This window comes from Trifolium pratense, linkage group LG2 (genome assembly GCF_020283565.1).
Source record: "Trifolium pratense cultivar HEN17-A07 linkage group LG2, ARS_RC_1.1, whole genome shotgun sequence".
Taxonomy (NCBI): domain Eukaryota; kingdom Viridiplantae; phylum Streptophyta; class Magnoliopsida; order Fabales; family Fabaceae; genus Trifolium; species Trifolium pratense.
Genome location: NC_060060.1, coordinates 17,928,187 through 18,202,733, shown reverse-complemented (window position 1 = coordinate 18,202,733; position 274,547 = coordinate 17,928,187). Strand labels below are relative to the sequence as shown.

The 274,547-nt window shown below is 34.1% G+C and overlaps 24 protein-coding genes, 2 long non-coding RNA genes and 1 pseudogene across 33 annotated transcripts; 13 read left to right on the top strand and 14 right to left on the bottom strand.

The window, feature by feature from the left end:
• The first annotated feature begins 15,370 nt into the window (after positions 1-15,370).
• LOC123903772 (probable mannitol dehydrogenase) lies at positions 15,371-16,867 on the top strand. Its single transcript, XM_045953374.1, has 4 exons — positions 15,371-15,561; positions 15,684-16,197; positions 16,281-16,434; positions 16,539-16,867. Exons 1-4 carry the CDS (start codon positions 15,386-15,388, stop codon positions 16,742-16,744), a joined length of 1,050 nt encoding a protein of 349 aa, XP_045809330.1. The 5' UTR covers positions 15,371-15,385; the 3' UTR covers positions 16,745-16,867.
• A 6,466-nt stretch (positions 16,868-23,333) lies between these two features.
• LOC123904301 lies at positions 23,334-25,601 on the bottom strand. The gene has a single exon (XM_045953984.1). The coding sequence runs from the start codon at positions 25,599-25,601 to the stop codon at positions 23,334-23,336; it is 2,268 nt and encodes a 755-aa protein (XP_045809940.1).
• Positions 25,602-65,040: 39,439 nt separating this feature from the next.
• LOC123903767 (probable mannitol dehydrogenase) lies at positions 65,041-67,533 on the top strand. The gene is made up of 5 exons (XM_045953367.1): positions 65,041-65,252; positions 66,049-66,162; positions 66,306-66,819; positions 66,916-67,069; positions 67,159-67,533. Exons 1-5 carry the CDS (start codon positions 65,152-65,154, stop codon positions 67,362-67,364), a joined length of 1,089 nt encoding a protein of 362 aa, XP_045809323.1. The 5' UTR covers positions 65,041-65,151; the 3' UTR covers positions 67,365-67,533.
• Positions 67,534-68,245: 712 nt separating this feature from the next.
• On the bottom strand, positions 68,246-70,649 carry LOC123903768 (probable mannitol dehydrogenase). The gene is made up of 5 exons (XM_045953368.1): positions 70,437-70,649; positions 69,664-69,777; positions 69,050-69,563; positions 68,772-68,925; positions 68,246-68,680 (listed from the first exon to the last, which is right to left on the bottom strand). Exons 1-5 carry the CDS (start codon positions 70,532-70,534, stop codon positions 68,475-68,477), a joined length of 1,086 nt encoding a protein of 361 aa, XP_045809324.1. The 5' UTR covers positions 70,535-70,649; the 3' UTR covers positions 68,246-68,474.
• Positions 70,650-74,185: 3,536 nt separating this feature from the next.
• On the top strand, positions 74,186-75,277 carry LOC123904300. The gene has a single exon (XM_045953983.1). The coding sequence runs from the start codon at positions 74,186-74,188 to the stop codon at positions 75,275-75,277; it is 1,092 nt and encodes a 363-aa protein (XP_045809939.1).
• Positions 75,278-75,402: 125 nt separating this feature from the next.
• Positions 75,403-76,296, top strand: LOC123904299. Its single transcript, XM_045953982.1, has one exon. It carries the CDS (start codon positions 75,403-75,405, stop codon positions 76,294-76,296), a length of 894 nt encoding a protein of 297 aa, XP_045809938.1.
• Positions 76,297-79,933: 3,637 nt separating this feature from the next.
• LOC123903769 (probable mannitol dehydrogenase) lies at positions 79,934-82,337 on the top strand. The gene is made up of 5 exons (XM_045953369.1): positions 79,934-80,187; positions 80,388-80,501; positions 80,605-81,118; positions 81,563-81,716; positions 81,820-82,337. Exons 1-5 carry the CDS (start codon positions 80,090-80,092, stop codon positions 82,023-82,025), a joined length of 1,086 nt encoding a protein of 361 aa, XP_045809325.1. The 5' UTR covers positions 79,934-80,089; the 3' UTR covers positions 82,026-82,337.
• On the bottom strand, positions 82,324-89,756 carry LOC123903765 (probable rhamnogalacturonate lyase B). 2 transcript variants are annotated; one of them, XM_045953365.1, is made up of 17 exons: positions 89,494-89,630; positions 89,187-89,313; positions 87,559-87,625; positions 86,920-87,041; positions 86,746-86,781; positions 86,442-86,558; positions 86,088-86,207; positions 85,820-85,955; positions 85,501-85,677; positions 84,851-85,006; positions 84,654-84,760; positions 84,305-84,389; positions 84,060-84,201; positions 83,600-83,759; positions 83,289-83,405; positions 83,081-83,204; positions 82,324-82,922 (listed from the first exon to the last, which is right to left on the bottom strand). In XM_045953365.1, the coding sequence occupies exons 2-17, from the start codon at positions 89,294-89,296 to the stop codon at positions 82,677-82,679; spliced, it is 2,022 nt and encodes a 673-aa protein (XP_045809321.1). In that variant the 5' UTR covers positions 89,297-89,313; positions 89,494-89,630; the 3' UTR covers positions 82,324-82,676. The 2 variants fall into 2 exon arrangements, with proteins under 2 accessions (XP_045809321.1, XP_045809322.1); XM_045953366.1 differs by having other exon boundaries at positions 82,378-82,922; positions 89,616-89,756.
• A 6,365-nt stretch (positions 89,757-96,121) lies between these two features.
• On the bottom strand, positions 96,122-97,045 carry LOC123903764 (lectin 9-like). Its single transcript, XM_045953364.1, has one exon. It carries the CDS (start codon positions 97,043-97,045, stop codon positions 96,122-96,124), a length of 924 nt encoding a protein of 307 aa, XP_045809320.1.
• A 1,806-nt stretch (positions 97,046-98,851) lies between these two features.
• LOC123904298 lies at positions 98,852-103,565 on the top strand (annotated as a pseudogene).
• A 3,289-nt stretch (positions 103,566-106,854) lies between these two features.
• On the bottom strand, positions 106,855-107,730 carry LOC123903763 (lectin 9-like). The gene has a single exon (XM_045953363.1). It carries the CDS (start codon positions 107,728-107,730, stop codon positions 106,855-106,857), a length of 876 nt encoding a protein of 291 aa, XP_045809319.1.
• Positions 107,731-111,719: 3,989 nt separating this feature from the next.
• On the bottom strand, positions 111,720-112,571 carry LOC123903762 (lectin 10-like). The gene has a single exon (XM_045953362.1). The coding sequence runs from the start codon at positions 112,569-112,571 to the stop codon at positions 111,720-111,722; it is 852 nt and encodes a 283-aa protein (XP_045809318.1).
• A 3,402-nt stretch (positions 112,572-115,973) lies between these two features.
• On the bottom strand, positions 115,974-116,801 carry LOC123903761 (lectin 8-like). Its single transcript, XM_045953361.1, has one exon. It carries the CDS (start codon positions 116,799-116,801, stop codon positions 115,974-115,976), a length of 828 nt encoding a protein of 275 aa, XP_045809317.1.
• Positions 116,802-120,033: 3,232 nt separating this feature from the next.
• LOC123903760 (lectin 8-like) lies at positions 120,034-120,858 on the bottom strand. The gene has a single exon (XM_045953360.1). The coding sequence runs from the start codon at positions 120,856-120,858 to the stop codon at positions 120,034-120,036; it is 825 nt and encodes a 274-aa protein (XP_045809316.1).
• A 7,506-nt stretch (positions 120,859-128,364) lies between these two features.
• LOC123903759 (MADS-box transcription factor 23-like) lies at positions 128,365-135,723 on the top strand. 4 transcript variants are annotated; one of them, XM_045953356.1, is made up of 8 exons: positions 128,365-128,522; positions 128,641-128,839; positions 133,678-133,753; positions 134,223-134,284; positions 134,517-134,616; positions 134,764-134,805; positions 134,901-134,984; positions 135,299-135,723. In XM_045953356.1, the coding sequence occupies exons 2-8, from the start codon at positions 128,658-128,660 to the stop codon at positions 135,473-135,475; spliced, it is 723 nt and encodes a 240-aa protein (XP_045809312.1). In that variant the 5' UTR covers positions 128,365-128,522; positions 128,641-128,657; the 3' UTR covers positions 135,476-135,723. The 4 variants fall into 4 exon arrangements, with proteins under 4 accessions (XP_045809312.1, XP_045809314.1, XP_045809311.1 ...); XM_045953358.1 differs by having other exon boundaries at positions 128,368-128,522; positions 128,637-128,839; positions 134,901-134,942; XM_045953355.1 differs by having other exon boundaries at positions 128,368-128,522; positions 128,637-128,839.
• Positions 135,724-138,763: 3,040 nt separating this feature from the next.
• Positions 138,764-143,081, bottom strand: LOC123903757 (60S ribosomal protein L3-like). Of its 2 annotated transcripts, XM_045953354.1 has the most exons (7): positions 142,986-143,048; positions 142,760-142,857; positions 141,156-141,266; positions 140,728-141,032; positions 140,012-140,421; positions 139,576-139,858; positions 138,764-139,538 (listed from the first exon to the last, which is right to left on the bottom strand). In XM_045953354.1, the coding sequence occupies exons 2-6, from the start codon at positions 142,842-142,844 to the stop codon at positions 139,600-139,602; spliced, it is 1,170 nt and encodes a 389-aa protein (XP_045809310.1). In that variant the 5' UTR covers positions 142,845-142,857; positions 142,986-143,048; the 3' UTR covers positions 138,764-139,538; positions 139,576-139,599. The 2 variants fall into 2 exon arrangements, with proteins under 2 accessions (XP_045809310.1, XP_045809309.1); XM_045953353.1 differs by having other exon boundaries at positions 138,766-139,858; positions 142,986-143,081.
• Positions 143,082-166,263: 23,182 nt separating this feature from the next.
• On the top strand, positions 166,264-171,603 carry LOC123903748 (serine hydroxymethyltransferase, mitochondrial). The gene is made up of 16 exons (XM_045953345.1): positions 166,264-166,459; positions 166,562-166,612; positions 166,746-166,832; positions 167,376-167,497; positions 167,652-167,728; positions 168,073-168,197; positions 168,407-168,499; positions 168,835-168,927; positions 169,061-169,258; positions 169,423-169,527; positions 169,833-169,898; positions 170,171-170,248; positions 170,499-170,610; positions 170,703-170,813; positions 170,903-171,067; positions 171,387-171,603. The coding sequence occupies exons 1-15, from the start codon at positions 166,370-166,372 to the stop codon at positions 171,049-171,051; spliced, it is 1,557 nt and encodes a 518-aa protein (XP_045809301.1). The 5' UTR covers positions 166,264-166,369; the 3' UTR covers positions 171,052-171,067; positions 171,387-171,603.
• Positions 171,604-173,257: 1,654 nt separating this feature from the next.
• Positions 173,258-175,639, top strand: LOC123903753 (serine hydroxymethyltransferase, mitochondrial-like; the record flags this gene model as incomplete). Its single annotated transcript, XM_045953351.1, has 8 exons — positions 173,258-173,494; positions 173,659-173,763; positions 174,067-174,132; positions 174,266-174,343; positions 174,574-174,685; positions 174,778-174,888; positions 174,981-175,151; positions 175,443-175,639. Coding segments are annotated over 7 exons (858 nt in total), but the record flags the coding sequence as incomplete, so codon positions are not given.
• An 876-nt stretch (positions 175,640-176,515) lies between these two features.
• Positions 176,516-189,883, top strand: LOC123903745 (probable cytosolic oligopeptidase A). The gene is made up of 17 exons (XM_045953342.1): positions 176,516-176,956; positions 177,073-177,240; positions 177,738-177,861; positions 178,262-178,338; positions 178,891-179,034; positions 179,125-179,355; positions 179,420-179,510; positions 179,813-179,934; positions 180,955-181,062; positions 181,148-181,393; positions 183,784-183,929; positions 184,083-184,200; positions 188,493-188,652; positions 189,031-189,062; positions 189,197-189,262; positions 189,470-189,541; positions 189,619-189,883. The coding sequence occupies exons 1-17, from the start codon at positions 176,567-176,569 to the stop codon at positions 189,694-189,696; spliced, it is 2,373 nt and encodes a 790-aa protein (XP_045809298.1). The 5' UTR covers positions 176,516-176,566; the 3' UTR covers positions 189,697-189,883.
• A 1,628-nt stretch (positions 189,884-191,511) lies between these two features.
• On the top strand, positions 191,512-192,202 carry LOC123903754 (protein BRICK 1). Its single transcript, XM_045953352.1, has 2 exons — positions 191,512-191,799; positions 191,905-192,202. Exons 1-2 carry the CDS (start codon positions 191,667-191,669, stop codon positions 192,027-192,029), a joined length of 258 nt encoding a protein of 85 aa, XP_045809308.1. The 5' UTR covers positions 191,512-191,666; the 3' UTR covers positions 192,030-192,202.
• Positions 192,203-194,722: 2,520 nt separating this feature from the next.
• LOC123903743 (nodulation receptor kinase) lies at positions 194,723-201,947 on the bottom strand. Its single transcript, XM_045953338.1, has 15 exons — positions 201,229-201,947; positions 200,516-201,026; positions 199,474-199,943; positions 199,200-199,350; positions 198,953-199,024; positions 198,784-198,852; positions 198,362-198,433; positions 198,179-198,250; positions 197,925-198,097; positions 197,023-197,249; positions 196,761-196,887; positions 196,617-196,685; positions 196,011-196,200; positions 195,661-195,793; positions 194,723-195,568 (listed from the first exon to the last, which is right to left on the bottom strand). The coding sequence occupies exons 1-15, from the start codon at positions 201,323-201,325 to the stop codon at positions 195,230-195,232; spliced, it is 2,772 nt and encodes a 923-aa protein (XP_045809294.1). The 5' UTR covers positions 201,326-201,947; the 3' UTR covers positions 194,723-195,229.
• Positions 201,948-206,017: 4,070 nt separating this feature from the next.
• Positions 206,018-210,302, bottom strand: LOC123903747 (ABC transporter G family member STR2). Its single transcript, XM_045953344.1, has 3 exons — positions 209,479-210,302; positions 207,658-208,379; positions 206,018-207,080 (listed from the first exon to the last, which is right to left on the bottom strand). Exons 1-3 carry the CDS (start codon positions 209,959-209,961, stop codon positions 206,108-206,110), a joined length of 2,178 nt encoding a protein of 725 aa, XP_045809300.1. The 5' UTR covers positions 209,962-210,302; the 3' UTR covers positions 206,018-206,107.
• Positions 210,303-223,501: 13,199 nt separating this feature from the next.
• On the top strand, positions 223,502-228,283 carry LOC123903750 (uncharacterized protein At4g37920). Its single transcript, XM_045953346.1, has 6 exons — positions 223,502-223,792; positions 224,931-225,208; positions 225,523-225,688; positions 225,791-226,035; positions 227,388-227,575; positions 227,676-228,283. The coding sequence occupies exons 1-6, from the start codon at positions 223,609-223,611 to the stop codon at positions 227,893-227,895; spliced, it is 1,281 nt and encodes a 426-aa protein (XP_045809302.1). The 5' UTR covers positions 223,502-223,608; the 3' UTR covers positions 227,896-228,283.
• Positions 228,284-229,709: 1,426 nt separating this feature from the next.
• On the top strand, positions 229,710-236,602 carry LOC123903744 (glycine-rich domain-containing protein 1). Of its 3 annotated transcripts, XM_045953341.1 has the most exons (10): positions 229,710-229,860; positions 230,105-230,279; positions 231,266-231,383; positions 231,491-231,745; positions 232,271-232,726; positions 233,244-233,782; positions 234,125-234,317; positions 235,338-235,493; positions 235,636-236,179; positions 236,231-236,602. In XM_045953341.1, the coding sequence occupies exons 2-10, from the start codon at positions 230,122-230,124 to the stop codon at positions 236,437-236,439; spliced, it is 2,628 nt and encodes an 875-aa protein (XP_045809297.1). In that variant the 5' UTR covers positions 229,710-229,860; positions 230,105-230,121; the 3' UTR covers positions 236,440-236,602. The 3 variants fall into 3 exon arrangements, with proteins under 3 accessions (XP_045809297.1, XP_045809295.1, XP_045809296.1); XM_045953339.1 differs by having other exon boundaries at positions 235,636-236,602; XM_045953340.1 differs by having other exon boundaries at positions 229,813-229,860; positions 230,092-230,279; positions 235,636-236,602.
• Positions 236,603-239,752: 3,150 nt separating this feature from the next.
• Positions 239,753-242,436, bottom strand: LOC123903756. The gene is made up of 3 exons (XR_006808174.1): positions 242,213-242,436; positions 240,257-240,332; positions 239,753-239,908 (listed from the first exon to the last, which is right to left on the bottom strand). It is a non-coding gene; the product is annotated as an uncharacterized LOC123903756 (long non-coding RNA).
• A 6,774-nt stretch (positions 242,437-249,210) lies between these two features.
• LOC123903755 lies at positions 249,211-250,419 on the bottom strand. The gene is made up of 3 exons (XR_006808173.1): positions 250,167-250,419; positions 249,675-249,762; positions 249,211-249,533 (listed from the first exon to the last, which is right to left on the bottom strand). It is a non-coding gene; the product is annotated as an uncharacterized LOC123903755 (long non-coding RNA).
• Positions 250,420-253,195: 2,776 nt separating this feature from the next.
• Positions 253,196-257,130, bottom strand: LOC123903746 (probable beta-D-xylosidase 6). Its single transcript, XM_045953343.1, has 6 exons — positions 256,262-257,130; positions 255,289-255,455; positions 255,080-255,177; positions 254,615-254,962; positions 254,013-254,429; positions 253,196-253,923 (listed from the first exon to the last, which is right to left on the bottom strand). Exons 1-6 carry the CDS (start codon positions 256,979-256,981, stop codon positions 253,316-253,318), a joined length of 2,358 nt encoding a protein of 785 aa, XP_045809299.1. The 5' UTR covers positions 256,982-257,130; the 3' UTR covers positions 253,196-253,315.
• Positions 257,131-274,547: the final 17,417 nt, after the last annotated feature.

The following is a 274,547-nucleotide window of genomic DNA, read 5'->3' as shown; positions in this document are numbered from 1 at the left end:
TTCATGACTTTCAGATGAATGTGCTTGATTTTGCAAATTCGTTTGATGCACTAGGAAAACCTATCTCAGATGAGGAGCTAGTTGGAAAAATACTCAGATCTTTGCCTAAAAGATTTGATATGAAGGTGACAGCTATTGAAGAGGCTCATGATCTTTCAAGTCTAAATTTAGATGAACTCATAGGATCACTTCAGACCTATGAAATTGGCCTAAACAGAAGAAATGAAAAGAAAGATAAGAATCTAGCCTTTGCTTCAAAAAGTGCTGCTGATGACTTACAAATTGAATCTGAAGGTGAAGAAAGCTTAGCTGAATCTATGGCTATGCTTGGAAGACAGTTCAACAAGTTGATGAAGAAAGTGGATCAAAGGCACAAGCCAAATGGTCGACTCAACAACAACAAACAGTCCAGCTTTCAGAAAAAGACAAATGAAGATGAAAGAGGAATGAAATGCCATGAATGTGAAGGTTTTGGACATATCAGACCTGAATGTCCAACCTTTCTAAAAAGGCAAAAGAAAAGTCTTGTGGTTTCATGGTCTGATACAGATTCAGAGGAGGAAGAATCTGCCAAGTTTGTTAATGCTTTAACAGGAGTTTGTGTATCTGACTCAGAATCATGTGATGAGGAGGTAACTTATGAGGAACTAGCTGCTACTTATAAAGATCTTCATACTAGAAGTATAGAAGTTTGCAAAGCATTAGAGAAACAAAAGAAGATCAATGGTAAACTACAAGCTGAGAAAAATGACTTACTCATAAACATTGATAATCTCAATGCTAAGGTTGAAGATCAGAGTAGTCAAATTCAACAGCTGGAAATGGAGAAGTCTAACCTCTTGTGTAAAGTTGCTGAACAGAATGAAGAAGTAACCAAATTAAATGCTGATTTAGATCAAGTCACTAAAGTGGCTAAAATGATGACCAAAGGTACTGATGCCTTTGAGGAAATGTTACAGAGACAAAACTATGGGAAACCTAAGCCCATTGGTTTTGAACATGAAAGAGTAAAGCAGCAGATGAAGTTCAACAATGCTACTATACATACTCCAATCAACAGCACGTTTGTGTCGGGAGGATTGTCGCAACATCTGATGGGACATTCTATGCCCAGGTTCTATAACTGGACATGTCATCATTGTGGCAGGAAAGGACACATTAGACCTTTCTGCTATAGGCTGCACGGATATCCAAGGAGAGTTCATCAAGAATTCTATACTCCTGTCTTTCCTAATGTTACGACAAGACAGGAATGGAGAGAAAAGAAGAAGATCACAGGTCTAATAGCTCATACATCCTTGAGAGCTTCTTCAAGAGAAACCTGGTACTTTGATAGTGGCTGTTCTAGACACATGACAGGTGTTGAACATTATCTTGAAGACTTGAAGTCATATGCTACCAGTTTTGTGACCTTTGGAGATGGAGTCAAAGGAGAGATCAAGGGAGTTGGTAAACTTGCAAACCATGGCTTACCAAAGCTTGATAATGTGCTGCTTGTAAAAGGGCTTAAAGCTAATCTAATCAGCATAAGCCAACTTTGTGATCAAGGCATGAAAGTTAACTTCACAAAAGCTGAATGCCTAGTTACAAACGAGCAAGGAGAGCTGTTGATGAAAGGAGTAAGGTCTAGAGACAACTGCTATCTCTGGATTCCTAAAGAAGAAGATGTATCCACATGTCTTATTAGCAAAGAAGATGAGGTAAAATTGTGGCATCAAAAACTTGGCCACCTACACCTCAAAGGCATGAAAAAGGCAATAGCTAAAGAGGCAATCAGAGGACTTCCAAAGCTCAAAATAGAGGAAGGGAGTATATGTGGAGAATGTCAAATAGGAAAGCAGACAAAGATGTCGCATCCAAAGTTGCAACATCTTACCACAACAAGGGTACTAGAATTATTGCACATAGACCTGATGGGGCCAATGCAAGTGGAGAGCCTTGGAGGAAAAAGGTACGCGTTTGTCATGGTAGATGACTTTTCAAGGTTCACATGGATTGAATTTCTGAAAGACAAATCTGAAAGTTTTGATGCATTCAAAGAACTTTGTCTTCAACTCCAAAGAGAAAAGAACTCTGCTATTGTTAGGATACGAAGTGATCATGGTAAAGAGTTTGAGAATGCAAGCTTTCTTGAATTCTGCATCTCTGAAGGAATCAAGCATGAATTTTCAGCTCCAATCACACCTCAACAAAATGGTGTTGTTGAGAGGAAGAACAGGACAATACAAGAGTCAGCCAGAGTGATGTTGCATGCAAAACATCTTCCATATCAATTCTGGGCTGAGGCTATGCATACTGCTTGTTATATTCACAATCGTGTCACACTCAGAACTGGAACTTCTACTACACTATATGAACTGTGGAAAGGCAGAAAACCAACTGTCAAACACTTTCATGTGTTTGGAAGTAAGTGTTATATCCTATCTGATAGAGAGCACAGAAGAAAAATGGATCCTAAAAGTGAAGAAGGATTGTTTCTTGGATACTCAACAAACAGCAGGGCCTACAGAGTTTACAACCAGAGAACTAAGGTAATAGTAGAATCTATCAATGTTGTGATAGATGATTTGACATCTGCTAAAACATCTGATACTGAAGATGATGTTGCAACAACTTTGCCAACATCTGAAGAAGCTGTAGCAGAAAAGGAATCAGATTCAGATGATGAATCAACCATTCCTACACCTCGCCCTGTGAGTAAAGTTCCTTCAATAAGAATACAGAAGAACCATCCCAAGGATCTCATCATAGGAAATCCTAACCAGGGAATTGCTACAAGAAGGACAAATGAAGTGGTTACTAATTCATGTTTTGTCTCAAAGGTTGAGCCTAAAAATGTAAAAGAGGCTCTCACTGATGAGTTCTGGATAGAAGCCATGCAAGATGAATTAACTCAGTTTAGAAGAAGTGATGTGTGGGATCTTGTTTCTAGACCCAATGGTGTTAATGTTATAGGCACAAAATGGGTGTTCAAGAACAAGTCAGATGAAAATGGTGTTGTAACAAGAAACAAGGCAAGATTAGTGGCTCAAGGGTACACTCAGGTTGAAGGACTTGACTTTGATGAAACATTTGCGCCAGTTGCAAGACTGGAATCTATTAGGCTACTTCTTGGTATAGCATGCATCTTCAAATTTAAGCTGTACCAAATGGATGTCAAGAGTGCCTTCCTTAATGGGTACTTACATGAAGAAGTTTATGTGGAGCAGCCAAAAGGTTTTGTAGATCCTGCTAATCCTGATCATGTGTACAAGCTGAAGAAGGCTCTTTATGGACTGAAACAGGCTCCAAGGGCCTGGTATGAAAGGCTGACAAATTTTCTTGTTAGTCAAGGATACAGAAAAGGAGGCCATGACAAAACCTTGTTTGTTAAAGAACAAGAAGAGAAGCTGATGATTGCCCAGATTTATGTTGATGACATAGTATTTGGTGGAATGTCTGAAAAGATGGTGCAACATTTTGTACAACAAATGCAATCAGAGTTTGAAATGAGTTTGGTAGGTGAGCTGACATATTTCCTTGGTCTGCAAGTAAAACAAATGGAAGACACCATATTTGTCTCTCAAAGCAAGTATGCGAAGAACATGATCAAAAAGTTTGGAATGGACACTGCAGCACACAAGAGAACACCAGCTGCTACTCATCTGAAGCTAACCAAAGATGAGAATGGCATTGATGTTGACCAAAGCCTATACAGGAGCATGATTGGCAGTCTCTTGTATCTTACAGCTAGTAGACCAGACATCACCTTTGCTGTTGGTGTTTGTGCAAGATATCAAGCCAAGCCAAAGATGAGCCATCTCGTGCAAGTCAAGAGGATTCTGAAGTATATAAAGGGCACCAGTGATTATGGGATTCTGTATTCCCAGACCAAGAACTCAACTTTGATAGGGTATTGTGATGCAGATTGGGCTGGAAGTGCTGATGATAGAAAGAGCACTTCAGGAGGATGTTTCTTTTTGGGTGATAATTTAATCTCATGGTTCAGCAAGAAGCAGAATTGTGTGTCTCTGTCTACTGCAGAGGCTGAATACATAGCTGCAGGAAGCAGTTGTTCCCAGCTGATGTGGATGAAACAGATGCTGAAAGAATATAATGTCGACCAAGATGTCATGACATTATATTGTGACAACTTGAGTGCAATCAATATATCAAAGAATCCAGTTCAACACTCAAGAACCAAACACATAGACATCAGGCATCATTTCATCAGAGACCTTGTTGAAGAAAATTGTGTGGAACTCAAGCACATTGGTACAAGTGAACAGCTAGCTGACATTTTTACAAAGGCGCTTGATGCTAATCAATTTGAATTTTTAAGGGGCAAATTAGGAATTTGCCTGCATGAAAAAGCATAGCAGTTACTGCAGTTGTGGCGTGCAAAAGGAAACCGTTTTCTCTCCCATCAATCAATGCACGCTAATTTAGGGAAATCATTACAAACTTCCCTTAAATACATCATCACACGCATTCAATTGTTTTTCTTCCAAATTCTAACCTTTGTCTGCAAACCCTATTCTCTCACTTTGCTCATCAAACTCCATCTATCCATCTCCTCAACCCTCAAAAATCATCATCCAAACATGTCTGAATCTTCCCAAACTACAAAGTCCGGTCGTTCTACTCGATCAAAGGCACTAATCATCAAGGATGCTGTACCTGTTACAACTGTTCGTGCTTCCAAATCCAAAGCTCAAACAAATGTCGCTGAGAGGAAAGGAAAGGGAAAATCTGTTGAAAAGAAGAAAACTTCAAAAGTAAGTGATGCTATCTCTCCATCTGATAATAAATCTGAGAAAGGAACTTCTAAAAGGAATAGAAGGGATTATAAATCTAAGTTTGCTCTGTCTATGTCTGATTTGGTTTTTGAATCGAATGTTAACACATCCGAGAAAACAACTGAAGTAGCGTCTCAGAACCCTAAACCTGTGTCTGAAGTTGTTGAGACACTTATTTCAATTGCTGGTAACCCTAATCAAGATAATTTGGGAACTGATGCTGAGAAGAGAGATCTGAATGGTTTACCTATTGATACTGAGATGGAAGACACTCCTACAGAGGTTGAGCCTAATATTGCTGAGAAATCACCAACAATTGCTGATATGATGACTGAAAAATCAACCCCTGCTGTTACTGAAGAGGTTGTCATGAACGATGTTGAGACATCCTTGAATGAGAATGAAGATGCTGGAACTGCTGAGGAAGAACCTGTGAAGGAAACTATTGCTGAAAAGGATGTTGAGCCAACTGCCACAACATCTGAGTCCACAGATGATGAAACTGGAACTGCTGATGAGGATACTTCTGATAATGAAGGGGACACTCAATCTGAAGAAAGTAACCAGTCCATCCCTACAGATGAGCAAGAGGTTGAAGCTGACAAGCCTGCAGAACCTGAGAAAGAAAAAGAGAAAGATGTTGTTGATGTTGATGATTATGTCACCACCAAGACTGCTGAAAAATCAACTGGTGGTATAACAAAGAGATTGAGAAGCTGTACAGGGAAGGCTGTGGCCACTGCAAGCAAGACTCCTGCACCAAGAGTGAAAACAAAAGGTGTTGGACCAGTCAAAGGTTGGAGTAAGGTTCTCTCCCCTCCTGCCAAGAAGAAGGAAACACTGAAGAGAAAGAAGGAGTCATCTAGTGACTCAGACTATGATGTTGCTGAAGATGTTGTTAACATCTCCTCTGCCAACCCTAAGAAGACTACTGTGAAGAAGGCTCCACAAGGTGTTGAAGAAGCCCCCTGTGATAACATTTCCTTCCATCGTGCTGCCTTTGCACTAAGATGGGACTATATTTACCAAAGGAGATTGGCTGTTGAAAGGGAACTAACCAAAGATGCTCTCAAATGTCAAGACATCTTTGACTACATCAAGGAAGCTGGTCTGATGAAGACAGTCTGTGACTTCAGTCCCTGTTATGAGCTGCTTGTGAAAGAATTTCTGGTGAACATCCCTGAAGAATGTGATAACCCACTGAGCAAGGACTACCACAAAGTTTTTGTCAGAGGTAAATGTATCAATTTTTCTCCTATTGTGATTAATAACTACTTAGGAAGACCTATAGAACCTAAGGCTGAATTAGAGGTTGCTAATGATGTTGTGAGTGCTGAGATAACTGGTGGTAAGGTTAAGGTCTGGCCCACGAAGAAGCTGATACCCACTAGTAAACTGAATGTCAAATATGCCATCCTCAATAGGATAGGGTCAACAAATTGGGTACCAACTAAGCATGCAACCAATGTTGCTACAAACCTGGGTAGATTTATATATGCTGTAGGAACCAAGTTTGACTATGACTATGGAACCTTTATTTTTGATCAAACCATTAAGCATATTAGATCAACAGCTGTGAAAATGCCAATAGCATTTCCCTCGTTGTTATGTGGAATTATCTTGGCCCAGTATCCAGACATTAAGGTTGTGACTGACACTCCAAAGAAGAGAGAGTCTGGTTTTACTTTTCATCATAAGCTTTTTGGTAATCACAATGTTACTGATCATGTTGGGACATCTGCTGCTGGAGCTGGTGTTATGACCAAAAGGGAGATTATTGCTGGTTTAAAGATTCAATGTCAGGAAATAGATAAACAGCAGGCTGAGCTTGAGGAAAGGAAGACTATGTTCTTGAAAATGATTGAAGGATTGGAAGCTGATGAGGTACCTGTCAAAGCTAGTGCAAATGTGACTGCTACAGGTGAACAAAACAATGCAGATGAGGATGAAGGTTATGCTACTGCTACAGATGAGGATGAAGCCTCTGACAGTAGTGATGATGAATGATTTTGTAATCTGTTTAATGTTTTACTGCACTTTGTTATTTGGTTTGTGGGTTGTTTTGTGCCCTGGATTTTAGCACCTTCTGAGTGCATGGTCTGTATTTTTAATTCTGCACTTTGGATACTTAACTTTCCTGTTTTGGCACATTTTGTGGCTAAAAAGGGGGAGTAGTACTTTGCTTTGTTTGTTTCTGCTACATGTTGTTGTGTCTTTTGTTATGACATGTTTTTAAGTAGCAGTAAGCAAGTATTCAGGGGGAGTAAAAATTTTACCCTGAGATGATGCACAAGCTGATGAAGTCAGGGGGAGTTTGCTACTGAATGGATGCTGCCCTGATTGGACGAACATGTGCTAGAAGATGTGCTCCCATATGTCACAACACCTTTGATGACATATGACATATGATATATGTTTTGCTCTGATACCACGATTTATTTTGCTCGAGGCAATTTGATGATAACTCCGCTGCTGCTGCCTCTGATGCATATATTTTTCACCTATGTGAAATTTTGATTAAATGATGCTCTAACATTCCTTCTTTTGTGTGACCATGGTGATTTGAAGATTTGCGCTTTTTAATCTCTCAAGGGTAATGGCCTGAAATTGTTTTAGCCAAAAATTGCCAAAGGGGGAGATTGTTGGATATTTGAATTGGCTTAATTTTGCTAAAACAAATATACTAACAAGATGTTGGAAAACATGTTACAACATCATATTTATTCAAGGAAATCTCGCGCATTTATGAGAGCATCTGCTATTTATGGAAATCCACTTAAAGAGCACGCTCAATGGAGATTTGATCTGATCAGGAGTTATAAGGATAAGACAGACTTAATGGTACAACGGTATGATCACAATTATCCTATAAAGTCCTTTAACACTTTTGGAAAGTCTTGATATACTCTTAATGAAGATTGAAAAAGTATCAGATCATCCTTTATGATTCTCAAGGAGCGTCTGAACATTTGTGAAGTAAGAGGAGCGTGCTAGATCATTATATATACGAAGACCAAGCTCAAGAATAGATATCTCATTGAAAAATATTAGTTACACATATTGAGTCTTTGTTGAGTCTTTGTTGAGTGTTTTATTATTTGATTGTAATTCTTGCTTGTGGATTCTATAACACAAGTTAAGAAGTAAGTTTATTATTTTAAGGTGACTCCTAAGCTTTGAAGTACGGAGTTTACCGTGTGTGATTCACTTGAAGCTTTTAAGCAAAAGTGAAGTGTTGTCTTGGCAAGTTGTCGCCACATCTTTCCCAACATTGTATAATCAACACAGGTTGTGTTGTGTGAGTGGAAGTGAGATGGGATCTCATGTCTAGGAGTTCCTAGGCAGAAGTTGCATGAGTAGTGTCGAGGTTATAAGACGTAAACCAGGGGTTTGCTGGAGGTCTTAGTGTAAGGCGTAAATCCTAGGGTTTGCTGGAGGTCTTAGTAACTAGAGCTATTAGTGGATTTCCTTCCTGGATTGGTATCCCCCAGAGTAGGCAGTTGGCTGAACTGGGTTAACAATTACTTGTGTCATTTATTTATTTTCTGTCAGTTTTTATATGTTATATAAGATGTGCCAACAAAAGAAACAACATTAATCATAAAGTAGTTGTTGGGACATCTTAGGCAACATCATTCTAGTGATACCAGAATTTCAAGTTGGTCTTATCTCAATGATGGAACCCTCAAAAATTGATGAAGCTCTAAAAGATGATGCTTGGATTGTCGCAATGTAAGAAGAGCTGAATCAATTTCAAAGGAATGATGTATGGACTCTAGTGCCTAAACCTTTACACAAGAACATTATTGGAACAAAATGGGTATTCAGAAACAAGCTGAATGAACAAGGTGAAGTAGTAAGAAACAAGGCTAGATTGGTTGCACAAGGTTATAGTCAACAAGAGGGGATTGACTATACTGAAACCTTTGCACCAGTTGCTAGACTTGAGGCTATCAGGTTACTTCTATCTTATGCTGTTAATCATGGAATAACTTTGTATCAGATGGATGTTAAAAGTGCCTTCTTAAATGGTTTCATTTCTGAAGAAGTGTATGTTAAGCAACCTCCTGGTTTTGAAGATGTCTCAAACCCAGAACATGTTTATAGATTGAAGAAATCACTATATGGTCTGAAACAAGCTCCAAGAGCTTGGTATGATAGACTCAGCAATTTTCTTCTTGAAAAGGGTTTTGAGAAAGGAAAGGTTGATTGCACACTCTTCAGAAAAACAACCAAAGAAGACATTTTAATCATTCAAATCTATGTTGATGATATTATTTTTGGTTCAACTAATGCTTCCTTGTGCAAGAATTTCTCTAAGATAATGCAGGATGAATTTGAAATGAGCATGATGGGAGAATTGAAGTTCTTTCTTGGAATTCAAATCAATCAAAGGAAGGAAGGAACTTATGTTCATCAATCAAAGTATACTAAAGAACTTCTGAAGAAATTCAACCTAGATGACTGCAAAATAATGAACACTCCTATGCATTCGACTACCAACATGAGCAAGTCAGAAGATGAAGGAAAAGTAGACCAAAAGGTCTACAGAGGTATGATTGGCTCCTTACTCTATTTGACAGCCTCTAGGCCAGATATTTTATTCAGTGTTTGCTTATGTGCAAGATTCCAGTCAGATCCTAGAGAATCTCATCTTACTGCTGTAAAGAGAATCTTTAGGTATCTGAAAGGAACAACTAATCTTGGACTTCTCTATAAGAAATCCAATGATTATGTGCTAAATGGATTCTGTGATGCTGACTATGCTGGAGATAAAATTGAAAGAAAATCCACAAGTGGCAATTGTCAATTTGTTGGTGAAAACCTTATCTCCTGGGCTAGTAAAAGACAAACTACTATAGCTTTGTCGACATCAGAAGCAGAATACATTTCAGCAGCTAAATGTTGCACACAACTACTCTGGTTAAAATATCAGTTAGAAGATTATCAGGTAAGCAGTCACAATGTTCCATTATATTGTGATAACACTACAGCCATTCATTTATCTAAAAATCCTATCCTACACTCTAGAGCCAAACATATTGAAATCAAACACCATTTTATCAGAGATTATGTTCAGAGAGGCATTATAGATATTAAGTTTGTTGATACTGAAAATCAATGGGCTGACATATTCACTAAAGCTTTACCTGTTGAAAGATTTGATTTTATAAAGAAACATCTGAACATGTTTTCAATCTCTGAATAAAAATTTTCTTTGGCAATAAGTGTAAAAGGTTATGTATATCAGAACTTATGGTTCAGAACATCTGAAACACAAGCTCTGAAATACTTAATTCTGATAGAATCTTTTTTAACTCAGAGGCTCTGAACTATTTAAGTGGAAAACGTTTAGCATTCGCTGCTGAACAGATGTCCATTAAAATAGCAGTTACCGAGTAAACTTCTGCACGTGGCCTACGTGTGTCAGGTAGTGGGTGGTTAATGATGACTTTTACTATTCAATTTTTTTTAAGCGTAACCTCCCAAATTTGCCATTTTTGTGTTAATTGTATGCTTTTAAATAAACTTATACAATACACTTGCACACTTTTCACTCTCACAACCTACACCTTCTTTTCTCTCTAAACCTCCAACAAAAATCTTCTTTCTCTCTCCTTAGTTCCTACCATTACCCTAAACTCCATCATGGCTAGTTCTTCTTCTTCTTCGTCTGCAACAAAGATTCCTCCGTTCATGTTCAAACATCTTCAAATTGTTGGGAACGAGATGGAATTCCCAGAATCTGAACTAACTTTACTTCCTGAGAAGATGGTCGATTTTGCTTGTTTAAAGGATAATGGTTTTGATGTGAAACCGTACTTCACTGCTCAAGGTTGGGATAAGTATTTTGACATGTTGAATGGTCCAATCTACCCAGATCTCTTGAAGCAATTCTGGATGAAAGCTAGAGTCTTTTCCCAGCTTGAAGCTAAGCAAGAAGAACTTGCGGCAATTGAAAGAAATCCTAGTCTGAAAGGAAAAACTAGGAAGGAAATGGGTCTGTTGGAATTCACTGGTACACAGATTAGATCTAACATCTGTGGTATCAATCTCACCTTCTCTCCAATTCATTTCAATGCCTTGCTGGGTTTGGATAATTTTGGTTTGGTACTGGATGATTTCGAAAAGGATACAAGATTCAGAGATGAACTACTGAACAAGCTATACCTGGATAAGAAGTTGAAGGGAAAGGCTAAAGGTATGACTGAGGAGTGCAGAGTTCTTTTCAAAATTATTTTATCAACTATCTGTCCAAGAGTTGGTGGTACTGATACTATTTCTTGGTCTCATCGTCATTTAATATACTTCCTTCTGACTGAAAGGAAAGTAAACCTGGGTAAGTACTTCTTTGAAAGGATCTGTGAAGCCATCTTCCTAAGCAAGTCTCAAAGGAAAACAACCATTATTTATCCTAGATTGCTTTCAGATCTTCTTTTCCAAGGTCACATAGTTCAGAATCTAAAGAAGTTTTATCCAGATCTTATGGCTCAGAAGCTCTCTCCTGCAGTTCTGACTGTAAGCTTCTTAACGAAGATGCAGTTAATCAAAACCAAGCTGATTCCACCTAAACAAGAGTTTAAAGTTAGTCTTGAGGATCGTCTGTATGTGGATGGATATCCAATAATCTCTGAATTGGATGCTGAAGAAGTTATTCAAGATTATCTGAAAGTTCTTCAAAATGAAGGTTATGATGTTGATAGGAGTATGGTTCCAAAGGCTCCAGTAAACATGTATAATCCTAAGAGGAAACCCAAGAGGAAAGCGGAGTCTCAGGTTGAACAAGAAAAGCCAGATCTTCTTGCTCAGAAGAAAGTCAAAGTTGAGCAATCTGTGGCTGAACAGAGAACTAAGAGAAAACATGAGGATGTTACCATCAAAGCTGCTGAAACATCATCTACACAGCCAATTCTCATTGAGGAGGATAGCTCATCTGATGAGACTGAGTCAGATGATGAGACCATTGGTGTACTGCTGCGAAAGAAACAAGTTCCTGTTCTTAAAGGTAAGTCTCCTAAGCACATCTTTAATAAAGCTGATATTGGATTAGGATTTACCAAACCTCTTAGAACTATCATCCCTAAATCCATTAATATTTCAACTTCTGATAACCCCCTATCCGAACTTGAAAAACATCTTAGCCCAGATCCCCTGAATAATCAATCTTTTACTCATGAAGCTAACCAATATTCTTCATCTTCAATATCCAAATCATCTCAACCACAACCACAAAAAGAATCATCTGACATTTCATCAATTAAACCTCAACCAAATCTTCCATCAACTACTGAACAAAGCTCTCTCACCAACCAACCCTCTCCTAACAAATCTTCTGAACCAACCTCTGAACACACATTTCCTGACTCAATTTTTGAACCTAATTCCAATCCAAGTGCTGAACATATGTCTTCTGAATGTATTCACACTTGTGCCCCCAAACCTTCAGAAGCAGAAGTTGTTATCATTAACAACCCTACTAATGTATCACCAAAACACTCTCCCATTCCCACTATTTCACCCTCATCCTCTGACACTTTTGGTAACCTATCCAATCAGTTTTATAATGATTTACTTAGGCTGTCGCACCTTAAGGACAGGTTCTTGGTTCATCCATCTGATGTGGATAAGGAGGTATCACATCTCAAGGCAAAACTCTGTCTTACTCTAGATGCAGTAGGTGATGATATCAAGTCTGTCATTGGAAAATGGGATTTGGAGGCAGTTCAGCTGTTGAAAGAAAAATTAGCAAGGGCTACTGTGAAAAGGTTGACTATGTACAGTCATGAAGAAATTGAGCGAGCAAAGGTTGTTGCAATGAGCCACATGTCTACTTTTAAGGATTTTTGGATTGATTCCACACTGTTCAAGAATCTTGAAGCTCAGAGGATTGAAAATGAACGCATAGCTGAAGCTGCTGCAAGGTTTGCTCAAATAGCTGATGAGCTACATCAAGAGGTTACTCCTGAAGCTGCTGTTCTTCTGATTGACCATCAAGAGGATGGTGAACCCTCTGCTGATAAAGGGAAAGCTTATGTGGATTCAGATCAGTTAAGGATTCTTCAGGAAGATCTGAGACTACAACAAGAAGCTCTTGAGAGGCAAAGATCAAATCATCTGACCCTAGAATCCAAGGTGGATTCGCTTGACTCCAAGGTGGACTCCTTGAACAGCAAATTTGACACTCTCCTAGCTCTTCTTCAAAAACCCTAGGCTTCTATGCACCTTTTGTTATTTATCTTTCAATTTTTCGCATCTTCTGAACAATATTTTTTTTTTTTTTTTTTTTTTTTGGATTTTATATGTGATATTCTGGTTCGTTACTTTTTGCGTGGTTTATTTTATTTATTCATTAGCAAGAAAATAAGAACACAAGTTGCACTTTAAAAGAAAATGTTTTTATTACTGATCTGACAATACTGAGTACATTGGTAAAAAGAAAAAGACGATCTAATCCTAGTCAGAGGGATAATACTCAGAAGAAATCTCAGATTTCTCCTCTGATGAAATTTCTATAGGCTCTGGATTCTGCTCTTCTTCTTCTTCTTCTTCTGGAACATAACCAGCCAAGAACTCAATATAGTCAGCGTCATCTTCATTTTCCTCAGCTTCCGAGTCTGATGAGATGATTATCACTTCAGCATCTTGTGGTTTCTTGTTCTCTTCTTTCTCCTTTTCATCTCTTTCTCGTTCCTCTTCCTTCTTTCTTCGTACCTCTGCGATACGTGTGCTAAATCTTTTCATACTTTGATGTTACTGTTTCTTCTTGATATAACTGTTTATATCTTGATGGAACGTTTGCTAACAAAATTCACCTTTTTATAGCTGTTTTGGCGCATTGGTTTTCGCTTTTGAAATAAATTCACCTTTGTAACAACCAATTTCATTCTTTGAAATAAATTTACTTTTTGATAATGACAAAAGGGGGAGTAGTTACGCATTAATTGCTAATGCTTCAAAAAGCTGAAACCACTTCTGAATTATCTTTTTAAATTATTTTTCTTACAATTGAATTATGTATTTCAATGTGGAGATTAAAGAATTTAAAACTGAAATCAAAATTCATAAGTAAGGATAAGTTGAAAGTGCAATTTCAACTTAGCCTTATGAGACTCAGGGGGAGAGCTTGCAAACCTCTCGCTCTGAAGAAAGATGTGAAATTTGTTTCAATTTAAATACTTAAGTCTTATACTAAATTAAATTTTCATGGATAAACTTAAAGCTTAGGCTTTATGGAGTATCAATCTTAGGGGGAGCTTGCAAAACTCATAAACCTAAGAGAAACATGATAAGTTAATTTAACAGCAATTGTCAATTAATACTTATGTTTGTCATCATCAAAAAGGGGGAGATTGTTGGAACAAAACTGATTTAAAAATGTTTGCCCCTAAAACTATTAAGGTTTTGATGATAACAAAGTATTAATAAACAATTGGATGGACTAAAACTTTAATTTGAGTGTGCAGATATTAGCTTCAGATAAGCTCTGAGTGAACTTCAGAAGTTATATTTTCAGAACTTTACAAGCACTCAGAAGATGTTGAACCTCAGAAGTTACAATCTTCAGATGATGAAGTCGTCAGAACTCCTTAAGGTCTTAGCCTTATCAAACTCTGATGATCGTCTTGAAATCTGTGAAGATTCTCTCTTGCAAGTCAACTCTTCTACCAATGAAGAAAAGGACCTTTCAAGCTTGATCAGAACAGCTACTCACATTTTGTCTGTCCACTATTGAGAACGTGGGATAGCAGACTTGTTAGCTAAATAAGGAAAGTCTTCTCTGTACATGGTCAAAGTATCTGAAACTCTTACTCAGTTTTGAAAACAACCAAACTATGTCAAGACAAGTTGCTTGAAGACAAAAGGTTATCTACTTCAACGGTCATTTCTGCAACGACTCTTTTCTAGCTGTTTATATATATACTAGAAGGTTCAGTTATAAAAAACAACAAGAGAAATTATCAAGGATCGTATACACGCTGAACAAACTCTGAACTTCTATATACAAGCTCTGAACATCTGATCTAGTGTTTTTGCACTTGTAATTCAAATACTCTGTACTCATTGTATTTGCTCTCTTAGGTTCTCCTAAGGATCAGTTGTATACTTTCATTCACGTTACTATTTTCATACCTGAAGAAGTCTCTTGCTTGTGTGCTTGAGCATAGTTAAGAAGTCTCTTGCTTGTGTGCTTGAGCATAGTTAAGAAGTCTCTTGCTTGTGTGCTTGAGCATAGTTGTGAAGTCTCTTGCTTGTGTGCTTGAGCATCTGTAATCTTGTGTGATTATAGTGAAATCCCTTGGAAGTGCAAGGGGACTGGACTACTCTCGTTTTGTGAGAGGAACCAGTATAAACTGCTTGTGTGCTCTTTCTCTCTCTCTTGTTATTACTTGTGTTATTTATCCGCTGCTAACTTAGTTAAGTTAAGAACTTCGAAAAAGTTTTAACTTAGCTAAAACACAATTCAACCCTCCCCTTCTTGTGTTTTCACACCTTCATATGATCCTTACAAAGATATGTAATTTGTTTTTCTGGATCTAAGCTTAACAAACCTAAACTGGTTGTGTAGCTTACAAATGAAATACACTCAAAATACTCAAAAAAAAATAATGCCTAAAACATATTGTCTACTAATTAAATCAACTACTTTGGTACATCACAAAACTTTTAGGGAAACCGGTGAGAAAGATGTATCATTCAAGGTGTTGTATTGTGGGATATGTCACACTGATCTTCATATGATACACAATGATTGGGGCAATTCAATCTATCCATTAGTTCCAGGGTACGCTCTCAACTCGCTCTACTACGATTATAGTTTACTCTTTCGTTACTTTATAATGGTCGCGTTTTAAGGAAATATTATTTGCTCAATATGGTTATAATTGATGTATAAATTAAATACAGGCATGAACTTGTGGGTGTAGTAACTGAAGTGGGAAGCAAAGTAGAAAAGTTTAATGTTGGAGACAAAGTAGGTGTGGGATACATGGTTGATTCATGTCGCTCGTGCGAAAATTGTGACGACAATATTGAGAATTATTGTCCCCAACTTACAGTCACTTGTGGTGCCAAGTATCGCGATGGCACCGTTACATATGGAGGTTACTCCGACTCAATGGTTGCAGACGAGCACTTTGTTATCCTTATTCCTGATAACTTACCTCTTGATGTTGCCGGTCCTCTCCTTTGTGCTGGTGTTACAGTGTATAGTCCTCTTAGGAATTTTGGTATCGACAAGCCTGGTATGAATATAGGCGTTGTCGGTCTTGGTGGACTCGGTCATATGGCTGTGAAATTCGCCAAAGCTTTCGGTGCTAATGTAACAGTCATTAGTACATCGCCTAGCAAAGAAAAGGAAGCAATTGAACACTTAGGAGCTGACTCGTTTCTAATAAGTCGCGACCCAGATCAAATGCAGGTACAATGTAATATATAACTGTGAATTACATTATTTCAGAAATTGACAATGGTTAAACACTAATCTTTTGTAACATTTTGTAGGCTGCAATGGGTACTTTGCATGGTATTATTGACACAGTTTCGGCGAGTCATCCTGTCTTACCGCTGATTGGTTTATTGAAAACTAATGGAAAGCTTGTAATGGTTGGTGGAGTATCAAAACCTCTAGAGCTTCCTGCATCTTCTTTACTTGGAGGTAAGCATATGAGAAGTAATGCTTCATGATAAAATGCGAAATACTCAGTTCTAAATCTGCAGTACTTTGATGCTCATTTGTATTAATTATCACATTATTTGTAGGGAGAAAGTTGATAGCCGGAAGTTTAATCGGAGGGATAAAAGAAACTCAAGAAATGATTGATTTTGCGGCAGAACACAATGTAAAGCCTGAGATTGAGATTGTTCCTATTGATTACGTCAACACGGCAATGGAGCGTCTTGCTAAAGCAGATGTGAAGTATCGTTTCGTGATTGATATTGGAAACTCACTGAAAGAAAGCGCTTAAACTTTGTAGGATTTATTCGTCAAATATGATTCGCCGGTGAACAAATAATAACAGAAACATGTAACTTTCAGAAAGTTTCGATGTACCACTTGTTGAGGATATTTTAGATTTCCATATTTATTATATTGTTGTGTTGTAACTTTCTATGTCTTGTAATCATGTGCTATTTTTAATAAAATCTCTTTGGCTTTTAACTTTTTTCTAAAAGATATCCTTGTAATTTTTCAATCAAATACAGATTTGTTAAGGATCAGCTGCAGCTGCACTGATCTTGCAACTGAAGCAAAATTTCAACTGTGGCAACGCTGCAACGATTTGTGATAACATGGATCCTCCATTCCATCTAGCCCGACATAGCTAGCTAGTAGGGTGATCTTCTCAGATACGGAAGCAGCAGTTTGGAGCGACCTTCATGACATGTTCTCTCAGATACGGAAGCTTTTTAATGGTCTTTACTACCTCGCACCAACTCAGAACCCTCATCTCATCCATGAGTCCATAACATAGCCGCACTTTCAACCTTTGGCATCACTGTTCTCTCAGATATGCATGTTTGTGAGATTTATTACCTTCAAAACAAACTCGTTTATCTTTTCCTTCAAGTTCAAACAATTGCACCGTTTGATTTAATCCATTGTGATATTTGGGGAGCATATCCAAAATCACAAAAAATTCGAGGGCTCGTTATTTTCTTACCATCGTTGAGCATTTTACTCGTTTTACTTGAGTATATCATATGAGTTTTAAATCTCAAACTCAAACTCTAATGAAATATGTTTTCTCTTGGGTTCAAACTCAATTCCATCAAGACATTAAGTTTTTGCACGCCGATAATAAGGAGAATTCACATCAATGTGTTCCTCTCTTGACAAACATGACGCCATCTTTCAACACACATGTGCCCATACCCCTCAACAAAATGTGGTAGTTGAGCACAAACATCGCCATCTTTTAAATGTGGCCTATGATTTAAGATTTCAAGCTAATTTGTCCTTACAATTTTTTGGGGAAAAATGTCCAAAGAACATGTTATCTTATATTATCAACCGTTTGCCCACACCTATACTTTCCTACAACAATAGTCACTTTGGCACATGACGCACAAATTAACAAACATATAATTAATTATGTTTAGAAAAGAAAAATTATAAATTATTTTACAAAAATATCATTTAATAACAGTATGAGGAAAACAAATTACAAGATTGTTGATATATTAAGTAGAGTTGTTAAATGCAGTGGCAGAACCAAGAATTTTGTTTGGGGTGGCTGCTAAAAATTTATAAAATATAAATTAAAGAAAAAATAGAATATGCAATTATTTATTCCAGTAAATCATCCCATTCAACTCTAAATTAAATATAAATTTACATTTCATACAAATATCAAGTCATAATAACTAATAAGCATAAATTTGGTCATAAAAAATTTAAAATATATACCTTTAAATAATATATTTTTAAAAAAAAAAATAGAAATTGTTCTTTTTTATTGTTATATACCTATGTAAACCAATATTTCTTTTTTATTGTCCCCGTCTCGTCTGAAATTAAAATTCGAGTTGAGTGGGCAAGATGTACCTGTATTTCTATCATGAAGAACATTCGTAGCAGCATTGTAGAAATCATTGTAATTGGTGAAATCCTTTTCGTCAAGATCTAAAGAAGATACAGACGCTGGAATATCACTCCACTGTTTCGAGATCAAAGCTTTCTTATAAGATTCTTTCTTGGACAAGAAGGATAGAATGTGATCGAGAATCCGATCAGGAACCGAAGCTAGCTAGTAAGGTCTTCATCTTCTTCTCCTCTTCGAGCTTCAACTTCTTCTCCTCTTCAAGCTTCATCTTCTTCTTCTCCTATTCAAGCTTCATCATCTTCCTCGTCCTTGTCATTTCTTCTCTATTCAACCCTAATTCGACGAACGAACCCTAGAACCCTAATTCTCCGATTCAATTTTGCTTTGTTTTTTTAGGCTTTGTTTCCATAGTCTCTCTACACTAGCAAAGAAATAGATCAATGAAAATTTATAATTATAAACCGGTAACGTTCAAACATGTAAGTTAGACATTTTTCGTTTAAACGTATAAGTTAGACATTCTTCGCTTTTTAAAGAACTTTTCCTCGTTTGATTCCCTATCTTTTGCTAATTTTCTGAGTTCTTTAGTAAACTCCATTTTCTCTCCTAAATCAAACTATCCCATGCACATACCAATTATATATATTGATAAAAATTTAGAATGAAAATCACTTTATTTACTTGTAATTATTTAGTTGTCACTCTTGGTTTGAAAATGACTTGGTTTAAAATTTAATACAAATAAATGGAAACATATTTTGCATCGTTTGGTAACATTTCATAGACTTATTTGGATGTATGAAGTTCAAAAAATTGTTATAAGCATATAGAACTTAAGGTTTTATACCTCTGCTCAACATAACTCATTTGGAAAAGTATCTTCGGAAACTGTCACTGTTCATACAATTTTGTTGACCTTTAACAAGATTGTATCATGTTACTAGAAGGAATGGATAACGTAAAAGAAGATATGACACGACGACTCCATCGAACTTCCAACATATGTCTGACAAAAACAAATTGATTAATGATAGTAAAATAATATGTTATTAAACAATAACATTGAAGCATCATAATGGTGAAGCGAAAAAATATACTGTGTAATCGTGGTAATGTATTAGGGTATTACACACGAATTGCAGTAATTCTTTCGTATCAAAACCATCATACTTGGAATCATAAGGATCGACAGCCGTCATAAAGTCAGTGTATTTACACATCCAACCAAGTTTTGCATCGAAAAACTCATTTTTCCACCAATCCAAATATCGAATTTTATAAAAGCTGTTATTTAGATGCTCTACCATACGAAATACCTCACACAAGAAAGATGCACTTGTGGTTTTATCCCACAACAATGGGTGTGAAGAAACAATATGTATATTTGACCTACAAATACAAATAACAGAAAAAATATTGTAAATAATTCGACGAACGTACCCTAGATTACGCGAGTTCGATGAACCCTAGAACCCTAATTCTCTGATTCAATTTTGTTTCGTTTTTTAGGCTTTGTTTCCATAGTCTCTCTATGCTTGCAAAGAAATTGATCAATGAAATTTTATAATTATAAACTGGTAACATTTAAACGTGTAAATGTGTAAGTTAGACAATTTCCGCTTTTTAAAGAATTTTTCCTCGTTTGATTCCCTATCTTTTGCTAACTTTCTGAGTTCTTTAGTAAACTCCATTTTCTCTCCCAAATCAAACTATTGCATCCACATACCAATTATATTGATAAAAATTTAGAATGAAAATCACTTTATTTACTTGTACTTATTTAGTTGTCACTGTTGGTTGAAAATAACTTGGTATAAAATTTAATACAAATAAAGGGAAACAGATTTTGCACCGTTTGGTAACACTTCATAGACTTATTAGGATGTATGCGCAGTTGAAAAAAATTGTTATAAGTATACATAACCTAAGGTTTCATACCTCTGCTCAATAGAACTCATTTGGAAAAGTATCTTCTGAAACTATCACTGTTCATACAATTTTGTTGACCTTTAACAAGATTGTAACATGCTACTAGAAGGAAAGGATAACGAAAAAGAAGATGTTGACACACAGACTCCATCAAACTTCCAACATATGTCTGATTAAAAACAAATTGATTAATGATAGTAAAACAATATGTTATTAAAAAATAACGTTGATGCATCGTAATGGTGAAGCAAAAAAATATACCGTATAATCGTGGTAATGTATTAAGGTATTACACAAGAATCACAATAATTCTTTCGTATCAAAACCATCATACTTGGAATCATAAGGACCGACAACCGTCATAAAGTCAGTGCATTTACACTTCCATCCAAGTTTTGCATCGAACAACTCATTTTTCCACCAATCCAAATATCGAATTTGATAAGAGCTGTTATTTAGATGCTCTACCATACGAAATATCTCACACAAGAAATATGCACTTGTGGTATTATCCCACAACAATGGATGTGAAGAAACAATATGTATATTTGAACTACAAAAAACAAAAAAAAAATAGTGTAAATAATTCGACGAACGTAACCCCAAAAAGCTATGTCGGAAGTGGAGTTTTCCTTTGATTACGAGAAGAGTGAAGCCAACGAAACCCCAAAAAGCTATGTTGGACCAGGTAATCGACGACGAGTGGTGATATACATGATCTTCTTGTTCGAGAAGAGTCATGTAATTACTCATACCATCATCTTTGGGGGTAGGAATCCTACGGGGGGAAAAGGAAATTTAGTAGGGAATATAGTGGGGGACCGAGGACGGCATCGAGAATGCGTTGTGACTCGGCATATGAGAGGTTAGAAAACTTTTGTTCCACAAGATTAAATATCTCATCATCGCTGAGTCGAGAAATGCGAAAATCAGATAGATTTGTGAGCTTGCTTGCCAATTTATTGTACACAGCGCGAATGGAAGGGTTCAATATGTACATCAGGTCGGCCGGTAACTCACCCATATCGAACACTCAATTCAACACTTCGACGACGACGACGGACTCTACCAGTTGCGATTGCTAAGCTTTTCAAATTCAGACACTCTTATATATGAGTTCCTAAATTCACTTTACTTCGGATTCTCTTATTTTCTTACCATCGTTGAGCATTTTACTCGTTTTACTTGAGTATAACATATGAGTTTGAAATCTCAAACTCAAACTCTACTGAAATATGTTTTTTCTTGGGTACAAACTCAATTCTATCAAGACATTATGTTTTTGCACGCCGATAATAAGGAGAATTCACATCAATGTGTTCCTTTCTTGACGAACATGACACCATCTTTTAACACACATGTGCCCATACCCCCTCAACAAAATGTGGTAGTTGAGCACAAACTGAAATTCTGGTATCAATGGAATGATGTAGCCTAAGATGTCCCAACAATAATGTAGAGGATATTGTTATACTTAATGTTGGCACATCTTATAACACATAATACAAGGACAGTAAATAAACAAATTGCACAGATAATTGTTAACCCAGTTCAGCCAGTATGCCTACTCTGGGGGATACCAATCCAGGAGGAAATCCACTATCAGCAGTATTAATTCAGAGCTAAACTCCCCCGTTTACAACTCCTCACTTAATCCCTACCCAATGCATTTCTACCTAGGAACTCCTAGATATGAGACCCCGTCTCACTCCCTATCAACCAACACAACCTGTGTTGTTCATACAATGTTAGGAATAATGTGGTGACAACTTTCTAGACAAACATTACTTTTGCCTAAAGCTTTGAGTAAGACACACAGTTGACTCCGTACTTCAAAGCTTAGGAGTAAACTTTAAAACTCACACAACAAACTCAGTTCTTGACTTGTGTTATAGAATTCACAAGTAAGAATCACAATGAACAAAGTACAAATACTCAGACTCAATAAAACACAAAATGAATACACAATCAAAAGATACTTTGTCTTGGTCTTGGTCTTCGTATTTATAATGAGCCAGCACACTCTTGAGTCTTCAGTAATGATAGGACGCTCCTCCTTAGTAATAAAGACTATCTGATCAAATTATAATGATCATCAAAGATTGATCAAAACATTCCTAAAGTGTGTGAGTGACTTTAGGAGATCGCACAATCATCCAGTTGTTCCTTTAAGTCTTGCTGATCAGATCAGATCAAATCTTAATCAAAAACGCGCTCCTATGTGGATTTCCATATATAGCAGATGCTCTATTAAATGCGCGAGATTTCCTTCAGTAAACATTATGTTGTGATTAATGTTGGGACATGTTATCCAACATCTTGTTTGTACCTTCATGTTAACACATTTGGTCCAACATCTTGCTTGTATATTTGTTTTAGCAAAATGAGGCCAATTCAAATATCCAACAATCTCCCCCTTTGGCAATTTTTGGCTAAAACAATTTCAGGCCAATTAATTAACCTTGAGAGATAAAATGAACACATATTCCTTCAAACACCATGATCACACAAATATGAAGGAAGTTGGACAATGAAGTAAAATATAAGTATCAGAGGCTAGCAGCAGCGGAGTCATCATCAAAAGCCTCAAACAGATCAAAAACAAATAGTTCACATGTTAGCAAAGATGTTTCAACATGAGAGACCACAACATATGGCACATGTGGTATCCAAGCATGTGATCTTCCAAAGTGGTACCAGAGCCAAAACTAGTACCAGATCAAATATGGTATCAGAGTATTCTTGAGCATCCATCTAGCAATTTCTCCCCCTGAATTCATCAGCTAGTGCATTATCTCAGGGCATAAAATTTTACTCCCCCTGAATTCATGCATGCACACTAAACTGCTACGTGTCTTAAAACATGTCACAACAAAAGACACAACATCATATAGTAGCAGAAGCAAACCAAAGTACTACTCCCCCTTTTTAGCCACAAAATGTGCCAAAATAAAGAAGCATATTATCCAAAGTGCAGAATTAAAGTACAGTTACAAACCATGCACTCAGAAGGTGCTAAAATCCAAGGCAAATAAGCCACAAACCAAACAAAAATTAAAGTACATCAAAATAAAGAACAGTATCATTCTTCAGCACTGTCACTGGAGTCATCATCTTCAACATCTGTAGCAATCACAGTATCAGAGTTCTCATCCTCATCATCATCTTTAGGCTCACCCTCAGCAACAGCATTGTCTTTTACAGCAGCATCCTCAGCCTCCAAAGTCTGGATCATTCTGACAAACATCAGCTTCTTCTCCTCAATCTTGTCCTTCTGCTTATCCAGCTCCTGACACTGACTTTTTAGAGCAGCAATGATCTCTGATCTGGACATAAGGGCAGTTGCACCAGTAGACTGGTGTGATGTCCCAACAATGTCTGCCACATTATGGTTTCCAAACAGCTTATGATGAAAAGTAAAAGCCTTTGGCCTTTTCATGGGAGCATCAGTTGCAATGATTATATCAGGGTGTTGATGCAAAATAATACCACACAGTAAAGAGGGAAATGCAATGGGCATCTTAATGGCAGTGGATCTAATGTGTTTAACAGTTTGGTCAAATATAAAGGATCCATAATCAAAATTAAATTTGGTTCCTATGGTATAGATAAAACGACCCAAACCTGTGGCAACATTTGTTGCATGTGTGGTTGGCACCCAATTTGTAGACCCTATCCTATTCAGGATGGCATACTTGACAATCAATTTGCTTGTGGGTATAAGATTGCTTTTGGGCCATACCTTGATCTTGCCACCAGTAAGCTCAGAACCAACAGCATTGTTGCTTACTTCCAGCTCAGGCTTAGATTCAACAGTTCTTCCTAGATATTCATTGATCAAAGTAGGAGAAAAGTTGATACATTTACCTCTGACATACACCTTGTGATAATCTTTGCTGAGTGGATTGTCACATTCTTCAGGAATATTGACCAAAAACTCTTTTACCAGCAGTTCATAGCAAGCACTAAACTCACTTATAGTTTTCAGCAACCCTGCATCTTTGATGAGGTCAAAGATGTCCTGACTTTTGAGGGCATCTCTAGTCAGTTCTCTTTCTACAGCCAATCTTCTAAAATAGACAAAGTCCCATCTTTGGGCAAAGGCAGCACGATGGAATGAAATGTTGTCACAGGGTGCTTCTTCAACAGCTTGGCTAGACTTCTTTACAGCAGACTTCTTTTTGGATATGGGGGAGGAGATGTGGGGAACATCTTCTGCAACATCATAATCTGTGTCACTTGAGGAAGCTTTCTTCCTTTTTAAACTTTCCTTCTTCTTGCTTGAAGGAACAGAAACCTTACTCCATCCTTTCTTAGGTCCAACACCAGTGGTTTTGGATCTAGGTGCAGTAGCAGTGCTAGAAGTAGGGATAGCATGTCCAGAGCTACTTCTCAACCTTTTTGTTATTCCACCAAGAGGCTTAATGGGAGTCCTCTTTACAAGTTCATATGTGTCAACATCAACAACATCTGTCTTTTCCTTACCAGTATCCAGAGACTTATCAGCAGCATTGTCCTTTTCACCAGTAGGAGTATCTTGATTGCTCTCATCAGACTGAGTATCTTCTTCTGTTTCTGTAGTACCTTCCTCATCAGGATCTGAGTCTTCATCAAAAGAGACTGATGGTGTGACAGTTGTCCCAACATCTTTCTCAACATCATTTTTCAGAGCAGTTTCCTCCAACACAGTATCAACAACCTTCTGTGGGTTCAAAGATGTCCCAACAACTGGTACAGCATCTTTTTCTGGGACAGTTTGATTTGCCATTTTAATCATAATCTCAGCAAGGGTTGGTTCATCAGTGGGTTCAGGATTATTTTGAGTATCAGCTTGCACATTATCAGAAGAGACAACAACATCATTCACAGCAACATTCCCTAAATTCTCAGATGATTTAGGGTCAACAGTGGTTGGGTTCTCAGTGGTTTTGGTTTCAACTGAACTAGGGTTGACAGTTTCACCAATTTTCGCCTCATCAGATTTAGGGTTCAAAGGGTCAATAACAGGTTTTGCAGATGTTTCCACAGATGTGGTAACATTTGATTCAAACACCAAATCAGACATAGTAAGAGGGATTCTAGACTCATAATTTCTTCTTTTCTTTTTAGAACCCTTAATTTCAGATTCAACAACAGTAGAAGAAAGAGTTTCACTTACTTTTGCCGTTTTCCTCTTCTTTTCAACAGATTTTGTTTTTCCCTTTTTCTCTGCAACATCTGATTGAGGTTGAATGTCACTTGCATGCATGGTGGTAAGGGGTACAACATCACTAATGATCTTTGATGCTTCAGTTTTGGCTTTGGAACGGGTAGAACGGGTGGTTTTGGTGGTTTGAAATGATTCAGACATGATGAATTGATGTTTTGTGATTTTTCGAGAGATTAAGGTTACAACAAAGTGTTTTGTGAAGATGAAAGGATGAAAATTGTGGAGAGGAGTAGGCGAGTGGATATCAAAGACAAAAGCTTGATTGTAGGAAAAGAATAATTGATTGCGTGTGGTTACACATTTAAGGGAAGTTTGTAATGATTTTCCTAAATTAGCGTGCATTAATGAATGGGAGAGAGAGCGGTTTCCTTTTGCACGCTGAGGCTGCAGTAACTGCTATGCACCATCATGTAGGCAAATTCCTAATTTGCCCCTCAAGCTTTCAAATTGATTAGCATCAAGTGCTTTTGTGAAAATGTCTGCTAATTGTTCATCTGTAGTAACATGTTTTAGCTCCACACATTTTTCTTCAACCAAATCTCTGATGAAGTGATGCCTTATGTCAATGTGTTTTGTTCTTGAGTGTTGAACTGGATTTTTTGAAATATTTATAGCACTCATGTTGTCACAAAATAATGTCATGACATCTTGCATGACATTATATTCCTTCAGCATTTGCTTCATCCACAACAGTTGTGAGCAACTACTTCCAGCTGCTATGTATTCAGCCTCAGCTGTAGAGAGTGACACACAATTTTGCTTCTTACTAAACCATGAAATAATATTTCCTCCCAGAAAGAAACAGCCTCCAGATGTGCTTTTCCTATCATCTGCACTTCTAGCCCAGTCAGCATCACAATACCCTACCAAGGTAGAGTTTTCAGTTTTGGAGTACAGGATGCCATAGTCACTGGTGGCATTGACATACTTCAAAATTCTTTTAACTTGCACAAGATGGCTCATTTTTGGTGTTGCCTGATATCTTGCACACACACCAACAGCAAAAGTGATGTCAGGTCTACTTGCTGTGAGATACAAGAGACTACCAATCATGCTCCTATACAGGGTGATGACACATCGTCACACATGGTCATTCATGCTTAATTAAGGGACATTGTACACCTTTTAGTCACTTTCTACTCAAATAAATAAGAGAAATCAGCCCTAATTTGAGATTACTTGAAGATGAAGAAAAGCAGAAAATTATGCAGGAAGCAGAGAAATTGCACTACGCGGGAGGCGTGGACCTGATCACGCGCCGCGTAGTGTATTTGTATGAAAAGGGAAGTTTGGCAAGTTTGAACTACGTGTGGCGCGTGAGATGTCACGCCGCGCGAAATACTTGGCCAAAAGAAGTGTTCCTCTCTGACTTAGTCACGCGCGGCGTGAAGAGGGTCACGCGCGGCGTGACCACGAAAAAGTTGAACTACGCCGGGTGCGTGGTAGGTACACGCGCCGCGCAGCCTTGATTTCAGCAGTCACGCGCGGCGTAGGAAGGGTCACGCGCGGCGTGACTGCGATCTGCATAAATAGGAAGTTCATTTTCTGCACAAGGGTTCAAACTTTTGGAGTTTTGGCTTGATTTGGAAGCATCTTGGGTCCATTTTCGTCCCTGATCTTGGTTTCTACTGGCTTGGATTGAAGATCTAGCATCATGAGCAGCAATTCTTATGGAGTTGGAGCTTTGGTTATGCTTTGTAGCATGAGGAACTAAACTCCTCAAAGGGGTTGGATCCTAAATATGATCTAAGCTTGTAACCCTCTTGTAATCTCCATTTATGTACTGAATTTATCTTTAATAGTGTTATTCAATGTTTATCCATGCTTAATGCTTTTCAATTTCTGATCAACTTTGGATTGATTTTAGATTTTAACTATGTATGAGAATATGAGTTAGAATTGGATATGATAGCATTGAGCACTTGAGTGTTTCCGGTCGAGAGATTGAAACATAGAGTGTAACACACGATCAACGCGTTTTCAAATACTTCGTCACCGGTAGCTTCCATCCGAGAGATTGGAGAAGTATCGGTGAAGAATAGGGTGAATCTATCAAGAGATTGAGGTTCACCACCTTGTTGATCTAGTTGTAACACTTGATTGGGTCAGTTCATGAATGGTAGATTGCATGAGATTACTTAGTTTAGGGAGTATTTGATGATTCAACCCCTGTTTCTTTATCATTGTTAATTCAATCGTTTCGATACCGAACCAACTTGCAACTAAAACCCCCTTTTATGTGTTTTATAATTCGAAATGTTTCTAAACACGATTACTTGTTTTGACGACGCAATCCCTGTGGATCGATAATCTTTTATTACTAATTGACGACATTTGTACACTTGCAAAAAGTCAATCAAGTTTTTGGCGCCGTTGCCGGGGATTGTTGATTCGTCAACAAGGCAATTGTGTTTAGATTTTTCTGTTTTTGCTTTCATTTTTCTGTTTTTGAATTTTTCTGTCAAGAGATTTCTACTTGTTTGCTCTATTGTGCATGCGGAGTACAGGTACAAGCGAGTTAAGATTTGATCCGGAAATAGAGAAAACACTTCGTGCACTTAGGAAAGCAACAAGGGAAGCTCGGTTAGCTTCTAGAGGTGAAGCAAGTTCAAGTAGTGCTCTAGTTGGTGAGGAGCAGAATTTTTCTGTCATGGATGAAGATCACGAGATTCCGGTAGAGGTTCCATTGCCTCCTCCTCCTCCTCTTAGGAGAACCTTAGGAGACTATGGTAGAAGAGATGATGATGAGCTGGCCAACCAGGGGTTTCAACCGGTAAACCCCGTTTCTTTCGACATCAAAAATACGGTTCTCTCGGCTCTTAAAGAGAACCCGTATTCGGGATCCGAATCTCAATGTCCAAATCTGCACCTCTCCCATTTCTATGAAGCATGTGATTACACCGATCCACCCGGTGTAAGCGAATCCGATAAGAGACTCCGTCTATTCAAGCATTCATTGACCGGTAGAGCCAAAGATTGGCTAGACACCATCCCCTCCGGAACAATTGCAACTTGGCGACAATTGGAGAGGAAATTTCTCGATAGGTACTTTCCAATTCATAAATTCTTGGAGAGGAGGGCTGAAATTAGCAACTTTGAGCAAAGCGACAATGAAACTTTGTATGATGCTTGGGAAAGATTCAAGGTGTGTTTGAAGCGGTGCCCTAACCATGGATTTGACGGACATAGTCAAATGCAAATGTTCACCCAAGGTTTGAGGCCGCAAACAAGAATGATTCTAGATGCATCCGCGGGAGGATCATTGAAGAACCATGATGAAGGCGAGGTTAGAGAATTGGTCGAAAGCATGGCACAAAATGAGTATCGTGCTCAAAATGACCGTGGAGCCAAGAAGAAGGGAGGTTTGTTAGAGCTTGATACACAAGCTGCCCTTTTGGCTCAACAAAAGCTCATGACTAGTCAAATGGAAGCTATGATGAAGCTTATTTCCAACTCTCAATCTCAAACTTCTTTGGTTGGAAAAATTGAAAATGATAGGTGTGATTTTTGCCTCCAAGACCATCCAAATGGTGGTTGCTTTCCGGAAGGCTCGGAGGAAGCAAGGTATTTGGCAAATTTTAGAAAGGGTTATTCAAATAGCAACTCCGGTTGGGGTAATCAAGGCCAAGGTTCAAATCAAACCCAACAAAGGCCTCCTTCAAGAATGGAAGAATCTCTTGCTAACTTTGCACAAATGACTCAAAAGAACTTTGAAGCCATGAAGACAAGTCAAGAAGTGTCAAACAAAAATCATGAAGCTTCAATCAAGAACTTGAAAATGCAAATGGGACAACTCTCTAGACAATTCTCCAATTTACAAAACAAGGGAGGATTTGGAGGAAACACAAGAGAGAATCCCAAGAATGAGTCTTGCAATGGTATAACTTTGAGAAGTAGAGTGATTCCGGAAGTGGAGAAGGTTGTAAAGAAAAGAGTGCATGAGGGAGAAGTTGAAAAAAATAAAGAGAAAGAAGTTTTAGTTGAAAATGAGTGTGATGAGGAAGAGTTAGTTGAAAAGAAAGGTGATGAACTTGAAAAATTGAGTGATGATGAGGGAGATGTAGTTGAAAAAGAGAGGGAGTCAAAAGAGAGTGAGAAAAAGAAGAGTGAGAAAGGCAAGGGGGTCGATGATTCACCATATGCAAGGGTGCCATACCCTAGGAAGATACGAGTGAAGAATCTAGACCGCGAAAAGGACTTCAAGAAGTTTATGAAGGTTCTAAACAAGTTGGAAATGGCTATCCCTTTGGTTGAGGCATTGGAGCAAATGCCACTTTATGCCAAGTTTCTCAAAGAACTTCTCACCAAGAAGAGGAAGCCATTGGATGATGAAATGGTGAGTATGACCGAGGAATGTAGTGCCCTTATTCAAAGGAAGCTTCCCCAAAAGCGAAAAGATCCGGGGAGTTTTACTATTCCGTGTTGTTGGATATTTGTGTGTTGGCCTCATTTTGCTAAAACAAATATACAAGCAAGATGTTGGACCAAATGTTGCAACATGTTGGGTACAACAAGATGTTGGACCAAATGTTACAACATGTTTGGGTACGACAGTCAGATTGCCCAAATCTCGCGCATTTATTACACGTATCTGCTATATATGGAAATCCACTCTACAAACGTGTATATCAAGATTTGATCTGATCAAGACTTTATTTGTGAAGATATGTTCTTATCAACACTTAATGGAATGATTCAACACATTGTATATTTCCTAAAGATGATCAACCATTTTAGGAAAGTTTTTATGAAGATCTGATTTGCCTTTGATGTTGATTGAAAATGGATCAGATCACCTTTATGATTGGAGGAGCGTCCAACCTATCTTGAAGAGAGTGGAGCATGCTATCTCACTATATAAAGAAGACTCAAGATCAAGATTTTAACACCGAACCCACTGTTCTTCAAAGATGTAGTCTTTTAGGGTGTCGTGTCTTTGTAAGCCTCTCATGTATTGGTTTAATACTTGAGTAGGACTTTGTTATTTGTGATTCTTACTTGTGGATTCTATAACACAAGTTAAGAACTGAGTTTGTTATGTTTTAAGGTTACTCCTAAGCTTTGAAGCATGGAGTTAACTGTATTTGATTTACTCAAAGCTTTTAAGCAAGAGTAAAGTTTGTCACGGTGATTGTCACCACATTATGCTAAACATTGTATAAACAACACAGGTTGTGTTGGTTGTGTTGGGAGTGAGACGGGGTCTCATATCTAGGAGTTCCTAGGTAGAAGTGCATTGGGTAGGGATTAAGTGAGGAGTTGTAAACGGGGGAGTTTAGCTCTGAATTAATACTGCTGATAGTGGATTTCCTCCTGGATTGGTATCCCCCAGAGTAGGCAGGTTGGCCGAACTGGGTTAACAATTATCTGTGCAATTGTTTATTTACTGTCCTTTAATTATGTTTTCTAAGATGTGCCAACATTAAGCATAACAATATCCTTTACATTATTGTTGGGACATCTTAGGCTACATCATTTCATTGATACCAGAATTTCAATTGGTATCAGAGCAGGCATCCTGTTCTGTTTTCTGGATGAGATCTTATGGAAGATACTTTCTGGTTTTGGGCAAGTAAGGATACTGAAGACCTTTTTGAACTCAGAGAAGTTCATATTGATTGAATGGTCCCTAGAAGTGGAGGATGGACTATTCATGAGAAGGTGTGTATTAGACCTGTTTATTGTTGTTCAGGCATGTAGATCTTGTGGTGAGTTGATGTACGGTTTGATTTATTTTCAAACCTGTGTTATTGTGTTGTGCCTGAAGTTTGTTGAGGAGTTTTGTGGTTTGTATTCTGCTGCATATCTGATGGAAAACTCCAAGTGGTTTTGTTTGTTGAGAATGCACCACTTTGTTCTATGATGTAAGCCCTGGTGTGGTGATGCTCGAGGAGAGTTTCTTTTTAATTAACTTGTTAGAGATGCCAAAGATACTTGGGGTGATCTCAAGTCCACTCATAAAGGCACTCATGTATGATTTTGTTGAAAAGGAATCTGAATGAAGTTATGAGCAATTTATTTTTGTTTCCAACTCTAAAAAGTCAACCTCCAGTGGCTTTGATAAAGGATTCCTTGGTGTGTTCCGTTAAAAGGGAATTGATGTCGTACCAGATGTTGGAACATCTGACGAAACATCTGACAAGCAGATTCTGCAGAATCTTGTTGGATAATAGTAGGGCATGACAGATGCTTGGGTGCTAAACAAGTGTGTGTCGGTTACATTTGTTTGGAACCTTCTCCTGATCTGGAAGAGGAGGCATCTGTGTCAGAGATGGTTTCTACGCTAGAAACATGTCTTGGATAAGTTTGTTGGCTATGACACATCAACATATGGTTGATCTCTTGGGTTAGTTTATATCTGATCCAAGTAAGTGGCAGTTGAAGTTGTGTGCAGTGTTGATGTGCTATCTAACCATGCATTTTATATTCTGGTGATGATATCTATATGAATGCATGATTAAGCAAGGAAGGGTTATTATTTTTTGGACCAAAGGATTATGGTTCTCTGGTATTTTTGGTGAAGTTAATTCTTTACCTTGTGTGTTAAAGATATCTTTTGAAGTAAGATTGAAAAAGTTTTTACTTCCCTTCAAGATGTGTATTTGTGTTGAATTGAAAGGAAGTATATATTGTATCCCTCTCTCCATTGTCTGGTGCACGCTAATCAAGGAAAATCCATCTGTTTTAGTTAATTCTGATGTAGACGCTTCCACTAAGGTCACAAGTGAGTTTGTTGATGAGTCTCTCAAGGGAACTGTCCCTGGACTGATGTCATGCCAAAGGTTGGCACATCTTTGGCACCTAAAACTGATGTTGTGCTAAGTATTGTCACATCTGTGATACCTGATACTATGATAGATCAAAATGTTCCAGATACCTGTTAGAGGGAATCTCCTCTATAGGTGCAGAAGAATGACATCAAACATCTCAAAGTAAGACAGGAGGTCTGAACATTAGAAGAAGTTTCTTGAGATGTATAATATGCAGGTCCCTGCATGTGTGGATGATTTGATACTGAAGGTTGATCAACTACTGATGGTTGATCCTCTTATCCCCTTGCAAGAGTTATGGACTACTATGGTATCTCCAGACCATAGTTCAGGATCAAACTGATGGGGTTGAGATTGATGTCAGAATTAATGTTGCAACATCATCTCGAGCATCTGCTTCTTCAGCCAAGGAAGCTGGTTATACTCAGGGTGGAGCACAAGGTCAAGCAGCTGACCTAATCTGGAATGATTTGTTGTAAGAATAACTGTCATGAGTGGATGTCATCTGTTGGTGCCAAATATGTGCAGAAGAAGAATGTCAGATCTAATGTCCTACCTTGTGTGAGAAGGTAATCCTATCTGACAAATGATAAATACTTTAATGGGAGCTGAGTATCTGTATATCCTTTGTTGAAGTTATGCATAAAACTGATGTATTTGTCTGAAGAGTTGTGCAATTCTGCGGTCTGAACTTTATGGTTCAGATGGTATATGAGAGTCTATTTCTCTTCATGGTGTTCAGGTGTTTTGAAAAACCTGGATGATCTGCATTGATGGTACTTTATTGGGAGCATCTTGAAGGATGTTTATGCACAATCAGTCCTTTTTGAATGATGATTTATGAACTAATGTAATTGGGTTCCAAAATCAGAAGATGATGTCTCAAATGATGTTGTAACATCATATTTACTGATGGCTGTTCTATGAAAGGTGCTTAAGATTATGCATGGAAGTGCTCAAGTTGTATGGTCAGAAGAGGCATTTCTGACTATGTGAATCAGAATGTGGAGGTTCTGATCTTGTTTTAATAGTATGCTCTGGCAATGCATGACTATTGATTCCACTAGTATCAACAACTACTAGTGAATGTAAAGGCAGAAGAATATTGTCAAATACTGAGGTTTGATAATTGTCTTTGTTTTTCTTCTGTTGCAAGTCACTTTAGAAAATGGTTGATAATCAGGATCTTAGTCAAGCTTTTAAGCAAACTAAGATGTTTTGGAGTTTGTGAGTGACTTTACACCTTATATGCATGACATCCTGTCTATTCAAAAGGTCATGATACATAGTGTGGTTCTGCTAGGACATTGACCAGATGTGTCCTTGTTAAGTGAAGAGGTCAAAATGCTTGGATGTATTCTCAAGAAGTGAGAGTATCTGACTCAGAATCGACTCTACTGAGGGAGTTGATGTTGCCATTCAACATGAAAGCATGAAGTCTTTCACATGTTTTTCATTTAGTGCTCGAGTTTTTATCTTCAGCTGGAGCCTTGATTATCCATGACAAGTAGAGTCATGTGTTTATCCGTGGATTGCATTGATACATATATACTGTCTAGAGTGTTGTTCAAGCTTGTGGAGATCTTATGCCTCATATGAGGATATGATGTCAGACAACATGTTGTGACATTATGAAATTATTAACAAGGCATGGTTGATTCTAGTCATGTAAAGCTGGATAATTATATCAGTTATTCACATATCTCTCAAGTGGTCAAATGGTTGAGTCTGGGAGAATTTATTTTTCTCTACAGATTTTTGGAGTGACTTTCCAAAGTCTTCATTATTGAGAGATGTCTCAAATGTGATATTCAGATGTCTTGATAATTGTCACTAAGTCTAAGTGAAAGGAGAACACTTAGAATCAAGTAGAAGACAGTATGTTTGAAGATGTGTTGGTCAATGCAATTAAAAGAAGACAATGTCTGACTGAATGTTAGAACATTATTCGAGACATGTTTCCTGTAAGATCAACAAGGAAGTGAAATGGATAGTGTGATCAACCACGTGTCAGAAGCGAATGCGTAAAAGGTCTGTGAATGGTTTGAATCCATCTGAAACTACTTCTATTTTGCATGTTGAACTGAATGTTGCATCATCTAGGAAACCTGTTTCTAAATCCATTATCCAGGTTAAGCCTATCTTTCAAAAGACCCTAGAAAAGTCTATCTATGTTTTTGTTATTGTTGATGATGCTAATAAACCTACCAAGCTTATTTTTGATAACCTCATTGATTCAGTTGTCACCCCTAATGTTGAGTCAAATGTTGTTACCTCTGTTAAAGGTTATGTCAGTTCAAATGTTGTGGGTAGTGTTGACACATCTGTAAGATCTGCCTCTGAAATTGTAATTCTAGATAAACCTAGATCTCTTAAAACCATAGGTCAATCTAGTATGAATATTGTGGTTGTTGATGGCATTGTTTTTGAAATTTTTCATGTGTCCAAAGTAGTTGATTCTGTCACTTTGTCATCCCTCACTAAAGTTGTGGTTGTGTCCCCCAAAGAAACCTCACCTGAGTCTGATGTCGTATCGGATGTTGAAACATCTTGGACCAACATGTTGGTGTTGTTGAAACAATTTCCCAAACTGAGTATGATATGGTTCTGAGAGTCCTCAACCTGATGAGGTTGAAGATCATACTAATGGCAGTTTGGAGTATTGAGAGTTTGAATGTGGTGGAAGAAAATGACTCTGATGATTTTCCACTTGACCAAGCTATTGCTCAAAGTGTGACCGAAATAGAACTGGTCATGCTATGACTGTTTGTGTGGATGTGCATTCTGCTGAGAAGTACTATATGTGTTCAGATGTGATTAGATGTGCTTCTGAAATCTCTAGCTTTATGTTTCTTTTGAGATATGTCATGCTATGATGTCACCCATGATGTCTACACATCCTGATCTGATTTTTGAGAATTTATTTTTCTCTGATGTTTGAGGGTTTATTTTCCTCAGTATATGGGAGTTTATCTCTCCCTTTGTGCTTTAAAGGAGATAGAAGCTATGAGAAGTACTATTGGTTCCTAAAATTGTTATCTTTGATGGTGTGAATGTTGCTGATTCCACAAACACAATTGTAGATGCTAATGTTCTTGTTGCTGCTGCATCTCAGTCAAAAGGTGATATTGGTTCTGTTGTTGATAAACCAAAACAAATTGTTCCTGAAAAGGATGTTGTGCCAGACGTTGACACATCTGTGAACCAACCTAAGGCTGATGTTACTATTGTCCAGAAACCTGTTCAAGAAACTGTTGTGGTGAAAGATGTTGGGACATCTATTGACCCATCTGACTCATCTGATGAAGAAACAGGGTCTGATGAAGAGAATTTTACTGAGGTTAAAGAAGGGTCTCTCAGTCTAAAGAAAGTCATCAAACTGTGCCACGTAATGAAGAAGTGGTTGATTCTGAAAATAATATGTATGAGGTTACTGTGCCTGCTAGTAAGAAGAAACGGAGTCTGAAAAGAAAGGAAGCACCTTCAAGTGACTCTAAGTATTATGAGGATGTGCCAGACATCACACCCCTTGCCTCAAGAAAAAGTCTGGTGGGAAAGAGCTCCCTCAGAATGTGCCTGTTGCTCCTTGTGACAATGTTTCCTTTCATAGTGCTTCCTTTGCACAAAGATGGGATCATGTGTATAGGCTGAGTTTTTGCTAGATAGATGCTCAAATGCTTTGGTACCATATTTGCTCTAATACCTTTCATGGCTCTGGTACCATATTGGAAGACCACATGCTTGGATACCACATGTGCTGTATGTTGTGCTCACATATGTTGAAACATCTTTACTATCATGTGAACTATTTGTTTCTCATCTGTTTGAGGCTATTTGATGATGACTCCACTGCTGATTTATATTTGATGAGGTATGTATCCCATGGTGTTGTCTTCGATTGTAGTAGCTCTGCACTATGTTCCTGGATATTTCTACTATTCTACTCTTTGATTAATGCATGAAGACCCTATTTTGTCTAAACTTTTGACTAAAAAGGGAAGTGGAAGTAGTTTGGTAGGCATGATATGTTGTGCTGCTAATGTCTTTTGTGCTACCTGATGTTGAAACATATGCATGCTATTTTATTAGGGTGCTGCAAATGATATGTGATGATGATGGGGTGCCAACCTAGTTGGGATGTCATAGCTATCATGTGATGCCTTTGCACGCTAATGCTTTAAATAAATAAATAAATATATGCATGCTCTTTTAGTGGTTGGAAGTGTTCTGTTATATGGATGTGTTCTACTATATGATGTGGTGTCTAATGCTTAGACATCTGCTAATCTGTGTAGTGTAGTATTGACTCTATGCTGCTGTTTGCTTATGTGCAAATATGGATGATAAAATTGAGGGAAGTAGCATAATGCAGTAAGCAGTTACTATTTTGTTTGTTTGCTCTGGTTGATTCTGTACTTAAGTGTGGCGCAATGTCCTGCCATATGTTAAAACATCCTGGTTTCATAAGAACTTATTTTTCTCAACTATGTGAGAATTTACTCTTCCCAACCGCTGCTTTGTGGTTTTCTTAAGGAGTGGTGATGTGTGATGTTCCTATGGTAAGAAAGTATGCCCTTACACTCCATCACAAGCTGTTTAGTGAAATACATGTGTCAGACATTGTTGGAACATCTAGCAAGTCTGCTTTTGCTGCTGCTCATATGACCAGGAAAGATGTTGCTAATAAGGGTGAGCAAAAGAAGGATGATGAGGATGATGCCAGTAGTATCAGTGATGAAGAATGATTGAGTAATAACTTTTTTGTTTTCATGCACTTTTATTTGGTTTTGTGGGTTCTTTGTCCTACAAAGTTTGATGCATGTGAAAAATGCTCTATGCTAAATGCTCTGATACAACACTGAAGCAACCGTGTGCATGGTATGTAATTTGTTATTTTGTACTTTGGATTACTATTTCACTGATTTGGCACATTTTGTGGCTAAAAAGGGGGAGTAGTATGTTTGTGTTTGTCTGCTACTTTACAATGTTGTGACATGCTAGTCTAGTCTGTCTATGAGGAAGTAGTAGTAGTGTGTGCTGTGACATGCATGAATTCAGGGGGAGTAACAACCAATTTTCTGATGGCCTGATGAGATGCATAAGCTGATGTATTCAGGGGGAGCAAAAGTACTTTTTCTCTGATCTGATATTAAGGGGGAGTAATGCAATATCAAGTTCTCTGCCTATGTGTGCTTATTGTATGGATGTTATGATGCGCTACAAAATGTTGAAACATCTTGATGCTGATGTGGGAATTTATTTTTTCCCAAGTGTGCTTGTGAGAGTTTATTTCTCTCTTTATTTTTCCCAAGTGTGCTTGTGAGAGTTTATTTCTCTCTACTGAAGGATGAAGCTAAGTTGGTTATGATTCCGCTGCTGTGTATGCCTCTGATGGTTTATGGTAAAGTTTATTTCTTTACCCTGTGCGTTATTTTCATTTGAGGAATTCTTTTGGAAGTAACATATTCCTTCATATTTGTATGCTCACATTTACTTGAAGGATTGTATGGATTTTAAATCTCTCTATGATAATTAATGGGCTGAAGTTGTTTTAGCCAAAAATTGCCAAAGGGGGAGATTGTTGGATATTTGTGTGTTGGCCTCATTTTGCTAAAACAAATATACAAGCAAGATGTTGGACCAAATGTTGCAACATGTTGGGTACAACAAGATGTTGGACCAAATGTTACAACATGTTTGGGTACGACAGTCAGATTGCCCAAATCTCGCGCATTTATTACACGTATCTGCTATATATGGAAATCCACTCTACAAACGTGTATATCAAGATTTGATCTGATCAAGACTTTATTTGTGAAGATATGTTCTTATCAACACTTAATGGAATGATTCAACACATTGTATATTTCCTAAAGATGATCAACCATTTTAGGAAAGTTTTTATGAAGATCTGATTTGCCTTTGATGTTGATTGAAAATGGATCAGATCACCTTTATGATTGGAGGAGCGTCCAACCTATCTTGAAGAGAGTGGAGCATGCTATCTCACTATATAAAGAAGACTCAAGATCAAGATTTTAACACCGAACCCACTGTTCTTCAAAGATGTAGTCTTTTAGGGTGTCGTGTCTTTGTAAGCCTCTCATGTATTGGTTTAATACTTGAGTAGGACTTTGTTATTTGTGATTCTTACTTGTGGATTCTATAACACAAGTTAAGAACTGAGTTTGTTATGTTTTAAGGTTACTCCTAAGCTTTGAAGCATGGAGTTAACTGTATTTGATTTACTCAAAGCTTTTAAGCAAGAGTAAAGTTTGTCACGGTGATTGTCACCACATTATGCTAAACATTGTATAAACAACACAGGTTGTGTTGGTTGTGTTGGGAGTGAGACGGGGTCTCATATCTAAGAGTTCCTAGGTAGAAGTGCATTGGGTAGGGATTAAGTGAGGAGTTGTAAACGGGGGAGTTTAGCTCTGAATTAATACTGCTGATAGTGGATTTCCTCCTGGATTGGTATCCCCCAGAGTAGGCAGGTTGGCCGAACTGGGTTAACAATTATCTGTGCAATTGTTTATTTACTGTCCTTTAATTATGTTTTCTAAGATGTGCCAACATTAAGCATAACAATATCCTTTACATTATTGTTGGGACATCTTAGGCTACATCATTTCATTGATACCAGAATTTCACGTGTTCTATTGGTAACCTAGCTATTGGTAAGGCACTCTGTGATCTTTGAGCAAGCATTAACTTGATGCCACTTTCTATGATGAAGAAGATACCGGGAGCTATTGCAAAACCCACCAAAATGAGTCTTTCTTTGGCGGATAGGTCAATTGTGCACCCCAGAAGGTATTTTACATGATGTGCTTGTTAAAGTGGCCGGCTTTGTGTTCCCGGCTGATTTTGTGGTTCTTGATATGGAAGAAGATGCTAATAGGGAGTCCTTACTCCTTGGAAGACCTTTCTTGGCTACCGAGAGATGTCTTATTGATGTGGAATTAGGAGAGCTTAAGTTCCGCACGGAAGATCAACAAATAATTTTCAATGTTTTTGAGGCTATGAAGCGTCATGATGATGACTCCCAATGTTTTAGAGTTGAAGTGGTTGATGAGGTAATTGAGGATACTTTCAAATTGATGCTTCCTTCTTCCCCGCTTGAAAAAGTATTGGTGAACTCTATTGATAATTTGGAAGAGGAATGAGAACAAGAAATTGACATGTGCCTCAAGAATTTAGAGGCTAGCCGTGTTGATGAAAATCCCAAGTTTGAAGATATTCATGAGGTTCAAGATAGTGAAGAAGGGAAGGAGGTTAGTAATGCCCCGGAATTAAAACAACTCCCTTCTCACTTGAAATATGTGTTCTTGAGTAGTGATTCTTCTTCCCCCGCCATCATTAGCAATTCTCTCACCAAAGTGGAAGAGGAGAAACTTCTCCGTGTGCTAAGAGGGAACAAGGAAGCCATGGGCTGGAGCATATCGGACCTAAAAGGGATAAGTCCTTCTTTTTGCATGCATAAAATCAATTTGGAAGAAGAATATAAGCCGGTGGTGCAACCCCAAAGAAGGTTGAATCCTACAATGAAGAAAGTGGTGAAAAAGGAGGTTCTCAAACTCTTAGAAGCGGGAATGATCTATCCAATTTCAGATAGTGCATGGGTGTCTCCCGTGCACGTTGTTCCCAAGAAAGGTGGGATGACAGTAATTTGCAATGAGAAGAATGAGCTTATTCCGTCACGGACCGTCACCGGGTGGCGGATGTGTATCGATTACCGTCGTCTCAACACCGCAACAAGGAAAGATCACTTCCCTCTCCCATTCATGGATCAAATGTTGGAAAGACTAGCTGGTCAAGATTTTTATTGCTTCTTGGATGGATACTCCGGCTACAACCAAATAACGGTTGATCCGGCGGATCAAGAAAAAACTGCCTTCACTTGTCCGTTTGGCGTTTTCGCTTATCGCCGGATGCCTTTTGGTCTATGCAATGCACCGGCAACTTTCCAAAGGTGCATGCTAGCTATTTTTGCGGATATGATGGAGGAAACGATGGAAGTTTTCATGGATGATTTCTCGGTTTTTGGTAAGTCTTTCGATTCATGTCTCTCAAATTTAAATGATGTGTTGAAAAGATGTATAAGTACCAATTTGGTTTTGAATTGGGAAAAATGCCACTTTATGGTTAGAGAAGGCATAGTTCTTGGTCACAAAATATCCTCAAGAGGAATTGAGGTTGACCAAGCAAAAGTTGAAGTGATAAAAGAGTTACCACCACCCTTGAATGTTAAAGGAGTTAGGAGTTTCTTGGGACATGCGGGTTTTTACCGTAGGTTCATCAAAGATTTTTCAAAAATAGCAAAACCCCTATCTTCTTTATTAGTCAAGGATGTGAGCTTTAATTTTGACAATAGTTGTTTAAATGCTTTCAATTTTCTTAAAGAGAAGTTGGTAACCGCACCCGTTATCGTTGCACCACAATGGGATCTTCCCTTTGAGTTAATGTGTGATGCAAGTGATTACGCGGTTGGGGCGGTTTTGGGCCAACATCATGGCAAGCTTTTCCATGTTATATATTACTCGAGCAAGGTTTTGAATGAAAATCAAGTGAATTATACCACAACCGAAAAAGAAATTCTCGCAGTTGTATATGCATTGGAAAAGTTTCGCCCGTATCTAATTGGTGTTGGAACAAAATTGATTTAAAAATGTTTGCCCCTAAATCTATAAAGGTTTTGATGATAACAAAGTATTAATTAACAATTGGAAGGACTAAAAATTTATTTTAAGTGCGCAGATATAAGCATCATATAAGTCCTGAATGAAGTTCAGAGGATGTGAATTCAGAAGTTCACAAGTGCTCAGAAGATGTTGGACTTCAGAAGTTACAACATTCAGAGGATGAAGACTTCAGAACTTCATGTCTGTCTACAAGCTTCATCAAACTCTGAAGATCTCGTTGATAGCTGTGAAGATTCCCTTTTCTAGTCAACTCTTCTACCAATGGAGAAAAGGACCTTTCAAGCCTGATCAGTTCAGCTACCTCTGTTTTGTCTGTCCTAACTTGAGAACGTGGGTCTTCAGTTTTGTTAGCTGAATAAGGAAAGTCCACTCTGCAGTAGTCAAAGTAACTGAAACTCTTTCTTAGTTTTGGATACAACCAACTGCATCAAGACAGGCTGCTTGAAGACAAAAGGTTATCAACTCCAACGGTTCTTTTTGCAACGACTCTTTTCTAGTGGTATATATACTAGAAGATTCAGCTACATCAAAAAAGAGACAATTATTAAGAATTGAACGTGCGCTGAACAAACTCTGAACTCTGTGATATACAAGCTCTGAACCTTTATCTAGTGTTTTTGCACTTTAGCCAAATACTCTGTACTATTTGTATTTGCTCACTTTAGGTTCATCTAAGAGCATTTGTATATTTTTATATACTTTACTATTTACTTGAGGAAACTTAAGCTTGTGTGCTTAAGTGTGAAACTTAAGCTTGTGTGCTTAAGTGTGAAGTCTTAAGCTTGTGTGCTTGAGCATTGTTGAGAAGTCTCTTGCTTGTGTGCTTGAGCAGGTGTAATCTTGTGTGATTATAGTGAACTCCCTTGGAAGTGCAAGGGGACTGGACTACTCTCGTTTTGTGAGAGGAACCAGTATAAATTGCTTGTGTGATCTCTCTCTCTCTCTCTCTTTAACTTGTTATTTTTTGTGTTACTTTTCCGCTGCTAACGTAGTTGAGTTAAGAACTTGAAAAAGTTTTAACTTAGCTAAAACACAATTCAACCCCCCCCTTCTTGTGTTTTCACACCTTCAATTGGCATCAGAGCACCTGGTCTGTTACTTTCACTTAACAGTGAGACAGTAAAGATCTTGTGAGAACACTATGTCTGGAGGAGATGATAGTAGTACTAGAACTACTGGTGAACGTGAGGCCAGTGGTGCTGGTGGTGGTCCTAGAAATGCTTTTGGTTATGACTACTTAAGTAATGAATCACATGAACATAGTGGCAACAGAAAAGCCCCTATATTCAATGGTGATGCTTCATTATTTGAATGGTGGAAAGAGAGACTGTATAGCAATATTACTGCTATTGATCATGAGTTGTGGGATTTGGTTGAGTTGGGAGTAACTTTTGAAAACTTGAATGAACATGGTAGGTTGTCCATGGAGAATAGAAAGTTACTCACACCAGCTAACCTAAAAATCTACACAAAACATCATAGAGTAAAGGACATTGTTGTTGGTGCTATTAGACATGAGGATTATGTCAGAATAGAGAACAAGTCTACTGCTAAATCTATCTTTGATTCTATGTGTGCTACCTATGATGGTAATGAAAAGGTTCAAGAGGCTAAAGCTAGTCTTTTGATAAGGCAATATGAACTTTTCACTATGCAACAAGATGAAAACATTGAGACTATGTTTACAAGGTTTCAAATCCTTGTATCTGGGCTTAAAGCTCTTAAGAGAAGTTATTCAACCTATGACCATGTTCAGAAGATTCTGAGAAGTCTTCCTATTGCTTGGAGACCTAAGGTCACTGCAATAGAGGAAGCTCAAAATCTCAAGACTCTGAGTCTTGAAGCTCTGATAAGCAATCTCAGAAGCCATGAGATGGTTCTGGATGCTGACTCAGAAACTAAGAAGAAGTCTAAGTCAGTGGCTTTACAGTCAACTAAGACTACTTCTAAGGCTCTTAAGACTCAGCTTCTTGATATTGAAGAAGAATCTTCTGCTGATGGTCAAGAGGATGAGATGAATGAGGATGAGTTTGCCTTATTCACCAAGTTTCAGCAATGGAACAGATTTAACAAAAGAAATTTCAGAGGAGGTAACAGCTCCAGAAATTTTGTCAGCAAAAAGGATGATCAGAAGAACTGCTTCAACTGTAAGAAGCCAGGACACTTTATTGCTGATTGTCCAGAAATGTCTGCTAAAGACAAAAGTAAAAGATACAGCTCAAAGAAGCAACAATTCAAGAGTAGATTGAGGAAGAGTCTGATGGCTACCTTTGAAGAGCTATCATCTGAGGAAGAAGTTGAGGAAGAAGAAGAGGCAAATCTAGCCCTGATGGCTTCAGCTGACTCAGATGTAGACTCAGACGATGAATCAGAATCAGATTCAGAAGTAACTGATGAGGTATTTTCTGACTGCTCTAAATCTCAACTTATAATTGCACTTAACAAGGTCATTGAGAAACATCTCAGAGTGTTAAGTAAACAAAAAGTTTTACAAGAAAACCTTAACACTCTGACTGAGCAAGCAGAACATTTTCAAGATCTATATCAAGAAACTCTGAATAGAGTAGATGACTTTGAAAAGGGTTGTGCTGTTTGTCACAAACCTATTGATGAGCAGGAAATAGCTCTTCAACAGTTTGTGCATCTCAACCTTGGGAAGAGCAAAGCTGCTAATCTTGTTTATAATGTCATGAGACATAGAGGAGAGGGACTTGGCTATGAATATGGTAGAACATATTCAAAGCTAAAGACCTATCCCAAAAAGGTTGGAAAATCTTGGGTTTACTATGTTGTACCTCAGAGTGAAGAAGGAAAGAAATTTGGTACTCTGGAAGATGAGGACAATAATCTGAGAGATTTGGGAATTGACAACTCAGAAGAACCAAGTTCCTCAGGATCTGGGAAGAAAAGCTCAGAAGATAAAAGCTATTCAGAACTTGACAGTATTAGTTCAAATGTTCTGAAAGTTTCAAAATCTGAGGCTTCAACCTCTGGAACCAGAGGAATTCTAGTTCATGAGAAAAGTCAACCTAAAGGCTCAGAAGTTTTTAAAAGAAAGTCAAACCTCAAACCTCAGAGGCAACATAGGACTAAGGTTATTTATGATTCTAGAGTCAATAAATATAACCAGTCAAATCAATGGACTGGTGATAAATACAAACTCTGGAAGCATAAACAATCCAAGTCCTGGAATAATAACAGAACTCAAACTAAGAAATATTTTCAAAAGAGTTATTATTCCAAACCAAAATCTTTCTCTCACACTCAACAACACAGTAAACATTTGTGGACTAACAAGCGTGGACCCAGAAGATGGGTACCAAAAGCTGAAATTATGTATCATTCAGATTTACCAACTAGGAAAGGATATGTCCTACCTAGAGTATGGAAACAAGTCCTATGCAAAGGAAGAAGGGCTTATGTCCTTGACCAATGGCTGACAAGTTCTCAAGTTAACAATCAGAACTTGATAAATGAAGAGGAAGAATATTGGGATGACTTTATCATTAACTGTGATAAAGAGTTCCACCGTAGTGATTAAAGTTGTTTCTCATACAGCCTATCACTCAAAGAAGTATCATGAATCATTCATGGTATCTGGATAGTGGGTGTTCAAGGCATATGACTGGTGACAAGCAACTGTTTTCCAAGCTAACCATGAAAGAAGGAGGTTCTGTTGGCTTTGGAGGAAATCAGAAAGGAAAGATAATAGGTACAGGTACAGTAGGTAATTCCTCCCTATCTATTAATGATGTTTGGTTAGTTGATGGACTTAAACATAATCTATTGAGCATAAGTCAATTTTGCGACAATGGTTATGTAGTTGTCTTTAATAAGGAATCATGTACTGTATCTAAACAATCTGATAACTCCATTATATTCAAAGGTCTGAGAAAGAACAATGTTTATAAAATTAATCTTTCTGATTTGAATGAACAAAAAGTGATGTGTCTTTTGACCTTGAGTGAAGAAAAATGGATCTGGCATAAGAGGTTAGGCCATGCTAACTGGAGGTTAATCTCTAAGCTTAGTAAGCTTGACCTTGTCAGAGGTTTACCTAAAATTAAATATCACTCAAACACACTTTGTGGTTCATGTCAAAAAGGAAAGATTACAAAATCATCTTTTAAACCTAAGAACATTGTCTCTACCTCAAGACCATTGGAACTACTTCACATTGATCTTTTTGGACCAGTTAACACTGCTTCAATCAATGGGAAGAAGTATGGATTAGTGATTGTTGATGATTACAGTAGATGGACTTGGGTAAAATTCCTAAGAACAAAAGATGAAGCTTATGATGAGTTTAGCATCTTCTGCAAACAAATTCAAAATGAAAAAGGCTACACTATTTTAAAAGTTAGAAGTGATCATGGTGGAGAATTTGAAAATGAACCTTTTGAAAACTTTTGTGAAAAATATGGCATTTTGCATGAATTCTCTTCTCCTAGAACACCTCAACAAAATGGGGTTGTAGAAAGGAAGAATAGAACTCTGCAAGAAATGGCCAGAACCATGATGCATGAAACAAATGTAGCAAAGTTTTTATGGGCAGAAGCTGTAAACACAGCATGTTATGTTCAAAATAGAATCTATATCAGATCTAAGTTGAACAAAACTGCTTATGAATTGTTCAAAGGAAGAAAACCTGATATTTCTTATTTTCATCAGTTTGGATGTACATGTTATATCTTAAACAATAAAGTCCATCTAAAGAAATTTGATGCTAGAGGCTATAAGGGTATCTTTATAGGATACTCTGAGCGTTCAAAAGCATACAGACTGTATATTTCTGAAACACATACTGTGGAGGAAAGTATGCATGTCAAATTTGATGACAAAGAGCCTGACCAAGTGTCAGAGCTTGTGGAAGGTTTGTCTAGATTTCAGGTATCAGAGGATCAATATTCGGATATTCCAAACTACTCAGAACATCCATTCTCTGAAGTACCTCTGAACACAATAGTTCCTACAGACTCTGAACAACCAAGTACTGAAGCATCTGCTGAACCTGATGCTGATGAGTCTGAAGATGATGAGCCCCCAAGAAATACCTTCAAATACAAATCATCACATCCAGAGGAACTGATCTTAGGCAACAAGGATAGTCCAAGGAAGACAAGATCTCAACTGAGAAATGAGGAATCTTTAGTTGGTCTTATCTCAATGATGGAACCATCAAAGATTGATGAAGCTCTGAAAGATGATGCTTGGATTGTAGCAATGCAAGAAGAGCTGAATCAATTTCAAAGGAATGATGTGTGGACTCTAGTGCCTAAGCCTTCACACAAGAACATTATTGGAACAAAATGGGTATTCAGAAACAAGCTGAATGAACAAGGTGAAGTGGTAAGGAACAAGGCTAGATTGGTTGCACAAGGTTATAGTCAACAAGAGGGGATTGACTATACTGAAACCTTTGCACCAGTTGCTAGACTTGAAGCAATCAGGTTACTTCTATCTTATGCTGTTAATCATGGAATAACCTTATATCAGATGGATGTTAAGAGTGCCTTCTTAAATGGTTTCATTTCTGAAGAAGTGTATGTTAAGCAACCTCCTGGTTTTGAAGATGTCTCAAACCCAGAACATGTTTTTAAATTGAAGAAATCACTGTATGGTCTGAAACAAGCTCCAAGAGCTTGGTATGATAGACTCAGTAATTTCCTTCTTGAAAAAGGTTTTGAAAAAGGAAAGGTTGACTGCACACTCTTTAGAAAAACAACCAAAGAAGACATTTTAATCATTCAAATTTATGTTGATGATATTATTTTTGGTTCTACTAATGCTGCTTTGTGCAAGAATTTTTCTAAGATAATGCAGGATGAATTTGAAATGAGCATGATGGGAGAGTTGAAATTCTTTCTTGGAATTCAAATCAATCAGAAGAAGGAAGGAACTTATGTTCATCAATCAAAATACACTAAAGAACTTCTGAAGAAATTCAATCTAGATGACTGCAAGATAATGAATACTCCTATGCATCCAACTACCAACATGGGCAAGTCAGATGATGAAGGAAAAGTAGATCAAAAGGTCTACAGAGGTATGATTGGTTCCTTACTCTATCTGACAGCCTCTAGACCAGATATTTTATTCAGTGTTTGCTTATGTGCAAGATTCCAGTCAGATCCTAGAGAATCTCATCTTACAGCTGTAAAGAGAATCTTTAGGTATCTGAAAGGAACAACTAATCTTGGACTTCTCTATAAGAAATCCAATGATTATGTGCTAAATGGATTCTGTGATGCTGACTATGCTGGAGATAAAATTGAAAGAAAATCCACAAGTGGCAATTGTCAATTTGTTGGTGAAAACCTTATCTCCTGGGCTAGTAAGAGACAAACTACTATAGCTTTGTCTACAGCAGAAGCAGAATACATTTCAGCAGCTAAGTGTTGCACACAACTACTCTGGTTAAAATATCAGTTAGAAGATTACCAGGTAAGCAGTAACAATATTCCTTTATATTGTGATAATACTGCAGCCATTCATTTATCTAAAAATCCTATTCTACACTCTAGAGCCAAACATATTGAAATTAAACATCATTTTATCAGAGATTATGTTCAGAGAGGCATTATAGATATTAAGTTTGTTGATACTGAAAATCAATGGGCTGACATATTTACTAAAGCCTTATCTGTTGAAAGATTTGATTTTATAAAGAAACATCTGAACATGTTTTCAATCTCTGAATGAAAATTGTTTTTGGCAATTAAAGTGTAAGAGGTTATGTATATCAGAACTTATGATTCAGAACATCTGAAACACAAGCTCTGAAGTACTTAACTCTGATAGAGAATTTTAAATAACTCAGAGGCTCTGAACTATTTAAGTGGGAAACGTTTAGTATTCACTGCTGAACAGTTGTCCATTAAAATAGCAGTTATCGAGTAACTTTCTGCACGTGGTCTACGTGTGTCAGGTAGTGGGTGGTTAATGATGATTTTTGGTATTCAACTTTCTGTCAATTAGCGTAACTTCCCAAATTTGCTATTTTCATGTTAACTGTGTGCATTTAAATAAAACTTACACAATACACTTGCACACTATTCACTTTCACAACCTACACTTTCATATTCTCTCTAAACCTCCAACACAATTTCTTTCTCTCTCGCTAGTTTTCCAAACCTTACCCTAATCTCCAACAATGGCTGGTACTTCATCTTCTTCGTCAAAAAGGATTCCACCGTTTATTTTCAAGAACCTTCAGATTGTTGGGAACGAGATGGAATTCCCAGAATCTGAACTCACATTTCTGTCAGAAAAGATAGTTGATTTCGACGGTTTGAAAGCTAATGGTTTCAACGTTAAGCCGTACTTTATCACTCAAGGTTGGGATAAGTACTTCGACATGCTTAACGGTCCTATCTACCCAGATTTGTTGAAGAAATTCTGGATGAAAGCAAAGGTGTTTGATAAGCATGAAGCTAAGAAGGAAGAGCTTGCTGCAATAGAAAGAGATCCTAGTCTGAAAGGTAAAACTAGGAAGGAAATGGGTTTGCTGGATTATACAGGTGTACAGATTAGGTCAAATATCTGTGGGATGAACCTGGCACTCTCGCCCATTCATTTCAATGCTCTTCTTGGTCTTCCTAACTCTGGGATAGAGTTAGATATGTTTGAAAAGGATACAAGATTCAGAGATGATCTTCTGCATCTCATATGCACAGACTTCTCCTTAAAAGGGAAAGTGAAGGGTTTGACTGATGAATGTCGAGTTCTTTTCAAGATCATCATAGCAGCTATCAGTCCAAGGGTTGGTGGGACTGATACAATCTCCTGGACGCATCGTCATCTGCTGTATTTCCTTCTGACAGGAAAGAAGGTAAATCTTGGAGATTACTTCTTTGAAAGGATTTGTGAAGCCATCTTTGCAAGTAAATCTCAGAGGAAAACTACTATAGTTTATCCTAGGTTGTTGTCAGACCTTCTGCATCAAGGTCATGTTGTTCAGAACCTAAAGAAATTCCACCCAGAGCTTGTGGAGAAGAAGTTCACTCCTGAAATTCTTCATGCTAGTTTCCTTACTAAGATGCGCCTTATTGCTTCTAAGCCTGTTGCACCTCCACAAGAGATATCTACTACACTTGAGGATCGTCTGTATGTCGCAGGCTACCCAGTTATATCTGAAGCTGATGCTGAGCATGTAATTCAGGATTACTTGGAAGTGCTCAGACAAGAAGGTTTTGTTGTTGATAGGAGTATGGTTCCTCCTGCTCCTGTCAATCTGTATAACCCTAAGAGGAAACCAAAGAGAAAGGCTGAAGCTCAAGCTGATCTTCCTAAGCCAGATCTTCTGGTTCAGAAGAAGATTAAGGTAGAAAAAGCTTTGGTTGAGCAAAGGACTAAGAGGAAGCATGAAGAATCTGCTACCAAGGCTGCTGAAGGAGCTTCAAAAGAGCCTATTGTTATTGAGGAAGATAGTTCAGACAGTTCATCTGAAGGATCTACGTCAGAAGATGAGACTGAATCTGATGAGGAGACTCTTGCTGCTCGTTTGAGGAAAAGACCTGCTCCTATTTCCAAAGATAAAGGTAAGTCTTCTAAGTATGTTTTTATGAAAATGAGATTGGAATAGGTTATACCAAACCTCTCAGAACCATTTTACCAACCCCTGATAATCCAACCTCTGATAACCCCCTATCTGAACTCGAAAAACATCTGAGCCCTGACCCTCTCAATAATCATCCTCCCTCTCATGCAACTCAACACAAATCTAGCTCACCTCCTAAACCTACATCACCTCAACCTCAACCTCAAACTGACATTCCACCATCTGAACCTCAACCAGATATTCCTGTCACTAAACCAATCTCTCCCACAAAACAATCCTCTCCACATCCTGAACCAACCCCTGAACATAAATCTCCTGAACCATCCCCTGAACATAAATCACCTGAACCATCTCCTGAACATATTTACCCTGAATCAACTTCTGACATTTCATCATCTGAACCAACCCCTGAACCCCATCCTAACCCAAGTGCTGAACATGCTTCTCCTGAGCGTATTCACACTTGTGCTCCCAAGCCTTCAGATGCAGAAGTTGTGATTATTGACAACCCTGCTACTGAAACACCTACTCTCTCTACCATTCCCAATCCTTCACCCTCATTATCCACTCCTTTTAGTAATCTATCCACTCAATTTCATGAAGATTTGCTTAGATTATCTACAATAAAGGACAGGTTCTTAGTTTGTCCTTCTGATGTGGACCTCGAAGTATCAAGCATTAAGGCAAGGATTTGCAATGCTTTGGATGATGCTGCTGCAAAGGTTAAGGCTGTTATTGGTAAACGGGATCTGGAAGGTATAAGCTTCATGAGGAACAGTTTGGCTAGGGCTGAGTTGAAAAGGTTAACGCCATTCAATCATGAAGAGCGTGAGCGTGCTAAGCTTGTCGCTATAGCTGCTGCTGTGAGGCGTATGTCTGAATTCAAAGATTGCTGGGTTGATTCTACTCTTTTGCAAAGTCTTGAGGATCAACGGATTGAGAATGAACGACTAGCTGAAGCTGCTGCCAGACTTGCTGAAGAACTTCCTGAGTTAAACCAAGAGGATGCTACAGCTAATGTGCTTGCTTCTCAGGATCAAGAGGATGTCCTGATGATAGACTATCCAGAGGAAGGTGAACCCTCTGATAAAGGAAAGGCACCTATGGTTGAAGAGCAAGCCCCTGTGATTGAAGATCAAGCTCCTGTTATGGCGGATCAGTTGCAAATATTTCAAGAAGCCCTGAGGGAACAGCAAGAAGGTTTAGAGCGTCAAAGAGCTGCTCAAGAGACATTGGAAACCAAGGTGGATGGTTTAGTTTCCAATGTGGGATCTTTGAATGATAAATTCGACCAACTCTTAGCCTTTCTTAAGAAACCCTAGGATTCTATGCACATGTTTTATGCTTTCTTTTTATTCTCTGTTTATCCTCTGAACAATTTTCTTTTTAAGCTATTTGTTATGTGGTTTGGTTTATGTTTTGTTTGTTTTGCTTGTGCTAATTTTTTTGATAAATAAGAACATAAGAACACAAGATGCTTTTAAACGAAATTTTTTATTAATGCTCTAACCATGTTGAGTACATTGGTAAAAAGAAAAAGAAAAAGACAACCTAATCCTAATCAGATGGATAAAACTCCGAAGAAATCTCTGATTTCTCCTCAGCATCCTCTGATGAAATTTCAATGGGATCTGGGTTTTGCTCTTGTTCTTCTTCTTCTTGTTCCTCTTCTGGAACATAGCTAGCCAAGAACTCAACATAGTCAGCATCATCTTCATTCTCTTCAGCTTCCGAATCTGATGAGATGATTATTATCTCAGCATCTTGTGGTTTCTTGTTGTCTTCTTTCTTCTTCTCTTCATCTTCGCGTTTTTCGCCTTCTTTCTTTCTCTTAAATTCTGCAATGCGCAAACTAAATCGTTTCATTATTCCTGATCTCTCTTGCTTCAGTTGTTTACTCTTGTTTTTATGTGAAGAAGGCATGTTAACTCGTTCACCTTTTTATAAACCTTTGAGCGCGTTGGTTTTCGTTTTTGACATTAATTCACCTTTGTAACAACCTCTCTTCTTTCTTTGACTGTCTTGGTTTTATCAAATTTTTTTCCTTTTTGATAATGACAAAAGGGGGAGTAGTTACGCATTAATTGATAAGTTCCAAAACTGAAACCACGCCTTTTATCTCGCTTTTATCTGTTATGTTAAAAGTTGTTACGTTTAAGTTGTTTTACGTATTTCAAGGTGGAGACTAAGTTAGTTGAAACTAAAATAAATTTCATAAGTAAGGATAAGTTAAGAGTGCAATTTTAACTTAGCCTTATGAGACTTAGGGGGAGAGCTTGCAAACCTCTCACTCTGAAGAAAGATATGAAACTTATTTTATTTCAAAATTATCTTAATCTTATACTAAATTAAAATATCATGGATAAAACATAAAGTTCAGACTTTATGGAGTATCAATCTTAGGGGGAGCTTGCAAACCTCATAAACCTAAGAGAAACATGATAAGTTAATTTAACAACAATTGTCAATTAATACTGATGTTTGTCATCATCAAAAAGGGGGAGATTGTTGGAACAAAATTGATTTAAAAATGTTTGCCCCTAAATCTATAAAGGTTTTGATGATAACAAAGTATTAATTAACAATTGGAAGGACTAAAAATTTATTTTAAGTGCGCAGATATAAGCATCATATAAGTCCTGAATGAAGTTCAGAGGATGTGAATTCAGAAGTTCACAAGTGCTCAGAAGATGTTGGACTTCAGAAGTTACAACATTCAGAGGATGAAGACTTCAGAACTTCATGTCTGTCTACAAGCTTCATCAAACTCTGAAGATCTCGTTGATAGCTGTGAAGATTCCCTTTTCTAGTCAACTCTTCTACCAATGGAGAAAAGGACCTTTCAAGCCTGATCAGTTCAGCTACCTCTGTTTTGTCTGTCCTAACTTGAGAACGTGGGTCTTCAGTTTTGTTAGCTGAATAAGGAAAGTCCACTCTGCAGTAGTCAAAGTAACTGAAACTCTTTCTTAGTTTTGGATACAACCAACTGCATCAAGACAGGCTGCTTGAAGACAAAAGGTTATCAACTCCAACGGTTCTTTTTGCAACGACTCTTTTCTAGTGGTATATATACTAGAAGATTCAGCTACATCAAAAAAGAGACAATTATTAAGAATTGAACGTGCGCTGAACAAACTCTGAACTCTGTGATATACAAGCTCTGAACCTTTATCTAGTGTTTTTGCACTTTAGCCAAATACTCTGTACTATTTGTATTTGCTCACTTTAGGTTCATCTAAGAGCATTTGTATATTTTTATATACTTTACTATTTACTTGAGGAAACTTAAGCTTGTGTGCTTAAGTGTGAAACTTAAGCTTGTGTGCTTAAGTGTGAAGTCTTAAGCTTGTGTGCTTGAGCATTGTTGAGAAGTCTCTTGCTTGTGTGCTTGAGCAGGTGTAATCTTGTGTGATTATAGTGAACTCCCTTGGAAGTGCAAGGGGACTGGACTACTCTCGTTTTGTGAGAGGAACCAGTATAAATTGCTTGTGTGATCTCTCTCTCTCTCTCTCTTTAACTTGTTATTTTTTGTGTTACTTTTCCGCTGCTAACGTAGTTGAGTTAAGAACTTGAAAAAGTTTTAACTTAGCTAAAACACAATTCAACCCCCCCCTTCTTGTGTTTTCACACCTTCAATTGGCTCCAAAGTTATTGTGTTTACAGATCACTCGGCCCTCAAATATTTGTTGAAAAAGGGCGATTCAAAGCCTAGGTTGCTAAGGTGGATGTTACTCTTGCAAGAGTTTGATTTGGAGATCAAAGATAAAAAGGGTGTGGAGAATGTGGTGGCTGACCATCTTTCTAGATTATGCAACACAAAGTTCACCGACAAAGAGGGAGAAGTAAGAGGAGAGTTCCCGGATGAGAAGCTTTTGGCCGTGTCCGAGTTTCCTTGGTTTGGAGACATGGCCAATTTCAAAGCAAGCGGCATCATTCCAGAGGACTTCAATGCTCAACAACATAAGAAACTTTTTGCGGATTCCCGTCATTACTTGTGGGACGATCCATTTCTCTTCAAAATGGGAAGCGATGGCTTGATTAGAAGGTGTATTGCCGATGACGAGATTCGAAGTGTCATGTGGCATTGCCATAATTCTCCATGTGGTGGCCACCATAATGGCGCTCGGACCGCTTCTAAGATTCTCCAAAGCGGATTCTATTGGCCCACAATTTTTGAAGATTGTAACACCTATGTGAAAGCATGCAACGAATGCCAAAGAAGTGGCGGAATCTCAAAAAGGGATGAAATGCCGCAACAAGTAATGGCGGAGGTTGAACCCTTTGATGTATGGGGTATCGACTTCATGGGGCCGTTTCCGTCTTCCCACTCCAACCTTCACATCTTGGTTTGTGTAGATTATGTCACTAAATGGGTGGAGGCTATGGCTTGTCAAGCCAATGATGCAGCCACGGTTGTGAAATTCTTGAAGAAAAATGTGTTCACAAGGTTTGGAGTGCCAAGAGTTTTGATTAGTGATGGAGGGAAACACTTCATCAATCATCATCTAGCAAATTTGTTGAAAAAGTATAATGTCAAGCACAAGGTAGCTACGCCTTACCACCCCCAAACATCAGGACAAGTGGAGGTTTCTAATCGCCAACTCAAGCAAATCCTAGAAAAAACTGTTTCTTCTTCAAGAAAGGATTGGTCATTGAAGTTAGATGATGCGTTGTGGGCATATAGGACAGCTTTTAAGACCCACCTTGGGCTCTCTCCGTATCAGTTGGTCTATGGCAAAGCATGTCACTTGCCCGTAGAGCTTGAACACAAAGCTTATTGGGCTGTGAAACAATTGAATCTAGATGCCACACTTGCCGGTAGAGCAAGATTGTTAAAGTTAAATGAGCTTGACGAATGGCGTGAAAGGGCATATGAAAATGCCGTGTTGTTCAAGGCTAGGACCAAGAGATATCATGATGCTAAGTTGGTTCCTAAAGTTTTTCATAAGGGGCAAAAAGTTTTGTTATTCAATTCTCGTTTCAAGCTTTTCCCCGGAAAACTTAACTCTAAATGGTCCGGTCCTTTTGTTATCAAGGAAGTTTTTCCTCATGGGGCTGTGGAAATATACAAACCAGGGGAGGAAGACTCAAGTTTCAAGGTAAATGGACAAAGGCTTAAGGCATATCGTGAAGGAGAAAGTGTTCGTCACAAGGTTGCCTTATTCTTTCGTGAGCCACCTCAAGTGGATACTTCTTCCAATAACCCTTAGGGGTATTGGACGTCAAGCATCGGGACGTTAAACAAGCGCTGGTTGGGAGGCAACCCAACGTGTTTAGAAGTAGTGTTGGATAGGAGTTGGTTCGAAGGATTTAAGGAGAAAGTGCAGCAAAACAGAGCAGGATGTTTGTTGTACTACGCGGGAGGCGTAGCTTTCTTCACGCGCCGGGTAGTACAAACTGGGGAAGAAAAAAAAATTCACAAGATACACTACGCGCGGCGTGGACTTCATCACGCAGCGCGGTTTAATGGCCAAGATGAACGTCTGCTCTCTGACTTGATCACGCGCCGCGTAATCTTACTCACGCGCGGCGTGAGGTACCCTAAATTTGAATTTTTCGACCGTTGGAGCTGAAGTCAGCAGTCACGCGCCGCGTGACCTTACTCACGCGCGGCGCAGTTATTATCTTGAAGGGATTCATCTCCTTATTTACAGCACTCTTTTGGTCTCATTGGCTCACAATTCATCAAGGTGTAGAGTCATATGTTTGGTTTTAGGTCTCAGATCTATCATCTCTATAGCTATTCAAGTTGATGTGAGTCCTAAAATCAAAGCACGTGAATTCAATCAACCTTTATTTCACTCTTGGAGATGTGGAGACTTTGGAAAGAAGCTTAAGGAAACTCTGGTTGTTCTCTATGCTCTCTACTACTTTGCTCCTACTACTATCTTGCTACTTTTTGGAATAATTTGTTTGATGTTCCTTTGGATATTTGATTTGCTTGGATGACTGTACTTTAATCTTGGATTTGAATATTTTTCTTGTTTAATTGTGGAATGCTTTTACCTTATGAATTTGTTTCAATATCTTGGCATGTTCTTTTTATGTACTTGAGTATCAATTGTTTGATTCTATCCGTGTGTGAGTTGTGATGCTTGCAGTGCAATTGCTTGTTGCACTCATGTGATCAAGAGGCAAAGGAAAGGAATTCACACTTTTTACCGGCTCAATGATTCGACCCAACCGTGAGGTATTGAGCCAAACACTCTCATTCTTTCTATGTGTGATATCCACCCTTGTATTGTCTCTCGCTTTTGCTTGTGTTCTCTTTAGTTGATTGATGATTTTGTTGCACACACGAGGCATGTTGATTGGTACCACTTAGCCTAAATATCCACCCTTACATATTATATCATTTGCTTAACCAATTTGAGCCGAAAGAAAATGTTGTTTTTGAAAACCCTTAAGAAAAGTTTTTAATGAAAAAAAGGAATGACTTTCTTGGAGGTTAGACGCCTACTTCGTGGTTGATGCGCAATGCTCACCACTAAGTTTGGGGTTGCTCTTTGGAATTAGCAAATCTTAAAGTTTGGGGTGAGGGTACTAGAGAACTTATGTTATTTTGGTGTGAAAATTCTGAAAAATTTTGAAAAAAATTCAAGGCTATGCATCAATAAAAAAAAGAGAAAGAGAAAAACAAGAAAAGAAAAGAAAAAAGTATGTTGAAAAGAAAAAGAAAAGAAAACACAAAAGAGATGCAATAAGAATGTAATAGCCTTGAATGCAAAAAGATTGAAAAAGTTATTGTGTGATGTGAAAAAGTTCTCTAGTCCATTGTTGTTTGAAAAAAAAAAGGGTTTGGTTTCGAATTGTTTTGACCATAGGTGTTCTACTCCAAGTTTTTCTACTACCTATCCTAAATGACACCATCCACCTTAACCAAGCCACGTTATAACCCTAAAAGTCCTCTAATGTGTGTGCACAAAGTTAATTGATTGAATTTTTAGAATACTTGCAAAATCATTGTTGACTTGCTAGGTGTGTTGATTTGAGTGACTTGAACCATGATTGAAGAGTGTATGTGAGTTTGTGACGTGATCATTGAGTATCGGTGGAAAGTGTGAAGTTCTTGAAAATGCCTTGAGGGAATTGAAGTGCAATTGAGTGTTGCTTGTGAGTGGATCAATTAGCATCAGGTAAGTCTCACGCATGTATGATTCGAGTACTCCAAGGAAAATGCCAAAGTATTGACACAAAAGCTTGAGGTAAAGGTTGTTTCCTTGAGGACAAGGAAAGGTTTAAGTTTGGGGTTGTGATGACACATCGTCACACATGGTCATTCATGCTTAATTAAGGGACATTGGACACCTTTTAGTCACTTTCTACTCAAATAAATAAGAGAAATCAGCCCTAATTTGAGATTACTTGAAGATGAAGAAAAGCAGAAAATTATGCAGGAAGCAGAGAAATTGCACTACGCGGGAGGCGTGGACCTGATCACGCGCCGCGTAGTGTATTTGTATGAAAAGGGAAGTTTGGCAAGTTTGAACTACGCGTGGCGCGTGAGATGTCACGCCGCGCGAAATACTTGGCCAAAAGAAGTGTTCCTCTCTGACTTAGTCACGCGCGGCGTGAAGAGGGTCACGCGCGGCGTGACCACGAAAAAGTTGAACTACGCCGGGTGCGTGGTAGGTACACGCGCCGCGCAGTCTTGATTTCAGCAGTCACGCGCGGCGTAGGAAGGGTCACGCGCGGCGTGACTGCGATCTGCATAAATAGGAAGTTCATTTTCTGCACAAGGGTTCGAACTTTTGGAGTTTTGGCTTGATTTGGAAGCATCTTGGGTCCATTTTCGTCCCTGATCTTGGTTTCTACTGGCTTGGATTGAAGATCTAGCATCATGAGGAGCAATTCTTATGGAGTTGGAGCTTTGGTTATGCTTTGTAGCATGAGGAACTAAACTCCTCAAAGGGGTTGGATCCCAAATATGATCTAAGCTTGTAACCCTCTTGTAATCTCCATTTATGTACTGAATTTATCTTTAATAGTGTTATTCAATGTTTATCCATGCTTAATGCTTTTCAATTTCTGATCAACTTTGGATTGATTTTAGATTTTAACTATGTATGAGAATATGAGTTAGAATTGGATATGATAGCATTGAGCACTTGAGTGTTTCCGGTCGAGAGATTGAAACATAGAGTGTAACACACGATCAACGCGTTTTCAAATACTTCGTCACCGGTAGCTTCCATCCGAGAGATTGGAGAAGTATCGGTGAAGAATAGGGTGAATCTATCAAGAGATTGAGGTTCACCACCTTGTTGATCTAGTTGTAACACTTGATTGGGTCAGTTCATGAATGGTAGATTGCATGAGATTACTTAGTTTAGGGAGTATTTGATGATTCAACCCCTGTTTCTTTATCATTGTTAATTCAATCGTTTCGATACCGAACCAACTTGCAACTAAAACCCCCTTTTATGTGTTTTATAATTCGAAATGTTTCTAAACACGATTACTTGTTTTGACGACGCAATCCCTGTGGATCGATAATCTTTTATTACTAATTGACGACATTTGTACACTTGCAAAAAGTCAATCACAGGGTTTGATCAACATCAATCCCTTTTTCATCTTTTGTCAGCTTCAAGTGAGTAGCAGCTGGTGTTCTTTTATGACCTGCATTCTCCATCCCAAATTTCTTTACCATATTCTTTGCATATTTGCTTTGAGAGATGAATATGGTATCTTCCATCTGTTTAACTTGCAAACCAAGAAAGTAGGTTAGTTCACCTACTAGGCTCATTTCAAATTCTGACTTCATTTGTTGGACAAAATGTTGCACCATCTCCTGGGACATCCCTCCAAACACTATGTCATCAACATAGATTTGAGCTATCATCAACTCTCCCTTTTCTTCTTTCACAAACAAGGTTTTGTCATTTCCACCTTTTCTGTAGCCTTGACTAACAAGAAAATTTGTTAATCTTTCATACCATGCCATTGGAGGTTGTTTGAGCCCATATAAGGCTTTCTTCAATTTGTAGACATGATCTGGAAAGGTAGGATCTATGAATCCTTTTGGCTGCTCCACATAAACTTCCTCTTGCAAGTACCCATTTAAGAAGGCACTCTTGACATCCATCTGGTACAGCTTAAACTTGAGAATGCATGATATTCCTAGAAGTAGCCTTATAGATTCCAATCTTGCAACTGGAGCAAATGTTTCATCAAAGTCAAGTCCCTCCACTTGAGTGTATCCTTGAGCTACTAGTCTAGCTTTGTTTCTAGTAACAATACCATTTTCATCAGACTTGTTCCTATACACCCATTTTGTTCCAATGACATTAACACCATCTGGTCTGGGAACAAGATCCCATACTTCACTTCTCCTAAATTGATTTAGTTCATCTTGCATGGCTTCTATCCAGAACTCATCAATGAGGGCTTCCTTCACATTTTTTGGTTCAACTTTGGATACAAAACAAGAGTTTGTGACAGCTTCATTTGTTCTTCTGGTTGCAATCCCCTGGTTAGGATTACCAATAATGAGATCCTTTGGATGATTCTTCTGTATCTTTATTGATGGAACTTTGTTGACTGGACTAGGTGTAGGATTAGTGGCCTCATCATCTGAATCTGATTCTACTTCTGCAGCAGCATCTGATGTTGGCAAAGATGTTGCAACATCTTCTTCATCATCTGAGGTTCTGTCAGTTGTTGAATCATCAATCACAACATTTATAGACTCCATAATAACCTTGCTTCTGATGTTGTAGACTCTGTAAGCTCTGCTATTTGTTGAGTAACCTAGAAATATTCCTTCTTCACTCTTTGGGTCCATCTTCCTTCTGTGTTCTCTATCATTTAGGATGTAACACGTACTTCCAAACACATGAAAGTGTTTGACAGTTGGTTTTCTGCCCTTCCACAGTTCATATAGAGTAGTGGTAGTTCCAGTTCTGAGAGTAACACGGTTGTGAATGTAACAGGCTGTATTCATAGCCTCAGCCCAGAAATGATATGGAAGATGCTTAGCATGTAACATGACTCTGGCTGATTCTTGAATGGTTCTATTCTTCCTTTCCACCACACCATTTTGTTGAGGTGTAATTGGAGTAGAGAATTCATGTTTGATTCCTTCAGAGGCACAAAAATCAAGGAAGCTTGCATTTTCAAACTCTTTCCCATGATCATTTCTTATCCTTATAATGACAGTGTTCTTTTCTCTTTGAAGTTGTAGACATAATTCTTTGAATGCTTCAAAGCTCTCTGACTTTTCTTTAAAAAATTCAATCCAAGTAAATCTTGAGAAGTCATCTACCATAACAAAAGCATATCTTTTTCCTCCAAGACTCTCTACTTGCATTGGCCCCATAAGATGCATATGTAAAAGCTCCAAGACTCTTGTAGTAGTAAGATGTTGTAACTTAGGATGTGACATCTTTGTCTGCTTCCCAATTTGACATTCACCACAAATACTTCCTTCCTCAATCTTGAGTTTGGGAAGTCCTCTGATTGCTTCATTGGCTATAGCTTTCTTAATTCCTTTCAGATGTAAATGGCCAAGTTTTTGGTGCCATAGTTTTACATCTTCTTCTTTGCTTATCAAACAAGTGGATATGTTGTCTTCTTCAAGTGGAATCCAATGATAGCAATTATCTCTAGATCTTACACCTTTCATTATCAGATCACCTTCATCATTTGTAACTAGGCATTCAGATTTTGTGAAGTTTACCTTCATGCCTTGATCACAAAGTTGACTGATACTGATTAAATTAGTTGTGATTCCTTTTACTAGCAATACATTGTCTAGCTTTGGCACACCATTGGTTGACAGCCTGCCAATGCCTTTGATCTCTCCTTTGGCTCCATCTCCAAAAGTTACAAAGCTGGTAGCATATGACTTTAAGTTTTCAATATAATTTTCAACACCTGTCATATGTTTTGAACAGCCACTATCAAAGTACCAAATTTCCCTAGAAGAAGCCTTCAAAGATGTATGAGCAATCAGGCTTTCAATCTTCCTTTTTTCTTTCCATTCTGCTTTTCTCCTAACCTCCACTGGAGAGGAAGTGTAGATTGATTGATGGGATTTTTTAGGATACCCATACAGTCTGTAGCAGAAGGGCCTGATGTGTCCTTTCCTACCACAATGGTGACAAGTCCAATTGTACAATCTGGACTTTGGATGTGGTGCATGATGTTGCGACAAACCTCCTGACACAAAGGTTTTACTGACTGGAGTATGTATAGTAGCATTGTTGAATGACATATTCTGACCTATTCTTTCATGTTCAAAACCAATGGGTTTAGGTTTCCCATAGTTCTGCTTTTGTAACATCTCATCAAATGCCTCAGTTCCCGTAGTCATCATTTTTGCTACCTTCTTTACTTGATCCAAGTCTGTGTTTAGCTTGATCACTTCTTTGTCAAGTTCTGAAATTTTTCCAAGAAGATTAGATTTCTCAATCTGTGCTTGCTCAATTTGATTCTCCTGATCCTTGATTTTCATATTGAGCTCAATGATGTCTTTAAGAAGATCACCCTTTTCAGTTTCCATCTTGCTATTGACCTTCTTTTGTTTCTCCAATTCCTGACAGATTTCTAGGCTTCTATTGTACAGTTCTTTGTAAGTAACTGCCAATTCTTCATAAGTAACTTCACCATCACATGATTCTGTGTCAGACATGCAGGTTCCTGTCAGGGCATTGACTAATTTTGCAGATTCTGATTCTCCTTCAGAGTCATCAGTATCTGACCAAGAAACAACCAGACCTTTCTTTTGTTTTCTTAGAAAGGTAGGACATTCAGTTCTAATGTGGCCAAACCCTTCACACTCATGGCAACAAACTCCTTTGTTGTCTTCCTTAGCCTTTTTGTGAAAATTTGATTGTTTGTTGAAGCTGAATTGACCATTTGACTTAGCCCTTTGATCCACCTTTTTCACCAATTTGTTGAACTGTCTTCCCAGCATAGCCATTGATTCTGAGAGACTTTCTTCGCTTTCTAGTTCAATTTGAGGTTCATCAGCAACACTTTTAGAGGCAAAAGCCAGGCTTTTATCTTTCTTTCCATTTCTTCTTTCCAACCCAAGTTCATAGGTTTGAAGAGATCCTATGAGTTCATCCATAGAAAGACTTGCAAGGTCTTGGGCTTCTTCAATGGCAGTGACCTTCATATCAAATCTTGTTAGCAAAGATCTGAGTATTTTGCCTACAAGCTCTTCATCAGAAATAGGTTTGCCAAGAGCATCAAATGAGTTAGCATAATCAAGCAAATTCATTTGAAAATCATGAATAGTTTCTTCCTCCTTCATCTTGAGATTTTCAAATTGGGTTTTAAGCATCTGAAGTTTAGATAGCTTCACTTTAGAGGTTCCTTCATGTGCTTTCCTCAGAATTTCCCAAGCACTCTTTGCAGCAGTACATCGTTTGATAAGTCTGAACATATTTGAATCTACACCATTGAAAATAGCATATAATGCTTTGGAGTTACCTAGCGCAAGATCATCCTCATCTTTTGTCCATTCTTCAACTAGTTTCTTGACATCAGTTTTGTTGCCATCTTTGTCAAGAACAACAGGTGGTTCCCATCCTCGTATAATAGCTTTCCAAGTCCTGCTATCAATTGATTTTATGAAAGCCTCCATGCGAGATTTCCAATAATCATAATTTTGTGGACCTGTCAGCAGAGGTGGTTTAGACACTGAACCTCCTGATTTATCCATTTTTCCAGAATATATTTCCCTGGAGCTCACCCAAAATAACAGAACAGGGTGCCTGCTCTGATGCCAATTGAAATTCTGGTATCAATGGAATGATGTAGCCTAAGATGTCCCAACAATAATGTAGAGGATATTGTTATACTTAATGTTGGCACATCTTATAACACATAATACAAGGACAGTAAATAAACAAATTGCACAGATAATTGTTAACCCAGTTCGGCCAGTATGCCTACTCTGGGGGATACCAATCCAGGAGGAAATCCACTATCAGCAGTATTAATTCAGAGCTAAACTCCCCCGTTTACAACTCCTCACTTAATCCCTACCCAATGCACTTCTACCTAGGAACTCCTAGATATGAGACCCCGTCTCACTCCCTATCAACCAACACTACCTGTGTTGTTCATACAATGTTAGGAATAATGTGGTGACAACTTTCTAGACAAACATTACTCTTGCTTAAAAGCTTTGAGTAAGACACACAGTTGACTCCGTACTTCAAAGCTTAGGAGTAAACTTTAAAACTCACACAACAAACTCAGTTCTTGACTTGTGTTATAGAATTCACAAGTAAGAATCACAATGAACAAAGTACAAATACTCAGACTCAATAAAACACAAAATGAATACACAATCAAAAGATACTTTGTCTTGGTCTTCGTATTTATAATGAGCCAGTACACTCTTGAGTCTTCAGTAATGATAGGACGCTCCTCCTTAGTAATAAAGACTATCTGATCCAATTATAATGATCATCAAAGATTGATCAAAACATTCCTAAAGTGTGTGAGTGACTTTAGGAGATCGCACAATCATCCAGTTGTTCCTTTAAGTCTTGCTGATCAGACCAGATCAAATCTTAATAAAAAACGCGCTCCTATGTGGATTTCCATATATAGCAGATGCTCTATTAAATGCGCGAGATTTCCTTCAGTAAACATTATGTTGTGATTAATGTTGGGACATGTTATCCAACATCTTGCTTGTACCTTCATGTTAACACATTTGGTCCAACATCTTGCTTGTATATTTGTTTTAGCAAAATGAGGCCAATTCAAATATCCAACACAAACATCGCCATCTTTTAAATGTGGCCTATGATTTAAGATTTCAAGATAATTTGTCCTTACAATTTTTTGGGGAAAAATGTCCAAAGAACATGTTTATATTATCAACCGTTTGCCCACACCTATACTTTCCCACAACAATAGTCACTTTGGCACATGACACACAAATTAACAAACATATGATTAATTATGTTTAGAAAAGAAAAATTATAAATTATTTTACAAAAATATCATTTAATAACAGTATGAGGAAAACAAATTACAAGATTGTTGATATATTAAGTAGAGTTGTTAAATGCAGTGGCAGAACCAAGAATTTTGTTTGGGGTGGCTGCTAACAATTTTGTTGACCTTTAACAAGATTGTAACATGCTACTAGAAGGAAAGGATAACGAAAAAGAAGATATTGACACACAGACTCCATCGAACGTCCAACATATGTTTGATTAAAAACAAATTGATTAATGACAGTAAAACAATATGTTATTAAAAAATAACGTTGATGCATCGTAATGGTGAAGCAAAAAAATATACCTTATAATCGTGGTAATGTATTAAGGTATTTCACACGAATCGCAATAATTCTTTCGTATCAAAACCATCATACTTGGAATCATAAGGATCGACAACCGTCATAAAGTCAGTGCATTTACACTCCCATCCAAGTTTTGCATCGAACAACTCATTTTTCCACCAATCCAAATATCGAATTTGATAAGAGCTGTTATTTAGATGCTCTACCATACGAAATATCTCACACAAGAAATATGCACTTGTGGTATTATCCCACAACAATGGGTGTGAAGAAACAATATGTATATTTGAACTACAAAAAACAAAAAAAAAATAGTGTAAACAATTCGATTATGCGAGTTCGACGAACCCTAGAACCCTAATTCTCCGATTCAATTTTATTTCATTTTTTTAGGCTTTGTTTCGATAATCTCTCTATGCTTGCAAAGAAATTGATCAATGAAAATTTATAATTATAAACTGATAACGTTTAAACGTGTAAGTTACACATTTTTCGTTTAAACATCTAAGTTGGACATTTTTTGCTTTTTAAAGAACTTTTCCTCATTTGATTCCCTACTTTTGCTTACTTTCTGAGTTCTTTAGTAAACTCCATTTTCTCTCCCAAATCAAACTATGGCTTCCAACCCTTCCTCCTCATTTAAGGGTAAGTCCATCATCATTGAAAATACGGATGAAGAACGAGTCATTCAAACTCTTTGACAATTCAAGGTATAATGATCCTTTTTTCCTCAAGACCTAATTCTCATGTTTTCCTAGAACCTTTTACTTTCAAGAAATACATGAAGACTGTTGAGCCATTCTTTCCGCGTCATCTTGCACATCCTTTATTGGCTTTCATCACGGCTATCGATACCTCTTTTCTAAGCACATTGGCCTATCCAAAATTGTAGGCTAATAAACAGTGGCGGAACCAGAATTTTTGTGGAGTCTGGGCAAAATTGAGAGCTTGAAAGAAGAGAGACGAAACATACCAAATACTGGAAAAATATTTCAAACACGAACGAATTCACAATAAAATAAAATCCATTCTAACCAAATCAATTTCACGAACGAAACTTCATACTTATCAATATCATATTAAAAAAAAAAATGTAATCAATTTATCCTGTAATAATTCTCAACCCCTCCCCTCCTTACCCACATGGGCAACGTGATTAAATGCGCCGGTACAATACAATCTATACAACCACCTTCTGACAGCCCTTATAAGTATCTCATTCATAATGTAACTACCATACATCTTCGTAATAATATCCATAACCATATAACTTAGTAATCCTTTGGACATTTTTCTTAATAAATACCGTATAGCACAACCTCATTTTGAGCACATAATTGAATTATAACATATAGTATTGAATTATAACATATAGTTTGCAATGGCATCAGAAGGTAAAATAGTAGAGCATCCTAAGAAGGCCTTTGGATGGGCAGCTAGAGATTCTACTGGTGTTCTCTCCCCTTTCAATTTCTTTAGAAGGTTTACTTCACTAATCACCTCTTCATAATTTAATCCATATTTCTAACTCATTATATATACTTAATTTTTTGTATCATATTTCCCAACTCTCGTTCTATTAGTTTTAAGGAAATTAAAATGATATACCTTAAGAGCAAAAATCACCTTTAAAATTTATTGAATAATAGATATATCTAATCTATATTATAAATAAATCAAATATATTAGTTATTTAATGAATATGAAAAGTGGTTTTTTTTTTACTTATAAGTTATATTAGTGATGAAATGGTGTAAACAATAATTTTGATATCTGGATGTGTGATGCACTGTCAATATATTCTCTGAATCTATTAAAATTGCAAATACATTCCGATCAAATGTATTTTTGGTTTATAATTTCATAGACTAAAATGAGGACTAAAATGACGAAGGATAGACACATTTAATGATCAAAATGACTAACATTAGAGTGACAACACCTCACACAATCAGAACAAAAATGATGTATTACCAAAATTTAATATTTCCACTAATAAATTATTAAAACAACGAATTTGGATCAGGGTCGGTCCAAGGGTAACACTATTAAGTCCTTAGATCTACAACAAAAAGATATTATTTTATTAAACAAAAGATCCCACATACACACAAAAAAACTTCATATAGTTAAATTTGCTTTTCAGTCTCACTTACCTTTAAAAATTATTGTGCCTACCTTGATTTTGATAGGGTGTGTTAATTGAATTAATATTTGATGTTTAGATCTATGTTATTGGCTACTAAATTAACTCAACTTTGGTGCATCAAAATTTCAGAGAAACAGGTGAAAAAGATGTAGCATTCAAGGTGTTGTATTGTGGGATATGCCACTCTGACCTTCATATGTCAAAGAATGAATGGTACAATACCATGTATCCATTTGTTCCTGGGTATGCTTTCAACTCTTTTTATGTTATATAATTTTATTATAACAAACAATAGGGTAGGGACAAATTTAATATTTTATTAAAAATAGTAAGGGAGATGGTAGCATATATCTTAGTTGTAATTGTACTTGATGTAATGAATGCAGGCATGAACTTGTGGGTGTAGTAACAGAAGTGGGAAGCAAAGTAGAAAAATTCAAAGTTGGAGACAAAGTAGGTGTGGGCTACGTGATTGATTCATGTCGATCGTGCCAAAATTGCGACGACAATCTTGAGAATTACTGCCCAAAATATACAGTCACATGTGGTGCCAAGTATCGCGATGGCACCATCACATATGGAGGTTACTCCGACTCAATGGTTGCAGATGAGCATTTTGTCATCCGCATTCCTGATAACTTACCTCTTGAGGTTGCCGGTCCTCTCCTCTGCGCCGGTGTCACAGTATATAGTCCTCTTAAATATTTTGGACTCGACAAACCCGGGCTTCATATAGGCGTCGTTGGTCTCGGTGGACTTGGTCACATGGCTGTGAAATTTGCCAAAGCTTTTGGTGCTCATGTCACAGTAATTAGTACATCGCCTAACAAAGAAAACGAAGCATTAGATCACTTAGGAGCTGACTCGTTTATAATAAGTCGCGATCCAAATCAAATGCAGGTACAATACAATATGATTCATTTGATTTTGAAATTCATTATTTCGGAATTTGACAATAATATAATCAATAAAATTAACATTATATCATTTTTTTAGGCTGCAATAGGTACTTTGGATGGTATTATTGACACAGTTTCAGCTGGTCATGCTCTTTTACCAATGATTGGTTTATTAAAAACTAATGGAAAACTTGTAATGCTTGGTGTTATAGTAAAGCCTCTTGAGCTTCCTGAATATGCTTTACTTGCAGGTAAATATATGAAAAAATGCTAAATAATTAAATATTTGAATCATGTAGAATTTTAGGCTAACTTTGTGTTAATTTCACATTTTTGGTAGGGAGGAAATTAATTGCCGGGAGTACGGTTGGAGGGATTAAGGAGACTCAAGAAATGATTGATTTTGCTGCCAAACACGACGTTAAACCTGATATCGAGATTGTTCCTATTGATTATGTCAACACAGCAATGGAGCGTCTTGCTAAAGCAGACGTGAGATATCGTTTTGTGATTGATATTGGAAACACATTGAAAGAAAGTTCTTAAACTTTGCAGGATATGTATTTCATGGAATGTTTTTTAAATGAATGTATTTCATGGAATGATTCACTAGCCAAGGATATTTTAGATTTCTATTCTCTATGTTATTGTTGTGATGTTGTACTCTTGTTAATCATGCTAATTTGAATAAAATTTCTTTGGGTTTTGAATAAAATGCTCCAACATGAGACCCTTTGCAGACTCATTGTAAGACTTTAACTCCATTTTAGCATAATCTTAGCTTATAGATAATTTCCAATTTTGCATTTGCAAAAGTATAAGATCAACATTCAACAGCTTTCATCATAACTGTAGGAAACCAATAGGTTTGGATATTAAAGGACTAGTACTGATGATTATGAAAATCTTTGCTTTGCATTGTTCCATATGCCTATAAGGTTAATGTGAAACATTGGAACATTATAAGAAAGAACTTCAATTTAATGAAACAAAATTTATGTATTCGTCTGATATTGGATGCGCGCATTGCATGTGACGAGCCACTGGCCAAGTTGTACATCGACGCATAGGTGGAGATGTCTGTGCCTACCATCAACATTTTACTAGATTAGAGCATCATCGGAGTCTTCAGGATCAAGAGTATCCTCGTACACTCCTGGTGATCTTGAGTGATCTCATACTTAGATAGAATAAGCGAACAAGGGACTAGGCCACTTGCTGTGTTTTGTCGCCAGTGTTAGTTACCACAGGCTTATGGTGTGCTTAATGTTTTTAATGTACCTTCTTATTTATAAAGATTATTAAGAATAGTTACTTAAGTTTCACCGATGAAACGTTGGTGTCTCATAAATATTATTGAAATATTTAGAAGTTAATGTAGCTTGTGCAAGATAGATCAGTTTCGTACACTAGTTGTAACAATTTCGAATCCCTATCAAATAACGATGTTATTGCATCATAAAATGCATACATTACTAATTCTCATAATTGTGAACAATGCCAAATTTGAATCCCTATCATTTTAACAGCAGAAGCTCTATGTCTGCAGTCAAAAACTTTTATTGCATACAAGAACAATCGACAATATTGGATAAACAAACAAAAATAGTAATTGTGACGATGATCCAAACTTTAGACGGTTGAGTTGTGTAGAATTTAAGAGCTTGTTTTCAGAGTGTTTCCAATGTCGATCACAAATCGATATTTAACATCTGCTTTGACGAGTCGCTCCATTGCAGTGTTAACATAATCCACAGGAATGACTTCAATGTCGGGTTTTACATTGTGTTTAGCAGCAAAGTCAATCATCTCTTGAGTTTCTTTCATCCCTCCAATTCCGCTTCCAGCAATCAACTTTCTCCCTGCCAACACATATCATATTAGCATTATATATGTATTTCAAATGAAACACCGAGATCAATGAAATATTTTGTTAAATATATCGCGGCTTACCCATAATTAAAGGAAAGAGAGGCAGCTCCAGAGGTTTCTCCGGTGCACCGACCATTACAAGCTTTCCATGAGACTTCAGTAATCCAATTAGAGGCAAGAGTGCATGAGTCGCTGAAACTGTATCGATGATACCATCCAAAGTACCTATTGCAGCCTATAAAATCATTACCATTAGTTAACCATTTTACTACCATTGTCAATTTCTGAAAATTATATTCATTTCAAAGTTTGAACTTTGAATATGAAAATATAAATTATATTTGTAACATTGTAAGTACCTGCATCTTATCTTGGTCGTGACTTATCAGAAATGTATCAGCTCCTAAGTGTTCTATTGCTTCCTTTTCTTTGTTAGGCGATGTACTAATTACTGTGACATTAGCACCAAAAGCTTTGGCGAATTTCACAGCCATATGACCAAGTCCGCCAAGTCCAACAACACCTATATGAAGCCCGGGCTTGTTGAGTCCAAAATATTTAAGAGGACTATACACTGTGATACCGGCACAAAGAAGAGGAGCAGCAGCTTCAAGTGGTAAGCCATCAGGAATGTGAACCACAAAATGCTCGTCCGCAACCATTGAATCAGAGTAGCCGCCATATGTGATTGTGCCATCACTATACTTTGCACTATAGGTGAGTGTATATTTAGAGCAATAATTCTCAAGATTGTCTTCGCAATTTTGGCACGTGCGACACGAATCAACCATGCAGCCTACACCCACTCTGTCTCCAACTTTGAAATTTTCTACTTTGCTTCCCACCTCTGTCACTATACCAGCAATCTCATGCCTACATACATTCATACATGGATTAGAATAAAATTGAAGCAATAGAAAAGACTAAATTTTTTTATAAAATATATAGTTTGTAATTTAAATTTTAAGCATACCCAGGAACTAGCGGATAGGTGGACACGCCCCATTCATTTTTCACCATGTGGAGATCAGAGTGACATATTCCACAATACAATACTTTAAATGCCACGTCTTTTTCACCGGTTTTCCTGAAAATTCATGATAAAACCAAAATTGAGTTATTTAGTTAATAACAATTCTTAGAATTGGGTATTGGGCCTAACTCATCCTTACAAAATCGGCTTGTAAGGTGAGGAATGTCTCTTACTTATAAACACACATTCAAGCCATCTCGCAACCGATTTGCACTATTGGGTTGGGCTTAGTGCGTGAATATAAACGGTGGGTGACCAGATAGAGGAAACCTGATAAAACGTGGCCAAACGGATCGTGGAGAGCCTCAAATACTATTTTAGAATTGGGTATTGAGTTTAACTTGTCCTTGAAAAACCAGCTTGTAAGGTAAATATTACTTATAAACACACATTTAAATCATCTCATCACCGATGTGAGACTTCTTAACAACAATATTCTCAACAGATATATTTTTTTATCAAGTAATGAATAAAATTTCACTTTTTAAAGTGAACGAATGAACATTTCAAATTCAAACTTGAGTCTCTATGCATATTTCAATTTTCTTTATCAATTGACTTATATGTGATCATGTGAGTACCCTAGACATATTCTAAATATTCAATTACTAGATCAACTTAATTTCTTCTACAATAAAGCAATAATAGATAATGAAATAAAAGTGTAGAAAATACAATAATGAGTTAATTAAGAATTGAATGAATATAAGAACCTTCTAGAGAAATTGAAAGGGGAAAGAAGACCAGAAGGGTCTCTAGCTGCGAAACCAATGGCCTTGTTAGGATGTTCAAATTCAGGTTGTGTTGCCATTTCAATTGTGTCTGTTTGAGTATAACGAATTTGAAGTGAATAAAGTGTGTGAGTCTCTAGTAGTGAGTAGCAACGAAAGTAAGTATGTGAATATTTCAATCATTAATTTGGGACGGAGGTATTTATAATGACCATTTGTTTTCTAGTTTTATGTTGTGTATTGTGAGTGTTGTTCTCGTACTGACGTACTCGCTGACGCTATGTGTGTATGTGACGTTTTCTAGTACTATGTTTTTGACATATTTGGTGACGTTTTTGTTTATTCTAAAAAAGAAAAAAGGGGATAACTCAGTTCACATTGACAAAAATACTGGGACAGATACTAACATTGTTTATTCTATATATATAACATTGTTTTAATTTTCTTGAATTTTTTTTTAACAAGTTAAAATGATATATATATATATATATATATATATATATATATATATATATATAGAGTCAGGATCCGTTGACACCAACTAGTTTGACACCAAATGTTACACCTCTCAATAACGTTTTAACCGATATAAATTTTATAAAATCCACCGTTGGATTGAAAGTTTACATCATATAGATCATTTGTGTAAAATTTCAAATAAATCCAAAATCATTTGATATGTTATTGAGATACATCAAAATTAACGGTTTTTGTATTTTTTTAAATGCCGTTAATCTTTATGTGTCTCAATAGCATATCAAATGATTTTGGATTTGTCTGAAATTTTACACAAATGATCTATATGATGTAAACTTTCAATCCAACGGTGGATTTTATAAAATTTATATCGGTTAAAACGTTATTGAGAGGTGTAACATTTGGTGTCAAACTAGTTGGTGTAAACGGATCCTGACTCATATATATATATATATATATATATATAGGGGGCTGCTAATTTAGACCCAGTTGGGTCTAAATTAGCAAGGTGCACCTTTTGAGTTGGACAAAAATACCCTTTCTTTTTTTAAAAAAAAAAAAAAAAAAAACATATTGGCGCTGATCCAGTGTCGCGCGCCTACCGCAGGACCACCGTTACAGACCGTTGATTTCCATCAGACGGCCAAGAGATGATCCCATCATGGCTGTCGGATCAATCAGACAGTCCAGATCATCCATCTCCATGATAATCCAGCGCGTGCACCACACTAGATCTGCGCCTGGAGAGAGAAAATTTCATTTTAAAAAAGCAGGACACGTGTCAACTGCTGGGTGGTTGGCGTGTTTTTTTTTTCATTTAATACTTTAAACTCAATTATTTCGTTGTAAATTAATTTTTTATTTTTTTATTTTTATACCAAAATTCATAATTTTTTTTTGTCTACAAATAGAGACTTGGTTCGTTTGATTTGGACACAAAAAAAAAACTCAATTTTTCACTACCTTTAATTATCTTTATATATTACTGTGAAACCATTTAGCTGGTAGAATGGTTTCACAGTATAACTCTCTGAAACCATTTTACTGGTAGAATGGTTTCAGTGAGTAATTTCTTAATTGTTTGCTTCTGAAACCATTCTGAAACCATTTAGCTGGTACAATGGTTTCAGAGCGTTGTACTTTGAAACCATTTCACTGATAGAATGGTTTCAGGGGAGTTGATTTTTAATTGTTTGCTTCTGAAACCATTTTACTGCTAGAATGGTTTCACAGTATAACTCTCTGAAACCATTCTTTCAGCTAAATGGTTTCAGAAGCAAACAATAGTTTTTAATTACCGTTTTATCTCATTTAATTAACGAAAAATAGTTTCATGTCTCAAAAAATTTCATAAAATATACCAAAAGTTCCAGAATATTATCTAATATTTTATTAGAAACAAATAAAAAAACAATTGGTTTCAGAGTACAAATCTATGAAATTATTATTATTATTTGTTAAATGGTTTTAAATAATCAGCGGAATTTGTGAAAATAATTTCATGACTTGAACTAGGGAGAGTGAGGTACACAAGAGGGTTCTAAATAATTCATAGTACTTTACATAAAATTTTGGAAATTTTTTATGGAATTATAATATTTTTAATTACCTTTTTACTCATTTAATTAACTAAAAATAGTTTCGGGTCTCCAAAAATTTCATACAATATACCAAAATTTCCAGAATATTATCTACTATTTTATTATGAAAAAATAAAAAAAAAATAGAGCCTCCCTGAGGCCGCACGCGCCCCCACGCGCCGCCGGTGAGAGTGGGCGTGGGCGACGCGCACTGTTCATCGTCCCTCCCACCCGTTTTATGCAGAAACGGGTCGTGCGACCCGGTTTTTGACCCGGTTCGATCTCCCTCAATACTCAACGAAACTCGACGTTCCTTATATGGATTTTGATCTTTTTTCAATTTTACAAAGGTTTCCGGTATTAGTTTTTGAAATCGGCGTTCGATTCGCACGTAAAATGAGGTCGAAATTTGGAAGAAATTTAAAAAATGTAATAGTTGTTCTACTGTTTCAAAAAAAAAAAAAAAGGTATTTTTATGATGCAAATTACATACATGCCCCAGTTGCTCTATTGTTTCAAAAAAAAAAAAATGGGTATTTTTGTCCAACTCAAAAGGTGCACCTTGCTAACTTAGACCTAACTAGGGTCTAAGTTAGAAAACCCCATATATATATATGAAATCTCTTCAGCACAAGACGTGCCAAGTGAAACTAATAAGAGTTAAAATAGAGTCAAAGTACAAACCAAAAAGAAACTATAAGCATTGTCTTCAAAAAAAAAATAAACTATAAGTATTTTAAAAAAAAAAATGTTACCAAACATATCTTTTAACTTATAAACTAGACATAAGTTATAAATTAGCTTTACGATCACTTGATTTTTAAGACATATTTTCCAATACACTTATTTGATCGACCAAGTTTATATAGAATCCACAAAATTTGGTGGAACTTGTGTTAATTTTACATAATCAAAAGAGACCATTTAAGTTGTCTAAACTCAGCGCCGCAAAAGGGTTTTTGCTCTGCTAGGGTTCGCTTGAAAAAGTGTAGAGAATTCAATCGTGTTGATGATCACTAGTGCTTACTAGTTCGATTGTTACGAAGATTGATAGAACATCTCTGCGCGTTCAAGTATCCTTTCTCCGCTTGTGAGAGTTTTTCTCGTATGAGATCTCTGCGGCTAGATTCTTCATCGCGAATTCTAAATACGATTCTTGTTGCTTCTTCTTCGACGATGAGAAACTCTCCCCTAAACTATGCGGCGGCGATTAACAACAATTGGGTCTGCTAGGGTGTGCGACTAGATTCTTCATCGCGATTTCTCGTTCTCTTTCTCTACTCGGTTTGGGGTTAGGAGCTTATCGAAAAACGTAAGAGAATCTGCAATTGAAAGGTGAAAAGAAATTGAGACGATTTCTGTGGTGATGACGTTGAAGGGATAACGATACAGAATCTCCAGGTTGTTTTATCCTTCAAATTCTTCCTCTGGTTCGATTTCCATGTTGGGGTCTTGCTAGGGATTTGGGATTGTCTCCTTTGTGAGAGTTGTTAGTTTATCTCTCCGTTATCGTGAGAGTTGTGCGTTTTTTGTTTCCGTTACTTTGCTCTGTTTTCCTGTATGTCACGGTGTGCTTATTCTCCTGGTTGCGTTGCGTTTTCGCATTCAAAAAATTGTCTGGGTTGTTGTTGCTCTGTTCTGGTTTTTGTCAGGTTCCTGCGTTTTGTTTTAACCATGGAAGCAACTCTAGAGAACCTTAATCTAGGTGAGGAGGAGGTTTTGAATTTCGAGTTGGAGGAGAGTGAAACTGAACAGGATGATGTTAGCTTATGCTTAGTCGGTCGTTTTGTCCATGACCGCCCTATTAAGTTCAACGTCATGAAGGTGCGATTGGCTGAGGTATGGAGGCCGGTGAAGGGTATGTCAGTAAAGCAGTCTTCACATGGTCTGTATTTGTTCAAATTCTTTCATCCATTGGATATTGAAGCGGTAATCAAGGGTGGGCCTTGGACTTTTGACAACTTCACACTGATTGTTGAAAGGTTGAAGGTGGGAGTTTCACTATATGATATTCCGTTATTTCATGTCAACTTTTGGGTGCAAATTCATAACGTTCCAGTAGGAATGATGATTGAGAATGTAGGGAAAGGGTTGGCAAACTACATTGGAGAATTTTTGGAGTATGATAAAAATAATAATACGAGCTTCTGGAGACAGTATATGAGGGTGAAAGTTCGGGTAGATGTTAGAAAACCATTAAAAATCGAGAAGAAGATTGATGTGAATGGTGGTGAGGGAGGTGTTGTGAAATTCAAATATGAAAAACTTGGACTCTTTTGCTTTGTGTGTGGCACCCTTGGCCACTCAGAAGATAAGTGTGATGTTAGATATGCCATGGACAGAGATGATGGGAGGCGAAGTTGGTCTAGCGAAATTAGAGCAGATGTCCGCCGTCCTGGTGGTCGTATGGACTCGCGATGGTTGCATGAGGAAGGGAGAGGTAGGGCTGATACGTTTACTGGAAGCCAGTCAAGGGGAAGTGCACCGAATTCTTCGCATCCTTCCCAATCTCATTCAGAACGCCCAAGTGCGCAGGCTACAGAGAGGGAAAGTGAACCAGGGGTTAACTCTGTGGTGCTTCATGACAACAATAACATAATATCTACCCCGTCAATGGTAGCTAATAGACGAAATTCAGTTGTCCCCACTGAACCGGGTGTTACTAGGTCTGTGGATACACCGCGTGTAGCCCTCTCAGCTAGATCCAATATAAGAGAAAGTAGACAGATTATCCCATTGTTATCTGAAGTGGTTCACCCTGAGTAGATGGAAACTCATATGGAGAAGAAGCGCAGACGTGCTGAAGGCATAACTCCAGCAGTGACAGATGAGCAACTTAACCAGCATTTTTTATCGGCAGGTCCTGGCAGTTCCTAGGACTGCCGGGACTCATGAACATTCTTAGTTGGAATTGCCGGGGCTTGGGCGGCCCGAGTGCAATTCCTAATTTGCGGAAGCTTGCCCGAGAACATAAGCCGGATATTTTATTCTTGTCTGAAACATTATCTCATGCTAGACACCTTGAACCTATTCGGGTCACGTTAGGTTACGATTCTTGTCTGGCTATTGATGTGGAGGGGCAGAGTGGAGTTCTGGCGGTGTTCTGGAAGGATAATAGTAAATGTAGCGTCTTAAACTATTCGAGAAATTTTATTAATATGTTAGTGGAGGATGAGCAGAAGGGGGAGTGGAGGTTAACATGTTATTATGGATACCCGGAGCGTAGTAGACGGAGACATGCATGGAATCTGTTGCGAGAGTTAGTTAATGTGTCCCCTGCACCCTGGTGTATAATTGGTGATTTTAATGATCTACTTTCACAGGAGGATAAAAAGGGCATTCACCCACATCCCAATTGGTTGTGTATGGGATTCAGACAAGCTATCGCTGACTGTAATTTAATCGATATTCCTCTTGCAGGACACCCATTTACTTGGATCAAAAGTCGAGGTACACCTCATGTTATTGAAGAGCGGTTGGATAGAGCTATGGCTAGTACGAGTTGGCTGCATCTCTTTCCTGACGTAAGACTATCTAACCTCTTGGCCTCACATTCAGATCATAGTCCAATTCTACTTCAATGCTCTCCTACTATAACAGTCCGATTCAATGGCTCCTTTCGGTTTGAGAATAAATGGTTGAAGGAACCAGATTTGGAAGAGACGGTGATTGATGGTTGGGGTGCGAATGACAATGTTGCGATAGTTGATCGTGTTGCGCGGTGTGCTAACAAGTTACAAAGGTGGGGCAAAAGGAAAAGAGTGAAGTTTAAACAGGAGATTTAAGAATGTGTCTGTGAGATGGAGGCGTTGAGGGATAATCAAGGGGAGGTAGAGAGTAGGAGGTTTCAGGAATGCTCTAATAAGCATGCTACTTTACTGGTTCAGGAGGAAGGGTACTGGAAGCAGCGAGCCAAGATGCACTGGCTTCAAGAGGGTGACTTGAATACTCGATTTTTTCATATGTCCGCTTCTGCGCGTAGTAAGAAAAAAAAGATTACCAAACTTATGGATGACGCAGGTACTATAGTTCATACTCAAGAGGATTTGTGCGGGGTAGCTAAGAATTATTTTAATGCTCTCTTCAGAAATATAAGTGGTATTCATGAACCTGTGCTTAATCATATCCAGCAAAGGGTGACAGAGGAGGATAATCATCTACTTACGGCACCCCTGACCAAAATTGAATTACAACAAGCTTTATTTCAGATGCACCCGGATAAATCACCTGGTCCTGATGGTTTCAACCCAGCTTTCTACCAAAGGTTCTGGGAACATTGCGGAGATGATATTTTTGTAGCCGCATCTTCCTGGTTAGATCGGGGGTATTTCCCTTCCAGCTTTAATGAAACTAATATTTGTCTCATCCCTAAATGTGATAATCCTACTTCGATGAAAGATTTGAGACCTATTTCTCTCTGTAATGTCCTCTACAAGATAGTCTCTAAAGTGCTTGCTAATAGGTTGAAGCTTTGTCTGGATAAATGTGTCTCCCAGGAGCAGTCAGCTTTTGTCGAAGGTAGGTCGATCCTTGATCATACCCTTATTGCTATTGAAATTATACATGTTATGAAGCGAAAGACTAGAGGATATAGAGGTGAGTTGGCATTAAAAATTGATATTAGTAAGGCTTATGACAAGGTGGATTGGGGTTTCCTTCGTGGTATGTTAGTCAAAATGGGGTTTGGAGAGAAGTGGATACAATGGATGATGATGCGTGTGAGTTCTGTTAACTACTCAGTGCTTATGAATTTTGACAAAGTTGGTCCTATTACTCCGGGAAGAGGTTTAAGGCAGGGAGATCCATTGTCCCCTTATTTATTCATTCTTGTGGCGGAAGGACTGACCTCTCTAATACACCAAGCTGTTAGTAAAGGAGACATTCATGGTGTGCGAATTTGTCGAGGCGCCCCTGAAGTGTCTCATCTCTTGTTTGCAGATGACTGTTTCTTATTTTGCAGAGCTAATTTTGCTGAGGTGACCCAACTTTTAAGTATTCTACAAACTTATGAACAGGCCTCGGGTCAGGAAATTAACCTGTCTAAGTCTGAAGTGTTAATTAGTCGCAATATGTCACAGGCGGCTCAAGCAGATTTAGCCGGTATACTTGGAGTGCGACATGTGTTGGGCACAGGTATTTATCTCGGCCTACCGTCTATGGTAGGTAGAAGTAAGAAGGCAATTTTTTCCTATATTAAAGACCGTATCTGGAAGAGGATAAATTCATGGAGAGGACGAGCCTTATCGAAAGCTGGAAAGGAGATTATGATAAAGTCAGTGCTTCAAGCCATCCCGGCATATGTTATGAGTATCTTTATCCTCCCTTCTTCTTTTATCGATGATATTGAAAAAATGATAAATGCCTTTTGGTGGGGAGGTGGTAATGGTAATAGTAAAGGTATTCATTGGTTGGCATGGGAGAGACTTGCTTGCCCCAAAGATAAAGGGGGTTTGGGTTTTCGGAATTTTGAAGCCTTTAATATGGCTATGGTAGCGAAACAAGCATGGAAAATTTTACAAAATCCAGACACTTTGGTGGCTAGACTTATTAAAGCAAGGTATTTTCCACGATCTACGTTGTTGGAGGCGTCCCTGGGCTATAATCCTAGTTTTGCATGGCGTAGTATCTGGAAAGCTAGACAGGTTCTGTTACTTGGGTGTAGGTGGAGGATTGGTGGTGGTGACAAGATACACGTCATGTCGGATCCTTGGTTACGTGGGAATGGAGAACGCTGGATTCCTTCACCTCAACCTGAAGGAATGTATAACTTATTTGTTAGGGACCTGATGGTAGATAATTATAAAGCTTGGAATGTGACTAAAATTCGCATGTTATTCCCAGTCCAGGTGGCGGAAAGGATTATTGCGACACCTCTCATTGGGTCGGTTTATGTGGACAAAATGGTTTGGGAGGAGGAACGAAATGGGTGTTACTCTGTCAAATCCGGGTACAAGCTTGCTATGCAGTGTATTTTTCGTAATGATAAATACCATGTGAAAGGTAATTGGAAAGAAATATGGAAAGCGCATGCTCCACATAAAGCGCGTCATCTTCTTTGGCGATTATGTAGGGGATGTATTCCAACGCGGTGTCGGTTACTAGAACGTCATGTTGATTGTGATGTTCATTGTCCATTATGTGAAGATGAGGTAGAAGATGATGTACACGTTTTTTTCACCTGCGCTTCTGCTCAATTCAGTTGGCAAGCAGCTGGACTGTCATCTGTCTTGGGTTCCGCAGCTTGTCAGCAAGGGAGTGCGGCAGATAGAGTGTTTGCCTTGTGTCGGAATGAGGATTACGCTACTATAGGTAGAGTGGCTATGCTGTTATGGAGTATATGGCATAATCGGAATGATAAAATTTGGAATGATAATGCTAGAAGCCCAAACCAAATTGGTCGGGCTGCGTTTGGTCAGTGGAACGAGTGGATTGCCGTCCATAAGTTGCGAAGTAACGATGATCATGATGTTCCGCTTGTCAGTACCATTCGGTGGGAAAAGCCTCGTATAGGATGGTTAAAGTGCAATGTAGATGCAGATTTTTTGTCGGTGCAGGTAGGACCGCGATGGGTGCTTGTTTTCGTAATAATTCTGGTGAGTTTATGGCTGGAATTACGCAGTGGCAGCAACTGACTTTATCAACAGAGGAGGGTGAAGCATGGGCACTATTGCAAGCCATGAATGAAGCTAAGAGTAGAGGTTTTGAAAGCGTCCAGTTTGAAAGTGACTCTCAAGTGTTGGTTGATGCCATTCGTACCAAACGGCGAGGCAATTCAGAGTTTCTTTCAATCGTTAATGAAATTATTCTTGTTATGTTTTCATGTGTGAACTTTGAAGTTAAGTTTATTAGGAGACAAGTGAATTCGGTTGCTCACACCTTAGCTAGGGCGGCCAATTCCTGGACTAGTTTCCATAGATTTGAGATTCTTCCTTCATGTATTGAACTTTTGATATTTAATGAAATGCAGTAAGTTTGTTTGGTTCAAAAAAAAAAATTATAAATTAGCTTTTTAACCATGCCAAACAGATCGTGCGAGAGAAATTAACATGTGCCTTAAATTCTTCAAACATGAGTTAGTGAAACAAATATTTTGGTTATGAAACAAAGTGGATGACTTTCTTCTTTATATATGATTTTGTTTTAATATACTATAATTGGTAATAATAAGAATGAACAGATGATTATTATTTAGGACTCTGTATATATCGATTATATTAAAATTTTTTTTTCTGTTTTTGACAAAGATTATATTAATGTTTTAATTGTCCAATTGTACACACTTTAAAAATTTCTTTTTTTATTGGTCAATGTCATGAACAATTAACCACCCATCGATCCTATAATAGTTATGGTTATCAAACTTCCACATACACACTCTTTTTTTTTTTTTAGATATCCAAACCATAAACTAGGATTCCTATTGACAAAGTCACCCACTCACCCATGTAAGTAGTAACACATATGGTTATCAAACTTCCACATACACACTCTAGTGTGTGATAATAACTAGTGGATTTCATTTTGCCCCTTCCCATAAAATCAACACTTTCCTTTTCTCTTTCTCTACAATTCACATCAATGGCTTCACAACCAGAAGAAGAGCATCCCAAAAAAGCTTTCGGATGGGCTGCTAGGGACACATCTGGAGTCCTTTCTCCTTTCAAATTCTCTAGAAGGTCATTCATAGTTTGTTTCATTACTTTTTCCTTTAGAAACCAAAATATTCTCAACGCGCAATTTTAACATAACAAATGTTTCTTCATACGATTTTAATTTCTATTTTTCATTTAATTCAGGAGTCGTAACTTACAATGTCAAATATTAAATTAATATTTTTTCAATATTGAAATTCATAATTTTTTTTATTCCTTTTCAGAGAAACAGGTGAAAAAGATGTGGCATTCAAAGTACTATATTGTGGTATATGTCACTCAGATCTCCACATGGTGAAAAATGAGTGGGGCAATAGTATTTACCCACTAGTTCCCGGGTACTATAACATCATAAATAAAAATTAATTTTTGTTACACTATTTTTTTTCCGAATGAGTTCAACAAACTAATTTTTTGTTTCTTTCTTCATATTGTGTAAAGACATGAAGTTGCGGGTGAAGTAACTGAGGTAGGAAGCAAGGTAACAAAGTTCAAAGTTGGAGACAGGGTAGGTGTAGGGTGCATGGTTAATTCATGCAAGTCATGTCAAAGTTGTAGCGATGATCTCGAGAATTATTGTCCAAAGATAATTCTCACATATAGTGTAAAAAATGTTGATGGAACAATCACATACGGAGGCTACTCTGACAGCATGGTTTGCGATGAAAACTTCGTGATCCGTATTCCTGATGCCTTATCACTTGAGGCCGCTGCTCCTCTTCTTTGTGCCGGGATCACAGTGTATAGCCCTTTAAAATATTTTGGACTCGATAAACCTGGTTTGCATCTTGGTGTGGTTGGTCTTGGTGGATTAGGTCATATGGCTGTGAAATTCGCCAAAGCTTTTGGTGCGAATGTAACTGTGATAAGTACTTCTCCTAACAAAAAGAAAGAAGCTCTTGAACACTTAGGAGCTGACTCATTCGTGGTTAGTCACGAACAAGATCAGATGCAGGTGTGTACCAATAATTCAATTTTAATGAATCATTCTTGATTTATCTATAACATAATCGATTTGTTGACCAATCTAAAAACTCGGCCACTAAATCAAACAATAAATAATATAAATATAAAGACTAATACCAATCGTTAGTGGGTTCCATGTTGATTGACACTGAATTTGGTAGGGAAGAGGAGACCACTGTTCGCTTCCCCACAATCGGGAGGGAGCTGAAACCTCTTGATGTCAGAACTAATCCATGAATCAGATTAACTCTCTAGTGGACAGGATACTGGTGCTGAAAACCAAAAAATATATATAAAGACTAATTTTTAAAATGTCGCAAAATCCAATTTGGCGATCAATTTGACTAAATAGAGATTTTTTTTTATAGCATATATATTTTGTGACAATTGTGAAATCAATTACAAACTTCTAATGTTGTTCATTATGTTATAGGCTTTAATGGGGACTTTTGATGGTATCATAGACAGTGTTTCAGCACAACATTCACTAGTGCCTTTGCTTGCTCTAGTGAAGAATCATGGTAAACTTGTTATGGTTGGAGCACCAGAGAAGCCTTTAGAGGTTCCAGCATTTTCTATTATTGGAGGTAATTAATCATATGAAAAATAATTTCATATATAAATTATGCCATATTAATTAAATATAATTATAAAGGTTGTTTATTAATTAATATTTCATATCATTGGCAGGGAGAAAAACAGTTAGTGGGAGTATGATTGGAGGAATAAAAGAGACACAAGAAATGATTGATTTTGCTGCCAAACATGGTGTTAAACCTGAAATTGAGATTATTGCAGTAGATTATGTGAATACTGCAATGGAGCGTTTACTCAAAGCTGATGTCAAATATCGATTTGTTATTGACATTGGAAACACATTGAAGGCAAGTTCTTAAGTACCTAACCTAACTAATTAACATATTGAAGGCAAAGTACTTATAGAAAATTAAATATTTCTTTTACATTATTTTTCATTGCTGTTTTTTTTACATCACATTTATAACCTATTACATTTGTATCCACTTTTTGTGTTTTTTTAATCTCTCGAAGAGTATGAATGTATCTGCTTGAGATTTTTATCATCTAATTTTGATCAAACAGTTACCAATATAATGATTGTGCGAATGTCAGATTTTTTTTACTAGAGTGGATATGTCTTTGTGCGGGAAATGTTGAACACTAGTAATATAGAAGTTTTTTTTGACTCATTTCATTTTTTATAGATTATTAAAAATTGAACTAGCATTATAACAAACATAAGGAAATATATAAGCACAAAATTAAAAACATCTTCTTTTTTTTTTTTTTTGGTTACAAACATCTTCTTTATTATTGCTTTGATAAATAGATGTATACAATACAATAAAACTAATAATTGGACTTTGAGAAGAGAATCCCATATCCTAAAATTCTCTTATATCCATACTATAAATGACTAATTTGTCTATTTTCCTAAAATTTATTCTCTCTTTCAAATTATCTTCTCTTATATCCATACTATAAACTCGTGCTTATATGTATATCTTCATCCTCCAATATTGCAAGAATCAAACATTTAAGGTAGTTGGTGGACTCTCTAAACGGATATAATCGTATAGAACTGCTTGAAATAATGATTGAAATCTTGGTTGTCTCAAATATACCGTATTAATTCCTTTCACCAAATTAATACTAGGTACTTCTATGGTAAACAACCAATATAATCCATGAATTCCATGCCTTGGTACCGCGTTGTCATCACCTATTCGCTTTGTCGTGAAGAAAGGATTAGCGCTCACCTTATTGAACCAAACCTAATCATTCATCATCGAAAAAATGCCGATGTATATTAATATTAGTATTATTATTTAAAGACCAAAAGTAATAATTATTTTAAGGATTAAAAATATATTTAAGGCTATGATTTTGTATTAGCAAAAATATCAATTATGAAATAAATAATTTAGTGTACCTGAACTTCAGCATTAGAGGCACTAGCAAGGGCCAATTGTAATGTATAGTTTCCGCGCACTACACTATCAAGTTTAAATACAACACTCCATGTAGTTGCTTGGAATGTTTTATTTCCTACAATCCTGCATATATATTTAAGTGAAGTTTTGATTAAAAATGCCATTAAACAAGAAATTAATCATAACAAATTAACAAAACTAATTTACCTTGGAACATGAGCAAAAAACCAATCCTTTTTCCAGTCATTAACACCAACCTTGTAAACAAGATCGTTTTTGGGATATAAATCGGTGTAACGATTCCATATCCCGTATTGCCTATACCTATCATAGGATAAATATTTCGTCCGAGTTAGTGGAAAGCGAATTTTAAAATTAATACTACCTCCGCTTTTTTATGTAAGCATTCGTTTGCACTCCGACAAAAGAAGTTTACAATTAAAAACCGAGATGGTAGAAACTAGCATCAACTTCTTTTTTTGCAAGAGAATCAACTATTGAACGGTTTATAGACTAACCTGTCTTTGTTGTCGTTCACGTATAATTTGTTTATGAGGTTAGGGTAAGGGTTTGGTACATAAAATTCGCCGGCTGAACGATCTGGAATGCCAATTTCCCAAAGAGTTGGGCCATTTCTTGGAGGATTATATACAAGTGAATTCAAGTTGATTTTGCTTCCTACATTTATACACATTATTACAAAGTCATTGTCTAATGCAATAAAGTTATAAATACTTTGGGTAAAAAAAAAAAAACAGAGTCACAATATAATGTAGTCACAAAAACTTGGAACTTTTGTTTATATTTTACTCTCAATAATTCGAATTTAATAAATAATTCGAAGTGGGAATAGTCATATTTTATTAGAGATGTAATTAGTTAGTTGATAAAGTGTTAGTTAATTGCTAATAACTTATCAACTAATTACGTCTCTAATAAATTTTACGGTGATCATGTGATATTATTTTCGTATCTTACCTGGTTTAATTGTAATTTGATCTTTATAAATATAATCTCCAATGTAGCCAGGAACCCATGCAAATAAGTTGTATGTCCCAGGTACAATATTATTTATAAGAAAGTTTCCATTTTGATCTGATCGGATCCAAAATTGATAACCCTGTGGATTTCATAGAATTCAAATAATTTTTAGCTACATACATATAAATATTTCTTCAAATATTTAAGAAATTGTAATTTATTGGATCAAATTTTAAATGTACCTTGCTTTCACTCTGCCATGATCCTGCAGGTCCAGGCAATGCTAGACCGATGTAAGCATTGTTAGCATTTTGAGGTTTGTTTGCCCTAATAAGTATAGTAAAGCAAGAAATTAATTAGTTAATCCATGAAATCAAATAACATAATGCCGATAAACATGATCATTAGAATGACTGATTCATTTTAGAGAATAAAGTAAATAATCTGAATAATTTATGTTCGAATATATACATAGTTTGTTACAAATGTATATGTAACATGAATAATAGATATCAATTGGTCAAGAAAACGATCACTATATTTGTTTCGTAAATTGTTCTTTTATAGAAGTCAAAATTCGTTAATGTATACCCGTCTTTGACTTGTAAATGTCCCGATAGAGTTCCCCGTTGATTAGATGGAATGAAATCTTTTGATTGAACGAAATTATAAGGCCAACTTTTGACTTCATTTGCTAGCTGATTAAGAAAAGAAGAAGAATTAATTATGTGTCATTAGGTTCTAATAAAGGGAAGAAAAAAAGTGATTGTAAGGGAAATAAAATTGACCTTTTGTTTAGCATCTGTCCATAGAGATTTGAATTTATCCTTACTTGGTGCAGTATTCAAGTAAACAAAAATAGGGCCAAAGACCTTTTTATAAGCTTCTCCTTGTTTCAATTCTATAGCTACCGTTTTGCCAGCATAGTGAGTGCTCACAAACATCTACACACACAAAAATCAAAATTCAATGGGCCATGAGTAACTATATGAATATGAATTTTGTTAGGTTTGTATGAGGAAATATTTTCTAATTGAAATTGAAATATACAATAACATAATTTATAATTAATAAATTATTAAAATGATATTGAAGTTTTGCTTATCTAATATTAATTATTGAGTTCTTATGACAAAATTGTGCTACCCTAATATTGATGAAGAATTTTTATTTTTTCACCCCCCGTGTTTTTTTTTCTACGCCCGCATTTTATTTTTGTCCTTGGATAGATATTTCAAAACGCGTTTTCCGAATGTTTTTTTGCCTTGGAAAAAACTTCGGAATGTGTTTTCCGAATTTTTTCCGAATTTGAACTCGGAAAATGCATTCCGAAGTTTTTTTACAAGTGCAAAAATGAAAAAATGGGGAGTAGAAAAGAAACACGATGGTGGGAAGATAAAAATTCATCGACGAATTAGTGGAATTTTGTTGCACTTACAGAGAGGCAAATTGGGCCGACATGAGATGTGAGGTCTTGCTTAACAGGCCCACCATTTCGGAACTCATTACTTGGTGTTATGATCCAGAAGCCCACGGGCTTTTCAGAATCTGCAGTAATCCATCCATTTACTTGGTTGTATTGGTTCTCAGTTGAGTATTGGTATTTATCATCCACCTAAGTAGAGTTTATTTATAACTATGTTAGAACTATATAAAATATACAAAATAAATAATATAATATTAGAAATTACACACATAACATATAAACATTGAAAAATTTGATGGAAACAAGAGAGTGCATAAAGAAAGAGAGTTACTTCTCCTTTAAATTGTGAATCAGATGGATTTGTTAAGAGCACTGCTTCAGGAAATGCTAAAGGTTGACCAGTTTCTCTATCTTTCATTTCTGGCATTTTTCTTTGTATAATATCTGATACGGCCATATAGTTGAACCTACATATATATATTTCAATATGAATTCCATAAATTTGCATCAATGATGAGTAGTTGAAAAGAACTAATATTTGTTTTAGAAAAAAAAATAAATTATTTTCATTGAAACATTTTTTTGTTGTTGTAACTTACAAGCTTTCTTTGGGCTTAAAAACGGTCCTTATTTGACTAACTGAGATAGCAGGAAATCCTGTTGGTCGATCAAATATCACGTAAGTATAAAATCCTGAATCGCCTTTTCGTACTATGTACCTGTCGTATAATTAAATTTATGCAAAATAATCATTAATGTTAATCATAAAAATCGTAAAGTGATAAGATGATTTAAGAGATAGTTTAATTATCGACTAATAAATAACAATCAACGAACGACTAGCCTTTGTCCTTTTAAAAAAAAAAGTTAGTCTTCAAAATCAAAACTAAGAAACATGTTGTCCATACTAAATTTTCACAAATTGTACCAAATAATTGGGACTAGGAATTCACCTTTGGTCTATGTTTATAGGGACACTTGAACTGTCTGAGGGTTGCCATTTCCTTAAAAATGAAACCTCTGCTATATTCTCATTCCTTGTTATGACGGTGAAACTTGTCCCGTGAACTCTGTAATTGTAATCTCAAATATAAATTACATCTATGTAGCATCGATATTTATAATTAAAAGTGTATGTATATCAATGATAATATTAATATGTGTCAGTGTAATGTTTGATTTGGTGTTCGTATATGTGTCAGTGATTCATAGAATATACTAACCGAAGAACATATGAATTAAATTAAATCATAATACCTTTGAAAAGTTTTGCCAAAAACAACGTCAAAGTACCTATCAATAATATGAAAGCATAAATAATTAAATGCATGTTATTTTTGTACTATATATACGTCACTGGATATTATATAAGCTTGTAGAAAATCCAAAATTGAATAGAATTAATTTATTTAAAATGAAATAGTTAGGTACCCTCTATCAATATCTTCATTTCCACCTTCAAGTACATTTTCAATTCCAGAATATGATATTCCTGTGATATACCCCCCAGGATTTGCCAATGTGAGGGTAAAGATGCCATTGCTAATCACCACCTAAAAATCAACTAGAAAATTAGGACAATAATTTTTCCTTTACATTCTTCTTTTTTTTCTAATGAACTATCTTGTCTTCAAGAAGATTAGTAATAACTATAGTATTAAATTGCACTTCAAAAATCGCAATTGTGGCTACAATATAACAACTTTAAAAGTTTTTACAATGAGTAACGACATTGTAAGTACAATTGCAGCAGCATCGATTGGATTTTACTCACAATACAAATATTTGCAATGTAACCACAATCGCAATTGCAATTTAAAAGCATTTTCATGAAATATACTTTTGTTAATGTTTTTAGTGAAACAAAATGTTTATTATTTAAAAAAAGTCATTTTTTTCATAATTTGGAAGAAATCACACAATATGACATTTAAAACGGTCAAGTAAAATATTTTGTCGTTATTTATTTTTATTTTTTTGACAAAATTTTGTCGCTATTATTAAGTCAAATGTTTCTAACATTAAGCATTATTAAAAAAGAACCAAAATTCGGTTTCAAAAATCAAGTACCTGTGGAGAACTTTGAATTTGATTAATCACAATGGTGACTGGAGATTGAACATTACTTAAGCTTCTTCTGCAAGTGGAAGCAATACAAGAAAAATGAGTAAAAATAAAATAAAAATATAGTATATATTAATTTCTTTGTCATCATTTTAATTGAAAAATTAATAATGAAAAGAGGAAAGAATAAGAAAAATGGACAAAAAGGACAATTTGAATACTACCATAAACTTTTTTTCTTTAAAAAAACCAAAAACATATTAGATATTCCAATTATGGTATATGGTTAAATTTTCTTTTCCTATTAGGTTAGGGAATGCATCTTTATCCTTTTATTACCCTTTAAATAAAAAATTCCTTTTGGTAGCCTATATTGGAATCAAATACAAACAGAAAGACCCTCACCTAGAAGTGACAGAATATCAATATTTTCTCCTGAAAATATTCCTACTACCTCCTCTTTATTTTTTAAAGCAATAAAAAAGAAGAAGCTATAGCATTTTCCATATTTATACAAACAGTTAAAATTATATAACCAATAATAATTAATAAATAATAATAATTTTATTATTATTATAGAATAAAAATAGAGGACACATATAGTTTAGTGCACATCAACATATATAGTGTAGCAATTGTAGAGACTGTTAGATATTTATAGAAGAAAAAAAATAATTCTAACGGTTTTCATAAATGCACTATAAAGAAGCTATTAGATATACTCAAATATTTGTTAAGAGATAAAATGCAAATTATTTGAATAGAATTATAATACAAATGAATTTAGAATTTTTGAATGTGAAGAATCCAAATCCGTACACATGAGAGTCTCATCGTGGAAGAGAATTCAAGGCACTTACGAGCATTCAATGTGTATGTGGATGTAAATCAGTAAAAGTAAAGGCAAAAGAAAGGACATTGATTGTGGAACAAAAACATGTGTAACTTTTTTATGTATAATTGTGATTAGAGGTCAGTTACAATAAAGCAATCTAGCTGGGATTTAATAATCACCAGAGTTTTCACAAAAAAATAAAATAAAATAATCACAAGAGTTAATTACATTTTCATCAAAGTTGTTGATTATATATACATCCATATATATGGGTTGAGTTTAAGAACAAAAAAAAAAATCGATATATTAGTCAATTGAAAAATTAAAATATTATTTTAAAATTTAAACCGTCTAATTTAAATATATACACTCAATGTCAGATGGTGTTATTTTGATGCAAACTAGTTAGCTAATAAGATCTTCATTTCACCACCACAAAAAATAACATACAAGTGAAATGTTGCATGCAAATGGAACCATAATAACAAAAAGATAAATTAAGGATATGTATTTGTAAAACTTTCGTTCTCGGTAGACACGGGACACCAATCACACCATAGACTTAAAACTCGACTCTTCTAATTTATGCTATCTTCTTTCTCTATTGATGCAAATTTTCTCTTTCCTTCTCCTTAGTAAATTTTTTTATTTTATAATTAATTAATTTTATTGCAAGTATTTTGTACGAAGAATATAAATAACGTAAGTAATATATATAGTTTGCATAGAATTAAAATCAAAGTTTTTCTTATGTAAAAAAGAAATTTGAAATGAAGCAAGATTAAGGAAAAGAAAGAACCTGAAAGATATATGCTCAGAAGAGGCACCAAACATGAAACATAGTTGCAAAGCCATTCTAAACCACAAAAACAATTGAAACTTTTTACTCATGGCACGTCCCATCTTCATCTTTGAAAAATATGAACCTGCAAATAATTTGAGAATTTCATTTCAGAAACATATATTATCATAACACAAAAGATGTCATAGAATGCCAAATCATTTTTGATACATAATGCTTCTATGATGGTAAAAATAATCAAGCAATAATTATATTTAAATATAAGAAATTTATTAACAAAAAACAAAAACACAAGATAAAGAACCTCGATAATGATCAACAATGTTTTGATAAAACCATGGATGAAATCAACAAATCAAGTTTACTATGCAAATTGCAATGCATGCATTACTATGAATTTATGAAAAATAGAAATGTCTATATAACCTTTTCTTTTGGTACAAAAATCCCTATAGAACCATATATAAGCACATTTTCAAATCGAACATGTGCATGCATGACCTCATATTATTATATACAAAGACTGAAGTTTAATAACCAACTTTAGCAAAAAAAATTAAAAGGTTTTTTATACATATATAGAAAAAAGGTTGATAAGGACTATAATTAAGATTAGCTCAAATGTCGACTTAAATGTTTTATCATTGATATAAATAGGAAAAATGTGTTTATGTTAATGAATGATTTTCTATCGTTATAGAGAAAGGACCACAGAATCTGTGGCATCATATTAATTTATTTTGATCAAATGAAATAAACAACGAAAGACTTTATAGCCTTTAATGTATTTCAACTAGTACGTTTGGTACATATACACCTAATCCTTAGTTCTAGATAATCATCAACATATGATAATCTTAAAAGATATTAGAACATGTAAATATTATATTTAGGATGTCAATTTGATCTGTAAATAAGAATCTCTGTAGAGATTGTCCTGTTTGAAAATTCAAAGATGAAGTATTTTTCTCGTGGAAATAGGGATTGAGAAGAAAGTCCTTCGAGAGAGATTTGGAGATGGAGACAAGATTTTATCTCCCAACCCATGAAAACTTTGTCTCTCGAATGTTTTATTAAAATAATATTTATAAATGTATATTTAAATATTTTATATATTATTTTTAATTATATTTTCACACAATATATGTATAAATTTATTTATATATGATGTTTATTATTGTCATATGACTCATAATAATATCTTAACTTTTAACTTTTGTATTTGTTTTATGATTAAACTTTATTAATATTTTCAATATGTATATTAATAATTTTATACCTATTTATCATATTTGACTATCAAACACACTCTAAAATATTTTTTACCTATGAAAATTCATAGTGAAAAAAAAATTAAGATTGCAAAATTGAACCTGGTCTAAAAAACTAGAACCTATATAGGAAACTAATTTTTTTTGTTTTTTATTGTACCTGGCCTAAAAAATGAGAACCTATATAGGAAACTATATTTTTTTATTGAACTTGTCCTAAAAAACGACAATCAATATAGGAAACTATTTTTTTCTTCAAACTATAACCTTTTTTTTTTACTCAAAGTTAATATCACAATTAGCTTATATCTTAATTAATTATCCATTAATATTTTTTAAAACAGAAAATAAGGTAAGCAGTCACAGCTCCCGAAATGAGACTTCTCACCATATCAAAAAAATATTGTGAGAAGATGCACTCCCATGACTTCTCACCTTGGAAAATTTTGAGCTAGGAATAATTTTGAATATAATTAAAAATTAGGAGTATTTTGGAATATAATTTCGAAAAAAAAAATAATGTTTATCTAAAACATATAAATAAATCGTGGGTATACCAGAAAAGTTCATCATATGAACCTATCAAGATGTAGTATAAGGTAATACTTTATAGGACAATATATAAATATATGCTCATTGTATTTATATGCTATATACTATATATACTTTAAATTTGATGTGATTGCCAAGGAGGTTGAATTATATGAATTAAAACTGATGCCATCAAGAGTTGTTTCTTATATAATAATTAACTCCGTTATATAATTAAAACCAATGCCATCAAGAGTTGTTTCTTATATAATTAAAACCGTTGATTTTTATTATTTAAAACCGTTGATTGGGTGTGGAGCTGGTGTCTTTATAAAAAATTTTAGACTTTTTTGGGCATGAAAATAAGTAGAAAAAATTGATTGGGGTGATTGTTAATTTGACAAACTATTGTGTGGACTATCTGGAAAGCTCGAAATGACGTCTTTTATTTTGGAAGGACCTTTTATGTCGAGTGTCTCGTCGATAGGTGAAACTTTTATCTTGAAAGTGATTTCTAGGTAAAAACCTTAACTCTCTCAATTCCTTTTATGAGCGGAGTATTCACCTTACTTTATGCTAAAACTGGTGGAGTTTTTGGAGTGTCATGGGGATTGTAGACCCTCTTATTACTTTGTCCCACCAATGCTTAATCCTTGCTCATCTCTTCCTAAAGAGTGTTCTTCATCTCGTTGTGGTGTTTTTGAGGGGGCTCTAGTATGTCGGTCGTGTGCATCCTTGAAGTTTATTTGTTTGTTTTTTTTGTCTTACCTTAGAGTTTGTTGGGTTCGGATGTAGTATACTTCTAGTACCTTTTTGTTTTTCTAATCCTTATGCTTTTTTCGTTTTTATATTAATATATATAATATATTTATCATTAAAAATAATAATATATTTCTACATATGTTGAAAAAGAATATTGTTTTCTATTAGGAAGTTAAGAAATACAAAATGGACAAAATGCATCCAATAGTATAAAGTAACATGTTTGTTATTTGATTGAGAAGAGTCAAAGAATCATAATAGAAGGGAAAAATGACAAAGTAGTAAAAATAACCAACATCATTATCTTTGTCTTTTTTTTTTCTAGAAAGAAAACGGTGATTGACTTAGCAAGCAGTGGAATTTTATATTTTTACATATTTCAAAAACTACATAGAAAAACACTTTACATCGTATTTGACAACAATTTTTTTTTTAGGACCTCATGCACAATACTTATAACATACTACTTGATAGAAATATATTCTTTCTTTTTTCTTTTTTTTTGACTAAGATAGAAGTATATTCTTTTTTGAACGAAGATAGAAATATATTCTTAAACATTAATAAAAGTTGAAACATTTAATTCAATTTTTGATCAAATATATTTTGAACTATAATTATATTTAAGATCAAAGAGTATTTATTTATAATAGAATATTATAATATAAGAAGATATTCTAAGTATATCATTTCTATTATACAACTAACCATTGGTTTTTTTATCTTTATTGTTAACGTACGATTTAGTTCAACAGAAAATAATGATTACCTCAAATCATAAGTGTGCTATAGCATAGATATAAAGAAAATAAAAAGTGCTATAAAAGAATGTAATGCATGAGTATGAGTTTGGTAAATATACCTGATTAGAGTTTCTTTGTATAAATAACTATTTAGAGTCTTCAAGTATTTTCACAATCTCAAAAGACCTATTTGTGACAATGAAGCAATGGATTCATGTCAATAAAATCAATAAAAATATGTCCTTATTAACTACACATAATATAACAATTAATTACCAAATAATAATATGAAAGAAAGTGTTAAGAAAGAAGAAGAAGAAAAAAAAGAAGAATGGAGAGAATTAGCTAACCAGAGAAGAATGAATGTGTTTGGTTGGTTTGCATAAAAAACACTCTTATATTAGTGGTATTTATAAGAGTGAGATAATAAATTATGGATGGCAAATATGCCTCTGCATTAATTCATTGATGGAAGAAAATAGTATAAAATAACTAAATCGTAAAAAATTAAAACGGTAAATAAAAAATTGATTGAACATATAAAAAATATTTACTTTTTTCTTTTTTTGACAAATTTTTTTTTTACTTTTTTCTTTTTGACCGAATAAAAAATTTACTTGATATATTAGAAATAAAAAGAATTTTCTTGATGAAAAAAGTATTATAAGAATTAATGATTTTAGTCAAAATATAAATTTGTCAAATACGAATTCAAAGAAATATTATAAGAAATAGATAGAATTATACAAATTAACCCAAATACGAATTAATTTAGTAAAAAAAACACCAAATAAGAATTAATAGTAGGGATTTTTTTTATTCTATAAAAAAAAAACTATTGATATTTTTTTCCTCATTCTTTTTCAAATTGCTTTCCTATTCCCCTCAAATTATCCGTTTTAAAAAAGAAAAAGATTACATTGATAAAAAAAAGTAATGTGAATTGAATAAATATATATAGGTCAGGATCAAATGACACCAACTGGTTTGACACCAAATATTACGTCTCTCAATAATGTTTTAATTGATATAAATTTTATAAAATCTATTATTGGATTGAAAGTTTATATCATATAGATCATTTATGTAAAACTTCAGACAAATCCAAAATAAATTGATATGTTATTGCGATACATAAAGATGAACGACATATAAAAAAGACGTAAACCGTTAATTTTGATGTATCTCATCAATAACATATCAAATGATTTTGGATTTGTCTGAAGTTTTACATAAATGATCTATATGATATAAACTTTCAATCCAACGGTGGAATTTATAAAATTTATGTAGGTTAATACCAATATGGTCCAACGAAGGAGATTAATATCCTACGAGAGTTTAAGTGAGGCTATCTGAAGTGCGGAGCAGCGAAATATGTTTACAAGGTTCAAAGTTGGTAACACATGTCTATCTTTCCCTCATCTTCAATATGCAAATGATACCATGTTTATTGGAGAAGCTTCGATGGAAAATTTGTGGTCTCTGAAACCTATTTTGGACATTTTTAGCTTACATTGGGCTTTAAGGTTAATTTTTTTAAAGAGAAGTATCATGGGTGTTAATGCTCGTTCTGAGTTTTTGGTGGTGGCTAAGATTTCTTCATTGTAGAATTGAGTGTATTCCTTTTATTTATCTTCGATTACCTGTTGGGACAAATCATCGAAAAGAAGTAATCTAGCAACCTCTTTTGGATAGTTTAGCTTAGCGATTGGGAGTTTGTAGGAATAAGTCTGTGAGTCATGTAGGTAGGGTGGTCTTCTTGAACTCTATTCTCAATTAATTCCGTACCTATTTTCTATCTATCTTTCATGAGAATGTCTGTCAAAATTTGGAGAAAGATAGGGTTAGTTGGGGCAAGGTGCATGTGTAAGTCAAAGAGTGATAGAGAATTGGGGTCAGAGATCTTCGAGCCGTGAATCTAGCGTTGCGTGGTAAATGGAGATTGAGACTAATTTCTAGAGGGGTGGGTCTCTGGAGAGATATAATTTTGGCGAGATATGACTCATTATTTCTCTCCCCTCATCTTTGAGGGAAGCTTGAGGATCTACGGAGGGTCTCACGAGGGTCTCTTGTTGGTGGAGGAATGTGTCTTTTCTAGGTGATCTTGAGGATGCTATCTCGGATTGATTTTCAGAGGGGGTGACTAAAAAGGTTGGTAATGGTTGCATGACTTCCTTCTGTTTTGATCCTTGGCTGGGAGAGGAGCCCCACTAAGGACTCATTTCCAAAGTCTCTTTCTAGTTTCAGCCTAGAATACTAGTAGGGTAGTTGGGTTGAAGATCAATGAGTTTGCGACTCGAGATGGAGAAACAATCTCTTAGAAAGTCTCCCTAAAATTCAGGGCCACTCAACAATCTCTACAACAGATGATTCTTTGTGTTGGAAGCATGAATCAAGTGGTTACTATTCAGTTAAGTCGGCTTTTTGGCGCTTACTCCTTCCAGAGCTCATGAGGTGATCTTCTCTATAGAGGAAGAAATTATGCTTCCAAAAGTGAGGAAAACTTGGGTCATTTATTATCTGTCAGTATTTGTATTTATCGTTTTATTCACTAGCATATGTGAACGTACGCATATTCTGTTAGTAACTAGGGTCTAAGTGGATATCGTGACACATCTAAGAGATTAAGAGGATACTATAACCCACTTACATGAGACCATTAAATTCAGTATTTGCGGTGAGGTTAGAGATTAAGAGTCACACATAGCTAAATTTTGTACTGATATTAGGAAACCAGTTACGCTAGAGAACTTATTAAATTAGGAACGTAGGGATGCCTATTGCAGGCTGAACCCGTTAAGGGTAAGGACACGAAATAACGAAGGCTAAACCTAGTTTAATTGATTTACCCTAAGCAGATTACAATAGAAGTAAGTATAGCTAAACTAAGCTTACTTTAATAGAAATTAATCTCCGGATATTACGTCAATAGTAAGAAGATATAACGCTAGTTACCAAGCAAGTATATGGGAGGAATTCGAAAAGTACTTAACAACTAGCTTGTTCTCATCTGAAACTCAACTCTTTATTACAATTGCTCGTTACTTTAATTGTTATTTATTGTTACTTGTCAAAACTCCCCTTCCAAACAAACAAAGCGAATGCAAAACCTTTTACTTTAACTTATTTTTAAGAGCATTAATTCTCAATCAAACTAATAACTTTGACACAATCCCTGTGGAGACGATAACTTACTACTTTATTACTTGGTAGCGATTCTGTACACATGCAGAACCACCGTCATTCACACATATTCTTCAATGACTTTAATCATCATATATTGGTCACAGAATAGTAATAGATCGAAGAAAAAACGGTACGATTTATAAGCTATTAATTTTTTGTTTAAAAAAATAATAAAATGTGTGGGTTTATATTAATAAGTGGATGTAAATTTACAAAGCGAGTGTAGATAATTTAATGAAAGTTACCAAATTAACATATTAAGGGTATTTTTGTTCAAAAGGAAAATGTGCGCATTGTAATATATATAGACACATACATCTTTCAACATAATAAAATATGCAATAGTAAAAACATCGATCTTTCAACAATCGACAACAAAGAAGCATCTTTTTATTGAAAGTAATTCTTAAACTCCCCAAACTCAAAGAGTTTCTAATTACAAAGCTGAATCAAAAGACCAATTAGTGATATCATGTGTTTCAACTAATTCTCCCGTAGCAGCAGAAAAACCAACCCTAACCCATTCTGGTAGAACACTCCTCAAATCAACAACATACGAGACACTAAATCCCTCCCTCTCACTATTAGGGTAATCCACAAACACACTCAATTTTTTTGACTCAGAAATATAACTTATACTGGCTTCTCCTAAAGCATTTGTTTCAACAAAATCATCAATAGGCCAATTCACAGTTGCAACTGAATCAAGAGAGCCAATATCAATTCCAATGTGAGGAAACTGAGATGGTGAAGATGGGTCCCAACCATTTGTATAAGTATCAAACTCAATAGCTATTACTGGATTTTGAGATGGAACAAGTGCGGTTTCCGGGTTGAAAAGACCAAGATATCCTCCACTTGAATTTTTTGGTAAGTCGAAATCAAGTGGTCCTAAAAAGAAAGTAAATCCATCTCCATGGAATTTTGAACCATTTGTGTTCACGATAAAGGAGAAACCAGTAGAAAAATCGGCTAATTTTCCGCTTGTTTTATCCCAAATGTGAATAGGTGTGATATGTGTTACGCGTCCTACACTTTTTTGGAGTGGTTTACCATATTGGTCGGTTTTTGTTAGGCTTACAATGCCGTCAGAAATTGAGGCATCACCCAAGACAAATATGTTGGGATCATCTTCCTTAAATTGTTCAATGGTGAAAGAAACGGTACTTTCTGGTCGCGGTGGTTGTGGTGATGATGGTGATGGTGACGGTTCCGGTGATGGTTCCGGCGGTGATGATATTGGTATTGGTGAATATTGTGAATTGACATTGTGGTATTGGAGGAATAGGAAAGTAATAAAGATTTTAATAAGTGGTGTAGAATGAGTTGTTGGATTATATTTTAAGTTTGAGGGAGCCATTTTATTTTTGTGATGATAGAAACCAAGGGAGATTGTGGTTATTTATAGGGTTGTGTTGTGTTGTGTTGGCTGTCTATGAAAATAAAGTATATAGAACAAATTGCTGAAATAATGAATAGGACTTGCAACTCACATAGTGAGGTGTGTATTGTCATTTGCCAGCTAATTAAGGTGGAAAAACCAAGGGAAAAGAAGCTTAAAATTACTTATAAGTCCAATGTATGATGGTTACAAGAAATTTGAATATGTCTCACTTTTGAAAACGGTCATGGTATACAAGGTAACAAAGAGAAGGGTGTATAATTGTTGAGGAATATGCTCAAGGGGATGGTTAAAAAATGTTTACAAATTCATTGAGAGTATCACTTAACAATGCAACAAATATCTTGTTTTTTACCCTCCATTCCGATTTTTTTTTGTTCAGTGGTCTTAGTGGCTATAAATTCTACTATAAAAATGAATAAATGGAATGTCCGACGTTCGAAAGCTCCTGCATAATATATGCAATGTTCCTATCAATTGAGCTAAACTTATAAAAACAATTTCTACCGGTTCATAAACTAATCTATTAAGCTACACATATTTATTTTAAGGATTGAACCCTCCAATGTCCGAATCCGATTAAATGGTTAGTTTGACTAATTCACGGTAGGGAGAATTTGTTAATTAGTCTCAAGGATAGAAGCTTAAACCTTCGTAAAACATTTTCAATTAGAATTTGTTAATTAGTCTCGAGGATAGAAACTTAAACCTTCGTAAAACATTTTCAATGTTTCAATCCATATACTATAGGAAAATCCTTAATTAGTCGGTGATTACAAAGTATTCGGACACATACATTTCTTTTAGTATAAACTGAATATCTACATTTAATTTTAGAGACTACTCCGTAATTCCTTTAGTTGGATAGAAAAAAGGTAAACAGAGACAAAAATTAAATAATGTGTATTTCAAAATAATTAATATATCTTTTTTATGCGTATGTACTCAAATAATCTTAATACTATACATTTGAGGCTTATTTTCTAAGCCTCATTTAATGCAAATTTTCAAATGCTTTGCTCACATTTATCCTCACATATTTGTATTTATTGCTCAATTTCAAATGTTTTGCTCACAATCATCCTACAATATTTGTATTGAATATAGATATTTTAAAAAGGAAATATGTTAACTAATTTTTTTTCCGAGATTTGTCACAGCATCTGTATTATGACCGAGATTTGTCACTAATTGTAGGATATACTATAAAACAGGAATATATGAGATTGCTCACTAATAATATGTAGTTTTTTTTTTTTCGGAAATTGTTATTAATTATTTATATAATTTTTTTTTACACAAAAATTCAAATAATCAAATATATAATAATATAATAATATATAAAAGGGAATTGATTATTTACATTCAATACAAATTGATATTGATAGGCATAATTTTTTTTTTCCGGCAATTGATTATTCTATATATTGACATTCATATATTTGTCCATTTAATTTAATTTAATTTTTTTTTTCCGGAAATTTGTCACAACATCTGTATTATATTGATAGACATAATATGTAGTTTTTTTTTTTCGGAAATTGTTATTAATTATTTATATAATTTTTTTTTACACAAAAAATTCAAATAATCAAATATATAATAATAATAATATATAAAAAGGGAATTGATTATTTACATTCAATACAAATTGATATTGATAGGCATAATTTTTTTTTTTCCGGCAATTGATTATTGATTATTCTATATATATATATATATATATATATATTTTGGTTTACTATTATTCTATATATTTACATTCATGCAACAGTTCGAAGAACATTAATTTACAAATATGAAAAGGAACTCACTGAGGGTCATGTGTATTCCATAAGCAACTTTAGTGTTGCCACTAATGTGGGATCATATAGAACCACCAATCATGCCTATAAAATTAATTTTCAATTTGGAACTAAAATCAAAAAATTTGATGACAAGTTGATACCTGCTAATATATACATGATCAGTGAACCTCATAAGATTTTTAATGATAACTATGATACCGATTATTTGATAGGTTTGTCTATAATATATACTTAGCATAAAATTAAATAAACTTTCGTTTGTCTATAAAACTAAGACCTTTCTATGTGATATAATAGATGTGATGGGAGTCTTGAAAGTTGTGGGTGTTGAAAAGGTTTATTCTCGAAATGGAAGCGAATCAAAGATGATTCCTATAGAGCTGAACTACGATGGGTATATATATATATATATTTTAATAACCGTTATCATTAAAATAATATTTTATACTTTAATGTTGATTTCAATATTGTTACTGACTTATGTCTTTATATATCAGATTCTGTTTCAAAGTTACACTCTTTGGACCTTATGCGGACGAGTTGAACGCTTTTATCGCATCTGGTGAAGCAGATAATGCTGTCGTTGCTGTTTTGTTGGCCAAAGTCAAAATGTTCCAAGGTAATATCATTCATGTAATATACTATCACTAACTTATATATATATATAAATGTTAAATAATTGACTGATATGATTTTATTTTGAATTTTTAGGTCAACCAACTATTCAAAACACCATATATGCCACTAAACTGGTTTTCAATTCTGTTTACACATCTGCCGTTGATCTCAAGAAAAGGTAGCAATAATTAAATTATTAATTTCAAATTAATTTTCATATATATTTTTTGTTTTATTATTAAAAAATTTATTTTTAATAAAAACAAGTAACTTTTTTGTGCTAGATTCATTTCCATCTCTTATCCTTTGATATACGTATTTGATTTTTTATTTTCGTATAAATTTTGCCCATATATTAATATGAGATTTTTTTTAAATATGAAGTTTTGTTACCATATATATTAATATGAGATGGATCTGTTCACTCCAACATGAAAAAACTAAAAATTTCACGAATATAGTAACCTCAATATATTCATACCAATTTAAAAAAGGCTTATATACTATCCGACTAAAAAGTCAGAGATTTAATATATCTATTTTGTAGGATGCTTGGGAAAAGTGCTACTCCATCACCTGGTATTTCTCTATTAAAAGATACTTCTAAAGTTAGCAATGAGGATGATTTTCTCAATTTGACGCCAATGACAACTATTGAGGGAGTTAAGGATTGTAGTGTGGTAAGGGTAACAACATATTGTAGTACACAATTGATAATTAAAAACTCTGTATTTTCCGGTGTTTATATATAATTTAAATTGGTCTTATTATTCTATATTATTTTTATATGTGCCGTAAAAAATTTTGAGATTATCAAAAACATTTCAGGAAAAGACATTTGCTGTATTTGGTACGGTGAAGTTTATCGATGGTTCTGAATGGTGGTACACTGCGTGCACCTGTAATAAAAAAGTTTATCCAGATGAGCTATGTACTTTTGTCCTAAGTGCAACAAGCATGTCATCAACGTCTCTCCAAGGTTATTTTCATATTATTATTTTTATTATTATTATTATTATTATTATTATTATTATTATTTTTATTATTAATCTATGTTTCACTATAAACTTAGGTACATGATTAAGGTCAAAGTTATTGACCATACTGATTCTGCTACCTTTCTCATTTTTGATCGTGATGCTACCGATCTATTCAATAAATCTTGTGCTGATATGATCGAAGCTTTTGGGATGGTATATATATTAAATTAAATTTATTTAATTCTTTTAGAATTTTTTATTATAGGTTTGGTATGCAAATATGTTATTTAATTTTTTTTATAAACTTTGTACTTTATGACTCATTTTTATCTTTATTGTTTAACTTAGGGTAATTTGACCGATATTCCAGAAGAGATTGGTGATCTGGTTGATAAGTCATATCTTTTTAAGGTTGAAACCAATGTTGATCCTTTTGGCATGTACGAAAAATCTTTTAAGGTCAAGAAGATTGTGGCCGACCCTGTTTTGATTGAAAAGTTCAAAGCTAAATATGTAGAATCTTTGGTTAGTGAACCGTATAAAGTATCGTTTTTTAATAAAGTTAAACATTAAATATCTATAATCATATGTAACTATTAAATTTGGATTATTTTAGAAAAATAACATCGCTGGTGATGAGGGTGTTGTTGATGCTGAAGACACAAATGTGGTTGGTGATGGTGGAATTTTGAATCATACTAAACGCGACAATGTAGTTGATGGTGTAAGTCTGAAGGACGATAATACAACTGCTGAGGTGACTCAGGTATTAACTAAAGTTGTAGAGTATACTTTATTTATTTGTTTAATATTTATTTTAAATCACCATAGGTTGTATTATACTAAATTTATTGTTTTACCCTACAGAGAATCTGATGGCAAAATTTTCTGAAAGTTCTGCTGTTGAATCTACTAAGCACGCTGATGCTGAAAATGAGGAAAACACCATAGATCCAACAAAGTACATTGGGCTAATTACTCCAGCGAAGCAAATATTTATGATATAGGATATTAAATCTCATAAATTGATTGAATATTTATTTATGATATAGGTACGTTTCACCTTGCGAGGCTGTTTGGAGAATATTGGCTTTTGATATACACCAAAAATGGCCTCCTGTGCTTAAATTGACATATCATTTGCATAATGAACAAACTATCTTATATGAAGGCTCTCATGACATGAATTCAATTGTGAACTACAATGAGGGAAAATCTACTATGTTTCTTGCTTGGTTTGAGGCAAATCGTGTATATGAAGAAGGGAGAGATTTAACGTATGCTGAATTTCCAGAAAGATTTACATATGTGAAGGATGAAAAAAGGTGGCAGCCACGCCAGCAAGGTTATTGTATTGGAAGACTTCATTACACACCCCCTGGTGTTGGTGAAATGTATTATATGCGAATATTGCTTACTCAGCAGAGAGGTTGTAAGGGATATAAATGTCTAAAAACAGTTAAGGGTCACACATATGACACCTTCCAAGAAGCATGTGATGCTTTGGATTTACTTGATGATGACAAAGAGTTTATAGATGGAATAACTGAATCAAGTTTGTTGGGTTCCGGTCATCAATTGCGTAGGTTTTTCGTTTTTCTATTAACAAACAGTACGATGACAAGCGCTAAAGATGTTTGGGAGGCAACATGGCATTTGTTGTCCGTTGGCATTTTACATTCAAGGAGGAGGGAATTGAAAATTCCAGGTTATTTCTAATTTTATTTAACTCATTATTTTATTATTATTGAATTTTATATTTTGTAAACATATAATTTTACAAGTTTAATTCACAAATTGCAGATCTACAAATTAGTGAAAATGATTTGAAGAATTTGTGTTTAATAGAGATTGAAAAACTGCTTATTTTAAATGGAAAAACTCTTGAGAATTACAAGTCTATGCCACAGCCAGATCGTACCGGCATGCCGACCTACAACAATATGTTTATCGTAGATGCCCTTAATTATGACAAGACTGAATTGGCAAAGACACATGATTCTCTATTATCCATGTTGACCAGTGAGCAGAGGGATGCATATGATAAGATTATGGAATCCGTTCTTTCAGGTTATGGTCGTTTCTTTTTCTTATATGGTTATGGGGGTACTGGAAAAACATTTATATGGAAAACATTGTCTGCTGCTGTTAGATCAAAAGGTTTAATTGTATTAAATGCAGCTTCTAGCGGAATTGCATCACTGTTATTACCAGGTGGAAAAACTGCACACTCATCTTTTGGAATCCCTATTGAGATTAATGAGTTGTCTACATCCAACTTTAAAAAGGATAGTCTACAGGCAGAGCTAATTTCTGAAGCCAAGTTAATAATTTGGGATGAGGCACCAATGATGAATAAACTATGTTTTGAATGTGTTGATAGATTTTTGCGAGATATTATGGAAAAGAAACATCCGCTCAACAAATACAAACCGTTTGGTGGTATAACAGTGGTTCTTGGCGGTGATTTCAGACAGATATTACCTGTAATCAGGAGAGGGTCAAGACAAGATATTGTTTCTTCGGCAATTAATTCTTCAAAAGTATGGGCTCATTGTACTGTAATGCGACTTAATGTGAATATGAGATTGGGTGCATCATCTATACCGGCTGAACAAAAAGAAATTGCAGATTTTGGTAAATGGATACTATCAATTGGTGACGGTGATGACAATGCAGATGGAGATGGTCAGAGCAATATTAAAATCCCTGAAGACTTGCTTATAACTGATACTACAAATCCGTTGATGTCTTTGGTCGATTTTGTATATCCAAACTTTCTGGATAATATTAACAATCCACAATTTTTTCAAGAAAGAGGAATTCTTGCCCCGACTCTTGAATCAGTTGAGTATGTTAATGATTATCTTATGTCACTGATTCCCGGTGATGAGAGAGAGTTTTTAAGCTCTGACTCCTGTGTTCGATCAGATGAAAATTCCGAGATTCAAGGAGATTGGTTCACAACAGAATTTTTAAATGATATCAAGGTTTCGGGGATTCCTAATCACAAGTTGAAACTAAAAGTGGGATGTCCTGTTATGCTCCTGAGAAATGTTGATTAGGCAAAAGGTTTATGTAATGGTACGAGGTTAACAGTGACCCACCTAGGGAAGAAAAGTATAAGTGCTACGGTCATTACAGGAAAAAATGCGGGGGATAAAATATTTATTCCTAGATTTGATTTGCTACCAAGTGATCCTGGCCTACCATTTAAATTTAAGCGTAGGCAATTTCCAATAACTCTTTGTTTTGCAATGACCATCAATAAAAGTCAAGGCCAGTCTTTATCTCATGTAGGCATTTATCTTCCGAAGCCCGTTTTCACTCACGGACAACTTTATGTTGCTGTCTCTCGCGTTACATCTAGAAAGGGATTGAAGTTGTTGATTTTGGATGAAGATGATAATATTTGTAGTGAGACCACAAATGTTGTCTATCGCGAAGTTTTTCAGAACGTATAAAGATTTCTAAACTTTTCAGGTTATTTCTTAACACTATAATATACTATTAATGTTCCTTAAATTTCATTTATTATTATTTGTGTATTTTTTTTCTAACTTCGTATTTTTTTTTCACATCATTTTTTTTGCAGTTCAGACTATTATGAATAACAGATGACTATTATGAAACACACTTCAAAATAATATGTTGAAGTTTCAAATAGTGTTGACAATTGTTTTATTTATTTCTCCTGTTGAATCGTTTTTTTTATAAGAAAACATTTATATTTTGTTAAGGTGGATTATGTATAAGTGGTATACACAACCAACTACAGTGATATAAAAATAACTTTCATCGATATTATGCGAAGATGCATCGAGATGTGTGAGCTCATGTAGCACAAATCCGTTATTACTTTAAATGAGATTCACCGTTTGATGATATATTTTTGTTAATGGTGTCAATAAATCGTAAGTTTGATTTCCTAAAATTTGACCATTAGTTTAGATATCACGAAAAGAAATTATGAGTTATTTGATTTTCTAAAAATCGACCATTATTTTTTATCATGCGTTTTTTGTTACTCTATTCGTCATAATTTTTATTTATGTTGTAAACAAAAATAAGTAAATTTTTAAAGTTTTGCCCCCGTGCTTGGCACGGGTATCATACTAGTATGTTTAAATATTTGTGATGATGCAAAAATTTTCACCACTAAATAACATCCAAAGTCAACCCTCCAATATCTTAGACCATCAATGTGTAGTGTACTAGGAAGCACGACACTCCTCAGATTAGGCGTGTCCGTGTCAGACACGTGTTGGTGTTCGTGTCCGACACCGACACTTATAATTACACTAAATTATGTTATTTTTCCAAATTTTTATCGGTGCCGACGTCTCAGTGTCCGTGTCTGTGTCCGTGCTTCATAGGTAGTGTAATACTAATTCATATTTTAGTATATGAAAAAGAAAATGATAATGTGTTTTCTTTTATTTTTTTTCTATTTCTTTTTAGGGTGTTCCGTTTGGATTGACTTATTTTTTTAGTTTATATGTTAAATAAACTTTTATATATTATTATAATTTTTTCAAAGTATTTTATGAAAAAATAGTTTATAAAAATACAAATTTTGTTAGTAAAAACTTATGAATATAACATAAATATTTATTTATATAAGTAATAATTTTTATAAGCTAAAAAATAATTTAAATCCAAATCGATAGTTGAATTGGATGGATCTCATTGCAGTGTTGAATTTGTGATATTTAAAACTACTTAATAAAGAATGTCTAAAAAAATTGCACCAAAAAGAAGAAAAACAATGCATGTCTCTTTAGTCTTTACCGTTTAATGTGTGATGTGTAATATGTAAATTAAGTGTTGTCGCGTAATCATTCCGCAGAAAAAGAAAAACTAGTTGTTTTATGACTTAAGCAAAATGCTAATGATGAGTACTTCTGAAATATTTTTTAAGCATTCTATTTAAAGAAATTATTTATTCAGAAAGTTAAGCATTTCAATTCTCAATGAATTGATTTCATGTATTTTCATAAATTTTTTTTTTTTTTGATAGAATAGAGGGCCTAAGCCCAATGAAAAAAGAAATTACACATAAATTACTCTAGGGGTCTTAATCCCCATCATATCAGCTAAGAATAGTTCTCTAATTTGCGAAGGGAAAGTCTCGTAAAAAATGGTCTCTTTATCTATAGAACACCCAATGTTCGCCAGCGCATCAGCACATTGATTTGATTCCCTATAAGCATGAGTGATGTGAACCTCCCACTCCATATCAACCAATCGCCGAATATTCTTCACCAAAGTCAAGCCAAATGGACTTTTCAACCTACCTGTCTTTATAACTTGGACCACCATCGCTGAATCTATATTTAATTCAATAAGCATGAACCTCATTCTTCTTGCATACGACAATCCTTCATAGACTCCCCATAACTCCGCCACAAACGCACTACAAGATCCCACCCCTTTAGCAAAACCACCAAGCCATTCTCCTTGACTACCTCGAATAACTCCTCCACAACCAGCTCTACCATTATCCTTCCTAGCTCCATCCGTATTAAGCTTCACAAAAGAACCATTTGGAGGCTGCCAACCAATTTGCACCAGCATGCCCTCCCTGCAACCCAAAATTCCATTCACTCTACTAGCTTGATAATACTCCTCTACTCTTATTAAGATGTTTAAAAAGTGTTTCGAAAACACTCGATAGTAAGACCTTTAAGATAGAACCCTTATTACGGAGCACCAACCGAAATTAGGGTAAAAGGCGAATCAAGAGCAATTAAGTGGATCAAAATGTGAATCAGTGATTTCTTAAGTTAGTATATAGTCGAATCTTTCTCATAGAAAGAAAATCAATGATTTCAATGTATATTTTTCTTTCTTAATTAAATTAATTAAAGAAGGAAGATGACACAAAAGATGAGCACTATATATCAACATAGCGAAGGAGTGCACAAGTACAAGAGAAGCTGACGCAAAACGTGGAAATGCTAATTAACCAGCTACTTACAAGTCATGAATAACACACCATCACAAACAATACGAGTTTGGATGAGTAACATAAATTAGACCAAATTTTTAGTTGGTCTTTGTACATATATATTAACATAAGAAATCATGAAATCACTTATCTTCCGACAATCCAGAACAAATAAACATCGTTTTATTGAAAATATTATTAAACTACTACAAGAAATTTGATTTTTGGTAATGCATTTTTTCGTTAAAAGTCGATGACAAAATTAGGTATGTAATTATGCCAACGACTTTTAACTAAAAAATGCGCAGCCAAAAATCAAATTTCTTGTAGTCACCCAACTCCTAGAGCTTCTCAAACTCCATTTTATTGAAATCATTGACTCCTATATGTGTTTCATTGACTTCTAGTTAATTACAAAGCTGATTCAAATGACCAATTGATAATATTATGTGTTTCAACTAACTCTCCTGTGGAAGCAGTGAAACCAACTCTAACCCATTCAGGCAGAACACTCCTCAAATCAACAATAGAAGAGACACTAATTCCCTCCCTCTCACTCCCAGGGTAAACCACAAACACACTCAATTTCTTAGACTCAGAATTATAGTTTATACTAGCTACTCCTAAAGCATTTGTTTGCACAAAATCAATTGGCCAATTCACGGTCGCAACCGAATCAATAGAACCAACATCAATTCCAATGTGAGGAAATTGAGATGGTGCAGCAGGGTCCCAACCATTTGTAAAACTATCAAATTCAATAGCTATTATTGGATTTTTAGCTGGAATATGTGCCGTTTCTGGGTTGAAAAGACCGAGATACCCTCCACTTGAATTTTTTGGTAACTCGAAATGAACTGGTCCTATAAAGAAAGTAAATCCATCTCCATGGAGTCTTGAACCGTTTGTGTTCACGTTAAAGGAGAAACCAACGGAGAAATCTGCTAATTCTCCACTAGCTTTATCCCAAATGTGAATCGGTGTGAAATGTGTTACACGTCCAACACTGTTTTGGAGTGGTTTACCATATTCGTCGGTTTTTGTTAGTCTTAGAATGCCACCCGAGGTTGAGGCGTCTCCACCGAGAAATATATTTTGATTTTGTTCATCGAATTCGGTTATGCTAAAAGAAAAGATTTCTGACGGTGACAGTTGTTGTGATGGTATTGGTGATTGTGAATATTGTGAATTGACATTGTGGTATTGAAGGAAGAGGAATGCAATGAAGATTTTATTGAGTTGAGAAGAAAGAGTTGTTCTATTAGATTTTAAGTTGGAGAGTGCCATTTTGTGATGCTACAAACCAATGGAGACTTTGGTTATTTATAGGGTTGTTGTGTTGTGTTGTTTTGTGTTGGTCGTCTAGGAAAATAAAAATTGAATACGACGTGTAACTAACATAGTGTAGGTGTATTGCCATTTAATTTGCTAACAACACTGCTATATGTTACGAACGGCAGTTCAACGAAAAGCAAGAATCCGTGCATCTCACGTGCTAATTACCCCTTGAGACTTTTTTTTTTTGCAACTAGTGACATGGGTTTTTCGAAAATAAAATAAATTTCAAACAACTTCATTGCTTCCATCTATGCCGTGAGATCTGAAACTAATTAATCTTTTCTTCACCACAAACCTATTATAATTCTTTTGTGAATTCTGACATGTTTATCCCAAAACATTCATCTTTCTCAACAATTGTTAAGAAACACAACAAATTCAGAGGTAAATTATAAGCTTCAATTTAATGGAGAATGAGTTGTGCTGGTTTCGACATGTTAATAAGGAACAAGATGTTGTAAGGAGAATGGGTTATAGTATTTCTTGTTATAGTTGTTATTGGAGAAGGGATTGAACAGAGTTGTTGTGACGTGTGTGTATATGTATATCCCATCCTCAATTTGTTCAATTTTCCTTTTTTAATTAATACAATGAAAGAAAAAGAAGATGAAAGGTAAAGAGGCCAGGACCCGCCAAAATGGTTTGCCAGGTCATTCTTGTGTTTCGTCCGTGGAAGTTTCGTAAGATTAAGCATTATTGATTTGCTAAATATGCCAATTATTAAGGTGGACAATCCAATGAAAGAAAGCTAAGAAACTTATTAATAAGTCCAAGTATGCTAGTTTAAAGTTTGGAGAAGGGCCATATTAAATTAATAGATGCTCACCGGGACGGGATATATATTTGGTGAAAAAAAATATGGGTCATGTTAACTTGTGCCCTAAGGGCACATGTTAAGCTACCTAAAAATAGAAATATTGCATTTAATGATACAAAGAATTTAATGTTTAGATAATTGAATACACCACAAGTTCAATAAATTTTTTCCACATTTATCTTCTTAACATGTGCCCTTAAGGGCACAAGTTAACATTCTCCAAAAAATATTATGGGAGTTTTGAATGGTATACAAGAGGAGCCACTAACGACCGTACAAGTTCTCAAATTTTATGGTATACATCCTCCGTCTCAAAATATAAGTAAAAATGAGTTAATAAAAATGAATGTATTTGGTTAAAGATTTGGACCAAATACATTCATTTTTGTTGACTCACTTTTGCTTATATTTTGGGACGGAGGGAGTATAGGTTTAGAAACTAACAAAGAAAATCAATTTGATAGATTGAACCACATATAAATATATAATAATAATAATAATAATAAAAGTTATAATTAATATATATTAAAATAATTCTCTACTGTAAAAAAAATCCCCTCAAATCCCGACATAAATTTTGTTGATTATAAAATGGAAAATGCTAAACAGTGCCTCCGGGGCACTAGTTAAGGATGCAAAAATAGTAATTTGGCATTGGAGTTTGTGCAGTCAACTCCTCGAAAGTTTAAAAAATGTATTTTTCTTTTCAAAACTTTCTGTTTTTGGTTTCCTTAACCAGTGCCCCGGAGGCACCGGTTAGCATGACCCTTATAAAATTGAAAACATAAAGAGAACTAATTGAGTAACATTATTATCTTAAGATTCTTAAAAGAGTGTTTTGGGATACCTATAGCATTTCCCACATGCATGTATAACTAATTGAATGCCACCGTTCCATTTTTTTTACGCAATAGACCGTTCCAATGTTCCATCTAGAAAATTAAAGAGAAACCCATTTACAAAATATTTATATTTATCTTCCTTCAAATCTAATTGAATACCTAGAGAAGGCTCAAAGAGCTAGCACTTACAAAAGTATTAATATTTACCTCCCTCCCAAACTCAATTGAATATCAAGGGAAGGCTCTTATTGAAAAAGGAATGTTATGTTGTTGTTTATTCTCCAATAGCTCTCAAAGAGCAGTTACGCTCAAAGAACACTTACAACAATATTTATTTGGAGCGCAATGAATGATTTCATATTCTCATCAAAGGTCTCGGTACTTGAAAAATGTTTTGACACAACTAAAAAGGACTTCTTGAAAGTGGTTAGTGAGAAAAAAAAAAGGGTGCGACATGAATTTATTATATATGAATGGAGCACTAATCCAATAGATTGTATATTTAGATAGAGCACATTATCTTTCTAAACCCCCGCTTTGAATTTTTCTCTTTTGCTTATCTTTTCGTGGCTTGGGTCTATAGTACCCCTTGTACTTAATCCAAAATGTGGGTGTAGTATTAAATTTGTACTTATTTATCCATCCAATATATATTATACTTTTGATGTTAATAAAAAAAACCTTACGACAATATTTATATTTACCTCTCTCTCCAAAAATACTAGCGGGACTCGAATTAATTACCTCTCGAATTCAAGACCTGATTTTTTAGCACACTACTATACCAAACCTTTGAAGTTTGTAGTTTTCTAATTTATTTCTTTAGAAATTTATAGGTCTTATTTTAAAATAAAATGGTGGTATTAAGTTTGGGATTTGTTGGCTACAATGGAATTGGATCATTTGACTAATGTAAACTTTTTTATAGATTTCAAAGTAGTGGTGGATGCTTTCAATTCGTCTTTCCTTCATGACATCGAGCTAGGCTTCATCTTTGCGTCTTGTTGTTTTCTATCTTTTGCTTGTAATATAACTCTCGGAGTTTTCTAGGTGAAATCGATATGTTAAAATAGTTGCTCCTTATTTTGCAAAGGTGGCCATTTTTAATGTCAATTCTCAACTATACATTGATATTCCAACTTCAACTTGTATTCATCTTCAATGAAATAAATTTAAATTTCAATACTTAGAAAAAGATCAACAATGAATGAATAACCTCGCTAATAGAAATTTGCTAGTTTTCTGCAAATTTGAAATTTGCTGTTTTCCTGTGGATTTGGACCAAACATCTGCAGGTAATACGTTTCCTACGGAGTTTCTCAAAGATTTTAGTTCCCAGCTAATACATTTATGGGTAATTGTTTCCTGCAGAATTTGATGCCGAAAATGCAAACCAATTAGCAGAAAATTCTACAGGTAAATCCTCAGTAAATTCCGTAGGAAAATCCCCAGCAGATAAATCCGTAATAATTCCCCAGGAAATGAGTTTCCACAAATAAATCCGCAGACCTTCCCTTTGATTTTTATTTTTTTTTATTAAACACTAAAATGAATTTTTTTTTTAATAATCATAACAATAAATCATAATGTCCTTCATCCAAATGTCCCAAAATGTTCATACACCATCAATTTTGACTACAATATAACTTTCATCTGGACCTAAATGTCACTGGATCATGCTCCATCTGGACCTTTTCCACTTTCCTACTTGTTTGAGTTAATCATAAAATTAGATCCATTAACGAAAAAGTTATTTTTTGTTATATGATTATTTAGTTACTTATACATAGATGTTTTTATTGATATTGAAAATGAGAAAGTAATTGAAATCATATTATGAGTACGTAAATTGAGTTCAAGTAGTTAATTATGAGATCCTCCTATGACGAATTGTTTGGAAGAATCCAAATTTGATTTCTAGTAAAACAATTATTAATCAGATTTTCTTTTTCAAAAAAAAATTATTAATCAGATTTTATTTACTTCGTACTCGTGCCCCCACTATTCAAAATTTCTGACTCTGTCATGTCACCGGTGGAGTATAACTCAAAATTCAATTCAAGAATAATGAATTAAAACTTAAAAGAGAGTACTAAGGACTGATATAAAAAGTTAAATCAAAACAAACATAAAATATATAAAATATAGTTATACATGTGTAGAGCCATTGAATCATATCTTGTTTCTAAGGATGAATCTTTAAATCAGATGTCATCTTCACCTATGATTTTTTCCCTTTTTTCACAATCTCCATTGTCCAAATATAATAGGGTTTCATGTTACAAAGATGATTCAAAAGACCAATTAATTATCTCATGTGTTTCAACCAATTGTCCCGTAGCAGCAGAGAATCCAACTCTAACCCATTCAGGCAGAACACTTCTCAAATCGACAACAAATGAGACATGAGTTGAATTCCACTCAGTCCCAGGATAATCCACAAACACACTCAAGCTTTTAGACTCAGAGTTATAGTTTATACTAGCTTCTCCTATAGGATTTTTTTGCACAAAATTAATAGGCCATTGTGTATATGCAACTGAATCAATAGACCCAATATCAATCCCAATGTGAGGAGATTGATACGATGAAGGAGGATCCCACACATTTGTAAAACCATCAAACTCAATAGCTAGTATAGGATTTTTCGATGGAATATGTGCGGTTTCAGGGTTGAAAAGACCAAGATACCCTCCGCTTGAATTTTTTGGTAAGTCAGAATGAACCGGTCCTATAAAGAAAGCAAATCCATCTCCATGAAGTGGTTCATCATTTGTGTTCACGATGAAGGAGAAACCAGTGGAGAAATCAGCTAGTTCTCCACTGGTTTTATCCCAAATGTGAATCGGTGTGGCATATGTTGCACGTCCAACGCTATTAGGGAGTGGTTTACCATATTGGTCAGTTTTTGTTAGTCTTAGAATGCCTCCGGAGATTGTAGCATCACCCCTTGTAAGTATGTCAATATTTTCTTCCTCGAATTGTGTTATGCTGAAAGCAACGTTTTCTGATCGTGTTGGTGACGCTTGTGACTCGACATTGTGGTATTGTAGCAAGAGAGAAGTAATCAAGATTGCTGAAGAAAGGACTCGAGATTGTATGGGATTAGATTTGAAGTTGGAAAAAGCCATTTTGTTATGCAAGAGCAATGGGAAGAGTAAGCTAATTTATATTGTTGCATTTGCCGTCTAGAAGAAAATAAAGTAAAATAAATTGCCGAAATAAAGAATAAGACATGCAACTCACATAGTATAGGTGTGTTGCCATTTGCCAACTAATTAAAATTAAGGAGGAAAAACCAAGGAAAAAATTGTTGGAAACTTACAAGTACAAACTCTCCAAAATTTGAATGTCCTTTTTTGTAAACCACAGCCATACAAGAAGGGGTGAAATACTTAGGAATATGCTCACCAATTTGATTTTATTTTTATTATAGTGGCAATAATATAATTGGATATTAATAAAATATGAAGAGAAAAAAAAAATCAAAGACAAGATATTTAATTAAGACTCGGTACGTATCTGAATAAAAGACCGACTAATCTAAAAAATATCAATCTCATCGTTCATTAGCAAAGATCGAATTGAAGCATCTGTCTAACCGTCTCGATAGATGTTGCCATTATCCTTGCTTTGAAAATAACACTTATAGTGAAACTTAGTTTCAGGACAGTCCAATGCAAAACATTGTCTATTTCAGATTTGGCCTTGTTGCAATATCCGGCAAATATTAATATTGTATACATATGCTTTCTTGTATACTACTCCCTCTGTTTGATTAGGATGTTCTTTTTCAAGTTAATTGTCATTTTATGTAGTATCTCTTAAGCATTCGTTATTTTTGTCATTAATAAGGTTTTTGTGATTGAAGATTTTTTTTCCGCTATACTTAATCCCGACTTGTGGGTATCATTTGTACATATTGTTAACCAACTGCAACACTCATATTTCCTTTATGTCAAATGATGATGTATCGTCACACTCTCATAATCCATGCTTATTTGAGGAACATTAGGCTTATTTTAGAGTTTTTAAGCAATAAATGAAGAGAAAATCAACTCGGAAGCAAGATTGCTTGATACACAAGAAAACAGGAAAAGATGCAGGAAAAATATCAGTTGAACTACGCTGGGGGCGTAGCCCATCACGCGCTGCGTGATGAAGGTCTCAGAGAGCCCAAGTTTTCACTCTGATCACGCGCAGCGTGATGCCTATCACGCGCGGCGTGAAGTATTGATCAAGAAAGGATTGCTCTTTGACTAGTGCCACGCGCGGCGTAGCATTGATCACGCGCGGCGTGATGAAAGGAAAATTAACTACGCCGGGGGCGTGGGACGTTACACGCGCGGCGCAGGATGGTGATCAGCAACCACGCGCGGCGTGATGGATCTGACGCGCGGCGTGTTTCAATTCCTATATAAGGAAATTCGATTTTCTGCATCTGGGTTCGAAATTTTTGAATCTGATCTTGATATTGGGAGTTCCAGGCACGATTTGAAGACTGATCCTGTGTTCCAGAGGTGAGGAGTGGCTAGATTGGAAGCGTTCAACATCATGGGAGCTGATTCCTTGAAGTTGGAGCAAGAATTGAGCTACTTCACCATGAGAGGCTAGACCTCCATTGAGGTTGGATCATGATGAACTAAACTAATGTATTCATTGTAATCAATTGTATCTGTGATTGAATCTCTCTCTTATGAATGTTATTCAATGAAATTCTGTCCTTAATGCTTTACAATTTCTAATCAATCTTGCAATGAACCTAGATTTTAATTATGTATGAGAGTATGAGTTAAAATCAGAACTGAATTCATTGTGCATTTGAGTGTTTCCGGTCGAGAGATTGAAACATAGAATGTAGCATACGATCAACGCGTTTTCAAATACTTCGCTACCGGTAGCTTCCATCCAAGAGATTGGAGAAGTATCGGTAGAGGATAGGGTGGATTTTGACAAGAGATTGCGATTCACCATATTGTTGATCTAGTTGTAACATTCGAGTGGTTCATTACGATACAATTGAATTGCATGTGAATACTATTGTTTAGGGAATTGTTGACGATCCAACCTCATTCTTAATCATTTGATTTCTCAACGTTTTCGTACAAACAACATCATTCAAACCAAACCCCCAATATGTGTGTTATCTTTAATACGTTTATAGACACGAATTTACTTGTTTAGATCGCGCAATCCCTGTGGATCGATATTCTTTTATTACTACGTGGCGATATTCGTACACTTGCGAATAAGTCATCATCAAATATGGTTGATTTTGTAGATGTCACTTTTGACTTAACAACTTCTAAAGACAATGAACGATAGTCGGAATAGTCCCATTAATATTTTTTTTCTCCACGTCCCATTAATGTGCTTGAAAATTATTAAAAATGATGGCTATCAAAATCTTTGAATCGCTTTACACCATAAGATGGGAAATAGGCTCCCATCCAACCATGTCTAAGCCCAAATATAATCCCAGCATCTCAACATGTAATGTAAGGTATGCATGATCACAAGCTCCAATTTTCTTGGTGTAGTCTTTGATCCATTCACCATCTGAATCATGAAAAAGTTTGCTACATCTAGCAATCCCACCTTTATCCTTACACGCACCACCAATATTGAGTTTTTTTTCCTCCATATTATAATAATCTTTAATATCTTTGATGAATCTTTGTGTCACTTTGGATATATTATTCGACCTTATATAAATTTGCTTCAAAAAATTATTCTATTCCTCCACTTAAGCAAATACCAACATTTCATCGCATTTAATCATCGAAATTAACATAAATAATTATTTTCATAAGAATCACGTACAAAATTAACACAAATAGTCATTTTATCATTGAGATCGCGTCACATGTATAGTTTCATTATGCTTTTGATCGATAAATCATGGTTTTTATTTTCGATCCTAGAGGAGCACCTTTGTGTGTTTCCGCTGCCTAGCCACATTTCATTTGTTGCTTTTTCTCTTTCTTTAGGCTTTGCTACAATGGAGTTTGCAATAGTTTTGTTTTCATCTCTGTCATTAGGACCATTATTTCTACTTATAAACTCGTGCTTATGTCATCTCGTTCTCGTACTAATTCAATGTGTCTCTCGTATTCACTAGAGTTAAAACATGCCTTAAAGTTTAAAGAATCTCTCTTTAAAAAACTTACAAATTATCTACAACGAGGTTTCTACGCCGGCAGACTTTGGTAAATGGGTAATTGAGCTCACTCTCTTATATGATATGAGTGAACTCCTTACAACATGCATTGGTAGCATCTTATTAGCAAGTGCATAAACAAGCCAAAATTACAGGTTGTTAGTAGATTGTTTCTATTCCATCATTGATCAAGTGAAGTACTATTAATTTAACAAAACACAACATATTCATAAATTCAATTGAGTTCATTCTTATTAAGGAAACTTAAACATTACAAAATCAACAATAGCAATTAGCAACATAAAAACAGCTTAACAATAGTAATATTCTTTGATTACACAATTTTTTTTCTTCTCCCATACTGTGATACTCTCTACAAGTTCGAAGCAAAAGACCAAGAAAGAATGTCATGTGTTTCCGCAAGTTGGCCTGTGGAACCTGAGAAACCAACAAGAACCCATTCAGACAGAACAGCCCCGAAATCAACCGGATAAGATACACCAACTTCTACTTTGACGGGACTATTTGGATAAGTTACAAGCACACTCAATTCTTTTGAGGCCGAATTGTAACTTATGAGTGCCTTCCCTATCGATCCTTCTGGTTGGCGATCAATTGGCCACGGAACAGTGATCGAAGATTCAATCGTGTTGATGTCAATTCCTATATGAGGTGAGTTCTCTGGGAAGAGAGGGTCCCATTCATTTGTAAAACTATCAAACTCGACTGCAACAATAGAGTTTTTTGAGGTATTGAAGGCAGTTTCTTTATCGAAAAGTCCAAGGAATCCACCCTCTGAAGATGAATTGTCCGGAAACTCAAAACCCAATGATGAAATAAAGAAGGTGAATCCATCTCCGTGAAGTTGAGAACCCTTTGGATTCACAACAAACAAAAAGTCGGTGGTAAAATCCGCAACTTCACCATTTTTGGCGTAGAGATGAATAATATTATTGAATGCGGAGAGGCCAAAACTATGTGGAATTGGTTTTCCAAGTTGGTCCTTTTTAGTTAGTTGTAGCACTCCACCATTTATTATGGCATCACCGCCGAGGGCAATGCTCTTGGTATCGTTGTCAAACTCGGGAAAAGTGAAAGAAAATGTCTCTGATTTAACATTGGTAATCAACAAAAGAAAGGTTAAAATGAAAACAGAGAAGAGGTTTTGGGTTGCAAGGAGCATTGTTTTGGAGTTGGCCATGGTAGTAATGTTATGAATGATTATGCTTAGAGCAAAGGGTTAATGCATCTATATATAGGGGCTTTTGTGTTTTGAATTATTTTTAATGTTGTTTTTGGAAAATAATTAGCAATTTTGGTCAAAGTAAAGCAACGAAAATGTCTAGCATGCACATGATAAGTTACTTTGTGTTAAGCCTAATATCTTAATCTTCTAGGTAAAAGTGTAATGTCATAGTCACTTATATGGTTTCTCTTAAGTCCAATATAGATAATTCTTCGGTTGCCCCCTCATCATAACCCAACAGTGATATCAAAGTTGGTTGGTTGACGAAGGGTTTCTACTGACTCCTTGTATTTGTATCGAAAGTGTTTCAAACAAAGGTGGTCAGGTGACATGTTATGTTGAGTGCACCGGTAACAATAGTATAAGTGTATGGATGAAAAAAACTTCTGCTAAAATGGGGAGTATAAAAAATTGAGATAGATTGTTGTGACAAGTGTGAGGTGAGTTAAATCACATGTTATTTGAAAAAGTGAAGGTTGAGTATTTTATAAGTTAGATAACCAATAAACCCTAATATCTTAAAGTTTTGAATAAAAGTAGGGTGTCATTGAGTAGTTGTACTGGCCGGATCATTTGTCTCTAGCACAAAACTGGCGGAGTAAATTAAATCAGTTACCAACTGTTTTTTTTTTTTTTTTCAGTTAAACTGGCGATTAACAGTTAGATTAATGTTCGGCCCTTATTAATTAAAATGTAAATTGTTCGACCCCTTAACATTGGTTGCAAAAATGGTAAGCAATTTAAAATTTTTAATAGATAAAATAACAGATGACATTTACGATGAAGTATTTTTTTTTTTTTTTTTTTACAGATACATCTGATTGATTGGAGTTATAAATGCCTGACCAAGTAAACAAAATCATTATAGGTTTTATCAACTAGTAGTAATAAAATTAAGTTAATGGGAAAGGCAGAACACTTTTAAAAATTGTAAATTTTATAAATATGTGTGAAATTAATGTATTAAAATTTGAAATATTTAAGGTCAACTCCTTAAATGGATTTTAGTTATCTCAAGGGGATTAGTCTGTAGTTGCGCGCGGAGGATACCTTTGGTTTACCAAAAAAATTGAAATATTTAATTTGGTCAGATTTTATTTATCTGATAGTCGGATTTTGAATTATCGGATACCTCTTTCTCTAGGAACATGAGAATTAATATCAATAAAACTAAAATATTTAATTTTTTTTAATGTCAAGTAGACTAAAAACAAAAAACTTGTTTTTGTTGTCAAGGCCTGAAACATAATTTAATTGATATGAAAATGACAAAAGCTATTTTGGGTATTTAGGGCTTATGAGTTATGAGCAAAATGAGGTTGTATTCAGACAGATTAATGTGCTTCTCTCGCGTCCCCCGACTTTCCATTTTTCCTCGAGTTCTTCTTTAGTGGAGAATCAAAAAACCATCAACAGATCATCAGCATCAACATCATTCACTGCCTAGGTAGCGAATATGTTTAACTTAGTTTGCTCTGTAGACAACGAACAACATCGGTCAAGAAAAAAATAACGCAAATGCAAGTGAAGATTGGAGCAAATGTGCATTAATCTGTTGTTTGTTGGCTTTGGTGTTCACTTGTTAAGGATTTCAAACACAAATGCGAAGAAAACAATGATTTTTGGGTTTTGGAAGGTTTGAAGAGAAATTTGAGTTTTTGAGCAACTGTGGAAATGAAGGGGAAGGTGATGAGGCTCGTGTTATATATAGCAAGTGTGTTCTCATTTTACACAGTGAACTAGGTGAATAGTATTCGTTGCCTAGGTAGCGAACGATATTTTTTTCAAATCACAATGTTGTTTCTTCTGGGGACGTGAAAAGTACACAAGTTGAGTAAAAAAAATGTCACTTGCTACATAGGTTGCAAACTCACCAGTTTGCCACCCAGATAACGAGGGAATATTTTTGTCATTTTTGGGGGCACATGATAAATGGTGGGGGTGTGAAAAAAGAACTCACACTTTAGTGATCGGACAACAACAATGCCCTAATCCCTTGAACTAGTATACAATCTAATTCATTCATACTACCAAAATCATGGCACATTTAGTTTTTTTTTTCTTTCTTATAGACGAAGTGACAATCACCACAAAAAAAAAATTACATTTCCAAATTTAAACTCTGATAAAGTTGTCCAACTTAACGATATCGGCATTTATCAACTGAACTAGGATTTACAAATTTTCATTTGCATTGTGTTAAACTGTTATTTATTTAGTGTTTGGTTTTAATTCGTTGTAACTTGTATGTTTCATATTTTATTGTGTATTTTTCTTTATGTTGAGGATTTTGTGTTTAACTCTCTCAGGTGCATAACCATCTTTAATGATCTTAATTTTTATTTTATTTTTAGTATGAGAATGGGGCCTCAACAATATAAGGTTTGGCCGCGAGCTAAATAACCACTCGAAATCAATGTGTTGGATTTAATTGTCTTAATTTATTTGTATTTTGGAAGATACGTTTCCATTGGATGCTGATGAAAAACCCTATAAGGCAAGGCATATGCTTGAGGCAACACGCACAAATGGGATTATAACTTTCGAAATGGCATCAATGGAATCCTACAATCCGGTTTTATTTTTTTTTAATTTAGTGTATAATTTTAATCGGTGCAACTTGTATGTTTTAGATTTTATTTTTGTATATTTCTTTGGGTTGAGGTTGTTGAGTTTAACTCCGTCGGGTGTATAAGCAATCTTTGATGATCTTTGATATTTGATGTAATGTTATCCGAGCTTGAGTCTTCCTCTATGTATGAATGTATATCCTGATAGTTGATAGAATTCGTAATCATTCAAGCCTAGTAAGTAAGGAACACCTAGTAATTTTTGTGAATGAGAATTTCAGTAAGACATACCATTTGTATTTCGGGATTTGTATTTATTTTTTTTTTCACCACCAGTTGTACCTGGTTCGGGGGTCAGTTCTGACATCAAGTGATTTCAGCCACCACTGAACCAACTAACAATTGGTGTATTTGGGGATTTGTTAGCTAAACATAATCAGATTTGTTCAATATAATTACCACCAATGATCAAGTGAAGTACTAATATTAGTTTTGATAAATGCAACATTTTCATATATTAAGTTCATCCTTTATTAGAAACATAAACATTACAACAATTGCAACATAATAATACACTTTCAACACATTTTATTTTCTTCTCCCAGCTGTGATGCTCACTACAAGTTCGAAGCAAAAGACCAAGAAAGAATATCGTGTGTTTCGGCAAGTTGGCCCGTGGCACCTGAGAAACCAACAAGGACCCATTCAGATAGAATATCTGCGAAATCAACCGGATATGATACACCAACTTCCTCTTTGATGGGATCATTTGGATAAGTTACAAGCACACTCAATTCTTTTGAGGCAGCAGTGTAAGTTATACGTGCCTTCCCTATTGATCCTTCTTGTTGACGATCAATTGGCCAATCAACAGTGATCGAAGATTCAATCGTGTTGATGTCAATTCCTATATGAGGTGTGTTCCCTTGAGGGTCCCATTCATTTGCAAAACTATCAAACTCAACAGCAACAATAGAGTTTTTAGAGGTATTGAAGGCCGTTCCTTCATCGAAAAGACCTAGGAATCCACCCTCTGATGATGAATTGTCGGGGAACTCAAAACCCAATGACGCAATAAAGAAAGTGAATCCATCTCCGTGAAGTTCTGAACCCTTTGGATTTACAACAAAGGAGAACTCGGTGGTAAAGCCAGCAACTTTACCACTTTTTTTGTCGGAGAGATTAATAAATCCTGAAAATGCGGAGAGACCAAAACTATGTGGAAGCGGTTTTCCAACTTGGTCTTTTTTAGTCAGTTGTAGCACTCCATCAATGGTTTTGGCATCACCGCCGAGAAATATGTTTTTGGTACTGGTGTCAAACTTGGGGATGCCGAAAGAAAATGAGTTTGATTTGACATTGGTGATTAACAAGAGAAAGGTTAAAAGGAAAACAGAGAAGAGGTTTTGTTGTGCAAGGAGTATTGTTTTGGAGTTAGCCATGGTAGTAATGTTGTGAATGATGATGCTTAGAGCAAAGGGATTAATTCATCTATATATAGGCTTTTGTGTTCAGATTAAAGCAACGAAATTTGTTGTCTAGCATGACATGCTGCAGTACTTTGTTAGTGTTGAATTTGGTTTTTTTAGTTTAGGCAAATAAAATAAATTTTTATGTTAATTTTTAAGTTTTTTTTGTTTACAATGAGCTCGGGATCGAACCCAGACCTATAGCGTATTACCTGAATTACTCACTACTAGACCAAACCTAATGGTTTGATTCTTAAGTTTAACTAAGAAAAAGTGTCTTTATAAACTTTCTTTTATAAATCTTGAAAATTTTATAATAATATATAAAAGTTTATTTATTTTTGAACGAAATTGAAACTACAATTATGAATGAAATGCATTAAATTTGTTCCGTCAAAAATGTTTATTTATTTATAAGATTTTCCATAAAAAAGTTTATTTATAAGATATTTTACATAAACTCAAAAATAAATCAATTAAGTAAGGAAATTATATCCCGATGCAATTAAAGGTTGGCTTGATGTTCCACCCTTCTTTCAACATTAGTTGCAAACAAGGTAAGCAATTTTTAATAGTTAAACGATGATATTTACAACGAAATACAGCTAATAAAATTACACACTAAATATAAATTGCTTGACCAAAGTAAACAAAATCTTCATAGATTTTATCAACAAATACTTTAGTTAATTACTACTACATTACATACAGGCCATACATATGTTGACCAAACCTTTTTTTTTTTTTTTCTTCGAGTAGTCTAGTTGTTAGACTCTCACACATTTAAATGTGAAGAAATGTGGAATTTGAAATTCAAACCCCGACCACTCAATAATGTCTCTAGTAACTATCATTTGAGTTATACTCACGGGATAATATGTATGTTGACCAAACTAGGAAGGCAAATACTAATTACAAATTACAAATTGGACTTTGTGAAACCAAGGTGAAAACAGAGAGGAAGTTTGTCCTAAGTGAACAAATCAAACCTATATACTTCCTCCGTGACACTTTACTTCTATAAGCAAAAATGTACTTTTTAGATTCATTATATATTTAATGTATTTGGTCTATATTATGAACCAGATACATTAAATATACAATAAATCTAAAAAATACATTTTTGCTTATAAAATATTATGGAGGGAATATCAAGTATCAACTGAAATATCCATTTTACATTTTTGTCTATATGTTTTTGGACATTTGTCCTTAATTTGGAGGGATTAATTTCGTTTGTTTCAAGTATAAATATAAATGTGAATAAGAGATTAATAAATGATGATTTTTTCAATGAATAATATAAGGAAAATATTAACATGTGTGTTAAGGGTATGGAAGAGTCTCAAAACTGGTATTTTTCGAATCCTAGGATACAAAGTTGAATTTTATTTCGCATGATACAAACGAATTTAAGTCTAAATTCAGGATGTCTTGAGATTTTTGAAAATTTCTCATCCCACTACCCACTTTTTTCTCACCACACCCCTGGAAATTCCATTTTTGCCCTTGGTCAAAAAATTCGGAACGCGTTTTCCGAATTTTTTTAGTTCAAATTTGGAAAAAATTCGGAAAACACATTCCGAAGTTGTTTTTGAAGGCAAAAAAAATTCGGAAAACGTGTTCCGAATTTTTTGACCAAGGGCAAAAATAGAATTTCCAGGGGTGTGGTGAGAAAGTGGGTAGGCGGGATGAGAAATTTTCGAGATTTTTGAGGAGCTTGGAAGCAGTTCATCAGGAAGCCTAGAGAGCAGCCAATCACTTGGATTACTATAAAGTCCAAATCACTTGAGACTACCAAATTGAAGGCCTATTTGAGTTGTGTTATTGTTTAGTGTTTATAGTGATGTTTTCTCTTTAAGCCCCCAATGTATCTTTTATATTCTAAAAATTCAATTTTGTTCTTGATAAAAATTTCGGTTAGCAGAAATTGAAGTTTTTCCTAGTTCAAATTTAGGAAAAATTCGGTTAACAGAAACCGAATTTTTTTTTTTCAATCGTAGAAACCGAAGTTTTTATAAAAGGGCAAAAAAGTAAAACACGGGGAGGAAAAAGAATTATGGGGGACCGAAAGAGAAAACATCATTTATAGTTTTAAAAATTGTCATCTTTTTTTATTTCTTTGGGTTGAGGTTTTTGAGTTTAGATCTGAGTGTGCATCAGTATCTTTGCATTGGGATGGTCTATGAGAATTTTTTTTCGTGACTCATGGATTTTTCACATGCCTTTTTCATTTCTATTTTTACTCTTTCGTTATTTAAGTATCAGACGTTATAAAAAAGAAAAATGTGAGAAAAAAACACCCATAACATGAAATTTTCAAGATTTTACATGTCCGCTACTCAAGTAGCGAAACGTAAGTAGTGAAGTTATAAAAATGAGAATTTGAGGAAAAAAAAACACCCCTAAGATGAAATTTTCAAAACTTTACATGTCCGCCACTTAAGTAGTGGAATAGGTATTTTAATCATTTCAGAAGGCGCGCGAAAATATACGGGGGACGCCAAAAAAAGTTCTCATGGCATATATGTATTAGAGACATTGTGTTAAGATATATGTTGAGTATTTGATGTAATGTTTTTTCTATAATTTCTCAATTCGTGCCCTTTAATTATGGTATCAGAAACACATTTTTGGTAGTATATTTTGATAGATATGAATGGGAGAGTGTTGTCAACCTTTACATTAATGATTTTATAATTGGGTCCCTGTAGCAAAACATCATCTAGCGATCATGGTTACACTGCAGAATAAAATTACAGAAGAGAATCCTCCTCCGATATGAACAATAGGTGAAAATTTATCATTTCTTTTGGGCTTTGGGTCTTGCCCTTTCTATGAATGTTTCCTTACTCCTTAGTTTACAAAACAAAAAAAGAGGTTTTTTGGTGCTACCGTACTTCTCGCCTTTCTAGTTTTTTTATTTAATTCTTTTGCTATTTAAATAGTGTATCTTATAAAAATGAGAAATTTGAGAAAATACACACTTTCTAATATGAAATTTTCAAGTTTTTACATGTTCACTACTTAGTAGCGAACTCAATTCGTCACTTAAGTAACAGACATTATAAAAATATGAAATCTGAGAAAAAAAAGCATGAAATGGAAATTTTAAGATTTTACACGCCAGCTATTTACATAGCGGACATTATAAAAATGAGAATTTTGAAGAGAAAAAAAAAAACACCATGAAATTTTCAAGATTTTATACGTCCACTACTTAGTAGTGAACTGAGTTTTATTACTTAAATAGCAGAAATAATATTTTGATAATTTCAAATACGCGCAAGAAAACTCAAAGTGCACCAAATGAAATTCTCAAACAAAAAGCACTAAATTTCTTGAAATGCCAATCATTCAAACCCAGGAACATTTTAAGTAACAAATATAATCAGCTAAACACATATGAGGTTTGATGTCAATTCTAAAATGAAGCATTTTATGTATAAAAAAAATGAAGCATTTTTAAAGTTAATTAATATTAATATTTAGATATATTCTTTTTTTATATAGAGATATTTAGATATATTCTATGAACACATCAATTACATTTTTTTAATAATAGTAAAATATCCACATGCTTATGTAAGAACGAAGTAAGTATTAATAAAGTATCTACTGTATTTAAAATAATAATAATAATAATAATAATAATAATAATAAAATGTATTTAAACATGGTAGACATTCTTATATTAAAGACAAGTGTTTTAAAAGAGTTTTATAATTATTAACATGAGAATAAGTCTAAAAATAGTTATCATAGATTTTCCTATATTAAGGGTTTTTTTTTATGTTTCTTAACAAGTGTTATTAATTAGGGTATTTGCTAGCCTAACCCTTTTCTTAAATTTTTTTTTTAACAAATGCTTTAAACAAGTGCCCTAATTAAGGGCAGTTGTTAATAAATCTAATCTAAATTTAATTTATTTAAAATTGTGTAATTAGCTTTTAAAAAGGTTTAAAAGTTCTCTTTTAAGTTACTTAACAAGTGTTTTTAGAACTAAAAACATTTGTTTAGCATGAGATCTTCTTCAATATATTATTTCATGTTGTCCACATTATATTAATCTCAACTATTCAACCTTATTTTTTTATTACTCATTTCTAAACTATTTTATTTCGCTATATGATTTATCAACTATTAAATTAAAAAAAAAAAAGAAATAATCCAACGAAAAAGACAAATAAAAAGCTATTTTTGTTAGCATGACTCTTTTTCTTATAATCAAGTCTAAAGGGAGTATACAAACTTTAAGAGTGCTTAGAGAAGAGTATATTAATGATTAAGTTTCACGTGCTTCACTGATTACTGTACATGCTGCCATATGTATTTCCATAACAAACTAAAAAGAAGTGATTATCAATTAGCACAATGGTAGTAAAAGTAGCAATTTTCCAAAGTTAGAATAATTGATCAAATAAAGTATTTTTTGAATGTTGATCTTACTTGGACTCCGTACACATATGATTTCCTGATCATTGACACCTGGCTAAACTCCTATTTAGGGGCACTAAAGTAACAATAATTAATCAAGCATTAGCTGCATTATACCTTAATTTAATAAAAGTGCAATCTTAAGAATTCAGCTAAGATCGAATCTTATTGGTGAATGAAAACTTGTAGACTATTCACATGGGTTTAACCAATAGAAAACTAGAATTAGAGACAATATGTCCAAACTTTATGACAACTTGCACATTACCTAGCAATTATAATAATGTAGCTAAATCGAGTATTTTTGAATGGATTCTAATGTTTTGAGGAACACTAAAATCAAAAGATATATTTCTAAGTATAGTAGCGCGTGGGGGTGTCCCTCTCTTGTGACTCAACTCTTTACGGGTACCGCAAATAACGTAAAATTGCTCAACATTGGTCTCAACTTGACATGGGCGTGCAAAGGCTTTCTTTCTAGTGTTGGTCTTTTGTGAGTGAGCGACAATAGGTTGAATCGAGTTAGGTTTTATATTCGATATGGCGCAAAAAATAGGTTGTAAACTATGAAGTACAAACACCTCAATGATTAACTGTGCCGCGGTGTCCAACACATATCGGTGTCCGACACTCATATGACACCCGTACGACACGTGTCGAATAGCTCAGACCTGTGTTAAAAAAAATCAATTTTAACTTTACTTTGACATTCCTTTGATCGGTGTCTGACACCTATAAGACATTCGTACAACACGTGTCAAACAAGTGTCAAATTATTTTTTCTTTACTTATACTCTCTTTAGGCACATATCAGACATATCTATAAAACATAAAGATGTGTCGAAACAACATTATTGATCAATGAGAGATTTAAGACGTTACATTTTGATTACAATATTTTTATCTTTTTCGATAGTAAATAAATAAAGGTAAAATACGTACTGCTTATATTTTGTTTTAAAATATATATTTTTTATGAAATAACTTTTACTCAACTTAGATTTACATATATATATTTTTTATTCTCAATTTATACATTTTATAAATATATAGCGGTGTCGGTGTCCTAAATTTTTTACATTAGAAGTGTCGCGGTATCCGTGTTAGAGTCTGTGCTTCATAGGCTGTAAATAAGTTAAGTCAATTACATAAGAAGTTTTATTAATTGCATTCATAGAATTTTGAGTTTGATTTAACTCATACACTATATAATTATGAGTTTAATTGTTGTGCACTGCTGGTGTAAAGTTATTTAATTTATAGATGCATCAAATAATGTGTTGCTACATCATTTAATGAATGTGACACGTCATGTGTTTTAAAATACATTATATGATGTCAATATATTATTATATGCATGTGTAAAATAATTTTACACCGACACAATGTATTGGTTTGTAAGGTAAGCAAAAATTTCTACTTATAAACATATATGTAGGTCATTTTTCATCTTATGTGACTTGTAACACACTTTCTCACTTCTGCATTATTGAGTTTAGTACGTGGATATAAATGATGGAGGCTTGATGGTGGAAACTTGATAGTAGGTGCAAGTTAGTCCAACACATTTCGAGGCCTCAGGTGAATCAGAAGAAAAAAAATAGTAAAATTTAAAAAACACAATTTTTTAAAAAGAGTAGTTTTTTATTTAAAATGTTAATAACATCACTAATATAAAAAAAATAATTATATTCTAATTAATAATAATTGACGGTGTTTTCAATAAAATTGCAACTTAGACTTAGTACACTTGCTAAAAAAAACTAACAAAATTTTTGGCGTCGTTGTTGGGGATTGTTGATTTTTCAACAAAGCAATTAGATTTCATTTATGAATTTTAGTTTTTTTTGTCAATTATTATAAAAAAAATTGTATCTTATTAATTTTAGAAATTAATTATTTATTTTCAAAGAAATCATAAATTTAAATTAAATATAAAAGATAAAAAAATGTAGTTTTTTAAAAATAAAGCAGTGTAGTTATTTTAATTATAGAGTGATTCTATTTATAAAAAAACTCATTATCATTTTATAAAATAAAACAACTTTTAAAATAGTTCGTGTAATTCCCTCCCACACCATTTTTCTTAGTAGTGTGTTCCTTTCTCTCCCACACCATACACCAAATTTTAATTTTTCTATTTTCTTAAATAAAAATCAATCACAGGGAGTAGTAGAACTCAGAACCCTAACTCTTAACAAATATATACCATTACACTAATTGATACTTGGTATTTTTAAATTTCAGTACAAATACTTAACCAACCGTCCTTGATTAGGTGACTTAATGAATCTTAAAGAATATAGTGTTCAAGTAGTCACAACTCATTATCAACTTCACCCTCCACTATTTGGTTTAGTGTGTTAATTTTTATTTTGGTTGATAGACGAAAATTGAAAACTTACACATATAAAGTTGAGTGACCGGTGTTTGAACCCAGGTCAAAAACATGATAGCAAGTGGTCAAATAGATTATGAAGAATTTTTTTTTTTGTCTTAGATGAAGTGATAAATCTACTGAAAATAAACTCACATAATTGCGAGATCCTGAGTTTGAACCGGATAACGACGTCTGGCCTAACAATTTCGACATTTTTTTGGTTGAGTTAGGACTTATGAGACGAAGAATGCTTTTTAAATTGAGTCTGATAATAGAATTAACAAATGACGGCAACCATAATTTCTTAAGTACTGTAGCATTTTCCTTTCCTTTTTTTTTGACAGTAGCATTTTCCTTTACTTCAAAAAATAAAAATAGCATTTTCCATTCACTATATTATTGTGCATATTTGTAACGTGTCAGTGACTTATACGGCTGACGGCGCCATAAAAATGCTCAAAAATAAACGCAATATTGTTTATTTATAATTTCATACATGTAGTTCCTTGAATAACGTAATCAAATACTAATTCACTGTAGAAAGTACATACAATTCACAACTCACAACTCACAACTCACGAGTTGCTGCAGTGATCTACAATTAATAATATTTATTTATTTTATTTTTTAAATCAACATAGATATTCTAATCTAGTGTACTTACACCATACCATAAGCACCTTCCCTAATTTTCACCCAACTTTCTATACCTTAATTTCTACTTATAAAACTTCTCTTCCAACTTTTACAACCCACAAAATGGAAACTCTTCTTCCTTCACCATCAAAAACTTTGAGTACTCATCTTTAACATCAATCAAGTAAGACACTTAATTAGCTTCTTTTTAATTATTTTTCCTTTTTTCTTTTTATCATTATATATATATATATATAAACTCAAAGTATAAATACTAATCATATCTAAGAAACCCTAGCTAGGGGCTTAAATTAAGAATATGGGAAGGGGGAAGATTGTGATAAGAAGGATCGACAATTGTACAAGTAGGCAAGTGACTTTCTCAAAGAGGAGAAAAGGATTGATCAAGAAAGCTAAAGAGTTAGCAATCTTATGTGATGCACAAGTTGGACTTTTTATATTCTCCAGCACTGGAAAGCTTTATGAATATGCAAATACCAGGTTTAATTCATTTCTTAATTTTAATTTGCAATATAAATTATATGGATCGATCATGATTGATATTTTTTTGTGTTATTAATATATATATGGATCATAGTGCTTTGAAAGTACTAGTTAGTACTACTTAACATATATTAGATTCAGATTTTGAACCAGCTGAATATGATAAGTAAGGTGTACAACACGAGTCTTGTAAACTCTGGTATCGAATTTGATTTCTAAATATTTGTTAATTTGATGGTAAATCGAATCATATATATAAGCAGAAAGTGAGTACAAGAGGTACCAAACAAAAATAATTTTAAAAAGAAACAAAAAAGAATGATACGACTGTAAACAAGAGCCAAGATACAATATAACGAACACAAAATCCAACTCAAGGTCGGACAAATCATCCAAAATTATTTCAGGGGCGAATTCTATTACCCACTCATAATGAGTACAACAAGGTAGGTCTTGAGGACCTTAGCTAAAAACTAATTAATTGAGTAAAAGAAAAATGTATCCACCAATTAATTTCAACTATCAACATAAACCACTTTATTAGAGAAAACAACATCATTCTGCGATTTCCTGATCAATCGCATCACAATATGCCAAGTCAAAGTCAAGTGACGATTAAGTTGAAAAAACTACTTTTTAGAAGAAATGTAGTTTTGCCAACGATTTGTAACAAAAAAAGACGTTGCAAAAAATTAAATTTCTTGTAGCTAGATATACTTCTTTTTAGTCCTATAAATATAAGAGAAAGTTAATTTTTAGATGTATATCATTCTTGGACACAAATTTAAAAATGCTATACTATTATATTCACACCTACACTATATATGTGATGAAGTACTCCAAAAATGATTAAAAAAAATTAAAAAAAAATATGGATGATAATACTTTTGATCAAGACCAACCCTCCTTAAACTTACACCCTTAAGTGAAAGCTTATGAATGAATGCATTAATATTATATATTTGAACTTATATTAACCTTCTTGTATATTATAAAAATAAAATAAAAAAATTAACCTTCTTGTATATTGTGTGTGTGCTCTCAAAGGCATCTATTAGCAAGTACTAGTATTTAAGTCACATAAGTACTGTCAAAAAAAAAAAAAAAAAGTCACATAAGTGGAACCTTATTGAACAAAATATTAATGAAAACTTCTTAACATGCAAATGGTTTATTCATCAAACGATAGGCATGTTTAAGGAAATACTAAGGTGGGACTTGTGTACCCATAATAGGAAAAAGACATGTCAACTTATTATATATTATATCCCCCAAACCATTAGCGCCAATGGAGCTGCATTCCGCTTAGATTATATTGTTTGGATTTAAATATTATGTATACACTAAAAGAAAAATTAACGACCAATTTTTTTTTTTTATTGCATATTATATATAATATTATTTGTCATTCAAAAAAATATTATGTTGTTTGGATTTCATCTCCTTAATCACTAACATTTTTCTATATAAAAAAACGTTTTACCAATTTAAGGTTGCCAAAAAATATACATGATTCCATTATTTGAATATAGCTTTAGCTATTTCTAATCTAATTTTTTTAGGTTGATACCATACCAAGTCTTTTTAGTCAATGTGAATTGTGAAGTATATCCAAGATGTGGAAGTGATAAGCAACACACTAGTCGCATGAACATGTCCATCCCAAAAGTAATATTTAAGTCATATGTTTAATTAGGATCATAATCAATAATCATTGGCAAATGCACGCATTGTCTCTAGTCTCCACTAGTTTTAATATCCAAACCATATAGTGTAATAATAAAAGTATAAAACCTAGTTTGTACCCCAAAAAAAAAAGTATAAAACCTAGCAACTAGCTAGCTAATTAAATGGAAATTACCTTTGTAGATAGGTTTCATTGTTGCTAATTAGGATATAGTATGTGTGATTGGGATGAGATCCTAATTCAATCTTGTGTTCTTACTTTCTATATAGGGTGTCGCATATGCTAGCTTTTCACTAACTCAAACTACAAACTTAATCTAGACTAAAGCTTTTAAACCAACAATTGAATTTGTCAATTGATAAGAGATATTTGACCTTGTAAGAGAAAAAACACATTTTATGTGTCCAATTCTCCGATGACTTTTTGACTAATTTTTTTAAATAAAAATAACATTCTTTTTTCTACAATAAAAATAGCAATTAAATTGGAGTTTAACGAATACACTGACATTTAATGAGAGGCTTCAATTTATTTTATTTTTTTCGTTATATCATCAATTTCAAAATACACTTAATAAAGTGGTGTGGAAATGGACAACATAGTACATTTTTATTGAAAGTGGGTGGAAATTTTCTTTCTTTTTTGAATAAATTGTAATGAATATTTTTTTCACTAGTATTAATTTGGCTATATAATGATCTATGTTTACATTGTGTTTTGCCACATTAATATATTTTGACAAAATATAAGCAAAAGTTATTTTTTTGGGTTCATTATATGATTAAAGTATTTGGATTATATTATATACTAGATACATTAATAATACAATGAACCTAAAAAGTAATTTTTGCTTATATTTTGTTACAGAGAGTGTAGTTTCTCTGTAGCTTATCAAAATAGGGTCTTGCTAACAAGTGCTCCTGAAGTACTCTTTAAGCATTTTATTTAAAGAAATAATTTATTTAAAAAGTTAAAATATTCTAATTTTCAATACGTAGTTTTTTTTTTTTACTAATAGTTTAGTGGCTAGATATTTCACCTTAAAGGTGAATGTGTCCGGCGTTTGAACCCCGATTCCTGCACATACATTGTGATGTCCATACCAACTGAGTATGTTTTAGTCTCTTATTTTGACAAAACTGCAATTTTGATCCTTTATTTTTAATCAAGCAATTTTGGTCTTCCGTTTCATAAATTTTTTACCAGCCTATGATTTTGACATTCAATTTAATGGCGTGAAAATAAATTAGATAATCTGACATGCAAAGGATATGTCTGAGAGTTTTAAAAAATGGGATGTTAAAATGAGTCATGACCAATTCATATAAAGGTAAAAAAAAGATCAATTGAAATTATACATGGAGTTGGGACTTGGGAGTGAAAATTTATCTTCACGGCAATGGTCAAAATTATGGGTTGATCAAAATTTTAAAAATGATGACCAAAATTGTGCAATTGAATAAATTGGGTGATTTGAGTAATGGTATCCGGATAAAATTTTGTCACCCCCTATTCTCTCTATGAGTGAGGGTCAAGTAGATCGTGAAGAGCTTCTGATATCATCTTAGAAATGGTGCGTGGATAGAAACGGTGGGTGATCCGATGGGAAACCTAATAACAGATGGCCCAACAGATCGGTGTTTTCTACTTGAATATTGGTGGTCAACTTGTTTTTTTCCTCTTCCTAGTGGTTGTTTTTCTCTTCTTTTCTCTAGGGGTTGGTTTTCTGATGGTCGAGCTGTGAGGTGTTTTTGTCCTATTAAGGTGATTTTTGGGAGTTTTTCTTGGTGCTTTTGGTGTTGGAGATTTTGTAGTTTTATATTTGTTGACAATTATATCGGACACTACTAGAAATGCCTCTCTCATTCCTCTTCTTAAAGAAGTTATATCCCTAGCTACTGCAGCTACGTACGTTCATGGAAAACATCTATCATGCATCCACAGAGAAAGAAAAATGTCTATCGATGTGCTTCTTTTCAAGGAGAGTCTTCAAATGTTTTTATGTCCTTCACTTCATTTAATTTTGTTAGGTGGTGTTAAGGGATGTTGATTTGCCTAGTTCGATTCAGTACTTTATTTTCATCAAAAAACAAATAAAAAGAGAAAGTAAAATTATTTAGTATGTTTTAGTTATGAAAATGTTGGACCGTGAAGGAGGAGTCTCACTTGATTGGATCAATATATTGGACATCGAGCATTTGTATAAGTGACTTTGACATCACACTTTCACCCAAAATATTAAGATATTAGGTTTATGGATCATCTTTCTTATAAAGTGTGTTCAACCTCAACTCTTACAAACAATGTGAGACTTAACTCACACTTGATAGATCTCAACATCTCCCCTCAAGTGTGAGTGTCTTTGTGTCCACGATCCATCACCACTCATCTTACTCGATTAGATCAACATATTGGACATTGAGCCTTTTCAAAATATATATATATATATATTGGACATAGCACTCATGCAAGTGACTATGACACTACACTATAACCTAAAATTTTAAGGTATTAGGTTTATGTTATTAAGTGTTTAAGTTCAACTTTTCCAACTAATGTGGAACTTAATTCACACTTGATAGATCTCAACGTAAAAAGTTATGATTATCTTATAACTTGTAAACTGTTTAAAAAAATTATAGAATTGTGATTTGTTTTTCTTATACTCATTTGATGAATTAGAAAAACACAAACATTCTTTTTACGATAAAGAAAAAACTATGATTAAGTATAAAATACATAGAAATAAATTGGGTAAATGACCACTTTTTTTCGTGGAAGTGTCGTTCATTGTTATGGTAGTTTCTAAATTAGCAAAAACTAATATTTTTTTTGGTTAATAGACAATATGACAAAGTCATTGAAAACTTACACACACAAAGTGGTGTGATCGGGGTTCGAGCCCCAGTCCTAACGTCCGACGCTAGCAATTTCAACATTTTTGCTAGTTTGTGGACAGCAAAAAACTATTTTAAAGTCCCTAATTCTAACCTCTGTTAATCAAAGTGGTCTAAAATGTTAAATTGTTGTTAATTTTGATGATGTGTCCACTTTTGTTTGCCACGTCATCATCTGCTTGTTTAGTCATGTTAAATTGTTATTTATTTAGTCTAAAATGTGATTGTGATTATTCTTTATATTGTGGCAGCATGAAATCAGTGATTGAGAGATATAACAGTTGCAAGGAAGATCAACAAGTGACAAATCCAGATTCTGAACTCAAGGTATGTCCCATATCATGTTCTGCCATAAATAACAGCTAAGAGAAAAGTGTCTTTCAAGTCTATCATCACTTTATGATTTTATATGTAAGAAAATCATTCAAATTGCTTCATCCAACAAAACGTTTTGAAAATGCAGGATGCATCTTATGATGTAATGAAATTCAACTTTTATTTAAGATGATTGGAGTGATAAGAATTGAATTCTTGATCATTTAGTAGAATATAGCGCCTCTATGTGACAATATTTTGTACTATATGCCTATCGCGGAACAATAGTGATGTGTTCGAATTCCACTACGCTATATCGGAGTATTTGACATTCTGTTTCGCAATGATTTCATATATCATAGTGGTCCAGTTGATTGTTGAAGCATTCTGTTAGGATCTAACTCAAAATTATTAATATCAACCAATCACATTTGTTTCCTTTGCATTACTCATTGACATTATTTTACTTGATTACTGATAGTTTTGGCAAAGGGAAGCAGACATTTTAAGGCAACAACTACAGGCTCTACAAGAAAATCATCAGTACAACCTTTCATCGAATTTATTCAGCGTTTTTTTTTTCCAATTCTATTCTACTTATTAAACCATTTGTATCCTGATCATTAAATATCTCAGTTACTTATTTGTTCTGATTATAGACCTTATCATACTTTTTCGCTGGAATTAAACCTGAAATAGTATATGTATATGTCCGCGTTTCACTATTTTGGCAAAGTGGTGACTGGCGCGTTTCACTAACATTTTGACGACGCAGGCAAATGATGGGAGAACAGCTTTACGGTTTGAGTATCCGAAGCCTACAAGATTTAGAGAGTCAACTGGAACTGAGTCTCCAAGGAGTTCGCATGAAAAAGGCCGGTTAACTACCTATAGTACCTAATACCTTTTATATTTACATTGAGATAGATGAATATAAATTATAAATCCGTTTAATTGATTAAGCTAATTAAGAACCATGCTAAAAACCAGAAAGCAATTAACATGCTTAACAAATTCTGCAGGAGAAAATTCTGACAGACGAAATCCAAGAGCTGAACCGAAAGGTAATTCTAATTTCTCAGCAGTGGCCTTCGCTATTTTTCGTCTAAAAATTTTACAAAATTTATTAAACTTTTTGTTCCGATTTCCTCATATACAGGGAAGCCTAATCCATCAAGAAAATGTGGAACTCTATAAGAAGGTAAGCCTCATTCAACAAGAAAACACACAACTACACAAAAAGGTAACCCGCGTTTTTGTCAGTTAATCTAAGCAGCATTCCGAAAACCACCAGAGACTCGCATGACATCAGTGTTGTGAGTCGCAGATCACATAAAACAGCAGTTGGTTCAAATTTTGCAATCTTATAGTCCTATAGCCGCTATTTGAAATCGCGTATTGTAGAACAATTGTGGTTTGCTGAAATTATGTTACACTATAAAGTGCTATAGCCGTTATTTGACAACACTGTGTCACATTCACTTAGGCCATAAAGTGTGACAAATTCAATTTGAATATACATGTTACTTGACAATGAAGTTAATGTGAATGTTCTAGGTCTATGGGACATCAGATACGGCAGCAACCGCAACAAGCAAAAACGCATTTGGTCAATTTCCGTATGGTGTTTTCGAAGGAGGAGATTGTCCACAAACATTATTTAACCTTCAGTTATGTCTACCTGAGCAAGAACAGTACTGTGAAACCTCAGGCAGTGGAAGTGCAACAAAATGAAAGTGTCAAGACTAAAGTCTAATGAGATTTTAGTAATAAATTTGGAAAATAATGATGATATAATTAATATTGCTATGTTATGTTATGCTATGCAACACAATAATCATATCTAGTGAAGTGAAAATAGTGTTTTGTTGATTAATACAGAGAATCCACCATAGCAGAGAAGAATCCACAGGATTCCAAATTTTGTGAAATTGGATTACTTTGATTATGAATCTATGATAAACGCTACATTGACATGTAAAGTTACATGAGTTTAATTTTGATTCAAGGTTAATATAAAAGTTTTAAATTTTCACTGTCAAATAATTACAATCAATCTTATATTAACTAAAGTCGACTATTTTTAATGATTCAATTATAATAACCGATTACAAAACATTTTTATTTGGCTTGTAGACGAAGTGTAGTGAAACTCACACACACACTACTGCGAGGTCTTTGGCGAAATTAGTTAGTCCAATTAGTCCTTTCATTGAAACTAGTTTCTGGTGAGACAATTAGTCCAATCGATTGAGATTGAATCGTCCAATTTTCGAAATTTGAATTCTTATTTGTTCTCGGTTTTGGAATCATAAACTCATTACCCGAACCAAACCACTCTGTACTTGAACAGGTTGGTTCAAGTTGAACCCAATCTTAAATGTGTTTGGATAAAATGCGAGTTGGATTGGGTTAGTTTGGATTACCAGATTGAATGCGTCATTGTACTCGTGAACACCTGCTATGACTAAGGCAAAATATATTCAAGAAACTTGAATTTGTTTGTACTGATAATCTATAGGTAAAATTCATTTAAAACTTAATATTTTAAATATAAATTAATATAAAAATATGACATGACTGCTCATAATCGGATTCGCCGCGGTAGTTTATTTTGGCCAACCAATCTTAATCTAATGGTGGAGATTATTTAGTAATACTTTAGTGAAAATGTAATATAAGCCGACCAATCTCAAATCAACATATGTGATCGATTAATACGTCTAACTGTGGCCTTTGTTTACTGCACTTGATCCAGGACCCTCCAAATCTAAATCACTTATATAAAAAAGAATTACTAGTAAAATCTATCTATGCATTCCAAAAGAAAAAGGATAAAAGGAACCATTAGAATATTCTTTGTGTACATGAAAATTAAGAATATGTCCCACAACCAGCTACCCCTGCTCAAAATGATAAACAAAAACTAGCAAAGCTAATAATGATATACTGCTAGCTCATTACAAATTTGCAAAATTATTAACATAAATATCATATCCATTTTAAATCTTTAACTTATTAAACAACTATTGCAACATTGAAAAATATGCTCTTATAATCTTCTAAATTTTAAATCAGTCCAATGTGCAGTGACTTTCATAAGTCATAAATCAATCAACATACATCATATATACATGATTGGTTCCTGAGACTTTCACTGTGCAAAAAGGAATTAATTGAACATCTCAATAATCTGCTTTTTGTTCTGTTATTTGGCCATTATATAATCCGTAACAGTGTCCTACAGACTGCAGAGTATCACTTTTCTCCTCCTTTACCCCAGAAAATTAAGAAGTGAGATATCACTCACTAGAAAAAGTTAAAACATCATGTCATGATGAAACATACTTTCATAGTTAACTAACAAATTTGGATTAGATGTCGTAATTGCGTCACACAGTTAATGATTTTTTTGGTTTTTTTATCTGAAATTGATGGTGAAGATGATTTAGTGACCGTGTGATGTGACTCGGCCGATATCAACTAATAATATGTATAACTACGTGCTTTTTCAACTCGAAAAGCATTGAGAATCCAACCGATGAAATGCAGAGTCACTATACACATAACAAAAAGCCACCATCACAACATTGTAAATTAAATAATAAGTAGCTATCTAACTAGCAAAATAATACATGATTAATGTTCTTGTTACGTTTCAAAATCTAAAGAAATACATATAAAATCACTAATGTAAAATGAGAATTGAGTAACTCAACTGGTTTGAGTTAATGATTAAAGAAATTAAAAGACTGAGGTTCTAACATTGGTTTGAGTTACAAACTATTAATATTCTAACATTTGTCTATAAAAAAAATCATCTATGTAAATCGCACCTCACATCTTGAAACACATGAGAAAGGCGTCCCGGTTCTTCATCAAGATGAATCCCTTCATCGAAATTCTGAGAGTAGCTAACAGGATCATATTGAAAAGAAATTTGTTTGTGCCTACACAAGATCTTCCTGTCCGTCAAGAACTTCCTAAGTAGGTTCCTCCACCACCATTTTCTCTTTATGGGACTATAATGGATTTTAGAGTATTGGAACTCATTTGGGACAGGGAAACAAGGTGGAGACATCACACAATTGGAGATGTAAGAGGGTCTATGCACTTTTTTTATTGTGAGATCTTGTTCCATTTGAATAATGGAGTCTGAGAAGTTCAACTTCAACACAAGGTGGTTTGAGTCTTTGAGATCTTGTCAATTATTTTGTTTGGCAATGAGTGGGTGAGGATATCTAAGTGCTTGTAACCATTTGTACATAGTACTATGCTGTAAAAGTGTAACTCTTATTCAAAGTTTATGTATTAACTCTGCTTCTTTTGTGAGTCTCCTTATAGTATTTACCAATAATATAAAACAAAATTTTCTTATTTTAGAGAAAATATAATACTCCGGTCTTATTTATAAGAAAAAGTCAACGAAATATTTTGGCCTCAAATATAAGAAAAAGTTATCAAATCAACTTCATTTAATGATATTCTTCCAAAAGTACCCTTATTAATTGTTCTACTTTTTAACATGATTGTAAAGTCTCGATGCATATTTAGGTAAATTCTAATATGGACCACGGTGGATCAGTCATGAATAACATTATAATGAATACGAATTTTACAAAATTCACCGTTGGATTGAAAGTTTATATCATTCATCTATAGAAAAATTGAAAATCATTTGATATGTTATTGAGACACATCAAGATTAACAGTTTATTAAATAACGTAAATCTTGATGGGTCTCAATAACATATCAAATGATTTTCAAAAAATTTTAAAAATTTATAGATAATCTATACGATATAAACTTTCAATCCAACAGGGAATTACATAAAATGTATATTCGGTAGATTACTTGTCCACGGTGGACCACTTGTAAATGTGGTCCACCGTAGCATTAGCTGCATATTTAATATATTGTAAGGTCATTTTAGAAATTTCAACAAAAATATCACTTAAAATTAAGATAAAAAAGGTTCTCCTCAATAAATATGCAAAAAAAAAATTTGCTTACAAAAAGGCTGGAGGGAGTAATTATTTTAGTTATAGACAATATACTACTAGTAATTATGAAGCTAGCTACACAAGCCGCACCTACCTATCTCTCTCTTTGTGAATGTGAGTGTGGGGACTTGGGATTTTGTCGTGTTTCTCTATTATTTCACAGATTGAAGGAACAGAGGACAGTTTCTTAGCCAATAAATTTCAGCCCCTTCCTACTTTTAGTTGCCGTCTCTTTCTTTAATTGTTCAAGTCCTTGGATTTCTGCCGTAAAAAAAGAAAAGTCCTTGGATTTCACATCCATGGGGTCAATCTCGCAAACAACCAAAGGCAAGAGAGAAACCATGACAAATACCAAGAAGTTCTGCTAGAAAAATGTCACCAACACCATTTGAGGCGCTATGAGTTTCTACAAGCTCTCTTCTTAATGAAGTTGTAAAGAGATTGGAGCCGTGTTAGGAAAATTCTGGTGGGGATTCTAAAGATGATAAACATTCAAAATGTTACTGGAAAAATTATCCAAAGCTAAGCAGATAGGAAGTGGGTTTTATAGAGTTTCAATTTCAAAGGAAATAATAAAACTGTGTTCTCAGTGAGAAATGTAAAAACAATGACTGACTGACCGACTCTAAGAAATAAAAAGACCACTGACTGTGTCTTATTTTGATGCAAAATTGGATTGCAGAGGTTCAATTTGAAAGGAAATAACAAAACTGTGTTCTCACTTCTCAGTGAGAAATGAAGAACAACTGACTCTAAGAAATAAAAACACCACTCACTAAATGTCTTATTTTGATGCAAAATTGGATTGCAAAGGCTCCGAACAGAACTGAGAAACGTCACAATTTTAATATAAATTACGCCTTCAACCGACCATAAAACTTTTGTTTCTCCTGGGTAGTCTGGAAGCGGCCATGTCCAAACTTGGAGGAGGTGTCGATGAACTTCAGGTTGATCTCTTCAAGAGCCAATCGAGATGTCTGCTTGAGAAGTGACTGACGAAGAGTGACAACCCGCTTCTTCGGTCCAACACAGCATCCCTTGATCATAAGATAATCGTGCTTCACAATACCATAATGAGGAAATCCACCCATAGGCGTAATATCCTTCTCAGTCCTGTAGAGAGCAAATAAATTTTTAAGTATTGCACAATCTGACATAGAGAATTGTGAATTGTGATTAATGCAAATCAATATGAACATCTTTGAACTTTCATAAGATTAACCAAGATACATATGTTTTATTGGCAATACAGGTCTACTACTATACCTGTCAAATTCAGTGATGGCTGTATGTGACTCTTGGTCAGTCTTGCCAACCTTGTAGATCTTCTTATTCAACTCAGTACGATGATGATATCCATTCTGCCCAGCCCTGGCAACTGTGAAAGAAACACGAGCAGGGTGCCAGGCACCAATACAAGCAACCTTCCTGAGACCTCTGTGTGTCTTTCGTGGAAGGCGAGTGACGCCCCAACGAGTTACCACACCTTCATAACCTTTACCTTTAGTCACTCCAATGATATCTATCATCTCATCCTTTTGAAAAACAGCATCAACAGGGATTTGCTTTTCAAAGAAACCATATGCATAGTCCACCTTCTGGCTTACTGTTCCACCATTAACTTGGATCTCCATCAAATGAGCTTTCTTTTGTTTTAGACCCTTCAACTTCCTTATCTACAGAAAACAAAGAAATATACCATTATGTTTTACCATTAACAGAAGTAGCTTTTAAGTCCAGAAAAAAATATATATACCTACAACAAGTAAATAAATGGACACGACTAACACATTTAAAAAGATTAAATATAACACAATAGGACAGATATACAGTATTTGAACACCATAAGATTACACAGTCAGATATGCGAATCAGAATCAAGTCTGCTATGCCTCACTTATAAAACAATTAATAAGGGTAGTTTAAAAAGTTAACAGAAAGAAACAAACTCAACTAAAATCCAACAAGCACGATCTTGGTACCTGAGTATGAGCAAGAACACGGATGACAGTGGCATACTTTTTCAATTTCTCAAGCTGAGTTTGAATATCTTTCTTTCCTTCGTCAGTTTCATATTTCTTGGTATATTTGGTAAAAGCTTTCTTCTTTGATTTGCACCAGTTCTTGTAAAATTGGCGCTTGATATCTTCACTAAGATGCTGAGCCCAAACAGTATTCAGTGTGCGAAGGCCTCGTGGTGTCTTCACGTATCCCACCACTCCAACAACAACAACTGGAGGAGTTTCAATGATGGTGACAGCTTCGCATGTCTCCTTCTTATGAAGCTCTACAATATCAAGGAATGTTATCAGGCACAAATTCACCATGGTCATGCATATAAGCCACCATGAAAGAAAAACAGAAAAAAAGAACATGTGATCTTAAAAAAATGCAAAAACATCACACTTACTTGATCCAGGTTTCTCCACCTCCCTAACTATATGGGTCATCCCAGACTTGTAGCCAACAAAAGCAGTCAACCTGCATGGTTTGGTGGGGTCGTCTTTTGGAAAGGCTTTCACTGCGGTGGCAAATTAGATGAGGTATTTAGGGAATAAGAACAGTCGCATAACATTAATAAGCAAACCATGCAACTAGATGGTAGTATGTGAACAACAAGCATAGGGTTATATATATATATATATATATATATATATATATATATATATATATATATATATATATATATATATTGTGTGTGTGTGTGTATTCTACAATTGGACTCGGAAACAGGAGAACAACTACATATGAAAGTTAATCACATTATATAAACAAAAAGACATTAGTGTCGATTAGCCTCAAGAATTATATGATTTGCATTTCAAAATTGGCCACCAACGTAAGATACATAGATCTCATATAAAGGCAGATGTCATTAAAACTATATAAAACACATAAAGCACATTACGTATTAAAAAGAAACAGCTGATGTCAAATAGAGATACGAATAGTGAAGCAAACACAGGTACTATTAAATAGATATATGAATGGACAGTTGCTAATTTTCAAAACAGTATAGGGAGGCAAATTGGGACATATATGAAAAGGTAAAACCCACACAAATACTTACCTTGGTGAAAATGAAAAAATTGGTACTAGTATGTTTTAGGAACTGAACATATCATTACTGATTGTGTCATAAAGTACAATTGTAGTAAAACTTAGCAAATTTCATGAATTACTTGCAAGATATAAATAAACCAAGTAACCAACAAGAATATCATTACTGTTTTGCAAACAGATTACATAGTAATATATTCAATATATTGCAAACAAAAATACTAACATTTCGAACTAATTACTAACTTTGGCTGTTCAAAAAAAATAATTATTGCAAACAAAGATATATTGTAGAGATATGAATAGTGAAGCACCTGTACCAAAATGTATAAATAACTCAATTTGTTACAATGTTGAAGAGAACATAAAATTAAAACAATTATAATGTAGCAAATGTATTCATACATTTCGTGAAACAAAAAATGAGAAATAAAATAATAAAGTGTATCATATCATATAGTTAAAAAAATTGAAAAACAATTTGAGGTTGAAAACAAGGCATCAAATCAAACTGATCTAATAAAAAAACAATTCTTGAAAAATCATATCCCAGTTCAATAATCATGAAAGCACCAATTACCATCAGTGATGAAGAAATACTTCCAAACCAAAGGCCTATGGCAAATTGAATGCCAATTCTCTAGCTTATTTGTATTCCATACCAAAACCCTATCAAAGGATTAAGGATAGATAAGCAGTTTTTGAGACTCCAGCCTTGATTAATCACTTATCAATGGAAGCAATTTCAATCATCAAAGATGAAAATGGTAATAACATAATAATGCACTGAAATCAATCAGTTTGAAAACAATTTACAAATTTACAACACAAAAACAATTTCAATTTTTCATTCATTCATTCATTGATTTTGGATCATTGAATTTTGAAAACGTAATTAAAAATCTCTTAACAAATTTAATTGAACAAATTAGAAAACAGAAGGTACGTGATAACCTTTTCCACGATGACGTGAAGCTCGTTTCCTTGGGAGAAAGCCGAGAGAACCGTGTCTAGGGTGCTCAAATTTCCGGTGAGACATTTTCCGAATTCAACTGAAAAAGAAAACGGTGTTAAACTCAAAAGTATAAGCATTGGTGCTAAAGAATAACGGAGAATAACCAAACACAGTGTAAAAACTAATAGATCTATAGATCAAATAGAAGAACAATGAAGAATCTACCTGCCGCAATAGAGAAAGAGGGAGGGAGAAGAAGAAATGCTGTGAGGATTTGATTTACAAGCTTAGCCCTTTATATAAAGGTTAGCAGCAGCGTACTGTTTGCATTTTTAAACCCTAAAAAACTATAATTAGGGTGGCAAAATGGGTTGGCATTGGTGGGTCAACCCGTTTGACCCGTTATTTTTTGCGGACTGGGTTGAGGTTTTCAACTCGGTATCTTAAGTTGGTCCTCTCCGTCTAGCCCGCTTAAAAAACCGACATTGGTAATCAGGGAATTAAACACACCACATGTAACACCCTAACCCATACTACCCTTAAAAACGTAATTTTAAAAACTTTTTAACAAGTGTAAAGGCAGAGTGTCACGCGGTAATTAAAACACAAGCATACACACAGAGCGTCATGAAGTTTAACATGAAAAGCAACAGCGGATTCAATCAAACCAAGCATGCATATATATACATATATATATATATATATATATATATACTTAAGTCATATTCATCCCTAAGGATGTCACTTATACAAGAACTAGCATATCAAAAAGGTAACACCGATATACGATGAAAGCCAAGCGAAATCCCCGACTCGATGTTACATTACCAGAGCATTTACTATTTACAACCTCTAGTCAAAAGCTAGTACTAAAAGGAGAAATCTATGCTAAGTCTCCTCACCAAAAGATACTTCAACACCCAGCTAAAACAGTAGTCTAAACGTCGGCACAGTCCTCAGCCTGAATATCTGAACCCCCAAAGGTCCAGCAAATAACACAAAGCAGAGAGTTAGAAAACATAATCGCATAACATACGAGCATAAGAAAGGTCTTACACTTTCGAACTACATCATACATATTCTAACTCACGCCAAAACATCTCACTAAACAATTATCAATTAATAAAGTTCAACACAATTCAACCAGATAATGTCACATACCATTTATCAAATATATGCGCATTTACCCTAAGGTATCTAATGCCAATCAATTCACTGTCATGCCATCCCTAGACATAACTAAATGCATGTGGTACCAAGGTGTCTCACCAACGGTGGACCAAGAACAGTTTTATATCTTGCTGGATATGTCGGAACTTACCGAACCATCTTATCTCCCTTGGATAAGCCAACACAGTTTTATATCCTGTTGGATAGCAACTCTGGACTCATGGATTCATCTAATCCGATCCTCGGCTTCATTATGGACACATAATTCATTTTCGTTATTGGAACCCAAGTTTCCAATGTTCACATACAATCATGAATGCATGTATGTATGCACATATCAACCATATGATATTCTTTAGCTCGAAGCTACTCTTTTATGAATGCGGGAACACAATCCTAACACATTCACTTAACATTACAAATTAATGCCAAAACATCACATTGCTCACTTTAAGCTACAACTTATTGCATACACGTTTATCAATCATATAACGATTAACAATAAGCATTAACAGTATCAACATGTATCAACAATCATGTAAGGATACCCTTAAACCATGTTACAAGTGTCTAATTACACTTACAAACATTAACAAAAATTGCTGTCACAGAGGCCTTCGCTGAGCGAAGGCTCAGCGAGACATGACGAACCTCACCAAGAAGTCACCTGCTCATGGCGAGCATTGGCGAGCTTCAGCGAACTACTCGCTGAGCGAAGGCTTAGCGAGCCTACGCGAACCTCACCAGGGGATCACCTGCTCATGGCGAGCATTGGCGAGCTTCAGCGAACATGTTCGCTACAGCGAACTCCTGGTCGCTTAGCGAACTACACCAGAAAAGAATATCTGTTCTTGAGTTTTCTAAGGCGGTTTAACATTGAATCAGCTCAAAAATTCATTCAAACATGTTATAAATTCTTATAAACAGCTATTTCAAGCATATATGATATCAAGGAACATTAACCATCCCTTCCAAACATCCAAATACCTCAAACAATCAAAATCATGTCAATTTCTTGGATTTTAAGCAACTTTCATAAACTTTTCAAACATGATTCAAACACATACATATTTTTCATGAAATCAAGCTAGTGATTAACACATACAAAGTGATGATGAAGAACATCACACTCACATACAAAAGCTTAATCAAAAGTCTAAAAGAAATTGAGTGGGAGAGTTCGGGAATGGAGACATAGACAATCTCCCCTCTCCTTGCCACTCAAGAATCATGAATTCTAATCTCTTACCTTAAGTTTGGTGATGATTCCTAACCTTCTCTTGCTCAAGCTTTCTCTCTTGATCAAACCCTAGCCCTTGTTCTATTCTTGCTTCTAAGACAAAAAGTCATGAAATGAGCTAAGTCTCATGACAAGGTTTCCTTAAATACCTCTCCCTAAAAGTCATGAACCAAGCCCAAGTGGCTTAGGCCCATGATGAAATTACAAAAGCAAGTATTTTCGTTATATCGTATCCACAGGGACTAGTGTGATATCAATTGCACATACACAAATTCCATGATTCTAAGTGCGGGTTTGTTTTGATTTGATTTCGTAACATAAAATTGCGATAAAAGTGCGTGATAAACTTTCGGATAATAAAAGGTTGTCGGAACTAGATTCATTATCTCGTTAGCATGTATCAATCAACCTTACTATATATATTTCATTTACCAATCATTATTATCACATATCACACATCGAACGTATCCGTATCCGGAGTACGCCGTGAAATCTATTATATCTACCAACGTTCGATGCCTCGAATCATTAATCGACATAATAGCATTAAGATCTGATATTTGACGTGATTACTAAACTCAACATCTATGTCTAAATATTGAAGTTTAATAAGTGATTATCTTTTACTCTTGATTCAAACAATATATGTCTATGTTGTTCAAATCTTTTTAGAAATAGACAATTAAAACAAGATAACACTTATAATGATTGATAAAGAAAACACATATATTAAGATTAAATTGACTACATGTTCACAAAATAACTACATCTAATCCCAACAACAAAGGAATTTAGCTAGACATGATAAAAGTAAACTTACAAGAAAAAGTGATGAAGAACATCTCTTGATTTCTCAAGTATAATGATGAATCCACCTTCAAGAACTCTTAAAACTAATATTACTTGTATCTTTTTAACTATTACAAAAACTGTATATCAGAAAATGGCTTCTGAGCTCTATTTATAGACTTTCAGGACAGAGGAGTTCGCTAAGCGAAATGACGTTCGCTGAGCGAACTGGTTACTTAAGCAAGGGGTTTCTTGACACGTAGCAAAAGGCTTGACTCATCAAGTTGTTCGCCGATGCTCGCTATCTCTCGCTAACAGACCCTTCCTCCCGGGTTGTGCTCGCCATCTCTCGCTATCTTTCGCTGAGCGAACGTTGAGTTTGTTGTCCTGTTCGCTGAAGCTCGCTGAAGCTCGCCATGGACCTTTTGTCCACTGGTTTAGTTCGCTGTAGCTCGCTATGGATTCGCTGAGCGAAGGCTTCAAAACCTGCTTTTCTAGCCATTCCTAACAAAAATGCCTTGGGATCAATTCCATTTAGATTTAATGTTTATATTTACATCAAAAGGGGTTTTAATCAAGATTTCATCATAAAAGTATTGGTAAGTGCTCAAATTTATCAAACATTATAACTAAAATTGGGCACTTATCAAATCTCCCCAACTTAGGACTTTGTTTGTCCTCAAACAAAAGGTAATATTTCAACAAGCTCAAAAAATTTTAAATCTCAGGAAAGGTTTGTAATCAATCAAAGTTTTTGAAATTTCTTTTCCTAAGCATGAGTAAAACAATGCCTACTCAAGACTATTCTTTAAAACATTCAAAAGAACAAAGCATGATCATGAATTGATTGCTATGTCTAAGCAAAATTCTCCACATTTTTATCAAACAATCAAGACTCAAGTGTTATCAAAAAATGTCTCACCAAAATATCACTCAAAGGTAAGTGTTTCACTCAATCCAAACAAAGTGCATGCAACAATTCAATTCAAACATTTATCATAGCAATGTCACAAAACATGTCGTCAATTGTGGATCACTAAGGACTTTATTAAGCTTGTAACGGGGCTGGGCTACAAAAAATTATTGTTTTTCTTTGGATTTCAAAAGGCCTCAAGAATAAGAGAGCAATACAAAACTTACAGAAAATTCATCTTAAAATTTCACATTCATTTACTCCCTTTCTTTTCTTTCTCCCCTATTTCATTGATGATTCTTTTCTTTCTTTACAATGACACTTTCTTTTTCACAACTTTTTCTTTTTCTTTCTTTTTGTGTCAATCTTTTATTTTCAACATTTTTCTCTTTTCAATCACCCAATCCACTACTTTTCCAAATTATTTTTATGACATTTGTAACCTACTTCTCCCCAACTTGAATCTTTAACATGACCCTAATTGAAATACAATTGCTCTCCTATCCTAAGACAAGGGTAGAGTAGTTGTTTTTCCATTCTTTTGGTTTCAGGGTTTATAAAACAAACAAATTTCAAAATTTAAGGCTCAAATGGGGACACAAAAGATCACTATCTCACAAGGTAGGTTAAGTTTGGCCAAGTAGTTATCACTCAAAAAGAAACAGGGCCTTGATCATATCCACAACATCAAACACATTAGTGACAGCAAGATTAAGTTAAAATCAAATGAGCACACATCATTGCTGGCTCTCAAAAATTTATGTAAACAATGGAAAGTTCACACATTCTCACCCGGCTAGGTTGATAACACAAGCTTCAATCATGTTCAACAAAAATATTGAAAATCATCTTAGAACAATCAACACAATTCAAAACCATGCTAGGTTCCTAAGCTTATTTCAAGGACTAATCAAGAAGTTTTGACATGAAGTTTCACAAAACATTTTTAACATGCTTGATCATTGATTTACCACAAACCTAACTTCAGATTTTTCCTAATCATGTGAGCTTGTTTGCAAAAAGCTATTTACAATATTCACACTACTTAAAAACTTATCACCAAATATTTAAACATTAAACTTAAAAACTTCCAAAAGACATTGTCTCAAACATTGTCAGGTACCACACCACATGTTCATGATACAAAAGCTTAACAAAACCACATAAAACACAATTTAAATTTGTTCACAACAAAAACAACTGAAATAAACCAACTAGTAAAAGAAATAAATGACTGAAAGCTTGTAAATTTTCACTCATTTTGGTGAGCTTTCAGTCATCATCTGAATCTGCTTCTTCTTCATCCTCCTCCTCCATGCTTGCATCACCCTCACCACCATCATCTTCTTCATCATCATCATCCATACCAGCTTCTTCACCAGCATCAGCATTTGGTGCCATCCCTCCCCTAATGAAAGTAGGCCTGTCCTCAGGCCATGCAACATAGGTGTGAAAATCTTGCGGTGTCATTACCGACTGCCCTGTGTGCTGATTGTAGAAGGACTGCTGCATTGCACTCATTGCTCTATACCCTGCATCATTTTGATCATAAAGATGAGTAAAGAAATTGTAAAAATTTTGATCAGAGAATCCGGAGGTGGCTGGTTGAGTAGGTGGCTGAGGTGGGTGAGGTGGTGGTGGCGGTGGTTGTCGTGCCCTTCTCCTCTTCGGCTTGCAGTAGCGGTCAACATAATCATCATTGATGGTGGGAATTTCCTCATTCCCAATCTGAGGAAGATGCAGTCTGTTGGCCGAGCATAATCCCATAATGAGACATGGGAAACCTAAAGGACTCGTGCTCTTTACCTTAGATGACCTAAGTGCCCTATCCGTGTGGCCACTCAAAACAATTTCTTTCATCCATCTAGAAATTATTCCCGCCACATCAATTTCCAAGTCCTCATTTATGTAATGGATGAGGCCTAAAATGTTCATTGGGGCATCTGAAGGGTGGGAGTTAGGCTGGATGTTGTACAACACAAGGTTAAACAGCAGCACAGTAAAGGTTTTCATATCCTCTCGCATTGCCCGTAAAGGTGTTTGGGTTGCATTGTAGATGAGGTCAGTGTTTGGTCTAAGCAGCTTCCTTCTCATAGACTGAGCATCCCAAGTTCCCCGATTCCTTTGTTTTTGGTATGCACATAATGTTTCATTATGCGGTAATGTGAAAGGGTTGCCAAGGTATGCATTGATAGCATCGCGGTCGAATTGGATGGTGCGACCACGAACCATGGTGGTGTAGGAGAAAGGTTCATCAGTTTCTGGGAGAGCATTAGCATAAAACTCTCTTACTATGACCGGGTTGTAGGTAGATGGTGGGTGTACAATTTTGTCCCAACCCCGGAGTTGAACAATTCTCTCAAACTTCTCATAATCCCCATGCTCAAAGATCTCAAAGTTCCTTTCACTCCAGATTTTTCGCCCTTCAAGTACCTTATACCTTTCAAAATGTTCTTGACCCTTGAATCGGTTCATGTCCCAATCTTGTGGTTGGTGGGAAGAACATGCGATAGTTTTCTGTTTCTTACCAGCTGAAGGCTTCTTTGGTGCCATTTCCTGAAATAAAATCTAATTAGATAACACAATAACAGGGCACAATCAAAGAAAAATAGTTGCAGGTTCTGCAGGTGTTCGCTCAGCGAAGGCTCAGCGAAGGCTGGCCAAACAAATTTTTATCAGGTTCGCAAACCTTGGCTTAGCGAGGGCGCAGCGAAATCAAACATGAAATTTTTTCTCAGAATCGCAGGCTCTCGCTAAGCGAAGGCAAAGCGAAGGGTTGCGAACACAATTTTTACAGAAAACATGGTAAATCACTAGATCTGGATTTTTAAGCATTCTAATCATTTCAATCATCATAAACCTTATAAAAGGAACCAAACTCATTCAAATCTTAACATGTAGAGTGCATTCAAACCTATTCCTAAGAAACTTGTACAAAACTACCATAAATATTCACTTTTCAATATGAATTTGAAACTTTTAAGAAAGTAAGAGTTGAAAAGGATTTCATACCTGAGTAGTGATGTAGAGATAGGATGCACTAAGTGATGAATGAATGAGTGGGTGTTTGCTTGAGAGTAGAAAGAAATTTTTGTGAAAGAAAAAGTTGGAGAGGAGAGGTTTGAGTGAAATGAGAGGATAAGATGGAGGAGAATGTTGTTTTAGGGTTTGGAATGTTTTGAAAACCGTGTTTGTGGTAGTGGGTGGTGAGGTGGAAACATTTTGGGCCAGCTGTCCATTTAAAACTGAAGTGCAGGATTCGCAGCCTTCGCTTTGCGAATAAAACGTTCGCTGAGCGAACCATACCAGAAAAAAAATTTCTGCTGAATCCTTTGGCACAGCTTACACCAAACATGTTCCCACCATCAAAATTATATGATGCATGCTAAAACATTAAATTACTTACAAAATTGGGTTGCCTCCCAACAAGCGCTTGTTTAACGTCATTAGCTTGACGTTCTTTTTGGAGCTTCAAGGATCGGAAAGTGGGATTTTGGTAGTGACACGATCAAAATCACCACCAAAATAGAGTTTCAATCTTTGACCATTCACAGTCCATGTGGCATTGGTAGCTGGATCTTCCAACACAACTGCACCATATGGTTTCACTTCACGGATTTTGAAAGGACCGGACCATTTGGATTTAAGCTTTCCCGGAAATAACTTCAATCTTGAGTTGAAAAGCAAAACCATTTGGCCTGGCCTGAATTCTTTGTTGACAAGCCTTTTATCATGATAGCTTTTGACCTTTTCTTTGTACAGCTTAGAAGATTCATAAGCTTGGCATCTCAATTCATCCAACTGTTGAAGCTGAACTTTTCTTTGCTCTCCGGCTTGGCTTTCATCAAAATTCAAAAATTTCAAAGCCCAATAGGCTTTATGTTCAAGCTCGACCGGAAGATGACATGCCTTACCATATACCATCTGAAAAGGTGTAAGGCCTATTGGTGCTTTGAAAGCAGTTCGATATGCCCATAATGCCTCGTCTAACTTTAATGACCAATCTTTTCTTGATGCGGACACAGTTTTTTCCAGAATTTTCTTTATTTCACGATTCGAAACTTCTGCTTGTCCGTTGGTCTGAGGATGGTATGGCGATGCTACTTTGTGCTTGACTCCATAATGCTCAAGTGCTTTGGCTAGTTGAGAGTTGCAAAAATGTGACCCTCCATCACTAATAAGCACACGAGGAGTTCCAAAACGAGTGAAAATGTTTCTTTTTAGAAATTTTATCACCGTTTTGCCATCGGCTTTTGGTGACGCAATTGCTTCCACCCATTTAGACACATAATCTACTGCCACAAGAATGTATTCATTTGAAAATGATGATGGAAAAGGGCCAACGAAATCAATACCCCAGCAATCAAATACTTCAACAACATGCATGTTTTGAAGTGGCATTTCATTGCGCCTTGAAATTCCACCAATTCTTTGACAGTTATCACATCTCCGAGCATGTTCATAAGTGTCTTTGAACAAACTCGGCCAAAAGAATCCTGACTGCAAAATTTTTGCTGCTGTTCTTTCTCCATTATAGTGACCTCCATATGGTGAGTTATGACAATGCCACATGATGCTTGTGGCTTCCTCTTTGGTAACACATCTCCTCAACAGGTTGTCAGCTCCAATTTTAAACAGATAAGGATCATCCCAAACATATTGATTTGCTTCACGGAGGAACTTTTTCTTTTGGTGCCAATTGAAATCATCCGGTATTAATCCGGATGCTTTGAAATTAGCCATATCAGCAAACCATGGCCTTTCTTGCACCATAAGCAGTTTTTCATCGGGGAATTCTTCAAGAACCTCACGTTCATGTTTGGTCACCTCATTGTTTACAAGTCTTGATAGGTGATCAGCTACCAAGTTTTCTGTTCCCTTTTTATCTTTTATCTCAAGATCAAACTCTTGTAATAAAAGCATCCACCGAATGAGTCTCGGCTTAGAATCAGCTTTTGTAATCAGATACTTGATAGCTGCATGGTCAGTATACACAACAATTTTTGAACCAATCAAATAAGAACGAAATTTCTCAAATGCATACACTATAGCAAGCAATTCTTTCTCGGTTGTTGCATAGTTAACTTGTGCATCATTTAATACTTTGCTTGCATAGTGTATAGCATGAAAAATTTTGTTCTTTCTTTGTCCAAGGACTGCACCAACTGCATAATCACTAGCATCACACATCAATTCAAATTCGAGTTTCCAATCGGGTGCTATGATTATGGGTGCAGTCACCAATCTTTCTTTCAATTCAGTAAAAGCAATTAAACATTTATCATCAAATGTAAAAGACGTACCTTTATTAAGCAAATTGCTTAATGGTTTGGCAATTTTTGAGAAATCCTTGATGAATCTTCGGTAGAAACCGGCATGACCTAGAAAACTTCTGATTCCTTTGACATTTATCGGAGGAGGGAGCTTTTCAATGACCTCCACCTTTGCTTTATCCACTTCAATACCCTTGGAAGAGATTTTATGACCAAGAACAATACCTTCGGTCACCATGAAATGACATTTCTCCCAATTAAGAACCAGATTCGTTTCAACACACCGCTTCAGTACGGTGTCCAAATTCTTCAAGCAATGTTGGAATGACGGACCGAACACGGAGAAATCATCCATGAACACTTCGATGCATTTCTCTATCAAGTCAGAAAAAATTGCTTGCATACACCGTTGAAATGTTGCCGGTGCATTGCACAATCCGAAAGGCATTCTTCTATAAGCAAAAACACCGAAAGGACACGTGAAAGCTGTTTTTTCATGATCCTCGGGGTTGACTGAAATCTGATTGTACCCCGAATAACCATCTAAAAAGCAATAGAATTCTTGACCTGACAATCTTTCTAACATTTGATCCATGAATGGTAATGGAAAATGATCTTTTCTGGTTGCTTTGTTGAGTCTCCGGTAGTCTATACACATCCTCCAACCTGTGACTGTTCTTGACGGTATCAACTCATTCTTGTCATTTGTGATTACCGTCATCCCACCTTTCTTCGGGACCACCTGGACCGGACTCACCCAAGTACTGTCAGAAATAGGGTAAATCATGCCAGCTTCAAGCAACTTCACTACCTCCTTTCGCACCACCTCTTTCATTGTTGGATTCAATCGACGTTGAGGTTGAGCAACAGGTTTGTAATCATCTTCCATCATAATATTATGCATACAATAAGATGGACTAATACCTTTGAGATCGGATAAAGACCACCCGATTGCTTCTTTGTTTTCTTTCAGAATTTGAATCAAGCTTTTTTCTTCATCAGCTGACAATGAGTTGCTAATGATCACCGGCTTCTTTTCTCCTTCTTCAAGGAATGCATACTTGAGATGAGATGGTAATGTTTTCAAATCAAGCTTTACTTCACCCGGTCTTTCATCTTTCTTCAGCTCCTCAATCTTTGCTTCTAAAGGAGTTACTTCCTTCAAAGCATCCAGCTGCTTCAGAAAACTCTCAACTTCTTCTTCTTTCTCAGGATCAAGTGCTTCAAAACTTTCAGTTAGGGCTTGTTCGAGTGATGAAGGTTGATGTGCTTGTTTCCTCACATCTAATATGGCTTCTTCAGTTGCATCAAGTTTGAAGCACATATCTTTCTCATGTGGATGCTTCATAGCTTCCCACAAATTAAAACTAACCTCCTCATCTTGAACTCGAACTTTCATCACCCCGTCATCAATATCAATCATCATACGAGCTGTTTTCATGAATGGCCTTCCAAGAATTAACGGAACATCATCATCCTCTTCAATGTCCATCACCACAAAGTCTATAGGGAACATAAACTTATCAACTTTTACAAGAACATCTTCAGCCATTCCCGACGGACGAGTGATGGATTTATCAGCAAGTTGCAATGTCATTCTTGTACGTGTGATGTCAAGACCACCAACCCGTTTAATCACCGATAAAGGGATAAGATTGATGCTTGACCCTAAATCAATAAGGGCTTTTCCAACATTCACATTACCAATGGTAACCGGCAACGTGACTCTCCCCGGATCTTTTTCTTTAGTCGGAAGAGTTCGTTGAATAATGGCACTACAGCTTGCATCAAGTTGAATAACTTCATCATCATTGTACCTTCTCTTCTTGGTAAGGATTTCTTTCATGAATTTTGCATATGTTGGCATCTGCTCCAAGGCTTCGGAAAATGGAATGTTGATTTGCAATCTTTTAAAGATATCCATAAACCTTGCATATTGCCTTTCTTTATCCTTCTTTGATGGAGCATGTGGATATGGCAGATGTTGAGGTAAACTATTCTTTTCTTTTCTTACTTCAACCTCCTTCTCTCCCTTCTCTGCATTTTTTTCATTTTTTTCTGTTTTTTCATTTTTTTCTTTTTCAACTAAATCTTCCTTTTTATTCTTTTCTGCTTCATTCTCACTTTCTCCTTCCTCCTCTTCATCTGCTCGTCTCATAACCTCCTCTTCCTTCCTCAAATTATCACCTATTCCCTTGCCAACTTCCTTACCGCTTCTTGTTGTAATTGACTTGCATTGTTCTTTTGGATTCGGTTCGGTGTTGGCTGCAAATGATCCTCCTTGATTTTTGTTATTGGCCATTTCTTTTGCTATTTGACCAATCTGAGTCTCGAGATTTCTTAACACCGCATCATTGCCTCTTTGGTAGACTTGAGTTTCTTGCACAAACTGATGTTGTTGTTGATTCATCACATTTTGTTGTTGATTCTGTTTGGTCTGCATCTCTATGAATGATCTCAAAGCTTCTTCCAAATTTGAATTTTGAGTTTGTTGTACCGGTGGTTGACTGTAGCTTTCATATTGTCTTTGCCTATTTGCTGAGCCACCATCTTGTTTCCAACCTTGACCATAGTTTGAGTTGTTTCCCCTTTGATAGCCAGCATTATTCGGATACTGACTTTGTCTTTGTTGATTTGCCATGAAGTTCACCTCTTCATGAGATGGAGGACAATGACCAGTTGGATGATTTCCGGTGCATAATTCACATGATGCTACTTGCTTTGCTTTCCCCGATCCTTCTTGAAGAGTCATCAATTTTGACATTTGTTTGGATAACTCCTCCACTGTGTTGGTAAGAAGTTTATTTTGAGCCAATACAGCATCTGACGGATCAAGTTCAAGAATCCCAGGCTTCCTTTGAGTTTTGCTGCGTTCACTTTGTCGATCACTAAGTGACATTTTCTCAATGATAGTCGTAGCATCTGCAGCACTCAATGATAAGAGAGAACCACCTGCTGTTGCATCTAAAAGGAGCTTTGAATCCTGCAAAAGACCATTTCTAAAAATATGAATTTGGGTTAGTTCATCAAATCCATGATTAGGGCATTTACGCAGCATTGCTTTGTATCGATCCCATGCTTCACATAGAGTCTCATTGGAGCCTTGAGAGAACACCGCAATTGATGTCTTTGACTCCATGAATTTATGATGTGGAAAGAACCGATCAAGAAACTTTTCTTCCAATGTATTCCAATTGGTCATAACTTGAGCCGGCAAATCAAGGTACCAATCTTTGGCTTTCCCTATCAATGAATGAGGGAACATTCTCATAAACACCGCTTCCTCCTCCGCTTCAGGGGCTCCAAGTGAACCGGCTATTTCATAGAACTTCACCAAATGATTGTATGGATCTTCATGTGATAAACCTGTAAAAGGGTTAGCATATAACAGTTGCAAGAGACCGGTTTTCATTTCCGTCTGTCTTGCACCTCTGGGAGGTCTTGCAAGATGAGCAAGCCTTCGTGGACTGTTGTGACATGGCCTCATACCGGCACCTTCGTTACGTGGCGGATCTTCAGCCATCTCTTCGGCTATTGAGGATGTTGAAGAAATAGAAGCAGAATTTTCTTCTTGCAGCCTCTTTTGTTTGGCTAATTGTTTCCTTTTCTTTCTTTGACTGTTATTCCTTCGAGCTGTTCTTTCGATTTCTGGATCAAACAGTAAATTCTCTGCAGAAATCTTTCCTCGCATAAACAGGACAACAACCTAACCAGACAAGTTAGCGTGCACAAAAGATAACGAATAGTAACTGAAATTAAAAAAGTACAAAATTGCTTACAACGATAGAAATTGCGATTAAACAACTAATATCAAACGCCAGTCCCCGGCAACGGCGCCATTTGATGAAATTACAAAAGCAAGTATTTTCGTTATATCGTATCCACAGGGACTAGTGTGATATCAATTGCACATACACAAATTCCATGATTCTAAGTGCGGGTTTGTTTTGATTTGATTTCGTAACATAAAATTGCGATAAAAGTGCGTGATAAACTTTCGGATAATAAAAGGTTGTCGGAACTAGATTCATTATCTCGTTAGCATGTATCAATCAACCTTACTATATATATTTCATTTACCAATCATTATTATCACATATCACACATCGAACGTATCCGTATCCGGAGTACGCCGTGAAATCTATTATATCTACCAACGTTCGATGCCTCGAATCATTAATCGACATAATAGCATTAAGATCTGATATTTGACGTGATTACTAAACTCAACATCTATGTCTAAATATTGAAGTTTAATAAGTGATTATCTTTTACTCTTGATTCAAACAATATATGTCTATGTTGTTCAAATCTTTTTAGAAATAGACAATTAAAACAAGATAACACTTATAATGATTGATAAAGAAAACACATATATTAAGATTAAATTGACTACATGTTCACAAAATAACTACATCTAATCCCAACAACAAAGGAATTTAGCTAGACATGATAAAAGTAAACTTACAAGAAAAAGTGATGAAGAACATCTCTTGATTTCTCAAGTATAATGATGAATCCACCTTCAAGAACTCTTAAAACTAATATTACTTGTATCTTTTTAACTATTACAAAAACTGTATATCAGAAAATGGCTTCTGAGCTCTATTTATAGACTTTCAGGACAGAGGAGTTCGCTAAGCGAAATGACGTTCGCTGAGCGAACTGGTTACTTAAGCAAGGGGTTTCTTGACACGTAGCAAAAGGCTTGACTCATCAAGTTGTTCGCCGATGCTCGCTATCTCTCGCTAACAGACCCTTCCTCCCGGGTTGTGCTCGCCATCTCTCGCTATCTTTCGCTGAGCGAACGTTGAGTTTGCTGTCCTGTTCGCTGAAGCTCGCTGAAGCTCGCCATGGACCTTTTGTCCACTGGTTTAGTTCGCTGTAGCTCGCTATGGATTCGCTGAGCGAAGGCTTCAAAACCTGCTTTTCTAGCCATTCCTAACAAAAATGCCTTGGGATCAATTCCATTTAGATTTAATGTTTATATTTACATCAAAAGGGGTTTTAATCAAGATTTCATCATAAAAGTATTGGTAAGTGCTCAAATTTATCAAACATTATAACTAAAATTGGGCACTTATCAGCCCATTGCCTCTCACGCCCATTAAGCCCAAAACAAAGGTTCTCGCGTCTAATAACTTACGTTCGGCTAAATAATTATTCGTCGCTCACTAAAATAATAAAAGCCAATTAATAAATAAAATACATTTAATAAAATATACGAATACGAAAAATGGGTCGTTACACCACATGCATCACCAATTTCCCCACATCTCGAGTACCATGGACCACTTGATGAAGTGGTCCATATTAGAATTTACCTAATTACCCATCGATGCTTTCTATACATAGTTTTTTTTTTTTTTTGACAATATCTATACATAGTTGATTTTAGCCCGTTTTTAAGGGGAAAAAAAAAAGATATGGAAGTTATGCATGATCGTAATGCTCATAATTTCCCTCTAGACCTAGTTGCGGTTGAAGCTCCATCTATAAATGGATAATATTTTGGTTTGAAAGAAGGATACGAGTTTTTGAAAGGAAAATCATTATTTGAGCAATCCTTCAGAGATGCTTGAATGTTGAATTCTTCTATAATTCATAAGACTATATATAATTGTACATGTAAAAATAAAATAAAGAATTAAAGATATATTATCAAACAAAAAATGGATTTAATGTAAAAAAAATGGAATTAATTCTCTTAAAAGTGATGAAAATGTTTCCATACATGATGCAAGAGGTTACAAAATAGTAAATGTATTTTAATTCAAATAAAGAGTATTAAGAATAAAAATAAGAACGTAAAAGGGTTTAGTTCTTTAGGGACTAACAAATTATACCACATGTTCTTTTTATCTCCTTTTCATAAAATTCTATATATAATTCTATGTATAATCAAGGAGATAAAATACACTTGTAGAAATTTAAAACTATCACAATACATATGAGTTAATATTCCATGATTTTTTAAGTTCTTCAGGAACTATATAATATCGTTATAATGTAAAAATAATTCTTTATGCAATCCTTCAATGATGCATATATAACATTGAGTTCTTCAAGAACTGTATAATATATATTGTAAAGTATGAGAAATATATTGGTGCAATCCTTCAGGGATGCATATAGATATTGAATTCTTTTGGAATTCTAAATCAATAATAGATCAAATCAGTTATTTATCCAATTCATTTTACTTATATCTATAAATCTTTGGGATTCATTCTTATATCTATGAATCTTCGGGATTCATATTTTAAAAATATTTTGCGGTACTTCTAGAAATTGAGGCTTATGAATCTTCAGGATTCATATTTTAAAAGTTCATCACACTATGAATCTTTATGATTCGTAATTCAAAAATTTCACTACGATACTTTTGGACCGTGTGATTCATATTTTAAAATTTTATCAAACTATGAATCTTCAGGATTCATATTTAAAAAAATTTACCACAATACTTCTGGATCGTAGGTTGTGAATCAATATAAAAAAACGAGAAGAATTAAAATGATCCGATAAAAAATAGAATAAAAAAATCATACAACTATCACTTCTTGTGGTTGCTATACCTTTCTTGAAAGATGAGAGACTATCGTGTTGATAACGTGTTATGAACTATTTATAAAAATGAACGATAATATGGAAGAATATAGAAGAAGAAGAGAAAAGAAGAAGAGAAAGGAATAGACTTATTCACAAGTGTGCTTTACATTGTAACAAAAGGATCCTATTTATAGGACACGTTTAGTGGACAAGAAAATCTACACAATAATGGACATTTATTACATATTATTATTCATAATAATTTTTTTTTTATTTGTATATGTGTGTCTAAAGCTTGTGCCCAAAATGAGAGTTACTAACCAAGTGTTTCTTCTCTTGTGTGGTGTGGGGACTTGGGATTTTGTCGTGTTTCTCACAAAGTGGTGAAACGGTTCTTAGCAAGAAATTTCAGTTCCTTGTTTTTGGTGCCGTATCTTTCTTTAATTGTTTCAAGTCCTTTGATTTCTGCTGTCAAAAAAAAATACCGTAATAAGTCTTTGCATTTCTTTATCTCTCCATTTTTATCCAAAAATAATTAATATTGCACCGGTTGGATATATGTAGCAAACTGAGTAATTCTTCCTCGGAGACAACCTCAAATAAAATGCAGTTAGGCATGCACACTCACATAAAATCACATAAAAGAGAAAAAAAGTAAATGTTAAATAATTAGTCACGTCATCTAATATTAATTAATTATTTGATCTTTAAATTTTTTAAAGTCATGTATGTGTGTCTAATACATCTTATTTGATGTTGTGTTTAACCAAGTTTTTCTCTTTAAATAATATGAAGATAGATCTAAGCGCACACTAGTATTTCGACACAAAATTTAAGGACAGAAATTACAAAAAATTAAAAGAAAATTGTTACATAACACATCTTATTTGGTGTTATTGATCACACTCTAAATGATGAAACGTGTTTCAGTTCACACTTTAAGTAGTGAATTGTGTTTTAATTCGCACTCTAAATAGCAATTGACAATATTTACTCAAACTCAAAGTCTACGTCCTCTAGATAAAAATATCATGAAAATAGTTTTATTGTTCTAGTCTCTATTAATTTTTTTTTATAGAATAGAGGGGCTAAGCCCCGAAAAAAAAATTACAGAGAAACTAGTCTGGACACAGTAGTTCCAACTGCATCTAATGCAAATAAATGTCGAATTTGAGTCGGGCACGACTCATAAAAAATCACAGTATCACCTAGACCACACCCAATATTGGCAAGAGCATCTGCGCACAAATTTGTCTTCCGATATGTTTGTCGAATCTTTTACTTCCCAATCGAATTGTAGAATTCTCCAAATTTTCTTGCATAAACTCCAACCTTCTGGATGCCCTCCTTTCTTCTTAACCAACATATTCACTACCACCATAGAATCTAAATGAAGCTCAACACGCCGGACACCCAAACTCCAAGTATATTGTAATTCTTCCCAAGCACCCCATAACTCCGCCATCTCAACGCTACAAGCACCCAACCCCTTAGCAAAACCTCCACACCACTCGACACTGTTACCTCTCACAATACCTCCGCAGCCACTATAATGATTCTCTTTCTTAGCACCATCGGTCTTAATAATAATCCATCCCTCACTAGGAGGACACCATCCAATTTGTCGCATAACTCTAGGAAGCACAACAACATTATGATCCAATTGACTAGATTTTTCATATTCTGTCATGTATTGCTTGATCACCAAATGAGGACGGTAAGGTCGGTTGAAGCTATCATCATGTTTTTCTTTATTACGCCAGGTCCATAAAGCATGACAAGCAATAGCCCAATAATTTTGCCAATTATTCACATCAACCCCTTGAATATCACCATGCAAATTCATTTTAATCCATTGTTGAAAATCAGCATTAAAAAACACCTCACACAAACTGTCAACAATATTCAGCCACACATGCATACTCTTTGAGCAGTCACGCAACACATGAAGTTCCGTCTCTATCTCATCTTCACAAAATGTGGAGAAAGGCAAACCAAGATTCATTTTACTCATCCTATAATGAGTTAAAATTCTGCCATGCTTTAATAACCAGACTAATGCTCTCACTCTCTCACAAGCTTGAATTTGCCAAACAATATTCCAAGTGATGTTGTTGTGTTGACAATTAATATCAGCTAAAATATTATAAGTCGAGGCAACAGTAAAATTACCATGTTTTCCCGCCGGCCAGTAATTGATATCATCATCCTGTGCATCGTCGGGAGGAGGAATAGCAACCAGTTTCTGCAACACACTTGTTGGAAGCCACCGTAAGCTATCACAGTTCCAGCATCCCCTCGCGTCAATCAAATCCGCGACCTTAGCATGTAATACGTGATCCGGAATATTGACATCAAGGTCCATAACTCGCAGCCCAGGGTCAATCCAAGGCACTGTCCATGCGTGAGTGGTCCTACCATTGCCAATCGATCGACAATAATGAGCTTCAATCCATGGCATAAGCTGCACTAAATTTTTCCACAAACTCGAATCTGTTATTTTAGCCGAAACCTTCATCATATCAGTAACTCCTCGGCCATACTTCCCTCGCAAGACTGCGCATCACATCCCGTTGGCATCTCTACTCAAACCTCATCCCAATCTCATAAGACATGCTCTGTTCATAACATCTAAATGCCTTAAACCAATCCCACCAAGACTTTTGGGTTTAATAGCAATTTCCCAACTCACAGCATGATACTTCCTGCCTTCACTAGTTTCTCCCCAAATAAAACTTCTCTGCAATCGTTGAGCTTCTTTAACAACTAACAAAGGTAACACTTTTGGCCAAACTAACACGTCCAGCAAACGACAAATTTTTTTGTCTTCCAACCGGATAATTTATTTTGTAATTGAGTAATAACATATTGAAAATACACTCGCTTCGGAGCTTTACCAGTCAAAGGGACTCCCAAATATTTACCCAAATTGGTAGCAACACGAAAACCAGAAATTGACCGCAGTTCCGCCTGTAAATCATTCTTCACATTTTTTGAGAACATAATGCTAGTTTTCTCAATGCTTACCTGTTGTCCAGAAAGAGCACAAAATCCTTCAAAATCTGCATTACTCACTATAACTGGACTATATTTGCTTGGCCAAATAAGAGTAAATCATCCGCAAACATTAAATGAGATATAGCAGGACCAGTGAGTCCCGTTTGAATTCCTTTCCATTTACCTTCAGCTACCGATTGAGAAATCAAATGAGATAGCTTATCCATACAAATCACAAAAATATAAGGGGACATCAGATCACCTTGCCGAATCCCACGCCGAGGTTTGAAATATTTTGCTCTGTTGCCATGCCACTTCACATTAGTTTTCATCGATGTAATGCCATACATCATAATATCCACCATGCTCTTTGGCAAGCCAACCTCTTGAAGAGTGTTGTGAATAAAATCCCACCGAAGCATATCATACGCCTTAGCTAAATCGACCTTAATTGCAAAACAACTTTATTTCCTATCATCTTGTTAATGCTATGCACAATTTCCGCCGCAACCACAACATTTTCATGTATACTCCTCCCGGGTACAAATCCCGTTTGGAAAGGAGGCACTATAGTAGGAATAAATTCCTTTAGCCTGTTAACCACTACCTTACTGACTAACTTATAAAAAGTATTACACAAAGATATAGGTCGAAATTGATTCACATATTCGGGTTGAGCGACCTTCAGAATTAAACAGATATCAGTATGGTTTATATCACACAAAGCATGCGGACGAACCCACACATCCTTCACAAATTCAATCACGCTTGGTCCTACAGTCTCCCATGCTTGTTGATAGAAGTCTGCAGGGTAGCCATCCAGTCTCGGTGCCTTCCATGGACTCATGTCGAATAAAGCCTTTCGCACTTCCAAATCCTCAATTGAATCACTCAACTGAGCGACTACTGCATCGTCCGACCTGGGATATGTCAGTGCAGTTTGATACCAGTGCCACTAATCTTCCGGATTAGAAAAAAGTTTTTGGTAAAATTCATTAACCATGTTTTGCAGAGTTCCAACATCATCCACCCATTTACCATTACTATCTCTTAACATTTTTCTTTTTATTACAATAGAGTCAGAGAAGATCGAACCTAAGATCTCCTCTTTATTCCTAAACTCCTTATCACTAGATCAAATCTATTGGCTTTCTATTTTATTTTATTTTATTTTATTAATTCGTTTAGTTAATGTAGAATGTTGGCATTCCTCCCTTACCTTCTAATGTGAGTGAACTTGATTTTATCAAAGAATGGAATGTGATGGAGTGGTAAGTAATTAGATTCCATTGTTTGGATTTGTAAAAAATGAATGGAGTGGAATGGAACACAATGGAACTCATTTTATCTCATTCCATCCAATCCTTCAAGTTTTCATCCCAATTTGGGGTGTATCGAATGAAATGGAGCTTCACAATTAAAATATTACTATTTTATCCCTATTTATATTTTATGTTTTTTATTCCTTGTAAATTTGTTCTTTCACTTTTTTTTTCCTCTGCTAAGTAAAATATAATAATTATTTATTAAGTGAACGACTTATTTCGTTATCTCATCTATTTCCCACTTCATCCATCTCAAGTCGTTCATTAAGTTTTCATTATCTCGCCAATTAGCATTCACTCATAAAAAAAATGGCGACTTGTTCTATTTTTCAACAATTCTAGCTAGCAATTATGGAATCAAGTTCTGATGGAAATTGAACCGAGTTGACTATCCATTTGAATTACACATCACCAAGGACAATAACGTAAGCAAAGTAATTTTTATTTTTAATAAACAAATTTACATCTATATCCAGTTTAATACTAAATACAATTATATTTTTTTTTTTTTGTTTATAAGCATATATGTTTTTTTGTATGATATGTTGGAATGTAGTATCTCTTGAAGAAACTTGATTACCCGATGAATATATCATGGGTAAACCATCAAGTGACTCAAGTTCCGGTGAAAGTGAAAATTAAGCCGACACTTCATTTCGCAAATAGAAACATCTCTGTTTCGGCGGTTGTGAATGGTGGGAAGCTGTTTGGATGTTCTGGTACATTGGGTTTAACTTTACCTTCCTCGCCAACATTTGATGTTTCGGCAGACATAATTACTCTCAAAGTTTGAAATTCACTACTTCTGCAGACATAATTACTCTCAAAATTTGTTTAAATGATGAAGCGAATTATAAAAGTATGAACCGTACGTCTCAGATATTTGATGAATAATTTCTTCAAGTTCTATATTCAATTTAATACTAAAAACAACTATACATATTTTTCTATATGTTCACCATTGTTAATGCACACAATCAGGGTCGCCCCAGGCCAAACGACCAAAGCAAGAACTTTAGGCCCTAAAATTTAGGCTAAAAGAGACTTAAAAAAAATTTCAATGAAGATTCAACCATGTGTTTAAAATTGACTTTGCTACTTAATTTCTTCAATATCATCAAACCAAATTTTTCTCCTATTGGATAGAATGTTGGATAAAAATTGTGGGAGAAGATACGCATTTTTCTAAAATAGGTGTTGTAACAGCCCGAGCCCCATCAACGACGATCCCGGCTATCACCTCACGACCTTCTCCACCCCCTCTATAGTGGAGTTTTTGCCTTCTGTGAGAATCGAACCACGTAACATGGGGTTCAAATACGTGTTCAATCCATTCCCATGACTCAAATTGGATCCAATTCACATATTATGCATATTTTACCCTTTTTTATCATTTGACTTCACCCCTACAAAATTTTCATGATAAGCCAATTTTTTTCAAACCAGAACACTTAGAAAAGTATTCCGATACACTCACACAAACTGTTACATATCACATATATTTATCGGAATACACTCATCAATTGTTTTCCGGTTTGTAAACATTACATTGTTTTACCATAATAATAATAAAATGTTTCCGGTTTGATGAACTCAAACCTACCCCAAAACTTAAGCAAATCAATAATTATGTGAAATAATTGAAGATTTGGGTTCAGCTTAACCTAACTTCTAATGTATATGATCCAAATTCATAACCAACCCAAGCTTTCAAATTTTCACCACCATTGATAACCAAATTGATGGAGACAACTCTTATGACGTAAATTCGATGTCGGAAAAGCGGCAAGAATGTGAGAGAATTTCTGTTTCTATATGTTCACCATTGTTGTTTCTATATGTTCACTATTGTTAATGCATACAATCAGGGATGTCCCCTTAACAATATTTAATTTTTTATTTCTTTTTTATAAAGACATATGTAATTTTTTGTTTTATAATATCTAAGAATAAAAGTTGTTTTAAAAAACCATTTGGGTGACACAACATAGTGTGGCATAAATGATAGATACTTGAGTCCCTTAACTATTTGGTCCTGTGTTCGATCCCCAGCTGGTGCGTATGGAAAAACGTTTGTTGGGAGAGATGATTAGTCTCCACAATTGCGCGCAGAAGTTAAAAAAAAATATGTTAAGCCGACTTGACGCACAATTTAAACATTTACACTCCACAATTTCGACCTTTTGAATTTATTATTAATCGCCCGTTCATGTGCATAAACAAACACACAAGAAATAATTCATTGGATTTTGGAAAATTTAGCAATCAAATTATGTTATTTGGCGTGGTGTTAAAGTGCACATCCACTTCTAAACTAGTAAGTATACTTTGAGCACTAAAACGTGGGATGGGATCCCTTTGTTGTCCTCACTCACATGATACAAAGTTTTGGTGGCAACATCTTTTCTGTGTCACAATCATTTTTTTGATTTACCTTATCAACTCACATTTGCCTAACGTTCATTTTGTGGCCATCAAATGGCTGTCGTGGATAGGGCATTTCTGGCCTGCTTTATTTCTCAAAATATTTATCATAGTTCATGCACATATAAATAAGCAAGACTAATTTATTTCTTTTTTTAAAAAAATGCACAATTATTATATCCATTTTAAAAACAAAAAAAAATCCATATAGGATTGTAAAAAAAAGTAAGGCATAAACTACCCTTAAAAATGGTGAGTAATCTTTCCAACGACCAATGAAAATTAGATACATAGGTAAATTTTTAAGTTTTATCCTGAAATTTTATACTGTCAATTCTTCAAGAGGTAATCTAGAAAAATATCTAAGTAATTACTTTTAAAGCTAATATTTCAGACGGGAGGAGATTCCCTCCCGTGACATTTCTTTTATGTCACATCTCATCCATTGATTTTTTCTTTATTTCATTTAATTTCTATTATTAAAATATTATGGAAGGTGTAGATTAACACTTGAGGCTCTCCGGTCAAAATTGCACCGGAGAGGATCTCACTCATTTCAGCCGTTCCATACAAATTTTTTTGTCTTCAAAATAATTTAAATTTATTGTTATGTTTATGTCTCTCAAATTAGTCTGTCATTGTCCTATAAGTCATAGCTCAACTGACAAAAATGTTGAAATTGTTAGGCCGAACGTCGTGACCTGGGTTCGAATCCAAGATCTCACAATTACATGTGAGTTTAATTTAAGTGAATTACCGCTTAATCTAATACAAAAAAAAAAAAATTATTTTCAAGTGGATGATCATCATCCACCAATTCTTGATTTTATTTTTATTGGACAAAATAAAAACGACCAAAACTATAATTTAAGAATCACACACATATTCATACATTACACACTTTGGCCTATCTATCTATCTCTAAGATGGCAATGGCAATGGCGCTTCGTAGGCTTTCAACTTCCATCAACAAATCTTCACGTCCTCTTTTCAGTGCATCTTCTGTTTACTATAAGGTTCTTCACTTCTCACCCTTCTTTTCAATTCAAATACCATTCATTTTTTTGGTTACATATCTTATTCACAATTTTCATTTTAAATTTTTGTTTTAAATGTAGTCTTCTTTGCCTGATGAAGCTGTTTACGACAAAGAGAATCCGCGCGTTACGGTAAGATAATTGTTATAGATGATATCATTGATTATATTATAAATGCTTGTGATTGTGAAGCTTATTATTATGTGTATTATTATTGTTCATGATGTTTTGGTTTGAGAATTGAAAACTTGTTACTTTTTTGCAGTGGCCAAAACAATTGAATTCTTCACTTGAGGAAGTTGATCCTGAAATTGCTGATATCATTGAGCTTGAGAAAGCTAGGCAATGGAAGGTATATATATGATTTTCAGTTTGATCTTACTCTATGTTATTTGCTTCTATCGTTGTTTCTCGTAAATGTAAAATATGCAATTATGTATAATTTTGTTGAGTATGTATGACTCATATTCATTGATAAGTGGACAGACGCTCGAGCACAGACACTCACTCGAGCGTAGAGTGCCCTCCATAGTACGGTTCAGGGATAATCTTGTAATCTAGATCATATATTTAATAACAACTTTGTACTACTATGTAATTCTATGTGCTGCATAATAGAAAAATTACATAAGACACTATGAGGTCAGAGACGTAGGCACAATTGACTGAACTCCGTGATATTTAGCTGTTTTCTTTAGAGTCGGGTTTTGCTGTTCTAACAATATTGAACTTCAAACCAATTCTCCTCCAACTGTTTGTTTGATTGTCTGTTAAAACATTTGGTATAATTGTGTTGTGGTGAAGCTTGATATGGTATACTAAATTTCGCAACTTAAGGATTTTGTTTCAATTTTGCATTTCATCTTAAATAAAACTTGTTTCTTTGGTGATGAAGGGGCTGGAACTGATACCATCAGAAAATTTCACTTCTTTATCTGTTATGCAAGCTGTTGGTTCTATCATGACAAACAAATACAGTGAAGGTTATCCTGGAGCAAGATATTATGGAGGAAATGAGTATGTCAGTTTATCACTTGATTTGTGTGCTAGCTAGCCTTTAATAATTCATTGAAGCCAGTGAATATAGAGTAACCATTTTGGTTTTTTTTCTTCTTTTCTTTAAGTGCCAAATTGGATCCAATTCACAGATTATGCATCTTTTTTATTGCAGGTATATTGACATGGCAGAAACACTATGCCAGAAGCGTGCCTTGGAAGCATTTCGGTTGGATCCTGCTAAATGGGGAGGTAAGAATGCAAGACAAACATATCAGTAAGAAAAAGAATTGCAACATTGTACTATATTTTCTCTTTTATCATTAAATTTCCATGTAGTACTTTGTAGTTGTTTTGTTGGTTTATTCTTGGCATAAGATATAATATCACTTGTTTTGGCTTAACTTGAGCTCTTGTGTGATATTACTTTGTCAAGAAATCTAAATCAGCAACAAATATGCTAAGGTTTGAAGTCTACCATGGACTTTTATTGTTAAAATTTGAAACAATCTCTCATGAGCTTTTATTAGGGCGAATCAATTTTTTAAATATTTTAGAATGGAAGTTTACTCATCTTTGTTACCCCTGATTTGCAGTGAACGTGCAGCCTCTATCTGGTTCACCTTCAAATTTTCAAGTTTACACTGCATTGTTGAAACCTCATGATAGAATCATGGCACTTGATCTCCCTCATGGAGGTCATCTTTCTCATGGATACCAGGTATTATCACCATCCATCTTTCCTTTCCTGTTATAGTGAAATCTACAATAGATATATCGATTGGCTTATGGTTGAATCCTTGACATGTTTCTGAGAATATCTTTAGTGCACAGTATTTTAATGAAATATTGAATTCTATGCATTTATATCTCTACGCATTTCTATTTCTTTCAAGTTGAAATTTTTTAATTACTATCTTCACTGTGCAGACCGACACCAAAAAGATATCCGCAGTCTCTATATTTTTTGAGACAATGCCATATAGATTGGATGAAAGCACAGGATACATTGACTATGACCAGGTATGTTTGCATTTTCTTTTATCATGTTCATGATTGTGTTGGAAATAATCCTCATTTCTAGATTATTTGTTATCATAATCAAATAAGTACAGTTAGGATAAAGATATTCACATGATATGCTTGTGGTGAGTTTAGTTACATATGATGCACCATGCATAAATTGATGAATTTATATTTCCCATGTAATCACAGACTCACTTTGACCCATTTTATCCATTTATCAATTAGGAAGCATAGTATTCAAGTTTTGCTCCGTAAGATCAGAATTTATTCATGTACCATATCTTTTTGTTAGCTCAATGTTTTAACTAATTGAAAACAACTTTAAAATGCAGCTAGAGAAATCGGCTACACTCTTCAGGCCAAAATTAATAGTTGCTGGTGCTAGTGCCTATGCACGTCTGTATGATTATGCTCGCGTTCGCAAGGTAATGTATAGATAGCACAATATGATTTTCTAAATATAGTTAGTTGTCCTTCTTAGAATCTGTTTCTTTTAAGTTGAATGGTTATCTGAAACACCTTAAGTTGAACTCATGAAGCATATTAAAACTTCAACAGGTGTGCGACAAACAGAAAGCTGTGTTGTTAGCAGATATGGCACACATCAGTGGATTGGTTGCAGCTGGTGTTATCCCTTCACCTTTTGATTATGCAGATATAGTGACTACGACAACTCACAAGTCACTTCGTGGACCACGTGGAGCTATGATCTTTTTCAGGAAGGGATTAAAAGAAGTCAACAAACAAGGAAAAGAGGTATATCCTTGAAGGCCTGAACAAAATTCCTTCATATTTTTTATGCACTTCTATATTCTGTTTACATTATTATTTTATCAAGTTGTTCATACTCCCTACAAATATTTATGCAAGTTCATGGCAGTATCCGAAAAGAGATACTAATTCTACTTACTTATTTGAAGGTGTTCTATGATTATGAGGACAAAATCAATCAAGCTGTCTTCCCCGGACTACAAGGCGGTCCTCACAACCATACCATTACTGGTTTAGCTGTTGCATTGAAGCAGGTAAATAAATAGGAAACATAATGATGACCATTATTTTACTTTCGTTTTAATTCCGCCATTGTCTGCATTTTTCTTGATATTGAGATTTTAAAATCACATACTGCAGCAGACATTAAAATGGATATGAAGTAAGCTTTCTCCATTCTATATTTTTAGCTTAACAAAAGGGTTCATCTGAAGGATTTATTTGAAGAGTGACCAAGTTTTTGAGTGATACTAGTGATACTGAATGAGATCGTATGTGCGGTGTGTGATGTATGTTCATCAAGTTATAATATCGTTTGCCTTTCCTTTTGTGTATTCAGGCTACAACTCCCGAGTATAAAGCATATCAAGAGCAGGTTCTCAGCAATTCCGCAAAATTTGCACAGGTACATTCAAAAGGATAATTCATTTGTCTCTTTTCGTAGATATTGGGTCAGTCAGCAGCTATGAAGCACAAACACTCCTCAAATTAGCGTGTCCCGGTGTCGGACACTGACACGACACCGACATTTATGATTACAGTGACATGTGTTTGTGTCCAGTGTCCAGTGTCCATGTTTGTGTCCGTGCTTCATAGGTCAGCAGTTGATACGGGTTGGTCTCCTTGTTTTACCAAAGAGAATAACTCATGTATTAATTGACACTAAATATATTGCAGGCTTTGACTGAGAAAGGCTATGAGCTTGTTTCTGGTGGGACTGAGAATCATTTAGTTTTGGTGAATTTGAAGAACAAGGTAACCATACGACTACTTTGACTTTGCATATTGTGAGCCTACTAAGTTATACAATAATAACATTCAGTACTAGTAATTTGTGTATTAGTTAGTCATAAAGCTGACATGAAAATACTAATTATCGATATGATTTAGTTTGAGAAAATTTTGTTAGCGAATATATCATGTCAGATCCATAAAAACGGCTGTTTCATCTAAATAATAATATCAAAGTGAGACTAATTTTATTTTTCATAAAATATTTGTTCAGGGTATAGATGGATCCAGAGTTGAGAAGGTGTTGGAATCTGTACATATTGCAGCTAATAAAAACACAGTTCCAGGAGATGTGTCTGCTATGGTTCCCGGTGGAATCAGGATGGGTACAGGCTCTTCATATGAATCATATCTTAGATTTTGATTTTTAATTTTCCTTGTTCAACTACTTGATCTTGATAACTCTTGTGGATTTAAGGAACTCCTGCTCTTACTTCAAGGGGATTTGTTGAGGAGGATTTCGTTAAGGTCGCCGAGTATTTTGATGCATCTGTGAACTTGGCTTTGAAGATTAAGTCAGAGAGCAAAGGTTCATAAATTTTCTATACCCTTTCTGTGTGTTTGTGTTTGTTTTATCTAGACACTGACATGTTGTTACTTATGAACTTTCATAATTAGGAACAAAATTAAAGGACTTCGTGGAAACATTGCAGTCATCCTCTTACGTGCAATCAGAGATTGCCAAGCTTCGCCATGATGTTGAGGAGTTCGCAAAACAATTTCCAACCATTGGTTTTGAAAAATCAACCATGAAGTACAAGAAATAAGAAAAATTTCCATCAGGTATGCATTTTTATCAATCACATATTGTCCTTTTTCAATACAGTTGTTATGTATTATGTTGATGATGCATGCATACTAATTCCTCCATTGTGTTATACAATCTGTGTTTTGTGTACATCAATATAATGACGAGAATAATACAAAGACATTGTGTTATACTAGTAATCTGAAGTTTTTTAATCTTGTGATGTGATTTTAAATCCGTTTTCTTTTCGAAGACCGTAAAACATGAATCTTCAAGTCTGTCAAATTTCCTCCACTAGATTAAACAAAATCGCCGATTGATATTCGCTGACATATTTTGTTTGCTATGTGGCAGCGGTGGTTAATATCATGGTCAAGCAGTTCAAGGTGATCAGTTTTCCTGATCAATGGAAGAGGAGGATATATATAGCAGATGGAAAACATTAGGCTGGAACTTTCTTATGTATGGAACTAGAAAAACTTGATCAGATATCTTCTTGCAATGTATAGATACATCATCTATTTATAATCTATTAAATGTGAATTGCGACTCACAAGCATTTAAGTTGTCAGGTCAATGTTTTCGACTTTCATTTCGACCCTGTTTGGATAAACAACATAGCTAAACGCTTATGCATGATTTATTTCTATAATAAGATAACATAATGTGAAACTGTTTTGATATAAACTATTTTCACATCAGTCAAAAAAAAAAACTATTTTCACAAGCTGTCCTGGAAGGTTTATAAAATAAGTTGAAAACAGCTTATGGCATGTTGTAAGCCTTTTCTATAAGCTCTCTCAAACAGTCTCACAAGTGCTTATGTCAGTAGATAAACTTAAATAAATGAATCCAACAAGTTCCTTGATGTCAAAAGACATTGATAACTTATTACAACATTACATATGTATAATCCTGTCAAATACACAAACATAAAATCTATCTAAAGGTGCTGGTTTATTTGTAGTTGTAATTATTCTTTCATAACACTGTGAAATCCAAAACCAACACATTAAATGATGATTTTTTCTTCAGTATACTTTGTAAGTTGTAACTAAGCAACATTAAAATATTCTACCTAGCACTGTGCATTTGTAACTAAGGTGTAAAATAACCAAATTTCTTATAACTGCTTTACTGTGTCAAGAATTGCTGATATTCTGACATAAACAACTTACCTACATAAAATCCATCTGGTTGGTGATATGATTTCATTTTTGAAGTATGAGATTCCCATCTTTATTCTTTCAAGATCAAGGAGCAATTACAACAATTCCAATGACTATTTAGCAGGAAACTTCATTGTCAACCAGATACAACAGTAATATTATTGCTGTACCAGTGAAACAGGTTCATCCCACTGAACCAAAGCTCTAAAAGATCATTAGTCACCCTAGCAAGTTTACAATTTATGGATCCAAATTGCTGGCAGTTGGAAAGACCACACACACCTCAATCATGCTATTTGAACTGTCTGATCACGACACATTAAATCGACCAAACAACTCGCATTCTAAAGCCAGTAAACCGGTTCAAAATGCAACCTTAAAACGGAATTTTCTTGTTAAAATTTGAAACAATCTCTCATGAGCTTTTATGAGGGTGAATCGGTTTTTTAAATATTTTAGAATGGAAGTTTACTTATCTTTGTTACCCCTGATTTGCAGTGAACGTGCAGCCTCTATCTGGTTCACCTTCAAATTTTCAAGTTTACACTTGATCTCCCTCATGAAGGTCATCTTTCTCATGGATACCAGGTATTATCAACATCCATCTTTCATTTCCTGTTATAGTGAAATCTACAATAGATTTATGGATTGGCTTATGGTCATGAATCCTTGACATGTTTCCGAGAATATCTTTAGTGCGAGGTATTTTAATGATAAAATGTATTACTATTCCGAGAACATCCATCTTTAAAAAGGTATTGTATTATATGCGATATTGTTTACATTTTCCCGACGACTTATGCACTTTCATTCAAGATGAAAATTATTAATTATTATCTTCACAGTGCAGACTGACGCAAAAAAGATATCTGCAGTCTCTATACTTTTTGAGACAATGCCATAGAGATTGGATGAAAGCACAGGATACATTGACTATGACCAGGTATTCACACAATTAGCACCATGCATAATAAATTGAAGAATTTATATTTCCCATGTCATCATCACATCTCAATTTAACCCATTTTATCAATTTCTTAATTAGGAAGCATAATATTCAATTTTTTCTCCTTAAGACCAGAATTTATTCAACAGGTGTGTGACAAACAGAAAGCTGTGTTGTTAGCAGATATGGCACACATCAGTGGATTGGTTGCAGCTGGTGTTATCCCTTCACCTTTTGATTATGCTGATATAGTGACTACCACAACTCACACGTCACTTCGTGGACCACGTGGAGCTCTGATCTTTTTCAGGAAGGGATTAAAAGAAGTCAACAAACAAGGAAAAGAGGTATATCCTTGAAGGCCTGAACAAAATTCCTTCATATTTGTTATGCACTTCTATATTCTGTTTACATTATTATTTTATCAAGTTGTTCATACTCCCTACAAATATTTATGCAAGTTCATGGCAGTATCCGAAAAGAGATACTAATTCTACTTACTTATTTGAAGGTGTTCTATGACTATGAGGACAAAATCAATCAAGCTGTCTTCCCCGGACTACAAGGCGGTCCTCACAACCATACCATTACTGGTTTAACTGTTGCATTGAAGCAGGTAAATAAATAGGAAACATAATGATGACCATTATTTTACTTTCGTTTTAATTCCGCCATTGTCTGCATTTTTCTTGATATTGAGATTTTAAAATCACTTACTGCAGCAGACATTAAAATGGATATGAAGTAAGCTTTCTCCATTCTATATTTTTAGCTTAACAAAAGGGTTCATCTGAAGGATTTATTTGAAGAGTAACCAAGTTTTTGAGTGATACTAGTGATACTGAATGAGAGTATGTGCGGTGTGTGATGTATGTTCATCAAGTTATAATATCTTTTGCCTTTCCTTTTGTGTATTCAGGCTACAACTCCCGAGTATAAAGCATATCAAGAGCAGGTTCTCAGCAATTCCGCAAAATTTGCACAGGTACATTGAAAAGGATAATTCAATCGTCTCTTCTCATAGATATTGGATGTCAGTCACCACAACATAGGGCTTGGTCTCCTAGTTATACCACAGAGAATAACTCGTGTATTAATTGACACTAAATATATTGCAGGCTTTGACTGAGAAAGGCTATGAGCTTGTTTCTGGTGGGACTGAGAATCATTTAGTTTTGGTGAATTTGAAGAACAAGGTAACCATACGACTACTTTGACTTTTCATAGAAGCATTGTGAGTCTACTAAGTTATACAATAATAACATCCAGTACTAATTATTTGTGTATTAGTTTTTCATAAAGCTGACATGAAAATACTAATTATCGATATGAAAATACTAATCATGTCAGATCCATATAAACTGCTGTTTCATCTTAACAATGATAGTAGTAAAACTAATGGTCATTTTCATAAATATTTGTTCAGGGTATTGATGGCTCCAGAGTTGAGAAGGTGTTGAAATCAGTACATATTGCAGCTAATAAAATCACGGTTCCAGGAGATGTGTCTGCTATGGTTCCCGGTGGAATCAGGATGGGTACAGGCTCTTCATATGAATCATATCTTAGATTTTGATTTTTAATTTTGCTTGTTCAACTACTTGATCTTGATAACTCTTGTGGATTTCAGGAACTCCTGCTCTTACTTCAAGGGGATTTGTTGAGGAGGATTTCGTTAAGGTAGCCGAGTATTTTGATGCATCTGTGAACTTGGCTTTGAAGATTAAGGCAGAGAGCAAAGGTTCGTAAATTTACTATACCCTTTCTGTGTGTTTGTGTTTGTTTTATCTAGTCCTAGACACTGACTTGTTACTGATGAATTTTCATAATTAGGAACAAAATTAAAGGACTTCGTGGAAACATTGCAGTCATCCTCTTACGTGCAATCAGAGATTGCCAAGCTTCGCCATGATGTTGAGGAGTTTGCTAAACAATTTCCAACCATTGGTTTTGAAAAAGCAACCATGAAGTACAAGAAATAAGAAAACGAAAAATTTTCACCAGGTATGCACTTATGTTGAAGAGGCATGCATACTAATTCCTCAATTGTGCTGTACTATCTGTTTTTTGTGTCTTAGCAAGCTGCTAGTAATGAACAAAAATGATTGATGATGTTAGGATTGTGGCCTTCGAAACTACGTGATACCTGTAATCTGTTATTAAGCTTGAAAAGAACTTCTGAAATTTTTGAACATGTGATTTTGAATCCGTTTTTCTTTTCAAAGACTGAAAAGCTTTTGACACTTCTGATTCTTAGATCAAATTCTTTGACGTATTATGTTTGCTATGTGGTAGTGGCGGGCAACACTATGGTCAAGTGGTTCGAGGTGATCAGTTTTCCTGATTGGAAGAGGAGGATTATATATAGCAGATGAAAAGCATTAGGCTGGAACTTTCTTATGTATGAAACTAGAAAAACTTGATCAGATATCTTCTTGCAATGTATAGATACATCATCTATTTATAATCTATTAAATGTGAATTGTGACTCACGAGCATTTAAGTTGTCATCTCAATGTTGTCAACTTTCATTTCGATCCTGTTTGGATAAACATTTAATCAAACGCTTTTGCATGATCTATTTCTATAATAAAGGATAACATAATGTGAAACTGTTTTGATATAAACTATTTTCACAAGTTGTCCTGGAGAGTTTATAAACTAAGTTGAAAACAGCTTATGGCATGCCATAAGTTGTTTCCATAAGCTCTCTCAAACAATCTCACAAGTGCTTATGTCAGTAAATAAACTCAAATAAACGAATCCAAACAGTTCCTTGATGTCGAAAGACATTGATAACTCATTACAACATTACATATGTATAATAATCCTGTCAAAGACACCAACATAAAATCTAAGGTTTTGGTTTATTTGTAGTTGTAAATATTGTCTCACAACACTATGAAATCCAAAGCCAACACATTAAATGATGATTTTTCCTTTTCAGTATACTTTGTAACTAGCAACATTTAAAATATTCTACCTAGAACTGTGCAAATGCAACTAAGGTGTAAACTAATCAAATTTCTGATTACTGATTTACTGTGCCAAGAATTGCTGATATTCTGACATAAACAAGTTACCTACATAAAATCCAACTGGTTGGTGATACGATTTTTTTACCTAATCATAAAACCGGATTAAGAATTGTTCGAACTCGAGTTCTTTTGAACGACCCATCTTAGAGAATCTCCTTAATTAACCGCTTGGTCCCACTGTCTTAACTAAAAAACAACATTTTTAATAAATCACAATTACTTATATTACTTATATGGGTGACTTTAAAAATATAATTTTTTTAGTAAATTTGTATATTAATTATTAAATTCAACTATACATAAAAAACAATCTTGGGTAATCTATTTCAAGAACCTGACCAAAAAACAGCTTATTATACAGAAAATAGCTTCTTTCAAAAAATGAGACACGAAACACTTGTAGGAGTCCTTCTTATAGCAAACATGCTTATGGCTACACGACTTACTCTCACAAAATCTCTTTCACGTTCTCCTCGTTCCATTAAACGCACTTCTCGTTCCATTTTCTACCCTAAACATTTCAATAAATCCCTTCCTTGTCCTCTCTGGTCCTCTTCCTTTTCCATCTGCATCGATTCACTTCACAAGTCCACTTCTCCTTCTTTCACTTCTTCTCGTCGTTTCTCTTCTTCTTCTTCTTCCATGGCTACTTCTGCATTAAACGACGTCGTTGAGGCAAATCCTCTTCTTGACCAATTTGTTTTTCCTCCTTTTGATGCTGTTGAACCTAAACATGTCCGACCTGGTATTCGTGCCCTTCTTGAGAAACTGGTAAAGTTTTCGCCTTTTGGATTTTTTATAGGTTTTTGATTAATGGGTTTTGATTGATTTTGTGTTTTGATTAATGGGTTTTTGTGTTTGTTGATTTTGTGTTTTGGGTTTTGTAGGAACGTGATTTGGAGGAACTTGAACAAAATGTTGAACCTTCTTGGCCTAAGTTGGTTGAACCGTTGGAGAATATTGTTGATAGGTTGGCTGTTGTTTGGGGGATGGTTAATCATCTTAAATCTGTTAAGGATAGTTCTGAGCTTCGTTCAGCCATCGAAGATGTGCAGGTATGTTTAATATAATAATTCTGGATTTTTCAATCTTTTCTTCCGTTGATAATGATGGTATTGATATAATTTTGTATTTATATTAATATGATTGTTTGTGCATTTAGGATGTAGGTAAATATTTGCCTTATGTGAATTGCATGTTAGTATAAAATAGTGATGCTATATTGTTGTAATGTAGCAGGATTTAAAAAAAAAAGAAGCTAATGTTCCACGATGTGCAATTTAGTATGAAATGTTGTCAAATAGTGGCTATAACACAGTAGCATAGCAGAATTTGAACAAGTTGGTATTTTTTGTGTTCAACTATTGATCACACTGGTGAATTGGTTTATTGGCCTCAATTTTACTGCATGATGACTATCTGAGCCATATTGCAGAATGTTATTATGGTGTTTTTCTTCTTATTATGGGTTTTTGGTCATTTATGTATTTCTCTTTTGGATTGTGATTACTGTAATTTTGTTGTGCTAACAATGATTAATTTATATTTGCAGGCAGAAAAAGTTAAGTTTCAGCTTAGGTTGGGTCAAAGCAAGCCTCTTTATAATGCGTTCAAAGCAATTCAAGACTCTCCTGATTGGAAGACACTTAGTGATGCTCGCAAACGAATTGTTGAAAGTAAGTTCAAAATGCTCTTCTTGTTATATGATGTTTTATTTCTTCTGTATTGGCATGCTATTTTATACTCTTAAATTGCTTGAATTGCTTCGTATTGCATTGTGATGCTGGTTCCAAGCTTCTAGATTTTTATTTTGTAAGATGGAGAATTGTGAAAGATGCTGGAATTGTAGTTGGTACAAAGTTTTCCGATTTATGATTCCACTCTTTTGGTAATTTTTTGATTAATTGTGATAGAGATGTTGTGTCTGTTCCACTTGTTGGTATTTGATTGCAATATTGGAATATCTTTGTGACTTTACTCATAAACTCGGTCTATTTACCTTCCACTGGATTTTAGACAAACTCATTTTGTGGTTTGTCAGTTTACATTGTAACAATTGTATTTGTGCCTTTGCAGACCAAATAAAGGAGGCAGTTCTTAATGGTGTTTCTCTTGACGATGATAAAAGAGAACAGTTCAACAAAATTGAACAGGTGTGATATTTTAACAACCAAAACCAAATGTAAATTGTTCCTATTAATAATTTGAGCTATTTGATTCCCAATTTCCCACCATTTTGATTGATCATGTACTAGGCTTTGGCTATATCTCTATCTTTATTCACGGAAGCAACTGGGCATATCATGTTTTCAGAATAGGGTTGAAATTAAGATCATGGGTTTGTTAGTGTTCATACTTTGAGATTCCATGTGTCTTACAAATTAATGGCACGAGCAACATGAACTGGTAAAATTCTTTTAAAATTGAAAATTAAAAAAAAACAGCAATGAGCCAATATGCAACAGCCTGAAATTCCAATTTCGTTGGCAGTAGATCTCAGCAAGGAATTTTGGTTAATATATGCAAACACCTTAATAAACCAAATATAGTGATGAGATTTTGGTGTAGTGATTCTATGTGCATACACATATGCTCAAATTTCAGAAGCAAAGTGATTGTACATAACTAAACAAAGTTCAATTGATGATTCTTGCTTTTCTTTGTATTCTTCTTTTATATTTTTTTTCTCATGGTTTCATCTGCAGGAGCTGGAAAGATTATCAGAAAAATTTGGAGAGAACGTTCTGGATGCAACCAAAAAGTTTGAAAAGCTCATTACAGATAAGAAGGAGATTGATGGATTACCTGCTACTGCTCTTGGGTTGGCTGCACAAAGCGCAGTATCCAAGGTAGATCTTGTTGACATGTTATGTTACTATTCTCAAGTTACGACAATTAGCTATCTTTTTAAATTTTGATTACTTGATGGAAAAATGCAGGGGCATGAAAATGCCACCGCTGAGAATGGGCCATGGGTAATTACACTGGATGCTCCAAGTTATATTGCTGTTATGCAACATGCTCGCAACCGTTCTTTGCGTGAGGAAGTCTACCGTGCGTATATAACACGTGCATCTAGTGGAGAGTTGGATAATACTCAACTTATTGAGCAAATTTTAAAGCTTAGATTGGAAAAGGCCAAGCTTCTTAGCTACAATAACTATGCTGAGGTATGACTCTTTCATTGTTAATAATATAATTCTATGTAGGTTGCTGATGTATATTATCTATCAGGTTAGCATGGCAACTAAAATGGCAACTGTTGATAAAGCAGAAGAACTTCTCGAGAAGCTTCGTAGAGCTTCCTGGGAAGCTGCAGTACAAGGTAATGTATAAGTTGTGTCTATGGTGTAGTGTTTGCATCATGATTTATATGGTATGCAGTTGTTTCAGTTAGTTGCATGTATGGGGAAATTGCATTGTGCATATATCTTGAGTTAGCTCCTTATTGTCATTGACTATTCCGAAAGAGCAAAAAAATAGATGTCTTTTTTTCTATTTTCGTAGGATTCCAAATTTCCAACACCTAATAAATCTGACATCCATCTTATTTGGGAAAATTGCATTGTGTGTACATGTCCATTTTCCTTTAATGAGCCAATAACACTCCATCTTCCTTTTTTGCAGATATAGAAGACCTTAAGAAGTTCTCAAAAGACCAGGGTGCATTGGAAGCTGATGATTTGACACATTGGGATGTTACCTTTTGGAGTGAGAGGCTCCGTGAATCAAAATATGACATTAACGAGGTTGCTCTTTCTCTCACTCACTCACAGTCATAATTTTGAAAAGGCACTTTAAGAACTTAAGCTTGTAGTTATAGTTTTGACGATTGCTAGTTAGTCAGCATGAGAAAGAAATTAAGAATATCTGGAAGAAGAATTAATCTCCATTCCACGTAATGTAATATTTAATACATTGCTCATGTATAGAATAATTTCACACTTGATATTTTATACAACTTGAATTGAAGGTCCTTTTTGAAGAAAAGTTACAAGAATTTATGATAAGTCTGCAATATATTTTTAACTATTTGGTTGACTGTTGTAAATATCCTACTAAAACACATTTTCACAAAATTTTACCACGGATGCCCCATGCAGTTATAGTGTCTTTTCTTAAAATAAAAAAAAATAAAAAAAGGATGGCAATTTTATACTATAAAGCCTTGCCAGGGTGGGTTCTAGGGAAGGGTTGGACTTGTTGACTTATTGTAGGCAGACTTACCTTGCATTTGTAGGAGGCTAATTACTCGACTTGAACCAGTGACCTCCTAGTCACATTTCAGCAGTTCCAACTGCTATGTCAAGGCTTCCCTTCATATATAATTATATTTAATTTCATAATTTGTAATTGCATATCATTAAGGATCTTAGTCTTGATTTCTATTATTTTGTTCCTACATATGATTTTCCCCCCGATTAAACATTCCTTTTTCTCCAAAACTATCTGACTAATGGCATAGTCATCTTAATTAAAGGGAAAGCTCCATAGTTTTGTTCACTGTTATTTTTTACATTCTGAAAGGCATTATTTATTATCCATGTCAACCACATGAAAGTCCATTCTTCCCAGTCTCACCCGAGAGTCATAGAAAATGGTCTGCTCATCCCGTTCACTCTATTGACTAATTTACAAACTAATACAATGATAATAAAAAATACAATGATAATTTATCACCTCTAACAGTGTATCAGTCTTTCATTTGTTATTGAATTTGTTTAATCTGCCTAAAGAAAGCTCATACATCTGCTACTTTTGTTTCATAGGAAGAACTGCGCCCATTTTTCTCTCTGCCAAATGTTATGGATGGACTCTTTGACCTTGCAAAAACACTTTTTGGCATTGAAATTGAGCCTGCCGATGGTCTAGCTCCGGTAATGAAATTCTCTGTTGTTCAGCTGTTCTTGTATTGGGAACCATCTATTTTGAACTTCCTGACACATGATTACTGGTATTCAGGTTTGGAATAAAGATGTCAAGTTCTTTCGTGTTAAAGATTCTTCTGGTAGTCCAGTTGCCTATTTTTATTTTGATCCCTACAGCCGTCCTTCTGAAAAAAGGCAAGGTGCATGGATGGATGAAGTTGTTGCTCGTAGTCGTGTACTGTCACCTGATGGTAACTCATCAAGGTTGCCTGTTGCCCACATGGTCTGCAATCAAACACCTCCGGTGGGAAGCAAGCCAAGCTTAATGACATTCCGCGAGGTAACAAATATTTTACTCTATTTATTTATCTATTTATATTTTTAAGCTAAAATTTGTGTAATAAAAAAAAGGAAAATACTATGTACATTGCCTTAAAAACTGATCATCAGGTTTCATATTGAAAAGACAAAAATTGCCAAAATCTTTGTCAATTTTGTGCATCGAAAGATAGTTAAAAAACATGTTTTTTTTTTTAAAATTATGTGAAAAACAGGATGAACTGTGTGTAAGGCACAGTGCATACCAATTCTCCATAAAAAAGGTGTCTAGGCTATGTTAGTGGAAGCACTAATTGCTTATAGCAGTTTCTGGTCACATCATTAAGTATTTTACCAATAGGTTCTGAACTCAAATATTTGGTCTAAATGGATGATTAATCTCTCACTACTTTTTCAATTAGCTGGATTCTAAAGAATAATTTGTGTTGACATTATGAGTTTTTTTAGATAAGAGAAGGAAAGCAGGAACTATAAGACTTTGAATATAATGGGTAATATAATTGATAATAACTTGATGGTAAAAGATACTCCCTCCGGTCCTTATTATAAGAAAAAAAAATATACTTTTTAGGTTCATAGAATGTTTGATGTACTTGGTCTATAATGTGGACTAAATATAAGGGGAATGCATTAAAATTACAGAATAATTTTTTGCCTGACATTACATACCAGTCCAACAGGCAAATGCTTAACTTGTAAAGATCAAATAAGGTCTATCGTAATGTACAAAGGAAATTTTATACATTTGAGGCATAAAAGAATAAGTAAACAAGTGGATGTCGCAACGATCCTCCAATGTGCCTTAAGCATCCGATCCTCTTGAGGTTCACTTATTCGTAAACAACCTGTCACCTATAACAATAATTGATGGGGTGAGACTACTAACTCTCAGTGGGTTACTACTACCCAACTAAGGTGGTGACTACACCGTGGCTCATAAATAAATCAGTTGATCAACACAAATTATTATCTTGTTCATTTTATCCTTCAAAGGTCGCTCCGAGGTAAGCCGGTCTCAGAGTGCCTAACTACGTAATACCGATAATAATGTACGTCGGGTTCCGCCCGGGGCTCACATTTAACTTGGACCCTCAAATGGAGTCAGTTGCAGGATTCATCATATGGAATCAATCAAAGCAACAATTATTAACTATTAACTTGGTGGTATAGGATAACCACAATTAAATCAACTGATTGAACATAACATAAATCTTGCCTAGCCTTAAAAACCCAAACCCGACATAATTTCCATGAGCTTAATTCATATGTTCTCATCATAAGGTTATAATTCGATGTTTGAAATGGCGAGGAAACATGTTTATTAAATAGAAATCATTAACATACAAGCTAGGAGTCATTAGAGCCTTAAAAAATCGATATTTATTCAAAATAAGCTTCATGAGTCGATTTATCAGTGCAAAAATCCACCCTGGACAGCCATGAATCGATTCACCATGTCAGGGAAGACTGGTGGATCGATTTACACAGTACAAAAATAGGATTTTCAGCTTTCCAGAGACACCGATCGATTCATACAGGGCATCAATCGATTCATGCAGCGTAATTTGAGGTTTTTCATAAACTTTTCAATTAAAAACAAGAGTGATACTTAACTCAATGACCCCTAATTCATATCTCATGATAATACCAACCAATTCCTTCAAACTTGCTCTGTTTCTTCAATCCTCAAACAACTCACATGCATGCACAGAATAGTAAGGTTAAACCAAACTTATAAGGTTTTCTAAAAACAGAAGAATGAGATGGTCAGAGAGGAAAAGAAGAGATTGTAACTCTTACCTTAATTCTCAACGCTCAAAAGCTCCAAATTATGAGGTTAATTGCACATGCAACCTAAATTAAGCCAATTTGAAGATTGGGATTTTGAGAGAGAGGGATTCAGTCCATGAGAGAAGGAGGGAATGGAGTGTAAAATTGATCCTTTCTTTCTTATCTAATGGATGGTTATGGAAAATGAACACTCATGTAAGGCTTGTAACTAAGTAAATGGAGAAAGTTGAGTCTAGTTTCATTATATTACCCATTGTATGAATGAGTTAATGTCCAAATTGCCCTTCCAATTACTAATGTATAATTGTGTCCCTTTTTCACTTTAATTTCTCCGTTGACTCCATAAACCTTATTTTATTTTCTAATTGGAGTCTTTAATTAATATCATTATCAATAATTAGAGTCGGGTTGTTAAATTTTGGCATAATAAAATTGATTGATAATTAAGGCATGATATATCAGCTATGATACCATACAATATGTTACTGACAATTTTTGATGTATAGACTGAGCTGCAGTTCCTAAGTTGTTTCCTTGTTAATCACTATAAATTTGAAAATAGTTCATAAAATATCTTTTTCGTCTTCTCCTTTTTCTCAGGTTGAGACTGTCTTCCATGAATTTGGCCACGCACTTCAACATATGCTTACCAAGGAAGATGAGGGTCTAGTGGCTGGTATTAGGGGAATAGAGTGGGATGCTGTTGAATTACCTTCTCAGTTCATGGAAAACTGGTGTTACCATAAGTAAGTAATAAGTAATTATATAAATCCATATAAAGTTTATGCCCTTGTCTTGCCTGGATGTTACTTCGATCCTTTCTTTTGTAAATAACATTATATTTTTTAACCTGAATATCATGTATTTTTATATTTATGTAATTTTTTTTGTTGCTTTAGAGACACTTTATTGGGCATTGCAAAACATTATGAAACTGGGGAGACTCTCCCTGAAGATGTATATTTGAAGCTTGTTGCTGCCAGAACTTATCGTGCTGGCACTCAAAGTCTTCGACAGGTCAGTATGAATATATCGGTTAACTACACCTTTTCTACATCTTCATTTGAAATTGAAAGTTTCATATTGAAAATTGCTAATTGGTACGACAAAAGGATTAGTGACAAACTCACAAATGACAGTATATTGATGTGGCCATAATTTTTCCATTTCCTTAAACAACAAAAACATTATGAAAAAATTAGCATAACATTGTAATACAAACAACTAACATTTCTTATAAAAAAAAAAAAAAACCGCGACAACTCTCTTCTTCCTGTGCGCTGGTGCTTCCAGACATTCTCTCTCATCCTTGGTGACAAATTTTGAATGAATTTAGTTGCTATGAAAATGTTGCAACTAGCTACTCAGCCAATTAAAAAATACACTAAATAGCAGCATAATTAACGTTATAAAATCAGAGAAAAGACTTTTTTTTTTTTTTCCATCCTTCTAGTCAGTGTGATATATTGCTTTGATAGGTTGTTTCTCATCAAAGTAACAGACGTACCATTTGATGATTGAATTATGTTTGTCTTTATTCCATATCATAGGCTGATACGAACCAAAACAATGAATAGCTGAAAACAGAGTAATAAACAGAAATAAATGAAAAGAGAGCTTTATTATTATATGTGTAATGGAGTGAATTACAGAATGGAAATCTCTTTCCCTAGATTCTGTCCCAGAGCTAGGCTCCTACAAGCTAGCTACAGCTGCTTGCTCATTCTAACAGAATATCACAAAATATCCAAGGTAAGGTCTCAACGCTCTCCTCTACTCCTTATATTGTGGAATTGGTTATTTGCTCTCTCACTTCTATGCACCACGTCACCAATCATAACAAACTATCCTCCATTTCCCTTTTATAATAAACCAACCACGTCCTGGGTCCCTTAGCCTCATGATACACTAATTGATCACGTGTCATTACTTCTTTCTTATTTTGAGCTCTATCAATACTCCCTCCTTCAAAACAACCTTGCCCTCAAGATTGAATGGTGGGAATCGACTTCTTATCATTATTTGATCCTCCCAAGTTGCTTCCTCTACTGTCTTACCTCTCCATTGAACCAACAACTGCTTACTTTCTTCTCCCTGTTGCTTAATTTTTCTGACAGCCCCTATACCACAACCAAATGCATCACATTCTATGACAAAACCTTTATTAAAGTCAGGTAATGCCAAAACAGGGGATGTAGTCAGTTTCCTTTTTAATTCTTCAAATGCTTCCTGAGCTTCTTTTCCCCACACAAAATTGTCCTTCTTTGTAAGCTCTATTAAAGGCTTAGCAATCCTCCCATAATTTCTAATAAACTTTCGGTAGTATCCTGTTAAGCCAAGAAATCCTCTCACCCCCTTAACATTCTTAGGAATTGGCCACTAGGTACACTAACTACCATACTTGGGTCAACTGCTACTCCATCTTCTGGTATCAAATGACCCAAGTACTCCACCTTTCTTTGTGCAAAATGACATTTTTTTTTATTTGCAACCAAACTGTTATCAACCAGCAGCTGTAACACCTCCCTTAGTGTCTCAAATGTTCAACCCAAGATTTACAATATACTAAAATGTCATCAAAGAAAACTAACACGTTTTTCCTTAGTAAAGGGCGAAAAATTTCATTCATGAGGCTCTGAAATGTTGAAGGGGCATTCATGAGGCCGAATGGCATTACCAAAAACTCATAATGCCCTTCATGTGTCGTAAACGCAGTTTTGGCTATATCTTCTTCTTGTACTCTAACTTGATGATACCCGGATTTTAAATCCAATTTAGAGTAAAACTTTGCACCATGGAGTTCATCAAGAAGCTCTTCAATAATATGGATAAGAAACTCTCTGGTGCCAATTTGGATGGGCTAATTTAACTTCTAAAAAAAAAAAAAAGGATAAGAAACTTATCTGGGATAGTGACTTTGTTGAGGGCACAATAGTCAATGCACATACGCCAAGAGTTGTCTTTCTTCTTTACTAGAATGACTGCACTTGAGAAAGAACTTGTACTATGACGAATGATTCCACAGTTCAACATCTCCCTAACTTGCTTTTCAATTTCATTTTTGTGATGATGGGGATATCTATAGGGCCTTACATTCACAGCTTCATGCCCATCTACAAGAATGATAGCATGCTCTCTACCACGTTTAGGAGGCAAACCTAATGGTTCCTTGAACACCTTTGTGAATTGTTGTAAAAGATCATCCAACTCCTTCCTCTGTGACTGACATAATTCCTCTGATCATTTTTTTCAAACCTCCAAAACCCACAGTAATTGATATGCCTCTGTCTACTTACAATATTCTGCAAAGCTACCATGGATTCATCACCTCCACCTATCCCCTTTAACGTCACCCACTCCTTCAAACTCCAAAAACTGATGGTTTTCTTCCTCCAATTGACAATGGTATCACCCAAAGTTTTGAGCCATTCAATCCCTACCACCAAATCAATACCTCCTAGCTCAAAGAAATGTGCATCTCTAGTAATTTGAAAATTCCCAATATTCATAGCTAACCTTCTAGAAACCCCTTGAGTTGTAGTTTGAAACCCATCACCCAACTTAATTTTCAACTTGGGTGTGTCTTCAATAGGCCACTCCATTTTTTCCACCAATTTCGTAGAGATGAAATTGTGTGGTGCCCCACTGTCCATTAAAACAAGCACAGGAACACCATGGATAACACCTTGGAACTTCAAAGTTTGGTTATTTTCTTGGGCAATGTGGGTCAAGTTTAAGACACTCATTTCACCCTTCTCTTTCTCATCAGAATCTTCGACTTCCACTGCCAACACCTTCGCATCCGCCGTATCTTCCTCCTCCTCCACCACTATCACTCGCAGCTGTCGGTCAGGATGCATTGGGTGAAATGCACCCCCACATTTAAAACAAAGCCCCTTCTGTTTTCTTTCAAGTAACTCAGGGTAAGATAAATGAGTGAATCCCCTTTCACGAGGCCCACTGCGTTTTTTGTCACTTTGGGCTTGTTTGTCCCCTCTTGGCCCATTAACTGACCCCTTTGACCCACTGCTAGATACACCCTCCTTGCCCTTTACCAACACCCAATCTGATCCATTACGACCCGTGCCATGCGAACCGGATCGGTTCGACCCACTATTGGATATGGACCCTCTACTAAAACCCGACCCATTGACTCCTCTGACTTCTTTCTTGACTCCACGCGTCACCTGCAAGAGTTTTGTACGAGACAAATCTCCCAACGCCACCAAACTCCGTACCCTTCCTCGTATATCATTCCTCAACCCATGTAAAAAGTACCCTCTGAATTGCTTTTCTGGAAGTTTAGGTATCTGGGCAGTGAGATACTCGAACTCTGCGATATACTCCACCGTTCCTTCCTGTTTCAATTCTGTCAGCTGTTCATAAACGTCACCTTCACCATGACCACCATACCTCTCCAACAGAGCCTCCTTTAACCTCTCACATGTCAGATCTCCATATTCTCCAATTAGGGAATTAAAAAATGGATCGTCGTTGACCCTTCCATACATTGCTGCGCTAAACTTACTTTCACTTCTGGTATGGTCTCTTGGACCCGGAAATACACCTCAGCTCGCGAGATCCATCCAGCTGGATCCTCGCTGTCAAACTTATCATGCCTTCGTGAGAGTGTGATATGATTGATGGTTGATGACGGATGCAGGTCATGTGTGAGGAAGTCAATATTCAAAACCGATTAAAATGCGGGTTTAATAATGATTTTTAAATAAAAACCATAGGCTACCTTGTGAGAGAGAGTTTATCATGCCTTTGTGAATTTTAGTGAAACAACGGTTCATATCATATAGCAGCTCTCTTTCATATTTTACTCTTTCCTCATCAATCTATGTCTTTGCCTCGTATACAACAGCGTATTATTTTTTATTTTTTTTGTGTTTATTCAAAGCATAAATATATACTGTTAGTTCTGGACTTCACTATGCAATAGCTATTCTTCTTCCTTGTGGCTTTGGAGTAATCTAAGCATTCTGCATCAGTATTGCTACTTTTTGATTTTCCCATCTCATCTCTTCCTTTCTTTTCCATTTTCTTTTGCTTTAAAATAGTGATTAGGTTTTTCTTCCTGTATTATCTGTACAGTAGATTTGGTTTGGTTCTTTTTTTTAACCCCTAAATTGTCTTTCCACCCTTTGTATTGTTATGTGTTTCTGGACAAACTGGTTTAAGATGCTGTTGACTCTTTACAATATTCTATCAAGTGTTTAATGCTGATTCTAACCTTTCTTTCTTGTGTTGTTACATATATGTTTTAAATAATTGACTTTAATTGTAATCTATATTTGTTGCAGATAAGATTTGCAACTGTCGATCTAGAACTTCATACAAAATATGTTCCTGGGGGATCAGAATCCATCTATGATGTTGACCGCAGAGTTTCTGAGAAAACTCAAGTGATTCCTCCATTGGCAGAGGACAGGTTCCTTTGCAGTTTTAGTCATATATTTGCAGGTTAGTTGTGCCTCTTATACCTCTTTGTTGATTAGGCCATCTGATTCTATATACACATCTTTTAAATTGTTTTGAAAAAACTAAAACGGCTTTGATTAATTAAGCAAATTCCAAATATACATTTACCTTTCATTGGCTCACTCATTCATTTACTCTCTAGTTTCTATCTATGCAAGTATAAAATAATTGATAAGATAATAGTGAAGTTGACAAAAAGAGTAGTTTATGTAATCTTAAAATATGAAAGCGACAGATAAATAAGGACAAATTTTTCCTACTAGACCAACATTTAAACATGAACGGAATGAGTATGCAATTACCTTTACCATCCTGATGAAACTCATATTTTACACTTTTCATGGATTTTGCTTTTGTTAGGTGGATATGCTGCTGGATACTATAGCTACAAGGTATATTTTGTAATGTTTTGATCATTATGGACATTTTGTTTCGCATATTGGGGGTCTTTCTTCGCAGTGTAGAACAGAATTCTCTGTCTCTGCAACAAACAGGAAAATAACTATTCAGTTTGTCTGTTATGCAGTGGGCTGAAGTGCTATCTGCAGATGCTTTCTCTGCATTTGAGGACGCCGGATTGGATAATAACAAGGTATATTTGATTGAGAAAAACTGTCAATAAGGATTTGCTTTTCTGTCAAGGAAGTGTTTTCCTTTGTCCTTAATAATCTTCAAAATCCCATGTTTTTTTTGAGATTATATAATTGAAAAAAATACAACATAGCTTATCTTGTTTTGTCGCCTACTCACCTATTATATTTGATTGTGATCATTTAATTATATGTTTGCATTTACACAGGCTGTTATAGAAACTGGTCGCAAATTCCGGGAGACCATTCTTGCTCTTGGAGGTGGCAAGGCACCACTGGAGGTGAGAATGCATTTACATTACTAAACTTCTTTTGATCTTGCGCAGTTTGATTGTTAATTCAATGTGGTTTTATGCAGGTCTTTGTGCAATTCCGTGGGAGAGAACCAACACCAGATGCATTGCTCAGACACAATGGCCTAATTGCAGCAGCTTAGGGATAGAATAGAATTATCCACAATTTTCTGTTGACAAAATGCACTATAAATTAGTATAATAATTTAATTGTGGTTCTTAACGTTTTAGAAATTGTCACATTTTAAATTTTATGTTATTTTACAACATTTAAAGGGATTTACATTTTCAGCGAATGAAAGACTTTACCGCTCAATTATTTCAGACCAATACATAATTCTTAAAGTGTCCTAAAACACTAGTTAAATATGCGAAAAATAGAAATTTTACATTGAGAATGACAATTTTAAACCTTGAAAAAGTTGAATATACCATTTTTATCACTTTTTAAGTCAAAATTTCCATTTTTCACCACTTTAGCATTTACCTATTGTGAAAGCTAAGTTGGAACAACTTGAGTATTTTGTGCCTTCACGTCTTGCAAAAGTGGTGGATGAATGGGTTGGCTGATCTAACATGTAGTAACCTTTTCTAACAACTTTATTTTAAATTTTTATATCTTTGATTAATTGAATAATTTGATATGGAGGTCAAATTGAACTGCTTGAAAATGAGTTCATACAAAGTGACATGTAAGTTTTTGGTTACTAGATTTTTTGTTCTGAGTAAACTAAGAAGTGTTTCTTGTTTTATTGAAAAGGAAGTGTTTCTTGAGATAAGTGTTTCTTGTTTACTAGATTTTCATTCGGAGTAAACTAAAATGTGTTTCAAAGTTGAGGAGGTAGGTATGATCGAGTTACAATGACTCTAAAGACCTTTTTATAGTTGGTTAATGGTAGTTAATTAGCGTGATAAAAATTTATTCACAGCTGATACTAAGGGTGTGTTGTTATAGCTTATTATACGAGCTTATAAGTTTGTTTCAAAAAATTAGAGGTGTTTGGTAACAAGTTTTTTTTACTAGCTTACAGCGTTTGAGCTTATAGCTTATAGTTTTTTATACTTTATTCCATTTTTACCCTTTAATTTAATAACTATTTACTCTAAAAAAGAAATTACTCACTGTCAATTATGTCATTTTATATTTATTAACCACTTTAAAAGTAAATTTTACCGAACACTTTAATTTCAATTAGTTAGTTTTTCAGCTATCAACTAGCTTATAACTTATTTTTACCAAAAAGGCCTTAAACCTTATTCCTCATATAATTTTGAAGAATTTAAAATTAATTTTATAATTTTTTTTTTTTATTTTTTTTAAGTGAAATAGTTTGATGGTAGAAATTCCCTTTTTAAGGTGAATATGTGGAGTATCCGGAGGTTCGAACTCCGACTCCTATATATAATGTGATGTTTTTACCAACTGAACTAAGTCTACAAGGACATTTTGCATATAAAATTTAGGGCCCGTTTGAACTTATTTTTTAGTTTATGAAAATAGCTTATACAAATAAATAAACTTTTGTGTTAATTTAGAAGTTTTTACTAACAAAAATTGTATTCTTATAAACTATTTTTTCATATTGAAAAGTTTATAATAATACATAAAAAATTATTTAATTACATAAATATGATATGTTTTTGTTATGATCTAAATGGTATTTTTAATTATGAATGAGTTTAGTGGTGATTAACGCTGAATTTAATAGGAAGCATTACAATTCGATTCCTGAAACTGTGATCGGAGGAAGCTGCAATCACTTGATACCATAACTGACTCAATATTAAACCGGTGGTGAAAGTCATAAAAATAAAATAAATAAATAAATAAATAAATAGTATTGTTAATTGAAATTATATTATCCATTTTTTTTTTTGAATTTGAAATTATATTATCCATAAGCAGGTAGTTAGGTGTGAATTTGTATTTACTTTCCTCAAAAGAACCTTTTATTTTTTGTTGACAAAAATAGAACTTCTAATTAAACAGCAAAATGCTAAAGAAAGTTGAAAAAAAGTCCTTAAAGTACTAGAAGAAGTGAACAAGAAAAAGAAAAAGAAAAAGCAGTTGAATAAAAATCTGCATTGGATCTGAAACCAAAGAAGAAAGAAAATGGCACGAGCAGGAGGAATCACAAACGCAGTTAACGTTGGAATAGCAGTTCAAGCTGATTGGGAGAATCGTGAATTCATTTCTCACATTTCTCTCAATGTTCGTCGTCTCTTCGATTTCCTTGTTCAATTCGGTACATATCCTTTTTCATCTCAAGTTTCGATTTTTCTTTGACCCATTTGTGTTGTTAATTGAAATTTATTATCTTTTTTTTTATGGGGTTGTTGTTAATTTTCAGAGGCTACAACTAAGAGTAAATTAGCATCATTGAATCAGAAGCTTGATGTATTGGAACGTCGTTTGGAATTACTTGAAGTTCAAGTTGGAAATGCTTCAGCTAATCCTTCTCTTTTTGCAACTTGATTTGTAATCAATTGTGTATTACATCTTTCTAGTAAGATCTCTTTACACCTATAGTATAATGATGTATAATAATCTTAATGGAATATTCTAAATCAAAAGTTTATGTGTTTGATTAGTGTAATCATGCTTTGTTTGTTTAAATCTAGTGAGATTTGCAATTTATTTGGTTGGTATATGGTTTGCTGCATGGGTTTATTAGCAAATTTAGACTAGTAAAATCTTGTGCTCATAAATGCAATTGTTGCAATTTTAATATTTTTATCATGTAGTAATTGTTTTCTTTCAACTTAGAGCGAGTTTGAGTAAAAATCTCAAAGAACTTATGGAAAAAATATGCAATAATTATGCGTTTTTTAGACAATGGCTTATTGTAGTAGTCAAAATCACCTAGATAAATCAATCGTTCGGGAGAACCCGAGTTTGATTCATGGTGGGAACAATTTGCAGCCGAACTCTTGATTATTGGACCCCCTTCCTTGGGAATCAGAGGGTTAATACATTAAAAAAAAAAAATTCACCTTCTCGATCCGTACAGGATTTCTCTCGCTTAACTTCCACATAAATTTCTATAATATAAGCTTATAAGGGCTTTTCTATAAGTGAAAGAACTATAAATTTATTTTAATTGAGAAATTCTCTAAGGTAGATGTTAATCCAAATAAGATTTCAGTAACACAGCCTCGTGTTTTCATGGTACACGGACAAGCCATACGCTGTAAGCTTAATATTCTCAATTCTTGTGTCACTTCCGATTCATTAGGAACATGCTTATATGCCTGATTCAGTCACTTGAGGCCAACATATGTCATCTTAGTTATAGTAAATTAGTAATAGAAAGTACACATCAATGGATGAGGACTTGTAGTACACCTTTGGTACCTTCCTTTTTGTAGGAACAAGGCATATCGTTTTGCAAATTCTGGAATCTGGATTCCTTCATCTGGATAGAAATAGATCATAATTGATGACATACTAACTTGATGATGTATGCCGTATTAAAAAAAAACTTGATATATGTCATATGTCACTCCTGAGTTTGACATTTCTTATATTAACGGGGGAGTAAGAGCATCTCCAATGGTACGGCAAATTTAGAGTTCTTAACTTTGAGTGGGAAGAATTTAACAATTTTACACCCCAGTGGTGCAACTCTTTAAGAACTTACAATTATTTCTTTAAGAACTTACATCTTTATATTTCTTTAAAATGAATCCCACAAGTTACCTCACAATTATTCTTTTATTGTTAAGAAACAGTTCTTATATAAGAACGATTCTTAAACCGGGGCATCAATGTTATCTACCTCAAATAGTGCAAACTTGTAAGAACTAGTTCTTACCTCTAAGGACCTCTATTTAGAACTGTCATTGGAGATGGCCTAATGTTATTATTGTTGCACATTCTTATCAACACTGTTTCCAGTTTGGATAATAAGAACTGGAGCACTTGGATAACCTTCCCTTAAAAGCTAGCTATAATGGGAAAAGAATCAACCCAATTAAGTACTCCACCAAGCATCTTATACTATTTGATGTAGGGCTCAGGCACCCATAATACTTAAGTCTTTATCAAAGTGCCGCTCCTGACTTCCTTGCTACTGCACTCTACGGCGCTTCACTCGGTCTTTTTTCAGTCAGCCCCTCTGTAGGTAGCCTGTTCTGAGGTGCCAATAACTAGTTCATAATTTGATAAGCACCCAAGCACTCTTCGACATCTCATACTACTCAATGTGAGACGAAAGCACCCTGTAATACCAAAGTCCCCATCAAATCAACTATCTTTTGTTGCTCAGGTTGTGCTTAATCTCGTTTGACTTGCAAAGAACTAAACACGTGTAATTTTCCTATTGTTCTAACTTGTCTACCATATGCTACCATAATCTTCTTTTTCCCTCTTTATAGCTTGTTCTTGTTCTCATTCTCCGTATTTGAGTGTTTTTAAATAAGCAATTCAACATGGAAGAAACAATGTATTTTATAAAGTAGAATAGCTTAGCATCAACGCAATCCCAAAAAAACTGAATTGCACAATACGTATTGAAAAAATAAATTAGCCTTAATAATCATTTGTTCAATATGATTGTGTAGGTCAAATTTTTCTGTGGGAAAAACTATATTACCACTTTACTGTACCTGCTGAGTTCAAGTTTTAATTCTGATCAAATATGAAATGTTATGTGAACTTCTGGTTTTTCTACTGCATAACATTGGCAGATATGCTGTCCCTAGTCCCTACTCCCTATAATTTCAGATCATTCCTCATGTATTGTCTTTAACTCATTATTTCTCAAAATAAGCACTATATTAAAGGGGAATGGAATTGAAAAATTGAAAACTACGAGTGTATGAATTGTTTGTTAAATTCAAGGGTTGATAAATATTTACAAAAATTGTACTTCGTTTATCTGAAAAGGTAAACAGAATTTAAAAAAGAAAAACCTTTGGCTGAATCAAACATCAATGACAACTTTTTATTGGTCAGTGGTCCCACTCCATTCCAATACTAGGACATTTATTCAAATGTTGGTATCTATTTCAAGCCTATTGAATATTTTGCTCTATAATAGTCAATATTGCCCTATACAATTTAAGAAATGGGCATTTTGGGAACAAGTTTTAAGAAACAATCACTTGAGTTAAACGTGTGCAACAGAATCACAACGGAAATTGAGGCCGGATACTTTCACACCACAATTGAAATTTAGAACCATGCATAAAACATTAAAAATAGATGAATTTTTTGTAGTGAAAAAAACACAATAAAAACAGAATATTTTCATTTCTAAAAACAAGATAGGTCTAAAAGTATTTCCCATATATATGTGTTCTTCCTGCTTGACTGAATTTGTCACTAGTCCATCCAAAGTGTGAATGGCTCTGTTGAATGCATTGTGGAACTGTCTTGGTTTAAATCAATATCCAACTTGTTTGTGAAGTTTTTACTTGTCATGTTTGGACTTAGCAAATAATAGGATATGGCTCTTAAATTAGGCACCATATGGTTTCTTTCACATGCATTCAACCCAAATTATTCTTTTCACCTATAAAAACTGGGGCTGAGAAATAGAGATTCAGTTTCATGAAGCATAGAGTGGATGAAAGTACAATCAGAAGTAGTATTTTTCTCTTTTACCATTTAGAATGTGATATTACTAAAGCAAATATCAAAAAAGAATCCAAAGAATTCCATTGACGCTTTTACTATCTCGGTTGAGGGTGTGATAAGGTTTGGGTTGTGATGGTTGATTCTGCTGTAGATGTAGTTGAGGGCAGTGCCCTTTTGTCCATGACAATTGAGTAGCGGTTGGATCCTCCGAGGCTGTCAATGGACTTCATGTATTCAGATGCATTGTTTTCGATAATGAGAGCATCCTCCAACTCGCGGACAATGTCAACCATGCATGGCCTATATGTTGAGTAGGGTTCAAGACATTGCAGTGCTACTTCCACCACTCTCCACAGTGCCTCTGCATGATATCCTCCCTTGATGCCAGGATCTACAATTTCATCCACCTTTGATGCTCTTATGTATGGTTTAGCCTGCATGCAAAGTTATATGTTAGTTCCTACTGAATATAATCACTTTATAGGATTGAAAATTTTATTAATAAAAAACGGGAATAGGATCATACCCATTCCACCAAGCTCCACTCAATCCGTGGTCTCTTTATGTTGAGAGGTTCCCGTCCACTTACAATTTCAAGTAGAACCACGCCAAAGCTGTAAACATCACTCTTTTCAGATAATTGCTGGGTTTTGTAGTACCTGCATAGGGATAAATGTCAGCTATAGGGAAATTTGTTCATATCATGGCTACAATCTGTAACACATAAAACAAATAGGAGTAGGATTTTTGGATTCTTCTTCATCTCATTTGAATTTACATGGATATTTATTCCTTATAATAGGAGTGTTGGGTTTTCCACCCAGATGAGATCAGTAGGAGAAGTTCAAATTAAGATAATTTTAGAAGTTCACTTACTCAGGATCCAGATATCCTGCTGTTCCTCTTACTTCAAGGGAAACATAACTGTCTCCTTCCTGAGGAGCATATTTTGAAAAACCAAAATCTGCAACCTTAGCACACATGCTATGATCAAGCAGTATATTGCTTGATTTTACGTCCCTGTGTATTACAGAGCGTCCAGGAAATGTGTGAAGATATGCCAAACCTGCTCGATCAGAAAACTTGTCAACATTTTATTGTCCTCAATATGTTATAGATGAAAATTGTAGTGGAGTCAGTTATGTCTGCAATTGAGTTTATTATGTGAACACAAAATTTTAGGATGCATCATGCCAAAAAGTTTTCTTTACACTAAAGTAGGTTTTATTATAGAAATCCATATGCCTCTTATATTCTTATTCAAGTGACTACGCGTCTACGGCTGTGGCAACACCTAGTTGTTTGTAGTAAACACTTCATCTTTTTCATTGTTCATTTGAATTAGTTTTATAATTTCATCTGGAATGTTTACATACAATTTCATGTTTTATCCTCCCTGATATGATGCAATGCAAGCTTATTTCTTAGTGCATAGGCATAAGCACAACTTAGTAAAAAAAAAAAAAAAATCACATTAGTTACCTCGAGCTGCACCTAGAGCAATAGAGAGTCTAGTTGGCCAGTCTAATATTTTTCTTTTTGCTGGTTCCCCTGTTATCATCAAATTGAATTTCAGAACTACTGTGTATTAAAACATATCAGCTGAAAGAATTGCGAGATATTTACCATATAGTCTATCTAGCAAAGAGCCATTGGACATGAAAGGATACACGAGAATTTGTTGATCATACTCATTACAGTAACCAAGAAGAGGCACCAAGTTCTCATGTTGTATAGCTGAAAGTAGGTTTAGCTGCATGATGCATCATATCAGATGGTGTGATAGGAAACAAAATATTTCCTTAACTACTATAGGACCAAACTTATAGTTAGGAACTATTTTTATTGTAATCTTGTTGCTCTAACAAAGTGATAGTGCATAATATACCTCGTTATCGAATTCTCGGGTTCCCTGAGTTGATGTTGCCGACCGGACTTTCACTGCCACTTCTTGACCATCGTCTAAAGTGCCTCGGTAAACAGAGCCAAATCCTCCTTCACCTATCAAAGTTTTGTAGTTTTCTGTAGCCAGCTCTATATACTCCAAAGTGAATGGTTTAACTGATACAGACTTTATGAAGAAATCGTCTTTGCTTGGCAATGAGAAAATTATATCTGCATGTTTTTATTGGAGAATGTCATATATGCAATGTAGATTAGACCAAACAAAACATGCTAAAATCACCACTTTAATCATAGCAATGGTCTTCTACCGAAACTCATGTAATCTATCACGATCATAAGTATACTTTTTTCAGTTCATATTGCTACTGTAGGGATGGAATGTAAATTTGTTGGTAGCCATCTATCTAGGAATTCTCACAGGATGTTGATTTTTTAATATAATTTTCCCTGAGTTGATGTTAATTCTCACAGGATGTGCAAATTCCTGACTGAAATGCTAGTTCTATACTATATTTGCTTCACCTATGTGTATACATTACAAGTAAATCTGTAGAAGGAAAGTTGATTTAATCTTAGGGATATAAAAGAAAAAAAGTTCAATGAAAGTGAGTGCAGTTTAAAGATGTAAGGCCCCTTAAACCTGCAGAACATAAGAAGCTCATTGATATTTATCTTGGAAGTTTGTAGAAATCAATAAAAGTCTAATTTCTCTGTATTTTAAACCATGCACTATGTTAAAGATAACACTTTGATCTTGTGATCTGAGAATGTTTATACAGAGTGATGTGACTATAATTTTTTTTTTTTAGTCTAAAAAGAAAACTTGTTACTTTAGAATGCAAATTCACATAGGGTACAAAGGAATATAGAAGATAAAATGCTTACTGATTGGGTAGTTCTTTCCACCAAATCCTTCCAAAGGAATTGACTTGTGTCTATAATGGCAAACAAAGAGAATTCCAACAGCAGCCAAAGTAATCAAAACTGATCCACTTGTAATAGCTCCAATCACGAAAACTTGTCCAAATTTCGGTTTTTTTGCTTTGCATCTCCCATAACTGTGAAAACAGAAACAAATAAATTCTGAGTTATTTTATTCTAAAAACTTCTATTGTTATGCATCAGAGAATTCTTCATACTCTGTATTGATTAGTGAAATGTTCAATTTGGTTTGATCCTCATCGCTCATGTGTTGATTGCAGCCAAAATATCTGGAAATAAATCAAATACAAGCTGAATAAATAAAGTATATTAAAAATATACAGTGATTGAAAATAGCTTCTCAATATTGATGAAGTAGAACTCCAACATATAAAACTTACAATGATTTTAAATGTGGCAGTGAGATAATGGATTCTGGAAGCTGTCCCATAAGGTCATTGTAGCTCAGATCTCTGTTCCATAAATGTAAATCAATCATTTGAAAAAGTTTCAGTGGTAAGTTTTTAATTTAGTGCCACTGATAACAGAAGAAAAATTCTCAATATGATTGAAACCTAAGTGAAGGAAGAAATTGAGCAATATATTCTACATATAGTATCATCCTAGGACACCTAGAAATGCTATAAACTCATCATCCTGGGACATGTAGATAAGGACTTGACTATATACAACATATTTTGTCATATTTTAGTTTTATAGCATGTCGTGCTTGTTTATGTTAACATTTACAAGGACAATAGAAGTTCTATATGCTCATATTATATCATCCTAGGGCATGTTAAACATGAGAAGATATAATTACACTGATATCAGCAAGGAGGACGGCGGAAACGACGGGATATAACCATCAAAATGGTTGTGGCTCAGGTTCCTGCACATAACAAAATTGTTATTACATAATGTATAGAAACAGTCAACTGTTTCCCACCAAAAATAATGTGATAGATTTTAAATGAGAGATTTGGTAGTACAGTATTTGTAAATTGTTCATCTTAGTGACACTGGAGGGAATTGTTCCTTTGAGATTATTGGAGGAAAGATCCCTGGAGGAAATCAAAAAAGAAAAATGCAGATAATTTATGAACACCGTGTGAAAATAAGGTGGAAACAGCTTATGAACATAAGCTCCTCCCAAACAGTCTAACAAGTGCTTATTATGTTAGTAGATAAGCTCGAATAAACAAATTAAAACAGGTCCTATAAAGTTGAAGGATTTACAGCTTAGTGATAACAGATGAATCATTTGAACCGTCACATTCTATTCCCTTCCATGGGAAAAGCTTACAAGGGTCTCCACTCCAACTCCCCAATGCTTCATTGTCTTTGTTTTGCAGCAGCAATTCTTCTCTCATCTTCTGAATAATTACCACTGCCGAAAAAGTGTTTGTGTAAGAGGGAGAAGAAAATAGAAGATTGGTTAAAGGTTAATAAAATTCATCAATATAGCAATCTTAGTGCATAGATGAATACTAAAATGGAATGTAAAACTTACAATCTGTTTGGTTGGTCTCGTCGATCCATGGTCGCGCCTGCAGGATCTCATAGGCATTCAAAAGGGGTCCAAACTTAGATCCAGATGCTTTGACTATGGTTATATTGAGTGATCCATTTGCTGAAATGTTCAAGACAGTGTAATTGTACTTGGATCCTCCTTCCAGTACATCAAAACCCGCCTTTTTAATCTCACTGTTTAGATAGATGTCAAACACCCTTTCTCCTGCTTTGAGAGTGCTATTTAACTCATGGAAGAAGAGAAACACAGAGTATTCATAATCATCGGTCTCAAGGTCATCATGGATGAACACCAATTGCTCAGGGTGAGTAACAGCTGTTTGTAGGACTTCTAAAGGAGGTGTCACACTGCCTTTGAGGTCGACATTGCTGATATTGGAAGACAGTGGAAGGGAAGATGATGGAGTTGATGTTGCTTTCCAGATTCTATCGTTTTGGTCAACTGGGAACCTAAAATTCATAGATATCGATATTGTCAGAAACAAAACAAAGTTGTAGACCAAACACTAAGCACAAATCACTTAAATAGAAAACTAAGGCTACACTAGATATAGATCCCATTTTTTGCAGTTTACACCGCTTAAGATATCCAATCCGAAGCGGCAATCGTGATTCTTACGAGTTGCATATTATAGCGGATTGAATGATAGACTTCTGGATTCTTGTTTCTCTAATTGTTATTTTCATTCAGGTGCATCTCATTGTATCATAAAGGGTCTTTAGACATTTTAGTTCATTCTATAACGTGAAACATAGGTTATCTATGCATTATTCAGAATGGTTAATGCATCATGCTGCTTAAGTTCATGTGGTCTAAAACATGTTTGATATAGCATGAATTGCAGTTATATATCCTTTACAGAGAAAGATGTTTATTTAATATCTACTCTGCATATGATTAAGATACTTCCATAAAATCCAAATAGTGATAACCTCTAAGCCTTATAGGTTTCCTAAAAGATACACTCTCTATATCAAATGGTGGTGGTAGAGTCTACCTCAAAATAAAGTAGATCACATACCTGATTTCATCTTTTGTGCCGCAAAGATTATTTCTGCTTATCAGTTTTAAAACACTGGTACCGAAATCATGTAGGTATTCTTCAGGTAATGGCCTTAATTCAAGCTGAGAAATAAAGGGATTGACCTCCTCCTTCAATACGCAAAAATCTATGTAGTCTTTGGTAGCTTTGAAAACTCCCTCAATTTCAAAGTCTTGAAGCCTAGACGATCTTACTTCGCCTAGTTCTGTTACCCCAATTGAAACATAAAACGAAGAATTTGAACTATCAAATGGAAAGATTCCCCTTATCAGATATACTTGATCCTTAATTGTTGACAATTTGTAACATCTCTTTCCTTCATCTATATCGAACAGTCGAACGTTTTCATTGCTTCTGTGGCTCAACACAATATCAGGTATTTGTCTGCAACCTCTTTTATCAGAGTACCAATGAAAATCTGTTGTATAATTTAAGGTTGTCAATGGATCTGTGTAATCTGAATCAGCACAGCATGCTATGCTCTTAAATCCTGCAAGAAAAATGTCACAGGTTTCAAGATTCTCTCAGTATTGTAAGTATGAAACTACAAAAGAAAAACTTCTATGTGATCATCTGATTTGATGACCTTGTTAATTAAACTACTAAGTTGTTTTCTATGTTGAAAGGAAAAGAAATCATGAAATATATATTATGAGCCAAAAGAATAAGAATTATAGTATTAAGTTACTAACCTTCAGTTGCAGAAGAAGCTGATCTGATAAATATACACAGACAAAGAACACATGCCACAACCAATCTTATTAACCAAATAACTTGTAGCTCCATCATGATCTGAAAGAGAGGTTACCCCAAAGGGTATTCATCTTCCCTCTAGTACCATAAAAATTCTTCTGAATTCTATTTCACTCTCTTCTTTGGAAACAACACCCTTTAGTTTTCTTATATGTTATCAGATTCTTCGAAGAAAGGAAAAATGAACCTCCTTGATCAATTCTCTTATATAGTGAACCTGTTATACCCTTGCGGAAGAATTTGAGGGCACTTTCCAAAAGTTCTCAAATTGTTAAAAAATGGGGTTTGACTTTAGGCCTGGAAACTGCAGGAGGTAGCTAGGAAAAAGATGGAAGACGAGTTAGAGATTGAATTAGTACAAGTGCATTGTTAATATGATTTTTTCCTATAGTTTTATTGTTGATGTTAAACATTATTATTATTCTTATTATTGATGATGTTGAACATTATTATTCTTATTGTTTTGGTGGTGGTTGCTTCATTATCTGTATATATAATAATATTGGTATGGTTTAAATAATTGGACAGACCAGTCCTATGTCTTCTTCTGCTTTCTTTCTTCTCATTCCATGGATGCAGCACAATGAAATTAGTTAGTGGTACCGTTGGAACAGATTTAAAACTTTTTTCTGGTCTACATACTTAATGTTGCGGAGATATATATATACTTCAAGTATGTTATATTTATATATGATTTAAAGTCGCACATTGAATGGGATAAAGTCTGATAATGTGTTTATAAGTGGTGAATTGTACTTGTCTACAAGCCGATTTTATTAGGGTTGAGTTAGTTTCAATTATAATTCTACTTTATATGCCAAGACTTTTTCAATGCTAAGACTTTTTTTTAACAAATGAATGTGACTCAACTGGTTAAGCAGCGTTGAACACTTGTGGAAGAGGTTCATTGCTCGATCCCCACAAAACACACTTTTGAGAAGGGGAAAAGAGTTTTTTTTTTTTTTAGTCTGAATAAGAAGTGACAAACACTATTGAAACTCACACACAACTACAAAGTCTTGAGTTCGAACTAGGTGAAAGTGTTTAACCTAACAATTTTAGAATTGCCAAACAAGATAGGCCTTACAAATGAGGCAAAGAGTTTTAAGCCGCGGACTAAACATTTGAGCCGAGATTAATCCTATGATCAATCAAAAGAATTGAAGATTGTAGGAATACTCTAAAATCACTAGCATGACAAAGGCTAAGTTTCCTATCAAAAGAGATTAGACTTTTTTTTGTTTCTTATGCTTAGCATAATTAAAGCATCTACTGTTTCTTCATATTTTCTACAATAATATATTTAAATTTGATACCAAGGGATTAAGAAATTGGGAAGTGGCTCAATGATACCCCAAAAGAGCAAGTAACCCCTTACAATACTTGTAATACTAGTATAACTGTTCAGCATGAGCTGACTGAAAACTACATCCATTTATAAAGATTTGGCAAAATAATTTGTCTACCTAATTGTTTACATATATCATTACAGATTCACTATTACCATAAATATATTCATGGATAAAAAATAACTACCAAATCATGTGAACAATGATTTGATGTTTGTGTGTAAAAATATTTGTTGCAAAATGTTTGTCTCTTATTTAAATGATTCTGATTAGTTCCTGATCCTAGATTAAAGGGTTTACACAATAATTAAAAAATAATGTACTCTCCAAAATGAAAAGAAAAAACATTGATTAATTTTCATGAACTCTTTTATAGCATATTTGATTAAATAATACTGTCAGAAATCAGTTTGTCAACTGTGTGCACATATTGATCAGATCATACTCTATTTTTTTACAGGAGATCATAATTTTATATATGGTAGGATTTGAGGTATTATATTTTATGTGTATTAGTATTTTGTTTTAGCTTAATAATATTATTGATCATTATTCATTATTCAATAGTATAAAAGTTGTTCTTTCTTTAGGATTTGAGTAGCATCTAACTCAATCTTAAAAAACTGATATATAAAGGTGTTGAATGCTCAACTTATAAACATATTGTTTAACTATATTTTTCAGTGAGACTCTTAACACACTCTCTCATGTTTAGGGTTAGATATTAGTGACATGATTTGAATGATCCGATAGCAGTAATTTGGTAGTAGGTAGGGCAACATATCCTTAAATAAATTTTGATATCATTTTAGAATATGGGTTAGAATCTAATTCAATTTTCTATGTCCTTTTTTAGTTTAATGGATATGCTCTGTCAATGTAAATTAATTTTACACGGATATCCAATAGTAATTAAGCATTTCTCCATGTCATACAATTGAAGTGTGGTATAGTGAGGTGATTTGGCGGAATACATAGTTACTATTAAATGTCAGCGTAAAATTAGTTTACACTGTCTGTGCATATATTATTTTCTCTTTTTTTTTCAAGTAGCGGTTTTTTTAAAAAGAAAAATGTAGCAGTTTTAGTATATATGATAATATAATAGTATAATATCGGGCAATTAAAAATATACAAAAAGAAAGTTTTTTTGGTCAAGGATACAAAAATAAAGTTGTTGGAGGCAATATCTAATATCTTCAAATGTGTTTGGAGTGCTGTCACGTTGAGGAACCTTAACTGCCACATTTGATGATATATTATAGATTTAACAAATTAGTTTGTAATTATTAATTATCTAGTACTTTTATGTCAAACATTTGGCATGTTAAATTCATAACCATCAGTTTACTAGCTAACTGCATTTTTTTACTGATTCCAATTCTCTCATTTTATTATTATTATTATTATTATTATTATTATTATTATTATTATTATTATTATTATTATTATTATTATTATTATTATTATTATTATTATTATTATTATTGTAATTAAATGGAATCAACCCAAAGGTTTGAAAATCCAAAATATAGGAAAAGCATTGTAAATAGTACAGAAAGGATAGATGTTGAAATGTTTTACTTAGTCCACCCCTTAGGAAGGACACTTGAAGTAATTAGTCAGCGTTACAAGTTGCATAAAATCTTATATATTGCCGCTAATTTCAAAGCTGCTGGGTGTTAATTGGATTTTTAAAGCATTGATGCAGTCACTATACCAAGCCAGCCACCCATGTCTTCATTATCTTTTATTCTTTTTGTTAAAAACAAATTAATTAATTTTTTTTTATAGAAATCAATTTACTTTATTTCACTAGTAAAAATATAAGCAAAATCGTCTCATAAGTGTAGCTCAAATGATAGCTACCAGAGATATTATTGGAGTGGCGGGGGTTCGAATCCCAAATTCCACATTTCTCACATTTAAATGTGTGAGAATCTGGTCATTATGTTACTTGACAAAAAAATATAAGCAAAAGCGCTAGAAAGTGGGGGTAGATTGTAAATATGGGATTAGACGGGCTCTCTCCTATTACATTATCAATAAGTGGAATCTCAATTTTTGAGATGGAACAAATAAAATAAGAAGTAAGATAGAATTGTAAGGGGGTCATATTTAAATTAGAGAAAATCTTTTGAAAATTTTACATGAGACACTCCTTTTTATGGGTGGATCAACTTAAGACATTAAGTCAAAAACTTCGGCTCAACCCGTCAATGGCAGGTTAAACACGAGTCAGTCTTGTTAAATATGCTTGGATCTCATCCCAAAAAGTTAGCTCAAAGGGTGAGGTTGCCCTCACATATTTATACACTTCACATCCCGGGAACCTAAGCAATGTGGAACTTCAAACAATCTCAAACAACACAACAACACATTCAACAAGTCTAATCCGTTTTGTCACCCTTACTAGGGTAGGGCTTAACTTTTTAATCGGGGGGTGTTAATCATATTAGGACCAATTTTCCAAGTTAGTGGTCAATTTCATTAGCTTGTTTAAGAATAAACTTCAACATTAAAGTTTGTAGAATTAATGACTTCATAGTATTAGTGACATACTCTATCAAAAAAAAAAGAAGTATTAGTGACATACTTCCTCTATTAGTATTAGTCTCTCCTTATATGTAAGAGGTACAATTTTTTATATCTTTTTATAAGATTATTTTCAAATTATAAGATGAATTAATTATTTTTAAAAAACTATCTCTAATTAAATAGTGAGAATTAAAAGACGAAGCATTTTTGTGTCTTAATAATTTAAGGATAATTTTAGAAAATAATATTGTGACTAAAAATTTTCTTTATTCTTGTGCATGGATAAAAATGATCTTATAATATAAGAACATATGTATGTGACAATAAATTATTCTTTTTCTCTTCAAAAAAACAATAAAAATAAAATAATCTTTTTGGTATTTCTAGAGATTTTTCATCATGGTTGGGAAAATTGGCAATTGGCTTGCCTATACCCGACAAAGAGAATCGATGCTTCCCATGATTTAATGGCCTTGGCATATTACTTAGTAATCTTTGACAACTAATATTTCACAACACCATATGAAATATTAGTTGTCAAAGATATAGAAATGTATTGTATTAGTTTGTTTTCATAAGCTATCCTAGAGAGCTTATATGGATAACATATAAAAATGTGTTGAAAACAGCTTATGAATATATCATAAGTTGTTTCCATAAATTCTCCAAACAGTCGCATCGCATAAGTGTTTATGTCATTAAATAAGCTCAACTATATCGGTCCAAACAGACACTTAATCTTGGAACTATCATTTATCAAACAAACTTCCTCTATAGTCCTCTTGATTTGATTTATTGTGAGGTACAATACAATATGTTTCAGTAAGCAAAACAAATTCAATTTTTCAAATACAATACATTGAAGCAACAGATATCCAAACAATATGTTTGCAGTATACAAAACAAATGAAATGGTTAACTTTATCACACACTAGGACCTTTGATTTTTCGATGCAAAACGAAGAATAATGTAAAATAAAATCCTATATAGAACAGCCCAACCTAACATTATAAGCACATTGTTCCTCTTCTTAACCTCATCAATACCAATATGAAGACTATGCAAGATATCAAAACCAGTAACAGGTACACCATCATTATTCCCAAAAATATCATGCGTTTGATACTCGTTCATCAATAGTCCTTCATAAGGATATGTCATTGTCGAAATCTTATTCATCCAACGCCAATATTTCGGAATATCCTCGCTGCTCAAGAAGTATCCACAGAACAAGAAGAACAATGCAGTGAAGGCAATGACAGCAGCATAGCCCAAGATGTAGTTTGGAACCACAGAACTCACAAACACAACAAACGAATTTGTGGAAAGAAGAGAAATGAAGAGAACAAGGAAGAAGTATAGAAAAGGGCCTCTAAGTTGTAAAGCAAACCAAACAATGCCTGCATAAGTTAAAGCTTGGAGTGCAAGAAATGGCATGTGAGTGATTAAGCTGGCTAGGGTGTAAGTTGAAGCTCTATAAGCATTGTGCGAAGTTTCGCGGATGAAAATGAACCTCTCTTGGATGAAGGCAGGGACGGCGTCATTGGAAGAGAAGAAAAAGAGACATACTGTGAAGATAAAGAAGCTGAGACGGTTCGTGATTCCTTGTAAGGTGTCTTTTGGATTTTTGAACATTGTGGCCATCATGATTCCCATGAAGGTGAGGACCATTAGTCTTGATAGAAAAAGCTCGGGGGTTCTCCGTATGTTTATGAAGTTGCGGCGCATTAGGATCCATGTCTCTCCTATGTACGAATTTGAAAACTTTGGGCCTAGATGTTCTGGTGTGCCATTTGCTGGGGTGAGGTAGTCACTCTCATCGACTATGTAGTCACTGCTATGTGGTGTTGGTGTTGCTGGAAGGATTTCACTTGAGTATGTGTAGTAGCCGGGGGAAGCTTGACTGCACATCACACAAAACAATGGTATTATTACAAGTTTGGCTTTAATTTTGATTTCATATATCAACTTATCACTCGATCATGTTAGTAGTAATAAAAGTTTTACTCAAAAATTAATTCAAAATCACTTTTGCAGTAATGTGGCAACGCTTAATTTATATCGGCCTCAATCTTTTATTATCTCTATAGTCTCTCCAACCACAATCCACACCTCATCTCTTGGATTAATCTACTGATCAATGTTACCATTAGATTAATGCAAGAGTTTAGGTGTGGTTGGAGAAGTAACAGAGCATTCAAGTCCCATTTATATGCATTCACCAAGTTGTCTAACTTTTAATAGCTTAAAATTTTACCAAATGCTTAACAAGAATAACTTCAATCCATATACATTGTCTTTGTCAGCCAATCATAATAGTCAGATCATTTAAAATATTTGACTTTAATCACAATTATTTCTAAAATCACACATGATTAATTGTGATCTCTTGACACTTGGTGTAAAACTATGCTTGTGTATCAAAATTAAATTGAACAAGAATTCTCATATAAACTATTGAATGAATAAATGCTTTTTACCTTGCAGGCTTCTGCGCCTTTTGCTCATTTTTAAGTCTTGAGGGTGTGAATTTCAAGAAAGCTGCACTGTTGCTAGCACTCCATGACATTGGTGTGTTATTATATGGACTTCTAATACTATGATCAAACTCATCATTCAAACTCCTTCTACTAACTTGTGATGACATAGAAAAGTCTTGAGATTTTTCCTCAAATCTAGATCCTCTATGCATAGGAGAAGGTGCAACAGAATTCGACATCGAAATTTCCTCCATGTCACTCAAAAGAGGTGGTTTCATTCCTGTTTTTGCAAACTCAGCTAACACCTCAACACCAACAACATCACACTGATCATACTCTTGTATCACATCAATGAGATTCTCAATTGGATTCTCTCCTTTAGGTACTTTTCGTCCCATTCGGTTCAAATGGGGAGTTACATCTTTAAATGATCCTTGAAACATGAGTTGTCCTCTAGCAAGGATGATGAGATGGTCAAGGAGAAGCTGAATTCTTGATGAAGGTTGGTGGATTGTGAGAATAACTGTGCTACCATTTCTTGCTATGTCATGTACTTTTTCAATCACACTAAGAGCACTTGTTGAGTCTAGTCCTGAAGTTGGTTCGTCTAGGAAAAGGAGTGAAGGTCCATGGATTATATCTACCCCGATTGAGACTCTGCGACGTTCTCCGCCGGAGATTCCTCTTGTTCCTTCATCTCCTATGTAGGTGTTCCTAGAATACTGCATGCATAGCACAAAATTGATGGTTTAGTATAATATTTTTTAGTTTGATTTTAGTTGTGGGACAGACCGACACTTCAGGTTGAAAATGTTTTAGAGTGTTTGACACTCATATGATATGCATTGAACATTTATGCTATGTTCCAGTTTCTGAATTATAATTTGTTCTTGTCTTAGGTAGTTACAAATTAGTTGGTAGTTGGTTATATTAGTTAACTTTGGATCACTAATGTTACCAATATTCAACTATAATATAACTAATAACTTTTGATTAGTTGGATGTTTTTAAGGTAACTAATTGCAACTTCCAACTAATCATAGCTAATTTATAACTATCTTAAACAATATTGAACTAAACTCTAATTAATGTTCAACTATATCAAACAAATATTAAACTATTGTTTTAGCTATGTTGAGGACACAACTTAGTAGACAGTCTGAAACCTAGCATACAATTCCTTTTCAAATAGACATAAAAATGGAAACATTAATTAATACTATAATTTTTCTGTTTTTTAATGGTAATGATGATAAACTAGAACTTTAGAGGCCATAATTGGATGGTTAGGTCTGGTTTCTTGATGGTAGATGGATACATCAAATGCATAGCTCAATAGTTTATTATTTCATCTTAGAACATTTTTTGTAAAGAAACAGTGTACAAATTACATAGTATCATGTCTCTTTTGATATGTTTTTGATCAAACTCATTATCATAGGATAAATTAATGTAACACTTAACAAGTTCCTTTTGATATGATGATGAATATATATAAATCTTGAAATATACATCTTTGTATATGCATATGTGTGTCCTCAGTTACATGTTCTACTGTCATGTTCTAAACTTTTGTTAGTAACTAGTGACCTACGAATTATTAACATAGACACCGGACACAACACTGACACATCGACACTAATAATAATTTAACAAAGTAGAATAATTGAATGTAACTGCATATGTCAATGTTGTGTCAGTGTCGGACACCGAACAAACCTTCATAATCAGGTAGCGCCGTATCGGTTCTACATAACTAGTGGCAGATATTATTACATGGAATAGATTATTTTGAAGTTTGAAAAGTTAAAAAACACTTACAGATAATCCAAGCTGTTCAATAAGCTTCTCAACTCTCTGCATCTTATCAACAACTGAAAGTGGCCCTAATCTGAAGTCAGCAGCAAACATCAAAGTCTCATAAACAGTAAGCATAGGAAAAAGCCTATCTTCTTGCATAATATAAGCAGAAGTTCTTTTAATCAAACTGGCATTCACACTATTTCCATCCAATGAAACTTTCCCTTTAAGACTTCCACTTGCAATTCTTCCAGCAAGTCCATCCAACAAAGTTGATTTTCCAGCACCACTTGGTCCCATAACTGCAGTGATACTACCCTTTGGTGCATAACCAGTTATATCATGCAACAAATCAACGTCTTCGTTCGACCAATTTCCATCGATTTTCTTCTTCTTTATGACTGTGTAAGTAAGAGATTCAAATTCAAGTCCTCCAGTGAAACTCACAGGCTTATGTTTTATGTCAATCACTGTTTCATGACTTTTTGTAGGTTGTTTGTTCATTTTTTGAAGTGCAAGTTAAGTGTTTGATAAAATGTTTCAATGAAAATTCAAATCAACATAAGTGTTTGATAAAATGCTTGAAAGAAAATTCAAATAAACATAGTATGTTGTGATTTGTGAATGGCTCCTAAACTGAGGGGATGGTGTGCTGAGGATGTATATAAGAACATTGTATGGCCGGTTTGTGTTTTTTTAAGGAGATTGTTACAAAGCTAATACAAGGTTGTCTTTATTGAAAGAATCCATTTAAAGTTGTTTTTATTGAAAAAATTATGATTAATTGATCCTTGGTTTCTTCATCATTTTGATTAATTGTGTTATGCATGCATATACATGATCATGTATATATTATTATATCAAAGAATTAAAGGCTGGCTATGATTAATACTTTGTTTGGATTTATGTTATCCTTAATGTAAGGTAGTAACAATCAAACGGACTTAACAATTCTAAAAAGGGGTATAAAACAATTGGTCACTTTGGACTAATTGATATATGTTTAACTTAAGAATGTTATAAGGGTTATCACATAAGTAAAAAATGTTATCTCCTTTTCACCAATGGTTAATTATTATTTCTTTTAATCTTAAATTTATAGCATATCAATAGGGAAGTTTAAAACTTAATTAATCAAGTCACAAATAATACGAGGGAATTAGTCAAAAAAATAATAATACCAGGGAAAAATTCAATCATGTCTTTGTTGGTTGTGGTTAATATTAGTAAGTGATTTGTTTTTTTTGACAAATTAGTAAGTGATTAGATAGGATAAATTAATTGATTAGTAATTAAAACTACATGATAGTAGCATCCTTAAACGGTGAATATAGAGTCATTTGATCTACAAAATGTAAGTACCGTATAAAATAGTAGATGACATAATATCATAGGTTATTAAACAAATTTTGTCTTCAACGATTATTGGAATAGTGGTTATTTTAGTATTTTAGACTAGTGCATAGAACAAAAACTGTACCGCGATAGTGATTCAGCAGGGGACAAAAATTTTAGTTTTTACACGGTACAACTAAAGTTGTCTTTTTCAGTTCCTTATTTTTTAGCAATCAAACACACTCATAGTGTATATTTTAAGGTTTATTTTTTGGCCAAGTAATCTATTGGCTAGAAATATCACTCTTAAGGTGGATAAGTGGGATGACCGGGTTCGAACTCGGACCCACTGTGTATATAATGCAATGTTCTGTCAATTAAGCTAAGCTTACAAAAGTATTTTAAGGTTTATTTAGTATATATAATATATTGATTGTACAAACATTTTTTACTCAAACGTCCAATAAGTAGTAATTTAGAAAATATAACAATATGTCATAATAGTGAAATATAAATACTAAAAGTCTATATAGTTAGTTTTTCAATTTTGAATGAGCAGAAAGTATTATAATAAAGATTAGAGAAAAAAAGAATGACACTCCCTCCGATCCTTATTGGAAGGAGTATCATTAGATACTTTTTTATCTAATTTTGTTGTTGTTAAAAAATTCATATTTCATTTTCATGAGTTTAGTTGAGCTAGTAGGAATATCGCATGCATGATTGAAGTTCGTATCCCAAATACTTTATTTATTTATCTTAAATATGAAATTTTGCCACTAAACTACCGGACAAAAAAAAAGTTCTCATAGTCCAATTAAAAAATATTCAATTGCATCTAAGTTTTTACCGTAATTATATTCATATGAGATATCATATATGTGCTTTAAAATCTTTTTTTATAATAAATATAGTGTTGATTAATTATGTCAAAAGCACCAACTGACGCATTTGGCCGTACAATTTTTTATTACACATATGATTTTTATTATTTTCATTACCAAAGTTTTAAAATATTTTGGGATATCAAAATAAATTGAGTCAAGCGGGTTCGATTCTCATGTTAGACAAATTTCTATTCTATGTATCCAAAAAAAAAAGGACCCATTTAATGTCACATTTTACGATTTATATTTTCAAAATTGTATAATAATGGAGGAAATGAAAAAACTATAAAATGAAGAGGATCCCAACTCCTCAATCATAGTTGTGCAAATTTTTACCTATATTTATATACTTCCTCTGTCCCAAAATAAATGTCATATTTGATCACATTCATGTTTGCCGATGTACAACTTTGATCATTAATATATTAAGTTATCTATTATTTAAAATTGTAAAAATTATATATTTTAAAAATATTACAAATGAAACAAAATCTCATATGCTAATATTTACATATACATATTAGTATAAAAATATACTCCCTCCGTCCCAGAACTTTGGTACTTTTAGGATTTTAGTTTTATCCTAAAACTTTAGTTTTGTTTTTCATTTATACCCTTTATTACATTGATTTTTTTTTTGAAAAAACTTTAAAACTAGGTGGAGGCAGCTAGTTAGAAAGATAAGCAACTGAAAGAGTGCATGCTGACGTAAGATTTTCATTAGATTTGACACAAATTAGGATTTGAAAGTTCAAAAATTTTATTTCTTGGTGAGAAAATTTGAACAAACATTGCCAAAAACGTCTGATGCGGCTTCTGATGCGGTTACGATGCAGCCGTATACGTGAATTAAGATCACACCGCAATTGCGGTGCGATGCGAATGCGAAGGCTACAACATCAGTGATGAATAATTTAGCAAGTGAACTAAATTCGTCGCTAAGTAATAAAATTTATAAGATTCGTATCCACAGGGATTGTTCTTATTTTCAACTAGACAATTAAATTAAATTAGGATTAATAAATAAATTGCAAAGGGGGGGTTTTCAGATTGATTTGTAGTAACAATGACAATAATTAAAATCGCAAGAAAATTGAAACGTGAACTTTTAATAGAGAAAGACGATTAGGAATTAATTTGAATCCTCTCTTTGTCCCTAACTGGTACTCTAGGTTCTAGTCCTCAACAATGAAATTCTTATAATTACGACAATATAACAAAATAGACCGAGTCCAATTCCTTGGCTCATCAATCCCGTTTATCTAATAAAGTACCCTAATTCCTTAGGCGAAACTAATATTATCAAAAGCTTTAACGAACGTTATATTAACAATCATGCCAATTAATTCTATATTCCTATAGCAATTACTATTGACAAACAATTAATCTAGTTCCAGTATAAACCCTAGGGTCAATAGTGATTTATAACTTAAAATCAATTCGAAAGTGATCAATTAACGAAAAGCAATAAACACAAGATTAACTGAATAATTATAAGTTTTCATTGAATAAACTAGAACACGTAGTTACATGGCTCAGATAGTTTCAAAGAGAATCATCTATAATTCCTAATCTAATGAGATTAGTTACTCATAATAGTAATTGACATAACAAAAGAGTTAAGAAAATTATACATGAATAACCGATGAAGACCGCGACGGCGAAACCCTAGAATAATCTTCTTCTCTTTTGCTGCCGGCACGTATTTCTCTCTCTCAGGAACTTGTTTCTCCGTGATGTTGTTTGCTTGATCTCCACCTGCCGTTTTCCTCGTTTCCAATTTTCTCTCCAATGTCTGCGTTCCCCTCCTGCTGCTGTGCGTGATGCCTTATATATATTATCCATGAAACCTAATGTTTTCTTTTAGCCACATAAGCCAATCACAATTTTACTTTCTTTTTGGGCCAGCAAACCGTTTTTGTTCTTTTCTTGGGCTAACATTGTACTACATGCCTTATATTTAAGACATGCTAAATAATATAAAATATAAAATCAAATATTATTTGCAACTCTTCTATTTGGCAACGGCCGATTGTGTGATCAATCGCCCCATAATTCTTCATAAAATCTTCAATTCCTGGTAGCTAATAATCGTGCCATGATGTTGATGAGTTGTGGTGTGATTTTTCCAGAATTTTGCCCGTTTTGTAATTTCTCTTCAGATTCTTTGTGATGTATCAACTCTTGCTAGAATATCTCTAAACCATGTAATTATACCTAAAAACTTATTAAAATACTATAAAATTGCTACTCAAAACATAGAATGACAGACTGTCATTACAACCCCAAACTTGAACTGTTACTTGTCCTCAAGTGATATGCCTGTCAAAACAAAACTGTCAGGGAATTAACAAATTAATTTGAATGATAAAAATCTCATAAACCTTTTTCTCTTCATCCGGCAATAGAACCACCGGTCTTAACTTCAGTGATTCTGCTCAATCAACACTCTGACTTCTAAGACTTCGATAAGATTAAGTCCAATGACTGTTCCACACGATGTTCAAGGTTCAACCTTATCTCTCACTCACCAATTCACTCAATTTGACAGGGTATTCACTCCATCAACATGCAAATGCTATTTTACCATAAGCTTGAAAAAATTCTAAACGTCAATCAAAGTAAATACATCACACACATTTTTGAGGTCTTGAGGGTTATAACTTGGCTTGGCTAAATGGTGGGATAATTTTGGGAAAAGTAGGTTAAATTGGAGTTAGGTATCCACTACTATTCCTTAATGAAAAATTACTATTACCGGGGCTCACTTCATTGCTAATAAGATACTTAGAGAACTTATCTTTCAATTTTTTTTTTTTTAAGATGCCACTATTTTTCATGCTTAATGGCTCTTTATATTTTCTTTTTTTTTTTGGAAGAAACTCCATTATTTTTGTAAGTCTTTGTTATTCTCTTTTTTTTTTTTTTTTTCAAGTTCTCTAGTATCCCAAACTTAAGATGTTGTTAATTCCATAAGCAACCCCAAACTTATAATGACGCCATGACAAGGAAATTTAAAGCTTCTACCTAACTCCAAAGAGGACAAACAGATAAAAATTTTCAGGTCTTAAAGGCTTATAATTTGGTATGTCACCGAAAGAAAGGGGGATATTTTTTTTTTTAGGCTCAAAATGGTTTAGCAACGGATAAATAATAAACATGGTAGCTTGAAAAGGCTCAGAGTACCAAACAAATGTGCCTCTATGTGTGCAAATGTAAAACCAATCAACAGTAAAGAATAGTCGCAAGTTCTAGAAAATATACAAATCATGGATACTCTAATATGATGTGAAAGAAAAAGTATACCGTGGAATTTCTTTGGCTCAATATGCTCACCAGCTGAGGTATCTGAAGATTGAACTAGTACACCGTGTAAAACTCCATCTTTCCTATTCATCTCTTTGTCTCTTGAACCATCGCGCTTTCATGAGCAGTTACACGTCAGATATTCTTTTATGTGCAAGTCTAAGAGATTCTCATCATGCAAATTCAGGTGTTAACACACTGAAAATTCTGAAAAGACATAAAAACATTCAACTTGATAATAAACAAAGTAACATAGGATGAAACATAGGGGATTGTCAGCAAACAACAACCATGACTGACTCTTTTTTTTTTTTGAAAAATTAAAGACTAAAAAAATAAAAACATATCTGATGGGTTGCCTCCCATTAAGCGCTTCTTTACAGTCATTAGCTTGACTTGTCACCAATCGTTAGGGTGGCATATATGACAAAAAGAACACATCATCCTTCTTCTTCCTCTTGTTTGGTAGGAATTCCATGAACTTGACATAAAGAGTCAAGTGCTCCCATCCTCTAACAGCCAAACCTTGGTAATATTTGCTCTTCCACTTTAGAGAAGAATGATGTTCCTTTTTCAAGTGACATTTCTTTTTAATCTTCATTGGTTGAGACTCACATGTCGCATAAAGATCAACATTCTTCACTCTTGAACTCTCTTTCATGCCATTGTTTTTGTTTTTAAAATTTTCATCTTCTACCACAATAGCATGATGTTCCATATCCATCTCAACCAACTTCTTCTCACACTCATTTGCTTCCTCCATGAGGTTACCACATTGCACTTCAAATCTATCACAGGGAACTTGATTGGACCTCCAGAATTCATCCAAAATACTTTCGAGTCGTGAATTGTAATTAATCATGACCACTTGTGGCTCTTCGTCTTTACTACAAGGTTTCTTATTATATTCGCAATCATGATTTTGATCACAATAAATACACCTCTCCTTTAGCTTCTTTATATCTATCTCCCTGTATTTTTCCTCAAGTCTTGATCTCAATAATTGATAACGAAGAATGCCTATTTCTTCACTATCAATCAATACATTCTCATACCATATTCCTGTCATTACTACAAAACTCAAGGAAACTTTTCAGTAGCAAAGCACGATGAAATAAACATGAAGGGTAAAAGTTTTTTTTTTATATACAAAATAAAATAAAAATAACAGAAAATAATAAATAAAAATCCTATATACAATAAATTGTTTAGTCAAAATTAATCAACAATCCCCGGGAACGGCGCCAAAAACTTGATGAATAATTTAGCAAGTGAACTAAATTCGTCGCTAAGTAATAAAATTTATAAGATTCGTATCCACAAGGATTGTTCTTATTTTCAACTAGACAATTAAATTAAATTAGGATTAATAAATAAATTGCAAAGGGGGGGTTTTCAGATTGATTTGTAGTAACAATGACAATAATTAAAATCGCAAGAAAATTGAAACGTGAACTTTTAATAGAGAAAGACGATTAGGAATTAATTTGAATTCTCTCTTTGTCCCTAACTGGTACTCTAGGTTCTAGTCCTCGACAATGAAATTCTTATAATTACGACAATATAACAAAATAGACCGAGTCCAATTCCTTGGCTCATCAATCCCGTTTATCTAATAAAGTACCCTAATTCCTTAGGCGAAACTAATATTATCAAAAGCTTTAACGAACGTTATATTAACAATCATGCCAATTAATTCTATATTCCTATAGCAATTACTATTGACAAACAATTAATCTAGTTCCAGTATAAACCCTAGGGTCAATAGTGATTTATAACTTAAAATCAATTCGAAAGTGATCAATTAACGAAAAGCAATAAACACAAGATTAACTGAATAATTATAAGTTTTCATTGAATAAACTAGAACACGTAGTTACATGGCTCAGATAGTTTCAAAGAGAATCATCTATAATTCCTAATCTAATGAGATTAGTTACTCATAATAGTAATTGACATAACAAAAGAGTTAAGAAAATTATACATGAATAACCGATGAAGACCGCGACGGCGAAACCCTAGAATAATCTTCTTCTCTTTTGCTGCCGGCACGTATTTCTCTCTCTCAGGAACTTGTTTCTCCGTGATGTTGTTTGCTTGATCTCCACCTGCCGTTTTCCTCGTTTCCAATTTTCTCTCCAATGTCTGCGTTCCCCTCCTGCTGCTGTGCGTGATGCCTTATATATATTATCCATGAAACCTAATGTTTTCTTTTAGCCACATAAGCCAATCACAATTTTACTTTCTTTTTGGGCCAGCAAACCGTTTTTGTTCTTTTCTTGGGCTAACATTGTACTACATGCCTTATATTTAAGACATGCTAAATAATATAAAATATAAAATCAAATATTATTTGCAACTCTTCTATTTGGCAACGGCCGATTGTGTGATCAATCGCCCCATAATTCTTCATAAAATCTTCAATTCCTGGTAGCTAATAATCGTGCCATGATGTTGATGAGTTGTGGTGTGATTTTTCCAGAATTTTGCCCGTTTTGTAATTTCTCTTCAAATTCTTTGTGATGTATCAACTCTTGCTAGAATATCTCTAAACCATGTAATTATACCTAAAAACTTATTAAAATACTATAAAATTGCTACTCAAAACATAGAATGACAGACTGTCATTAATCAGCAATATTGCAGCCGCAATTACGGATGCGGACCGCAATTTAAAACCTTGATTGTGAAATGTTGAAGTTCAACTCCATCGTCAAAACAAACAAAATCACAGAAGCATTGTGATGAGCGCGGTTTAAGCTTGTAAACAGATAAAACTCCGAGAAAGAATAAAGAATTCCTATGAATCACAGACACCTCTATGATTAGGCGTGTCTGTCACGTGTTGGTATCCGACACTCGTACAACACGTGTCAGATAGCTCATATTGGTGACGGAAAAAACTCAATTTTTTCTTTACTTTGACACTCCTTTGATCGGTGTCCGACACCTGTAAGACACCCGTACGACACGTGTCAGACAAGTGTCCCCAAAAAAATTATTTTTTCTTTGCTTATACTTTCTTTAGGCACATATCAGACATGTCTACAAGAGTTAAAGATGTGTCGAAACAAAATTATCGATGAATGAGGAATTGAATACATTACATTTTGATTACAATATTTTTTGGTTTTTTCGATAGTAGATGGATAAATAAATGTAAAATACTATGATATCTTGTTTTAAAACTTTTTTTAAGAAATAACTTACTCAATATTTACATGTATATATTTTGATTTTCGATTTATATGTTTTATAAATATTTAGCGGTGTCCGTGTCGGAGTTCGTGCTTCATAGAAGAATTGTCATTCACAAAAACTAAATTTTACAATGTAGATTACAAGCTTTATAGTGTCATGCTCGCAATCTAACTAACTATGAGAATTGAGAAGTTACAAGTAATCGTACTAACTAATCCTAAGAGTTAGTTAGCCTACAGCTGTTACTTGTGAAGCAAGTAACTGATTAACTACTCATTAACATCTATACTATTTTCCGCTCTCAAACATGAGTAACAACTGGTCAATTGGTTAGTATTGAAAAAACTTCTGTTTTGTTTTCCAAAAATGTAGACTGAGTAACTAGACAAAATCTGTTGCATATATCGGGTTTTCGAGAGACTACGCATCTTGGTAAATATTTAGGAGTTCCTATTACAGGGAAAGCACCGAAACTAAGAGATTATCAATATTTGATTGACCAAGTCAGCTCCAAACTCACTTCCTGGAAAGCTAAGCACCTATCCTTTGCAGGTAGAATTACTTTAGCTAAAGCAGTCTTTGAGTCTATTCCAGTGTACCCTATGATGAATGCTTCAATTCCCAAATCCTGTCTAAATGATATCCAAAAGATTCAGAGAGGATTCATTTGGGGAGATGAGATTGATAAGCACAAATTCCATGCAGTTCGGTGGGAAATTGTGACAATGCCAAAAGAGTTTGGTGGTTTGGGGTTGAGGGATATGCACACCATGAACGTGGCTTGTTTGATGAAATTTGGATGGGACCTGCGTAGCGGGACAGATGCGTTATGGTGTCGAGTTTTGCGTGGTAAATATGAATGGGGAACTGAATCCATTGATGAGGTGAATGCAAAAGTAAATGATACTTCCCTTTGGAAATCATTAAGTGAAACTTTGGCCTGAATTTACTAAGCACCAATACTGGTCCATAGGTAATGGCTTAAGCGCTGGCGCATGGAATACCAGGTGGCTGCATGATGGTGTTCGCATCGATGAAGTAGTTGACGATATCCCGGAGGAGAGGAGGCATGATCGAGTTAGGGACTTGATCGATGACGAAGGGCTTTGGAGCGAAGAAAAAATTGCTTGGTTACCTGCTCCGATTAGAGAAAATATCAAAGCGGTTCTTCCTCCTGCAGCTGACATGGGAAGTGATCGGAGACTCTGGCCGGGTAATAATCGTGGTGAATTTACAGTCTCGAGTGCTTATAAATTATTGAAGAAAGATGATATAGCAGACGGTATCTTAACAGAAGGTTGGAACATGATTTGGAAACTTCAAATTCATGAAAGGGTGCATTGTTTTATATGGACTTTATGTCATGGCAGAATCTTAACAAACCAACATATGAATTATATGCATTTGAGAGATCCTTATTGTCATAGAAACTAGCCTCCATGCAATGTGTGACTGTCCACATGCAAGAGCAGTGTGGTTACACTTAGTTCCTAGAGAACTGAGAATTGATTTTTGTGGTTAATCTCCCTGGTTGGATCAATATGAATATAAATTATAGCCTGGAGGATGAAGAACAAATCAAGTGGAGCTCTTTGTGGGCAGTAACATGTCATACGCTTTGGATGTGGCGAAACAAGGAGAGCCATGATAATAATAACGTCTCAAGGCCGCCAGAACTGTGGCGATTGATCCAGAAAATTGCGCATGATTATAATATGGCTATGCAGGAGGGAAGAATCATGAATAGGGGACGCAAATCTCTTGTGAATATTGCCTGGACTCCTCCCGACTCAAGTTGGGTCAAAATTAATACGGATGGAGCACGAAGATGAGATGGCAGAGCTGGTTTGTGGGGGATTGATTAGAGGTGAGAACAAAGAATGGCTAGGAGACTTCTCCAAATATATAGGACAGTGCAGTGTCTTTGTTGCGAAATTATGGGGTGTTTTTGAAGGCCACAACTACAGGGAAACCAATGGATGTGCAGATGAACTAGCAGAATTGGCTTTCACTTTGAAAGATGATTTACAGTTTTATCATGTTTGCCCAAAATTTATTAAGGGCTGGTTTGATGAGGATGTATCCAGAGTCACAACTCCGCGTCTAGTTTATATGTAATCCTTTCTTTTTATTTTTTGACAAACATGTAATCCTTTTCTTTTGGGCTTCGACGCTCTTCTATTCCAAAAAAAAAATTAAATTTTAATGATCATATAAACTAGTCTTAACTAACTTTTTCCTATTTAAGTACTATCTCAGTCCTAAAATATATTTCGATTAATATTTTGAAATTTAAGAGCACAATAACCTTGTATTTTCATTAGACAAATTTCAATGGAAGATAGTTTAAAGAATGCAATTATTAAGGCTAACTAACTAAAAATGCAATTTTTTTAAAAATACAATTTATGGTAATATTTCATTTGATTCTAAAATAAAAAGATTAAAATCGTAGAAAATAATTAAATATGAAAAGTAATTTATTTATTTATTTGAAGAAGCCAGATGATCAAATTAAGCATAAGGTGCGCCAAAAATAAGAGTTTATACAAAAACATAACATAACAAAGAAAACATCAACACATGTTAAACCCCATACTCTTTTTAGTTTAGCAGCCAAATGTTTAATTCAAAACAAAAACTTATTTCCTTTTTTTTTTTTGACTAATTCTTTCCTTGTTTTTTTTTTTTTTGACAAAATTTCTTTCCTTGTTTTTAACCACCACTAAATTTAAACTTTGATGTTAAAGATCAATCTTTTATTTCTACAGTATTTTTAAAAATACACTAAACTGAAACTAACTAAATTGCTTGTAAGCATATCCTGTTATTTATACAAAAAACGTGCGTCCAACAAAATTGAAATGCCAACCAAATTGCATTATCCTGAATTTTCTTATTGTTAATTAATTAAAAGTATTTTTCTATAAGTTTTTTATGCTTAGGACACTATTTAATATTTTTCAATTGTATATTCAGTTTGTCTGTGTTTATTTTAGTTTTCGAATTAGTCCTCAATATTTAAAATGTTTTAAGTTGTTGTTTTACATTATCTCAACTTAAGTTCTTAGTCAATTTCGTGTAAAATTTTCACATGGCACCCTTTGTTCATGTATGCAATTTTTTTCATCACCAGCATTCTACCATCAAGTAGTTTCAGTCCTCTCACGATCGTAAGTGGTTCGAGCAACCTCATGATTACAGTTACGGATATCGAACCGTGAGTCTCTCTATCAAATCCAGTGTCAATCACCACTGAATCAACTAATAATTAGTTCATATATGTAACTTTATTAGTTGCATAGAAGATCTAAACAGAAATTTAATTTAAAGAACTAACTTATTGTAATATTAATAATATGGCTAAATTGCAGTTTTGGCCCCCCACGTTTCATAATTGTGTGATTTTGGCCCCTCACGTTTCACATGTGCGATTTTGGCCCCCCACGTTTCATAATTGTGCGATTTTGGCCCCCCACGTTTCACATGTGCGATTTTGGCCCCCCACGTTTCATAATTGCGCGATTTTGACCCCCCACATTTCACATGTGCGATTTTGGCCCCCACGTTTGCCCCCTTTTGCATTTCTTGGTCCCGTTGACTATTTTGACCAAAAATTGCTGACATGAAATATTTTTGACACGTGTCTTAATTGTATTGGCCAACTAAAATTTATTTATTTATTTTTTAAAAAAAATTAAAAATTAAAAAAGGTCACGTGACTTTTTTTTGGGGGGGTTAATTATTATTTTTTTTAACAAAATAGGTGCAAAAAATGGAACCAAAATCTCATCTTCTTCATCAGTAAAACAATATCTTCTTCGTTGTCAGCATAAAATAATAATTAACCCCCCCAAAAAAAAGTCACGTGACCTTTCTTAATTTTTTTTTAAAAAAAAAAAATAATAATAATAAATTTTGGTTGACCAATACAATTAAGACACGTGTCAAAAATATTCCATGTTAGCAATTTTTGGTCAAAATAGTCGACGGGGACCAAGAAATGCAAAAGGGGCCAAACGTGGGGGCCAAAATCGCACATGTGAAACGTGGGGGGCCAAAATCGCACAATTATAAAATGTGGGGGGCCAAAATCGCACACGTGAAATGTGGGGGGCCAAAATCGCACAATTATGAAACGTGGGGGGCCAAAACTGCAATTTAGCCTAATAATATAAGAGACCGAATTAAAATCTAAAATAAGTCTAACCTATGTTGCATGGGTACTCCATTTTAGATCGAGTACCGGTACCGGGTACGTACCGGGTACCGGTACGCGTATGGTACTGCCCCGGTACGCACCAACGCCGTTCCTATTTTTTTTTTTTTTTGCAATGGGTACACGTGTGGTACACCTGTGGTACGCGCATGGTACACCAATCCAAAAAAATATGGTTTTTTTTCTACTTTTTCTTTTATTATTAGTTTTTTTTTATAGGAAGATTTATGTTTTTTATTTGTTTATAATATAAAGTAGCAACTATTGCTAAAAAACAATAACAAAGTAGCCGCCGAAATTATTCACTCATTCATTGTGAACCTAACTTCGTCTTCTCTCAAGAAAGAGAAATATTAATACTTATAATGAAAGTGCAACAAAAATGTGGGATATTCGTAGAGATAAATGAGATTTATTTAATATATAGTTGATATTCTTGAAATCGCTAGTCTTTCTCGCGGTGAACCTAACTAGAGGTCACTCTTTTTAGTGATGATGAAGAGGGAAATTATTGACTTTTTTTGAGCTAATTGGTTTTTAATTTCATATTTTGATGTTTCGAACAATTTAAATTACATTTATAGTGTGGTGTGATCTTTTTTATTTTTAATTATTTGTTTTAACAACATAACTATATTATTTGATATATATAATTATATTTTAAATAAAAATTATAGGGACGTACCCGTACCTTAGTTTTTCTAAAAATAACGTAGAGCTGTAAAAAGGGCCTTAAGGGGTCGGCCCTTTAAGGGGCGGACCCACTTATTCCTGATTATTAATTTTATTTAAATTTTAAACAATTTTTCTAGTGTCGTGAACTTATTCTCTTTTTTTTCAATCAGCACTGTCCACGATCGGCACCCTAAAAAAACTGTGTTTAAAATTTAAATAAAATTAATAATCAGGAATAAGTGGGTCCGCCCCTTAAAGGGCCGGCCCCTTAAGGCCCTTTTTACAGCTCTACGTACCGGTACCAGTACCGGATACCGGTACCGTACCCGCACCCGGGCAACATAGAGTCTAACTAACTAAAAATACAAAAAAAAAAAAAAAATTAAAGTTTTTTTTGTATGTTCTTGTTGATGAAACGGATAAGATGAAATATAAAGAAACATTCTATCGATTGTCTTTGAAGAGTGAAGTGAGAGTCACTTGTTGTTGTGACTGAACTGAAGGAACAGAACAACCTCAACTCAAAACATGAATAGCCACAAAATATGCACCTCAACATTCAACATCACCACCACCACAACCACTTTTTTCCCTTTCAATGATAATAATCTTTGCACCACAAATTTTCTCACTCCGTTCTTCCAAAACCACAAAACTAAACTTATAGCTCAGAATTTCAAACCCCATATTCTCCTATGCGCTTCTCTTCCTAGTAAGTATCATTTTCTTGTATTTTTTTGTTTGCTCAACATGTGTTTGTTAAAAAGATTAAACGTATTAAACGTCGGTGTTCAATTTTTCTTGTTCTATTTAGCTTAGTTTCATTTAGTTATTTATTTTGTTAACTAGCTTAATTATAAGTTATTTCTATAACAGAAGAGTCTAATTGTTTTCATATAAGTTATAAGCTGTTTTCTTAAGTTATCTTGGAGAACTGATGGAAATTTGTTATAAAAACTTATAGACATGTCATAACTTATAGAAGCTGATTTTGTAAGCTATACCAACCAGTCTTACAAGTACTCATGTATAAGTTCAAATAAGTTAATCCAAACAGGTCCTAAATTGCCGACTGTGTAAGAGATTTGAATGTTACTCCCACCGTTTCAAAATGGGTGTCGTTTAAGCTTTTTACAAGTACTTATGTCTAAGTTCAAATAAGTTAATCCAAACAGGTCCTAAATTGCCGACGGTGTAAGAGATTTGAATGTTACTCCCAAAGTTTCAAAATGGGTGTGTTTAAGCTTTTACGCACATTAATAAATTTAATGATGTTGTAAAAAAATGATATTTTTACTAAATTAACTTTAGGGTCTTGTTAACATATACCAAAATAGAAATTCAACATTTAATGATACAAAAAATTTAATGCTTCAAAAGTCAAAATGCACAAATTAGTATTTAATAATTTCTATTTTTGCTTCCTTAACATGTGCCTTAACGGCACAAGTTAACATTCTCCTTAACTTTATTAACTATTAGTACTTTTCCACCGTTATAAATGTAAAGTGGAATATAATGTTTTTTTTTTTGGAATATAATGCTTTGAAAATAGTGTACAATCAATTATATAGAGAGCACAATTGGAAGAAAAATAATACATTCTACATTGAAATGTGTAAATGACATTCATTTTGAAACGAATTGTTTTTGCTATATTGATACTCGTTTTGAAATGGAGGAAGTACTAAGTTATTTTCCAGTTGTGTTAGGAAAGAAACAAGTGAAGTGAACATCTTCATAGCTCATTGTTTATATCTTTATGCCTTACCTTGTTCCTTTTTGGTTACTAATTTATAGTCTCTAGGTGTATTTTCTCGCGTCTTACTAAAATATGAAATTTCGTTTAGGCACACAAGCTAGTAGTACTTCAATGGCTCAAGTGGAGGAGCAAGCAGAGACTGAAGTTGTAAAGGGTTACACTATGACTCAAGTTTGTGACAAAATGATAGATTTATTTTTGAATGAGAAAACCAAATCAAAGGAATGGAGGAAGTACTTGGTATTTAGGGAGGAGTGGAAGAAATATAGGGATAGCTTCTTCATTAGGTGCCAAAGAAGGGCTGATATGGAGAACGATACAACAATGAAGGAAAAATTCACTTCATTAGGAAGAAGGTTGAAGAAGGTAACATTTATTTACTTCTACTGCTATGTTTTTTAAGTTCTTCACAATTTTTGCCTCGCTGTAATGTTGTTTATTTTATGAAAGAATCTTCTGTTACCAAATAAACCTTTTTTTTTTGCCTTCAAAATATGATGAAAACAAAAAATTAACTATATTTTGTTCTTGCTAAACTTGTAATAAGATAATATTGAACTTTAATTACTTATGTAAGAAAATAGGAGACAATGCATCAAAATATACTATCATATCTAGGCACTTGCTTGGTTTTAGAGCTTCTCCCTCGGTTCTGTTTGATCAGGAGTAAAGCATTGCAGATTGATGATGAAATGGAAGGGCACTATGAACTTCTCAAGGAGATACAAGATTTTCCAACCGACATTAATGCCATAGTTGCACGAAGGCGTAAAGACTTCACAGGAGAATTTTTCCGCTACCTCTCTCTTATTGCAGATACTAATGACAGCTTGGAGGATCGCGATGGTAGGTTGTTTTTCTCTTGATGATTATTTGTTCTAAATCTAGTAGTTGCAGAAAGAATGATTATTTTTCTCTTGATTGATCTTTGTCCTATTTGTTGAACAGGGATTGCCAGACTGGGGGCAAAATGCTTATCTGCTGTCAGTGCATATGACAATACTCTGAAGAATATGGAGACGTTAGATGCTGCGCAGGCCAAATTTGATAATATCCTCAATTCTCCTTCCATTGACATAGCTTGTAAGAAAATCAAAAGCTTTGCAAAGGCAAAGGAACTTGATTCTACGTTGATATTGTTGATAAGCGGTGCTTGGGCTAAAGCAAAAGAATCTACAACAATGAAGAATGAGGTATGAATTTGAAATATGATGCACCATGGTTTTCTTTACGTTCTTCTATCCAATCATCAACGCATGCTTATTTCCTCTAATATCATCTGTACCCTCTTATTAAAGGTAAACCAGTAGAGTGAATATGAAATTTGCTGTTTGTGATTTCACTGATAGCTAACTTCCTGACAGTAACAATAGATTGAGTGACTAATAAAATACTTGTTAAAAAGACAGCTAGTGACAACCGTTAATAGCAGAAAGTGAGGTTGTTAAAAATTGTGTGTTGACTCATGAAGTAGTACGAGTCCACAATCCCAGGTGGCAATACAGCTGTATGAAAACTCGCTCAGCTGAGGCATTATGCTCACAACTCTAAATTGATCCCAAATCTATGCTATGATTCAACATGTCTGTGACACCCAAGGATGTAAAGGGCCCGATCGCCAATATAAAAAGTAAAGCACAGACAAGGAATGGCCCTTGGAAGGCTTCTAGGCAGAGTGACATATGAATGATTGATTTCACATTAGAAACAGTGGGGGTCATAACTCATAAGACAGTGCATGTATGAAATCAGGCAGTCTAGGAAAACTTTAAAAATAAAATTATTGATATTACCTGTACCAAGGAGATGCATTTCTGCGTTGAATGCTGGAGGCATGCTTTACACATGCAAGTCGGACGGGAAGTGGTGTTTCCAGTGGGCGGATGGGTGAGGAACGCGTAACCCTTGGGAGGGGGACAACAGCTGGAAACGGCTGCTAATACACACATACTATAATAAGGGGTAAAAGTTTTTGTGTAGCATATTCGATCAACTGAGTAATTTTCTCACCCCCTACAGATCCAATACTGCCGCCCAAAAACTCAAACTCCATAATACCAATTGGTACAGGGATACCGTGTAATTGACTGGTGCCTGTTTGAACCGCCTCCAGTAAGTTGTAAACAAATACACTGTGAATATGAATATGCCTCAAGAACCAAAAAATAGTGAGCTTTTGAGCTTACAACCCATAAGGCAAGCAGGGATAGAAATGTAAAATAAAGTCACATTAAGAGAATTTTGGGGGAAATTATTCCTATCTGGTGGGGAAGAAATGTGAATTGATCATCAAGGTGCCGAAGTTGAACCAGGGCCTCTCTGTATGCACAATAGTTGATTTGAAACTCTATAATACGATAAGCCTCATTAAAGTCAGAAGTGCGGGAAAACAAACTTTGAGAATGAAAAAAAATGTATCCATTCCTAGAGATACAATGATGATTTGTAGTATCTTCACAACACAACAAACCCTTTGGGTGGAACTCTATACTCAAACTGCATAATATGGACAGTGTACTCAACAATATTTCTCAATAATGTGCAGGTGAAAGAGATAATGTACCAATTGTACAAGACCACAAAGAGCAGCCTAAGGACTATTGCTCCAAAAGAAATAAAGCTACTCAAGCATTTGTTAAACATCATAGATCCTGAGGAGCGGTTCTCTGCATTGGCAACGGCTTTCTCCCCTGGTGATGAACGTGATGCCAAAGATCCTAATGCTTTATACACGTAAAAGAATTTCCTACTCGTTCATTCTTAAGTATATCTTTCTTTTATGACTGTGCTGATAGTGATGCTCCTCTAATTTGTATGTGATTAATTTAAACAGCACACCAAAGGAGCTGCACAAATGGATTCAGATCATGCTTGATGCATATAATCTGAACAAGGAAGAATCAGATTTGAGAGAAGCTAGGCAAATGACTGATCCTATTGTTATTCAGAGGTTGTGTATCCTCAGGGATACCATTGAGAAGGATTATATGGAAAACAACACAGTTCCGAAGTCTGAGACAGAAGATGACTCTCTATCAGAAGTCTTCTCATAATCATTAGCATTCATTCTTGCCCGTTTGTGACCCCTTTTTTGATCAAGAGAAACACAAGGCAGGGTTGAAGTGGAAAAAACATGTGGAATGTAAGAGGAATGAAGCAGCTAACCCTTTCAAATATTTATAGACTAGTGTATGTTTGTCCTTTTTTATTTATTTATATAAGATGACTTGTATTATTTCATCAGGTTTCCATTACAAAATTTTGAATTGACACTAATCATTTTGAGCATGTGTAATGTAGTATAGGACCAGAAGTAGTTCCTTATGTATCTGTGTTTCTAGTTGAATCAATGAAGATGTTGGGTATAGAAAGTGATCAGCTCCAACTTAGATTTAGACTATGTTTGGTATCACGGTGAAATTGATGGTGTTATTTCTTTCCTCATGCTCAATGCCACCATGTCATGAGATGTACCTGTTCTACGTTAATCTGCACAAAAATTATCTTCTAGTAAAGTATAGAATGAAATCCAAATGTTAATCCAGATCGCGAGACCTCCTAATATGCTTCACATATTAGAGGTATCTTTGGATATAAGATTCAATGTTATTTGAGATCCGACTCACGGATCACATGTCCATAGCCCTTGTCCCGCAAATACTTTAAACCGTAGGCTATGGAAGAAGAAAGTTCTGCTTTAGTATCGGTTGTTATACCCTAAGAGCCAAGAAATCCTCCAAACCACTCACCACTAGATAGATTTCAAATAAGTCTACCAAATCGCGAATTACCCGGATTACAGAAAATGAAAATTATCTTGTGATAATAAATTGAATAAAAATAATACAATGAATCCTATTTATACATAAGTTGATATAAAAATAGAAGATAACAAACTTATCTCTAATAATTACTAACTTAGATGAATAATATACATCATCAAAGTTTTCCTTCAATAAGTTCATGCATTATTTGGCCTTGTTGCTTTCTGATGCAAGTCAAAGCTCAACGTCACTGTGGGACCTTGGCAGTTTGGATATTGTATTTGTAGCACGCCTTTCTTTCTAATTGTGTTTTAGGGGAAAATAACAATATTTAGAACAAATAATTTATAGTGAAATTCATTAAAAATAATAGACTTGTTGATAACAATACACCAAGTCATCAACTGTATAATATTTAAATTTAAGTTTAGTAGAAAACTATACTATCAAGTTTTTTTTTTTTTTGGTTTATATGTAGTTTCTTCATAATTTTTCTTTCGTCAAAAGTTTAGTAGCTAGAATTACACACTTTAAATGTAGAAATATCATATTTGAACTTGAACCGGTATATATCGACATTTTCAATGCTAACAACTAATACATATATGGTGCAAGACAAATTTTACTAGTGTAAATTAGACAATTTCATGTTGACATGATTGTTTTGGATAAGTTACCTACTATTCTGAGGTGGGTAACATTGCATTTGCATATTGTACTGGTACTACTGTACTAAGTTTCCTTTGTAGTACAAATTGTCAAATTGTACTATACCAAAAAATAAAAAAATAAAAAAAAATTGTACAATTCTCTTTTTTCTTTTTGTCTAGATTCTCTTTGATTTATTGATATATATAAATAATACAGTAACAATTTTATTCCTTTTATCTTCTAATATTACTTCTCTCACAGAACCTTTTATCTTCCACTATTTTTTAAATTATTTCACTCATCATTTTATAAATTTTTTACCAAATTAAGCAATTTAAGTTTTTTTAAATAATCACATGAAATTAGTAATACTAGTATTTATTAACTTTTTGGATAAACTATTAGAGTAATAAAAATTTATCTAAAATTTAAAATTTCCGAAAAGATAAGAAAAAAGAAAAAAATACAAAGGATCGGTAAAAGCAGATAAACCCGAATTAAACGTTACCGCATGAAAGTTTATATAATAACGTAACGATGGTTGTTGCAATGCAATGTGACGACGACACTGAAAACAAAAATACAAACCTCAGGTTCATTCAGGTTCGTTTGTTTCAATCTCAAATTTCCCTTTCTTCGTTTCGATCTGTAATCGATCATTCGGAAATTCACAATTCTTTATTTCTTCTCGTTGGTCAACCTTTCAAGTTTTCAAGACTTTTCTATATATTTAACAATTTTTTTTTTTATATATTTATGAAATCTGTTTTCTGGTTGATGAATTTTCAATATTGATTATATAATTGAAAGAAATTTGTGTAAGATTGATTTTAGTTTATTTTATCAGATTAAACTGAGTAAGAGATGGGATCACAACAAGAACTGGAATGGAATGAAGCGCAAAAGATTGTTATAAGTGTTGATCTTGTTGATGTAGCGAAAAAGCAGCTTCAGTTTCTTGCTGCTGTTGATAGAAATCGTCATCTTTATGACGGTCCTGCTCTCGATAGAGCTATCTATAGGTAAAATTCTCATGATATGCATGTTTATGTTTTTAGGCCTTGATTGGATATATAATAAACAACTTAATTAAGAGTTTATGGTATAAACGTTTATCATATAAGTGTTTATGTATACGTTATTTCTATAAAAGAAATCAAATAAATTCCAACTGTTTTTATATAAGCTTTAAATTGTTTTAAAAAACTATTCTGGAGAATTTACAGATATAAGTTGAATACAGCTTATGAACATGTCGTAATATTTTTTCATAAGCTCTCACAAAGGCTTATGTAAGTGGATAAGCTCAAATGAACTAATCCAAACAGACCCTAGATCAAGAAGTGTTTGTTTGTGCATCTCAATTTTCAAAATACCATCTTGTAGTAATAGTTTGAAAAATTGTAGTTTATGAGATGAGTATAATGTCGGTCAAAATTTTGCACATGCGGACTACAGTTTAAAATCATATTATCTATGTGGTTTCTGATTACTACTTCTTTTTATATCAGAGGATAGGACTTTTTTATGAATCAAAATCAATTATTTTCTTTTCAACTTTTCATGGCAGGGTAATATGAAAGGTTGCTTCTACTTCTTTTTATTTCAAAATTTCGGGTACAACCATGGTACTCATGAGTTTGGTGCTTCAAAATAGTTACAAACAACAATCTTTGAATTTCATTCACTAAAATTACTTGAGTGAACTCTCTTGAAAGTCTTAATGAAGGATCTTTGACATTTTCTGTCTTATGAAATGAACTCATCTGTGAGTTATTTGGATGTGGTGCCATATTAGCTCCATCATTGCAGAGAAATACCATTATTTTGTCCTACGTAGCTTATGAACTTTGGTATCTTACAGAAATCTGCACATTTTTTCATAACATCTTTGCAATGTGGTTCATGAGATGTCGGTTGCATATATTTTCTCTTATATCTATAGAAGGAAGTTCAACCTCTTTGTTTCTTGTGTTGATTTTACAACAACGAAAGTGTATATGATTAGGTACAATGCTTGTTGGCTTCCTTTGCTTGCCAAACATTCCGAGTCTCGGATTTTTGAAGGTCCTTTGGTAGTTCCTCTCGACTGTGAATGGATTTGGCACTGTCACAGGCTCAACCCGGTACGCTTTAGTCCAGGGAATAGCCATTATTTCTTATTATTCATTTATATTTGTTTGATGAAGGGTTGAGTTGCTAGTAATTATATTTGTTTCCATTCTTTACAAAGGTAAAGTACAAACTTGACTGTGAGGAACTTTATGGACGTGTACTTGACAACTTTGATGTTGTCTCTACTGTTCAAGGAATTTGTAGCAGTCAAACTGAAGAAATCTGGAACAAATTGTACCCTGATGAGCCCTACAGTTCTGATTTGATTAATCTTACTCCCGAGGACATCTGTAAAACGATTGAAAGTCTTCCAAAATACACTAAATATGATCTGATTTCAGCTGCTAAGAGGCAGAGCCCATTCTTTTACCAGGTAATGGATAGAGTAGTGTTTGTCTAGTTGTCCCATTTCAGATAGCACAATTTGTTACACTCAATGCCTAACATTCTAACAAAATTAGTTATGACACCAAGGTTTACCAGGCCTGTGATCTCTATTTTCTATAGCTTTGCTTTGGATATTTCATGGTTCAAATTTTGAGTTCAATCCGACTCATCTTTGATTCTGTCAATTTGTGATTAGATCAGTGATGTCAAATAGAAGCTATATAGCGGAGAGCTATAATGTCAAATACTGGATTAGATATATCTTTGATTACCTTGTTTTGAAAACAGTTATGTAGTACTCAGGACATCCGTAATTTTATTTTGTAAGACAGATTCTCCAAATATCATCATTAATCATTAATGCAATCAATTTTGGATGTATGGGATGGGTGCAATGTTCAGTTGTTAGATTGTTAGGGTTTACCAGTGGAGTTTTTTCTGGTGCACAGCTAGGCTAGTTCAGAATGCTGTCTATTCTAAATGGATTCTATATTTCTTGTCTTTGTGATAGGTATCAAGACCCTACATAAAACATTACCTATTTATCAAGGAAGCTGAGGCCAGATATAAAGGCTTTCTGTATCTTATCAAGAGAAACAAGAAGAAGGGTATAAATCGCTTTTGTGTTCCAACATACGACATTGACCTAATCTGGCACTCTCACCAGTTACATCCAGTTTCTTATAGTAAAGACCTCAATGAGGCACTTGGAAAAATATTGGAACATGATGATACTGATGCAGACAGAACTAAAGGAAAGAAACTGGATGTTGGGTTTTCTGGAACCACCAAACAGTGGGAAGACACATTTGGTACAAGGTATTGGAAGGCTGGAGCACTGTATAAGGGTAATGCACCATCACCTATCACAAGTAGCCCTTTTTCATCTAGCAAGATTTGTAAGAAGGTTGTTTCTTCCAATGAGCAGCCACATGATAATTTGCTACAAGAACGAAATGTTGTGGAGGTACTTTAAGATTTTGTTGCCATATGTTTTACGCTCTAGCCCTGAATTATGTGCATACATGTATAAACAAATTGATGCAACATTTATTGACATGTACATGAATTTGCAAATATAAATGTATGCTACATATCATGAGAACTGTGTTTTTATTTTTGAAACATCATGAGAACTGTGTTACTAAGTTGTTTTACTGGATTAATAGTAGAGCAATGACATGTAGCCTTACAGATTCCTAGAATAGTTCCGTGCCTTGCAAAGCCTTTCATTATAACATAGATATAAACTTTTTGAATAATGAATTGTTTCAAGGTTTGTTTAAAAAGGATCTAACCTAACCAAGGTTAGATGTTGTCTACAAAAGCGGGACATGTTAAATATCTGTGCTCCTGCTTAGGGACTATTAGTTTAATGGACTAGTCTATGTGCTGCTACAAAATTTGATCTTTCTATACTGAATAACTATCATCAAAACAATTTATAACAATAATAAGTAATTTCGTCTTGAATCCTTTTCTAGGTTTTCTTGGAGTTTGTTGATGTTAAAAACTTACCAGATGGACTGGAAGGAAGTCTCTTTGTTTTATTTTCTAAATCCCAGCCTGATGCTTTCTTCGATGCTAAAAGGAGACTTAGTATTTTGTCAGAGTCTAGAGAGAAAAATGTTGCATCTTTCCAATGTGAGCCTACTGGAGAGCTGCTTTTTGAACTCATGTCCCATTCTTCTTCAAAGTTATCATTGAGAAGATCACCAAAGAAATTGGGTTCTGCCGCATTCTCTATGCAAGACTATCTTGATCCAGTTTCAAAGCTCTCCATTGAGAAATGGTTGGAGTTAGTGCCAAACTCTGGTACTATGAGCACAGAGCCAATCCTGTTACGAGTTGCCATCTCGTTTACTGTTCCAATTCCTGCCCCATATACGCTCCAATTGGCTCAATCTCGTCCAGTGTCCAAAAATACATGTTTCTTTAACATTCCTGTTAAGCCTCAACATGCCAAGAGCTGGACTAATGTTACAGATGAAAATGGCACCAGAATCATCAGGCTGCAAATGAGGTACATCATTCTCTTTGGAGGATTTATGCATGTAAATGTGATGTGTTCTTCATCTTGGAAATGTCAACTTTTTAATTGCATTTGAATCATCTCTGAACCATGTAGTGCTAGCTTGCATCTAATTCCAAGATTGTCAATTGTGTTGGTCCATTGCAAGTGCTTGTAAATCTGCTTAAAGCACGCTTTTCCATATGGTTGCTTATTAGTCGGAGATTAAATTTATACAAAGTGATTATGATTGTTGTCATCTTTGAATTCCATAGAGTTTGCATCTATATACAAAATTATTGACACTTGTTAAGAAGCTCATGATGGTTTTTTATATCTTTGATTACGTTCCAGGGACTTGAAAAACATAAAGAACTTAGAAAACCTTGCAAAGGAGGTTGTTGGCCTCATGGAATCTGGTGAAACTCGTACACTTGCTGAGTATATGGAAAATGGGTGGAGTTTTATGAACAACCTTTGGTTGTTACACCTTCCAATCAAAAGCAAGAATGATGGTCATATCTTTGAGCTTACGGGAACCAAAACAGTAAGCATTTATTATCTGTTCTAAAATCATCTTGTCATGCAATGAAATTTCTTGGATCTTGATTCTTCTTCATTTGATTTATTCACAAATCCAATGACTGGTACATTGATGTCAATAATGTAGACTTAAAGGTGATGTTTGAATTAAAAAAGAACCTGACAGAGAGGCCTTCACTTAAATGCATACATTTTTAGAACTTAGTCATTGAAATCATGGTTATCAGTATCTTATGATACACGCAATTTGTATCTTGATTTTATACAAAACTGAGCACAAGCAATACAAATGTCTAGGTGTGTATCTATTTTGGATATGAATTCTATTTTGAATTTTCATTCTAATGAATCACTGCTTAAACTTATTGCAACCAACCACTTTTTTTTTGTCTACATTGTATAGCCATTCACTTTTTTGTCATTTGATTCATGCATGACTTGCATATTGTATTTTTTCGAGGTTCATATATGATATTTCAACTTATATTTGTCCATGTTACTTGTTTATACTTAAAGATGCTATATTCATATTGGTAATGTATCTTATGATTTTGTAATTAAGATTCGATTTACAATTCTGAAAATAGGTCTTCCGATTCACAATTTGAAGCTTGATTGGTATCCATGATTGGCAATTTGGCATGATAACTAGAGCCTCTTTGATTCCATGTGAAGAGACAGTCAAACTCAATGCAGGCTCCAATTATTTTTAGTCTGCAGCAGTATATCAAGTTTACGTAGATGAAAGTATAGTGCATATCTTAGATTAGTGAGATTGATAATGACTTAATAGACACTAATACACATTATATTATCTCTTATATTGTCTTGCTTTGTATTTATTTCCACGGCTTCATAGAAAGTTCTCTTAAAGTTTCAAAATTGTTAATCTGTTTGCAAAAGCTTCTAGGAATGAGAAATTCATGAAGTGTGTCCATCTGATCTGAGCACGGAACTCATAATCTGCCTTGGACTAGGTATCAATGTTCAAACATTAATTCAATTCATTTGATTTTTGGCACAGATCAAAATATTTTCCGGAAGAAAGGGAGAATATGAACGGAGATATCATGTGAAACAAGGAAATGAAATAGACTTCTTAACAGCAGTTGAATTCTCCAAAGAAGATCCTTATGGAAAAGCAGTAGCTTTGCTGGACTTGAAATCTAAACTTGTTTCGGTACCTTACTTTCTTGCTAGCTGCTGCTACTACTACTACTAATACTAAATTAAACATTTTCTTTTATAAGACATGCATTTATCGTAATATTAATTTCTGCTTTTTTCCCCATCTGTTATTTATTCTTTCTAAAATTTAACAGGCAAAGGAAAAGTGGATGGTGTTGCCTGGAATTATATTGGCTTTTATTGCTTCTGATATAATGAAAAAGGAAGTATATGAAGGCATCATTGCCAAAAGTAATGATTTGGAAGTGAGTGGCACAGATGAGGAAATTGAAAAGAATGACTTGGACAGAGCAGATTTAAGCAGAGAAGTGCACAGTGGAGATGCAGGGGTAACAAAAAAGGTTGTACTCTCAAGTGGAGGGTGTGGTAGTGGATGTGGCAGTGGCTGTGGGAATGCAGTGAACAGTGCTGGCTGTGGGGGGTGTGGTGCTGGTGGTTGTGGCGCAGGTTGTGGAAATATGATCAAGAGTGGTGGCTGTGGTGGTTGCGGTAGTGGTTGTGGCAGCGGCTGTGGAGGAGGGTGTGGAAATATAATCAAGAGTGGTGGTTGCGGTGGTGGTTGTGGTGGAGGATGTGGAGGAGGGTGTGGAAATATGGTGGAGAGTGGTGGTTGTGGTGGAGGGTGTGGAGGAGGGTGCGGAAATATGGTGGAGAGTGGTGGCTGTGGTGGTGGTTGTGGTGGAGGGTGTGGAGGAGGGTGCGGAAATATGGTGGAGAGTGGTGGCTGTGGTGGTGGTTGTGGTGGAGGGTGTGGAGGAGGTTGTGGAAATATGGTGGGGAGTGGAGGGTGTGAAAATGATAACATGAAGAAGAGTAGTGGGTGTGGTGGAGGGTGTGGTGGTTGTGGCGGAGATATTTTGGACAGTAACTGTGGCTTCAATGAGCATTCAAACAAGGAAGGACACTACATGAACGAAGAACCAGTTGCTGCTGCATGAAGCATGTATGATTGTTATGTGTACAAGTAGTGTGCAAACCTATGTCTATGATATGAGATCTCTCCCATTGATGTGTTTCTTATTATATAGAAATAAAGTGTAAAGAATTAACATGAGAGAGTTGATTATGTGATGTATAATGAGATTGTGACTTGCATATAAATTACCTGTGTGTGAGTGTGACCCTATACTTTTCTATTTGTGCATGCACCAATATGCAAAGTTAACAAAATAATTCGTGCACGGTTAAATTTTCCTGCACTTTGGAATTAATGAATTTTGAGATTTGCAACTTCAAAGTAAAGGGCAATTGCACTCCCATTCTAGATATGTTTAAGGCAAATGCTAAATAGTGCTCCAGGGGCACTTGTTAATGATTCAAATTTAGAAAGTTTTATTTGGAAATAGTGTAGTTAATACAACAAAAGTTTATATTTTGATGTTTTCCATGCATAACTTTTATTTTATTTCTTCTTTTGGTTCCTTAACTAGTGCCTCGGGGGCACTGGTTAGCAAAACCCTATGTTTAAATATAAGACACTACTACGTTTTAACTATTTTAATATCCTTTATATATAATTTAGCGTATACTTACAATTTTGATAGCAATGCTTTATTTTTTATTGTTATTGAAAAACAAGTTTTTCTTTTTGGCTATTTGAGGATCGCTTTTTGGATAGTATTCGGTGTATACTTACCACTGTGACAGGGTATCTGAATGTGGCATAAATTTGAGCATGGAATTCAAGCTTTTGGTGTTTGCTTTGATGAATTATCCATCCGGTTTTCACATTTTTTCCTGTCTACAAATGTGGCTCCGAAACCATGTCATACGACGCCGCTCACTTGACCACACCACATATGAAGTGGCTAGGACTTCGACCATTGTATGTGAAACTTACAAAATTCGTGAGGAATGTGGCATAAATTTGACATCATTTGATATTTATACTTGCAATAGAATGTTGGAAGAGAATGAAAGTTTGATATAACTAGTCATGCGGCAAAAATTGAATTCTTAAAAAATCAATTTTGAAAATTGAATTTTTTACTCAAAATCGGTTTTGGAAAGAAAAAAAAAAATAGTTATTAAACCAAAAATCGCATTTTAAAACAAAAAATCGGTTATAAAAGTGATTATGGACATAACCAATTTTGAGAAAACCAAACCGATTGTGATATTTAGATTTAATATCCGATTATAACAAATGGTTATGGACGAATATTTTGAATTAACCAAAATACTTACTCCCCCCGGACACAAATATAAGCAAAAAAACACATCAAATTTTGGTCACTATTATAAGCAAAAGTTAACTACTTTTAAGCTAATTAATACTATTATTCGTAATATACCTTTATTTAATTCTATTTTATTTTAAGCGTTTATTTTTTTACCTACTGATATTACTTGATCAAATCAATTAATTTGTAATTAGTATTAGTTAATGTTATTAGCTTCAATTAGTCAAATTATAGTTTAATTTGTAATTAAATATTATCATTTGCCTTATATAGTCATCAACGGTTCTATTATTTAGGATATATAAAGAGGTGCTTTCAATATATTTCACTTTTACATTTTTATACTTTTTAAAATGGGTAATATAATAAACTTAACCATGTTTTGCATTAAATCAACAAAATTACTTACACTTAACTAAATTTTTTAAACACTGCATAAACCATTTTTTTTTTACTTATATTTATGTCTGCATAAACCTTCTTTTTTTTACTTATATTTATGTCTGGAGGGAGTACTAAATAACCGAATCACCTTTAAAATTCTTCAAAAAGTAATTATAAATTTAGATCGACACTATTATCTTAAAAATGTAAGATGTAACTTACAGATGTTTGATTATAAAAATTGCTCATATCAATTGAAAGAAAAAAATGACTCTTAGAATTGTGTTATAAAAATTTTGATATTCAAATAACATACCTCAAACAAATACTACGTATATTATTAATTAGGCTTAAATGCACTTTTGATCCCCCTATTTTCAAAAAAATGAAGTTTTGGTCCCCCTATTTTAAAAACCAACTTTTTAGTCCCCCAATTTTAATTTTTTTTAGTTTTGATCCTTCATTCCATTTTAAGGCTAATTTTGTTGATCTGGCATTGTCACTAATGCATATCAGCGTCCACGTGGACAAATTTAATATCCATGTCATTATTTGTTTTTAATTCAATAAAACTTATTTTATAAAATAATTTAATTAAACCTAAGAAAGTTCATTAAAATAAAAAATCCAAAAATTCACAACCTCTAATTTATTAAACCTAAGAAAAAACAAACAATCACAACATGGACATGATCCTCTTTGATTCATATCAAACAATTGCATATTGAAAGCAAGTTTTGTGTTTCAAGAACCTTCAACTTTCATCATCATCCAACTTTATATAAAACCAATCTAGAATTAAACTTCAAACTTAAAACAATTTTTGGGTTTTCATTCAAACTCATCCAAAGTCATAGATAGTTTAAAGAGTATGAGTAATTTCTATTGAAACACAAAATCATCTCTAATTTCTTTTCGTTTTTAAAAAACCAAAAATTGTTGAGTTTGAACGGAAACCATCGGATTAGTGAAATCCATAAGGAAGGATTCTCTCCGACGGTGAATAAAATTTTAGTAGTTGAAGGTTTGATAATTAGGGTTTCAAATTTCATATTTTATAAGATTTAACAATTATTATTTCAGTTGAATATATAATTCTAACAATTAAAATATTTTATAAATAAAGTTTTATTAAATTTAAAAATATATAATAATGACATGGATATTAAATTTGTTCACATGAATGTTGCCACATCATTAGTTACAAGGCCACATCAACAAAATTAACCCCAAAATAGGATGGGGGATCAAAACTAAAAAAAAATGAAAATAGGGGGACTAAAAAGTTGGTTTTTAAAATAGGGGGACCAAAACTTCATTTTTTTGAAAATAGGGGGTCCAAAATTGCATTTAAGTCTATTAATTACTATCTATTAAGCCTATGTTTTACTTCCACTTTTTCTTTTGCTCCATCATCATGTCAATAATAGGCAAAAAAATACTCATTCTATTGAATAAAATTGTAAAAACAACTGAGAATGAATTAGTTAAAGTGATAAGAGTTTTGATCTCTTTAAGCATGTGTTATGAATTTGATTCTTGGTTCATGTGTATGAAGAAAATTCGGTTAGAAGGAGAAAACACACCTTATTTGTTTAACAGTTCAACAAATTCCTCGACAAAGATTAGTCATCGCTATGATGTTGGAAACTTCGTACCAATATTATGATAATAAAAAAAATGGTAAAAACAAACAATAAACGTATTTATAGTATCTTTGTAGCTGCAACAACTTTCAAATTAGCAGCAAATTGAAGGGTCACAGCAAATACATAAGATTGAAGGGTCACAGTCACAGTCACATTCATCTAAGAGGCAGCAAAAACATAGAGCTGCAATACTGAAACAAAAATAAACAAAAAAATTAATAGAACCTGACAAGAACATAGTTAGGATCTCTCCATTTCCAATTTTTTTCATTTCTTCTATTATTATATAGTTTTGAGAATATAAATGCAAAAATGTGATATTAAGTGGGTCTAAATATCTTTTATACACTTCAAAATATATTTTTTTGACAAAATACACTTCAAAATATTTAAAAACTTTGATAATAAAAGAAATAGAAATAATAGAAAATGGAGAAGAGAACATGAACAAAACAAATTAATTTTTTTTGTTCCTCGTAATGATGGAAAAATAATATTATAATTATTATTTACTATAGAGTGAGCAATTTTAAACTGACCATCCCTCAAGGAATCCAGCACTCTGTCTTCTGGGTGGTGGAGCAGCATATTGAGGTGGTGCCATCACTGGCGGACCTTAATATATAACGTCATGCCAACAATAAATTTAATGACATGAAGATTTATTTATAGGAGAATGTTAACTTGTGCCCTTAAGGGCACATGTTAAGAAGATAAATATGGAAAAAATTTATTGAACTTGTGATGTATTCAATTATCTAAACATTAAATTCTTTGTATCATTTAATGCTATATTTCTATTTTTAGGTAACTTAACATGTGCCCTTAGGACACAAGTTAACATGACCCCTATTTATAACGTATTCTATATCCGTTTCAAAACGAGTGGCGTTTAGTTTACCAAAAAAAAAAACAAGTGGCATTTAAGATTTCGAACACAAATTAAGCAATTTGGATCCTCAACTACATTATTCGTATCCCTTTGATTAATCTAATGGCTATGAGATAAGATGAAATTAAACTGTAGGAAAACATGAAAAAAAAAAATCGTTCTCTCTTTTCTTTCGATTTTATCAGACATTTGCGCTTGTTCTTTCATAGCCATGGCCACTATGGGATGAATCTGGACCATATTTCCCAAGATCCATGTCCTCAACTATCTCGTCTTTATACTAGAAATCAAGCAAGGTTGGGTTTGTTGAGGGATTTGAAACTAGAAAATATTAGAAATTTGGGCTATCAGTCCTTTCTGTACGCACAAAGAATTTTATTCCATGTTTTAGTTACAGTTTTTTAATCATATATCATGGCCATTTGATTAATCCAAAGGTTATCATATTTGTTGCACGTATTGTAGTAGAGAACAAAGCAGCTGAGGATCCAAATAGCAAATTAAGTAAAGCAACAAATTGTCGAAAGATATAACGTATTTATTAAACTAATTTTATTAATTATTCTGGTGTTTTGCATTGAAGTGTAATATATTTCATATGTTCCAAAATATAATTGAAAATTGGTCAAACAAAGTTGATGTATTTATTCCTAATTTTTAACCAAATACATCAATTTTCTTTAACCAATTTTCCCTTATATTTTGGGACAGAGGGAGTATTATTTAAAAAGTAGCGCACATAGTAATAAATTTTTTCTGAATTTAAGGTAATAGTGTCAATTTAAATTAGTAATGCACATTTAAAAATGATACTTATTGACACTATTAATTTTCATTTTTTTGAATTTAAGGTAATAGTGCACATTTAAAAATGATACTTATTGTCCCTGTGAGTTTACCTCAGTTGGTAGGGACATCACACTATATGTGCAGGAGCCCGGGTTCGAACCCGAAGCACTCCACTTATTCATCTTTAAGAAGGGTTCCCTAACCACTATACTACTTGACAAAAAAAACAATATACTTATTGACACTATTCAAATTGAATTTAAGGTAATAGTGCACATTTAAAAATGTACTTATTGACACTATTCAAAAAAATTCATTTTTCAATGTAAATTCAATTAATTTGTTCTAATTGTGCCCATTAGTAATAGTTCTAATTTGTTCTAATTGACACTATTAATTTGTTCTATTTTTTTAATGTAAATTGACACTATTATTTTAATTTGTTCAATTATGAATTTAAATTGGCACAATTAGAACAAATTAATTGAATTTACATTGAAAAATGAAAATAATAGTTTTTTGAAATAATTTTTCTTTATTAAAATGATACTTATTGTAAAAAGGGAGGGAGTATATAAAAAGAATACCCCAAAACAAATTAAATTAGGAAGAAAAAATGGGACAAAAAGTGAGAGAAGGAAAAGGGAAAATGAAGGAGGTAGTTTTCTCCACCATCAACATACAAATCATATCATAACTATATTTATATAATATAGAAATTTTCAACTATATGATAGAAGGATGAAACTTTTAAGCATACATTATTTGATACTAATAGTGGGATCTATGAAGAGAAGAAAGATGATGAAGTTACCTTGGTAGGGATAAGCATACTTGGGGTCGCTCATTTCTGGAAAATTGGGCTCAAATCACAACAATGATACACAATTTCTAACTTCTCAATTGTAATCACTAGGGGACCTTGATAATACCATGCCAACAAAACAACAAATTTCCCCCCAAATTAATGACATGAAAAAGTATTGATGAAGAAATAAATGTATATAGCCCACTCTGTCCATTTCAAAACGAGCTGCGTGTAAGATTTTAGAACACAAATTAAGTAATGCAACAAATTGTAAAGTGGTGGTCGTCGGGGTTCCGTCACGTTATACGTCAGTGATGACAGCCGCGGTGGTCCCATTATTAATGTATGAGATGGACCAGGTAAGGTTGAAATCTAAAGATAAATAGCATTTAGATGCATGCCTAAGGAATAATGATATAATTATTATGATATATATGTAGCCCAAGTGGGAGATTGTTGGAATATTTTATGATATTCCAATAATATTATGTGGACCAATATTTTTATATAATTATATTAGATATTTATAAATTAAAAGTCTTAATTGATTAAGTGATCAAATAAAGTTAAAATGCTGATTAAATATTTATTTAGAATTAATTGATTAATTAATTGTATATGAGTGGATGTCAAAATGTCTCATTTCGGAATAATGGGAACCCTAATTGGCTATCACACTATATATAGGCTATGGTCCCCAATATACCGTACATAAGCAAATATTTTCTTCTACCCATCTGAAGAGAACTCAAGGCATTAGGGTACCGGTTGAGGAAGAACCACACGAGCTGACGTGTGTTTGTCATCCGGTTATCTTTTTGTGTTTCAGGAGTGTTTATCCCATGGATTCTTCATCCAGGTATTCCTAATACCGATCTTTGATAAATCAACATGTCATAGATCCTGTTTTACATACATGTTTCTATGTTTATTTGACTTCCGCACTAAAGTAAGATTATGGATTTAATCTTTATTGTTGAGCATGATTTATATGATTAATTAGTAAATTAATTCCTTCAATATTTGCTACATGCCCTATAAACCAAAATTAGGAAATACAAATAATTTGATTCACAGTGGAGAATATGTTGATAAAAGAAGAACAATAACTTTTGGAATCCAACTTTTTAGGATGCGATCACTTTTTTGCACTCTAAGTAGCGAGTGTCAATATATTTAGCTCAAATCCACCCCCTAGAATGGAAAAAATCATGAAAAAATAAGTTCGCATTATAGAAAGAGAACTTACTGCAGTTTGCTATCTAGAAAGCGAACTCAGCTGCAGTTCACATTCTAGAAAGTGAACTAACTGTAGTTTACTATCTAGAAAGCGAACTCAGCTGCAGTTTGCATTTTAGAAAGCGAACTCTTTCCTCCTCATTTTTGCTATTTACACACTCACTTTCTAAGTTGCGAGAGGGGTAAAATGAGATTTTCAGGGGTGGTAATGACTCCGCGGGGGGGGGGGGGGGGGGGGGGGAGTGGCAGAAGTAAAACTCTAACTTTTGTGGGGATAGTATATGGTTAGAGAAAGTTAATGGGCCGGTACTTTAGAATAATATAGGGCCCAAGTTAACTTCTCATTTAATGTATCTACTTTGAAAATTGCTTTTTAGGCCCCTTGCAATGCTCTTAGCCCCCCCCAAACCCAAAAATACAAGATACAATCCATCCAAAAACACTTTTTTTTATTTTATTTTAGAACTCCATATCCGTCCCAAGAACCGACTAATCCGAGGGGACCAATCCCACCGTCCACTTGCGGGAGCCCTATTTAAAGTCGGAGTATTTTTGCACTGTATGAACTAACCCACCAAAATTGGCACCATAGGAAATCGAACCTGAGACCTTGAGAGAAGCATACTCCAAGGACCCAAGTCAACACCACTAATAATGTCTCTGCTATAAATACTTTTAACCAAAATATGAGATTAACATATGCTCCGTTTTTATTGTCAAATGCACCACACATCATATTTTGAGGTGTTATGTGTATTGGACTGCATGCAAGTCATATAAATTATCATTAGTCTTGAGTCACTCATATTAATCACAAAAAATAACACCAACAAACTACATGCATACATAGCAATACCAATATATTTCATCTCTATAATTCAACATGTATTAAATGACTCTCAAATTCATGCATATCATCTAATAAAAAATATTATATAGGATAGAAACAGAAAATAATTGTAAATTTTAACCCCCTTACATTTATATATTATGGATCTATTATATACCCCCCATCCTAAATTACACTTTAGGAAAAAAATTGTCCAAAATTTTATAAATAGAAAATAACTATTTATCTCCCTCTTTTTTAAATTCTTTAATTTATCTTTCGCATATTTTTAATGGAGGATAATTTTGTAAAATAAATCAATTTATCTTTTACTTATAAATTTTATTACATTTTTTAATTTGTGTGAAATGGTCAAAACAACTTATAATTTAGGATAAAAATAGAGTGTCTCCATAATTTTGCATAACACCTCAAATATATTTTTAAAAGAATCAATTTTTCCTATTCAAGTATTAGATGAATATTAGAGTCATTCATGACATGTGATAATAAATCTTATATTTGTTTTAAATATAAATCTTATCTGATGCTAGAGCTAGAAAATAATTGTAAATCATAAAAGAGAGAGAAAAAATAAATATTATTCACCTCATCTAAATTCGGAGAAGCCTCTATAGAGTATAGAGTAGAGCTGTCAAATGGGCTAGCCCGGCCCATCCCGGCCCAATGGGCCAGAAAATATATGTGGGCTAGCCCGGACCGGCCTAAATAATGTTGGGCTGCACATTTATGAGTCTGGCCCAGCCCGTATGGGTCACGTGGGCTAATGGGTTAGGCCCGGCCCATTTCATTTTATTTTTTTTCGTCTATTCAATCTTTTTTACATGACTTTGATGTATTAATTCCTCATAATTATCAATTTTATTGAGATATAATTGTATACAAGTGTAAATAATTTTTACATCAGCACTAAATATCAATTAAACTCAAGTTTGATTCTTATAAAAGAAATAAAATAAAATAAATAAATTATAAACTTAAGTTTTTAATGAGTTTTAGGTAAATATAATCTTTTTTATTATGTTCACACATTTAACTATATTTTTTATAATAAATTTTCAATTAGTTGATATTTTTTTATGTTTTAATTGATATTATTTTTACAAAAATTACATAAGTTTTTCGTTAATGGCCCAGCCCGAAGCCCGCTGGACTAGCCCTACCCAGCCCAATTTTCATTTGGGCTACATGGACTTGGGCCAAAAAGACCCGTTTTATTTGGGCTAGGTATTTTGAGGCCCGATCCGCCTAAGCCAGTGGACTAATGGGCCGGCCCATCAGCCCCGCCCATTTTTGACAGCTCTAGTATAGATTAAAACAAATGAAATTCAAAAATTGAACTTGCCCATCCAAACCACAAACAACTTGCCCCATCAACCCAATACACAAACAACCCACGGTAAAATATCAACTTTAAACAAAAATCTTTATTTTGTAATAAAAAATCTCAGTTTTGAAAAAAAATTCAGTTCTAACCTAAACTAATTCCTAAAAATTTTAATTTTGCCTTAAATTAACTCCTAAAATATCAATTATTTTTCCAGAATCTGGACAAATCCTCAGGATCGTTATGTTGTGCATCAGCCCATGCCCTGACTGACGGCACCAATATCATACAAAAACACACTAAATGAAAAATAGAATAGCTAGCTTGGCAACTTCAATCCTGTAACTTACCAACTCACAAATGTCAACATTTTCAAAACAATAAGATTTCGCAAATTCGCGTGGCTCTAATCCTGGACATTACTTTGGGTTTGTTATCCATTAATTGAATACACTTTGTTTTGTTTTGTAAAGATGTTACTCCCTCGGTCACAAATCTTTAGTCCTTTTAATTTTGTTCCAAAACTTTAGTCTTTTTAAGAAACCAATGCACATTTAGTGATACTTTACTATGTGTACTCTTACAAAAATTAAAACATTAATTAAATATATTTTATCTTTCTTAATAAAGTAAGGATAAAAATGACTTTATTTATCATTTCTTAATTTCCGTGCAAAACTTCAAAAAGACGAAAGTTTTGGGACGGAGGGAGTAATACTTATAATCATAAAAAAAAAAAAAAGAACTTATCAATTAACCAAATTAAAACATTTAAGAATGGAATAGGGAAAAGGGAATCTCGAGTACAAGCCAAGGAGAAAGACTGCCATCTCAGGCATACCATCGACAGAGTCAGGAAAGGACAGACAGAAGGCGCGCTAATAGATTTAGATCTTTCAACTCTATCCCTTCTCTAGCTTACCAAGCAAATTACCAGCTCCCTATGAGCTCAGAGTCGTTAACGCAAAGAGGAAGAAGAGCAACTTCCATCATTCCAATAGTAATAAGGAAAACCGAACTCAAGTGAAGTTAAGCCGAGTATATCAAATTCGATATACTAATGTAAACAATGAAAAACAACAATCGATATCGTGGTGATATCGTTATAAGGTCAACCAATAAATGTATCAAATTAACGTAAACAATATACCGATTTGGTGAGGATATTCTTACAAAACAAATCATAGTTTTCTCTGTAACATAAACTCTAAATACAGGATAATGCTACATATAGTCAAATATTTATCTCGAATCCTTCACGAACTATACTACGCTCCTGTGTTTGCATATTCCTTTTTTGTTATTTTTCTTCTTTTTCCTATTCCTTTTTATTACTCTTTAGCTAAATTATTACTCCACTTAAATTTGGAGTAACATTGAATTTTAGTTAAAAGGTAAACTTTAAAGTACCATAGTATTTACTTTTTTATCCGCTTAAATTATTTTATAAATGTGATTCAATTTCAACTCATTTATCCAATATTAATAAATAAAAAAATTGGATAGACTTCAAGACATTAGAAACTCACACATAGAAAGTGGAGAGACTGAGATTCAAACACACTCCGACTCTTACGTATAATAATATCTATATCAACTGAACCTACTTGGATTGGTCTTGTGGTGTTGGCTTAGTCTTTGGACTATGTCTCTCTTAAAGTCTCGGATTCGATTCCTTCTAGTGCAAATTTCGGTGGGCTAGTCCATATGGAGCCAAAAAAATATGGCTTTAAATGGGACCTTTGCAAGTGGACGGTAGGATTGGTTCTTTCATATTAGTCAGTCCTATGATCGGATATCGAATTTTCATAAAATGAATCTCTATCTATCGAGATAAACTCATGAGAAAAATTTTCAATTCTTTACTTAATCTTAACCGAACCACAAATAATTATTTTTCAATATTTATTTACAAGTCGGTTTTGTAGGTATGAGTTAAGCCAAACTCTCAATTCTAAGATAGTATTAAAACATCCTTCACGATCCATTTGTCCTCTTGCTATCAGGTATCTAATCGGGTCATTCACCATTCATATATGCAGCCCAAGTCTAACAGTGTTGGGTGCGAGGGGTGTGTTAGTCGTCCTAGATCTAGTTTGCATTTTTTTTAGTTTTCATCATTAGTATCCGGTCATTGGACCACTTAATCTTGTTTGGGGTCAGCTATAACATCAAGTGATTTCAATCCCCCTCTCAATACTAGTTGGAGTAAACAGTCACTTTGGTCCCTGAAAGTGTCACTCGCTGTCAATTTAGTCCTTGAATTAAGGAAAACTAAAAAAAACTCCCTGAATGCTAAATCTGTTAGTCAGTTAGGTCCAAAATGTTAAACATCTGTTAAATGTGATGATGTGACTTCATGAGTACAATATTTTAATAATTTGTTGATTTTTTAATGTCCATTTGGCTTTTATTTTAATTAACAAAAAACATAATAAAACACAACAAACTAAAATAAATTAAATTCTTCAAAAAAAAAAAAACTAAAATAAATTCATACCCACATTAGAACTCATCACCATTATATGCTTGTTAGATATGATTTTCGATCCATTATATGTGATGATGGTGCAAAATCTTTATCTTGACCCAATTACATTTTCACACATAGTGAAGTAAATAATTGGGAGTAATGAGCTCTTTTTTGCATTATTTTGAAGTTTTGAAGTAATGAAACTGTATGCTGGATTCAGTTGATTCTATCTCTAACATCTTTCCTCTTCAACATATCTGGAAAAATATACACCTCACCAACATCTAACAGCAAGCATGAACAAAGAAACAATAAATTGTCAAGATCCTTATTAGAAAAGAAATCAGATTCCAGAACAAGAAAGTAAAAACCAGATCTAGAAAGAATCGAATCATTTTCATTCCTTTCCTACAAACCCAGAATTTTTGTACAGTAAACATAGACATTCATGAGTCCTACATTATTGATGCTAAAGCCAAAATCGTTTTTTTTTTTTTTTTTTTTTTTTTTCTTTTTACATATTGTTGATAAACCCAAAAATTCAAAATAAAAAGAACAAGGTGAAAACACTAGATCTGGGGTTTTTTTTTTAAAAAAAAAATCTCTCGTTTTCTCCTGAATTTTGAGAAATATGATTTTGTATTTGGTTTTGTTCTTATGGAAGAGGTGGTGAAATATTGTTATGGGTTTGGTTTTGTTATATACTTTTGTGTTGTTGGGTAAGGATATCTTTTATGATGAATTTTAGTGATAATTTTTTTTTTTAACAGTAATTTTAGTGATAAATTCTGATTATTGTTGGATATGAATTTCTTTTAATTTATTATGTTTTATTATGTTATTGTTTTTCTTTTTTGGTAAAGTAAAAAAAAATGTTTTTTTTTTTGGTGAAAATTATGTTTATGTTTTTAAATTAATGTTAAATAAAATAAAAGTCAAATGGACATTAAAAAATCAATAAATTAATAAAATATTCTAGTTGTAATGCCACATCACCACATTTAACAGATATTTAATTTTTTGGACTTAACTGACTAACGAAATTAACATTCAAGGAGTTTTTTTTTAGTTTTTCCTTAATTCAGAGACTAAATTGACAGTGAGTGACACTTTCAGGGACCAAAGTGACTGTTTACTCCAATTGTTTGTTTTCCACACAGTATTACATTACATAATCAAATCAAGAGAGAATCCGCAATACAATGCCTAAAAGAAAAACAACAATTACAACCAAGTTGGAAAATGAAAACAAGATATTGATCATAGCATAATTAAAAACTTTAAACATTGTAAAACTACTATATAATTAAAGCTTTCTTGAACTTTATTTATAGTATTTTTGTAGCTACAAGATCTTTCATATTATCACCAAATACATAAGATTGAAGGGTCACAGCAACATTCATCTACGAGGCAGCAACAACATAGAGCTGCAAGACTGAAAAAAAAAATAAAGAAAAAAAATAAATAGAATGTGACAAAGAACATGAACAAAAAAAAATTTAAATATAATTCTACTTATTGAGCTGAAAAAATTAATTAGTGTAGTTATATAATTTTTTTAGATTTTTTGACTGACCATCCCTCAAGGAATCCAGCACTCTGTCTTCTGGGTGGTGGAGCAGCATATTGAGGTGGTGCCATCACTGGGGGACCTTGATAATACCCTACCAACAATAAATTAAGTTCCCAACAAATTAAGGCATGATAATTTATTTTTGAAGAAAAATTATATAGGCTTATAGAAAGAATACCCCAATAAATATTAGGAGGAAAATAAAGCAATTTTTTTTCTTTCAAAAAGTGAGAAAATTATATATAAAACTTTTTCTCCACCATCAATCAATATATTATATCATACGAGAAAAAACAAAACAAAAGATATTGGTTTTATAAAGGATGAATTTTTTTTTTTATAGAAATTATAAAGCTCCTATTTAACAAAAAAAAAGAAAAAAAGAAGAGACTAGCTAATTAATTTGTGTTCAAAATTAAAATAAAGCCCCAAATATTATTTGATAATCAACAAGGTTAAGTAGCCATATGAAGAGAAGAAAGATGATAAAGTTACCTTGAGCAGGGTAGGGATAAGCATACTTAGGATCATTCATTTCTTGAAAATTGGGCTTAAAGAAGAATATGATACAATATTTTTAAAGCTTAATAGCAAATATGTAATGAGAAGAGAAGGGACTTGGTTTTTAATACGGTTGTAACTATTTCTAATCCTTTACTTTTGAGGAAGTTGAGTTTATACTTGTTTTGGTAAGTAAGCACTTTCTAGAAAAAAATACTTCACAATGAATTTGGCTCTAGAGGGTTCTCTTATACTCCTATATAAGGGAGAATATGTTGATAAAATAAAAAACAGTTGTGGGGCATAGTATTTGCTTAGAAAAAATAAGGTACTTAATCAAAATCAATTACTTTTGTCTGTCCGGTAGAATTAGAAATTTACTACTAATTGTTAGTTCAGGGGTGATTGACGCTAAATTTAGTAGGGAGACCATAGTTCGATCCCCACAACTGCGATCGGGAGGATGATGAAACCACTTGATGTCAGAACTGACCCTCGAACTAGATTAAACCGGTAGTGAAAGAAAAAAAATTGAAACTTGGCTACTTACTTGACCAAAAAAATGGAAATTTAAAATTATTTACTAGTACCTTTTTTTTTTTTTTCTTTTTCTGAAAAATTATTTACTATTGCAAGAGTGTGGTTGGTAGAGCTGTAAAAAGGGCCATAAGGGGCCGGCCCTTTAAGGGGCGGACCCACTTATTCCTGATTATTAATTTTATTTAAATTTTAAACACATTTTTTTTAGGGTGCCGATCGTGGATAGTGCTGATTGAAGAAAACGAGAATAAGTTCACGACACTAGAAAAATTGTTTAAAATTTAAATAAAATTAATAATCAGGAATAAGTGGGTCCGCCCCTTAAAGGGCCGGCCCCTTAAGACCCTTTTTACAGCTCTAGTGGTTGGTAAAGTTTCTTTATCTTAGCTTGTTCAAAAAAAAGTTTCTTTATCTTATTATCTCGATAATTTTTCATTTGAGAATTAATAAGAAATCCTACTTGTTTTTTCCATCATTTTTCTTTATTGTATTTACACAATGGATCACCTATTTAGGTGTTTGATAATAGCACTTTCCCTATTTCTTTATTGCAGAATCGTTCCATAATATGAAAGAACCTTTTTATTTCATTAACCCCATAAAGAACCTTATTCTTGTTTTAGGTTGTGACCGGTGCTGTAATCATCTTATGGGGGGTTTTATTGTAAATTAATGATATAGAGGAACAAACAATCTTTTCCAAGAAGTCGTTTAATGTGATTGTGAAGTAAGTAGCTATATATGACCACTAACAAAATTCAAAATTGATGGCATAGGCTACACCAACTCCTCAAAATCAAATTGCGTGTATGTATATAGGATTGTTTTTATGCGTATGAGACCTTTTTGCTCAATAATTTTTTTTGGAGGTCTAAAAATGTTTTGTTAAGAAGTCTCGCATCGGTTGCGAGATAACCTGAATATATGTTTATAAGTGAAGGTAATGATCATTTTATAAGTGAATATATACTAAGTCTAACTTTCAATCCTAACGTTTGACCTGACTTCTTTTCAACTTTTTTCCCCACGAAAGTAGAAGTAGGGCCAAACACATTTTTATAAAAGTCCTTAATATGAAAAGTAGCTTAAATTTTGTTCACAAAAACTATAAATAAGTCACTTCTTTTTACTTTTATTTTTTCTTTGCTTGCCCATTTTTCTTTTTACTGGAAAAACTATCCCATTATTATATTATTTATTTATGCCGTAACAATGATCTACAAATTAATTTTTGTATACAAAGTACAAACTTCGTTTCTTACATTGAAATATTTTTCGAAAGATTTACTTCATATATTTTTTTTACTGTAATATTTTCTGATCAATTTATTTTATATGTAAATAATTTATCTATTTTATAAAAAAATCATATAATTTATTCTCATAAAAAGTAACAATATAATTTAATTTGAGCTCGCGACCTCAGAATACCATAATGTTTCTGCCAGTTAAGTTGAACTCATAGCAATGAACATGCATCAATTCTATTAAATACAAATTAATTTGATACTAATATTAATATTTTATAGATCAATTATTGATCTGACTTTACTGACATCCCAATAAAACTTCAAATTACCAACATTCCCTTCTCTAAGAACCGAGAATTAATACCAAAAAAATAATTTATTTTTCTTATCTACATTTCTTTTCACGTTTCTTAAATATTAAAAAAATAAATAACTTTATATCTCACTTATTGTGTGTATTGTATATATAAACACTTTAATAATTAATAATTTAGAAGAAACTTTAAATAAAATAATAGTTTTTTAAAAATATTTTGTCAAAGTCAAACAATTGTTTTGAAAGTAACTTTTATGTTACAAATTTTTTTAGAAATCCAAACAACTTTAACTTTATCTTTAAAGTTTCATTTTGAAACTTTAAGTTGAAAGTAACTTATAAGTAGAAAAAAAATCCGGCGAAACGCAACCTACTTTTAGATTGGTTATAAGCTGGTAAAAACCACCATGCAACCATGACCACAACCTTCATTGTGTAGCAATGGTGCCGTAGCGAATCGAGTCGCTTTGAAAGCATGTGTACAAGCTCAGACTGCAAATAGAGCCATTGCAATCACCATCAAAGGGGTAGTTCCCACCCTGGAGCTACCTTTCCATATTCTGAATTCAATGACGATAGGGGTACTATAAATAATACTTATCTACCTACAGTTTAAAAAATATTCGTATCCAGACCCCGTACATGAATAGATAACATCTTTAATACCTGAATTTGTATTTTGTACCTTCTGGATATCTAAGTTCTCATACTCGTGTCCATTATCTGCACTTCATTGTGTGGTGTTTGATTCATATATTTGATCATAACCTTGAAATTGAACAACCTCCCTCCTTCCTTTTTTTTTTTTTTTAATACAAAAAATAACTGATATATAGACAAATTCATTTCTCTATATAGTTTTTTTTTTTTTTTTGTGACTGAATGTCTTTATAGAGTTGAGTTCACAATAAGCCAAATATGTGAAAACATATAAATTAATTTTAATTTTACAACATACATTTGATTATATTTTTAGTAAAATGTCAACTCATCAAGGAATCGAATTACACAGATGACATTTTACAAGCCATCAATAATCAAAAAATTTCAATAGAAACAGTGTGCTCTACATCCCCTACATTCAAAATGTGGTGTCCCAAGGGCAATATCCTTTTTCCTTGTTCATCTGCAAAGCTCAAATGTTCACAAGGATCAACCAAAATGCTTGTTTCAATAGATTTGTTTGAAATCGTATGCAGACGACTGAATCCAACAAGCTGAGTTTCTGGAGAACCTCTTATAACTTTAGGCCATTTAGAGAACAACATCACTACGTGATTTCCATCCAAATCACCATGGTTCATCACAGAAATATTCACTAAGAAGCTCAATGAGTTACAGTTTTGTAACTCATCGACACGAACATGATCTACTTCGTACACCTCTTTCTCTACATTATTTAATAAACGTTTTCTCAAACCACCTTCGGTGATTCTAGACAAACTAAGTTTACTCGGAGCTGACAATAACTTGTATGAGAAATCACTGTAACTTAAGCCATGCCCGAATCCATATATTCTACTTCCAGTATAAAATCGGTAAGTCCTTCCGGGATAACCACGTGAAGGATCAGCTCGCATTCCCATATCGTTCATGGGAACATTGGTAAATGACTCGGGGTACCAAGTCATCGGAAGCCTTCCAGCTGCATCAAAATCAACTTCAAATGTTTGCTATGTATAATAGCGACATCCTTTTCGAGTAGGGTATTTATATATTAACAAAAATGCATACCTGGATTGAACTCTCCAAAGATAATTTCAGCTAGTGCTTTTCCGCCAGCTTCACCAGGGTAACCCACCCAAAGAATACTTGCGATTAGTTGATTTGTTTCAGCGAAGGAGACATCAAGGGGTCCTCCACCAGTAAGAACTAGAATGACCGGTCTTTTACTAGCAGAAGCAACACGCGATACAAGGTCCATTTGTTTACCAGGTAAAAGAAGACTAACTCGATCAAGATCCTCTGTCTCTTGTATTGTACTAAGCCCGGCAACTATCACAACAAAGTCTGCTTCTTTTGCAATGTCAATAGCCAAAGCAAAACCGTCTTCAGAGTCACATTGTACATCATGGCAACCAAAAGCATAGGATATAGTCTTTGCATATTCTTTTAGTCCCTCGTATAAGCTTTTAGGGGAGCAAGGAATTCCTACATTATTAGGTAAAAAATATAAGGTTTGGGATCAAGAATTATGGAGTCTTCTAAAAGATAGAAAATAGTAAGTCTTAATGTCCAAAGAATATGGATAGTGCAAAAAAAATAAAAAAAATTGAACTAAACAATTAAATGAAAATGGACAAATTATAATGCTCCAATATGTAAACCAACCATACCTGAATAACCACCGCCTAATTTTGTTGTAGTTGCCATTGGGCCAATGATAGCTAGGGAGATACCACTATTCCTATCCAAGGGAAGGAACTTGTTGTCATTCTTGAGTAGTACCATTCCCTGCCTCGCAGCTTCAAGTGCTAGTTTTTTGTGCTCCGGTGTGCAAACATCCTTAGGTCCTAGTTTGCCAAATTTGCCCTTTTTTGGATCACCATTAAACAGTCCAAGGCGCATTTGAACAGAGAAAAGGTTGAAAAGAGCTCTATTTAAATTGTCCTCCTTCACCATTCCTTGTTTAACGGCAGATTCAGTGTGTCGAAGCATGTACGTTCCACAATTAATATCCACACCTAAATATCGAATGACAAATTAAAATAACTAGGAAACTATCTGATTCATATAAAACTCCGCAATTGAATTAATTCAACAAAAACATTCATTAATTTAAAAAAGACAAACAAAAATACCCGCTTTGAGAACATCAGCAACAGCCTCCTCCGGAGATTTTGCATAATGTTGATACTCATAAACAGTAGCCACAGCATCACAGTCTGAGGTAATGTACCTACACTCAAAAAGTCAAAACTAACAATCCTAATAATCAACAAAAAATCACTTTTGTGTGTGTTTTCTCAATAACATGAATTCAAATTTCAAAAGTTACTCAGATCCTTACCCTTCAAATCCCCACTTGTTTCTAACCAGTCCCAAAAGATCCTCACTAGCACAAGCAGGAACACCGTTAACTGCATTGTAAGAACACATCAAGCAGCTCGCTTTCCCTTGTTGAACACAACCACGAAATGGTGGCTGGTAAGTGTCTTCTAAATCTTGTTGTGATACCTACAACAACCAGTTTTACTCAACAACACATTCGAACACCGTAATTATGAATATGACTATTGAATCCAGTTACCTGAATCAAACACATCTCTAATATACATAGTATATAATAACGAAGGCAAGTAACTAGCAAAACTACAGCTAACAGCAATAACAAACTTAACTATCCCACCACACCAGCCAATCCCAAAAAAGAAAAAGACACCATACTTTTCAATCCATATTTTCTATGTCAGATTAGCATTTTTCAATTTACCAAAACCTATAAAGCATTTACACATGCACGGAAACTGGAGCGACAATGACACGTATACACAAATAATATTTATAGAAAATAGAAGTGATTAAGTCCTAGTTTCAATTGACTTATTTGAGTTTATCTACTTGCATAAATACTTGTGAGACCATTTGAGATAGCATAGCATATAAACACAACTTATAACATGTCACTAAGTTGCTTTCGGATTATTTCCATAAGCTAGGTTATACATGACCACTTACATAATAAGCGCTTATCCTACGAGCATTGCTTAATTAAGCTATTTATCCAAACAGAGCCTAATTTTTTTTTGAAATGGCCAATGTTAGTAATAGTAGTTGTTAGGTTACTATATATTTGAACCTAAAAAACCTCAAACTCCTTTAACCGTTAGCTCAAACCAATTGACCTACTCACCACACCGCAAACATAGCCTAAATGAATCCACATTTATCAATGTCTGACACTAGACACATCTTCAATCTAAAGCATCGGTACAACATAGACCAAAACAAAAGCAAAAATAAATAAGAAAACAAAACCTTACCACAGCATTGAAATTATACCTAGAGAACTCTCCCCATTTCTCCAAATCATAAGCAGTAAAATGTTTACAACAAGCAGAAACCATAAGACCATCATGATCATCATTGAACACATTTTTGATTCCATCACCACCTTGAATCCCTCTAACAAACTCAACAGCATAAGCAGAAACAACCATAGGATCTTCTCCAGGAGTTTCTTGTCCTCTCCCCCATCTAGGATCCCTAAAAACATTAACATTAGGAGCCCAAAAAGTCAACCCAGCTTGACCAACATTATACATAGCTCTACCCTCAACACCCAGAGCAGATCCAATAAGAAACCAAAGCGAACGGTTAAAACTCGAAGCGGAAACAATAACTTGAGGGAAATCAGTTGCGGATTTAACTGAACCGTTAAAGTTAACGCCAGGACCATTGGTTGCGATGCCGTGGAGAGACTCTGACCACCATTGGTATGATGGGATGCCGAGGTGGGGAATTGAGGAAGCGTTGTTGGAGAGTTGGTTGATTTTTTCGGAGAGAGTTAGGAGAGAGATGAGAGAGGTTGCTCTTGTTGAGATGGAGAGAGTTGGGTTGCAGAATGGGTGGTGAGAATGGTGTGGTGGTTTGCATGGGTAATCTGGTGGTGGTGGTGTGGTTGGTGTGGTGAATTGTAGTAATAACAGCGTGAAGAAGAAGAAGAAGATGAAGATGGTGATGAAGGTTTGTTGATGGAACATTTTTTATTTTTGGTAGTGAGTTGAAGTTCAGTTCAGTTCAGTTCAGATTTCAGAACACAGACAACACACACTACTGTACAGTACTGATGATGGATAACAGATTAATGAATGCTTACTTCATTAAAAGAAAGTTTCTTCTAGTGTGTCTAGGACTTTTTTGGGTAATTTGTTTTCTAATTATAGATGTTCTTTTAGCATTAAAAAAAAAACCATACTGCTAATATTGTTTTTGAATATGTTTTTATATATATATTTTTTTTAGTATTCTAATGACTATAAATTCCACCCTTAAGGTGGATAAGTGGGATGATCAAGTTTCGAATTTCGGCCCCTTGCATATATAATGCAAAGTCCCTATGGATACATGGGATGATCGGGGTTCGAATCCCGACTCCCGAAATATATAATGCAACGCCTCTGCCAACTGAGCTAAGCTTGAAAATTTTCGTAGTGGGGGCAATATCAATATTACCATTTGAACTATAATTGATAGATGTGTTCACTCTCATTAAAATAATAAAAACAAGGTTAAATTCATTCATGTATCCTTTAAATTTTTATGTAACAAATATATCCTTTACGTTTCTAATTTATTGCATTGTTACCCTTCTAGTTAACCTTTGTTACCTTGTTGTACTGTGGCCGTTAATATTGACTTCCACCACGGTGTGTATTTTGATGAAAAAAACACATATGTTGGAGGATATTAACTAGAAGGGTAACGATCAAACAAATTTTTGAAACGGAAGATAATTGGAAGAATAACAATGCAACAAATTAGAAACTTAAAAGACCTATTTTTTTTACCTAAAAAACTTAAAAACCCTTAAATGCATTTGTCCTAAAAACAAATAATAAAATTATACGAAGAAAAAATAATTACAATAAGAGAAAGGTAATTGTAGTGTGTGTAGTTGTTCTTTGAGTGGTCTGTATAACATTTGATCAAAGTACATGTATAGTAGTACTACGTATTTATCCAAAATTTAGTGAAGACACCGGCCCCACAAGCTACAAGGTAGCTCCGTCTAGAGCTGCGTATACGGGCTAGCCCGTCCCATTTAACCCGCCCCGCATAAACCCGCATATTAATCGGGGCGAACAAGTCCGTCGGCAAATATAAACGAGTTATAATATTAAGCCCGAGTCCGCATAAGCCCGCGGGTTAAACGGTTAACCCGCAAACTATTACAAAAAAAAAATAAAAAATCACTTTTCTCAAAAAATAAAGTAAATTAGTAAAGTATTGATATAATGAAAGCTTAAAAAAATATATTATCAATAATTTTATGTTATAACATATAAATTGTAACTAAAAAATAAAAATAAATAAAGTTTGTGATATCATTGAGTTTATTTATCTTCTCTTTGTAAGTAATGCAACCAAAATCAAATTCAACTGATTCTTATCGTCATTTTTGTACCGTCCATTTTAGTGAGAAAAATTTTCTACATGTACCCAGAAAAACATAAAAAGATTAACAGATTTAACTTAACTAAATCACATCAAAGTAACCAAATTATTCAAAACATAATAGCGGAAAATATCCCCAAGAAAAATAACTAGCCATTTGGACATCTATCTTTTAAATACTAGCAAATGTATATACAGCTAAGGCAAAATAAAAGATAGTGAAAAAGAATAAAAGATTATAAGTAGAAGAACATACATGAATCCTGATGTTTTGTGTTGTTGTCTAATTGATTAAAATTGGAGTGTGTTGTTGCTTTTTATAATTAGGGTTTAGACTAAGTTTTTTTTTTTTTTTTTTTTTGTGGTTAAAAAAGTTGAATTTGGACATGGACCAAGTTATTTATATTTGATAAATTTTGTAATTAATTATATAAAAAAGAAGGCGGGCCACGGGCTAACCCGCGAACCCGCGGTTTTAACTGTCCAACCCACACAGACAAAAATGTAAACGGGCCAAAAAAATTTGGTCTTAAGTCCGTGCGGAATGCGGGTTAAACGGGTCGGCCCACGGACCTTGGTCCGTATACCAGGCTCTAGCTCCGTCCCTGTTCAAAACTAATGCTAATATACAAACAAGGTCATCCACCAGGGCAATTTGGTCCACAGCTCTGCACCTTAAAACAACAGGGGACTCAAATTTTTTATTAATAGTGTTGTACAATAAGTTTAGTCGTTAATCAAGATACTAAGCTCGAGTAGTAAATAAGTTTTTTATATTATGAATCGTTCGAGAGATTTTGGGTATCGTTAGAATATGCGTGCACTCCAACTTTTCTCTGTCACAGCACTCAAATTTTTCCATTATCATTGATTGAGAAACTACGTTGCACATTATTATATCGTCGATAATTCCTCATTCACCTCATCCCAAAGTTTAAATTACGAATTTTTCCTATATTCTACATGGTTGAGCACCACAAGCTCCACTTTAGCTGAGATTTATTTTTTGCAACATTGAAAAATAGATCAACAATTTCACCGATCATAAGAACGTGGGACTCAATAAAATTTTGAGTTAAAAGAGTTGAAAGTTACTTCCTCCCTTTTAACCTAATTTTCTAAACATATGTATATTTTTTTTCCAAATATTTATTTTGAAAAATGTTTGAGCAAAATTGAAATTCATGAAAAATGTAGAAGTATAGGTAGGGGTGTGCAAAAAATTTGGTTATCCTTAACCAAATTACTAACCAATCCATATCCAATTTTAATTTGCAAAATCCATTTAAATAAAAACCACACCACTCCAATAAAAAAACACCAATTATAAACTATAACTACATTTTGTAATTTGGTTTGGAATTGGTTTGAAAATTTAGGCCCAATAGCTAATTCAGGCCCAATCTTCAATTTTTTAAAATTCTTTATTATATAATAAAATAATTAATTAAAAGAGGGGTGGACGATGGTGGTCAACCAGTGGTCAACGCCGGACCACCGGCGGCCGGCGCGGCGGCGGTTTCCGGCGGACCTCCGGCGACTTTCACGGCGGTCGGTGGTGGTGCTCCGGTGGCCGGCGGTGGTGCTCCGGCGGCCGGCACCCACCAACCACCCATACTATTTTAATATTATTTTATTTTTAAAATCAGATTTTTAATAATTATTTTAAAAATAATTAAAAAAATCAGTTTTTAATGTTTTTAATTTTTAAAAATAATTAAAAAATTCAGTTTTTTTTTAAAATAATTAAAAATTCAGTTTTTAATGTTTTTAGTTTTTCAAAAATTTATTATTTTAATTTTTTTCCTATTTATTAGTTTTTTTTTGTATTTAAAAATCAGATTTTTTAATTTTAAAAATTACTCTTTTTTTAAATAATAAAAAATATTTTTAAAACAATATAAAAAATAAGTTTTCGGCTAAGTAAAAAATAATTTGGGTTTAAAAAAAATATTTTGTGGGTTGATTATAAATCAATTCAATCATAAAATTAATGAAAATTTATGTTTTTAAAATAATTAATAAATTTATTTTTTTTAATCAACTAATAAAAAAAATTAGTTGAAGTAAAAAACCTATTTAAAATTGGATCATGTGAATAACTTAAATTTTATTACAAACCGGTTATAAATTGGTTCGATCTGGTTAATAACCAAATCCAAATTAGTTTTAAAAAATAACCGGTTTGTTATTGAAATGATTTTGGTTTAGAACCAAAACCATCAATTAGGTGTGGTGTGGTTTCCAAACCATGCACACCCCTAAGTATAGGTAATAGGTGGGGGGTAGGGTACCAAGTAAAAATTCAAATTTTATATGTAACGAAACACGGGCTTAAAGACCTAGCAACTAAAGTAAGTTGGCAGCCCAATTACAAGACTGGACAGTATAACTCAGAATTCCTTTTAATTTTCACACCCCACCATATGCTCCAAGTGCAACCTTCTTTCTTTTTCTTTTAATGAAACCATATCCACCAATACTTTTTTTAGCACGGTATAAGTACAATACTTTCACCATCGTTTAACAATGAATAATAGTATCAGCTGGAAAACCTGTAAGATATACAAGGTGGATTCTCCTTTTCAACCAAATTTTCTTCATCGAACTTATAATCACTAGCTTAAGACACTCAAATTTGTTATCCCTTAAAAACAACTTATTGTTTGTCTATATGCACCAATCTTACTATATACTAGTGCGCTTATCCATGTCCAAATGTTTATTTATTTTGTTAGAAAAAATATAACAACATGGTACATAGTATATGAATAATGTATTCTCATAAACTAGCTAGGGAATATATTCTATTCACATTATTCAAAAAGAACAAATAAACCCCCTCCCTGTCTTGGACAAGAATGAGTTAGATTCCCTGATCTCAACCGACGAAAATCATAATCTCCATTAATTTATAGTCCTCACTTCTCAATATCTTAATTCATTCTTGTAAAATTATGAATAAAGTTTGGTTAATTTGGTTGTTTAGGTGGACCCTGTCTCTTTTGGGTTCTTCCAGCAATGCTCTATTTGGTATTTTTGTCTTGGAATATTTCATAGTATGTCGTTTCATTGATGCTATAATAAGGAGAATCTTGACCCAATCTGACCAATAGTTCGAAGAAACAAATTATACGTACGTCTTTTTTTAATTATTTGATGGATAATCTCGTAATATATTCGTCAAGAAACCAATAATAAACAAATTACTGAAATTAGGATTGAGTCACACACACTATGCACTAATCAATTAAAAGTTTGTTTGGATAAACCTTTCATTAATCATTCATAAAAACTCAAAAGAAAAGATATTATGTAAACAAAAAGATTTGAAGTTCATTGGAATCTTCACCTTTCGTTGAAAATGAGATAGAAATCGAATTTACAATGAAATAATTATGGAGGTTCAGTTCGGAGATGTGCATAATTCAAATGATAGAATTTTTTTACCACATACAAAGTGCGAGTAGCTTAAAAGATAACCGTACGTAAGATAAGGTAAAAAGAGATTTCGACTGCTTGTTTTCGAAGAAGGTAATAGCATATATATATATCGACGAGTATATGTACCCATTAAATTTAGTAGGTTTGAGTACGGCGTATTAAACCCAACATCTAAGTCGCAAAAGAAATAAGATTTCAATTCATTTGGCTCTCACACTCAATTCCCGATGTCAATGCCCTTTCTGTTCTCGAGTCGCTAAGATCCCAAATCGAGTTTGGCTAGATGGGAGTAGGAGTTGTGTTGTGCAACAATGTCGGATATAAGTGTGAGTGACGGTGAGTCAATGACAACCAAAATAGTTAAGCTAATTTTGACCATGCTATCTTTTGAAATTTTTATTGCTGTTTTGTGGTGACTAATCTTTGTCAGAATCTCAACTGAATTTTTCCATACGAAAAAGCTAGAGATCGAATTCCTAATCCACCTGCTTAAAAAGTCTAAGACACTTACCTTTTGGATCATTCCTTAGTATTCTTAAGTTGATCATGTTGGAAATGAGTGATTACTTTTAGGTCCCATTTTTTCTGGACACCAAATATTTATGGTCTTATAAAAAATATTGAAATATACATCTTTATATTTTGGGGACCCAATTCATTGATGAACAACTTGAGTCCACTACATTATACAATATTGTGTTCCCAAAACATGAAATAAACTTGGAATAACTTGCAAGATAGAATAGATTATGGAAAAGTGCCCTTAAAATAGATATATTTATTGTGAGTGGTCCTAATGATATTCTTATAAATTAGCCACTTCACATCAATACATTCATTATTGAAGATAGATATACATTTGCTTGTTTATTTAGAAGGATTGAATAGAGTTTGTGTTCACATCACACATTTGCTTAGATTAATTGAAACTATGGCCCATTAAGGTTGAAATTATGTTAAACCAGTGCCTTAATCCAGCTCATGCCTAAATTCACGACTGTAAAACAGAACTTACAGCTGCAAATATATAGTATTATATTATTGGCTGTAAATACAATAATATTCATGATCTCATTTTTGGAATTTAGTTTATGGAGCATTCTATTTTCCACATATTCTGTTGAAACTAGCATGTGATTTTGACAAAAGTTAATAATACCTATGATTTGATTTGGTAACTTAGTGAAATTTAAATCAAACAAGTAAAAAAAGTCATCACTAGAAGTTTCAATTTAAGTACCCAAAAAGAAGCTTCAATTGAAAACATGAAGCTATATACATATATGTTTCAACATGGAGCTACATATGTTTTAAATTAATAGCTAGAAGGCTATAAAGCTTAAATTCGTGGGTTTTATTCGATAATGACAATGATAGTAGATATATAGTACCAAATTGTGATATGAAAATGGCATAGAAAGCAAGGGAAATGATAGCTAAATACAAAATCTATGTTGGGATTTTTATAAGTAAAGTTATGTTTCAAATTGGTTTATCATTGAGATTTGAGAAGCCATTTTCAATTAAGTATTTTAAAGTCCTAACTAAATCCAAGCAAAGATGGGGGGTTCTATGATTAGCTAGCTAGATATTGATCATTGAGATTTGAGGAGCATTTTAATGAGGTTCTATTAGTTAGTTATAAAGATATTTGGCTCATTAGCACTTAAAATGGAATTACACCAAGTGCAAAAAAATTTAAAAGAATCATGAGGTCATAGTACTCTAGAGTCATCTAGAGTTTATAGTAAGTGCATATTGGTATGTTTATATTTTATAGCCTTAACTTCAATTGAATTGTGGGTTTCACAACTCTATAATCACCACAAAATCATGTTGTTATACACTTATATGGAGAAATTTTGATCATATATATCCCTTCTAATTAATCATTAGCTAGCAAGATATGACTTTTCATAATATTCTATGAGATAGCCTCGCTAGCATTTTATTATAATCTTCTATCTTTAATGTAGCTAGCTTTCCTACCATTGCTTTTTTGGCGTTGGCCATACTATAGGGTGCACACCATGCACAACTTCGTTTAAGAGATCACAATTCAATGATTCATAAGGAGGATGAAGTATACGGTGTATAAGTGAAACAAACTTTTTAACATGCACAATTTTTTTTTATCGGTGGATCAATAAACTTAACCATCGAATTAAATGCGATGTGATATGACATTTTGATCAATGGGAAACAAATTAATCTAATGTTGAAAACAAACCTATACATGATGAATGTACCATTTATGCATATTTTCAGAGATAACAATGTTGCTGTTGTGGGTTGTTTTGCTCAAAACTTGCACATATCTACTGCTTTTCATGCTGAACACATTGGGGCTATGCTAATAATTGAGTTAACTTCTAAAAAGGGTTAGATATCTCTTTGGCTCAAAACTGATTCTCAATTGGTTACTATGACTTTTAGGAATCATGGTCTTGTTTCTTGGAGGTTAAGAAACAGGTGGCTGAATTGCGTTGAGTTAATCAGGAACATACAATTTATTATTTCTCATATATATCTTCAGAGAAGACAATTGTTGTGCAGACAAAATCGATTCGATTGGCCTCGAGAGTAATAGTTTTATTTGGTGGGATATTCCTTTTAGTATTTGATATTTATTGGTTAGATCTTCCTGGTTATCATTTTTGTTGATGTTTTCTCAATCTTTTGTTTGCTCTGCACTCTTTTTTTCTTTCACTAAGATTTTATCATCCCATTGAATTTTCCTTGTAAAGTTTTTAATGAGGCGGATGTTGTTTAAGCCCTTGATTGTCTATCATAGGTTTTGGTCTAATCTCCATATTTTATAATTTCTCTTTAGTTTAATTATATTTAAAAAAGCACCTTTCCCTTTTGTTTTTTTTTAAATAAAAAAAAAACAGCAGAATAGAATAGAGAAATGATGAATGGTGTGATTAATTTGGAAATGGAAAGGGAAATTTCCCAAACCAAAAATGTTGAATGTGAGACCCTGGAAGGAATAGGTGTGTCCCCAGGCCCCTACTGGTTACTGCAATGTTAGTTAAAAAGTAATTGATCTTTTTGTGAAACTTTTTGGCCTCATAATTTGGAGAGGTCTCAATGCTCTTTTAAGTCTTTTGTGGTGATCTATAGAAAGAAAGATAGATAGGACCCCATGAGATTTCTGCATGGTACCATTACAACGGTCCACTATTGTCTATTACATTTTACTCAGCTCCATTGTTAAGATGTACATGTACGGTGTGTTCTTATGTTTATGTCAGGCTTCAAACTAAAAACCATGCCACACTGCAAACACTTCTCGTCACCATCCAGTAATATTATTATCTCTAGTTAAAGTTTTGAATCATACAATGTGATTTTTGGACACAACAATTTCCCACGTTAATTCTAACTCGAGACTATATAGTATTATCTTATAAAAATGATCGGAGAAAATATATATCATTGAGTAAAGTCATTGGTCCCAAGAAAAGAGAGGAAACGCTAGAAGAAAAAAGAAAAATATTTTTTATAAAATTTAATTTGAAAATCGTATAAATATATGGTGTTTATGTACAAATCTATATATATATATATATATATATATATATATATATAGAGTCAGGATCCGTTGACACCAACTAGTTTGACACCAAATGTTACACCTCTCAATAACGTTTTAACCGATATAAATTTTATAAAATCCACCGTTGGATTGAAAGTTTACATCATATAGATCATTTGTGTAAAATTTCAGACAAATCCAAAATCATTTGATATGCTATTGAGACACATAAAGATTAACGGCATTTAAAAAAATACAAAAACCGTTAATTTTGATGTATCTCAATAACATATCAAATGATTTTGGATTTATTTGAAATTTTACACAAATGATCTATATGATGTAAACTTTCAATCCAACGGTGGATTTTATAAAATTTATATCGGTTAAAACGTTATTGAGAGGTGTAACATTTGGTGTCAAACTAGTTGGTGTCAACGGATCCTGACTCATATATATATATATATATATATATATATATATATATATATATATATATAAACATTTATCTTTAATTTGTATGATACAGTCCAGTTTATTATTATTTATATTATGGGCTCGTTTTGAGATTAAAAAAAAAATGATTTTTTTTGAAAAAAACCATTTTCAAGAAAATAATTTTTAGTAGAGATTTTGAAAAAAATCTAAAGCTATTTGCTGTTTGTTTACAATCATTAAAATCTTTTTTTTTTTTAAGATGGTGAGGGATGATGAATGATAAAAAAATGAATTTTGATAAAAACTATTGAAAATAGATTCTCATTTTGATAAAAAATAATAATTCTTTTACTAAAATGATTTTTGAAAAAATCTGCAAACACAAATAAGATAAAAAAATAGATTTTTTTTGAAAAAAATAATTTTCTTTAATGAAAAATCTGAAACAAACATGCCCTTTATTAGATTGGGTTAATCATTTTCTTTTTGGAAAGAAAGAGGGCTTAAAGCCCAAGATTGGGTTAATCTTTGTTCCTCTAAAGTTGATATCTCATTGGTATTTTTGCGTATAAAAAAGTTGAATCATTGGAAATTTTTTAAACGATTCAACAAGTTTCATGAAGGTGGTTGATGTCCCGAAAAAAGGCTAGTTTAACATGCTTATTTTATGAATGGTGTGTTAACCCAATTAACTGTATAGTTCGATAGTTGATTGTTGCCTTGATACCGGGGGTTTTGGTTAGGGAAAATATTTCATGGGTTTATTTTACAAGTGTGGGTAGAGTACATCTATTATTGTTTAAATCATGTTGGATGACTAAAAGGATTCATTGGTATTGTAAAATCTACATTCAATATTAAAGTATTAAACTTATAGCTTATATATAAGCGATTATTTTCCCCCCTATATTTTTACCCAATTATCTTAAGAGTTTAATTGTTGTGCACCGTCGGTGTAATTTTTTTTTACACATACATCCAATGACGCGTTGCCACATAATTTAATGAATGTGACACATCATGTGTTTTTAATGACCATACATGATGTGTCTGTATATTATTGGACGCATGTGCAAAATATGTTTAGACCGACGGTGCATATAAATTAAATTCTTATCTTAAATGACCGGCTAATTATACCAAAGCAACTTAAATTTAATCTACTAGTTTATGCCCCTTCTACAAACGACAGCCTAATGACCTGCATAATTAAACATCTCTAATTCAATTATTAACTTAAAATAATGATCAAATAGCTTAATGCCATACGTGTGGCTATTGAAATATATGGTGTTTATGTACAAATCTATATCACAAAAAAAAAACATTTATCTTTAATTTGTATGATACAGTCCACTTTATTATTATTTATATTATGGGCTCGTTTGTTTGAGATTTTAAAAAAATGATTTCTTTTGAAAAAAATCATTTTCAAGAAAATTATTTTTTGTAGAGATTTTGAAAAAAATCTAAAACTATTTGCCGTTTGTTTATAATCATCAAAATCTATTTTTTTTTAAGATGGTGAGGGATGATGAATGATAAAAAAATGAATTTTGATAAAAACTATTGAAAATAGATTCTCATTTTGATAAAACAAAATGATTTTTAAAAAAATCTGCAAACACAAATAAGATAAAAAAATAGATTTTTTTTTAAAAAAATAATTTTTTTTAGTGAAAAATCTGAAACAAACATGCTCTTTATTAGATTGGGTTAATCATTTTTTTTTTTGGAAAGAAAGAGGGCTTAAAGCCCAAGATTGGGTTAATCTTTGTTCCTCTAAAGTTGATATCTCATTGGTATTTTTGCGTATAAAAAAGTTGAATCATTGGAAATTTTTTAAACGATTCAACAAGTTTCATGAAAGTGGTTGATGTCCCGAAAAAAGGCTAGTTTAACATGCTTATTTTATGAATGGTGTGTTAACCCAATTAACTGTATAGTTCGATAGTTGATTGTTGCCTTGATACCGGGGGTTTTGGTTAGGGAAAATATTTCATGGGTTTATTTTACAAGTGTGGGTAGAGTACATCTATTATTGTTTAAATCATGTTGGATGACTAAAAGGATTCATTGGTATTGTAAAATCTACATTCAATATTAAAGTATTAAACTTATAGCTTATATATAAGCGATTATTTTCCCCCCTATATTTTTACCCAATTATCTTAAATGACCGGCTAATTATACCAAAGCACCTTAAATTTAATCTACTAGTTTATGCCCCTTCTACAAACGACAGCCTAATGACCTGCATAATTAAACATCTCTAATTCAATTATTAACTTAAAATAATGATCAAATAGCTTAATGCCATACGTGTGGCTATTGAAAGATATTTTAACAGAGTTATATTTGAAAGTGACTCTTCATATTAAACCCCCTTGATAAAAATTGTCCATATATTATTTTCTTAAAAAAAAAATAAAAAAATAACCATATATTATTCCCCAAAATATTATTGGGAACATATGTTGCTAAAGCTAGAGGACGTGTCTAAAAACTAATGCACATTGATCTAAAAATAAACGAAAGTGGGACCATAAATCATACAAAATGGACAAAAACATAGCGGTTTCGATGAGATATACAAATGCAATATTGTGGGCGCTGCCTGCTGATTTGGGTCCTTATTACGTGACTTTTGTGTATACTACTATATACACCCCCTCCCCCATCCATTCTATCACCATCATCTTCTTTTAGCTATAGCCATATCCTCCTCTCCATCTTCAATCAATTTCATTTGTCTAACTTTATCAATGAGATCAAGTAAGAATATAATTATAAGCTATGTTTATCAGACATAAAAATATCCATAATTGATGTATCACACGCTTTACAAATCCTTAAACCAATCGTACCATTGCAATTATTAGTATTTTTCTCTTATTTTTCTTCCTTTTTGCGTGATTCAATATACTTCCTATTTTTATTCAATCATTTGTTGAAAAACATGTTTTGTAATCATTGTTGGAAAAACTTAAAAGAATATGTTAAAAATTAAAAATGATCACATCAAATTGTAGATTGAGCTATGATCAATTGCCTTTATTACTTAATAGTGTCGTGAAACTTATAAATTGTTATCCATTTAAATTTAAAGGTTTATAAGTTTTTATCAAATTTTAGGGTACATTATTGTTGTGGTAAGTGTGAGTTAAATCTCACATTGTTTAGATAAGTGGAAGTTTGACACTTAGTGAGAGGACTCATAAGCCAAACACCTTAAGGTTTTGGGTAAGAAGAGTGTGATGTCCAACTCACTTGTGAGGTTGTTCTTAAATCCAATGTGGATGATATCCCCCTAGCTGCCCCCTCGGATTCGACTGACTCCTTGTATAAAAAATACTACCAACTGCGGTGCAAGTGTATGGACGAAGAAGCTTCTGCTTGAGGGAGAACATTATTAAAGAATTGAAGGACTCACACTTAAGGAGTGTGTCTAACTCACTTATGAGGTTGTTCTTAAATCCAATATAGATAATCTCCCTGACTGCCCCTCGTGACCCAATAATTATCCCTCCACAGAGACTAAAAATCACCATATTTCAATAAAATATGAAAACTTAGTTAAAATGAATAAAATTTTAACGAATATTATGCTTAAATGAATAGTTTTACTTTTATAGCATTATTAGCATACTTAAATGAGTTTAATTGATATGTACCGACAGTGTAAAATAGTTTTATAAAATCGTCTAATAAACAACCATCATTTTGTCATATCATATCAAGAAAGTGGGGTGAAGTGAGATGATGTGGCGGAAAACAAGGTTGATATTGGTTGATAGTGTAAAATTATTTTATACCGTCAGTACATATCAATTAAATCCTACTTAAATGACCTATACCGTGGAGAGTATTAGTCTCACAATGGACGCATATATCTCTTATATAATATAAGCTTGTATACACAAGCAAACCCTAAACCTAGTTTGTTTTCCCTCCACTTTTATATTGCAGTTTTTTATTAAAAAAAATACAATTTTATCTTGACTAGGATTCGAACCCGTAACCATTCATTGCAATACAACATTTCAACCACTATAGCAAATAGACCAATTGTGATTTAAATTATGTCCACAAAGTGTTAAGCTCCATCAACTTTCATAGGAAAGATTTCATACGACAATTAAGCACCATCAATTTTCATTGCACAATTTAAACAATTAAAAACTGATAATCTCTTATATTATAAGCTTGCTAACATAAGTTAACCCCTAAACCAAATTTTTTCCCCTCTCATTTTCTCTTTCTTTTTATTGCATCCTTATATTCAGAAAATACAAATTTGTCTATGATGAGAATCGAACCTGCATCCCTTACTTACAATAAAACCTTTCAACCGCTAAAACATGTGCTTCAATTATGAAAGAAGTTAGGAATCATAATATGTTAACCCTGTTTTCAATAAATTTGATCGGCGGAATTAATCACAATTTTTATTTATTTATGGATATCTACTTAAGTTTATGTTCTTGATTGTGTCTTTAATTTTTGTTTTTAACCTTTAATTATCATCAATTTTTTAACCTTTAGTTATCAGCAATTGTTTTTTAATAAGTAAACAAAATGACGGAGTTTCAAAATTATTTAAAAAATATATAAAATATAAAATAAGCACATAAACAAATATAGAATAATTAGTCAGTGAAATTCCCTATAATACTCTTATTGAAAATGTTCTTAGAATTTTTGTATTTTATTTTTTATTATTACATATTACAGCTAATTAGACCCATGCACCGCATGAGTCAAAGTTCTAGTAAAATATAAGTCTGATAATACTTTAGAGTTTGGACCTCCTAGGGCTTAAGCATTCACTCGTCTTTTCAGCATTCGGCGAAGCACCTTAATTTTGCTTATATGTGACCCAACTTTAAATGAAAGTACCGATTGTTAGGACTTATGCACAAGATGAGAGTTCAACCCCAAAGACTAATCTAATAGATGGAAAAGTCTCATAGCTTAAATACCACATTGAATACTTCGATATACTCGATGTGCGACTTCTAACTGAACATATATTGTGGATAAGAGACAAATTATTAAGCAAATGTAGCGGAGGATACAAGTCTTGGTAATGTATAATTATGAATTAGGAGCCTTAAAAGAGAGTTACTCACAAAGTTCTTTTATACATAAGCAAAGGTATTGACACATTCAGCTGAGTTTGATCTCTATCTTGGAGATATAGCATCATTAAAATTTATATGGAGAATTTACGCCTATTTAGGTCCTATAAAACTCGAGAGATTAATCTTTACAGTTACACGCATAGAATACTCAGTTTACACAAAAAAAAATATATAGATGCAATGACATTTTTTTATTAGTCTTTCTCTATTTGTATCAAATATGTTATTAATTTTTAGATATTTAATTAAATAACATTCTCTAACAAAAACACAATAAACAGCCAGTCTAATTACATGTTTTGTTGCCACTACCGCACGTCTAAAACATACGGTGATTTAGAGAAACTAAAGTCGTGTGAATATCGAATTCTTGTCGTAATTTTGCCCAAAACGTAAAAATTTCACCATAATAACAAAGCTTGTAGAAAAAAAAAAGATAATAAGTAAAATAGTTTTTTTTTTTTTTAGAGTTAATAAGTAAAATAGTTACGTACTACTAATATTTACTTATTTTATTTCAACTAATGAATGCATATTCATATAACAAAAAGAATAAATTTAAGTATCTTATAGCTCTTCACATGATGACTCAATAAAAAAGCAGAACCTATATACAATTATATTGTCCTGATAAAAAAAAAAGGCCTAAAGAAGGACTCGTCCATAATATGATCAGAAATGATGAATACCTTTCAATGTGATCAATAACTTTCAGTCAACCATGCAGAATCTCATATGTGCTCACTGAGCACATTAAATGCTCGTCAATAATAATCACAATCACTCTAATTTCCACCATTGTTTTTCCTAACATGTGTTACACCCTAAATTAAAAATAATAAAATTCCCACTATAAACAAATTACTAGTGGGCCTATTAGCAATTCTGGCACCATAGTAATTGATATAGACACATGAACCATTTTAACTTTATATATGCATGACACAATCTATATAGTTTCATTATGTATAGTATGGACCCAAAAATAAACATGTAGTGAAAATTTTGCCTAATTGAAAATGCAATTTGGTCACCTAATCTATAAATAAACATGCAAAGTACTAATAATTAAACAAGTTAATTTTAGTTTACTAATAAAAAAATTAATTAATTAGCTAATAAATCAAATTTGATCACAATGATTTCATTATTGAACTGTGTTTGACACATTATGTTACTGTTACAAGTACAGATGAATAATAATTTTATAACATAAAGTTGATGATTTTTGTGAACATGGTTTTGCTCATTGACATGTTCCAACACTGAAGTGTATATAGTGATTTCACAAAATCCAGACCCATGCACACATATTATGTGTATAAATTGTCGCTTAGCTTATGTTGTATGTAGCAGTACTTTTTCTATCAAACTAACGTGATCATACACACTTCATTCTGCCTCGGGAGTGATGTCAAAATTATATGCATTTCAAGATTATATAAAGTTAAATTTTATGAGCTTTTTAACACCTATACTATATATACTCTCTTCAAAAGACTATTTTTCAGCTGGAATAGGCTTTTAGGATACAATCATGTAACAATGAGTGACTGAAATTATGAACTTAGCATTTTATTTTATACTTCCTCTTGCCGTAAATATAAGCGAAATTGTAGTTTTTAAGTTTATCAAATAACAAATGAATTTGGTTTGCATTATAGTTTAGATACATTAGTTGTGATCGTAATTGTGGTCAAACATGACAAAAAAAATCATATATGCAGGTATCCGTCTAAATTTATCTTACTTTTATCATGAAAAATCTGAATTGATTGTGTTTAATTAGGTTTGAATTTTTCTTGATTTCAAAAGTCGTTCATACCCCCATTGTCATGTCTAGTTGTAACAACCGTAACACATAGTTTTTAATGTGTTAAATACATTTGATTACCGTTCTTTGCATTATCAACAATTATGATAAGACCACATTATGAAAATGCTAGGTGATGATTATGGGGTGACAACATAGTTAGGATGTCATAGTTATCATGTGATATTTATGCACGCTAATGTTTTATATATAAAAAAATAAGAATGTTAAGGGCACATGTTAAGAAGATAAATTTGAAAAAATTTTATTGAACTTGTGATGTATTCAATTCTATTCATGGGTAGCTTAAAATGTGCCCTTAGGACACAAGTTAACATGACCCATAAAAAAATGATAAGACCGCATTCTCAAAGGTTAAAGACAACATTCAATCTATCATTGATGTATGATAAATTTTATGTACAATTTATCAATTGTGAAATTCTATATTAGAATTAAAGTCACAACTTGCGCGAACGAAATGTCTAACTATGTATACTAATCGGAATTGGTCCACATTTTGAACTAGTTTTTTGTTTATTAACCTTTTGATTCCAAGAGGAAGAGTCTAGTAAACCAGAGTTCGATCGTGAGTTAAGTAAAGTCCGACCAATAATTGTTCTCACCAGAAATCGAACTCGGGTTCTCTTGAACAATTCGTCTTAAAGGAAGTTTATTAACCACTTGAGTTCAATATATTGGTTAACTTTGACTAGTTGTTGGTACTTATGATACATAAAATTAACAAAATTATGTAATGTAACTTATTTAAGAATGAATCCACAAGTCCTAATTCAACTGGTAAAAAATTGCCAAAATTGTTAGATTGGACGTCATGATCAGATTCGAACCCCAACTCCATCATTTGTGTGTGTGAGTTTTATGTAAGGATGATTTTTTTATTTTTTTTTCACCACCAGTTTAATCTAATTCGAGTGTCAGTTCTGGCATCAAGTGGTTTCAGCCACCTCCCGTCGCAGTTGCAGGGATCGAACCGTGGTCCTCCCTACCAAGTTCAGTGTCAATCACCACTGAACCAACTAACGATTGGTATGTAAGGATGAATTTTAGCTCATTAAAGAAAGTATCAAATGTTAGTTGGTTCAGTGGTGATTGACACTGAACTTGGTAGGGAGGATCAAGGCTCGATCCCCCGCAACTACATTTGGGAGGGGACTGAAACCACTAGATGTCAGAACTCGCCCCGAACTCTGGACTACTATGACCCCCTTCCCCTAGGAACCAGAGAGTGAAAACCAAAAAATAAAAAAAACTAAATGTAGTAGAAGGAAGGACAATAATTTATTTTTATTGAACATCTTTCCTAATTAATCATGCATAAAATATATGACAAAAAAACGAGAGCAAAACAAAACATAGACTTAAAATACAAATTTGTTTTCGTAAGAAGCTTTTATCCGTTGAAAATTGGACCACTTTTGTACCACTTTTGTTTAATAGAGTCCATTTTCAAACTAACTATAGACAATTGTTTGCAATTGAAGTTATAACAGGCTGGCATGAAATGGAAGTGATTAACATGAAGAAATTAAAAAGGGCATTAAATGGTTGTTAAATAAAATTAAACAGTTTTCTAAATTGTCATGTTTCTAAGTACATAATTATTTTTTAAAAGTTTGTTAAAATTTAATACAATAATGAAAACTATTGACAATTGTGTATAGAGTATTAACAAAAACCATGATGGGAAGATGCATTATTTCTTTGTTAAGATGAAAGAGTGAAATGAGTTTGCATTAAAAAATGGATGA

Bases quoted from the DNA above. Each gene is read 5' to 3' on its own strand.
- LOC123903772 (XM_045953374.1), top strand. From the start codon at position 15,386: ATGCCTAAAACATATTGTCTACTAATTAAATCAACTACTTTGGTACAT. The intron at 15,562-15,683 runs GTACGCTCTCAA...AATTAAATACAG, and splicing joins ATCTATCCATTAGTTCCAGG to GCATGAACTTGTGGGTGTAG. The intron at 16,198-16,280 runs GTACAATGTAAT...AACATTTTGTAG, and splicing joins GCGACCCAGATCAAATGCAG to GCTGCAATGGGTACTTTGCA.
- LOC123904301 (XM_045953984.1), bottom strand. From the start codon at position 25,601: ATGTCTGAATCATTTCAAACCACCAAAACCACCCGTTCTACCCGTTCC.
- LOC123903767 (XM_045953367.1), top strand. From the start codon at position 65,152: ATGGCATCAGAAGGTAAAATAGTAGAGCATCCTAAGAAGGCCTTTGGA. The intron at 66,163-66,305 runs GTATGCTTTCAA...TAATGAATGCAG, and splicing joins ATGTATCCATTTGTTCCTGG to GCATGAACTTGTGGGTGTAG. The intron at 67,070-67,158 runs GTAAATATATGA...CATTTTTGGTAG, and splicing joins TGAATATGCTTTACTTGCAG to GGAGGAAATTAATTGCCGGG.
- LOC123903768 (XM_045953368.1), bottom strand. From the start codon at position 70,534: ATGGCAACACAACCTGAATTTGAACATCCTAACAAGGCCATTGGTTTC. The intron at 69,564-69,663 runs GTATGCTTAAAA...GAATGTATGTAG, and splicing joins ACCTATCCGCTAGTTCCTGG to GCATGAGATTGCTGGTATAG. The intron at 68,681-68,771 runs GTAAGCCGCGAT...ATGTGTTGGCAG, and splicing joins TCTCTTTCCTTTAATTATGG to GGAGAAAGTTGATTGCTGGA.
- LOC123904300 (XM_045953983.1), top strand. From the start codon at position 74,186: ATGGAAGCAACTCTAGAGAACCTTAATCTAGGTGAGGAGGAGGTTTTG.
- LOC123904299 (XM_045953982.1), top strand. From the start codon at position 75,403: ATGAACATTCTTAGTTGGAATTGCCGGGGCTTGGGCGGCCCGAGTGCA.
- LOC123903769 (XM_045953369.1), top strand. From the start codon at position 80,090: ATGGCTTCACAACCAGAAGAAGAGCATCCCAAAAAAGCTTTCGGATGG. The intron at 80,502-80,604 runs GTACTATAACAT...TATTGTGTAAAG, and splicing joins ATTTACCCACTAGTTCCCGG to ACATGAAGTTGCGGGTGAAG. The intron at 81,119-81,562 runs GTGTGTACCAAT...ATTATGTTATAG, and splicing joins ACGAACAAGATCAGATGCAG to GCTTTAATGGGGACTTTTGA.
- LOC123903765 (XM_045953366.1), bottom strand. From the start codon at position 89,296: ATGAAGATGGGACGTGCCATGAGTAAAAAGTTTCAATTGTTTTTGTGG. The intron at 86,782-86,919 runs GTACCTAACTAT...TATTATTGATAG, and splicing joins AATGAAGATATTGATAGAGG to GTACTTTGACGTTGTTTTTG. The intron at 85,678-85,819 runs GTAACTCTCTTT...AACTCTACTTAG, and splicing joins ATTCACAATTTAAAGGAGAA to GTGGATGATAAATACCAATA.
- LOC123903764 (XM_045953364.1), bottom strand. From the start codon at position 97,045: ATGGCTCCCTCAAACTTAAAATATAATCCAACAACTCATTCTACACCA.
- LOC123903763 (XM_045953363.1), bottom strand. From the start codon at position 107,730: ATGGCACTCTCCAACTTAAAATCTAATAGAACAACTCTTTCTTCTCAA.
- LOC123903762 (XM_045953362.1), bottom strand. From the start codon at position 112,571: ATGGCTTTTTCCAACTTCAAATCTAATCCCATACAATCTCGAGTCCTT.
- LOC123903761 (XM_045953361.1), bottom strand. From the start codon at position 116,801: ATGGCCAACTCCAAAACAATGCTCCTTGCAACCCAAAACCTCTTCTCT.
- LOC123903760 (XM_045953360.1), bottom strand. From the start codon at position 120,858: ATGGCTAACTCCAAAACAATACTCCTTGCACAACAAAACCTCTTCTCT.
- LOC123903759 (XM_045953356.1), top strand. From the start codon at position 128,658: ATGGGAAGGGGGAAGATTGTGATAAGAAGGATCGACAATTGTACAAGT. The intron at 133,754-134,222 runs GTATGTCCCATA...GATTACTGATAG, and splicing joins ATCCAGATTCTGAACTCAAG to TTTTGGCAAAGGGAAGCAGA. The intron at 134,617-134,763 runs GCCGGTTAACTA...CAAATTCTGCAG, and splicing joins AAGGAGTTCGCATGAAAAAG to GAGAAAATTCTGACAGACGA.
- LOC123903757 (XM_045953353.1), bottom strand. From the start codon at position 142,844: ATGTCTCACCGGAAATTTGAGCACCCTAGACACGGTTCTCTCGGCTTT. The intron at 141,033-141,155 runs GTAAGTGTGATG...TTGATATTGTAG, and splicing joins GGTGGAGAAACCTGGATCAA to AGCTTCATAAGAAGGAGACA. The intron at 140,422-140,727 runs GTACCAAGATCG...TGTTTTCTGTAG, and splicing joins GTGTTCTTGCTCATACTCAG to ATAAGGAAGTTGAAGGGTCT.
- LOC123903748 (XM_045953345.1), top strand. From the start codon at position 166,370: ATGGCAATGGCAATGGCGCTTCGTAGGCTTTCAACTTCCATCAACAAA. The intron at 166,613-166,745 runs GTAAGATAATTG...ACTTTTTTGCAG, and splicing joins AAGAGAATCCGCGCGTTACG to TGGCCAAAACAATTGAATTC. The intron at 170,814-170,902 runs GTTCATAAATTT...TTTCATAATTAG, and splicing joins GATTAAGTCAGAGAGCAAAG to GAACAAAATTAAAGGACTTC.
- LOC123903745 (XM_045953342.1), top strand. From the start codon at position 176,567: ATGAGACACGAAACACTTGTAGGAGTCCTTCTTATAGCAAACATGCTT. The intron at 177,862-178,261 runs GTAAGTTCAAAA...GTGCCTTTGCAG, and splicing joins TCGCAAACGAATTGTTGAAA to ACCAAATAAAGGAGGCAGTT. The intron at 179,511-179,812 runs GTAATGTATAAG...CCTTTTTTGCAG, and splicing joins CTGGGAAGCTGCAGTACAAG to ATATAGAAGACCTTAAGAAG.
- LOC123903754 (XM_045953352.1), top strand. From the start codon at position 191,667: ATGGCACGAGCAGGAGGAATCACAAACGCAGTTAACGTTGGAATAGCA. The intron at 191,800-191,904 runs GTACATATCCTT...GTTAATTTTCAG, and splicing joins CGATTTCCTTGTTCAATTCG to AGGCTACAACTAAGAGTAAA.
- LOC123903743 (XM_045953338.1), bottom strand. From the start codon at position 201,325: ATGATGGAGCTACAAGTTATTTGGTTAATAAGATTGGTTGTGGCATGT. The intron at 199,025-199,199 runs GTAAATCCTTCA...GATTTCCTCCAG, and splicing joins TCATCTGTTATCACTAAGCT to GGATCTTTCCTCCAATAATC. The intron at 195,569-195,660 runs GTATGATCCTAT...CTTTGCATGCAG, and splicing joins AGTGGAGCTTGGTGGAATGG to GCTAAACCATACATAAGAGC.
- LOC123903747 (XM_045953344.1), bottom strand. From the start codon at position 209,961: ATGAACAAACAACCTACAAAAAGTCATGAAACAGTGATTGACATAAAA. The intron at 208,380-209,478 runs GTAAGTGTTTTT...CTATGCATGCAG, and splicing joins TTGAACAGCTTGGATTATCT to TATTCTAGGAACACCTACAT. The intron at 207,081-207,657 runs GTAAAAAGCATT...TGTGATGTGCAG, and splicing joins AAGGCGCAGAAGCCTGCAAG to TCAAGCTTCCCCCGGCTACT.
- LOC123903750 (XM_045953346.1), top strand. From the start codon at position 223,609: ATGAATAGCCACAAAATATGCACCTCAACATTCAACATCACCACCACC. The intron at 225,209-225,522 runs GTAACATTTATT...AAAGCATTGCAG, and splicing joins TAGGAAGAAGGTTGAAGAAG to ATTGATGATGAAATGGAAGG. The intron at 227,576-227,675 runs GTAAAAGAATTT...TAATTTAAACAG, and splicing joins GATCCTAATGCTTTATACAC to CACACCAAAGGAGCTGCACA.
- LOC123903744 (XM_045953339.1), top strand. From the start codon at position 230,122: ATGGGATCACAACAAGAACTGGAATGGAATGAAGCGCAAAAGATTGTT. The intron at 231,746-232,270 runs GTAATGGATAGA...TCTTTGTGATAG, and splicing joins AGAGCCCATTCTTTTACCAG to GTATCAAGACCCTACATAAA. The intron at 232,727-233,243 runs GTACTTTAAGAT...ATCCTTTTCTAG, and splicing joins AAGAACGAAATGTTGTGGAG to GTTTTCTTGGAGTTTGTTGA.
- LOC123903746 (XM_045953343.1), bottom strand. From the start codon at position 256,981: ATGTTCCATCAACAAACCTTCATCACCATCTTCATCTTCTTCTTCTTC. The intron at 255,456-256,261 runs GTAAGGTTTTGT...TGGTTGTTGTAG, and splicing joins GGTATAATTTCAATGCTGTG to GTATCACAACAAGATTTAGA. The intron at 253,924-254,012 runs GTATGCATTTTT...ATTTTGATGCAG, and splicing joins CTTTGGAGAGTTCAATCCAG to CTGGAAGGCTTCCGATGACT.